We start from the raw sequence: 288,358 nt of genomic DNA, 5'->3' as shown, positions 1-288,358 counted from the left end.
GCAGTAGAACTGTACTTAGCCTGTGATGATTTGAAGGCATCAAGAGAAAGGGTGAGGACCTGTCCCTCTCCACTGTTTAAAGACAGAGCTGATTAGGCTCCATAGATAGTCTTTTGTTCTGTTAAGTGACCACTGCAGCCGAAATCACTGACAATCAGTTCTAAGTGCTTAGTCCTATTGTGGGGACAATGTTCCTGTGGGTACAGTGTTTTTTGTGTAAGAGACAGCCCAGACTGCCCTAGCAGCGAGGTTCCCGCACTGAGAGCTCAGCTGAAATCACTGAGAGCTGGTGGAACCTCAAGAGACCAACTCGCAGAGGTCACAGTGGTAGGTGACAGCAGAAGGTGACTGTGCAGGGCCATTGGCAACAGAGTGGTGGAGTGAACGGTGGCACAACAAACAGCTGTGGCCAGAGAGAACTGTACCTTTTTGTCCCCCACCTGGAAGGTGTACTCACGTGAAAGCACCTCTGAACTCTGAGTCTCCACTGACCAAGGACAACACCGGTGAGTGGAGTGCGGTGGAGGGAAAAGTGAAGGGCATGTTAAATAAACATTTGTTTGTTGGACTATATTTTAGTCACTTTGCTCCAGAATGCTAGATTTGTGACTGGGAATGGAAATGTATATAAATATGTTTCCCAGTAGGCCAAGATTTTAAAAATGCAGTATTTGCCAAGGTTGTTATCTCACATTGTTGCTATCTTGGGAGGTCATTATGTTGGGGAGTTTCTGTACTAAACATTTTTATTATAATTAATTTTTACATAAGAATGGTCATACTGGGTCAGACCCATGGTCCATATAGCCCAGTACCCTGTCTTACAACAGTGGTCAAGGCCAGGTGCTTCAGAGGGAATGAACAGAACAGGGAATCATCAAGTGATCCATCCCCTGTTGCCCATTCCCAGCTTCTGGCAAACAGGCTAGGGACACTCAGAGCATGGTGTTGCATCCCTCTCATCCTGGCTAATAGCCACAGATGGACCTGTTCTCCAGGAATTTATCTAGTTCTTTTTAAAATCCTGTTATAGTTTTGGTCTTCACAGCATCCCCTGGCAAAGAGTTCCCTGGGTTGACTTTATATTGTGTGAAGAAATACTTCCTTTTGTTTTTTTTTAAATCTGCTGCCTATTAATTTCATTGAGTGACTGCTAGCTCTTGTGTTATGCGAAGGATTAAATAAAATTCCCTTATTCACTTTCTTCGCACCAGTCAAGATTTTGTAGACCTCTATCACATCCCCATTAGTCATCTCTTTTCTAAGCTGAAAATTCTGTCACTTTAATCTCTCCTCCTGTTTCATATCCCTCATCATTTTAGTTTCCCATCTCTGTACCTTTTCCAATTCCAATATATATATTTTTAGGATGGGTGACCAGATCTACACACACTATTCAAGGTGTGCACGTACCATGGATTTATATAGGGCAATATGATATTTTCTGTCTTATTATCTATCCCTTTCTTAATGATTCCCAAAATTGTTTGCTTTTGTGATTGTTGCTGCTCATGGAGTGGATGTTTTCAGAGATCTATCCACAATGACTCCAAGATCTCTTCCTTGAGTGTTAACAGCTAATTCAGATGCTATCATTTTGTATGTATAGTTGAGATTGTTTTCCAACGTGCATTACTTTGCATTTATCAACATTGAATTTAATTTGCCATTTTGTTGCCCAGTCACCCAGTTTTGTGAGATCCCTTTATAGCTCTTCGCAGTCTGCCTGGGACTTAACTATCTTGAATAGTTTTGTATAATCTGCAAATTTTGCCACCTCACTGTTTACCCATTTTTCCAGATCATTTATGAATACGTTGAACAGCACTGGTCCCAGTACCGACCCCTCAGGGATACCACTATTTATCTCTCTCTCTCCATTCTGAAAACTGATAATTTATTCCTACCCTTTGTTTCCCATCTTTTAACCAGTTACTGATCCATGAGAGGACTTTCCTCTTACCCCATGATGGCTTACTTTTCAAAAGTCAATTTAAATTTTTTTTAAAATGTATATTTTTTTAGAAATCTAGACCTGTTATGTGTTTTGGTGTAACTTGCATTATTCTTATGTTAAATTTGCATAATCCTAACAAAACATTTACTTTATTCATATCTCTTTTATATCCTGACACCCCCCCTGTAAATTCGAACACCCCCCCTAATTTCAATTCCTGGGGAAACCACTGACTGGCGGTGAGTAGATCTAAGTACGTCAACTTAAGCTACGTTATTCATGTAGCTGAAGTTGCGTAACTTGGATCGATCTCCCCCACCACCACCAGTGTGAACCAGGGCTAAGTAGTGGAATAGCCACCTGCTTTGGGGATTGTCTGCCCCATTCTTTGTATTTTGCCCTAATCGAGTAACCTCAGTGTGGCTCCCCTGGAACCCTGGTCACAAAAACACTCAGACCTGTTTAACCTCATCTATACTAGAGCTTTTATCAGCATAAATATGTTGGCAAAAAATCATTCCCCTAACTGACACAGTGCAATAATATCTACATTTTAAAGAAGGGGAAAACTTGAATACTAGGCTGGATTCTGCTCTCAGTTGCAATGGTGTAAATCCAGCAATTACATTGGATTTACATTGGAGCAACTGAGAACCAAATCTGGCCCACAAAGATGTTAAGTGACTTGGCTAAAGGCCACACAAAGAATAAACTCAGAACTGGGAATACAGCTCAGGAGGTTTCTGGTTCCCCGTTCACTGGTCTAACTAGACTGGTGCCTCCTTTCAGTTGTTAGACAACTACATTTCTCCACACCTCTGTAGCACAACAGCAGTTTTACAGGAGTAAACCATCACTCTCCTATGCATGTGTTCAGAAACAATTTTGAGCGCATGTTTGGGGCCTAGTATTCATATTAGATGTGGTCATAAGTTACCTGGCATACTGGAAAAGCATTTTGAGTTTTTAAAGCCTTTATATGCAGCACTGTTACAAAAAGCATCTTTGGAACAGAGGAATCAGTTTGAGCTGGTTAGCAACCCTGGGTACAGAGTTTTTATTGTTCAACAGACAACACAGCTGTGTTATGTCTTCTAGTTCTGGGACTAACCTATCAGAATTATGTGCATTAAGTAATATGTGTTCCCTGAATCTTTGCTTTGTAATGGTGGCAAGCGTCAAGAGCTTTGCCATGCATACAACGCACACATTATATCACACTCCTAGCTCTCAGATTTGCTTTGATATGCAAAGTCCTTTTATTCTTTTTCCGTGAACATGCCTAAAAACTTTTTCCCCAAAAAAATTATTTGCAGAAAGTGTCAAATACTCATGTGAATGTATATTCATCACATGCACTGCAGGAAGTGTTTGTATAGCCCTTTTGAAATCTTTGTGGATTTGGTAGTCATTCTAATCAGGGAGCAGAAATTATGCCATGTGATTTTAGGTGACCAATCCTGCAGCATGAATAGTCAAGATAAATGGGTTTTGAACAGTAGGATGAAATACACTTACCTAAACTATTCACCAAATAATTTTGAACAGCACAGTTGTAGAAATCAAAGTCCATTGGCAGATGAAATACATAAAAGCGGATAAATTCATCAAATAAATTGCTCCAAGAGAATAGTTACATAGAGCTGAGATACCACCAATTGTGCTGATTACAAAATATATTTCCTTCCCCTAGGTGCAGCCATGCTTTGGTTATTTATCCACAAAATGTGGATGTTCATAGATAAATGTGAAATATGCGAGAGAGCTTCCAAATGTCAGTGTGGCAGTCCCCACATAATTCATGCATAAATTATATTTTTGCTGTAAATCTGATTGTCATGTAAAATAGATTCATATCACCAATAACTGTGCTGAGCGATAACCATTCTATCACTATAAATTAGCCAACAAACTGGTGTGTTTATGATCCAAAAATGAGTGAGTTGATAGCTCCTGGAAGCTGAGATGTCCTGCTTGCTGCCCTGTGGTGTCAAAGCTCTCCTGCCCTATTGGAAATCCTGGTAACTGATAACCAGCAATTGATCTTGCAAGTTGACTTTTATGACCGAATTTCTGCTCCCCTTTCCTTCCCCCACCTCATACCCTCAATTGACTTCTAAGTGGTCTTTTTTAGCCCTGAAGTGCAATTGTATGAGGCCAGTTGATTGAGGGGGAGGGATAGCTCAGTGGTTTGAGTATTGGCCTGCTAACCCCAGGGTTGTGAGTTCAATCCTTGAGGGGGTCACTTAGGGATCTGGGGCAAAAATTGGTCCTGCTAGTGAAGGCAGGGGGCTGGACTCCTTTCAATGACCTTTCAAGGTCCCTTCCAGTTCTAGGAGATTGGTATATCTCCTATTATTAGCTTTACTTTGCTTGCACTGCATCTTCAGCAGCATAATGTTTCCTCTTTAATTGGACTGAGTTCAAAGCACTACAATCACGCACTGATAGGCTACTCGCTGGAGAGATGCTATGTCAATTTGATCCCATGAATGTTACTGTACTTGTGTTAAATACCCAGGCAGAAAGAAATAACTCAAACTTCAATCCAGTTAGAAGGATGTGGGTTTTTATTTCATCTTATTTTAAATGAAACATTTATAGCAGCTCATTTCGTAACTGGCTACCACACAGAAGACTTGTGATCAAGAACACTTTAGGTGGTTGGTGTTGTGGTGTCCCTTTCAGACAGAAAGAGACAAGACTCATGTATAGGGGAAACAAAGGTTTTATTCATGGTGCTCGACCTTACAGCTCCCTGGCTCTCTAGCTCACAGCTTTGAGAACAACAGATTATGCTGCACCGCATTTTCCACTCAGGGTCTGCCTAAATCCTGGCCTAGTTTGAGCATCATTCAATGGGTTGCTGACTACGCTACCATTGGAAGATTGTAATTCAGTATGTAGGGTAGCACTAATCAGGACTGAAGCCCCATTGTGCTAGGTGCTGTCCAAATACAAATGGGCCCCAATCCTGATTGATTAGTTATTTTTATAATAGTTATATTGCACTATGATAAAAGTTGTTGTGGAGTGTTGTTGGAAGATGGACTGTCCATTTAAAGGCAGGCCTGGGCCAAACTCAACCCATTATAAGTATGGCCCTTTACGGCAGTAGCTGGTAGTTGTCATCTCTAGAAGGTCATATGACTGCAGGTCTATAAAAGAGTTGGTTGTGGCTCAGGGTAGGGAGAAACTCATGGGGGATGTCCACGCTGCAATAAAAGATCTGCAGCATGGCCATGGCTGTCCCAGGTCAGCTGACTCAGGCTTGCAGCGCTCAGGCTGCAGGGCTAAAAATTGCAGAGTAGACCTTGAGACTCAGGCTGGAGCACAGGCTCAGAAACCCCCATGAGGGAGGAGGGCCTTAGCGCCTGAGCACCAGCCAGAGTCCAAAGGTCTACACTGCAATTTTTAGCCATGCAGCCCGAGCCCTGCAAGCCTCGGTCAGTCAACTTAGGCTCTGAGACTCAGTGCCTTGGGTTTTTTTATTGGTGTGTGAATGTACCCATGGAGAGTTGAATAAGCTGCAGAAATGGCTCTACAGAGAGCTGGTGTGTGTCTGAGTGTTGCCAAGCCCTAGCTTTCAAAAAATATATATTTATATATATATTCTCTCTCTCTCTCTCTCTCCCTCCCCCCTTGGGTTCTTTTTATTTACCTCTGGTTTTTGAGCAGTGAGGGAGCACTTGGGTCACATTTGCAAATTTCCCAGCAATCATGAGGGCTAAAGAAGTTCTTTTTTTAATGCAAGCTGAGATTCCCATGTTATCACCATCCAACAAGGATTAGGGCTTTAAAAAAAATACACTCAATAGCATGAGAGTCACAATAATATCACAGGAGTTACCAACACTGCCTGTACCAAGAAAGCGGGGAAAGCCCTTGGCTCAGGAAGGACTGTGAAAAAGGCCTTTTTAAAAAAAGCAAGATAGAGAAGTGCTCTGGGGAGTGGTATAATAAGGGCTGGTCCACACTAGCTCTTTAAATCAAATTTAGCAGTGTTAAATCGAATTAAGCGTGCACCCGTCCACACCAGGAAGCCATTTAATTCGACATAGAGGGCTCCTTAGTTCGACTTCGGCACTCCACCTCGACAAGGGGAGTAGCGCTAAATTCGACATGGCTATGTCTAATTAGGCTAGGTGTGGATGCTAATCGATCTTAGTAGCTCCGGGAGCTATCCCACAGTGCAACACTCTGTTGACGCTCTGGACGCCAGTCGGAGCTTGGATGCTCTGACCAGCCACACAGGAAATGCGCCGGGAAAATTTGAATTCCTTTTCCTATCTGGACAGTTTGAATCCCATTTCCTGGTTGCTCATCGGGGCGAGCTCAGCAGCACCGGCAACGATGCAGAGCTCTCCAGCAGAGGAGTCCAGGCAATCTCAGACTAGAAAGAGGTCCCCAGCATGGACTGACCGGGAAGTCTCAGATCTGATTGCTGTGTGGGGCGATGTGTCTGTGCTTTCGGAGCTGCGCTCCAGCAAACGGAATGCAAAGACCTTCGAGAAGGTCTCCAAAGCCATGAGAGACAGAGGATACAGCCGGGATGCAATGCAGTGCCGCGTGAAAGTCAAGGAGCTGAGACAAGGCTACCAGAAACTCAGAGTGGCAAACGGACGCTCCGGAGCCCAGCCCCAGACATGCCGCTTCTACGAGGCACTGCATGCCATTCTCAGTGGGTCTGCCACCACTGCCCCACCAGTGTGCGTGGACTCTGAGGATGGGATAGTGTCAATGGACTGTTCCTCGGAGATGTTCGCGGACGGGGAAGATGAGGAGGACGAGGCAGTCGACGGCGCTTTCCCCGACAGCCAGGATCTCTTCCTCACCCTCTCTGAGATCCCCTACCAACCCTCCCCAGCCATTACCACGGACCCTGAATCGGGAGAAGGATCAGTCCGTAAGTGCTTTAAACAAGTTAACATTTATTTATTAAGCAGCTAAGACCAACGAGTTAACATTTTTTTAGTAACTAAACAGTAACTAAACAGTAGATCTAAGTACGTCTATGCAGGAGGTCTGACGTACTTAGATCTACTGTTTAGTAGTACTAAAGTCTATGCAGGTTCAGCTACATAAAGGGGGATGGAACTTTTATCTTCATAAGAGATCTCCAGGAAACTCTCCTGGAGGTAATCTGAAAGTCTATGCAGGAGGTTCCTTGGCAGAGCTAGCTTATCGTGTGCCCCGAGGTAGCACACTTTGCCGTGCCATGCTATAAGCTGGAACTCCGGGACCATTGCCCTCACGAGCATGGCAGAGTAGGCCACTGGGTTGTGGTGGCTTTCTTCCAGCATGCACGCTCTCTCTGCCCGTGAGACTCTCCTCAGGGTGATCTCTCTCGCACACTCCTGCATGAAATTAGAGTAATTGGGGTACTATTAGTAATGGGAGCGCTTAACTGTTCCTTTGCATAACAAGAAGCCTCACTTAACAGCCACGTGCTGCAGTCTACAGAGTGGCAGCATACAGGGATCTTTCCCAGTGAACAGCCGCGAGGGGGTGCAACAGGGTCCAAGTTTATGCTTTCAGGATTGCCTGCATCAAGAGGACAGAGCTGTACATTCACTTCTATGAATCCAAAAGTGTTTGGCTTACCATGCCTTGCTGCTACACAATTCTTCTTTCCTGCAAAGGTTCTCTGATCTGCAGTCCAATACACCAGGCAATGAAAGCGCATTCAGAGAAATCGAACTTTCCATTAGTGAGTGCGCATGAGACAGGTGCTGTGCATACTCTTGTTCACAAACACCGAGTAGACTATGTTTCTTTGTTTAAAAAATGTATCATTGTAAGAAATTCACTACCTTTTTGATATCACACAGGTGCAACTGTATCACGACCTGATCCACCATGCCCCTCACAGATGATGGCGCAAACTAGAAGGCGTAAGAAAAAGACAAGGGACGAGATGTTTGCTGAACTTATGGGCTGCTCCAGAGCCGAGGCGGACCAGCAGAGCCAGTGGAGGGAGAACCTCACTCAGCAGCACCGCTCACTCTGCGAACGGGAGGACAGGTGGCGTCAGGAGGACCAGCAGGCGACTCAAACGCTGCTTGGACTAATGAGGGAGCAAACGGACACGCTCAGGCACCTTGTCGATGTTCTGCAGGACCGCAGGCAGGAAGACAGAGCCCCCCTGCACTGTATCTGCAACCGCCCACCCCCACCTCAAACTCCAATCCCCACCTCATCAAAAACAACAAGAAGGAGGGTCACCAGGGGCCGTGAAAACTGTCACTGCATCACAGGACAGTGTTAAATTACCCAAAAGCTATCAGTCACTACATTTTGAAAAGTCCTTCCCTTACTGTGTTGTTGATTATTAAAAGTAGTTTTCTGTTACTTACTTTTTCCGTCATGGTTTTTTACACAACGCTGTGTTAGATGTCTTGGGTGGGTCGTTGGGTGGTTGAGGGGGTAGTGTAATGCATAGGACAGTCACCTTTAGCAGGGTACAGAGACGGGGGCTGGATCAGCAGCATGTCACACACAGTGCAGTCAGTAGGCGGTTAGCTGGTATGGGAGGTGGTTTGCAGGTTTTCTGTCGTTGGGGGTGGTACGTGCATTTGTAGCGGGGGAGGGGGGTTACAGATGTCATGCAACGGTCCCTGTAATGGACCGCAGAGCCACGCAGCAGAGGAATCTGTATCCGTCCTCCCCCGCAACAAGACCACATAGCCCCCGCACACAGAGTCCAAAAAAGGAGGGATGGCAGGATCCGTTGAAACAACCAGTCCGGCACTGCTGACCGGTCTGGGAGCGGGAGCATGTCAAACCTCGACTTTAGAGGCGGTCTTTACATGACCACACACCCTACCCAGCACAGTGTGCTTCCCAGTTTCATCAATAAAGACACCGTTGTAAAGCTACAGTGGAGCACGTACTTTAATTTTTAAATGTGTTAGAAGTTGGGGAAGCGGGGTGGACGGGGTATGTAACTGCAGAGGCTAGTCAACAGTAACTTGGTAAAGAAACAGGGGCAGGTTCAGCTTCTCTGTGAAGAAACTGAACAGTCACAGTTCACGCTGCTCGCTGGTACTTGAACAGTTCCTTGTCGCTGTGCAAGGTGCCTGCACAGGGCGTGACGAGCCAGGGCATTAGCGGGTAGGCTGGGTCCCCTAAGATCAGTATGGGCATCTGCACATCCCAAGCGTTATTTTGTGGTCCGGGAAGAAACTACCTTCCTGCAGGCGTCTAAGCAGACCAGAGTTCCAGAAAACACGCGCGTCATGAACTTTGCCTGGCCACCCGACGTTGATGTTGGTAAAACGTCCCCCATGGTCCACCACTGCTCACAGCACCATTGAAAATTAGCCAAATTTCTCAGCAGCTGACTGCGGAAGAGGTGGACGATAAGTTGCGAGGAGCTGACAGCGGCCACAACTGCAGCGGGATCCGTGCTCGCAGTGCTGTGGCGCCCGCGCTGTCACTGAGAAGAAAAGTGCACGAACAGATTGCCAGCTGGCGCTTTCAGGGAGGGATGCTGGGCGTGATTGACGGTTCAATGATGACAGTTACCCAAAACCACCCTCCACACAATTCCCCCCCCCCAGCATGCATTGGTGGGAAATCCCAGCATTCCAATGGGCGGCGGGGAGTGCGGGAACTGTGGGATAGCTTCCCACAGTGCACCGCTTCAAAAGTCGACGCTTCGCCCGTTACTGTGGACTCACACAGTCGAATTAGTGTATTTATTGTGGATACACAACTTCGACTTCATTAGGTCGATTCCAGAAATTCGAATTAAGATGAATCGAAATAGTCTTGTAGTGTAGACGTACCCTAAGAGGGGGAGAGGGTACTTGTTCTTGCTTGACTAGATGTCTGGAGAGGGTGAGGGAAAGCTCCTCACAAGTCACCTATATCAAGGTGGGAAGACCAGGAATGCCCATAATGCAAAGACTGGAGAGCCTCAAGGAAGGGTTGGGAGACTATTTTAGTTGGAGACTCATTTTACCCTGGAAGAGTAGGGCTTTGATTGATTTAGTTCGAGGCCAAAATCGCTCTATCCACAAAGGGAAAGCCATCACTGAGTGGAAATAAGGCGGAACTGAGGCAGTATCTGCATCCTAACCCTGGACTAGGTCATTGTGTTTAAAAGTGTCTACTTGAAAGATATGAATGATATAAAATGCTACATCTTAAAATCCAGATAGGTCTGGTAAGTGATGTGACCGATAAATAACATCACTTACCAGACCTATGCATGGTCTCTGCCCCACAGAGCTTATAATCTAGTGATAACACATCCTTGCCTGCATGTGCGGACACCTTGCTAAGAAAAATGTAAACCACATGTTTCTAGTGGCTATTTAGTCATATATTCCCCAAGGTTTAAGATAACACATTATTTGGGGTTCGCTGCCCACCCTGTTTTGGATGAGAGTGTCTGCACGTGATGCAAAGCATCCAGTGATCAGGGATGTACATTTTATTAGAACAAACTGTGGTTTTCATGTCTTTGAAGGTGAAGAAAGAGGGAGCAAAACCAGTGGAGAAATTCTAGTAGCAGAAATCTTTGAAGGTTAGAATGCCTCTGTACTTGGGACATGTGACAGGGTGCGGGCTAGGAAACCCTGAGCCAGACCTCTGTCACACCAGCTCCGATCAGGAAAGGGGAATTGGGGCTGGCTGAGTAAGCCCAGGTCCAAGTGGCAAACAGGGAACAGCTGCCAGCCTCGTTAGCTAGAGGCTACATAAAGGCTGGCTGGCTGGCAGGAAGGAAATGGGGGTGGGGGAGGGCGAAGGAGCCAGCGAGCGGCTGCTCTCCCCTGCTGGCTGCAGAAGCTAGCGGTTGCTGAGGCTGCAAGCCTGATGCTGTCTATAGCTACAACGTGGTGGGAACTTGTACTGTAAATAAAGAACATGGGTGATTGCACTAAAGCAGAGGTCTCTAGCTGATTTGTGGGCGCAGAAGATAGAGAGGCCCACTCTGCGCCCTTTGACTGGACATTACAATGATTTTGGCAGGAGTGGAAGAAAGAAGAAATGGGACACCAAGGATGGTTCCTCTTGCCAGCCAAGTAACCCCAGTTTCATGAGGATGTGTTGCATAGATTTTAAGGAGACACTATACACACCTTTTTTCAGATTGTTAGTACAGCTGAACAAGTCTCCATACCTCTAAGGGCTATGGGACTGTGATGGTGAGGTCCTTTTCAGCTTCTCCACGGATCGCTTACTCAGGAGCTGGTATTTACTGATCGTAACTCTGTAGGAGTGTGTGGCCATCCTTGCCTTTCAGTCTTGGAGGGAGGCCGTGCCCCCTTGTTACCACATATCTATCAAGGCAATCCTAAATGGGGAATTAGCAATCTCAGGGGCTCTGGCCCTCTGGGCAGAGCAGTACGCAGTCCTCTTGGCCTGAGTTGGGTAGGCAGCCACAGGGGGGTGAGGGACCCAGGCCCACCTTACTCCAACAGGTACCAACCCCAGGCCCTGACAGCAGCGAATGGTTCCACCACTGGGTCAGCAAGGATCCCACGGAAACACACTGACCAGAATTCTGGCAACACAACCCAACTAATGTCTGGTGTCCCTGGACTACTTCCTACTATCCCTTCGCAGTGTACCTCTGTCTCACGGGGTTCCACCATCTCCCTGGTGTACATAGCCAGCAGTTGTCCCAACAACTCCTCCATGTCCTTGCTGATCAGCAGAGCCAGCAACTCTTCTGAGTCCTTAGCACTGCAGAGCTCAGTCTCAGGCACTGCAGCAGGCAAGAGGTGTCCGTCTCCTTCTCCAGCTCTCACCCAACTGAGCTGCAGGGCCTGCCTTTTAAACTTCCTGCCCCGCCCACCCCTCTGCTTCTGGTGGGGTGGGCATGGCTTACCTGGCTCTGCCCACTGGGGGGGCAGCAGTTGTTCCTCCCCATCAGTCTTGGAGGGAGGCCATGCCCCTCGCTACACTCATACAAATGTTGGGGATGTTGAAGAGGCACAATATAGGATAATGGGGAAAACTATACTAATATAAACATTGTGTAAGCTTTTTACACCAAAAGAAATCAATTAAATGCAAATGAACTTGCACTATAAACATAACCCCTCACTTTCCCCAAAAGAAACCAATGTCCTTGAAATTGTATAGGTTGCACAGGAGCCCTGAGTAGAATTTTTCTGGAGGGGGAAAAAATTCTGTCTTTGACTTTTGGGTAACTTCTGTGTGACATTGAGTGTGATGGAGGGGCTTGAAGACAGAAATGGAGTCTATGAAATTCAATAGATGAAGCTGGCAGATATATGAAATGTTAGCGATTAGATGGTGATGAGACAATAGTTCCCAAAAGCCCCTTGGCCAGACGTCGATCACTGAAGTTAATCAAATGAGAGAGACAGATATTTGACCATAACTCACCCTTTGCAAATAATACTGTGCACATGCATATAAACATAATTATTTTTCTTGAATGTGAGAAGAGAAAATTGAATTTAAAATCTGCTAAAAAGGCAATAAATCTGCTTCCAGTGGCCTATGTCCTCTTCTCAACACTAGGCAAGAAGACACCTACATATTTTAAAATCAGGAGTATGCGTCTGTAGCCACATTTGTTTGTGCAAAATAGGAGAGGGAAGAGTTAAAATCTCATATCCTTCCCTGGATGAAAGAAAATGGCAGGCTCTTCTGATGATGACATTGTGACATAATGGCACGTGCAATGCTATGTCACACCCATTCTCAGGTTCATTCTGTTCAGGAGACTCAGGACAAGTCTACACTTAAAACCCTGCATCGGCACAGCACTACTGGAGCACTTTAATGAAGAAGCTCTAAGCCACCAGGAGAGAGCACTCCCATCGGTGTAGTTAATCCACCTCCCCGAGAAGTAGTAGTTATGTCAGCAGGAGAAGCTCTCCTGCCAGCATAGCATGATCTGTACAGGAGGCTAGATTGGTATAACTATGTCATTATGGGGAGTAGCAGAGTCCTGTGGCACCTTATAGACTAACAGACGTATTGGAGCATCCGACGAAGTGGGTATTCATCCATGAAAGCTCATGCTCCAATACATCTGTTAGTCTATAAATTGCCACAGGACTCTTTGCTGCTTTTACAGATCCAGACTAACACAGCTACCCCTCTGATACTTGACACTATGGGGAGTGGATTTTTTTCACACCACTGAGCAGAACGTAGTTATACCAATACAGACGCTCCCCAATTTACACAAGCATTCCGGAACTCCTTGCGTAACTCGAATTTTGCATAAGTCGGAAACGTATACCTGACCATTGCGCAAAAAAAAAAAAAACCCTCCTACTTCTAGCTTACAGAACTTTTTCCATAAATGCAGATTTGCATAAATCAAGTTTGCGTAACCCAGGGGGCTTCTGTATAAGTCGGTAGTGTATACCAGGCCTCAAACAAAGCTGATTAGGTCAGGGCTGCATTTCCAAACTATTTGCCCATTCACAAGACTACACTAATCAGGAAGGGCCAGATTCTGCCCTTATTTACACCAGTGCGATTACACTGAATGTGGGTCCGTGCTACAAAATCTGAATACACCATCCAAAGGATCCTTCCCCAAATGATTGATGTGTTCAACATGTGAAATTGGAGGCAGGTGTACAGCGCTACCTTTCAAGGCCAACTTGATACATGTAACTGGGTCCGTACCACAAGAGTCAGAGCCTGGAGAAATCCAGGGCTGGGAACACTTTTACACCGGGGGCGAAGGAGGAAAAAGCATGAAAGATAAGTTTGGAGCAAACTCTGACTAGGTATATGACAAGTGGTTTCCCAGGGTCATGGACCAAGCCTTCTTGTACACTGGCAGTTTCAAAACCAGCAATGAAATGAAGATTTTTTAAAAATATTTGATTGAAAATCCTGTAGAAGTAATGGTGCTAAAATTCAACTCCCACTTGCTTTTGTTCTACAGTAACACCCAGAGATAGGTTTGATTTCCTGAGCTTTTGATCCCTATTTTCTGAACTGTCAGTTCTAAAAACACTAAACCGCCAGTTGTACAGAATGAAAAAGGACTTGTGCTGCTGACACTTTCATTCTGTGTCAGCATTTGCAGGACTTCCCTGCAAGTCATCTGCCTTGACTGATACAGCATGAGCAGGGAGGTTCTCTCCTCAGTCACTGTCAGTGAACCATGCTGACCAGGCCCACAGATAATGCAGCAGTGATTAAAGTGAGCACGTCACGCCTCCACAAAGAGGAAAAAATAGTACAAAGTCTTTCAGAATTTGGCTCTGTTACAAGAAGAAGGGGAAACCAAAAGTCTCTGTGCAGGGTGTGGTGGGTGTTGGCTTTATTAACTGTGTGGCACCTGTGAGTTCTCTGAGTAAATCACAGGAAACTATTTCACCTACAACCACACAGTGTGTGAATATTCAAGAAGCCTTGGGGCTTGCAGCTCCTGAGCTCATGCTGCTTAAATCCATGATTCATTCTACTAAAGCATTACATGGAGTATAGGCCTTGTGGGCTAGATTGTGCCTGATCCCTTCATGGGTGGGCAGGCAAGCAAGTCATAAGGAGCTTCCCCTCTTCCTTCTGCCCCCATGCTCAGTGACTAGCTGCAGTTGCAATCGTCGTGCTCCCATGAGCACAGGGACAGCTCCTTGGTTGTGCCCTCAGGTGAGGAAAGGCAGGAGAAGGCAGACCAAAAAACCCGTTGCCTCTCATCTCTGAACCAGCCAGCAAAGCTGGTTTCTCCCTTTGATGGTGCTTAACCCCACATTGTCTGAAAAGCAAGAGAAAGAATCCCAGACAGAGGGGGCAGATCTAGGCCTTATAAGGAGCTGAGGAGAGCTGAGTGGTCCGCCACTTGGTCAGCGGGGAAATCTGGCCGCAACACGCTGGCCGGCTTGCAGTGAGTAACAGCCAAACCCTATTCAGCTTCTCTGGGCTCCTTCCTACACTCCCAGTCCAAGGAGGGAGACCAAGGAGGGAGGAGGAAGGGCCAGGCATAGGCAGATGGAGGAAGGTCACAGGAAAACAAATGATCCCTGCGGCAGGACCCAGAAAGGGAGCAAGATCCAAAGAGAGACTGCAGAGAAAGCAGGACTCTTCTACAGAGGCAAACCCATAAATGGCAGAGTAGGCTCCTGGGGTGGGAGCCCTTAGTTAGGGCCTACGACAGATAGAAGAAACCCACAGGGAGCACAGTAGGCTCCTCTGGAAAGGAGCCCTGAGATAGGGTTAGTAAGTGGAAACAATAGATTTCATTAGCCCAAGGGGGGAAAATAATTATGTGGATGTGTTTGGATTTTCATGTGGCCCTTTTGGTTAGCCCCAGAGGGTGTTTGAGCTTCATGTAACTTGGCTTGAGGGCTGAGGTATGGAAGACCTGGTGGGAGGCAGACTGCCTGCAGGAGTCAAGGATACCAGAGACATTACACACAGATGCAAGGGGGAGCGGCCAAAGGGGGTTATGCTACTTCACTCCCTCTGAGCACCTGGAAGTTCCCGCAGGAATGGTACCATCTGAGGCATGATCTTTCCCAGGACTATGCTCAGGGATCTATACATCACACAATCTGGTCCATCATGTTGTACATACTGTGCCAGCTCCCCAGCAGCTGTGACCCAGCGTGGACTTCAATGGAGCTACACTGATTTGCACCAGCTGAGGGATCTGGCTAGCTGTTTGCATACACCGCACACAGACTGCTGTTGCTTTTCCATCAAGATACAGGAATGAAACTTCTGCAAGTGGATGATACCATAGACTTTCAGTGTAGTGTTAGACTGAGGATAAACACTTCAGATACCACTTAGTATGTCTGGATAGTTACTGCGACTGAAGCGCTGTCTACGTTTAAAATGTTACAACTGCAGCTGTGTCACTATAGTGCTTCAGTGCAGACATTAGCAATGGGATGGATCATGGGTGGCTCGGCCCCTGCTGGCTAGCCTGAGCCACCCTGGGCCACTGGCCCATCTCCTGCGCCAGCCCAAGCCACCCCTAGCTGCCCCAGCCCTTGGCTACTGGCCGAGCCCTGAGCTCCAGGCCATGGCTGCAGCTGAGCTCCTGCCGGTTTCAGGGCAGGGGATGGAACGTGAGCAGGGCTACAACCTGGGAGGGGTTCTCCTGGCGCTGTAGGTAATCCATCTCCTCAAGAGGCAGTAGCTCAAAAGACAACCTAGTGTTGTCTATGCTAGGGATGAGGTCATCTGAACTATAGCCCGGTCTACATTGGGAATTTACATTGGCAAAACTGTCTCTCAGGGGTATGAATAATCCCCACCCCTGAGAGCTGTAGCTATGTCAGCCTAACCCCCAATATAGGTTGACAGAAAAATTCTTCCATTAACCTAACTACAGCCTCTCAGGGAGGTGGATTAACTGCACTGATGGGAGAACCCCTCCTGTTGGCGTGGGCACTGTCTATGCTGAAGTGCTACACCAGTGTAGACATACCCTCAGTTTCTAATGACAGACCCAAGTCTCAGCCCCTTTGCCATATTGTCTATCACATAAAAGAGCCCAAAGTATGCACCTGTATAATTCACACAACAACAGTATGAGTCATAGAAATGTAGGACCAGACCCCAGCACTGAGGCAGCACCAATTAAACCCAGACCATCCATGACAGGTGTTTGTCCAAACTACTCTTAAAAACCTTCAGTGAGGGTGTTGCCACAGCCTAGCCCAGAGCTTAACTACCTGTAAGGTGGTCGTGGTCCTCTCCCTGTCCATCAGAGAGGGAGACCACACCCTCTCACTGCAATGCTCTTAGAGCAACTCCATTCACGGGGGAGCGGGGAGTGGATTAACTGACAGTTAATTAAAGATAAGTCCAGGCCTAGCGACAATTGGGTCTGTGCTCACAGCCAGAGCAAGACAGCACACTTAATGCTTCTGGCCCACAGTCAGACAGGGTAGTAATGAGTCTATAGGCCCCGCACTCTCAATCAGGGCAGGAGCATAATTAGTTAACGGCTCTGGTTTGCAGGTAGGCAGAGCAATAGGCAGTCTCTATGTCCTCCGGGAGCCTCAGTCAGGGCAGGGTAGCAATCAGTTAAGGGCTCTGGCCTGTAGTCAGGCAGAGCAATATAGCAGTCTATGGGGGATTAGCTCTCTGGCACAAGAGCCAGCAAAACCCTCTGGGATCCTAGCTCAGGTGGGCACCAGATCAATGCCAATTTCTGGCTGAAACATGGGGACTCTACCATCCCCACCAGGGGTGGAGTGGCATGAGGGAGGAGGACACAGGCCCATCCAATCCTCTGCATCCCAGCCCAAGGCCCTAACAGTAGCTGAGTGGTCCGCCACTGGGTCAGCGGGGAAATCTGGCCGCAACACGCTGGCCGGCTTGCAGTGAGTAACACCCAAACCCTATTCAGCTTCCCTGGGCTCCTTCCTACACTCCCAGTCCAGGGGTACCTGGGTTCCGGGGTTGTAATTCACCTCACTGGGGTAGATGGCTAGTGACAGTGCCTCGGTGTCCCCAGTATCTGGCAGCTCCAGCAGTCCCTCTGGGTCTCTGGCAATATAGCAGCATCTGTCACATCTGGGCTCCAGCAATGTGGGGGACAGGACATACTGCTCATCTGGTAACTCTTCCCCAACTGAGCTGTAGGGCCAGCCTTTTATAGTTCTGGTTCCTGTCCTGCCCCTCTGCTTCCGGCAGGGTGACTGCAGGTAACCCAGTTCTGCCCACCAGGGAGCGGTCATGGTCCTCTCCCTATCCGTCAGGGAGGGAGACCATGCCCCCTTGCTATACTACCCTTACAATTAGAAAGTTTTTCCTAATATCTAACCTAAACCTTCCTTGCTGCAGATTAAGCCCCTTTTTGTCCTACCTTCAGTGGGCATGGAGAACAATTGATCACCATCCACTTTTTAACAGCCCTTAATACAGTTGAAGGCTCTTATGAGGGGTGTGTAACCAGCCTTCTTTTTTTCAAGACTAAACATGCCCAGTTTTTCAAACCTTTCCTCATAGGTCAAATTTTCTAAACCTTTTATCAATGTTGTTGCTGTCCTCTGGACTCTCCAGTTTGTTCACATCTTTCCTAAACTGTGGTACCCAAAACTGGACCCAGTGCTCCAGCTGAGGCCTGATATATGCATAGAAGAGCAGGACAATTATCTCCCATGTCTTACATACAATACTTGTGCTAATAAATCCAAGAATTGTATTAGCCATTTTTGCAACTATAGCACATTGTTGACTCATATTCAGTTTGTGATCCTCTATAACCTCCAGATCCTTTCCACAGAACTACTGCCTAGACATTTGTTCCCCATTTTGTATTTGTGCATTGGCTTTTCCTTCCTAAGTGAAGTACTTTACACTTTTTACTGAATTTCCTCTTGTTGATTTCAGAACAATTCTCCAGTTTGTCAAAGTAATTTTGAATTCTAAGCCTCTCCTCCAAAGTACTTGCAATCCCTCCCGGCTTGATGTCATTGGCAAAATTTTATAAGCATTCTCTCCATTCCATTATCCAAGTGGGACTATGTGAAAAGCCTTTCTAAAATCAAGATACAGTAACTCCTCACTTAATGTTGTAGTTATGTTCCTGAAAAATGCAACTTTAAGTGAAACGACATTAAACAAATCCAATTTTCCCATAAGATTTAATGTAAATGCGGGGGGTTAGGTTCGAAAGAAATTTTTTGGGGGCAGACAAAAGGCATTAGATAATGTACAGTACTGTGGTTAGGAAGTGCCCCTGGCTTCCCTCACACAGGCACAGCCCACTGCAGGCCAGGACACTAGGAAGCACCTTCACAGCAGCAGCTGCCCCGGAGAAGAAAAGGTGCTGACTTTGCCGGGGGATGCTCCAGGCCTGCCTCTTCCCGTCCCTGCTCCACTCCAGGCCCACCGCTTCCCACCCCTACTCCACCCCATCTCCGGAGCATGCCGTATCCCTGCTCCTTCCCCCCACACACCAGAAAGTCCTAGGACTTTCTGGGACTTTCGCAGCGCTTCCCTGCTCCTCCCTCTCCCTGCCAGCACTTCGCGCTTAGGACTTTCTGGGAGGGAGGGGAAGGAGTGCAGACACAGCACTTCCCCGTTCCTCCCCCTTCCTCCCAAAAAGTCCTAAGCACCGCCAAACAGCTGTTTGGCAGTGGGGGAAGCACTGGGAGGGAGGGGGAGGAGGCGGAGAAGAGGAACTTGTGCAATGCTCCCTTGTAAAGTAGCTGCTCTTCCACAGAATCTTACAAGCAGTGGACAGAGCAGGGAGCCAAATGACGTTATACGGGCGCGTTGCACAACTTTAAACGAGCATGTTCCCTAACTGAGCAGCGAGGTAACTTTGAAACAATGTTAAGCAGGAGGATGTTAAGTGAGGAGTTACTGTATATCATGTCTACTTCTCCTCCCCACCCCCACCCTGCACTAAGCCAGTAATCCTGTCAAAGAGTCTTTGTCTTCTCTAGTGGGTAGACCACATATAAATGGTTAAAAGTCTGATACTGCCTCTCTGCTATTGTAGATGGTCCTTTAGAATAAGTGGTAGAAGCTCAAGCTTTTAGATATGGAGGTCCCAGGTTCAGTCCCTGCAAACACCCCAAAGAGAGTGGTGTCCTTACACTTAGCCATGCTGTCTGTAACCAGAAGACCAGAGTCTGCCTCCAGAGGTCAGAAAAGAATCCAGCATTCCCAACATACTACTACTAGTTCAAAAATAGTTGTGCCTCCCTCTAGGTTATGCTCCTCAGTCTACCATCCCTTCCACTATCAGTTACTCCTATAGCTGAAGCGAGGGGTTTATTCTGTAGACCTCAAGGTTGTGGGTTCAAATTATACATGGGATGAATATATGCTAGTGTGAGGAGCCTGAAATAATTGTTGACATGATGATATATTGCAAAACACAATATTCAGAAGTGAAGTTTAATGTAATTTTAATATTTTAGAGTTGTATCTGTATAAAAGGGAGCTGTTCCTTTAAGAATAGGGTGTGGCAAATGCAGTGTGTTTGAGACAGGCCTGGCCTATGCTAAAAAGTTAGGTTAACCAACTATGCCACCCAGGGGTGTGAAAAAGCCACACCTCTGAGCAGCATAGTTAAGCCAACCAAACCCCCAGCCGAGCACTAGGTCGACGGAAGAATTCTTTCATCACCCTAGCTACCACCTCTCAGGGAGGAGGATTTCCTACATCCCTGCTATCTGTAGGTAGTGTCTATTTTGAAGTGCAACAGTGGAACAGCTGCAGCTGTGCCACTGTAGTGTTTCAAGTGTAGACAAGCCCTGAATGAAGTGTGTGGGAGATTTTGCCTGTGTCCAGCAAGTGGAAGACCCTCCTTGTATAAGCTATAGGAACATCAGAGTGTGATTTAATAAACTTGTCTTTCAAGGAAAACAAACTTCACTCATGAAGGTGTAACTTCAGTGCTTATTAGAGGACTGGATGCCTTAGGACATTGCTAATGAGCTTCAGAGCTTTTGCCACTAGGTCAGCCCTATGAATCTAGCCCAGTTCAGTAGGGGTTCAAAGTTGTTCCATTTCAGGGATATTTGGTGGCTCCAGTATGAGATGGGAGTTTGAGTCTTAGGTCCAGCTCACACATCACATGTGCCCCACTGTGACTTTGCATTAATTGGTAAGACTCAGCAGACAGCCCAAGAGCTCATGGGCCATGGAGACTGAACTCCTCCTGTTACTCCAGAGGAAATTCCTCTGCAGATCAAAGTTGAGGCAAGCTGGCAGGGCAGTGTGTGTGGGAAGCCTGTGGCCCTGTAGATAAACTAAAGCTTCGTTCAGGGCTGCCTCTCACCAGCACAAAGTCCACACTATTTAAATAAAAAAAAAAAAAACAGGTCAGGGTTATATTCAAATTAGTTGCAAAAATGCAAAATAGCTCATTAGGTAACTTGCACAAAGTGTCACACGTGGTGCTGTGCAAAACTTGGCAGCTATGAGCTTCTTTACTCACTGAAGCCTCAATCCTGTAATGTGATGCCCACAGGCAGAGCCGTGCATCCATGTAATGCCTCATTGAAATCAGGCAAATAGCAAATAGACACCTGTGGCTGGCCCATGCCGGCCTACTCAGTTTGTGGGGCTTGGGCTGCAGGGCTCTTTCTTTGCTGTGTAGACTTCCAGACTCAGTCTGGAGCCCGGGTCTAGGACCCTACAAGGCGGGAGGGTCCCAGAGCTCGGGCTGCATCCTGAGTCCAGAAGTCTACACAGCAATAAAATAGCTCTGCAGGCCAGCCGCAGGTTGTTGTGTAGACATATGCTCAGTGGGACTCAGTGCTGGTACACAAGTCTATGTGCACACATCACACTGCAGAATCAAAGCCCATTGAAAAACCTCCCATTGATATAATTGGTCTTTGCTTAGGCCCTAAGGGCCAAGTTCTGCAATCAGCTCCATTAGTGCCCTGATCCTCCAATTTGGATGCCTTATTCACAATGTCCATTATTTTGCAATGAATCTTCTAGGGCCTAATCTTCCTCCGTGTTGTGGAATATGTAGTTCAAAACCTATTGAAGTTAAATGAAATGACTCCATTGACTTCATTTGGCTTTGGATTAGGCATTAATGCAAAATGTGTTACTCCTGTATTATTTTTTAAGAAGTTATTTTCTTTACGTGTGTGTCTGTGTGTGATCTAAAAACTACTAAGAAAATTGCATCTGAACATCAAAACATCACATACCCCCATGGGGGGTTGGGGAACTTATCCTGAAAGCATCAAAGATAGGTAAAAATATCTGTATAAAAATTACCTTTCCCATAGTACTGTTATCTCCAACAACACAGATGTTTTAGCTGCTCTGTGGGTGAAAACCCAGTATTGCTAAAAGACGTAATTCGATTCAACAGGAAAGTTCTTTAATTTAACGCATACATTGATTTGTTTGGGTTGATCAGTAATGAGAAAAATATTTTCTTTAAATTATTTCAAAATGTATTTGAGTTGAATAAAAACATTGGCTGCAACTTCACTTTGATTCAGCATAATTTTGAGTTCATTTGGTTTGGCAGTGATCATGAACTGTGGACCAGCTTTCCAATGTTGGTATCTTCATAGGACATCTTCCTAAATTCTGCTATTGGGCACATAAAATGGGTACAGGTTTTCAGTATTCTTAGTTCCTAAGGGATGGGGATTTGGGGGAAGAGGGTGGAATGGGATGGGGCGAGGGCAGTGCAGTGGTGGGAAGAGGCGGGACGGGGTGGGGACGGGTGGGGGGGATGTCGAGCACCCACCGGGCAGAGGGGAAGTCAGCGCCTATGCCCCTGTACATCTTATTCAAATCCATTTTGGGTGGCTAACCTGATGATCTAGCATACTAGAAAAACTATACTTGATAGGAAAAACATTAACCTTAACTACTGTCCATCATTCCCCACTTTTTCCCTCAACCCACTTCCAAGAAGAAGTTGAGACCTGGAAGAAAATGCAACAGAATAAGTGGCTTGTGCTACAGAAAATGGTCAGAGAGTGCTTCACCTTGAGCTTCACTACAGAAAATCCCAAATTGCCAGGGGCTTCTTTACCAGAGAAGAAGCAAAAGATTTTTCTTTCTGTTCAGTGCCATGTTGTGCTAAATGTGTGGTCAGTTTGCTAAAGTTAGCATGGCATGTGAATTAGTTAACGTTTCTAAAATGATATAAATGCAAAGAATTATTTATGTATCAGTTAAGATGATTTTCTGAAGACTAAGGACTGGCCAGTGGGGATCTCAAATCAAATGGTCGTATTGGGCACCAAAAAAATGGAAACAATAATCTTCAAAGGTGTATTTTTTTTTTAAGATTGTGAACTCTTCAGATCAATGACTGTTCCTTCCTAGTTGTTTGTACAGCACCAGGCACAGGGTGCAAATTGTCAGAAAATAATGTGCACACTTGCCAATAACAGGTAGTCCCCTTAATTTTACAACCACAAAGATGGCATTTAAAAACAAATCACTGTGCTTAAATTACAAGGTAAAGTGGGTTATGCCTATTACACCTGTATTTCTGCTGCAGCTTGACAACAATAACAGTAAATAACAAAGGAGGCGGAAGTCTGAGAGAAGAATCAGGAAGTCATTCTGGTCTGGGCTTTGAGCCATTTTAAACTTTTTAATTTTAATCTTCTGAACATGCTGCAAAAAAACCCACAATCTTTTGTCAGGCTCTTGAGGAGGGAGCTGGCTGAGGGTGAGACTGGTTACATTCACGGGCAATCCTCTTGTATTTTGTGTTTTAACCTATGGGATGGATATCTAGTACTTAGGTTGGTGCCTATAGCTGTATTTTGTCAATTTGATGAAATAATAATTCATAGGCATGGTTAGAGCTAACGTTAGCTCTGAGGGATGAGGCAAAAATCCCAGTCCAAGGGGAAAGACAATTACTAACAGTTGTAACTAAAGTACTGTGAATCCTGTTCAGGGATGGCACTTACTTCTCTGGAACAGCACATAAAACGTGAAAAGTTTATCTAAGTGATTTGCCCTTTACAATTATTGTCTTTGTATCACGTTATCTAGTCTTCACCATTAAGCTTACTAAATTCATACACAAATCATCCTCCATCTCCCACTTTGTCCTGTGGATTAAAAAAAGAAAAAGCTACACATACAGCATCGTGTCTGTTCTCAAGTCGCGGCTCTTGTTTTTCTTTCTTTTCTTTATAGAACAGAAATAAATTAATAAGTCATGTCCAGGCAAGGAGCTTGCTATTCAATTTGTTTGAACATCTATATAACAGATGTTACTCTGATCTGCGCACAAGAGAAGCTGTAGTTGCCCACATATTTTTACAATTCATGCCTTTGGAAAACTACTGTAAGTGTCACATGTAGCAGCTCTCTCAGTGCAGTGGGGAGAGGTGGCCTCAGAGAGCGTGATTAAAGTGGGGTGGGGGAATTGGGAACCAAGACTCGGGGATTCTGTTCCCAGCTCTGCTGATCACCTGCTATAAACCTATAAGAAAATCACTTAGAGACAGATTTACAGTGATATATGGTGAGGAACATGCCCTAAGTGTAGCTAGCTGAGGTTAATCTTATACTTTCCCTCCCCTCTACCCCCAGGGATTTACTTTGACTAACTATATCAAGGTAATTAGAGAAACAAGGTAGATGAGGTAATATCTTTTATTGGACCAACTTCTGTTGGTGAAAGACAGATGCTTTCTCTCACCTACAGAAGTTGATCCAATAAAAGATATTATCTCATCCATTTTGTCTCATTAATATCCTGGGACCAACACAGCTACAGCAACACTGCATATATTAAGGTAAAACCTACAGTACCTTGTTTCAATAATCTGTGTAAACTCCTAGTGATCTCGAGTTAGCTATGATCTTGATGTAAAAACACCTGGTTTTTTGCAGTGAAGACAAACCCTGAAAGTTAAGTCCTTAAACTATCTGTGCCTCATTTTCCTGAACTGTAAATAGGTATAACTACCAACTTTACAGGGGTGTTGCAGGGCTTAATAATTATAAAGTGCTCTGAGATCCTTGAACGAAAGGTGCTATGGAAGTGCTAAATATTTTTTTAAGTATCAGCACAGGCAAGGAGATCTTGTGCTTTGCCGTACCCACTTCCTTGCCCTTTTGAATGTTCTCTCAGCTAGATCTTTCAAATAGGACTTAGTGCAATTCTTTGGATGGTGCATAAAATCTAGCAGTTTTGAGCTAGAAGCTTATGTTAAGAAGTGAATATAAATAGCACTGGCTGGTTTTCTAAACAAACAAGAAAAACTGCAAAAAGATTCCAGTCCCATGCATTTCAGTCCAAGAAAATGACCACATATGTCTGAGCAAGAACCTTAATTTGCATGATAAAGCCCCCCAAACTGGTGCTTGTTCCTGCCTTATGAAACCAAAGGAAGTAGCACCCCATCTGTCATTCATTTAATGCAGCCTGTATATTGAATAGAGGAAAAACAGGCTGGGCCTAAACCTGCAGTGCCTTCAGCGTTTTTGAAAGGTCCTGAGCTTCCTCAGCTCCCACTGAAGTTAGTGTGGGCTGAATGCACTCAGCACCTTGCAGGGGTGAATGTCCTGCAAGATCATGCTCTATATTTGCTGTCTACCACAATCGGCCCCTTCATTCCATAAATGATTTTGCCAGTGTGGCTCTTAAATATATTGCTCTGCTGCAGTTAGTAGTTTTGGTGTAAAGCATGGCATGGAAGTAGGATGTCCATGCAGCTCCATATTGTCACTTGACACAGCAGCTGTTGGAGGAATAAAAGAATGAATGAATCACTAAACTAATCTACAGGAAAGCAAGCTTCCGGTCTCAAACCAATGTGGTCTTTTGATACTGAAGTGCACTGTTTTTAGAGGAACCAGCTACACAGAACTAAGACATGTACTAACGCTGAAGGGCAGAAAATTCTACTGAGTGATTTACTGGCTGTCAGCCAAACTCTAGAAATGAGAACTTCACCGGCGGGTGTCATGATGACGAGAGCAGTGCAGCTGTATGTAAGCAGGCACACATCTGATACACTCTGCCTCATGAAATATTGTCTGTGCTGTAACAGTGGGTTTAAAAGTAACCTGATAAAAGGTGTCAGCTCCAACTAGCTTTTGCACATGTCCTCCTAATGCACCCTATTTTACTATAGATAAGCTAGAGCCAAAATAATCTGCAATTGAAAGACTCAAACAATGAGAGCCAAAGTCTGCTCTCAATTCACCCTACAATAACTCCAGGGAAGTCTATGGAATTACTCCAGATTTTCACCAGTGTAAATGAACAGACTTTGGCCTTTCTTCATCTGCTCCTGTATTTGTTTCCAGCAAAAGCTTAGAAATGTTTGTCAGTATTTGTGGCTCCTAATCACAGTTCTCATTGAAGTCAATGGCAATTTTGCTCAAATAATGACTTTTTCATTCCCTTGGAGTGGCCTTTGGTGAGAGGAAAATCCTACAGACTTAGGGAACTGATTTTTTTTTATAAGGATGTTGACTTGGTCTGCAGTTTTGTGCCTCCTAATAACTGATGGTTCAAATAATCGCACTTACACATAATTACTTGAATGTAACTGCAGATCAGTTGGTTAGAACTGCAAAGCTATTATTATTATTATAGAAGTAGTGTCTAGAGGCACTAATCAAGATGGGGATTTCATTGTGTTAGGTGCAGTATAAGAATATAGTTTACAATCTAAAGAGTCTTGCACAAAGTTGTGGCCACAAATGTGGAGGCCATTTCTGAACATCCGAATCAGGTTTTAGGTGCAGAATTGCCTTTATCTTGCAGTATCTGCATTTTTGCTAAGCTATGTCTATGCTACAGGCAGCTGCAGCTATGCCCCACTACAGCATAGCCATTTCCTACAGCAATGGAGGTAATCACTTCCCTGAGCTAGAGTAGCTAGGTCAACAGAAGAATTCTTGTGTTGGCCTAGCTGAATCTATGCCAGGGATTAGGCCATGTTAACTACAGCAGTCAGGGTATGAATTTTTCACTGCCCTGAGCAATGTGGCTAGGTCCATCTAAATCTTAAGTGTAGAGCAGGCCTAAGAAAAACAAGCTTTTAGCCATTGTAGCTGTGAAAGATGGCATTTGCTGTCTGAGGTTTGGTCTAAACTTGAAAGTTCTATCACCATAGCTACCTCAGTCAGGGGTGTGAACAGTCACCCCCTCGTCCCACATAGCTGTGCAGTGCTGACAGCCCTGGTGTAGACAAAGCTATGCCCACGGAAGAGTGCTTCCTTTGACATAGCCAGTGTTATTTGGGGAGATGGTATTCCTATGCTGACAGAAAAACTCCTGCAGTCCGTGTAGGCTATGTCTGTGCTACAGGGCTTTGCTGGAATAGTTTGGCAGATATAGTCTCCACAGTGCAGACATAATCAATGCTCCGTGTTGTGGAATCTGTAGTTCTGTGGGCTAAAATGATAGCAAAATAGCACCTTATTGGGATGTTAATGTGAAATTAAATGTTAGCGCTATCAGACAACCAAGAGGCAAATGTTAGCGCTATCAGACAACCAAGAGGCAAGCCCAAGCTTCCTTCACTTGCATTCAAATTCTAAGTACACTTGAAGTAATTCTACTAAACCCATATTTACACTGGTATAACTAAGATCAGAATGTGGCCTGCCTTTGACATCCTTTTCCCTGGAGTTTAGGAAGAGGGAAAGCTTTCCCCTCAGTAGACAGGGATGGAAAAATGATGAATAAAAGATAAGTGGGGCAGTTGAAGTCTGAAAATGTATGATTCATACCAACTTGTTCAGACACAGTCCTAAGTAATATACATTTTAGCAGTTTATTTTATATAATAGAGAGGAGCTTGTACTGAAGTATGCCCACAGTTCCCACCCACTTTCCTAAATGCATATGCCATGCCACCAGAGAAAGCAACAGATTAAAATGAAACAGAAAAGAATCAATTCATAGAATTCTCTTTTTTAAAAAGCACTTAGCAAAAACAATACTGCCGTTGCAAGCATTGTGCACCACAAGATATTAATGTTCAACTGTAGCAAAAGTCTGGACAGAATAACATCACAGCGGCAAGTTAAGGCAATTCCAGTGTAGGATTAATGCCATTAAATTGAGGAGAAATGTCACAGCATGCATAAGAAATGTGAAGACTTCAGACTGCAGTATCACTGCTCCTGATTGAATGGGGGAGTTTTATTATAAAGCTGAAGATAGAATTTTAAATCCTTTTCAGTAACTTTCTTCATTTAAATCACAGGTTTAGAAGGCAGAAAATGTTTCTCCATGTTCTCTAGTTTTCTGATTGAATCTTGCATATGCGAACTCAGTGTGATTTCTAAAAATAGGGGGGAAGGCAAGTGTTTATCCTGAAGACCAATCCCACAGCCCTACCCCATTTCAATTCAAAGAGACGCAGTCTTTGAAAACCACAATCTCTCTTGGCTCCGTCTTGCACCCTGAAATGTATATTTCTACAGGAATTTGCACCCAGGCAAGGATAGGTCAAATCAACATGCTGCTTAAAAGCAGTGTCTGGCAGCCCCACAGCTGGCAGCCCAGTTGGATTAGGGCTCCCAACATTGCTAACAGCCAGTGATCCATTCTGAACTGCTCTTAGCAGTGATGGAAAATTTTTGAAGAGTCTCTAGTATATGTAGGGCTCCAGTGGCACCCTATTGATTTGAGTTTCCTAACTTCTCTACCTACAAAACACAAGCTGTTCCTGTAACTTGTTGAGTGTCTAGTCTCTTCACTCAGTGTTACTCTGCAATGGAAGGGAAGGTCTAGATTATAAGGGCTTAAGTCATGGTGCTTACCTCCTATACAAATAAGTTCAGTTGCAGATGATTTCTTTGAGAATCTAAGTGCGGCTCTCTGTGCCCCTCACACACCTACATGCTCAAATACTACACCTACCACCTCTAGGGGTAAGAGGTTAACTTGGGCTCCATATCCATTCAGCCAGTGGCCTCCCTGAGGGCTGCCTGTTGTAACCCTGTTTTTCAAATGTGAACACCTGACTACTAGAAACTGACCTGGGCTGAAGTTGGATGGCTGCAATCTACAAAATTAATAGTATATGCTTTTCAGTCATATGTTGTATGCACCTTTCAGGACCATGACTCTGTTTTCTGGAGAGTAGAAGAGTTTAATAGCCTTTTGCCAGGAGCAAAGTCTGTTATCACTGTGAGATCTGGAACAATAGCTGCCCATGAGATCCCATATGACCAGTTGCAATGCTTGTGAATCACCACTTCTGGGGATATAGTAGCTGAAGGCAGTGCCATGTGTAGGAAACTCATACATTTCATTACATCATCACATGAGAATGATTCAGATAACCTGTGCCATCTCTATATGCTGAACATATATGGGCAATGAGAGGATTAAATGCATTAAGGAAGCACTTAGAGGCTTTTGTTCTATTTAAATGTAAAAAGTCCCCTGAGGGAGCAGGGAATGAAAATAATTTTAGGGAGAAAGGTGTGAGAAATGTTCCTTTGAATCAATGTGCAGATGGCTCCTAAAATAGCATGTTAAGAAAACTTTCTTTACTATTATCAGTTGTCAAAGTAATATGAAGGGCCTGATCCTGCTGCCATTGAAACAAATGAGAACGCACCCTTTGAATTCTTATATCACACCCATCTGGTATCTGAACACCACCCAACAGTGTAGTAAGCAATGTGACTAACATCTGTCACAGGTGGGGCTTATTTTCTTTCTCTCTTCCTTTCCCAGAGAGAAAATTGCCTGTGAATTTTTCAAATTTGTATTAGTCTGTGTGGTGTGTAATTAGTGAAAGCAGCTTGCACATGGAACAGAATGTGCTGAGGTTGGAGATGGTTCTTAGAACCTGTGGAAGATCACTGCACAGTGCTGGACCAGTCCGTGAGAAAACTCTGTCTCTTGCGCACACAGGGAATGAGCCCATATTGCACCATAAATATTCCTCTTCAATCATGTTCACCCTAATCTCTCACCCACAAACACTTGGACACTCCTTGCATGTTTCTGGAATTTTCAACATATCCAGGGCTGGTTACAGAAAAGAAATGTCGTGCTTTTGATCCAAGTTAGAGATGGACACTGATTCCCTGATCTACCTCTGCTTCTAATGTATTTGGTTAGATCCAGTTGGTTTTTTTGTTTGTTTGTTTGTTTTGTTTTTTAAATCATATTCTTCCTAATCTTGATTCTTCTTCCTTTTTTTTTTAAGGTTTGATCGTGCCAAAACAAAAAAAGCAGATTTCAAAAAAAAGTAAGATGAAAATTGGGGGAAGGCATGTACATTTATATGGCAGATGGACAGTTATCCCTTTTATGTGAATTGAATTGTTTTTTAAAATGTGTGGCAGAAAAGGTGCATCAACTCATTTTAAATATAACTGCTGCTGTCACCATCACATTGGTTTGCAAAGCTAGTGCTATGGGCACATACCTGTTAGCATAGCCCTACCACTATTTTCTCTAGTGCAGCGGTCTCAAAGTCCCAGCCTGTGGGCCATCTGCGGCCCGAGAACCTCCCTACTGTGGCCCGTGGAGGAAAGGCACATGCAACCACACTGCTCGCAATGTCTGCTGCACGTGCTGCCCGCCACAGCTCCCATTGGCTGGGGAAGAGGGACAGAGATACTGTCACTACGCAGAGTCAACCATGGAGGCAGCATCATTAGTCACCAGGCAGAGTCAGCCATGAAGGCAGCATCACTTTTTTACACAATGAATATAAACAAGTCAAAATACCAAACACAACTATCTGATGCACACCTTGCTGCAATCCTGAAGGTTTCAACTGCTCAATGACTGAGGCCAAACATCAACAAACTGACAGAACTGAAGCATTGCCAGGAGTCTGGCAAACACTAAAAACTCTCTGGCAGGCAAAGAATTGTATAAAGTTGTATGACAGTTTTATTATTTCTAAGAAATTCTAAATAAAAAATACAATATAAACATTTTCTTTTCTGAACACCATCTTCAGTGACATTATTGGCCCATTGGGAGGATTTGAGGACTGGCACTGGCCCTAAGGTAAATTGAGGTTGAGACCCCTGCTCTAGTGGGAAGGTCATTGCAAATATAGCACAGTACGTTGCATTCTGCCAACCATGCTGGAATTGCTGCAGAACACTCAGACTGGCACAGAACTTGCTGACGCTTGTGTTTGGAAAGAGGAAGGTTTTTTGCCAGCCATACTCAAACATGGAAGAGGCTCAGTACGATTTAGAGTTTGTGGCAGTCCACAACAAAGGACCAGGAAAAGATGACCTTGAGGCTAAAGAACAAGCATGGAAGTTGGGAAATCTGTGTTCTATTCCTGGTTCTAGATCATCTAGGATGACCAGACAGCAAATGTGAAAAATCAGGAGGGTAATAGGAGCCTATATAAGAAAAAGAACCAAAAATTGGGACTGTCCTTATAAAATCAGGACATCTGGTCATCTTTAGTTTCATCATATATAAAATAGAGTTGATAAAACTAACCTGCATCATAGGTGGGGTTTGCTAAATTCATTAATGCTTTTAAAGTCTGATTGTCTAGTGTACTGAGCACAGGCCTGAGAAAAGAGACAAAAGTAACCTTTTGAAAATGCTTTACAGTTTTGGGAAGAAATCTTGCCCTGTTGGAGCTAATGGGAGTTTTGCTATAGACTTCATAGAGCCATGATTTCACCCTACTCTCTTCTCTTCTCTGTAGGTTCCTATATCACAGTCTTCATTGTTGATACTCAGACCTTCCAGTAGCGCATTAAACAACATTGTGATGGGTTCCCTCCCGGGGTGCCACCTGGAACTGGGGTACTATTGAGCCCTCTGACCTACTAGCCTCGGCTCCCTCTCACACTGAGCTGCTGTGACAAGTTGCAAAACCCTCCAGCCTGCACTTTCACCAGCATTCACACAGGTAGGGACACACCCAGCTGCAGTTATATGCAGACTCTCTAACTACCAGCTTCCCAGACTAGGACCCAAGAGCAATACCATCCTGTCCTGGTCAAATCTGGCCAGTATATGGGTTTAATACCTGCTCTGTCTCTACCTCAGTATGAAGAAAACAATGCACACTTGTGGTGACCAAGCAGCGATTTTCCCCAAGCACTCCAGTCAAAGCTCACTGGTTTGGATTAAAACATTAAATACCTTTATTTAATGTTTATAAATACTACAAAAGATAGATTTTAAGTGATGGCAAACAGATCAAAGCAGATTACCTAGCAAATAAACAAAAAACGAAAACTAAACTTAATATACTAAATAGATTGGATATGAATTAGCAGATTCTCACCCTGAGAAATGACACAAGCAGGCTGCAGATTCTTATGGAGCAAGCTGCACTTGCTTTACAGCTTGGAATCCCCAGGTGTTTCATACACAGGCTAGAAATCCCTTTAGCCTGGGTCCAGCACTTCCCCCAGTTCAGTCTTTGTTCCTCAGGTGTTCCTATTGTGTGTGGAGTGAAGAACATAACAATGGCCATTCTGGGTCAGACCAAAGGTCCATCTAGCGCAGTATCCTGGCTGACAGCGGCCAATGTCAGATGCCCCAGAGGGAATGAACAGAACAGGTAATCATCAAGTGATCCATTCCCTGTCACTCATTCCTAGCTTCTGGCAAACAGAAGCTAGGGACACCATCCCTGTCCATCCTGGCTAGTAGCCATTGATGGACCTATCCTCCATGAATGTATCTAGTTCTTTTTTGAACCCTGTTATAGTCTTGGCCTTCACACCATCCTCTGGCAAAGAGTTCTACAGGTTGACTGTGAATTGTGTGAAGAAGTACTTCCTTTTGTTTGTTTTAAACCTGCTGCCTATTAATTTCATTTGGTGACCCCTAGTTCTTGCGTTATGAGGAGGAGTAAATAACACTTCCTTATTTAGGTTTCAGAGTAGCAGCCGTGTTAGTCTGTATCCGCAAAAAGGAGTACTTGTGGCACCTTAGAGACTAACAAATTTATTTCAGCATGAGCTTTCGTGAGCTACAGCTCACTTCTTCGGATGCATAGAATGGAACACACAGACAGGAGATATTTATACATACAGAGAACATGAAAAGGTGGAAGTATGCATACCAACAGGAAGAGTCTAATCAATTGAGATGAGCTATCATCAGCAGGAGAAAAAACTTAACATAGGGAAATAGATTCAATTAGAGCAATGACCCAACCATTCCCAGTCTCTGTTTAAGCCTAACTTAATTGTATCTAATTTGCATATTAATTCAAGTTCAGCAGTCTCTCTTTGGAGTCTGTTTTTGAAGTTTTTTTTGTTGCAAAATTGCCACCTTCAAGTCTGTCACTGAGTGGTTAGAGAGGTTGAAGTATTCTCTCACTGGTTTTTGAATGTTATGATTCCTGATGTCAGATTTGTGTCCATTTATTCTTTTGCGTAGAGACTGTCCGGTTTGGCCAATGTACATGGCAGACGGGCATTGCTGGTACTTTCTCCACACCAGTCATGATTTTATAGACCTCAAACATATCTCCCCTTAGTCAGCTCTTTTCTAAGATGAAAAGTCCCAGTCTTATTAATCTCTCCTCATACAGAAGCCGTTCAATACCCCTAATCATTTTTGTTGCCCTTTTTTGACCTTTTCGAGTTCTAATATATTTTTGTGAGATGGGGTGACCATATCTGCATGCAGTATTCAAGATGTGGGCATACCATGGATTTATATAGAGGCAATATGATATTTTCTGTCTTATTATCTATCCCTTTCTTAATGATGCCCAACATTCTGTTTGCTTTTTTGACTGACGCTGCACATTGAGTGGATGTTTTCAGAGAATTATCCACAGTGACTCCAAGATCTCTTTCTTAAGTGGAAACATCTAATTTAGATTCCATCATTTTATTTGTATAGTTGGGATTATGTTTTCCAATGTGCATTACTTTGCATTTATCAACATTAAATTTCATCTGCCATTTTGTTGCCGTCACCTAGTTTTGAGAGATCCTTTTGTAGCTCTTCGCAGTCTGCCTGGGACTTAAGAAGAACCATAGATGATGTCACGCCCTGCCTTGTATAGCTTTACCATATGATGGAAACCCTTTATTTCAAAACTTGGTTCCCAGACCGGTTTGTGGAAAAATACTGACATCCCAAGATGGAGTCCAGAATCATGTGGCCTGGTCACATCCTTGTAGATTCATAGCAGCCATTACTTACATATTGTCTGTATCTTTCTCAGGAAGGTTCACCAGATGGGAGATAAACTTCTCCAAAGGCCTATTGTTTTTCCTAATGGCCCATTACCCTGAATAGCCCCTTCCCCACCCACTATCTAGACTGAAAGCATCTTGTCTAGTGGGCACTACCCTGGTATAAGTACTTTTGAAGTACAGATTCATAGTCAGTAGTTATAACTTCAGATACAAAAATGATATATTCAGCAAATCATAATCTTTTCAATGACACCTTACACAACCTGTCTTGTGTAAAATGCATAATAATTATATGATTATGGCATAATATCACGGTGAAGAATATGGGGTGTAGTGTCACAAATATGACTAACGTTGTCACATGTTTGTTCTCTCCCTCTCTCCCCAGGAGGATCAATGGAGTGTCTTGTTTTGGTAGAGATGGGAATGAGGGGGACAGTAAAGAGCAGAAATTTGTATCTCTTTACATTTGTTCTGTGTTTGTACAACAGCAAGCACAATGGGGAGCCTTGTCCATAATTAGGGCACCACAGCACTATGGTAATAGTATTTATAATTCTCCACTTTCTACCTTGTGACTTCCAACAAAATTCTTGACATGAACCCTATTACAGAATAGCACTGTCACCTTCCTGCGAAATTGCCAACCTAAACCTAACATTAATCTACAGTTGGTGAGTAAATGTAGAAAGTGATACCTTTTTAGTTTTTATTGTTCATATGTCAAAGCAATACTTTTCACACTTACACATTCTCTTTGCTTTCTTGTTTTTATCTTCTCCTTCACTCGGAGGCCAAAGGTTAACCTACACTGCCCACTCATGTGAGAGCTATTTCATGAGATCTTCTCCAATAGCTCTCATTTTTAATCACTGAGTGAGATAGTAACATTTCCAGTGCAACGTACATGTAAACTTACATTTTTTGTAAGGTGGGAATAGTTTTACCAGAATGTAAATTTGTAGCACTTCTCATCTGTTAATCTCAGAGTTTCACAGACATTAAGGGTGGAATTTTCAAAATCACTTGGCATTGGCTTAACCCCCATTCCAGCATTCGGGGGCAGATTCTCAGCTGATGTGAACAGTCATGGGCCTATTGATGTCAAAAAGTCAATGACAATTTACACCAACTGAGAATCTGCTTCTGAGTGGTTTTGAAAATCCTATCCTAAGTCTCACATTGCCCCAGAAAGGGAGGTAGTTAAGTTGTATTGGAATTGCTTCACCCACCAATGATAAACAGCTATATCTGGGTTGTAATACAACTGTTTAATAGTGCACAACAACACTACAGCTTTAGGATAGGATGGGTGAAATCCTAGCACCTCTGAAGACAAAGGCAAAAGTACTAGTGACTTCAGTAGGACTAGTATTTCACCCCACATTCTTCTGAAAATACAGGGATTAGTTTGGAAGGCAGAATCTTTATTACTGCATTGGAATTTGGCCAGGACATTGGGGTTAACATCACAATTCTTGCAAACAATTCCACAGGATCTTTAATGACCACAAAAGTCTGGGTTTTTCATCATGCCTCCATTGTTGATAAGCTATAAATGCGAGGTCACTTAGAGGTTTCACCAGTCATGCTGCCAGGCAGGGCCAGCTCTAGACACCAGCGTTCCAAGCATGTGCTTGGGGCAGCCCTTTTCAAGGTGCGGCATTCCGGCCTTTTGGGGGTGGCACTTTGCTTCGGCGGTGGCACTCCAGCCCCCCCTTTTTTTCTTTGCTTGGGGTGGCAAAAAAACTGGAGCCAGCCCTGCAACCAGGGGTGTAACAAAGAAGAGTATAATGATTTGGGCTGAGAGAGATGTTTTGGTTTAGTGTAAAAAAATATATTTTTTCTCTAAACAGTACATATTTGTTTACACTTACATTATCATAAATGAATAGTACATAAAACTAGGGAATGCTTGTTAAAACACTTGCTGAAACATTTAAGTTACTTGTTAACTAACACCATAAATCCTCTTTATCTTTTTAAAAATAAACATTTCCTTGTTCACATGATGGATGGTAATCACAGAAAGCCAAATACGGCAGGGTCAAAGAGACCTTAGATTATTGCCTTTAAAATATATACAAGATTATTGGGTTTCCATTTTCTATGTGAGGAGAGGAGGCATACCCTGAGGTCACATCCTGCCCAGGTGAAAAGCAGAGGGTCAATTATCTTCCTTTGACCCAGACTTCACAGAGTCCAGAGATCTGAGAGTGGTGAAGGGGCAGAAGTGGGTGAACTGGGCGAAGTGAAACACAAGTGGACATGGTTCCTCACTGGCTTTGTCAGATTCTAAAAAAGAAATTTTAATACAAGCTGTATGAGCCTCTCATGCCACCCTCCTGAATTGGGAATCCCAGGCAACTCTGGTAGGACAGTTGTATTGGACCCATACTGCCAGGAATTGGAGGGGGTGCCAAAAACACAGAATCAGTGTGGAGGCATGAGGCCTCCATGTGGATGACCCTGGCCTCTATGATTCCTCCAGGATGCATACAGATCCTGGTTGATCCGGGGATTTGAGGGTTGGCCTCATGACTTGCTCTGTGCATTGACAAAAGGGTACAATTCAGGAAAAACTTCCATAAGGAAAATTGTGCAAAATTTCTTCCTCTTTAGCGTGTCCTGTGGGTTCTCCTCTGGATATTCATCCCCTTTTATTAATAGTTGATGAGTTTCAGGCTGAGGGAAGTAAAGGATTAACAGCTTGATATGTTACCGCTTAACACTACAAGCTACTCTGCACATCTCTGCCAGTGATGCATCTCAGCTCTACAGTGCGAACCATTTCACTGGTCGCTCCAGCATCTTTACTGCAGAGGACCAACTGTATAAGAGGTTGGGAAGATTACTGTATCCATCCACGTCCTGAATTGAAAATGAGGGTGAACATTAAGAGAGAGTTGGGTCCAAGGAAAGTGTGCACACAAGGGTGGCTGCCTAACACCCTGTATAGAATTGGAGGGCTCTTCTGCTGAGTCTCTCTCTAAGGTGCCAAAATCCTGCACTGGGCTTCAGGGTGATTATTGCTGAGTCATGCTGGCAGGTGGGTTCCTTTAGCTCCAGACAATATTTCAAAGGAACAAGAGTCTCTTTTGGCCAAAAAAGACAATGGGAACTTTGAAAGCTAACCATTAGAACAGATAAGCTTGGGAATAGGAAGGAAGCTTAGGCTGAGGTTTATGCTGTGCTATTCTTTCTGACTAACAGACGTTTTTCTTTGCTGCTTTTACAGATCCAGACTAATGCAGCTACCCCTCTGATACTATTCTTTCTGAATTACCAAAACAGTCTCATCCCAGAAAAGGGAAGAGTTTGGCCACTAACTCAGGCTGTGTGCTCTATTGAACATGGGTTATCATCTAAGCTGATTCACTGTGTTAGCCCTTCTCTGGCCACAGACTAGCAAAATGTTTGATTTGTCTTTTACTATATGAGAACAGCCATAATTTCATACCATTCAAGAAAGCAAATGACTTATAAAATAAGAATTTGAATGAACTTGCGGGCCAAATTCATATCTGATGATTTCAAGGGAGTTATACTAAAATGGATTTTGAACCACTGTCTGTATGGTGATTAGAGCTGGGGAAATGCTCTGCAATCAAATCTTGATTTGAATATATTCATGTTTGTTTTATATGAGCATTCCATTGCTGTGGTCTGATCCTGCAATGGGGTCCATTAGTACAGAGTGCTACTGTAGTCAGTGGGAATCCACAAGGCTGAGAGGGACAGGTCCATGCTAAGAAATTACATAGCAAAATCAGTGCAGAGAGTTTACCTAACATAAAATCATTCAAATGCTTGAATATTTATTGAAAGCGGGTTTTGAATAATATATTTGATAGAAAAAAAATCACAATTTAAGCTTGCTATAAAGCTTAAATATAGCAACATAAATACTATTGATTGTGTTTCCTTATTGGGCAACTCACAGAGCTCTCACAGCATGAATTGTGAATGTTACAGTCAGATGTGCAAAGTGAAATTCACACCATGTATTTAAATACATTACATTAGTGACATAGTAGAGTTGTAATGTTACATAAACTATACTAGTTACAGAGCTAATCTTTACAGTTTGAATGATCTGCAGATGAAGATTTATTCAATAAAGAAATTTGCAAATTAGAATATTGAATACATTGGGAAATTTGCCATCGATTCACAATTTTCAAACAGAAAAACAGTAATATTGAATAAGTTAGTTTCTGCTGATTGTCTGCTCAATTCTGATATTGGTGATGTGGGGGGGGGGGGGGTTTGGTGTGTTTTTTTTTTTTCCTCCAGTGTCTTTGTCCCCTCAGGGTTAATCCATCTTCATTCCACATATTCACCTATTTTCCCTTGTGTGTTCCAATCTCTCCATTTCCTTTCCCTCCACCATTCTTTCTATTGTCCCATTTTCCCCCTCCAGCCTTGCTCCACCAAAATTTTCTACCCAATGCCGCATTTCTCTCTCCATGTTTTCCCTCAAACAGAAATCCTCCTTAACTTTCAATTTATTATTTGCACAACAGCTTGTAAAACATGAAAGCTAAATAGCAGAGCTGGGTAGGAATCAGATTTTTTTTCCCAGTGGAAATTCAGCAATTTCCAAATATTTTCTGTCAAAATGGAACAAAAACAATATAATATGGAAAAAAGTAATTTCTGGTAAATAGAAACACTTTGTTTCAATAAAATGTAAACTTTTTATTCCAACTTCAACTTTTATATCATACAGTTTAAACAATTGAAACTAAAATATTTCAAAATGGCAAATCAAAACGCTCTTTTCCATTTTTTTTAGACAAAACTTTGGCAAAATCAACACAATTCCATTAAATATTTAGCTTTCGCCCAATCTGCATTTGCCTATTTGGAAAAAAAAAATCCCCCAGAAAACTTCCAACGAGCTCTACTAAATAGTATGACAAACTCAAGAAAACTACAGGCTGATTAATATTTGTACAGCACTTTGCTAAGGCAGATGTATAGTAAGTGCTAAGTATTGCTAGCTTTGGGCCCTAGAATGCATAATAATAGAGATGTCAGTCAGTTTCAATTTAAAGGGATTGTTGCAGGAACAGACACCCTTGCCCTCTGAGTATGGATAATTTTGTCTGATAATCAAAGCTAGACAGATTTGGGCCTAGTAAGTACCTGGATTTCTGATCTTGTTATTCTGTGGTACGAGTGACATTTCTTAATGACATCGTTTTAAAATAAATGTTTAGATATTTGGTATTTTGTCTGGTTGCCTAATGTGGCATTTTACAGAGCTTTGTGGAATTCTTGTTCTCTCTCTCCCAAGACTTAACACAACCAACAACAAAAATCACTATGTACAGCAATACCACCATGGACTGAGAGACTGTCAAATCTCATAATGTAAAAAATGGAAGGGGTCCTTCCAACCACACAACCCTAGTTGTCACCTACTTTCCACACTGGAACCCATGCAGAGTTATCATCAAACAATTATAGCCCATACTCCAGGGGGACCACATCACGAAATCCCCTCTTCTGGCCTTCAAACAGCCCCCCCTTTCCCGAACCTCGCCACCCTTATCATCAGAAGCAAGCTCCCCACAGACCATGACACACCAATTCAAAGCAGCACGAAAAGCAACAGATGCAAAATCTGCAGACATATCTCCACTGTTAGATAATTAACATCCCCTACAACACACCTTTCAAGATCCATGGATCCTACACATGCCTATCACAACCTGTGGTGTACCTCATCCAGTGCACCAAATGCTCCAGCAAAAACTTGTGGGGAAACAACACAATTACTATGCTCTTAAATGAACTCACGCAGAAAAATGATAAAAGATAAAAATACCATATCACCCGTGGGCAATCACTCCTAACAGAACGATTACTCCATATCTGACCTCTCAGTTCTCATCTTCAAAGGAAACCTGTACAACACTTTCAAAAAACAAGCCTGGAAGCTTAAATTCATACCTTTGCTAGATACTAAAAATAATCAACATGGTTTTTGTCTCCCTACAACAATCTGTAACCCAATAACCCTCCTTTGTCCTCTGACTGCAGAGGCATTAATTGCCCTCTTCATGTTGAATGTTCTCTTGCAACATTGCTAAGCATACGGTTTTAACACAACTGTTCCACCTTGTAATTTAGCTATGACACTCTGATTACCTTTCCCAGACCTGAAGAAGAGCTCTGTGTAGCTCGAAAGTTTGTCACTTACACCGACAGAATTGGTCCAATAAAAATATTACCCCACTCACCTTGCCTCTCACATGATGTAAATAAGGTTAGGTTTAATCACTACTTGGATGAGAAACCTCAGGGGGAGTCTGTAGTATGTGCATATTCTCTGTGCACCAGACTGCAGCTGTTATTTTCTGTAAACTCTTTTCCTGAAGTTCTACTTGTACTTTTGCCCTGTCTTTTGTTGGTTTGTTTGTTTATATAAATACAGTATTTCAAAATCACCAAACAGACATAATGAGATGCAAAACACATTTTGACTGAATTTTTCAAAAAGTTCCATTAATCTTGCATCCCTTAATTTTTGGGTGCCAAAACTGAGACAATCAAGGGCTGGATTTCAGAGGTGCTGAACATCCACACAACCTGCGGACTTTAACAGGAGTTCTTGGTGCTCAGCATTTCTGGAAAAAAGGTTGGGAACCCAAAAATTGAAACTCTCCAAATCAGTTGACACTTCTGAAGAAAATTGGCCTTTTTGAAATAAAACCCTGGACAACATGACATACTGTTTAGCTAATCATACAATCCATTATAAATCTAATAGAACACTGAGAATGAAGATCTGCTTTCCTATTGGTTACTGCATTAGGGCCTGATCCTGCAAGATGCTGAAAGCTCCTCACAAGGTGATAAGCACCGCAACTGCCAATAAAATCAGTGCATTTTATAGGACATGTGCAGCATCTCAACAAATTAGATCTCTCGTCTTCAAATGACAGGAAATTATCAGTACTATAAACAGGGCAAACATATCCATATCTTAGTGCATTTCCACTTTTAACTGATCAAAGCAAAGAGGGTTTGTTTGTTTATAGCTTCAAGGTATGTTATACCAATAAGTGACTTCCCAGCTGGGTGTTTTCTCGCAATTTGTCTGAGCTAAATCACCAACCGTCCCAGCTGAAAACACCCAGCCCATAAGGAATTATTGCATAGGGCCAACTGTAAGCTATTATAAGTTGGCCTCAGTATCAGAACTTCCAAAGCTTGGTGCCTAAAGTTAGGATCTTGTGATGTGTAAAGCCTGGAAAGGTTTAAGCCTAGTGATCTTTGCCTATCAAATGGATGGGCATGGTATGGGGTAGGTAGATGAAGCAGAGGTCAGGGTGTCATATGAGAATGGTGTGTTCTCTCTTCTGTGGTTGGTTCAGACAAAAGCCTCTGGGGATTGTGACCAGCATTTTTCAGTTGAATTGTTTATTTCCTTTGCTATAAACAATAAACTGTGCCCTAGGAAAGGGCCTTTAAAAAAGCTTTGGGTGGGGAGTTTGTTTCATTTCCCTTCTCTGGCTAGTAAAACAATCCAAGGGCCTGCACACTTGAACAAGTGAGTTGATATCCAAAGGTGTTAAATACTCACAGATCTGTTACTTTAACAGTGCTTATAGGAGCTCAGGGCTTCTAAAAATCAGGCCACTTTTATTTAGGGTTTGTCTACACTTAGTTTTCTAATGTAGACCAGGCCTTAGGTGCCTAAATATGGATCTAGGAGTCTAAGCACCAAGGTTTGAAAATCTTTGGCTTGAATTGTTAATTTAGCATCTGTGTTAATTTTTTTTCTTGAATAGAAGGATTTCCAAATTTTAATGTCCCAGAACTTCAGATCGATAGATTAAAAACAGGTTTGTGAAATGTAAAGTGAATTTGGCCAGTACTTTGAGCCCAACACTTAACTTTGGTATTTCAGGAGTTTTAAGCACGTCCATTAATATTGTGGTTTGTAAAATGGTTGTTTGGACTTAAGTATTTCACCTGTAGTGTTTTCACTTCAAACAGTCCAGCATTGTGATGGTGTATGAGAATTAGATGAGGAAATGGACTATAAACCTAAGTAATACTGATTAATATTTGCACTGAATTCAGCATCAACAATAGGTTAAACAGTATACGTTGAATCTGATATAGATGTTTAAAATTGAATTGTAATAAAAGTGTGTGTTACTTGTAAAGCAAGTAAACTTGAGTTGGGGGATTGGGATACATCCACAAAAGGACTTAGGTACCTGGTCCACTCCTGGGCAGCTGCTGCCTAACCCTGGAGTCACCCAACAGCCCTTGGCCCCTAAATTTCTGTCATTAAAATCCCCTAGGTGCCTAAGACTGTGCCAGTGAGCATGTGCACTGCTACCTCAAACTTGGCTCCCAGGCGCCTACCTCATGCCTAAATCCTGGCAGGATCCTAAAACTAGACACTTCGCTGCCTATCTTCCCTTTGTGGCCTGATCTGGTAGATATGAAATGCTGCATGCCTAATCCCATACAAAATGGCTGGGGAGTAAATGGCCCCCTTATGACCTTTAGCCCAGTGGCTAGAGCACTCACAGGGGAGGTAGGAGGCCAGACTTCAATTCCATCCTCTGGCTGATGTGAAAAAAACACTGGACTAAAGGATAATCTGATATGGGTCTCCCTCCCTTCTCTTGAAGCTGTTCTACTGTGTATAAAGAATTAATATTTACCACATGAAAGCAAGAATGACTCTATAGTTCAGTGGTTAGCACACTCAATGGAAAGGGGGAGAAACCCAAGTTCAAATCTCTTTTCCACATCAGGAAGAGAGGGAAATTGAGCTTGGATCTTCCACATCCAAAGTAAGTGTCTTAACCATTGAGGCCAGTTTGACACTAAAAGTTAGGTTGACCTAGCTATATCGCTCAGGGGTGTGAAAAGTCCACACCTCTGAGCAGCATAGTTAAGCCAACCTAACCCTGGGTGTAGATAGCGCAAGGTCAGCGGAACAATTCTACTGTCAACCTTGCACTATCTACACTGGGATTAGGTCAATTTAGCTACGTCCTCAGGGGTATGGATTTTTTACATCCCAAGTGATATAGCTGGGTGGACGGAACTTTTTATTGTAGACCAGGCCTGCGTCACCAGCTCTCCCCATACACTATAAAGGGAGCCTGGGCATCTAATTCTATACTGTGGCTTCCTGTGGATGGGTAGGTGCTATTAGAATGTGTAATGAAGTGTGTGTGTGTGTGTGTGTGTGTGTACATACACTATAGACACACACACACACAACATGATGTTAGAGAAATGTATATTAAATATAGTATTAGAAGAAAATATAAAGGAATTTTTGCTTTATGTGTGTCAGCTTATAGAGCCCTTCCAAATTTAGCTGAAACAGCTTCAGGGTTGTGTAAACCATGAAACCTAGTTTGTCTGTCTCTTTTGTAGAAACCTTGGTCTCTGCTTCACCCTGCTATTTACATAATGTCATGAGGGAATTTTTAGCTTCAGGTGCCCCCAGCCTCTCCTAACAAGTAAAAAGGCCAAAAAGTCAGACCAGTAAAATACAAACAACTGGATGAAGCCAGTGGGATTGACAGCAAAGGATAGATGCCAGAAGTAGACAGATAAAAGTAAGTTTTAGCACGTAAGCAAAAACGTATTTGTTTGTGTTAATTATTGTGATTTATGCATGAGAATGTTTTAATTAGGGGTTAAAACAGAGAGGTACACAATAGGGTAACTTAGTAAACTAAGGCCTGGTCTACACTAGGATCTTAAATCGAATTTAGCAGCGTTAATTCGAACTAATCGCTCAACCGTCCACACCAGGAAGCCATTTAATTCGAACTAGGGGGCTCCTTAGTTCGAATTTGGTACTCCACCCCGACAGGTGGAGTAACGCTAAATTCGCACTTGCTAGCTCGAATTAGGCTAGGTGTGGATGCAAATCGAACTTAGTAGCTCCGGAAGCTATCCCACAGTGCACCACTCTGTTGACGCTCTGGACAGCAGTCCGAGCTTGGATGTTCTGAGCAGCCACACAGGAAATGACCCGGGAAAATTTTAAATCCTTTTCCTGTCTGGACAGTTAGAATCTCATTTCTTGCTTTGACATCGGGGCGAGCTCCGCGGCACCTGCAACGATGCAGAGCTCTCCAGCAGAGGAGTCAACCCATTGCAAGAATAGAAAGAGATCCCCAGCATGGACAGACCGGGAAGTCCAGGATCTGATCGCTGTGTGGGGCGAGGAGTCTGTGCTGTCGGAGCTGCGCTCCAACAAGCGTAATGCAAAGACCTTCGAGAAGGTCTCCCAAGCCATGACACAGAAAGGATACAGCCGGGATGCGATGCAGTGCCGCGTGAAAGTCAAGGACCTGAGGCAAGGCTATAAAAAAGTCAGAGCGGCAAACGGACGCTCTGGAGCACAGCCCCAGACATGCCGCTTCTACGAGGCACTGCATGCCATTCTCGGTGGGTCTGCCACCACTGTCCCACCAGTGACCGTGGACTCAGTGGATGGCATAGTGAACCAGGACAGTTCCTACTCAATGTTCGCCGATGGGGAAGACGACGAAGGGTCCGTGGAGGAAGGCGCAGGCGACAGCGGACACAATGCCGCTTTCCCTGACAGCCAGGATCTGTTCCTCACCCTCACAGAGATCCCCTACCAACCCTCACCGGCCGTGAACCCGGACTCAGAGTCAGGGGAAGGATCAGGCGGTAAGTCGTATAAACAAGAAAATATTTATTTGTTCGAAAACATGTATACCAAAAATAGAAATTCTATCTCTAAATACTATATCTAAAAGTTTTTAAAGGGAAACTATACGAACAGTAGGTCCACACAGATTGGGATGGAACAATAGTCCTCCATGGACAATTCCACAAATGCTTCGAAAAGTTCCTCAAATACCCTCCGCAGGAGGTTTCGAGGAAGAGGTGCCTTATTTGGTCCTCCGGTGAAGCTCACTCTTCCACGCCACGACATCCTTAGATACAAGGGAACCATCGCCTCTACCAGCATGGCCGCGTAGGGTCCCGGTCGGTGAAGTGCTTCCCTTAACATCCTGTCTTTCTGCACTCGAGAGACACGCCTCAGGGTAATCTCGTTACTGAAGTGCTACATCTAATTAGGGCAATTAGCGAATAGTTACTGTTCTTAATGGTTTACTTATACTTTGCATAACAAAGCCCCTCGCTTAGCAGCCACGTGCTGTAGGCCACACAGGAAAAGCATACATTGATCTTTCCCCTGCAGTGTCGGGAGTGGCTGCAAAAGGGTCATAGTATCTGATTTCCAGATTGCCTTTAGCACGACGGCACAGCTATCCGTTAACTGATAAGCATAATGTACTGTAAGGCTTACCAGGACTCTCTGCTAGACGGATTCTGCTATCTCTCCCGACTTCTCCGCTCTCCTGTGCAATGGCGCAGCCAATCAGAGCGTAGCCCAAAATGTTGTGCTTCTCTGGAGACCACGTGACACTTGTTGTCCGGTACGGTCTTCTTCATAGAAATTGACTAGACGGTGTTCACTGTTCGCAAAATGTATCTGTACAAGGAAATCACTAACTTTCCCATCACACAGCCGCTCCTTCCCGGACTGCCCGGCATCCCCTCGCAGAGACTGGCAATGATTAGACGGCGAAAGAAGAAGACTAGGGACGACATGTTCGCTGAACTGATGGCCTGCTCGAGCAGAGGCTGCAGAGCAGAAACACTGGAGGAGACCCTATGTGAGCAGCATCGCACACTCATGGAACGTGAGGATAGGTGGCGGCAGGAAGACCAGCAGACCACCCAAACACTGCTTGGTCTCATGAAGGAACAAACGGACACGCCGTCGCCTTGTTGATGTCCTGCAGGACCGCAGGCTGGAGGACAGGGCCCCTGCAGTGTCTCTGCAATCGCCTCCCAGCCAAGAAGTCCTGGCCCCTCACCCAAAAGTACAAGACGGAGGGGTGGTAGAGGCCGTGAGAACTGTCACTGAACCAGAGCAGAGCGCGTGTACCCCACACTTCTCACGTTAGAAATTTGTAGAAGTGCTTCCTTATAGGCTCAGCCAGTTCCAAATCCAAGGTTCATCCCCACTGTTTATTAGATTAATAAAAGATGTTTGCTGTTAATCACTGTTTCCGTCATGTCTTTCCTGTCAGAGGATTTTTCGGTGTATGGGGTGGACAGGGTTTCATACTTGCACGGTATAGCCTACAGTACCAGGGTACAGACTTGGGGAAAGGATCAACTGTGGGCACACACACACTGCAGTCAGTAGGCACCAGGGTCATTCTGTGTTGTGTATGCTGCCCTGGTCATTTCGTAATGTGTATGCTTGTCCAGGGTCCTAGCTCCTGCCACGCCATTAATGTGAAGGCAGGCTGCCCTTACGATGCACTTGCAACGGATCCACGAGCCTATCCGCTGCCCTGAGCCCCAACAAGAGCCCTCATCCACGGACAGATAGTCACCCTTCTCCCACACCCATCACCCCTTCCCACGCAGAAACCCGCAGCCCACTGCCATCCAAACCCCTATGCAAAGAAGGCACCACTCGCCTTCCTGCAAACCCTCCCTTCATGCAGAACCACTTTCAGCCGTCCCCACCCCAGAGACCTATGTAGGAGCAGGAGGATGTCAGTCCTCTATGGAGGAAGCGGTCTGTACCTCAGTGCACACCGTGCCCAGCACAGTATGCGTCCATGTCTCAACACCAGAACAGAAATGCAAAGTAAAAGAAAGATTTATTAATAATGAGTGTAACAATTAATTTGCTTAAAAACGTGCTTTGGAAGTGGGGGAAACTTGGAGAACGCGGCATGTAGCCGCAGATCGAAATCGACACAAACTGACACAGGCCCAGGGTCAGTTTCTCTTGAAAGCAAGTGGAGAGTCATAGGTTACCCTGATCTCCGAGGAAACTTGCTTTCAAAGCCTCCCGGATACAGAGCGCTTCCCGCTGGGATATTCTCTCGGCACGGGTGTCTGGCTGAGCGTAAACTGCAGCCAGGCGATTTGCCTCAACCTCCCATCCGACAAAAAGGCCTCGCCCTTGCTCACACAGATTGTGCAGCACACAGCATGCAGCAATAACTACGGGATATTCTTTCGCTGATGTCCGAGCGAGTCAGTAAGCTCCGCCATCTCCCTTGAGACGTCCAGCACACTCCACCACCATTCTGCACTTGCTCAGCCGGTAGTTGAAGAGTTCCTTCTCTCTGTCCAGGGCGCCTGTATAGGGCTTCATGAGCCAGGGCATTAGCGGGTAGGCTGGGTCCCCGAGGATCACTGTAGGCATCTGCACATCCCCAACCGTTATTTTGTGGTCCGGGAAGAAAGTACCTGCCTGGAGGAGTCTAAAGAGACCAGAGCTCCTGAACACACGCGCGTCATGAACCTTGCCCGCCCACCCGACGTTGATGTTGGTAAAACGTCCCCTATGGTCCACCAGTCCTTGCAGCACCATGGAAAAGTAGCCCTTTTGGTTAATGTACTCGCTGGCCTGGTGGGCTGGTGCCAGGATAGGGATGTGAGTCCCATCTATAGCCCCACCGCAGTTTGGGAATCCCATCACGGCGAAGCCGTCTATGACAACCTGGACGTTTCCCAGGGTCACCACCTTTGAGAGCAGTTGCTCAACGATTGCGTGGGCTACTTGAATCACAGCAACCCCCACGGTAGATTTGCCCACGCCAAAGTGGTTCGCTACTGACCAGTAGCTGTCTGGCGTGGCAAGTTTCCAGAGGGCTATGGCCACTCGCTTCTGCACACTCAGGGCTGCTCGCATCCGGGTGTCCTGGCACTTCAGGGCAGGGGACAGCAAGTCACACAGTTCAAGGAAAGTGCCCTTACGCATCCTGAAGTTTCGCAGCCACTCTGTGTCATCCCAGACCTGCAGCACTATGCGGTCCCACCAATCCGTGCTTGTTTCCCGGGCCCAGAATCTCCGTTCCACACCATGAACTTGACCCATTGCCACCATGATCTCCACTGCCCGTGCTTTCTGAGAGGTCAGAGCCTCCTCGCCCGATTTCTCATCAGCTGACCGTGGAAGAGGTGGACGATAAGGTGCGAGGAGTTGACAACGGCCATAAGTGCAGCGATGATCGCAGCGGGCTCCATGCTCGCAGTGCTGTGGCGTCCGTGCTGTAACCGACCAGAAAAGTGCGCGAACAGATTTCCCGCCGGCGCTTTCAGGGAGGGAGGACGGTTGAATGATGACCTTTACCCAAAACCACCCTCGACACATTTTTCCCCCAGCAGGCATTGCGAGCTCTACCCAGCATTCCAATGGGCAGCGGGGACTGCGGGAACTGTGGGATAGCTTCCCACAGTGCACCGCTTCCAAAGTCGACGCTGGCCCCGTGAATGTGGACTCAGAAATTCGAATTAGTGTATTTAGTATGGATACACAAATTCGACTTCATAAGGTCGAATCCACAAATTCGAACTAAGTTGATTCGAAATAGTCTTGTAGTGTAGACAAGGCCTAAGTCTGAGTCTGTGCAAAGTTATGGAGCAAAGGATAAAAGATAGGGGATTAACAACAAGAGTGGAGAAGACACAAGGAAGAACATAGCAGAGACGAGAGATTTGAAAAGAGTTGCCCTGTGTCCAAAAGAGGTAACTTGATCATTTATCTTTCTTGCCATGTCTGTTTTTGCATGTATAGGTAATTCATAGGTGATAACAGCATTATCTTAAAATGTACAAAATAAAGGCTAAAGAAACTGTTTAAGCATAAATTGAAGTGGAGCTCATTTTTCACCCAACAGTGCCTAAAAGTTAGATCTAAATCCCTTTGTAAATCTAGCACATTTTTCTTAAATATATAATCTGACAGATTTAAAAAAAAAACTCTGTTAAAGAGATAGGGGCTTCTTCTTATGTAATTTACAGAGGCGCTTGCCTGTTCTTAAACTATATCCTAGAAATTAGCAAGAGCAGGGGCTCTATCAGATTGATTTTATTCATACAGTCCCATTGTCTTCTGATGGTACTCATGGAATGATGTACTATTCAGCATGAGTAAGGGTATCACAATTGTACATCCTGGATATGATTTAATTAATAGTTTTGAAGAAACTGTGTAATGTTTAAAAACCTTCATCAAAAAAACTGCTAACATTGTAACAGCATCTATACAGGAGAGACATGCATAGGATGTACCAGCTTATGCAGAATGCTGTATCCATACAATTGTGAAAAGGGCTGGGTGGAGGTGGTATTGTGGAAGTGACTGCACTAGCCCTACCAATGGCACTGCATTGAGAGAAATAATCCAATAATCAAATGGAGACTGCACCGTATTCACATTGTCATGCTAAGTTATAATGACCGGTGATAGTAGCCATGCAAAGAAATTATGGCTAAATCATCACTGCCTATTACACAGCAGGTAGGAAGCACTACTCAGCTCTTCACACAAGACTCCACCCTAAATAACAACCTCTTTATTATATATAAGTAATTTTATATTCCTTCTAAAAGCAAATTGACACATCAGGGTTAGGTGGCTAAACTTTTACTATTGGATTCCTGGATGAATGGTTTAGACTGAACTAGACATAGGTAACAAGTGAAAATAAATTAGGGGGTTTCACTCTGTTCTTGGTAACGTAGTCTGGCTTGTCTACCTGGAGAGTTGAGACAAATTAATGAAAGGTGCGAATTTAAGTGCATTAGTTAAAGGGCATTAAACCTCCCTGTGGATACTCTCGTTCAGAAGGAAACTGGCCTTATTCAAGTGAACTAGGTTGCTTTAACCTACGTTGGCATAACTATGCTGGTGTAGACCAGGGTGGCCACTCACATGTTCTCAGAATACCAAACGTTCTGGTAGTTCCAGGAATGGAGTAGTCCTGACCTGCTGGCATGACCTTGCATGCCCGGTGAGTGTGAGGTCACACCACCCAGGGGTGCCATCAGTAAGAGCAAGCCAATCCACTGCATTCCAGGCCATGCTGGTGGGGGCAGGATGGTGCACTCTTAAAAAACGGCACACACTCCCATCTGATACTGGGCAAAACCACATCTGGTTTTGTCCCAGTACCAGATAGGGGCAAACAACCCCAAAATAATGTTGTCCCGTTCAAAACCAGACAAGTGGCCTCCCTAATGTAGGGTCAGCCTGTGCCAACAGAACGAGTTTTTCTATTGGTGTAGGAAGTAGAAACACTGCCTCTTTGAATGTTAGCTATATGGACAAAGCACTCTTCTGTTGACATAGCTGCATCTACACTGGAGGTTTTGTTGACATTGCTACATTGTTAGAGTGAGATATTGTCAAAAAATGTTGACCACACAGTTTAGGGTCAACTGGGAATGAATTTTTTTTCAAGTTTTCCATTTTGATTCAGTTGTGTGTGGGTGTGTTTTAACTGGCCAAATTTGAAAACAAAATCCCATTTCAAAACAAAAAGTCAACATGAAATATTTTGACTTAAAAAACCACAACTTTTCAGCAAAAAGTTTGTCAAATTTAATGTGAATTTGCAAATTGTTTGAGCCCTGAAAAGTGCACTTTTCAGTTAAGTTTCTATTTGCTGAAAACTTTCACCCAGCAGGGAGGGTGGGTGAGAGAGAGACAGAGAGAGAGAAAAGAATCAGGTCCTCTGTCACAATTAGCGGCATCTCCTACAGAGGCACCCAGGACTGCAATTGTAATGTGATGTGCAGGTCAGGAATATGATACAATAGCAGTGCCTGGTTTAAGTAGATTTTAACTTCTTAGTTAAAAAAAATTGTGAGTGATTTTAGTGTAAGCCACAAATTATAGCCACATGCCATTTTGAAAAGAGTTGGTATGGGTTTCTTTACTACAATAACTCTATGTCCGTTCTCATCTTGCCTATTCAGCACTGCCTTTGCATTTGACTTTGTTGTTAAATCAAGGCTGCTTTTGCATGCCTCTGATGTCTGTCCAGACAAAACCTAAAGATCCTATGGCAACTTTCAAAAGAAGCTGATACCAAGTACCCAATATAACCTAACATTACCTTTCACAACAAACCAGGGCCATTTGTGTAGTAATTGCCACTCTGTCATACCAGATGGCACACCCCACCTGGGGTGATGAGTAATCACTGGAGTGTGAGATGTTCAAAGACTCTAGAAATTCACTGCTTTATGACTTTGGTGACTAATTCCATTTTCAGATTGCTGCCTATGCTAATTATCTGTGTTCTCTGAAGCAGTTTGGTAAAAGAGCCAGCAGTGCAGTTTAGGGGCCTGAGTAAAGACTCAGGCTCACAGAGCTTGGGGTGCAGGCCAGGGGTGCTGGAATGAGGGGCCAGAGGGCCATGCCCCCCCACTTTTTTACTGTACATTGGTTCTCCCCTTGTAAGGTCTAGTGACAGGGGGAGGGGCAGAGAGGCACAAGAGTGGGGGGCAGGATCTTGGGGGGGAGTGGTGTGGGGGGGGGCCTCGGAGGAAGGGGCAATGTGAGGGCGGGGTTTTCATGAGAAGGGGTGGGGCCATGGTTTGGGTGCCTGTGGTCCCCCGCCTCCTCCTTTCAGGGTTCTTCTGCCATTCCTGGTGCAGGGCTAAAAATTGTAGTGTAGCCATTGGTGTTGAGCTGGAGCTCGGGCCTAAATGTCTACATAGCAATTTTTAGCCCCACACAAGCCCTGTGAGCCTGAGTCAGCTGACCCGGGTCAGCCAGGGCCATGCTGCGGGTCTCTTCCTGCAGTTGAGACATACTTTTAGCAACCCTGAAGTGGCTCTGGGACTAATGAGTTAGGATTCCTTCCTTGCCTTGGGACCTGCCTGGCACTCCTCCAGCACTCATCTCAGTTGCCAGGTGGGAGGACTGCTGAAGGAATTGCCCTGTGGGGAGAGATTTGAAAGAGGAGGGCAAGATCACTTGATGCACAGGAAGACGCAAACTGCTCCAGGTGTAGTGGTAACATGACAAAAGGCATGGAACTATACATGGATGGAAAGAGACAAATGGAGCCTCAAAAAAAGAATCAGAGTCAGCGGCACTGGCATGAATACCCGCATGGCCCCACCGTATGCCAACATTTTTATGGCTGACTTAGAACAATGTTTCCTCAGCTTTCGGCCCCTAGTGCCCCTCCTCTTCTTACGCTACATTGAGGACATCTTCATCATATGGACCCATGGGAAGGAGGCCCTTGAAGAATTTCACCTGGATTTCAACAATTTCTACCCCACCATCAACCTCAGCCTGGACCAATCTACACAAGAGATCCACTTCCTGGACACTACAGTGCAAATAAGTGATGGTCACATAAACACCACCCTATACTGGAAATCTACTGACCGCTATATTTACCTACATGCCTCCAGCTTCCATTCAGGACACATCACATAATCCATTGTCTACAGCCAAGCCCTAAGATACAACCACATTTGCTCCAATCCCTCAGTCAGAGACAAACACCTACAAGATCTTTATCAGGCATTCTTAAAACTACAATACCCACCTGGGGAAGTGAGGAAACAGATTGACAGAGTGAGATGGGTACCCAGAAGTCACCTACTACAGGACAGGCCCAACAAGGAAAACAACAGAACACCATACAGCCCCTAGCTAAAACCTCTCCAGTGCATCATCAACAATCTACAACCTATCCTGGAAAACAATCTCCTAATCTCACAGGCCTTGGGAGGCAGGCCAGTCCTCGCTTACAGACAGCAGCCCAACCTGAAGCAAATACTCACCAGCAACTACACACCATAGAAACACTAACCCAGGAATCAATCCCTGTAACAAATCCCATTGCCTTCTCTGTCCCATATCTACTCTAGTCACACCATCGTAGGATCCAACTACACCATCAGGGGTCATTCACCTGCACATCTACTAATGTGATATATGCCATCATGTGCCAGCAATGCCCCTCTGCCATGTACATTGGCCAAACCCCAAAGGATAAGGATAAATGTACACAAATCAGACATCAGGAATGGTAACATACAAAAGCCAGTAGGAGAACACTTCAATCTCCTTGGATATTTGTCATAAACATACAGCTAAGGGTAGCATAAAATCCCTCCTTACCCTGTAAAGGGTTAAGAAGCTCAGATAACCTGGTTGGCACCTGACCAAAAGGACCAATAAGGGGAAAAAATATTTTCAAATCTGGGGGGGAAAGTTTTTGTTTTGGGTTCCTTTGTTCTTTCCAGATCAGCGAGGAACCAGGGCAGGGAAAATACATCTTCCCTAAGCCATAGCTAAACTAAGCATCTAATATTACAGAAATAGTAAGTAATAGCAAGGAAATGTGTTAGATTACCTTTTGTTTTAGCTTGTGAATTTTCCCTGTGCTAAGAGGGAGGTTTATTCCTGTTTTTGTAACTTTAAAGTTTTGCCTAGAGGGGAAATCCTCTGTGTTTTGAATCTTTTTGTTATCCTGTAAAGTTATCTTCCATCCTGATTTTACAGAGGTGATTCTTTTAGCCTTTTTTTTTTAAATAAACTTCTTTTAAGAACCTGATTGTTTTTCAGTGTCCTAAAGACCCAGGGGGGTTGATCTGTGCTCACTTTGTAACCAATTGGTTAGGATATTATTCTCAAGCCTCCCCGGGAAAGGGGGTGTAGGAGTTTGGGGGGGTATTTGGGAGGAAGTAGGGCTCCAAGTGGCCATCCCTGAATGTTTGTTTAAATCACTTGGTGGTGGCAGTGATACCAAGGGCAAGGAAGTAATTTGTGCCTTGGGGAAGTTTTAAATCTAAGCTGGTAGAAATAAGCTTAGGGGGGTTTTCATGCGAGTCCCCACATCTGTACCCCAGAGTTCAGAGTGGTGAGGGAACCCTGACAACATTCAATAACAGATTTAAAAGTAGCCATACTTCAACAAAAAAACCTTCAAAAACAGACTTCAAAGAGAAACTGCAGAGCTACAATTCATTTGCAAATTTAACACCATCAATTTGGGCTTGAATAGGGAGTGGGAGTGGCTGGCTCACTACAAAAGCAATTTCCCCTCTCTTGGTATTGACACCTCCTCCTCAATTACTGGGAGTGGACCACATCCACCCTGACTGAATTAGCCTTCAACATTGGTTCTCCCCTTGTAAGGTAACTCCCTTCCCTTCATGTGCCAATATATATATTTATATCTGTATCTGTAATTTTCACTCCATGCATCTGAAGAAGTGGGTTTTTTACCTTTGAAAGCTTATGCCAGAATAAATCTGTTAGTCTTTAAGTTGTCACCGGACTCCTCATTGTTTTTTCAAAGAAAGAAGAGTCAGTAGAGTACATAGAGCATAAGAAGAGGAAGAGATATCAGTAGATATAGTTTCTGTGATTCAAGCCCACTCACTGGCTTTGTAGTGGCTTCAGACTTGAGCTCCCATCAAAATATAGTTCCTTGGAAGCCACAAACCAATATTAAGATATCACCAAGGAGACTGTTCAACAACTAGCTGTCATACAAATTGCCACCCTAATGGTTTTCATTAAGGCAGGGCGGTGTACTGCTGAATTCCAACCTAGCACATCAAGCAGGGCATGAAAGTGAAGGGCGATATCCCTTCTGCCATGCTAATGTGGTGCAAAACCTTTAAGAATTGGAAAAATAGGGCATGCCCTGACCTAGCTAAGCAAATAGGTGGATCTGGCTCCAAAGCTGCATGCAGTCTTGCACCCTGTTCAGTGAAAAATTTATCTGGTCTTGTGATAGAGTAGGAAGCACAGACTGTCTGTGTGGGGGAGGGGAGAGCCAGAGGTTTAGGTGAAGATGCAGGAATTCAAACTGTGAGCTGAGCTTGGCCTGGGGGAGGGGAGGTGACACCTCTGGCCAGGGCAGACAAAGGAAGGAGGCGGAGGAGAGAGGAGGGGCCGGAGAGGACTGGGAGACGAAAGTGGGCTGGAGAAGAGAGGGGAGCAGGTAGACCGAGCTCTGATCCCCGGGGGGGGGGGGCTGTGAGGCCCCCCAAGATGGACCTAACCGGGGGGATCTGGTTATCTGTGCCTGCAAGACCTGTGTTGGACTGTGTTCCTGTCGTCTAAATAAACCTTCTGCTTTACTGGATGGCTGAGAGTCCTGGTGAATCGTAGGGAGCACGGGGGTGAAGACCCTGGGTCCCCCACACTCCGTGACAACTGGTGGCAGCGGTGGGATCGGCGGCACCCCGTGAACGGCGCTTCCTGCAGTAAGTGACTGGGGAGCAGGAAAACGAAGGGGCGATTCACCCCTGGGCGAGTGTGGCCAGAGAGCAGGACTTTGCAGTAACAGGGTCCCCTGGGGGATCACAGCGAGCGATCCCCGGGGCGGAGGAGTCTGCAGCTCGACCCTGGCAGAGAGGGGGTGACCTCAAGGACTGGCACACTAGGGGTCCCCCTGGAACCCGTGGGGAGTGGCGAGCACCCCGGCCTGCGAGCGGCCAGCAGGAAGATGTATTCCCAGAAGCACAAGTGGGAGCTGGTGGAGCTGTGCAAGCAGGGGGGGCTGCGCCATGGGAAGCTCACCAAGACCCAGCTGATTGCCCGGCTGGAGGAGAGAGATCGCAGGAATGAACTGGTCCCTGTCTCTGAGGGAAGCAGCCGGGCAGATGCAGCGCAGGCACCAGTGTCTGTACCCGCTGGGAGTGGCCAGTCGGCGGATGAGGGCTCCTCGAGACCCCCCACCCCTAGGCCTAGGGGGAGGGGGAGGAGGAGCCCAGCTACGGAGGGCACCGTGACCCCCCCGGCCAGCCGGGGATCATCCCGGCGACGCTCGGCCTCCGTGGAGCACAGGCGGCTGGACTTGGAGAGGGAGGTCAAACTGAGGGAGATGGAGATGGAGGACCGGCAGAAGCAGCGTGAATTTGAGGACAGGGAGAAGCAGCGTGCACATGAGCTGGCCATGGCCCAGCTGAACCACAGTAAGGCCCCAGCTGCGGTGAGTGAGGGGGGGCCCAAGCCTACAAAGAGCTTCGATACGAACTTCCTGGCCCCGCGTAAGGAGGGGGAGGACATAGACACCTTCCTGACGGCCTTTGAGAACGCCTGTGAGCTGCACCAGGTTGACCCTGCAGACAGGATCCGGCGCCTCACCCCCTTACTGGACTCCACCGCCGTGGAGGTGTACAGCCGAATGAGAGGGGAGGAGGCGCGGGACTACAACCTGTTCAAAGAGGCCCTGCTCCGCGAGTTTGGGCTGACCCCGGAGATGTACCGGAAGAGGTTCCGGGGTCAACGTAAGACCTGGGAGGTCACATACCTGCAACTGGTCAACCGGGCACAGGGGTACGCCCGCAAGTGGACAGCCGGGGCCCAAACCAGAGAGGACCTGCTTGACCTATTCGTACTGGAGCACCTGTATGCGCAGTGCCCGTCTGACCTGAAGCAGTGGCTGATGGACCGGAAGCCGGAGGACCCGCAGCATGCAGGCCAGCTGGCCGACCAATACATGGACAGTCGGGCGGGGAATGGCAGGGAGGAGTCTCGAAGGAGCAGATCTGCCTCAACGCAGAGAGAGAGTCACCATGGGACCTCCCAGAAGGAGCCGAGGGAGGGCCCCCACCAAAGGGAAGCATCTGGCATCAGGTCCAGCCGCCCCCCTCGAGGGGACCCACGAGACATGGGCTGCTATCAATGTGGCCAACCGGGCCACGTACGGGGCCAGTGCCCCAAGCTCCGGGACAAACTGAGCAGACCAACCCCACACCGGGTCAACTTGGTAGAGACCCAGCCGGATGAGGGGCAGCAGTCGCACGATAGGGGTGGGCCGCACTTCTGCAAAGGAGGGAGGGGGCCCCGGTCGACTCCGAGGGGCTGGATGCTCCCAGCCCTGAGTTTGGGGTTTACAGGGTGGGCACGGGACTACCCCTCCGGAGCCAGTGCCTTGTTCCCCTGGAGGTAGACGGGAAGGAGGTCACTGGGTACTGGGATACGGGCGCAGAGGTGACGCTGGCCCGGCCGCAGGTGGTGGGCTCAGATCGGATGGTGCCCAACACCTACCTGAACCTGAGGGGTGTGATCGGGACCCCATTCAAGGTGCCTGTCGCGAGGGTACACCTAAAGTGGGGGGACAAGGAGGGCTTCAAGGACGTGGGGGTACACCCACATTTGCCCACGGAGGTGTTAATGGGGGGGGACCTCGAGGACTGGCCAAGTAACACCCAGGGTACCCTGTCCGTGAACCGTAGTCAGGGTCGACGCAGGGCTCTGCACCCTGACCCCGGGGAAAGTACTTTGGCCGAGACACCGGACCCTGACCCGGTAGGGAGGGAACGCCCAGGGACAGGGCTCAGAGAGGCTGTGGCCCCAGACCCAGCCGGTGAGAGAGGACAGATCCCCGCCCCTGCCCCAGCAGCTGAGTACCAGGCCGCGGTGCGGGAAGACCCCTCCTTGCGAAGGATAAGGGACCTGGCCAACCTCGGGGGGGGGGGGGACAGACCATGGGACGAGGTGGCCGGAAAAGGTTCCTGTGGGAGAAGGGGCTCCTGTACCGAGAATGGGCTCCCCCAGGGAAGATGGAGTCAGGGGGGATCAGGAGGCAGCTGGTGGTACCCCAGGAGTATCACCACCAGCTGCTGTGCCAGGCCCATGACATTCCCCCCTCAGGGCACCAGGGAGCCTGGCGTACCCAGCAGCGGCTGCTGCAGAACTATTACTGGCCTGGGGTCTTTGCCCATGTCCGGCAGCACTGCCGCTCCTGTGCCCCCTGCCGGAGGGGGGGGAAGGCCCGGGACAGGGGGGAGATGGCTGTAAGGCCCTTGCCCCGCCCTGAGGAGCCTGTCCAGAGGGGGGCCAGGGTCAGAAGGGGGGCTCTGAACCGAGAGAACCCGAATCACAGCCCCCCAGACTGGAACGTGGGGAGAAGGCCCCAGCCCAGGGTGCACCCCAGGGGTATTGGGGTGGGGAAAGGGCGCGGGCGGCATAAGGTTGTAGGTGGGTCCGAACTTCCCCGGGTCACTGGCTGGAGTGACCCCGCTCAGTTCAGTCTCGGAGGGGGGAGAGGTGTGATAGAGTAGGAAGCACAGACTGTCTGTGTGGGGGAGGGGAGAGCCAGAGGTTTAGGTGAAGATGCAGGAATTCAAACTGTGAGCTGAGCTTGGCCTGGGGGAGGGGAGGTGACACCTCTGGCCAGGGCAGACAAAGGAAGGAGGCGGAGGAGAGAGGAGGGGCCGGAGAGGACTGGGAGACGAAAGTGGGCTGGAGAAGAGAGGGGAGCAGGGAGACCGAGCTCTGATCCCAGATGGACCTAACCGGGGGGATCTGGTTATCTGTGCCTGCAAGACCTGTGTTGGACTGTGTTCCTGTCGTCTAAATAAACCTTCTGCTTTACTGGATGGCTGAGAGTCCTGGTGAATCGTAGGGAGCACGGGGGTGAAGGCTCTGGGTCCCCCACACTCCGTGACAGGTCTATAGAGAACTCCTTCTATTGCCCTCCTCATCACTGACCAGCCTCTGAAACGATGAAGCTTCAGATGGAATTGGGCCCATTCACTGTCCAGAAACAAGGACAGAAGGAAAATCCCCAGGCTGTTTCATGGCAAGGATGGAGAAAATATGTTAGATTCATTGTTGTGGTGATTTTAGTAGGCACTCAGATGAGGCACACTGCATAAATGCTTTGATAGACAAGATTCAGTTTCAGCCATAAAGTGCAGAGAGATTGCTTTATATCTTAAATTAATTTCTGTTAACAGGCCAGATACAAAACAGTGCCTGGCTTCTATTTCATTTTGATTTTTCTTCAGCGGGGAAGGGTGGTTTTCTATCTTCATATTTCTTAGCTTTACTTTACTTGTCTTCATAGACTGGGACCAACTTCCTCCATCCAGATGAGAAAAAGTGATTAGAAGCTCCCTTTGCAACGTATCGGTGTGGTTTGTGTGATTCCTAAACTGACCAGGTGGATCTCTGCTTAGCCATAATAACAGTAGCTGCCTCTATAGTACTTTTTCCAAAGCCAGGTTGCTTGGAGCACTACACAGTAATACAAAATGAATCTTATCTAGGTACTTGCATAGGCCATCACTATAGTATCAGATCCACTCCCGAGTATTTATAGATTTACCCTGGCAGTGCATTGTATGGGGAGCCTCGGCCCCTAACTCAGAGCTGACCATTTCACTAGGCGGCAGCCAGGGACAGCTTTAGCAAGTGCGGGGCCCAAATCGAACAGTTTCAACGGGGCCCCAGCAGGGATGACTGAAAAAAAAAAACCACATAAAAAAGTGGGACTTGTACACACTGAGCAGCGCTCCTTGCTTTGGAGGCGGGTCTTTCACTCGCTCTGGCTCTTGGACAGCACTGAAGGACCTGCTGCTGAAGTGCTGCCGAAGACCTGGAGCGAGTGAAGGACCCACGGCCAAAGTGTTGCTGAAGTCACAGAGCGCGGCCGGGTGAGAAAAATTAAAAAGGAGACTCCAGACAGGGAAGGGATTCTCGGCTAATTGCCTCCCCTGGCGAACCTGACCCTAAACCTAGCTCCAAGTGCCCTACCCTTAGTAACCCTAAGGAGGGAAGCCATACCCATACAAACCCTAATCCAAGCTCCAAGAGCCCTAACCTTAGAAACCCTAACCCGAGGGCGGGGCACCCTACCCATAGGAAACCTAACCCTAGTTCCAAGTGTCCTACCCATAAGAACCCTAACCCTAGCTCCAAGTGCCCTACCCATAGGAAACCTAACCCTAGGGCGGGAAGCCCTACCCATAGAAACCCGAAGCCCTACACATAGAAACCCTAACCCTAGTTCCAAGAACCCTACGCACAGGAACTCTGACCCTAGATCCAAGGAACCTACCCATAGGACCCCTAACACTAGGGCGGGAAGCCCTACCGATAGAAACCCTAACCCTAGCTCCAAGTGCCCCACCCATAGCAACCCTAACCCTAGCTCCAAGTGCCCTACCCATAGGAACCCTAACCCTAGCTCCAAGTGCCCTACCCATAGAACCCATAACTCTAGGGCGGGAAGCCCTACCCATAGGAACCCTAACCCTAGCTCCAAATGCCCTACACATAGGAACCCTAACCCTAGCTCCAGGTGGCCTACCCATAGGAACCCTAACCTTAGCTCCACGTACCCTACCCATAGGAACCCTAACCCTAGGGCGGCAAGCCCTACCCATAACAAGCCTAACCATAGCCCAAAGTGCCCAACCCATAGTAACCCTAACCCTAGCTCCAAGTACCCTACCCGTAGGAACCCTAACTCTAGCTCCAAGTGCCCTACCCAAAGGAACCCTAACCCTAGGGCGGGGAACCCTAACCCTAGGGCGGGAACCACTACCCATAGGAACCCTAACCCTAGCGCCAAGTGCTCTACCCATAGGAACCCTAACCCTAGCTCCAAGTGCCCTACCCTTAGGAACCCTAACCCTAGGGCAGAAAGCCCTACCCATAGGAAGCCTGACCCTAGCTCCAATTGCCCAACACATAGGAAACCTAACCATAGCTCCACGTGCCCTACCCATAGGAAGACGAACCCTAGACCCAAGTGCTCTACCCATAGGAACCATAACCATAGCTGCAAGTGCCCTACCCATAGAAACCCTAACCCTTGGGCGGGAAGCCCTACCCTTAGGAACACTAACCCTAGCTCCAAGTGCCCTACCCATAGGAACCCTAACCCTAGCTCCAAGTGCCCTACCCATAGGAACCCTAACCATAGGGCAGAAAGCCCTCCCCATAGGAACCCTAACCCTAGCTCCAAGTGCCCTACACTTAGGAACCCTAAGCCTAGCTCCAAGTGCCTTACGCATAGGAACCCTAACCCTAGCTCCACGTGCCCTACCCATAGGAAGACGAACCCTAGACCCAAGTGCTCTACCCATAGGAACCATAACCATAGCTCCAAGTGCCCTACCCATAGAAACCCTAACACTAGGGCGGAAAGCCCTACCCATACGAACACTAACCCTAGCTCCAAGTGCCCTACCCAGAGGAATCCTAACACTAGCTCCAAGTGCCCTACCCATAGGAACCCTAACCCTAGGGCGGGAAGCCCTACCCATAGGAATACTAACCCTAGCTCCAAGTGCCCTACCCTGAGGAACCCTAACCCTAGCTCCAAGTGCCCTACCCATAGGAACCCTAACCCTAGCTCCACGTACCCTACCCATAGGAACCCTAACCCTAGCTCCACATACCCTACCCATAGGAAGCCTAACCCTAGCTCCAAGTGCCCTACCCATAGGAACTATAACCCTAGCTCCAACTGTCCTACCCATGGGAACGCTAACCCTAGGGAGGAAAGCCCTACCCATAGGAACACTAACCCTAGCTCCAAGTGCCCTACCCAGAGGAACCCTAACCCTAGCTCCAAGTGGCCTATCCATAGGAACCCTAACCCTAGGGCGGGAAGCCCTACCCATAGGAAGCCTAACCCTAGCTCCAACTGCCCAACCCATAGGAACCCTAACCCTAGCTCCAAGTGCCCTACCCATAGGAACGCTAACACTAGCTCCAAGTCCCCTACCCATAGGAACCCTAACCCTAGGGCGGGAAGCCCTACCCATAGGAATACTAAACATAGCTCCAAGTGCCCTACCCTGAGGAACCCTAACCCTAGCTCCAAGTACCCTACCCATAGGAACCCTAACCCTAGCTCCACGTCCCACCCATAGGAAGCCTAACCGTAGCCCCAAGTGCCCTACCCATAGGAAGCCTAACCCTAGCTCCAAGTGCCCTAAACATAGGAACCCTAACACTAGGGCGGATAGCCCTACCCATAGGAACCCTAACCCTAGGGCGGGAAGCCCTACCCATAGGAACCCTAACCCTAGCTCCAAAGCCCTACCCATAGTAACCCTAACCATAGCTCCACGTTCCATACCATTAGGAACGCTAACCCTAGATCGGGAAGCCCTAGCCATAGGAACCGTAACCCTAGCTCCAAAGGCCCTACCAATAGGAACCCTAACCCTAGTTCCAAGTGCCTTACCCATAGGAACCCTAACCCTAGCTCCACGTGCCCTACCCATAGGAAGACGAACCCTAGACCCAAGTGCACTACCCATAGGAACCATAACCATAGCTCCAAGTGCCCTACCCATAGAAACCCTAACACTAGAGCGGAAAGCCCTACCCATAGGAACCCTAACCCTAGGGTGGGAAGCCCTACCCATAGGAATACTAAACATAGCTCCAAGTGCCCTACCCTGAGGAACCCTAACCCTAGCTCCAAGTGCCCGAAATTGACGAACACTAACCGTAGCTCCAAGTGCCCTACCCATAGGAACCCTAACCCTAGCTCCAAGTACCCTACCCATAGGAACCCTAACCCTAGCTCCACGTCCCACCCATAGGAAGCCTAACCGTAGCCCCAAGTGCCCTACCCATAGGAAGCCTAACCCTAGCTCCAAGTGCCCTAAACACAGGAACCCTAACACTAGGGCGGATAGCCCTACCCATAGGAACCCTAACCCTAGGGCGGGAAGCCCTACCCATAGGAACCCTAACCCTAGCTCCAAAGCCCTACCCATAGTAACCCTAACCATAGCTCCACGTTCCATACCCTTAGGAACGCTAACCCTAGATCGGGAAGCCCTAGCCATAGGACCCGTAACCCTAGCTCCAAAGGCCCTACCAATAGGAACCCTAACCCTAGCTCCAAGTGCCCTACACATAGGAACCCTAACCATAGGGCGGGAAGCCCTACCCATAGGAACCCTAACCCTAGCTCCAAGTGCACTACACATAGGAACCCTAAACCTCGTGCTGGAACCCCTACTCATTGGAAGCCTAACCCTAGCTCCAAGTGCCGTACCCATAGAAAGCCTAACCCTAGCTCCAAGTGTCCTACCCATAGGAACCCTAACCCTAGATCCAAGTGCCCTATCCATAGGAACCCTAACCCTAGGGCGGGAAGCCCTACCCATAGGAACCCTAACCCTAGGGCGGGAAGCCCTACCCATAGGAACCCTAACCCTAGCTCCAAGTGGCCTACAAATAGGAACCCTAACCCTAGGGCGGGAAGCCCTACCCATAGGAACCCTAACACTAGCTCCAAGTGGCCTACCCATCGGAACCCTAACCCTAGGGCGGGAACCCCTACCCATAGGAACCCTAACCCTAGCTCCAAGTGCCCTACGCATAGGAACCCTAACGCTACCTCCAAGTACCCTACCCATAGGAACCCTAAGCCTAGCTCCAAGTGGCCTATCCATAGTAACCCTAACCCTAGGGCGGGAAGCCCTATCCATAGGAACGCTAACACTAGCTCCAAGTCACCTACCCATAGGAACCCTAACCTTAGGGCGGGAAGCCCTACCCATAGGAATACTAACCCTAGCTCCAAGTGCCCGAAACTGAGGAACACTAACCCTAGCTCCAAGTGACCTACCCATAGGAACCCTAACCCTAGCTCCAAGTGGCCTACCCATAGGAACCCTAACCCTAGGGTGGGAACCCCAACCCATAGGAACCCTAACCCTAGCTCCAAGTGCCCTACACTTAGGAACCCTAACCCTAGTTCCATGTGTTCTACCCATAGGAACCCTAACCCTAGCTCCACGTGCCCTACCCATAGGAAGACGAACCCTAGACCCAAGTGCACTACCCATAGGAACCATAACCATAGCTCCAAGTGCCCTACCCATAGAAACCCTAACCCTAGGGCAGGAAGCCCTACCCATAGGAACACTAACCCTAGCTCCAAGTGCCCTACCCATAGGAACCATAACCCTAGCTCCAAGTGCCCTACCCAAAGGAACCCTAACCATAGGGCAGAAAGCCCTACCCATAGGAACCCTAACCCTAGCTCCAAGTGCCCTACCCATAGGAACCCTAACCCTAGCTCCAAGTGCCCTACCCAGAGGAACCCTAACCCTAGCTCCAAGTGCCCTACCCATAGGAACCCTAACCCTAGCTCCACGTGCCCTACCCATAGGAAGCCTAACCCTAGCCCAAGTGCCCTACACATAGGAACCCTAACCCTTGTGCTGGAAGCCCTACCCTTTGGAAGCCTAACCCTAGCTCCAAGTGCCCTACCAATAGGAACCCTAACCCTAGGGCGGGAAGCCCTACCCATAGGAACACTAACCCTAGCTCCAAGTGCCCTACCCAGAGGAACCCTAACACTAGCTCCAAGTGCCCGAAACTGAGGAACACTAACCCTAGCTCCAAGTGCCCTACCCTTAGGAACCCTAACCCTAGCTCCATGTGCCCTACCCATAGGAAGACTAAATGTAGCCCCAAGTGCCCTACCCATAGGAAGCCTAACCCTAGCTCCAAGTGCCCTACACATAGGAACCCTAACCCTAGGGCAGAAAGCCCTACCCATAGGAACCCTAACCCTAGGGCGGGAAGCCCTACCCATAGGAACCCTAACCCTAGCTCCAAGTGCCCTACGCATAGGAACTCTAACCATAGGGCGCTAAGCCCTACCCATAGGAACCCTAACCCTAGCTCCAAGTGCACTACCCATAGGAACCCTAAACCTCGTGCGGGAACCCCTACCCATTGTAAGCCTAACCCTAGCTGCAAGTGCCGTACCCATAGAAAGCCTAACCCTAGCTCCAAGTGTCCTACCCATAGGAACCCTAACCCTAGCTCCAAGTGCCCTATCCATAGGAACCCTAACTCTAGGGCGGGAAGCCCTACCCATAGGAACCCTAACCCTAGGGCGGGAAGCCCTACCCATAGGAACCCTAACCCTAGGGCGGGAAGCCCTACCCATAGGAACCCTAACACTAGCTCCAAGTGGCCTACCCATCGGAACCCTAACCCTAGGGCGGGAACCCCTACCCATAGGAACCCTAACCCTAGCTCCAAGTGCCCTACGCATAGGAACCCTAACCCTACCTCCAAGTACCCTACCCATAGGAACCCTAACCCTAGCTCCAAGTGGCCTATCCATAGTAACCCTAACCCTAGGGCGGGAAGCCATATCCATAGGAAGCCTAACCCTAGCTCCAACTGCCCAACCCATAGGAACCCTAACCCTAGCTCCAAGTGCCCTACCCATAGGAACGCTAACACTAGCTCCAAGTCACCTACCCATAGGAACCCTAACCTTAGGGCGGGAAGCCCTACCCATAGGAATACTAACCCTAGCTCCAAGTGCCCGAAACTGAGGAACACTAACCCTAGCTCCAAGTGCCCTACCCATAGGAACCCTAACCCTAGCTCCAAGTGGCCTACCCATAGGAACCCTAACCCTAGGGCGGGAACCCCTACCCTTAGGAACCCTAACCCTAGCTCCAAGTGCCCTACACTTAGGAACCCTAACCCTAGCTCCAAGTGCCCTACGCATAGGAACCCTAACCCTACTTCCAAGTGCCCTACACTTAGGAACCCTAACCCTAGTTCCATGTGTTCTACCCATAGGAACCATAACCATAGCTCCAAGTGCCCTACCCATAGAAACCCTAACCCTAGGGCAGGAAGCCCTACCCATAGGAACACTAACCCTAGCTCCAAGTGCCCTACCCATAGGAACCATAACCCTAGCTCCAAGTACCCTACCCAGAGGAACCCTAACCCTAGCTCCAAGTACCCTACCCATAGGAACCCTAACCCTAGCTCCACGTGCCCTACCCATAGGAAGCCTAACCCTAGCCCAAGTGCCCTACACATAGGAACCCTAACCCTTGTGCTGGAAGCCCTACCCTTTGGAAGCCTAACCCTAGCTCCAAGTGCCCAACCCATAGGACCACTAACCCTAGCTCCAAGTCCCCTACCCAGAGGAACCCTAACCCTAGCTCCAAGTCGCCTATCCATAGGAACCCTAACCCTAGGGCGGGAAGCCCTACCCATAGAAGCCTAACCCTAGCTCCAACTGCCCAACCCATAGGAACCCTAACCCTAGCTCCAAGTGCCCTACCAATAGGAACCCTAACCCTAGGGCGGGAAGCCCTACCCATAGGAACACTAACCCTAGCTCCAAGTGCCCTACCCAGAGGAACCCTAACACTAGCTCCAAGTGCCCGAAACTGAGGAACACTAACCCTAGCTCCAAGTGCCCTACCCATAGGAACCCTAACCCTAGCTCCAAGTACCCTACCCATAGGAACCCTAACCCTAGCTCCACGTGCCCTACCCATAGGAAGACTAAATGTAGCCCCAAGTGCCCTACCCATAGGAAGCCTAACCCTAGCTCCAAGTGCCCTACACATAGGAACCCTAACCCTAGGGCAGAAAGCCCTACCCATAGGAACCCTAACCCTAGGGCGGGAAGCCCTACCCATAGGAACCCTAACCCTAGCTCCAAAGCCCTACCCATAGGAACCCTAACCCTAGCTCCAAAGCCCTACCCATAGGAACCCTAACCATAGCTCCACGTTCCATACCCTTAGGAACCCTAACCCTAGGTCGGGAAGCCCTACCAATAGGAACCCTAACCCTAGCTCCAAGTGCCCTACGCATAGGAACTCTAACCATAGGGCGCTAAGCCCTACCCATAGGAACCCTAACCCTAGCTCCAAGTGCACTACCCATAGGAACCCTAAACCTCGTGCGGGAACCCCTACCCATTGGAAGCCTAACCCTAGCTCCAAGTGCCCTACACTTAGGAACCCTAACCCTAGCTCCAAGTGCCCTACCCATAGGAACCCTAAACCTACCTCCAAGTGCCCTATCCATAGGAACCCTAACCCTAGGGCGGGAAGCCCTACCCATAGGAACCCTAACCCTAGGGCGGGAAGCCCTACCCATAGGAACCCTAACCCTAGCTCCAAGTGGCCTACCCATAGGAACCCTAACCCTAGGGCGGGAACCCCTACCCATAGGAACCCTAACCCTAGCTCCAAGTGCCCTACACTTAGGAACCCTAACCCTACCTCCAAGTGCCCTACACTTAGGAACCCTGACTCTAGTTCCAAGTGCCCTACCCATAGGAACCCTAACCCTAGCTTCACGTGCCCTACCCATAGGAAGACGAACCCTAGACCCAAGTGCACTACCCATAGGAACCATAACCCTAGCTCCAAGTGCCCTACCCATAGGAACCCTAACCATAGCGAAGAAAGCCCTACCCATAGGAATACTAACCCTAGCTCCAAGTGCCCTACCCTGAGGAACACTAATCCTAGCTCCAAGTGCCCTACCCATAGGAACCCTAACCCTAGCTCCAAGTACCCTACCCATAGGAACCCTAATTCCACGTACCCTACACATAGGAAGCCTAACCTCAGCCCAAGTGCCCTACCCATAGGAACCCTAACCCTAGCTCCAAGTGCCCGAAATTGACGAACACTAACCCTAGCTCCAAGTGCCCTACCCATAGGAACCCTAACCCTAGCTCCAAGTACCCTACCCATAGGAACCCTAACCCTAGCTCCACGTCCCACCCATAGGAAGCCTAACCCTAGCTCCAAGTGCCCTAAACACAGGAACCCTAACACTAGGGCGGATAGCCCTACCCATAGGAACCCTAACCCTAGGGCGGGAAGCCCTACCCATAGGAACCCTAACCCTAGCTCCAAAGCCCTACCCATAGTAACCCTAACCATAGCTCCACGTTCCATACCCTTAGGAACGCTAACCCTAGATCGGGAAGCCCTAGCCATAGGAACCGTAACCCTAGCTCCAAAGGCCCTACCAATAGGAACCCTAACCCTAGCTCCAAGTGCCCTACACATAGGAACCCTAACCATAGGGCGGGAAGCCCTACCCATAGGAACCCTAACCCTAGCTCCAAGTGCACTACCCATAGGAACCCTAAACCTCGTGCTGGAACCCCTACCCATTGGAAGCCTAACCCTAGCTCCAAGTGCCCAACCCATAGAAAGCCTAACCCTAGCTCCAAGTGTCCTACCCATAGGAACCCTAACCCTAGGGCGGGAAGCCCTACCCATAGGAACCCTAACCCTAGGGCGGGAAGCCCTACCCATAGGAACCCTAACCCTAGCTCCAAGTGGCCTACCCATAGGAACCCTAACCCTAGGGCGGGAAGCCCTACCCATAGGAACCCTAACACTAGCTCCAAGTGGCCTACCCATCGGAACCCTAACCCTAGGGCGGGAACCCCTACCCATAGGAACCCTAACCCTAGCTCCAAGTGCCCTACGCATAGGAACCCTAACCCTACCTCCAAGTGCCCTACCCATTGAAAACCTAACCCTAGCTCCAAGTACCCTACCCATAGGAACCCTAACCCTAGCTCCAAGTTCCCTACCCATAGGAACCCTAACCCTAGGGCGGGAAGCCCTATCCATAGGAATACTAAACATAGCTCCAAGTGCCCTACCCTGAGGAACCCTAACCCCAGCTCCAAGTGTCCGAAACTGAGGAACACTAACCCTAGCTCCAAGTGGCCTACCCATAGGAACCCTAACCATAGGGCGGGAAGCCCTACCCATAGGAACCCTAACCCTAGCTCCAAGTGCACTACCCATAGGAACCATAAACATCGTGCGGGAACCCCTACCCATTGGAAGCCTAACCCTAGCTCCAAGTGCCCTACACATAGGAACCCTAACCCTCGTGCTGGAAGCCCTACCCATTGGAAGCCTAACCCTAGCTCCAAGTGCCCAACCCATAGGAAGCCTAACCCTAGCTCCAAGTGCCCTACCCATAGGAACTCTAACCCTAGCTCCAACTGTCCTACCCATAGGAAACCTAACCCTAGGGCGGAAAGCCCTACCCATAGGAACACTAACCCTAGCTCCAAGTGCCCTACCCAGAGGAACCCTAACCCTAGCTCCAAGTGGCCTATCCATAGGAACCCTAACCCTAGGGCGGGAAGCCCTACCCATAGGAAGCCTAACCCTAGCTCCAACTGCCCAACCCATAGGAACCCTAACCCTAGCTCCAAGTGCCCTACCCATGGGAACGCTAACACTAGCTCCAAGTCCCCTACCCATACGAACCCTAACCCTAGGGCGGGAAGCCCTACCCATAGGAATACTAAACATAGCCCCAAGTGCCCTACCCTGAGGAACCCTAAACCTAGCTCCAAGTGCCCGAAACTGAAGAACACTAACCCTAGCTCCAAGTGCCCTACCCATAGGAACCCTAACCCTAGCTCCAAGTACCCTACCCATAGGAACCCTAACCCTAGCTCCACGTGCCCTACCCATAGTTAGCCTAACCGTAGCCCCAAGTGCCCTACCCACAGGAAGCCTAACCCTAGCTCCAAGCGCCCTACACACATAGGAACCCCTAACCCTAGGGCGGGAAGCCCTACCCATAGGAACCCTAACCCTAGCTCCAAAGCCCTATCCATAGGAACCCTAACCATAGCTCCACGTTCCATACCCTTAGGAACCCTAACCCTAAGTCGGGAAGCCCTAGCCATAGGAACCGTAACCCTAGCTCCAAAGGCCCTACCAATAGGAACCCTAACCCTAGCTCCAAGTGCCCTATGCATAGGAACCCTAACCATAGGGCGGGAAGCCCTACCCATAGGAACTCTAACCCTAGCTCCAAGTGCACTACCCATAGGAACCCTAAACCTCGTGCGGGAACCCCTACCCATTGGAAGCCTAACCCTAGCTCCAAGTGCCGTACCCATAGAAAGCCTAACCCTAGCTCCAAGTGTCCTACCCATAGGAACCCTAACCCTAGCTCCAAGTGCCCTACCCATAGGAACTCTAACCCTAGCTCCAACTGTCCTACCCATAGGAACCCTAACCCTAGGGCGGAAAGCCCTACCCATAGGAACACTAACCCTAGCTCCAAGTGCCCTACCCAGAGGAACCCTAACCCTAGCTCCAAGTGGCCTATCCATAGGAACCCTAACCCTAGGGCGGGAAGCCCTACCCATAGGAAGCCTAACCCTAGCTCCAAGTGCCGTACCCATAGAAAGCCTAACCCTAGCTCCAAGTGCCCAACCCATAGGAAGCCTAACCCTAGCTCCAAGTGCCCTACCCATAGGAACTCTAACCCTAGCTCCAACTGTCCTACCCATAGGAACCCTAACCCTAGGGCGGAAAGCCCTACCCATAGGAACACTAACCCTAGCTCCAAGTGCCCTACCCAGAGGAACCCTAACCCTAGCTCCAAGTGGCCTATCCATAGGAACCCTAACCCTAGGGCGGGAAGCCCTACCCATAGGAAGCCTAACCCTAGCTCCAACTGCCCAACCCATAGGAACCCTAACCCTAGCTCCAAGTGCCCTACCCATGGGAACGCTAACACTAGCTCCAAGTCCCCTACCCATAGGAACCCTAACCCTAGGGCGGGAAGCCCTACCCATAGGAATACTAAACATAGCCCCAAGTGCCCTACCCTGAGGAACCCTAAACCTAGCTCCAAGTGCCCGAAACTGAAGAACACTAACCCTAGCTCCAAGTGCCCTACCCATAGGAACCCTAACCCTAGCTCCAAGTACCCTACCCATAGGAACCCTAACCCTAGCTCCACGTGCCCTACCCATAGTTAGCCTAACCGTAGCCCCAAGTGCCCTACCCACAGGAAGCCTAACCCTAGCTCCAAGCGCCCTACACATAGGAACCCTAACCCTAGGGCGGGAAGCCCTACCCATAGGAACCCTAACCCTAGCTCCAAAGCCCTATCCATAGGAACCCTAACCATAGCTCCACGTTCCATACCCTTAGGAACCCTAACCCTAAGTCGGGAAGCCCTAGCCATAGGAACCGTAACCCTAGCTCCAAAGGCCCTACCAATAGGAACCCTAACCCTAGCTCCAAGTGCCCTATGCATAGGAACCCTAACCATAGGGCGGGAAGCCCTACCCATAGGAACTCTAACCCTAGCTCCAAGTGCACTACCCATAGGAACCCTAAAACTCGTGCGGGAACCCCTACCCATTGGAAGCCTAACCCTAGCTCCAAGTGCCGTACCCATAGAAAGCCTAACCCTAGCTCCAAGTGTCCTACCCATAGGAACCCTAACCGTAGCTCCAAGTGCCCTATCCATAGGAACCCTAACCCTAGGGCGGGAAGACCTACCCATAGGAACCCTAACCCTAGGGCGGGAAGCCCTACCCATAGGAACCCTAACCCTAGCTCCAAGTGGCCTACCCATAGGAACCCTAAACCTAGGGCGGGAACCCCTACCCATAGGAACCCTAACGCTAGCTCCAAGTGCCCTACACTTAGGAACCCTAACCCTAGCTCAAAGTGCCCTACGCATAGGAACCCTAACCCTACCTCCAAGTGCCCTACCCATAGGAACCCTAACCCTAGCTCCACGTGCCCTACCCATAGGAAGACGAACCCTAGACCCAAGTGCACTACCCATAGGAACCATAACCATAGCTGCAAGTGCCCTACCCATAGAAACCCTAACCCTAGGGCGGGAAGCCCTACCCATAGGAACACTAAACCTAGCTCCAAGTGCCCTACCCATAGGAACCCTAACCCTAGCTCCAAGTGCCCTACCCATAGGAACCCTAACCATAGGGCAGAAAGCCATACCCATAGGAACACTAACCCTAGCTCCAAGTGCCCTACACTTAGGAACCCTAACCCTAGCTCCAAGTGCCCTACGCATAGGAACCCTAACCCTACCTCCAAGTGCCCTACACTTAGGAACCCTAACCCAAGTTCCAAGTGCCCTACCCATAGGAACCCTAACCCTAGCTCCACGTGCCCTACCCAGAGGAACCATAACCATAGCTGCAAGTGCCCTACCCATAGAAACCCTAACCCTAGGGCGGAAAGCCCTACCCATAGGAACACTAACCCTAGCTCCAAGTGCCCTACCCAGAGGAACCCTAACACTAGCTCCAAGTGCCCTACCCATAGGAACCCTAACCCTAGGACGGGAAGCCCTACCCATAGGAATACTAACCCTAGCTCCAAGTGCCCTACCCTGAGGAACACTAATCCTAGCTCCAAGTGCGCTACCCATAGGAACCCTAACCCTAGATCCAAGTACCCTACCCATAGGAACCCTAACCCTAGCTCCACGTGCCCTACCCATAGGAAGCCTAACCCTAGCCCACGTCCCCTACCCATAGGAAGCCTAACCCTAGCTCCAAATGCCCTACACATAGGAACCCTAACCCTCGTGCTGGAAGCCCTTCCCATAGGAAGCCTAACCCTAGCTCCAAGTGCCCTACCCATAGAAACTCTAACCCTAGCTCCAACTGTCCTACCCATGGGAACCCTAACCCTAGGGCAGAAAGCCCTACCCATAGGAACCCTAACCCTAGCTCCAAGTGGCCTATCCATAGGAACCCTAACCCTAGGGCGGGAAGCCCTACCCATAGGAAGCCTAACCCTAGCAACAACTGCCCAACCCATTGGAACCCTAACCCTAGCTCCAAGTGCCCTACCCATAGGAACGCTAACACTAGCTCCAAGTCCCCTACCCATAGGAACCCTAACCCGAGGGCGGGAAGCCCTACCCATAGGAATACTAACCATAGCTCCAAGTGCCCTACCCTGAGGAACCCTAACCCTAGCTCCAAGTGCCCGAAACTGAGGAACACTAACCCTAGCTCCAAGTGCCCTACCCATAGGAACCCTAACCCTAGCTCGAAGTACCCTACCCATAGGAACCCTAACCCTAGCTCCACGTGCCCTACCCATAGGAAGCCTAACCGTAGCCCCAAGTGCCCTACCCATAGGAAGCCTAACCCTAGCTCCAAGTGCCCTACACATAGGAACCCTAACCCTAGGGCGGAAAGCCCTACCCATAGGAACCCTAACCCTAGTGCGGGAAGCCCTACCCATAGGAACCCTAACCCTAGCTCCAAAGCCCTACCCATAGGAACCCTAACCCTAGCTCCACGTTCCATACCCTTAGGAACCCTAACCCTAAGTCGGGAAGCCCTACCCATAGGAACCCTAACCCTAGCTCCAAAGGCCCTACCAAAAGGAACCGTAACCCTAGCTCCAAGTGCCCTACGCATAGGAACCCTAACCATAGGGCGGGAAGCCCTACCCATAGGAACCCTAACCCTAGCTCCAAGTGCACTACCCATAGGAACCCTAAACCTCGTGCGGGAACCCCTACCCATTGGAAGCCTAACCCTAGCTCCAAGTGTCGTACCCATAAAAAGCCTAACCCTAGCTCCAAGTGTCCTACCCATAGGAACCCTAACCCTAGCTCTAAGTGCCCTATCCATAGGAACCCTAACCCTAGGGCGGGAAGCCCTACCCATAGGAACCCTAACCCTAGGGCGGGAATCCCTACCCATAGGAACCCTAACCCTAGCTCCAAGTGCCCTACCCATAGGAACCCTAACCCTAGGGCGGGAACCCCTACCCATAGGAACCCTAACCCTAGCTCCAAGTGCCCTACACTTAGGAACCCTAACCCTAGCTCCAAGTGCCCTACGCATAGGAACCCTAACCCTACCTCCAAGTGGCCTACACTTAGGAACCCTAACCCTAGTTCCAAGTGCCCTACCCATAGGAACCCTAACCCTAGCTCCACGTGCCCTACCCATAGGAAGACGAACCCTAGACCCAAGTGCACTACCCATAGGAACCATAACCATAGCTGCAAGTGCCCTACCCATAGAAACCCTAACCCTAGGGCGGGAAGCCCTACCCATAGGAACACTAAACCTAGCTCCAAGTGCCCTACCCATAGGAACCCTAACCCTAGCTCCAAGTGCCCTACCCATAGGAACCCTAACAATAGGGCAGAAAGCCCTACCCATAGGAACCCTAACCCTAGCTCCAAGTGCCCTACACTTAGGAACCCTAACCCTAGCTCCAAGTGCCCTACGCATAGGAACCCTAACCCTACCTCCAAGTGCCCTACCCATAGGAACCCTAACCCTAGCTCCAAGTGCCCTACCCATAGGAACCCTAATCCTAGATCCACGTGCCCTACCCATAGAAAGACGAAACCTAGACCCAAGTGCACTACCCATAGGAACCATAACCATAGCTCCAAGTGCCCTACCCATAGAAACCCTAACCCTAGGGCGGAAAGCCCTACCCATAGGAACACTAACCCTAGCTCCAAGTGCCCTACCCAGAGCAACCGTAACACTAGCTCCAAGTGCCCTACCCATAGGAACCCTAACCCTAGGACGGGAAGCCCTACCCATAGGAATACTAACCCTAGCTCCAAGTGCCCTACCCTGAGGAACACTAATCCTAGCTCCAAGTGCGCTACCCATAGGAACCCTAACCCTAGCTCCACGTGCCCTACCCACTGGAAGCCTAACCCTAGCTCCAAGTGCACAACCCCTAGGAAGCCTAACCCTAGCTCCAAGTGCCCTACGCATAGGAACCCTAACCATAGGGCGGGAAGCCCTACCCATAGGAACCCTAACCCTAGCTCCAAGTGCACTACCCATAGGAATCCTAAACCTCGTGCGGGAACCCCTACCCATTGGAAGCCTAACCCTAGCTCCAAGTGCCGTACCCATAGAAAGCATAACCCTAGCTCCAAGTGTCCTACCCATAGGAACCCTAACCCTAGCTCCAAGTGCCCTACACTTAGGAACCCTAACCCTAGCTCGAAGTGCCCTACGATAGGAACCCTAACCCTACCTCCAAATGCCCTACACTTAGGAACCCTAACCCTAGTTCCAAGTGCCCTACCCATAGGAACCCTAACCCTAGCTCCACGTGCCCTACACAGAGGAAGACGAACCCTAGACCCAAGTGCTCTACCCATAGGAACCATAACCATAGCTCCAAGTGCCCTACCCATAGAAACCCTAACCCTAGGGCGGAAAGCCCTACGCATAGGAACACTAACCCTAGCTCCAAGTGCTCTACCCAGAGGAACCCTAACACTAGCTCCAAGTGCCCTACCCATAGGAACCCTAACCCTAGGGCGGGAAGCCCTACCCATAGGAATACTAACCCTAGCTGCAAGTGCCCTACCCTGAGGAACACTAATCCTAGCTCCAAGTCCCCTACCCATAGGAACCCTAACCCTAGCTCCAAGTACCCTACCCATAGGAATCCTAACCCTAGCTCCACGTGCCCTACCTATAGGAAGCCTAACCCTAGCCCACGTGACCTACCCATAGGAAGCCTAACCCTAGCTCCAAGTGCCCTACACATAGGAACCCTAACCCTCGTGCTGGAAGCCCTACCCATTGGAAGCCTAACCCTAGCTCCAACTGCCCAACCCATAGGAAGCCTAACCCTAGCTCCAAGTGCCCTACACATAGGAACCCTAACCCTAGCTCCAAAGCCCTACCCATAGGAACCCTAACCATAGCTACACGTTCCATACCCTTAGGAACCTAACCCTAGGTCGGGAAGCCCTAGCCATAGGAACCGTAACCATAGCTCCAAAGGCGCTACCAATAGGAACCCTAACCCTAGCTCCAAGTGCCCTACGCATAGGAACCCTAACCATAGGGCGGGAAGCCCTACCCATAGGAACCCTAACCCTAGTTCCAAGTGCACTACCCATAGCAACCCTAAACCTCATGCGGGAACCCCTACCCATTGGAAGCCTAACCCTAGCTCCAAGTGCCGTACCCATAGAAAGCATAACCCTAGCTCCAAGTGTCCTACCCATAGGAACCCTAACCCTAGCTCCAAGTGCCCTATCCATAGGAACCCTAACCCTAGGGCGGGAAGCCCTACCCATAGGAACCCTAACCCTAGGGCGGGAAGCCCTATCCATAGGAACCCTAACCCTAGCTCCAAGTGGCCTACCCATAGGAACCCTAAATCTAGGGCGGGAACCCCTACCCAAAGGAACCCTAACCCTAGATCCAAGTGCCCTACACTTAGGAACCCTAACCCTACCTCCAAGTGCCGTACACTTAGGAACCCTAACCCTAGTTCCAAGTGCCCTACCCATAGGAACCCTAACCCTAGCTCCACGTGCCCTACCCATAGGAAGACGAACCCTAGACCCAAGTGCACTACCCATAGGAACCATAACCCTAGCTGCAAGTGCCCTACCCATAGAAACCCTAACCCTAGGGCGGGAAGCCGTACCCATAGGAACACTAAACCTAGCTCCAAGTGCCCTACCCATAGGAACCCTAACCCTAGCTCCAAGTGCCCTACCCATAGGAACCCTAACAATAGGGCAGAAAGCCGTACCCATAGGAACCCTAACCCTAGCTCCAAGTGCCCTACACTTAGGAACCCTAACCCTAGCTCCAAGTGCCCTACGCATAGGAACCCTAACCCTACCTCCAAGTGCCCTACACTTAGGAACCCTAACCCTAGTTCCAAGTGCCCTACCCATAGGAACCCTAACCCTAGCTCCACGTGCCCTACCCATAGGAAGACGAACCCTAGACCCAAGTGCACTACCCATAGGAACCATAACCATAGCTCCAAGTGCCCTACCCATAGAAACCCTAACCCTAGGGCGGAAAGCCCTACCCATAGGAACACTAACCCTAGCTCCAAGTGCCCTACCCATAGGAACCCTAACCCTAGGACGGGAAGCCCTACCCATAGGAATACTAACCCTAGCTCCAAGTGCCCTACCCTGAGGAACACTAATCCTAGCTCCAAGTGCGCTACCCATAGGAACCCTAACCCTAGCTCCACGTGCCCTACCCACTGGAAGCCTAACCCTAGCTCCAAGTGCACAACCCATAGGAAGCCTAACCCTAGCTCCAAGTGCCCTACGCATAGGAACCCTAACCATAGGGCGGGAAGCCCTACCGATAGGAACCCTAACCCTAGCTCCAAGTGCACTACCCATAGGAACCCTAAACCTCGTGCGGGAACCCCTACCCATTGGAAGCCTAACCCTAGCTCCAAGTGCCGTACCCATAGAAAGCATAACCCTAGCTCCAAGTGTCCTACCCATAGGAACCCTAACCCTAGCTCCAAGTGCCCTACACTTAGGAACCCTAACCCTAGCTCCAAGTGCCCTACGCATAGGAACCCTAACCCTACCTCCAAATGCCCTACACTTAGGAACCCTAACCCTAGTTCCAAGTGCCCTACCCATAGGAACCCTAACCCTAGCTCCACGTGCCCTACACAGAGGAAGACGAACCCTAGACCCAAGTGCTCTACCCATAGGAACCATAACCATAGCTCCAAGTGCCCTACCCATAGAAACCCTAACCCTAGGGCGGAAAGCCCTACGCATAGGAACACTAACCCTAGCTCCAAGTGCTCTACCCAGAGGAACCCTAACACTAGCTCCAAGTGCCCTACCCATAGGAACCCTAACCCTAGGGCGGGAAGCCCTACCCATAGGAATACTAACCCTAGCTGCAAGTGCCCTACCCTGAGGAACACTAATCCTAGCTCCAAGTCCCCTACCCATAGGAACCCTAACCCTAGCTCCAAGTACCCTACCCATAGGAATCCTAACCCTAGCTCCACGTGCCCTACCTATAGGAAGCCTAACCCTAGCCCACGTGCCCTACCCATAGGAAGCCTAACCCTAGCTCCTAGTGCCCTACACATAGGAACCCTAACCCTCGTGCTGGAAGCCCTACCCATTGGAAGCCTAACCCTAGCTCCAACTGCCCAACCCATAGGAAGCCTAACCCTAGCTCCAAGTGCCCTACACATAGGAACCCTAACCCTAGCTCCAAAGCCCTACCCATAGGAACCCTAACCATAGCTACACGTTCCATACCCTTAGGAACCTAACCCTAGGTCGGGAAGCCCTAGCCATAGGAACCGTAACCATAGCTCCAAAGGCGCTACCAATAGGAACCCTAACCCTAGCTCCAAGTGCCCTACGCATAGGAACCCTAACCATAGGGCGGGAAGCCCTACCCATAGGAACCCTAACCCTAGTTCCAAGTGCACTACCCATAGCAACCCTAAACCTCATGCGGGAACTCCTACCCATTGGAAGCCTAACCCTAGCTCCAAGTGCCGTACCCATAGAAAGCATAACCCTAGCTCCAAGTGTCCTACCCATAGGAACCCTAACCCTAGCTCCAAGTGCCCTATCCATAGGAACCCTAACCCTAGGGCGGGAAGCCCTACCCATAGGAACCCTAACCCTAGGGCGGGAAGCCCTATCCATAGGAACCCTAACCCTAGCTCCAAGTGGCCTACCCATAGGAACCCTAAATCTAGGGCGGGAACCCCTACCCATAGGAACCCTAACCCTAGATCCAAGTGCCCTACACTTAGGAACCCTAACCCTACCTCCAAGTGCCGTACACTTAGGAACCCTAACCCTAGTTCCAAGTGCCCTACCCATAGGAACCCTAACCCTAGCTCCACGTGCCCTACCCATAGGAAGACGAACCCTAGACCCAACTGCACTACCCATAGGAACCATAACCATAGCTGCAAGTGCCCTACCCATAGAAACCCTAACCCTAGGGCGGGAAGCCCTACCCATAGGAACACTAACCCTAGCTCCAAGTGCCCTACCCATAGGAACCATAACCCTAGCTCCAAGTGCCCTACCCATAGGAACCCTAACCATAGGGCAGAAAGCCCTACCCATAGGAACCCTAACCATAGCTCCAAGTGCCCTACACTTAGGAACCCTAACCCTAGCTCCAAGTGCCCTACGCACAGGAACCCTAACCCTACCTCCAACTGCCCTACACTTAGGAACCCTAACCTTAGTTCCAAGTGCCCTACCCATAGAAACCCTAACCCTAGGGCGGGAAGCCCTACCCATGGGAACACAAACCCTAGCTCCAAGTGCCCTACCCACAGGAAGCCTAACCCTAGATCGAAGTGTCTACCCATAGGAACCCTAACCATAGGTCAGAAAGCCCTACCCTTAGGAACCCTAACCCTAGCTCCAAGTGTTCTTCTCATAGGAACCCAAACCCTAGCTCCAAGTGCCCTACCCATAGGAACCCTCACCCCAGCTCCAATTGCTTTACCCATAGGAACCCTAACCCTAGCTCCAAATGCACTACCCATAGGAACCCTTACCCTTGTGCTGGAAGTCCTACCCTTTGGAAGCCTAACCCTAGCTCCAAGTGCCCAACCCATAGGAAGCCTAACCCTAGCTCGAAGTGCCCGAAACTGAGGAACACTAACACTAGCTCCAAATGCCCTACCCATAGGAACCCTAACCCTAGCTCTAAGTACCCTACCCATAGGAAGCCTAACCGTAGCTCCAAGTGCCCTACACATAGGAACCCTAACCATAGGGCGGGAAGCCCTACCCATCGGAACCCTAACCCTAGCTCCAAGTGCACTACCCATAGGAACCCTAAACCTCGTGCGGGAACCCCTACCCATTGGAAGCCTAACCCTAGCTCCAAGTGCCGTACCCATAGAAAGCATAACCCTAGCTCCAAGTGTCCTACCCATAGGAACCCTAAACCTAGCTCCACGTGCCCTACCCATAGGAAGCCTAACCGTAGCCCCAAGTGCCCTACCCATAGGAAGCCTAACCCTACCTCCAAGTGCCCTACAGATAGGAACCCTAACCCTAGGCGGAAAGCCCTACCCATAGGAACCCTAACCCTAGGGCGGGAAGCCCTACCCATAGGAACCCTAACCCTAGCTCCACGTTCCATACCCTTAGGAACCCTAACCCTAGGTCGGGAAGCCCTAGCCATAGGAACCGTAACCATAGCTCCAAAGGCCCTGCCAATAGGAACCCTAACCCTAGCTCCAAGTGCCCTACGATAGGAACCCTAACCATAGGGCGGAAGCCCTACCCATAGGAACCCTAATCCTAGCTCCAAGTGCACTACCCATAGGAACCCTAAACCTCGCAAGGGAACCCCTACCCATTGGAAGCCTAACCCTAGCTCCAAGTTCCGTACCCATAGAAAGCATAACCCTAGCTCCAAGTGTCCTACCCATAGGAACCCTAACCCTAGCTCCAAGTACCCTACCCATAGGAACCCTAACCCTAGCTCCAAGTGCACTACCCATAGGAACCCTAAACCTCGTGCGGGAACCCCTACCCATTGGAAGCCTAACCCTAGCTCCAAGTGCCCTACCCATAGGAAGCCTAACCCTAGCTCCACGTGCCCTACCGATAGGAACCCTAACCCTAGCTCCGAGTGCCCTACAAATAGGAACCCTAACCTCGTGCTGGAAGCCCTTCCCATTGGAAGCCTAACCCTAGCTCCAAGTGCCCAACCCATAGGAAGCCTAACCCTAGCTCCAAGTGCCCTACATATAGGAACCCTAACCCTAGGGCGGAAAGCCCTACCCATAGGAACCCTAACCCTAGGGCGGGAAGCCCTACCCATAGGAACCCTAACCCTAGCTCCAAAGCCCTACCCATAGGAACCCTAACCATAGCTCCACGTTCCATACCCTTAGGAGCCCTAACCCTAGGTCGGGAAGCCCTAGCCATAGGAACCGTAACCATAGCTCCAAAGGCGCTACCAATAGGAACCCTAACCCTAGCTCTAAGTGCCCTACGCATAGGAACCCTAACCATAGGGCGGGAAGCCCTACCCATAGGAACCCTAACCCTAGTTCCAAGTGCACTACCCATAGCAACCCTAAACCTCGTGCGGGAACCCCTACCCATTGGAAGCCTAACCCTAGCTCCAAGTGCCGTACCCATAGAAAGCATAACCCTAGCTCCAAGTGTCCTACCCATAGGAACCCTAACCCTAGCTCCAAGTGCCCTATCCATAGGAACCCTAACCCTAGGGCGGGAAGCCCTACCCATAGGAACCCTAACCCTAGGGCGGGAAGCCCTATCCATAGGAACCCTAACCCTAGCTCCAAGTGGCCTACCCATAGGAACCCTAAATCTAGGGCGGGAACCCCTACCCATAGGAACCCTAACCCTAGATCCAAGTGCCCTACACTTAGGAACCCTAACCCTACCTCCAAGTGCCGTACACTTAGGAACCCTAACCCTAGTTCCAAGTGCCCTACCCATAGGAACCCTAACCCTAGCTCCACGTGCCCTACCCATAGGAAGACGAACCCTAGACCCAACTGCACTACCCATAGGAACCATAACCATAGCTGCAAGTGCCCTACCCATAGAAACCCTAACCCTAGGGCGGGAAGCCCTACCCATAGGAACACTAACCCTAGCTCCAAGTGCCCTACCCATAGGAACCATAACCCTAGCTCCAAGTGCCCTACCCATAGGAACCCTAACCATAGGGCAGAAAGCCCTACCCATAGGAACCCTAACCATAGCTCCAAGTGCCCTACACTTAGGAACCCTAACCCTAGCTCCAAGTGCCCTACGCACAGGAACCCTAACCCTACCTCCAACTGCCCTACACTTAGGAACCCTAACCTTAGTTCCAAGTGCCCTACCCATAGAAACCCTAACCCTAGGGCGGGAAGCCCTACCCATGGGAACACAAACCCTAGCTCCAAGTGCCCTACCCACAGGAACCCTAACCCTAGATCCAAGTGCCCTACCCATAGGAACCCTAACCATAGGGCAGAAAGCCCTACCCATAGGAACCCTAACCCTAGCTCCAAGTGTTCTTCTCATAGGAACCCAAACCCTAGCTCCAAGTGCCCTACCCATAGGAACCCTCACCCCAGCTCCAATTGCTTTACCCATAGGAACCCTAACCCTAGCTCCAAATGCACTACCCATAGGAACCCTTACCCTTGTGCTGGAAGTCCTACCCTTTGGAAGCCTAACCCTAGCTCCAAGTGCCCAACCCATAGGAAGCCTAACCCTAGCTCGAAGTGCCCGAAACTGAGGAACACTAACACTAGCTCCAAATGCCCTACCCATAGGAACCCTAACCCTAGCTCTAAGTACCCTACCCATAGGAAGCCTAACCGTAGCTCCAAGTGCCCTACACATAGGAACCCTAACCATAGGGCGGGAAGCCCTACCCATCGGAACCCTAACCCTAGCTCCAAGTGCACTACCCATAGGAACCCTAAACCTCGTGTGGGAACCCCTACCCATTGGAAGCCTAACCCTAGCTCCAAGTGCCGTACCCATAGAAAGCATAACCCTAGCTCCAAGTGTCCTACCCATAGGAACCCTAAACCTAGCTCCACGTGCCCTACCCATAGGAAGCCTAACCGTAGCCCCAAGTGCCCTACCCATAGGAAGCCTAACCCTACCTCCAAGTGCCCTACAGATAGGAACCCTAACCCTAGGGCGGAAAGCCCTACCCATAGGAACCCTAACCCTAGGGCGGGAAGCCCTACCCATAGGAACCCTAACCCTAGCTCCACGTTCCATACCCTTAGGAACCCTAACCCTAGGTCGGGAAGCCCTAGCCATAGGAACCGTAACCATAGCTCCAAAGGCCCTGCCAATAGGAACCCTAACCCTAGCTCCAAGTGCCCTACGCATAGGAACCCTAACCATAGGGCGGGAAGCCCTACCCATAGGAACCCTAATCCTAGCTCCAAGTGCACTACCCATAGGAACCCTAAACCTCGTGCGGGAACCCCTACCCATTGGAAGCCTAACCCTAGCTCCAAGTTCCGTACCCATAGAAAGCATAACCCTAGCTCCAAGTGTCCTACCCATAGGAACCCTAACCCTAGCTCCAAGTGCCCTACACTTAGGAACCCTAACCCTAGCTCCAAGTGCACTACCCATAGGAACCCTAAACCTCGTGCGGGAACCCCTACCCATTGGAAGCCTAACCCTAGCTCCAAGTGCCCTACCCATAGGAATCCTAACCCTAGCTCCACGTGCCCTACCTATAGGAAGCCTAACCCTAGCTCCAAGTGCCCTACACATAGGAACCCTAACCCTCGTGCTGGAAGCCCTTCCCATTGGAAGCCTAACCCTAGCTCCAAGTGCCCAACCCATAGGAAGCCTAACCCTAGCTCCAAGTGCCCTACATATAGGAACCCTAACCCTAGGGCGGAAAGCCCTACCCATAGGAACCCTAACCCTAGGGCGGGAAGCCCTACCCATAGGAACCCTAACCCTAGCTCCAAAGCCCTACCCATAGGAACCCTAACCATAGCTCCACGTTCCATACCCTTAGGAGCCCTAACCCTAGGTCGGGAAGCCCTAGCCATAGGAACCGTAACCATAGCTCCAAAGGCGCTACCAATAGGAACCCTAACCCTAGCTCTAAGTGCCCTACGCATAGGAACCCTAACCATAGGGCGGGAAGCCCTACCCATAGGAACCCTAACCCTAGTTCCAAGTGCACTACCCATAGCAACCCTAAACCTCGTGCGGGAACCCCTACCCATTGGAAGCCTAACCCTAGCTCCAAGTGCCGTACCCATAGAAAGCATAACCCTAGCTCCAAGTGTCCTACCCATAGGAACCCTAACCCTAGCTCCAAGTGCCCTGTCCATAGGAACCCTAACCCTAGGGCGGGAACCCCTACCCATAGGAACACTAACCCTAGCTCCAAGTGCCCTACACTTAGGAACCCTAACCCTAGCTCCAAGTGCCCTAAGCATAGGAACCCTAACCCTACCTCCAAGTGCCCTACACTTAGGAACCCTAACCCTAGCTCCAAGTGCCCTACGCATAGGAACCCTAACCATACCTCCAAGTTCCGTACACCTAGGAACCCTAACCCTAGTTCCTAGTGCCCTACCCATAGGAACCCTAACCCTAGATCCACGTGCCCTACCCATAGGAAGACGAACCCTAGACCCAAGTGAACTACCCATAGGAACCATAACCATAGCTGCAAGTGCCCTACCCATAGAAACCCTAACCCTAGGGCGGGAAGCCCTACCCATAGGAACACTAACCCTAGCTCCAAGAGCCCTACCCTTAGGAACCCTAACCCTAGCTCCAAGTGCCCTACCCATAGGAACCCTAACCATAGGGCAGAAAGCCCTACCCATAGGAACCCTAACCCTAGCTCCAAGTGTTCTTCTCATAGGAACCCAAACCCTAGCTCCAAATGCCCTACCCATAGGAACCCTCACCCCAGCTCCAAGTGCTTTACCAATAGGAACCCTAACCCTAGCTCCAAGTACCCTACCCATAGGAACCCTAACCTTTGCTCCACGTGCCCTACCCATAGGAAGCCTAACCGTAGCCCCAAGTGCCCTACCCATAGGAAGCCTAACCCTAGGGCGGAAAGCCCTACCCATAGGAACCCTAACCCTAGGGCGGGAAGCCCTACCCATAGGAATACTAACCCTAGCTCCAAGTGCCCTACCCTGAGGAACACTAAGCCTAGCTCCAAGTGCCCTACCCATAGGAACCCTAACCCTAGCTCCAAGTATCCTACCCATAGGAACCCTAACCCAAGCTCCAAGTGCCCTACCCATAGGAACCCAAACCCTAGCTCCAAGTGCCCTACCCATAGGAACCCTAACCCTAGTTCCAAAGCCCTACCCATAGGAACCCTAACCGTAGCTCCAAGTGCCCTACCCATAGGAACCCTAATGCTAGCTCCAAGTGCACTACCCATAGGAACCCTAACCATCGTGCGGGAAGCTCTACACATTGGAAGCCTAAACCTATTACCAAGTGCAGTACCCATAGGAAGCCTAACCCTAGCTCCAACTGCCCAACCCATAGGAACCCTAACCCTAGCTCCAAGTGGCCTACCCATAGGAACCCTAAACCTAGGGCGGGAACCCCTACCCATAGGAACCCTAACCCTAGCTCCAAGTGACCTACACTTAGGAACCCTAACCCTAGCTCCAAGTGGCCTACCCATAGGAACCCTAACCCTAGGGCGGGAACCCCTACCCATAGGAACCCTAACCCTAGCTCCAAGTGCCCTACGCATAGAAACCCTAACCATAGGGCGGGAAGCCCTACCCATAGGAACCCTAACCCTAGCTCCAAGTGCACTACCCATAGGAACCCTAAAACTCGTGCGGGAACCCCTACCCATTGGAAGCCTAACCCTAGCTCCAAGTGCCGTACCCACAGAAAGCCTAACCCTAGCTCCAAGTGCCCTATCCATAGGAACCCTAACCCTAGGGCGGGAAGCCCTACCCATAGGAACCCTAACCCTAGGGCGGGAAGCCCTACCCATAGGAACCCTAACCCTAGCTCCAACTGGCCTACCCATAGGAACCCTAACCCTAGGGCGGGAACCCCAACCCATAGGAACACTAACCCTAGCTCCAACTGCCCTACACTTAGGAACCCTAACCCTAGCTCCAAGTGCCCTACGCATAGGAACCCTAACCATACCTCCAAGTGCCGTACACTTAGGAACCCTAACCCTAGTTCCAAGTGCCATACCCATAGGAACCCTAACCCTAGATCCACGTGCCCTACCCATAGGAAGATGAACCCTAGACCCAAGTGCACTACCCATAGGAACCATAACCTAGCTCCAAGTGCCCTACCCATAGAAACCCTAACCCTAGGGCGGGAAGCCCTACCCATAGGAACACTAACCCTAGTTCCAAGTGCCCTACCCATAGGAACCCTAACCCTAGCTCCAAGTGCCCTACCCATAGGAACCCTAACGATAGGGCAGAAAGCCCTACCCATAGGAACCCTAACCCTAGCTCCAAGTGTTCTTCTCATAGGAACCCAAACCCTAGCTCCAAGTGCACTACCCATAGGAACCCTCACCCCAGCTCCAAGTGCCTTACCCATAGGAACCCTAACCCTAGCTCCAAGAGCACTACCCATAGGAACCCTAACCCTCGTGCTGGAAGCCCTACCCATTGGAAGCCTAACCCTAGCTCCAAGTGCCCAACCCATAGGAAGCCTAACCCTAGCTCTAAGTGCCCTACCCATAGGAACTCTAACCCTAGCTCCAACTGCCCTACCCATAGGAACCCTAACCATAGGGCAGAAAGCCGTACCCATAGGAACCCTAACCCTAGCTCCAAGTTCCCTACACTTAGGAACCCTAACCCTAGCTACAAGTGCCCTACCCATAGGAATCCTAACCCTAGCTCCACGTGCCCTACCCATAGGAAGACGAACCCTAGACCCAAGTGCACTACCCATAGGAACCATAACCATAGCTCCAAGTGCCCTACCCATATAAACCCTAACCCTAGGGCGGGAAGCCCTACCCATAGGAACACTAACCCTAGCTCCTAGTGCCCTACCCATAGGAACCCTAACCATAGGGCAGAAAGCCCTACCCATAGGAACCCTAACGCTAGCTCCAAGTGTTCTTCTCATAGAAACCCAAACCCTAGCTCCAAGTGCACTACCCATAGGAACCCTAACCCTAGGGAGGGAAGCCCTACCCATAGGAATATTAACCCTAGCTCCAAGTGCCCTACCCTGAGGAACCCTAACCCTAGCTCCAAGTGCCCAACCGATAGGAAGCCTAACCCTAGCTCCAAGTGCCCTACCCATAGGAACTCTAACCCTAGCTCTAACTGCCCTACCCATAGGAACCCTAACCCTAGGGCGGAAAGCCCTACCCATAGGAACACTAACCCTAACTCCAAGTGCCCTACCCAGAGGAACCCTAACACTATCTCCAAGTGCCCTACCCATAGGAACCCTAACCCTAGGGAGGGAAGCCCTACCCATAGGAATATTAACCCTAGATCCAAGTGCCCTACCCTGAGGAACCCTAACCCTAGCTCCAAGTGCCCTAACCTGAGGAACACTAAACCTAGCTCCAAGTGCCCTAACCATAGGAACCCTAACTCTAGCTCCAAGTACCCCACCCATAGGAACCCTAACCCTAGCTCCACGTGCCCTACCCAGAGGAAGCCTAACCCTAGCCCCAAGTGCCCTACCCATAGGAAGCCTAACCCTAGCTCCAAGTGCCCTACACATACGAACCCTAACCCTAGGGCGGAAAGCCCTACCCATAGGAACCCTAACCCTAGGGCGGGAAGCCCTACCCATAGGAACCCTAACCCTAGTTCCAAAGCCCTATCCATAGGAACTCTAACCGTAGCTCCACGTTCCATACCCTTAGTAACCCTAACCCTAGGTCGGGAAGCCCTAGCCATAGGAACCCTAACCCTAGCTCCAAGTGGCCTACCCATAGGAACCCTAACCCTAGGGCGGGAACCCATACCCATAGGAACCCTAACCCTAGTTCCAAGTGCCCTACACTTAGGAACCCTAACCCTAGCTCCAAGTGCCCTACGCATAGGAACCCTAACCATACCTTCAAGTGCCGTACACTTAGGAACCCTAACCCTAGTTCCAAGTGCCATACCCATAGGAACCCTAACCCTAGATCCACGTGCCCTACCCATAGGAAGATGAACCCTAGACCCAAGTGCACTACCCATAGGAACCATAACCTAGCTCCAAGTGCCCTACCCATAGAAACCCTAACCCTAGGGCGGGAAGCCCTACCCATAGGAACACTAACCCTAGTTCCAAGTGCCCTACCCATAGGAACCCTAACCCTAGCTCCAAGTGCCCTACCCATAGGAACCCTAACGATAGGGCAGAAAGCCCTACCCATAGGAACCCTAACCCTAGCTCCAAGTGTTCTTCTCATAGGAACCCAAACCCTAGCTCCAAGTGCACTACCCATAGGAACCCTCACCCCAGCTCCAAGTGCCTTACCCATAGGAACCCTAACCCTAGCTCCAAGAGCACTACCCATAGGAACCCTAACCCTCGTGCTGGAAGCCCTACCCATTGGAAGCCTAACCCTAGCTCCAAGTGCCCAACCCATAGGAAGCCTAACCCTAGCTCTAAGTGCCCTACCCATAGGAACTCTAACCCTAGCTCCAACTGCCCTACCCATAGGAACCCTAACCATAGGGCAGAAAGCCGTACCCATAGGAACCCTAACCCTAGCTCCAAGTTCCCTACACTTAGAACCCTAACCCTAGCTACAAGTGCCCTACCCATAGGAATCCTAACCCTAGCTCCACGTGCCCTACCCATAGGAAGACGAACCTAGACCCAAGTGCACTACCCATAGGAACCATAACCATAGCTCCAAGTGCCCTACCCATATAAACCCTAACCCTAGGGCGGAAGCCCTAACCATAGGAACACTAACCCTAGCTCCTAGTGCCCTACCCATAGGAACCCTAACCATAGGGCAGAAAGCCCTACCCATAGGAACCCTAACGCTAGCTCCAAGTGTTCTTCTCATAGAAACCCAAACCCTAGCTCCAAGTGCACTACCCATAGGAACCCTAACCCTAGGGAGGGAAGCCCTACCCATAGGAATATTAACCCTAGCTCCAAGTGCCCTACCCTGAGGAACCCTAACCCTAGCTCCAAGTGCCCAACCGATAGGAAGCCTAACCCTAGCTCCAAGTGCCCTACCCATAGGAACTCTAACCCTAGCTCTAACTGCCCTACCCATAGGAACCCTAACCCTAGGGCGGAAAGCCCTACCCATAGGAACACTAACCCTATGTCCATGTGCCCTACCCAGAGTAACACTAACACTATCTCCAAGTGCCCTACCCATAGGAACCCTAACCCTAGGGAGGGAAGCCCTACCCATAGGAATATTAACCCTAGATCCAACTGCCCTACCCTGAGGAACCCTAACCCAAGCTCCAAGTGCCCTAACCTGAGGAACACTAAACCTAGCTCCAAGTGCCCTAACCATAGGAACCCTAACTCTAGCTCCAAGTACCCCACCCATAGGAACCCTAACCCTAGCTCCACGTCCCCTACCCAGAGGAAGCCTAACCCTAGCCCCAAGTGCCCTACCCATAGGAAGACTAACCCTAACTCCAAGTGCCCTACACATACGAACCCTAACCCTAGGGCGGAAAGCCCTACCCATAGGAACCCTAACCCTAGGGCGGGAAGCCCTACCCATAGGAACCCTAACCCTAGTTCCAAAGCCCTATCCATAGGAACTCTAACCGTAGCTCCACGTTCCATACCCTTAGTAACCCTAACCCTAGGTCGGGAAGCCCTAGCCATAGGAACCCTAACCCTAGCTCCAAGTGGCCTACCCATAGGAACCCTAACCCTAGGGCGGGAACCCATACCCATAGGAACCCTAACCCTAGTTCCAAGTGCCCTACACTTAGGAACCCTAACCCTAGCTCCAAGTGCCCTACGCATAGGAACCCTAACCATACCTTCAAGTGCCGTACACTTAGGAACCCTAACCCTAGTTCCAAGTGCCCTACCCATAGGAACCCTAACCCTAGATCCACGTGCCCTACCCATAGGAAGACGAACCCTAGACCCAAGTGCACTACCCATAGGAACCATAACCATAGCTCCAAGTGCCTACCCATAGAAACCCTAACCCTAGGGCGGGAAGCCCTACCCATAGGAACACTAACCCTAGCTCCAAGTGCCCTACCCATAGGAACCCTAACCCTAGCTCCAAGTGCCCTACCCATAGGAACCCTAACCATAGGGCAGAAAGCCCTACCCATACGAACCCTAACCCTAGCTCCAAGTGTTCTTCTCATAGGAACCCAAACCCTAGCTCCAAATGCCCTACCCATAGGAACCCTCACCCCAGCTCCAAGTGCTTTACCCATAGGAACCCTAACCCTAGCTCCAAGTGCACTACCCATAGGAACCCTAACCCTCGTGCTGGAAGCCCTACCCATTGGAAGCCTAACCCTAGCTCCAAGTGCCCAACCCATAGGAAGCCTAACCCTAGCTCCAAGTGCCCTACCCATAGGAACTCTAACCCTAGCTCCAACTGCCCTACCCATAGGAACCCTAACCCTAGGGCGGAAAGCCAAACCCATAGGACTAAAAACCATAGCTCCAAGTGCCCTACCCATAGGAACCCTAACCATAGGGCAGAAAGCCCTACCCATAGGATCCCTAACCCTAGCTCCAAGTGCCCTACACTTAGGAACCCTAACCCTGGATCCAAGTCCCCTAACCATAGGAACCCTAACCCTAGGGCGGGAAGCCCTACCCATAGGAATACTAACCATAGCTCCAAGTGCCCTACCCTCAGGAACCCTAACCCTAGCTCCAAGTGCCCTAAACTGAGGAATACCAACCCTAGCCCCAAGTGCCCAACCCATAGGAAGCCTAACCCTAGCTCCAAGTGCCCTACACATAGGAACCCTAAGCCTAGGGCGGAAAGCCCTACCCATAGGAACCCTAAGCCTAGCTCCAAAGGCCCTACCAATAGGAACCCTAACCCTAGCTCTAAGTGCCCTACGCATAGGAACCCTAACCATAGGGCGGGAAGCCCTACCCATAGGAACCCTAACCCTAGCTCCAAGTGCACTACCCGTAGGAACCCTAAAACTCGTGCGGGAACCCCTACCCATTGGAAGCCTAACCCTAGCTCCAAGTGCCCAACCCATAGAAAGCCTAACCCTAGCTCCAAGTGTCCTACCCATAGGAACCCTAACCCTAGCTCCAAGTGCCCTATCCATAGGAACCCTAACCCTAGGGCGGGATTCCCTACCCAGAGGAACCCTAACCCTAGGGCGGGAAGCCCTACCCATAGGAACCCTAACCCAAGCTCCAAGTGCCCTACACTTAGGAACCCTAACCCTAGCTCCAAGTGCCGTACACTTAGGAACCCTAACCCTAGTTCCAAGTGCCCTACCCATAGGAACCCTAACCCTAGCTCCACGTGCCCTACCCATAGGAAGACGAACCCTAGACCCAAGTGCACTACCCATAGGAACCATAACCATAGCTCCAGGTGCCCTACCCATAGAAACCCTAACCCTAGGGCAGGAGGCCCTACCCATAGGAACACTAACCCTAGCTCCAAGCGCCCTACCCATAGGAACCCTAACCCTAGCTCCAAGTGCCCTACCCATAGGAACCCTAACCATAGGGCAGAAAGCCCTACCCATAGGAACCCTAACCCTAGCTCCAAGTGTTCTTCTCATAGGAACCCAAACCCTAGCTCCAAATGCCCTACCCATAGGAACCCTCACCCCAGCTCCAAGTGCTTTACCCATAGGAACCCTAACCCTAGCTCCAAGTGCACTACCCATAGAAACCCTAACCCTAGCCCGGAAAGCACTACCCATAGGAACACTAACCCTAATTCCAAGTGCCCTACCCTGAGGAACCCTAACCCTAGCTCCAAGTGCCCTAACCTAAGGAACACTAAACCTATCTCCAAGTGCCCTAACCATAGGAACCCTAACCCTAGCTCCAAGTACCCTACCCATAGGAACCCTAACCCTAGCTCCACGTGCCCTACCCAGAGGAAGCCTAACCCTAGCCCCAAGTGCCCTACCCATAGGAAGCCTAACCCTAGCACCAAGTGCCCTACACATACGAACACTAACCCTAGGGCGGAAAGCCCTACCCATAGGAACCCTAACCCTAGGGCGGGAAGCCCTACCCATAGGAACCCTAACCCTAGTTCCAAAGCCCTACCCATAGGAACCCTAACCGTAGCTCCACGTTCCATACGCTTAGTAACCCTAACCCTAGGTCGGGAAGCCCTAGCCATAGGAACCCTAACCCTAGCTCCAAGTGGCCTACCCATAGGAACCCTAACCCTAGGGCGGGAACCCCTACCCATAGGAACCCTAACCCTAGCTCCAAGTGCCCTACACTTAGGAACACTAACCCTAGCTCCAAGTGCCCTACGCATAGGAACCCTAACCATACCTCCAAGTGCCGTACACTTAGGAACCCTAACCCTAGTTCCAAGAGCCCTACCCATAGGAACCCTAACCCTAGATCCACGTGCCCTACGCATAGGAAGACCTACCCTAGACCCAAGTGCACTACCCATAGGAACCATAACCATAGCTCCAAGTGCCCTACCCATAGAAACCCTAACCCTAGGGCGGGAAGCCCTACCCATAGGAACACTAACCCTAGCTCCAAGTGCCCTACCCATAGGAACCCTAACCCTAGCTCCAAGTGTTCTTCTCATAGGAACCCAAACCCTAGCTCCAAATGCCCTACCCATAGGAACCCTCACCCCAGCTCCAAGTGCTTTACCCATAGGAACCCTAACCCTAGCTCCAAGTGCACTACCCATAGGAACCCTAACCCTCGTGCTGGAAGCCCTACCCATTGGAAGCCTAACCCTAGCTCCAAGTGCCCAACCCATAGGAAGCCTAACCCTAGCTCCAAGTGCCCTACCCATAGGAACTCTAACCCTAGCTCCAACTGCCCTACCCATAGGAACCCTAACCCTAGGGCGGAAAGCCCTACCCATAGGACCACTAACCCTAGCTCCAAGTGCCCTACCCATAGGAACCCTAACCATAGGGCAGAAAGCCCTACCCATAGGATCCCTAACCCTAGCTCCAAGTGCCCTACACTTAGGAACCCTAACCCTGGATCCAAGTCCCCTACCCATAGGAACCCTAACCCTAGGGCGGGAAGCCCTACCCATAGGAATACTAACCATAGCTCCAAGTGCCCTACCCTGAGGAACCCTAACCCTAGCTCCACGTGCCTAAACTGAGGAATACTAACCCTAGCCCCAAGTGCCCAACCCATAGGAAGCCTAACTCTAGCTCCAAGTGCCTACACATAGGAACCCTAAGCCTAGGGCGGAAAGCCCTACCCATAGGAACCCTAACCCTAGCTCCAAAGGCCCTACCAATAGGAACCCTAACCCTAGCTCTAAGTGCCCTACGCATAGGAACCCTAACCATAGGGCGGGAAGCCCTACCCATAGGAACCCTAACCCTAGCTCCAAGTGCACTACCCGTAGGAACCCTAAAACTCGTGCGGGAACCCCTACCCATTGGAAGCCTAACCCTAGCTCCAAGTGCCCAACCCATAGAAAGCCTAACCCTAGCTCCAAGTGTCCTACCCATAGGAACCCTAACCCTAGCTCCAAGTGCCCTATCCATAGGAACCCTAACCCTAGGGCGGGAAGCCCTACCCATAGGAACCCTAACCCTAGGGCAGGAAGCCCTACCCATAGGAACCCTAACCTAAGCTCCAAGTGCCCTACACTTAGGAACCCTAACCCTAGCTCCAAGTGCCCTACACTTCGGAACCCTAACCCTAGTTCCAAGTGCCCTACCCATAGGAACCCTAACCCTAACTCCACGTGCCCTACCCATAGGAAGACGAACCCTAGACCCAAGTGCACTACCCATAGGAACCATAACCATAGCTCCAAGTGCCCTACCCATAGAAACCCTAACCCTAGGGCAGGAAGCCCTACCCATAGGAACACTAACCCTAGCTCCAAGTGCCCTACCCATAGGAACCCTAACCCTAGCTCCAAGTGCCCTACCCATAGGAACCCTAACCATAGGGCAGAAAGCCCTACCCATAGGAACCCTAACCCTAGCTCCAAGTGTTCTTCTCATAGGAACCCAAACCCTAGCTCCAAATGCCCTACCCATAGGAACCCTCACCCCAGCTCCAAGTGCTTTACCCATAGGAACCCTAACCCTAGCTCCAAGTGCACTACCCATAGGAACCCTAACCCTCGTGCTGGAAGCCCTACCCATTGGAAGCCTAACCCTAGCTCCAAGTGCCCAACCCATAGGAAGCCTAACCCTAGCTCCAAGTGCCCTACCCATAGGAACTCTAACCCTAGCTCCAACTGCCCTACCCATAGGAACCCTAACCCTAGGGCGGAAAGCCCTACCCATAGGACCACTAACACTAGCTCCAAGTGCCCTACCCATAGGAACCCTAACCATAGGGCAGAAAGCCCTACCCATAGGATCCCTAACCCTAGCTCCAAGTGCCCTACACTTAGGAACCCTAACCCTGGATCCAAGTCCCCTACCCATAGGAACCCTAACCCTAGGGCGGGAAGCCCTACCCATAGGAATACTAACCATAGCTCCAAGTGCCCTACCCTGAGGAACCCTAACCCTAGCTCCAAGTGCCCTAAACTGAGGAATACTAACCCTAGCCCCAAGTGCCCAACCCATAGGAAGCCTAACTCTAGCTCCAAGTGCCCTACACATAGGAACCCTAAGCCTAGGGCGGAAAGCCCTACCCATAGGAACCCTAACCCTAGCTCCAAAGGCCCTACCAATAGGAACCCTAACCCTAGCTCTAAGTGCCCTACGCATAGGAACCCTAACCATAGGGCGGGAAGCCCTACCCATAGGAACCCTAACCCTAGCTCCAAGTGCACTACCCGTAGGAACCCTAAAACTCGTGCGGGAACCCCTACCCATTGGAAGCCTAACCCTAGCTCCAAGTGCCCAACCCATAGAAAGCCTAACCCTAGCTCCAAGTGTCCTACCCATAGGAACCATAACCCTAGCTCCAAGTGCCCTATCCATAGGAACCCTAACCCTAGGGCGGGAAGCCCTACCCATAGGAACCCTAACCCTAGGGCAGGAAGCCCTACCCATAGGAACCCTAACCTAAGCTCCAAGTGCCCTACACTTAGTAACCCTAACCCTAGCTCCAAGTGCCCTACACTTCGGAACCCTAACCCTAGTTCCAAGTGCCCTACCCATAGGAACCCTAACCCTAGCTCCACGTGCCCTACCCATAGGAAGACGAACCCTAGACCCAAGTGCACTACCCATAGGAACCATAACCATAGCTCCAAGTGCCCTACCCATAGAAACCCTAACCCTAGGGCAGGAAGCCCTACCCATAGGGACACTAACCCTAGCTCCAAGTGCCCTACCCATAGGAACCCTAACCCTAGCTCCAAGTGCCCTACCCATAGGAACCCTAACCATAGGGCAGAAAGCCCTACCCATAGGAACCCTAACCCTAGCTCCAAGTGTTCTTCTCATAGGAACCCAAACCCTAGATCCAAATGCCCTACCCATAGGAACCCTCACCCCAGCTCCAAGTGCTTTAACCATAGGAACCCTAACCCTAGCTCCAAGTGCACTACCCATAGAAACCCTAACCCTAGCCCGGAAAGCACTACCCATAGGAACACTAACCCTAACTCCAAGTGCCCTACCCAGAGGAACCCTAACACTAGCTCCAAGTGCCCTACCCATAGGAACCCTAACCCTAGGGAGGGAAGGCCTACCCATAGGAATATTACCCTAGCTCCAAGTGTCCTACCCTGAGGAACCCTAACCCTAGCTCCAAGTGCCCTAACCTAAGGAACACTAAACCTAGCTCCAAGTGCCCTAACCATAGGAACCCTAACCCTAGCTCCAAGTACCCTACCCATAGGAACCCTAACCCTAGCTCCACGTGCCCTACCCAGAGGAAGCCTAACCCTAGCCCCAAGTGCCCTACCCGTAGGAACCCTCACCCTAGCTCCAAAGGCCCTACCAATAGGAACCCTAACCCTAGCTCTAAGTGCCCTACGCATAGGAACCCTAACCCTAGGGCGGGAAGCCCTACCCATAGGAACCCTAACCCAAGCTCCAAGTGCCCTACACTTAGGAACCCTAACCCTAGCTCCAAGTGCCGTACACTTAGGAACCCTAACCCTAGTTCCAAGTGCCCTACCCATAGGAACCCTAACCCTAGCTCCACGTGCCCTACCCATAGGAAGACGAACCCTAGACCCAAGTGCACTACCCATAGGAACCATAACCATAGCTCCAAGTGCCCTACCCATAGAAACCCTAACCCTAGGGCAGGAAGCCCTACCCATAGGAACACTAACCCTAGCTCCAAGTGCCCTACCCATAGGAACCCTAACCCTAGCTCCAAGTGCCCTACCCATAAGAACCCTAACCATAGGGCAGAAAGCCCTACCCATAGGAACCCTAACCCTAGCTCCAAGTGTTCTTCTCATAGGAACCCAAACCCTAGCTCCAAATGCCCTACCCATAGGAACCCTCACCCCAGCTCCAAGTGCTTTACCCATAGGAACCCTAACCCTAGCTCCAAGTGCACTACCCATAGGAACCCTAACCCTCGTGCTGGAAGCCCTACCCATTGGAAGCCTAACCCTAGCTCCAAGTGCCCAACCCATAGGAAGCCTAACCCTAGCTCCAAGTGCCCTACCCATAGGAACTCTAACCCTAGCTCCAACTGCCCTACCCATAGGAACCCTAACCCTAGGGCGGAAAGCCCTACCCATAGGACCACTAACCCTAGCTCCAAGTGCCCTACCCATAGGAACCCTAACCATAGGGCAGAAAGCCCTACCCATAGGATCCCTAACCCTAGCTCCAAGTGCCCTACACTTAGGAACCCTAACCCTGGATCCAAGTCCCCTACCCATAGGAACCCTAACCCTAGGGCGGGAAGCCCTACCCATAGGAATACTAACCATAGCTCCAAGTGCCCTACCCTGAGGAACCCTAACCCTAGCTCCAAGTGCCCTAAACTGAGGAATACTAACCCTAGCCCCAAGTGCCCAACCCATAGGAAGCCTAACTCTAGCTCCAAGTGCCCTACACATAGGAACCCTAAGCCTAGGGCGGAAAGCCCTACCCATAGGAACCCTAACCCTAGCTCCAAAGGCCCTACCAATAGGAACCCTAACCCTAGCTCTAAGTGCCCTACGCATAGGAACCCTAACCATAGGGCGGGAAGCCCTACCCATAGGAACCCTAACCCTAGCTCCAAGTGCACTACCCGTAGGAACCCTAAAACTCGTGCGGGAACCCCTACCCATTGGAAGCCTAACCCTAGCTCCAAGTGCCCAACCCATAGAAAGCCTAACCCTAGCTCCAAGTGTCCTACCCATAGGAACCCTAACCCTAGCTCCAAGTGCCCTACCCATAGGAACCCTAACCCTAGGGCAGGAAGCCCTACCCATAGGAACCCTAACCTAAGCTCCAAGTGCCCTACACTTAGGAACCCTAACCCTAGCTCCAAGTGCCCTACACTTCGGAACCCTAACCCTAGTTCCAAGTGCCCTACCCATAGGAACCCTAACCCTAGCTCCACGTGCCCTACCCATAGGAAGACGAACCCTAGACCCAAGTGCACTACCCATAGGAACCATAACCATAGCTCCAAGTGCCCTACCCATAGAAACCCTAACCCTAGGGCAGGAAGCCCTACCCATAGGGACACTAACCCTAGCTCCAAGTGCCCTACCCATAGGAACCCTAACCCTAGCTCCAAGTGCCCTACCCATAGGAACCCTAACCCTAGCTCCAAGTGTTCTTCTCATAGGAACCCAAACCCTAGATCCAAATGCCCTACCCATAGGAACCCTCACCCCAGCTCCAAGTGCTTTACCCATAGGAACCCTAACCCTAGCTCCAAGTGTTCTTCTCATAGGAACCCAAACCCTAGATCCAAATGCCCTACCCATAGGAACCCTCACCCCAGCTCCAAGTGCTTTACCCATAGGAACCCTCACCCCAGCTCCAAGTGCTTTACCCATAGGAACACTAACCCTAACTCCAAGTGCCCTACCCAGAGGAACCCTAACACTAGCTCCAAGTGCCCTACCCATAGGAACCCTAACCCTAGGGAGGGAAGGCCTACCCATAGGAATATTACCCTAGCTCCAAGTGCCCTACCCTGAGGAACCCTAACCCTAGCTCCAAGTGCCCTAACCTAAGGAACACTAAACCTAGCTCCAAGTGCCCTAACCATAGGAACCCTAACCCTAGCTCCAAGTACCCTACCCATAGGAACCCTAACCCTAGCTCCACGTGCCCTACCCAGAGGAAGCCTAACCCTAGCCCCAAGTGCCCTACCCATAGGAAGCCTAACCCTAGCTCCAAGTGCCCTACACATACGAACCCTAACCCTAGGGCAGAAAGCCCTACCCATAGGAACCCTAACCCTAGGGCGGGAAGCCCTACCCATAGGAACCCTAACCCTAGTTCCAAAGCCCTACCCATAGGAACCCTAACAGTAGCTCCACTTTCCATACCCTTAATAACCCTAACCCTAGGTCGGGAAGCCCTAGCCATAGGAACCCTAACCCTAGCTTCAAGTGGCCTACCCATAGGAACCCTAACCCTAGGGCGGGAACCCCTACCCATAGGAACCCTAACCCTAGCTCCAAGTGCCCTACACTTAGGAACACTAACCCTAGCTCAAAGTGCCCTACGCATAGGAACCCTAACCATACCTCCAAGTGCCCTACACTTAGGAACCCTAACACTAGTTCCAAGTGCCCTACCCATAGGAACCCTAACCCTAGATCCACGTGCCCTACGCATAGGAAGACGAACCCTAGACCCAAGTGCACTACCCATAGGAACCATAACCATAGCTCCAAGTGCCCTACCCATAGAAACCCTAACCCTAGGGCGGGAAGCCCTACCCATAGGAACACTAACCCTAGCTCCAAGTGCCCTACCCATAGGAACCCTAACCCTAGCTCCAAGTGCCCTACCCATAGGAACCCTAACCATAGGGCAGAAAGCCCTACCCATAGGAACCCTAACCCTAGCTCCAAGTGTTCTTCTCATAGGAACCCAAACCCTAGCTCCAAATGCCCTACCCATAGGAACCCTCACCCCAGCTCCAAGTGCTTTACCCATAGGAACCCTAACCCTAGCTCCAAGTGCACTACCCATAGGAACCCTAACCCTCGTGCTGGAAGCCCTACCCATTGGAAGCCTAACCGTAGCTCCAAGTGCCCAACCCATAGGAAGCCTAACCCTAGCTCCAAGTGCCCTACCCATAGGAACTCTAACCCTAGCTCCAACTGCCCTACCCATAGGAACCCTAACCCTAGGGCGGAAAGCCCTACCCATAGGACCACTAACCCTAGCTCCAAGTGCCCTACCCATAGGAACCCTAACCATAGGGCAGAAAGCCCTACCCATAGGAACCCTAACCCTAGCTCCAAGTGCCCTACACTTAGGAACCCTAACCCTAGCTCCAAGTCCCCTACCCATAGGAACCCTAACCCTAGGGCGGGAAGCCCTACCCATAGGAATACTACCCATAGCTCCAAGTGCCCTACCCTGAGGAACCCTAACCCTAGCTCCAAGTGCCCTAAACTGAGGAATACTAACCCTAGCCCCAAGTGCCCAACCCATAGGAAGCCTAACCCTAGCTCCAAGTGCCCTACACATAGGAACCCTAAGCCTAGGGCGGAAAGCCCTACCCATAGGAACCCTAACCCTAGCTCCAAAGGCGCTGCCCATTGGAAGCCTAACCCTAGCTCTAAGTGCCCTACGCATAGGAACCCTAACCATAGGGCGGGAAGCCCTACCCATAGGAACCCTAACCCTAGCTCCAAGTGCACTACCCGTAGGAACCCTAAAACTCGTGCGGGAACCCCTACCCATTGGAAGCCTAACCCTAGCTCCAAGTGCCCAACCCATTGAAAGCCTAACCCTAGCTCCAAGTGTCCTACCCATAGGAACCCTAACCCTAGCTCCAAGTGCTCTACCCATAGGAACCCTAACCCTAGGACAGGAAGCCGTACACATGGGAACCCCAACCCTAGGGCGCGAAGCCCTACCCATAGGAGTCATAACCCTAGCTCCAAGTGCCCTACACTTAGGAACCCTAACCCTAGCTCCAAGTGCCGTACACTTAGGAACCCTAACCCTAGTTCCAAGTGCCCTACCCATAGGAACCCTAACCCTAGCTCCACGTGCCCTACCCATAGGAAGACGAACCCTAGACCCAAGTGCACTACCCATAGGAACCATAACCATAGCTCCAAGTGCCCTACCCATAGAAACCCTAACCCTAGGGCAGGAAGCCCTACCCATAGGAACACTAACCCTAGCTCCAAGTGCCCTAACCATAGGAACCCTAACCCTAGCTCCAAGTGCCCTACCCATAAGAACCCTCACCCCAGCTCCAAGTGCTTTACCCATAGGAACCCTAACCCTAGCTCCAAGTGCACTACCCATAGGAACCCTAACCCTCGTGCTGGAAGCCCTACCCATTGGAAGCCTAACCCTAGCTCCAAGTGCCCAACCCATAGGAAGCCTAACCCTAGCTCCAAGTGCCCTACCCATAGGAACTCTAACCCTAGCTCCAACTGCCCTACCCATAGAAACCCTAACCCTAGGGCGGAAAGCCCTACCCATAGGAACACTAACCCTAGCTCCAAGTGCCCTACCAAGAGGAACCCTAACACTAGCTCCAAGTGCCCTACCCATAGGAACCCTAACCCTAGGGCGGGAAGCCCTACCCATAGGAATACTAACCCTAGCTCCAAGTGCCCTACCCTGAGGAACACTAAGCCTAGCTCCAAGTGCCCTACCCATAGGAACCCTAACCCTAGCTCCAAGTACCCTACCCATAGGAACCCTAACCCAAGCTCCAAGTACCCTACCCATAGGAACCCAAACCCTAGCTCCAAGTGCCCTACCCATAGGAACCCTAACCCTAGCTCCAAGTGTTCTTCTCATAGAAACCCAAAGCCTAGCTCCAAGTGCCCTACCCATAGGAACCCTCACCCCAGCTCCAAGTGCGTTACCCATAGGAACCCTAACCCTAGGTCCAAGAGTACTACCCATAGGAACCCTAACCCTCGTGCTGGATGCCCTACCCATTGGAAGCCTAACCCTAGCTCCAAGTGCCCAACCCATAGGAAGCCTAACCCTAGCTCCAAGTGCCCTACCCATAGGAACTCTAACCCTAGCTCCAACTGCCCTACCCATAGGAACCCTAACCCTAGGGCGGAAAGCCCTACCCATAGGACCACTAACCCTAGCTCCAAGTGCCCTACCCATAGGAACCCTAACCATAGGGCAGAAAGCCCTACCCATAGGATCCCTAACCCTAGCTCCAAGTGCCCTACACTTAGGAACCCTAACCCTGGATCCAAGTCCCCTACCCATAGGAACCCTAACCCTAGGGCGGGAAGCCCTACCCATAGGAATACTAACCATAGCTCCAAGTGCCCTACCCTGAAGAACCCTAACCCTAGCCCCAAGTGCCCTAAACTGAGGAATACTAACCCTAGCCCCAAGTGCCCAACCCATAGGAAGCCTAACTCTAGCTCCAAGTGCCCTACACATAGGAACCCTAAGCCTAGGGCGGAAAGCCCTACCCATAGGAACCCTAACCCTAGCTCCAAAGGCCCTACCAATAGGAACCCTAACCCTAGCTCCAAGTGCCCTACCCATAGGAACCCTAACCATAGGGCGGGAAGCCCTACCCATAGGAACCCTAACCCTAGCTCCAAGTGCCCTACCCATAGCAACCCTAACACTCGTAAGGAACCCCTACCCATTGGAATCCTAACCCTAGCCCCAAGTGCCCAACCCATAGAAAGCCTAACCCTAGCTCCAAGTGTCCTACCCATAGGAACCCTAACCCTAGCTCCAAGTGCCCTATCCATAGGAACCCTAACCCTAGGGCGGGAAGCCCTACCCATAGGAACCCTAACCCTAGGGCAGGAAGCCCTACCCATAGGAACCCTAACCTAAGCTCCAAGGGCCCTACACTTAGGAACCCTAACCCTAGCTCCAAGTGCCCTACACTTCGGAACCCTAACCCTAGTTCCAAGTGCCCTACCCATAGGAACCCTAACCCTAGCTCCACGTGCCCTACCCATAGGAAGACGAACCCTAGACCCAAGTGCACTACCCATAGGAACCATAACCATAGCTCCAAGTGCCCTACCCATAGAAACCCTAACCCTAGGGCAGGAAGCCCTACCCATAGCGACACTAACACTAGCTCCAAGTGCCCTACCCATAGGAACCCTAACCCTAGCTCCAAGTGCCCTACCCATAGGAACCCTAACCATAGGGCAGAAAGCCCTACCCATAGGAACCCTAACCCTAGCTCCAAGTGTTCTTCTCATAGGAACCCAAACCCTAGATCCAAATGCCCTACCCATAGGAACCCTCACCCCAGCTCCAAGTGCTTTACCCATAGGAACCCTAACCCTAGCTCCAAGTGCACTACCCATAGAAACCCTAACCTTGCCCGGAAAGCACTACCCATAGGAACACTAACCCTAACTCCAAGTGCCCTACCCAGAGGAACCCTAACACTAGCTCCAAGTGCCCTACCCATAGGAACCCTAACCCTAGGGAGGGAAGGCCTACCCATAGGAATATTACCCTAGCTCCAAGTGCCCTACCCTGAGGAACCCTAACCCTAGCTCCAAGTGCCCTAACCTAAGGAACACTAAACCTAACTCCAAGTGCCCTAACCATAGGAACCCTAACCCTAGCTCCAAGTACCCTACCCATAGGAACCCTAACCCTAGCTCCACGTGCCCTACCCAGAGGAAGCCTAACCCTAGCCCCAAGTGCCCTACCCATAGGAAGCCTAACCCTAGCTCCAAGTGCCCTACACATACGAACCCTAACCCTAGGGCGGAAAGCCCTACCCATAGGAACCCTAACCCTAGGGAGGGGAAGCCCTACCCATAGGAACCCTAACCCTAGTTCCAAAGCCCTACCCATAGGAACCCTAACCGTAGCTCCACTTTCCATACCCTTAGTAACCCTAACCCTAGGTCGGGAAGCCCTAGCCATAGGAACCCTAACCCTAGCTCCAAGTGGCCTACCCATAGGAACCCTAACCCTAGGGCGGGATCCCCTACCCATAGGAACCGTAACCCTAGCTCCAAGTGCCCTACACTTAGGAACACTAACCCTAGCTCAAAGTGCCCTACGCATAGGAACCCTAACCATACCTCCAAGTGCCCTACTCTTAGGAACCCTAACACTAGTTCCAAGTGCCCTACCCATAGGAACCCTAACCCTAGATCCACGTGCCCTACGCATAGGAAGACGAACCCTAGACCCAAGTGCACTACCCATAGGAACCATAACCATAGCTCCAAGTGCCCTACCCATAGAAACCCTAACCCTAGGGCGGGAAGCCCTACCCATAGGAACACTAACCCTAGCTCCAAGTGCCCTACCCATAGGAACCCTAACCCTAGCTCCAAGTGCCCTACCCATAGGAACCCTAACCCTAGGGCGGGAAGCCCTACCCATAGGAATACTACCCATAGCTCCAAGTGCCCTACCCTGAGGAACCCTAACCCTAGCTCCAAGTGCCCTAAACTGAGGAATACTAACCCTAGCCCCAAGTGCCCAACCCATAGGAAGCCTAACCCTAGCTCCAAGTGCCCTACACATAGGAACCCTAAGCCTAGGGCGGAAAGCCCTACCCATAGGAACCCTAACCCTAGCTCCAAAGGCCCTACCCATTGGAAGCCTAACCCTAGCTCTAAGTGCCCTACGCATAGGAACCCTAACCATAGGGCAGGAAGCCCTACCCATAGGAACCCTAACCCTAGCTCCAAGTGCACTACCCGTAGGAACCCTAAAACTCGTGCGGGAACCCCTATCCATTGGAAGCCTAACCCTAGCTCCAAGTGCCCAACCCATAGAAAGCCTAACCCTAGCTCCAAGTGTCCTACCCATAGGAACCCTAACCCTAGCTCCAAGTGCCCTATCCATAGGAACCCTAACCCTAGGGCGGGAAGCCCTACCCATAGGAACCCTAACCCTAGGGCGGGAAGCCCTACCCATAGGAACCCTAACCCAAGCTCCAAGTGCCCTACACTTAGGAACCCTAACCCTAGCTCCAAGTGCCCTACACATAGGAACCCTAACCCTAGTTCCAAGTGCCCTACCCATAGGAACCCTAACCCTAGCTCCACGTGCCCTACCCATAGGAAGACTAACCCTAGACCCAAGTGCACTACCCATAGGAACCATAACCATAGCTCCAAGTGCCCTACCCATAGTAACCCTAACCCTAGGGCAGGAAGCCCTACCCATAGGAACACTAACCCTAGCTCCAAGTGCCCTACCCATAGGAACCCTAACCCTAGCTCCAAGTGCCCTACCCATAAGAACCCTAACCATAGGGCAGAAAGCCCTACCCATAGGAACCCTAACCCTAGCTCCAAGTGTTCTTCTCATAGGAACCCAAACCCTAGCTCCAAATGCCCTACCCATAGGAACCCTCACCCCAGCTCCAAGTGCTTTACCCATAGGAACCCTAACCCTAGCTCCAAGTGCACTACCCATAGGAACCCTAACCCTCGTGCTGGAAGCCCTACCCATTGGAAGCCTAACCCTAGCTCCAAGTGCCCAACCCATAGGAAGCCTAACCCTAGCTCCAAGTGCCCTACCCATAGGAACTCTAACCCTAGCTCCAACTGCCCTACCCATAGAAACCCTAACCCTAGGGCGGAAAGCCCTACCCATAGGAACACTAACCCTAGCTCCAAGTGCCCTACCCATAGGAACCCTAACACTAGCTCCAAGTGCCCTACCCATAGGAACCCTAACCCTAGGGCGGGAAGCCCTACCCATAGGAATACTAACCCTAGCTCCAAGTGCCCTACCCTGAGGAACACTAAGCCTAGCTCCAAGTGCCCTACCCATAGGAACCCTCACCCCAGCTCCAAGTGCGTTACCCATAGGAACCCTAACCCTCGTGCTGGAAGCCCTACCCATTGGAAGCCTAACCCTAGCTCCAAGTGCCCAACCGATAGGATGCCTAACCCTAGCTCCAAGTGCCCTACCCATAGGAACTCTAACCCTAGCTCTAACTGCCCTACCCATAGGAACCCTAACCCTAGGGCGGAAAGCCCTACCCATAGGAACACTAACCCTAACTCCAAGTGCCCTACCCAGAGGAACCCTAACACTAGCTCCAAGTGCCCTACCCATAGGAACCCTAACCCTAGGGAGGGAAGCCCTACCCATAGGAATACTAACCCTAGCTCCAAGTGCTCTACCCTGAGGAACCCTAACCCTAGCTCCAAGTGCCCTAACCTGAGGAACACTAAACCTAGCTCCAAGTGCCCTACCCATAGGAACCCTAACCCTAGCTCCAAGTACCCTACCCATAGGAACCCTAACCCTAGCTCCACGTCCCCTACCCAGAGGAAGCCTAACCCTAGCCCCAAGTGCCCTACCCATTGGAAGCCTAACCCTAGCTCCAAGTGCCCTACACATACGAACCCTAACCCTAGGGCGGAAAGCCCTACCCATAGGAACCCTAACCCTAGGGCGGGAAGCCCTACCCATAGGAACCCTAACCCTAGTTCCAAAGCCCTACCCATAGGAACCCTAACCGTAGCTCCACGTTCCATACCCTTAGTAACCCTAACCCTAGGTCGGGAAGCCCTAGCCATAGGAACCGTAATCCTAGCTCCAAGTGCTCTTCTCATAGGAACCCAAACCCTAGCTCCAAGTGCCCTACCCATAGGAACCCTAACCCTAGCTCCAAGTGCCCTACCCATAGGAACCCTAACCCTCGTGCGGGAAGCTCCACACATTGGAAGCCTAACCCTAGCTCCAAGTACCCTACCCATAGGAAGCCTAACCGTAGCCCCAAGTGCCCTACCCATAGGAAGCCTAACCCTAGGGCGGAAAGCCCTACCCATAGGAACCCTAACCCTAGGGCGGGAAGCCCTACCCATAGGAACCCTAACCCTAGGGCGGGAAGCCCTACCCATAGGAACCCTAACCCTAGCTCCAAGTGGCCTACCCATAGGAACCCTAACCCTAGGGCGGGAACCCCTACCCATAGGAACCCTAACCCTAGCTCCAAGTGACCTACACTTAGGAACCCTAACCCTAGCTCCAAGTGCCCTACGCATAGGAACCCTAACCCTACCTCCAAGTGCCCTACACTTAGGAACCCTAACACTAGTTCCAAGTGCCCTACCCATAGGAACCCTAACCCTAGCTCCATGTGCCCTACCCATAGGAAGATGAACCCTAGACCCAAGTGCACTACCCATAGGAACCATAACCATAGCTCCAAGTGCCCTACCCATAGAAACCCTAACCCTAGGGCGGGAAGCCCTACCCATAGAAACACTAACCCTAGCTCCAAGTGCCCTACCCATAGGAACCCTAACCCTAGCTCCAAGTGCCCTACCCATAGGAACCCTAACGATAGGGCAGAAAGCCCTACCCATAGGAACCCTAACCCTAGCTCCAAGTGTTCTTCTCATAGGAACCCAAACCCTAGCTCCAAGTGCCCTACCCATAGGAACCCTCACCCCAGCTCCAAGTGCCTTACCCATAGGAACCCTAAAACTAGCTCCAAGTGCACTACCCATAGGAACCCTAACCCTCGTGCTGGAAGCCCTACCCATTGGAAGCCTAACCCTAGCTCCAAGTGCCCAACCCATAGGAAGCCTAAACCTAGCTCCAACTGCCCTACCCATAAGAACCCTAACCCTAGGGCGGAAAGCGCTACCCATAGGAACACTAACCCTAGCTCCAAGTGCCCTACCCAGAGGAACCCTAACACTAGCTCCAAGTGCCCTACCCATAGGAACCCTAACCCTAGGGCGGGAAACCCTACCCATAGGAATACTAACCCTAGCTCCAAGTGCCCTACCCTGAGGAACACTAACCCTAGCTCAAAGTGCCCTACGCATAGGAACCCTAACCATACCTCCAAGTGCCGTACACTTAGGAACCCTAACACTAGTTCCAAGTGCCCTACCCATAGGAACCCTAACCCTAGATCCACGTGCCCTACGCATAGGAAGACGAACCCTAGACCCAAGTGCACTACCCATAGGAACCATAACCATAGCTCCAAGTGCCCTACCCATAGAAACCCTAACCCTAGGGCGGGAAGCCCTACCCATAGGAACACTAACCCTAGCTCCAAGTGCCCTACCCATAGGAACCCTAACCCTAGCTCCAAGTGCCCTACCCATAGGAACCCTAACCATAGGGCAGAAAGCCCTACCCATAGGAACCCTAACCCTAGCTCCAAGTGTTCTTCTCATAGGAACCCAAACCCTAGCTCCAAATGCCCTACCCATAGGAACCCTCACCCCAGCTCCAAGTGCTTTACCCATAGGAACCCTAACCCTAGCTCCAAGTGCACTACCCATAGGAACCCTAACCCTCGTGCTGGAAGCCCTACCCATTGGAAGCCTAGCCCTAGCTCCAAGTGCCAAACCCATAGGAAGCCTAACCCTAGCTCCAAGTGCCCTACCCATAGGAACTCTAACCCTAGCTCCAACTGCCCTACCCATAGGAACCCTAACCCTAGGGCGGAAAGCCCTACCCATAGGACCACTAACCCTAGCTCCAAGTGCCCTACCCATAGGAACCCTAACCATAGGGCGGAAAGCCCTACCCATAGGAACCCTAACCATAGCTCCACGTGCCATACCCATAGGCACCATAACCCTAGAGCGGGAAGTCCTACCCATAGGTACTGTAACCCTAGCACCAAGGGCCCTCCCAATAGGAACCCTAACCCTAGCTCCAAAGCCCTACCCATAGGAACCCTAACCCTACCTCCAAATGCCCTACACATAGGAACCCTAACCCTAGCTCCAAGTTACCTACCCATAGGAGCCCCAAACATAGCTCCACGTGCCCTACGCATAGGAACCCTAACCCTAGCTCCAAGTGCCCTACCCATAGGAACCCTAACCCTGGGGTGGAACCCCTACCCATAGGAACCCTAACCCTAGCTCCAAGTGCTCTGCCCTTAGGAACCCTAACCCTAGCTCCAAGTGCCCTACCCATAGGAACCCTAACCCTAGGGCGGGAACCCCTACCCATAGGAACCCTAACCCGAGCTCCAAGTGCCCTACTCTTAAGTACCCTAACCCTAGCTCCAAGTGCCCTACGCATAGGAACCCTAACCCTAGCTCCAAGTGCCCTACACTTAGGAACCCTAACCCTAGCTCCAAGTGCCCTACCCATAGGAACCCTAACCCTAGCTCCACGTGCCCTACCCATAGGAAGACGAACCCTAGACCCAAGTGCACTACCCATAGGAACCATAACCATAGCTCCAAGTGCCCTACTCATAGAAACCCTAACACTAGGGCAGGAAGCCCTACCCATAGGAACACTAACCCTAGCTCCAAGTGCCCTACCCATAGGAACCCTAACCCTAGCTCCAAGTGCCCTACCCATAGGAACCCTAACCATAGGGCGGGAAGCCCTACCCATAGGAACCCTAACCCTAGGGCGGGTAGCGCTACCCATAAGAAGCCTAACACTAGCCCCAAGTGCCCAACCCATAGGAACCCTAACCCTAGCTCCACGTGCCCTACTCATAGGAAGACTAACCCTAGCTCCACGTGCCCTACCCATAGGAACCCTAACCCTAGCTCCAAGTGCCCTACACTTAGGAACCCTAACCCTAGCTCCAAGTGCCCTACCTGTAGCAACCCTAACCCTAGCTCCAAGTGCCCTGCCCATAGGAACCCTAACCCTAGCTCCAAGTGCCCTACCCATAGGAACCCTAACCGTCGTGCTGGAAGCCCTACCCATTGGAAGCCTAACCCTAGCTCCAAGTGCCCAACCCATAGGAAGCCTAACCCTAGCTCCAAGTGCCCTACCCATAGGAACTCTAACCCATCTCCAACTGCCCTATCCATAGGAACCCTAACCCTAGGGCGGGAAGCCCTACCCATAGGAACCCTAACCCCAGGGCGGAAAGTCCTACCCATAGGAACACTAACCCTAGCTCCAAGTGCCCTACCCAGAGGAACCCTAACCCTAGCTCCAAGTGGCCTACCCATAGGAACCCTAACCCTAGGGCGGGAAGCCCTACCCATAGGAACCCTAACCCTAGGGCGGGAAGTGCTAACCATAGGAACCCTAAACCTCTATCCAAGTGCCCTACCAATAGAAACCCTAACCCTAGCTCCAAGTGCCCTGCCCATAGGAACCCTAACCATAGCTCCACGGCCCATACCCATAGGAACCATAACCCTAAGGTGGGAAGCCCTACCCATAGGAACCGTAACCCTAGCTCCCAGGGCCCTACCAATAGGAACCCTAACCCTAGCTCCAAGTGCCCTACCCATAGGAACACTAACCCTAGCTCCAACTGCACTTCCGATGGGAACCCTAACCCTACGGTGGGAAGCCCTACCCATAAGAACCCTAACCCTAGTTCCAAGTGCCATAACCATAGGAACCCTAACCCTAGCTCCACGTACCCTACCCATAGGAAGACTAACCCTAGCCCCAAGTGCACTACCCATAGAAACCCTAACCCTAGCTCCAACTGCCCTACCCATAGGAACCCTAACCGTAGCTCCAAGTGCCCTACCATAGGAACCCTAACCCTACGGCGGGAATCCCTACCCATAGGAACCCTAACACTAGCTCCAAGTGCCCTACCCATAGGAACCCAAACCCTAGGGCGGGAAGCCCTACCCATAGGAACACTAACCCTAGGGAGGGAAGCCCTATACATAGGAACTCTAAACCTAGGGGGGGAAGCCCTTCCCATAGGAACCCTAAACCTAGTTCCAAGTGCCCTACGCATAGGAACTCTAACCCTAGCTCCAAGTGCCCTACCCATAGGAACCCTAACCCTAGTGCGGGAAGCCCTACCCATAGGAACCCTAACCCTGGGGCGGGAAGCCCTACCCATAGGAACCCTAACCCTCGATCCAAGTGACCTACCCAAAGAAACCCTAACCCTAGCTCCAAATGCCTTACCCATAGGAACCCTAACCCTACGGCAGAAAGCCCTACCCATAGGAACCCTAACCCTAGGGCGGGAAGTGCTACCCATAGGAACCCTAACCCTCGATCCAAGTGCCCTACCCATAGAAACCCTAACCCTAGCTCCAAAGCCTTACCCATAGGAACCCTAACCATAGCTTCACGGCCCATACCCATAGGAACCATAACCCTAAGGTGGGAAGCCCTACCCATAGGAACCGTAACCCTAGCTCCCAGGGCCCTACCAATAGGAACCCTAACCCTAGCTCCAAGTGCCCTACCCATAAGAACCCTAACCCTAGCTCCAACTGCACTTCCGATAGGAACCCTAACCCTACGGTGGGAAGCCCTACCCGTAAGAACCCTAATCCTAGCTCCAAGTGCCCAACCCATAGTAACCCTAACCCTAGCTCCAAGAAACCTACCCATAGGAACCCTAACCCTAGCTCCAAGTGCCCTACCCATAGGAACCATAACCCTAGGGCGGGAAGCCCTACCCATAGGAACCCTAACCCTAGCTCCAAGTGTTCTTCTCATAGGAACCCAAACCCTAGCTCCAAGTGCCCAACCCATAGGAAGACTAACCCTAGTTCCAAGTGCCCTACCCATAGGAACCCTAAGCCTAGCTCCACGTTCCGTACCCATAGGAACCCTAACCCTGGGGCGGCAAGCCCTACCCAAACGAAGTCTAACACTAGCCCCAAGTGCCCAACCCATAGAAACCCTATCCCTAGCTCCAAATACCCTACACGTAGGAACCCTAACCATAGCTCCAAGTGCCCAACCCATAGGAATCCTAATCCTAGTTCCAAGTGCCCTACCCATAGGAACCCTAACCCTACCTCCAAATACCCTACACATAGGAACCCTAACCTTAGGGCGGCAAGCCCTACCCATAGGAACCCTAACCCTAGCACGAAAAGCCCTACCCATAGGAACCCTAACCCTAGCTCCAAGTTAGCTACCCATAGGAGCCCCAAACATAGCTCCACGTGCCCTACCCATAGGAACCGTAACCCTAGCTCCAAGTGGCCTACCCATAGGAACCCTAACCCTAGGGTGGAACCCCTACCCATAGGAACCCTAACCCTAGCTCCAAGTGCCCTGCCCTTAGGAACCCTAACCCTAGCTCCAAGTGCCCTACCCATAGGAACCCTAACCCTAGGGCGGGAACCCCTACCCATAGGAACCCTAACCCTAGCTCCAAGTGCCCTACACTTAGGAACCCTAACCTTAGTTCCAAGTGCCATAACCATAGGAACCCTAACCCTAGCTCCACGTACCCTACCCATAGGAAGACTAACCCTAGCCCCAAGTGCACTACCCATAGGAACCATAACCATAGGTCCAAGTGCCGTACCCATAGAAACCCTAACCCTAGGGCGGGAAGCCCTACCAATAGGAACACTAACCCTAACTCCAAGTGCCCAACCCATAGAAACCCTAACCCTAGCTCCAACTGCCCTACCCATAGGAACCCTAACCATGGGCGGAAAGCCCTACCCATAGGAATCCTAACCCTAGCTCCAAGTGTTCTTCTCATAGGAACCCAAACCCTAGCTCCAAGTGCCCTACCCATAGGAACTCTAACCCTAGCTCCAACTGCCCTACCCATAGGAACCCTAACCCTAGGGTGGAAAGCCCTACCCATAGGAACACTAACCCTAGCTCCAAGTGCCCTACCCAGAGGAACCCTAACCCTAGCTCCAAGTGGCCTACCCATAGGAACCCTAACACTAGGGCGGGAAGCCCTACCCATAGGAACCCTAACCCTAGCTCCCAGGGCCCTACCAATAGGAACCCTAACCCTAGCTCCAAGTGCCCTACCCATAGGAACCCTAACCCTAGCTCCAACTGCACTTCCGATGGGAACCCTAACCCTACGGTGGGAAGCCCTACCCATAAGAACCCTAACCCTAGTTCCAAGTGCCATAACCATAGGAACCCTAACCCTAGCTCCACGTACCCTACCCATAGGAAGACTAACCCTAGACCCAAGTGCACTACCCATAGAAACCCTAACCCTAGCTCCAACTGCCCTACCCATAGGAACCCTAACCGTAGCTCCAAGTGCCCTAACATAGGAACCCTAACCCTACGGCTGGAATCCCTACCCATAGGAACCCTAACACTAGCTCCAAGTGCCCTACCCATAGGAACCCAAACCCTAGGGCAGGAAGCCCTACCCATAGGAACACTAACCCTAGGGGGGGAAGCCCTATACATAGGAACTCTAAACCTAGGGGGGGAAGCCCTTCCCATAGGAACCCTAAACCTAGTTCCAAGTGCCCTACGCATAGGAACTCTAACCACAGCTCCAAGTGCCCTACCCATAGGAACCCTAACCCTAGTGCGGGAAGCCCTACCCATAGGAACCCTAACCCTGGGGCGGGAAGCCCTACCCATAGGAACCCTAACCCTCGATCCAAGTGACCTACCCAAAGAAACCCTAACCCTAGCTCCAAATACCTTACCCATAGGAACCCTAACCCTACGGCAGAAAGCCCTACCCATAGGAACCCTAACCCTAGGGAGGGAAGTGCTACCCATAGGAACCCTAACCCTCTATCCAAGTGCCCTACCAATAGAAACCCTAACCCTAGCTCCAAAGCCTTACCCATAGGAACCCTAACCATAGCTCCACGGCCCATACCCATAGGAACCATAACCCTAAGGTGGGAAGCCCTACCAATAGGAACCCTAACCCTAGCTCCAAGTGCCCTACCCATAGGAACCCTAACCCTAGCTCCAAGTGCCCTACCCATAGGAACCCTAACCCTAGCTCCAAGTGCCATACCTATAGGAACCCTAACCCTAAGGTGGGAAGCCCTACCCATAAGAACCCTAATCCTAGCTCCAAGTGCCCAACCCATAGTAACCCTAACCCTAGCTCCAAGAAACCTACCCATAGGAACCCTAACCCTAGCTCCAAGTGCCCTACCCATAGGAACCCTAACCATAGGGCGGGAAGCCCTATTCATAGGAACCCTAACCCTAGCTCCAAGTGTTCTTCTCATAGGAACCGAAACCCTAGCTCCAAGTGCCCTACCCATAGGAACCCTAACCCTAGCTCCAAGTGCCTTACCCATAGGAACCGTAACCCTAGCTCCAAGTGACCTACCCATAGGAACCCTAACCGTCCTGCTGGAAGCCCTACCCATTGGAAGCCTAACCCTAGCTCCAAGTGCCCAACCCATAGGAAGCCTAACCCTAGCTCCAAGTGCCCTACCCATAGGAACCCTAACCCTAGCTCCAAGTGTCCAACCCATAGGAATCCTAATCCTAGTTCCAAGTGCCCTACCCATAGGAACCCTAACCCTACCTCCAAATGCCCTACACATAGGAACCCTAACCCTAGGGCGGCAAGCCCTACCCATAGGAACCCTAACCCTAGCACAAAAAGGCTTACCCATAGGAACCCTAACCCTAGCTTCAAGTTGCCTACCCATAGGAGCCCCAAACATAGCTCCACGTGCCCTACCCATAGGAACCCTAACCCTAGCTCCAAGTGCCCTACCCATAGGAACCCTAACCCTAGGGTGGAACCCCTACCCATAGGAACCCTAACCCTAGCTCCAAGTGCCCTGCCCTTAGGAACCCTAACCCTAGCTCCAAGTGCCCTACCCATAGGAACCCCAACCCTAGGGCGGGAACCCCTACCCATAGGAACCCTAACCCTAGCTCCAAGTGCCCTACAGTTAGGAACCCTAAAGCTAGCTCCAAGTGCCCTACGCATAGGAACCCTAACCCTAGCTCCACGTGCCCTACCCATAGGAAGACGAACCCTAGACCCAAGTGCACTACCCATAGGAACCATAACCATAGCTCCAAGTGCCCTACCCATAGAAACCCTAACCCTAGGGCGGGAAGCCCTACCCATAGGAACACTAACCTTAGCTCCAAGTGCCCTACCCATAGGAACCCTAACCCTATCTCCAAGTGCCCTACCCATAGGAACCCTAACCATGGGCGGAAAGCCCTACCCATAGGAATCCTAACCCTAGCTCCAAGTGTTCTTCTCATAGGAACCCAAACCCTAGCTCCAAGTGCCCTACCCATAGGAACTCTAACCCTAGCTCCAACTGCCCTACCCATAGGAACCCTAACCCTAGGGTGGAAAGCCCTACCCATAGGAACACTAACCCTAGCTCCAAGTGCCCTACCCAGTGGAACCCTAACCCTAGCTCCAAGTGGCCTACCCATAGGAACCCTAACCCTAGGGCGGGAAGCCCTACCCATAGGAAGCCTAACCCTAGCTCCAACTGCCCAACCCATAGGAACCCTAACCCTAGCTCCAAGTGCCCTACCCATAGGAACGCTAACACTAGCTCCAAGTGCCCTACCCATAGGAACCCTAACCCTAGGGCGGGAAGCCCTAGCCATAGGAATACTAACCCTAGCTCCAAGTGCCCTACCCTGAGGAACCCTAACCCTAGCTCCCAGTGCCCTAACCTGAAGAACACTATCCCTAGCTCCAAGTGCCCTACCCATAGGAACCCTAACCCTAGCTCCAAGTACCCTACCCATAGGAACCCTAACCCTAGCTCCACGTGCCGTACACATAGGACCCCTAACCCTAGGGCGGAAAGCCCTACCCATAGGAACCGTGACCCTAGGGCGGGAAGCCCTACCCATAGGAACCCTAACCCTAGTTCCAAAGCCCTACCCATAGGAACCCTAGCCATAGTTCCACGTTCCATACCCTTAGGAGCCCTAACCCTAGGTCAGGAAGCCCTAGCCATAGGAACCGTAACCCTAGCTCCAAGTGCCCTACGCATAGGAACCCTAACCGTAGCTCCAAGTGAACTACCCATAGGAACCCTAACCATAGGGCGGGAAGCCCTACCCATAGGAACCCTAACCCTAGCTCCAAGTGCTCTTCTCATAGGAACCCAAACCCTAGCTCCAAGTGCCCTACCCATAGGAACCCTAACCCTAGCTCCAAGTGCCCTACCCATAGGAACCCTAATCCTAGCTCCAAGTGCACTACCCATAGGAACCCTAACCCTCGTGCGGGAAGCACTACCCATTGGAAGCGTAACCCTAGCTCCAAGTGCCGTACCCATAGGAAGCCTAACCCTAGCTCCAAGTGTCCTACCCATAGGAACGCTAACCCTAGCTCGATGTGCCCTGCCCATATGAACCCTAACCCTAGGGCAGGAAGCCCTACCCATAGGAACCCTAACCCTAGCTCCAAGTGCTCTTCTCATAGGAACCCAAACCCTAGCTCCAAGTGCCCTACCCATAGGAACCCTAACCCTAGCTCCAAGTGCCCTACCCATAGGAACCCTAATCCTAGCTCCAAGTGCACTACCCATAGGAACCCTAACCCTCGTGCGGGAAGCCCTACCCATTGGAAGCCTAACCCTAGCTCCAAGTGCCGTACCCATAGGAATCCTAACCCTAGCTCCAAGTGTCCTACCCATAGGAACCCTAACCCTAGGTCCAAGTGCCCTACCCATTGGAACCCTAACCCTAGGGCAGGAAGCCCCACCCCTAGGAACTCTAACCCTAGCTCCAAGTGCTCTACCCATAGGAACCCTAACCCTAGCTCCAAGTGCCCTACCCTTAGGAATCCTGACCCTAGGGCGGTGCACTCTTCCCATATGAACCATAACCCTAGCTCCAAGTGTCCTACTCATAGGAACCCTAATCCTAGGGCGGGCCGCCCTACCCATAGGAACCATGCCAGCATCACCCCTCCATGTTAGGTGTTGCAATGCTGTATGCACAGATCTCTGACCCTATGGAGGAGCTACTGCAGGTTCTGGAGTCAAGTGAGAATGAGGCCACTGAGGTGGCATTCCTTTTCCCTGTGCTCTCTGCCATACTCCTCACGGCAGGAATACCCTAAGATTCATCCCTCTGCCTCAGGGCCTGTTGTGCTGTATAAAGTGTTTTATAATTTGGCACCTTAGCCAGCTTCCTGCTCTATGACCAGCCCTAATTAGAAAAGAATGCAAGGAATGCGGGGAAATGAGAACAAAAGGGATTCTCTATGATGGCTTGTTAGTGAGTGACTTCCCCTTCTGCCTTAATCCAACTATATGGGTGTTGCATGGAGAGAAAAATCATAACTAATACATTTCACTAACTTCCTAAAGGCTGGATTTTCTATCTATACATAATAACATTGTGATTTTAAGGTCTGATATCTCGTGGTCTGGCTGGGTTAGAAACAAGCACTGTGTCCACTGGAAAGGGGGAATTTCCCTTTTTTCAGTGCTATAAAACACCCATATCCAATTGTTGTGGTTCATGAGACACTGGAGCTGGAACAAATAGTGACCATCCTGCATCTCAGACCAATGTAATTTTGTGGAGGTGAAGAGGCAAGGAAGGGAATTCCATATTTGAAAGGAAAGCCCTAAATTGCATAATGGGGCTACCTACTGCAGTAGTCTTCTAAGAGTCATAGGAGCATTTAGAGGCAAACAGGCTTAGAACTCAACCAGGTTAATTTTATGTTCATACAAATTAAAGCACTGAAGTGAGCATTACTTCCACAAGGAAAAACCTTGAAGGCATTCAGCAGAGTCAGAGTCTATCCATAACTCCTAGTGCTTTCAGGAGTTGTTCACTGCTTGGCAGTGGGAGCTCTATAGGGAAACCAGGTAACCAAGGGACCCTGAGGGATTTAGCAGGTCCACAGAGCTCCTTGAAGTTTTATGCTTGTAGAAAGAAATGAGCTTGCAGCTCACCCAACTGAGTACTTCAACCTTTAAGCATAGGTGCTGGAACTAGGGGTACTGGGGGTGCTGCTGCACCCCCTGGCTTGAAGTGGTTTCCATCATATACAGGGTTTACAGTCAGGTTCAATGGCTATCAGCACCCCCACTATATAAATTGTTCCAAAACTCCTGGCTTTACGTTTATAAAATTTGAAGCGGTAAATTGGCTGAGCTCTAAAATGGCTTACTTGTACCAGTGTAAGCAGTTCAATAGGATCTAGGGTGTCCTCTAGCTCCAAGTAGGGTGACCAGATGTCCTGATTTTATAGGGACAGTCCTGATTTTGGGTCTTTTTCTTATATAAGCTCCTGTTCCCCCCCACCACCCCGATTTTTCACATTTGCTGTCTGGTCACCCTAGCTCCAAGGGCCCTGCAACGCTGTGAAGCTCTGCTGGGTCCATGTGCTACCTGGCATTCCCCTGCCTTAGTTCTTACTGTCCATTGCTACTGGATGACATGTTCATCTGATGCAGCTGCTTTGCTGGCAGAAATTAAGTCAATAAAGAATCCACAGAGCTCACTAGGGATTTCACTATTCCAATGGATTTTACGTGGAAGGTGCTCAGATACTATGGTAATGGATAGCAGGATAAAAGCCTTAGATGTCCCTCTGGAGTGTTCAGACCTTGTTCCACTGAACACTCACAGAGCTCTTAGATCCACTGTTCCCAAACGAAAAGTACACCCAAGCTTGTAAGATTCAGCTCAGGATCACCACTTTCATTAAGACACAGCACTTAAAAATATGGGAGCTGCGGAACCAGCACTTGGGGCAGGGGCAGCATGTGGAGCCCCCTGGCTGCCCTTACACCTACACCGCCACCCGCTGCTGACTGGAGTCGCCAGGGTCCCTTTAACACCAGGCATTCCTGCAACCCTAACTTCACCATGTGGCTGATTGCCTTGGGCAGTAGCTTCAGTTGTTTCCAGCTATCTCACTCCATAAAGGGAGTTAATTGGTCTGCCCAGTAACCTGTTAGCACACCCGTTGTCCTTAATGAAGTCTGGGATTGTCTATAGATCAAAGATCTGGTTGATGGCAGGCATTAATATCTTCCAGCATAACAATAGTTACTGAAACAGCTCTGTATCATTATTAAAAGGATAGTCTCAACCATGAATATGTTCATGCTGGAGGTTTCAGAAACCACTTCTGGGTTCTCTCATCCAGCCTTCTCTCACATTCAATGGCAGAGTATCCTGCGGGACAGCCATTTCAGCTGGTACCAAGTCATGGCATGACACTATTCGGTAGTCTTATCTTGTCTTCCCTGGGGTATCCATTGGCAGGTCCTGAAGATCTTGATATTAGGAGTGGGGAAGCTCTGTTAACAGGCATTCATAGAATCATAGAATTCAAGATCAGAAGGGACCATTATGATCATCTAGTCTGACCTCCTGCAAGATGCAGGCCACATAAGCCGATCCACCCACTCCTGAACTAATTCACTCCCTTGACTCTGCTGTTGAATGCTCCAAATCATGATTTAAAGATTTCAAGTAGCAGATAATCCATCAGCAAGCGACCCCTGCCCCATGCTTCGGAGGAAGGCGAAAAACCTCCAGGGCCACTGCCAATCTACCCTGGAGGAAAATTCCTTCCCGACCCCAAATATGGCGATCAGCTGAACCCCGAGCATGTGGGCAAGACTCTCCAGCCAGACCCTCTGGAAAAGGCTAACAATATCCCAACATTGACCCTTTGTACTAATTACCAGTGTGGCACGTTATTGACTTATTGACTAAACCCATTATCCTATCTCTGAAGACTACAATGACAGAGGGAGAATGGCCTGAGCATTCCTATGTTTCTGGGGAGCTGGCGAAGTGAGACAGGAGAATCAGAACTTGTGGAGGGCCAGAGGTGTGGTAAAAGAAAAAACAGAACTTGCTAGGCATAGATCTGGAGGGTGAAAACAGGTTGCCAGGGTGCCTAAACCTAAACGGGAACACTGACAAGCTGTGGGGGCTCTCCTAGTAATCCTTTTTTAACATCACTAGCTTTTGGGAAAAGAATCTCAGCTTTCATAAAAACATTCCTGACAGCAATGGCCCTGGAAATGTAAACCAGTGTATCATGCAAATTTAGTGCTGCGGAGGAAAGGACCAAGCAGCAGGCCTTTGCTTTTGCACCAGGAAGCTGAGAGGAGCTTGAAGACTTCTCATACAAACGCCATGCTTTTTATATAAAATGAGTTGGGTAAGTGTGAGGTGGATCCCAAAGAATCAGCTCACTCACCCACCCAAAAATTCTTAGTCCAGCCCCACCCACAACAGCACGATCACAGCAGATGAATCAGTTATATTTGGGGTGGGGCAGCAAACATTTTTTCATAGGCCCAACCAAAAATTCCCAGATCAGTCCCTGATATGAAAACTGTTAATGCTGTCTGAGGCTGGGCCTGAGCCGATTTCTGCTCATTCAGGAAACTGCTGCATGCTGTAACTGCAATAGTTGCTGCAAGGGGTACAACCTTCTTGTGTCACACAGCAGTGCTGCCATGAGTGCATGCCTGTTATCCCGGGGGTTCTTGATGCCAAATGGCAGAAGGCACAGGGTCCCTGAGGGTCACAGGGATCCCCAGACGTCTGGCATCTACATACTCATTAGCTAACTTGAGTTAAGAACACACCTTTTTTCATAGTAAAGACAAGGCCTTACTGAAGAGAGTGCATATACAGCTGGCACCAGAGCACTGCGTGAGCATATCACCTAGATGGTGCAGATGAACCAGGAAGTGTCAAAATAAAAATAAAATCACAGATGAACAAGCCCTGTGAAGATATTGATGAGAACCAAAAATTGGATTTGACAATTTTGACTAATTCAGGTTTCTGTGGTCCAGCTAGTAACTAGAGTGCGTTAAAGGAACTGTTTAAATGTAGGACTGTGACAGGGTGTACCTGGCCCTGATGCCCTCTGCTATAGGCCTTGTGGTCCTACCACACCCCGCCCCAGAAAGGAGTAGTGGAGGTGAGTTCTCCAAGCTGCATAGAGAGGCTCCAGGAGAAGCAGCCAATCAGGGAGAGGCTACAAGAAGCAGTCAGTCAAGGTCCAGCAGGCTCACATAAAAGAAGCTGCAGGGCCAGAGTCATTCAGTTGCGGCCTGGAGCCTAAGGAGCGGTGATGGAGCTCCTAGTGGGCTGAAGGAACTGCAGGACCATGGACAGAGCATTTGCTGGCAGGGACCAGGGGAGCGAGAAGGAACTCCTGGCTGGCTTCTGTGACTGAAGATAGAAGAACCATACAACAAGGGTGAAGCAGAAGGTGAAGTGCTGGAGCCTGTGGGAAATGGCCCAGGAAATTGTGGCAGAATAGTGACTGGATAAAGGGATGCAGCTGGTGGCTGCTATTCATAGGGTCCCTAGGCTGGAACCCAGAGAAGTGGGCGGGCCTGGGTCCCCCCACATGTGGAGTGGCCTAAACCCAGAGAGAGGAGTTTAACTGGCCCAGAGAAACAGGCCGAATACCCTAAAGAAAGTCAGCATTAGTGGACTCTGATACACCTCTGGCAAGGTACCAATGTGAAGAGTGACTCAGCTGGAGTGTTGGGGTCAGAGACCAGCCACCAGAGGTGAAGAGTCTCCTGGGAGAAAGCCCTGGGAACACAGCCTTATACCTATGCTGAAAGAAAATGGAAAGGTAGCTAGGAAGGGGTTATAGACATTAGTAATGGAGGGTCTGGTGACAGACCTTATTGGACTAACTGAGGACTGACTGTTTAAGGGACTGAGCCCAGGGAGGGCTGCATCAAGAGATGTTCCAGCTGTGGGGTACTAGGATAGCCCCTGCTGGAATCTTTACCCTGGAAGGGGTGTTTTGGTTTGTTTCACATACAGACTGCATGTGACTCGGTGGCGGGAGGGCTGAGTCACTAGAAAACTTGCCTCATTCATTCATTCATGCCCGTCACCCCAACCGGGGTATGGGCCGCCAACAACAGATCTCCATAGTCTTCTATCCTGGGCCATTCGCTCTAGCTGGTTCCAGGTATAGCCCATTTTTTTGCTATCAACCTGAAGGTCGTATTTCTTGGGCAGCCTCTTATGGTAATCCTCCTGGCTGCAAGAAGGGTGATCGCATGCATCTTCGAGTTGAAGACCCTTCTTTTCTAGGCTAAAAGTCTCTGTTAACTCTATTGTTGGACAGGGTGGAGTTGCTGACTTGGGACAGGCAGATGGCCCCAAAGGACCTCTCTGGTGGAGTTAAAACTTGCCTGAGCAGGTGAAAACCGCCAGCAGGGGTCACTGTAGACAGGCAGAGCACAGCCTAGAAGAGAGTGCAGACACAAACCCAGCCAAGGAGGTTCTGGTTAGAGGTGGTGTCACTCCATTACAAGGACCTAATAGTGCCCTTTCAGGCCTCATCTTCCCTAGGGAGAAAATGCATTTAGATCATTGGCACAAGTAGTAGACATGTGTTAGCTGGTAGAGGTAAACTCTAAATTTTCTCCTTGGGATTACCTTGACCCTATGTTAAAACTACAAGTGTCTTGTCTAAACTGGGATTTTAGAATGTTATCAAATGTGTTAAAAATACCTCTTTTATTAGTATAGACATAGACTCAGTTTTTTGCAAGTGTCCTCTTCCCCAACTCATCCCTGATGCTGATAATTCTACCTTTTTTCAGTTATTAAATACAAGATTAAGTCATGTGTAAAGAACCTCCTGCTTTAGCTGTGCAACTCAGCTTATTTCATAAACGTCCTGTTTCTTGGTCTCTAGTTCATACAAATTGTTTTAGAGTTAACAAACTCCTGAATTCTATTGCATGTATTTCAGCTACTTGTTTATTTCCTTTTACCAGTCCCTTGTGCTGCTTTTCATGCCCTCAGTTTTGTCTGGTGCTCTGGTACCTCCAAGCTGTGACCAGTCAGAGAGAAGTTAGTACTTGGACTGTTAGCACCAGCACTGATTACAGAAACTGCTGAGTACTGTGGCATATTAACAACTGCATGGAAAACACTTCCAGTTGTTTGTATTAGTGCTACATAGTGAAACAGGGTTCTCATCATATAACAATGTGGGGTCTCTGAATGAATAGTTGGGCAAGGAAGCCTCCTTGATTTTTATGAGTTGAAGGTCACACTCTTGGAAAGGTAATTTTTCATTATGTCCTTGTTATCCATCTTAGGACCCACTTCCGTGAGGTACTGAGCACCTTATGCCAGGTGCTGAGTGGCCTAAACTCCAATTTAAATCTACGAGGTAAGGGTGCTGAGCACCTCAAGAACCAAGCCATTAGGCATTTGTAATGTGCCCATGTGACGGAGCGATTCTGGCGGGACCCAACTGAGAGTGCCAAATCAGGACCAATTGCTTAAACAGGGCAGTCACAGCCCTAGGCTGGGGTTTTTCCACCTCTAAGGCAAACCAAACCAGCCAGACAAAAGGGACTTTGGTCTCACCCCACTGGCTAACCACAAGTCACACAAGCAATTTCCTTAGACACTCCAGTCTCCCAGTATCACCACCAGTGCACTCGTCCTGGGGATGAATGGTTCTGAAAACCAACACCCCAATAATCGATCCCAAAGGACCAAGCCCCAGACCCAGGTCAATATACACATCAGATCTTACCCACAAATCACGCTGTTGCCAATCCTTTAGAATCTAAAATCTAAAGGTTTATTTACAAAGGGAAAAGGTAGAGAAGAGAGGTAGAATTGGTTAAATGGAATCAATTACATACAGTAATGGCAAAGTTCTTAGTTCAGGCTTGCAGCAGTGATGGAATAAACTGCAGGTTCAATTTAAGTCTCTGGAATGCATCCCCCGCTGGGATGGGTCCTCAGTCCCTAGTGTAGAGCTTCAGTTTGTAGCAAAGTTCCTCCAGAGGTAAGAAGCAGGATTGAAGACAAGATGGAGATGAGGCATTAGCCTTATATAGACTTTTCCAGGTGTAAGAATCCCTTTGTCTTCACTGTGGAAATTTACAGCAAAAATATGGAGTCTGGAGTCACATGGGCCAGTCCCTGCATACTTTGCTGAGTCACAAGGCGTGTCTGCCTTCTCTCCATGGGTCAATTGTGTAGCTGATGGCTCTTTAATGGGCCATCAAGCCAGCTATGCCGGGCTAACATCAGCTTGTCTGGGACACTTCCCAGAGGCAGAGCAGAATACAAACTATAGACATTACAGAGCCAATACTTATAACTTTAACTACAAATGATACAGACATATAGACAGCATAATTATAATCAGCAACCCATAATCTGGTCTTCGACACCTTAGATGACCCCCTTTATCTAAGATTTGGTGCCACTGCAGGACCTTGGTTGCAACCCATGTTCTATATGGTCCCAATTTATATCAATAACGTCACAGCCCATGACCTTGGTTTCTAGGCACCTAATACAAAATTATGAATATGCATAAAGCTTATCCATAAACAATACTCTCCACCACCCCTTGGGTTAGCAGCTTTTCCTTTGTTCACTCACCTTTTCTCATTTTCTTCTTAGTCTTTTCTAGCAATTTCACAGACACCGGCTTCTAATTTTACCCAGGGATACTCAGCCTCAGGCCCTGCCCCGGCTCTACTCCTACCCCACCTCTTGAGCATGCCGTCCCCACTCCTCCCCCTCCCTACCAGCACCTCCTGCATGCCGTGGAACAGCTATTCCAGAACAGCTGGGAGGAAGGGGGAGGAGTTGATTGGCGGGGGGCCACCAGCAGGTGGAAGTGGGGGAGAGGGAAGGGAGCTTGGCTGCCAGTGGGTGGTTTTCTACATGGGTGTTCCAGCCCTGGAGCCCTCCTGGAGTTGGCACCCATGAATGATCTAGTTGTTTATTTTGGCACCCATAATTGTACAGGCTATAACAGAATTCTAAGTAAAATAATTCAGTCCAAAAGATATGTATTCGCACCTCATCTTTTCATTAAACAATTTGAATATATAAGGACCGGACTTCTCATTTTACTGCAGGAGATGCTCACTGGCCTATAGAGTTTTGTGGGAATGTATGTGTAAAGAGGTGACTTAGTTATTGTTCAGAAGCTGAAATAGATCTTGGTATTTAATATCACATCCCTCACCAAGGGATCTGAGAACCTACCAAAAATGAGAAAATGATTAACTCAAACATGTTTAGTGATTAGGTTTTTGGTTGTCAGGAGTGGGTTTTTTCTTATGTAGGTGGCAAGATCTAGGCTCATGTGTATTTCAAGTAGAAATTTATTCTATATCCTGAGATCTTACTGATCCCCATACAAGCAAATAAAATTGCATAATTTTATTTAAATTTACAAAGATAAAATCAATCTGCAGAACTCCATTCCCCAGAAGAGGAGCTCTACTGGTTATGTATTAATGACATCTACAATGTTTTGCAAAAGTTACACACATCAGGAGAAGGATTAGAAGTCCTTTAGCTGAAGGGGAAGGAAACCTATAAGGGCACAGAAGTGGAACAGATTATAGAATTAAATTACAACTTCCCTGAATTTCCTGTTTGCATTTATCCAGTATTCAATTGTGATAGAATCATGGAAATTACAGTAGAATGGAAAATGTCCCATTATCTCCTACAATCCATACCTATACTAGTGTCATTGTTTAGGACTGTGTATGTTTAGCACTGTCAGAATACATGCTGTGCATGCAAAGCATCTTACCCACCCTATGATCCCTTTCACACATGCATCTCTCCATCCAAAACAATCATTGCCTAATTCCCTCACCTCCTATCTGCAGAAACAACATTAAGCACAAAGTAAAGGAAGCTTTGCGGCCCTGGATTTTTATGTATTTATTTAGACTGTGGACCTTGCTCTTTTGGACCACTGTTGTATGCAAGCTCAGTAACTCCCCAGCTCTACCTCCTTGTCTGGTAGCAGAATAGCTATGGAGAAGGGAAGCGATAACATAATTCTCCCTCTCCCTTTTTCATGCAGTGGGGAGGGTCAAGGAAAAATATGTTAGATAATCTGACCTCACCAAAGTGAGAGGCAACTCATGACCCGATTACCCATTCTAGTCGTCCAGGGTCTTATACTTGTGTGGAAGCTCTACATAACATTGTGCTGCACATCTGAGGCAGGTCTCCCTGTATTTATTGTACACACTAAGTGATGCAATTTAAATTAGCATGGGCCTTCACTGTACAGCCTGCCTGTGGGGGATGGCACCGAGAGGCCATGATGATTCGTGCACTGGAATTATGAAACAGATCAAATGAGATGCCTTTGTATTTCAGTAATATAAGCTCACTAAATGTGTTTAACCTCTTGTAACCCAGAGCCCTTATTTAACCCACAAGTACCTACCAAGTCAAAATAATAAATAAATAGGATTCATAATGACACTGAATGAATCCGAAATCCTAACCCAGTCTTTAAAGAATAACAACTTCAACCTTTGGCTCCTTGTCAATTATACTAATGATATCCCTTAACCTTCCAGTATCTTAAAGTGATTATTTTGTTTGCAATCAACTTTTTTTTTTAAACCACCACCTGGACTTGGTTTGTTCTTCTAAAATAGTTTTTTAAGAGTACACAAATGTACATACAATTAGCTACGTTGGTCTGTGTACATGTCCTTTTCCCCTCCCTCACATCACCCACTCACTTCTAACTTCACAGCCCCTTAAGTGGTTGATGCAACAGTTATCTCTGATGTCACAATCTCACCATTTGGCAACAAACTGTTTATAAGGCAGCTGCAAAGAGAGGTTAAGGAGACATGAAGAGAAGGAAGTGGAGAGGCAAAGGGTGGAAGAGGAGGAGCTACCTCTAAAATTACTAATCCACCAACCCATGAAGTGTTCACAGGTACCAACTCCCTCCACATGTATAAGTCTTGTTTTCTGTGTCCCTGGTAAACATGCAAATTGTGTGCAGATTTTATGCTGTTTGTCCTGCACTCTTTGTGTTTATGTCTCATGCACTTTCATTTCTGTTATCTGGTTTCTAACCTGTTATTACCATTGTGTCCCCTGTAAACATGCAAATTGTGTGTGGATTTTATGCTGTTTGTCCTGCACACTTTGTATTTATGTCTCATGTACTTTCATTTCTGCTATCTGTTATTACCATTGGCAACGTAGCAAACGAGTTGGAAATTTATGAATGAAAATATCTGTTGTGAAACATGCATTTTATGATTCTAACAATCACCTCACTCCACAGTGAACTGCTCAGAAATGACTGAGCTTAATGGTGCAATCCCACAACATGGGCAATTTTTCATGGGTAAAAGCTAGTCCTATAATTAACTTGTAATGAAAAAATAATCAAATCACCATAAGGGGAAAATTAGCAGCATTTATCCAAAAATCATGGCCCTTATTGTTGCCACCAGTTGAGAAAGTTACAGGAAGATAACTTGAAAATCTCACTGCGTGTTGCCATCTCAGCTCCTTCATGCATCTTTATTATTATTTGAGCAGAGGAAGTTGCATATAGCTTAGAAAAAATGCCATTACTAGGGTATATGTTTCCATTCCATTTAAAGACAAGGTTTTTTGTATAGCTGTTTGGCTCCACGCTCTCCCATTCTCAACTCACTCTTGTTGGGGCCAGGTCAGATGGGGGGAAAAAAAAAAGTGAGGATCTGCAGAAATCTTGTTTCGAGCCCTATGAATCTTCATGGAGGAATTCTCTTACTGCTGTTCTCGTAGCGCCCTCCTCCCAGCAGTGGCAGCATCTCTCAGCACTAGTGCTTTGGGATCCCCTCTGCTGGGACTCACAAAGCACAGTACTGAAACGCAGCATTAATTTACCTGTGCTTCTTATTGTACGAGTGTACAATATTCCTTCTGAGTGTTGCACTTCCCTTCTCCTCCCTTTTATGTTTTATTCACAAATTTCAATTCCACCAACAGTGTGGAAAGGGAAACAGCTCTGTGCCTAGCCAGTGTCCTCTGTGCCTCACAGTTCAGACAGGCCATGTGGAGGGAGGACAGAGATGGCTACTCCAGAGGGGCAAGTGGACATCTCACATGGATACTTTATCCCTCTGCCCCCTACTCCCAAGGGCTTTTATCCACAGTTTTGCTGCATGCTCTACAGAAGACGGAAGCATGATGGGGAGAACTGGATGAATGTAACCAACAAATAACTATTTCACCCGGGAGCCAGGGGTAGAATTTAACATCGTTGCTGTTATGACAAAGGAAAAAAAAGAGCTTTAGACTCAGGGCTAGCTGGGGGTTTTGTACACAAGCACAGTCATCAATATCACCCCATGGCTCCACCCACCCCAAACAGCAGCAATCAATACTCAGCAGCAACAGCAAAACCTTTCCCTCAGCAGCACAAATCAAACTGTACGAACAGCACCCACCAGCAACATTCAAGCTGTACCAGCACTCTCCCCTAGGCCCATCTCCCCCACAGCACTTTCAAGCTCCTGAGACCCAACTTCCCAGCTACAGGAAACAGTATGCATGAGTAGCAACACTAACCTTCCTCGCACAAGTTTCCTACAGCAGCCCCTTCTCCTAGAAGCACCCACTTTATTCCAATAATGAAGAAGCTACGCAAGTGTTAGCAAAGCTAAAATGCTCTGTAGTCTTCATCACCAGTAGATACAATATTGCACAGTGGGTTTGATGTAATCATTGGTCACTACTACATGACTGATTTGGTAGCAGATGATTTCTCGGCCATATCTTTCCTTTGCCTCAGGGTTCTACACCTGTATAGTTTTTTTTTTTATTTAATCCTTTTAATGTACACTATATATAGAAAAGCAGGTATCTCAAGCTCCAGCACCTGTGCCATGAATTAAAAATACAGCATAATGAAACAAGACGAAGCTTCTCCTAACCCTAAACATCAAAAAAAGAACCATAACAAACTAAAACAGTACTTCACGGTGCCCACAAATGTCAGTCTGCATTACACCCTACCCTCTCCAAAAGCCTGCATAAAGAGAGTGGATCTTGCATATGCCCTGAACTTCAACAGATTTGTGGTACTGGTGTGGGTTACAAAGCTGATGGCTCCAAACAGATAATGCCCTGCTGGCAACTCACTCTCTTTTATACTTTAAGCCATCGCAGGATCTGATGGAGGGGGGAGGGGGGAAAGGTCACTCAAGTAGCTAGATCACAAGTCATTTCAGGCTTTATAGGACAACACCTTAATTCAACGGGAAACTAATAGGAAGCCAGTGCAGATTCTGATGAACTGGTGCTCTCAAACAGATGCACTGCTTTATAAGTGAGCTGCTGCATTCAGTTTCAGAGCGGCTGTTTTAAGGTGAAATTTAGTTTGAGAAGACAAAAGCATAGATTATAGTAGCAAGGTTTGCAACTAAAAGAAACAATTATATCCCCCAGGCCTGTTGGAGACTGAGGAGAGTTTTCTTGATCACTGCTGTATATGATCATATAATAGCAGGTGGGGATGCAACAATACTCCCATCTTGCAAACTCTAATTACAAAGGGCTAGCATAAACCCTCCAATGAAGGATCAAAATAACCCTTGCCATATCTTCCAGTTCTTTCTCTCAGCCTATCAGCATCATGTCAGTCTTATCCAGTGAGTTTCATGCAACCAGCTCTCATCCAAGCCTCAGTCTCAAGTAGGCACTGGGTAGGGTTCAGCAGCAGTGGCTCAATTGCATAAGATAAAAGTAGTGGTGCAGGAAGCGCACCTATATTTAAGGTTGTCTGACACTTTCTAGCATAAGATTCTGTTTTCAGTTGTTTATAATTTTGCTAAACTTATGCTGAATGGCTTCCCATTCTCTGAACACCATCCTCCCAGTGTACTAAACAAGGTCAGGGTCCTGGGGAAAAACAGTATGTGATCATGTAATTAAGAACTGTATCATAATGCATACACAGAAGAGGACCAAATTAAAGTTGCATGGGCAACCTTAATTCGGGCATTTCCTAACCTTTTTGAGTTGGGACATTGAATAAAGATAGCTTGGATTAACCCAACTGTCATCATTCAAAATCCACTGAACAGCACTTTGCAGACACCATGGTGCAGACATTTGTCTGTCTCCTCCAGAGTCATGACATAAGATTTCAAAAAGCTTTTGTAGTGCACTTGGTCAGTTTCAGCCCATGACTTCTGTCACTGGTGTTCTAACAGTCTTCACTCTCACTTCATCTGTAAATCAAGGTGATCAGTGAGGACATAGCTGAAGGCGAGGGCACTAGGGCCACCCCATCAATGGCTGAAAATAGTAGATTAACATAAATCCTACCAAGTCCCCAAATCTGTTGAATATATCATATCTTCCCTTTGGGCCTTCTGGAAGAGTTCCCATTCCATTAACTTCATAGGTTGTATTATCAACCAGTCCCTTGTGGAGAATAGATGCGTCCCAAACTCAAACCACAAGAGGTAGGTAATGATTAGTCCATGACATAGATTTAATATCCAAATGCCTAATCTCCAGTCCTAGCCAAACAATAAATCAAAAATTTGAGACAATAATTCCTTCATCTCCATGGTACCCATGAAATCCTGAGCTGATATAGAAAACTCATCATCTGAGATGGATGTTTAAGTTACTGAGCGTTGTCATCTTTGACGATTCCAAAACCACTGTTTTGGAATCTTTGAGGATTCCAAAACCACTATTAGCTCATGCAGGGACTTTGCAATGCAGCAAGATGATTTGCCCATTAGAATAAGTCCCAGGACTCACACAAGTATGCATTTAATTCATTTAATTTAACTAATTTGAGGTAGGAGACCTCCTGCATTTCAGATTGGCTGCAAAGAACACATCCACAGTATCTCTTCATCACTTCCTTTTAGGCTCATGCTGTACCCAATGCTTGTCTAGAATCAACTATGCCAAAACTTGTCCAGAAGGATCATTCAATCAGCATTTAAGAAATGCATGCAAGACTGGTGGGGCAGGGTCATCTTTAATGAAATCATGGACAGATGACACTTTATTAACCATCAATCTTATATACAACAGCTAGTATGAGCATAAGATTGGAATATTTGTCCACCAATACCCCCAACCTCTAGATCAACCAATGGAATAGAAACTAAACAATTTCTTGTTTAAACCAGGATTTCTTCCTGACTTGTCTCCCCAACCCATTACCACAGGGATCAAAGAACCCTAAGCTTTACAACCAAGCCCCTCATTCCAAGCCTTTGTATCAACAGTGGACAGCACAGTTGTTTCACCTTCTTGGACACCCTGGAGGGACATAGCTGGTTGTCAGACTAAGGACCTCCAGGGCTGGCTGCAAAACCCATTTCTATTAATCCCCTATCTTCCAATTAGCAGAGAGAAAAAAATCCATCCCTTCTTCCCTTTTCCTGAGGCTCTTACCTTTACACTAAAGATTACCAAACATCTTCAAAATGCCATCATTAGGTTAAGAAACAGGGAGGAATTTATCCCAACCCCTTTCCTACCTTTTTTCTCCCTGGCCCCTCCTCTTACCCCAGGAAACTCCTCCTACCCCAAACCAACCCCTCCAAAAGGACATTACTCCCTGCATCATGAGTGTCTAATTATCGGCAAGAGAGGAATTCTTGTCTGCATCATAAACCCCAGGCTCCTGCCCCTGAGAGGTCAAAGACTGGTGACAAGGCCTAAAATCAAGGAAAACTCAATCCACCATTTTTTATTTGTCCTATGGATCTTTCACCTCCACCTAAGGAAAAAGAAACTTATCCACTCAAGTCTACACCCCTCTTGAAATAACCCTACAAACTATCCCCACCAAATCCACAAGAGAAAAAAAAAGCCTAAAAACCTTGCTCATTTACTTCTCCTGCTGATCATCATCATCAAAACCCAGGACAGAAAGAGACTATTGTTGAGGTGGAGGAGAAAATAACTTTTTGAATTTTTAAAGCTGCTTTCATTCCCTCACATCTCCCACCCATCCCCCCAACACATTCTAATGCCCACCTACCAACCAGCAACACACACTCATTCTGCACACCTCCCAACAGCCATCTATTATTTCCCCAAGCACATCTGCACCAAATCTGTCCAGCATCACCCACCCATTTCCCTCACACTTACCTGTAGAGCAGACCCTATTGTCTAGCAATACCATCCACCACCCCATGCATCCCAGAAGCCACCAATGGCTACAACAGCTCCCAACTACCCCAGAACCCACCTCCAGCAGCTCATTGGCCCTTCAAAACCCATTGCCATATCTTCAGTAGCAATCTGATCCCCAGTACCTACTTCTACAGCACCCTAACCTTCCAACAGCACTGACACTTAACTAGCCTTCACATCTACATAACTCGCAGCACATTCCATCACTTCTACCCACCCAAGCTCCCCTCTATCCATGCATGCTTCCCCCTCAGCATCCATCCCCCAGCTCCCATCTATCTGTGCATGCTTCCCCGTGCAATACCCACCCCCAGTTCCCCTCTATCACTACACCCACCCCCGTCAGCAACCACCCAGTTCCCCTCTATCAGTGCATGCTCCCCCTTCAACATCCATCCTCCAGCTCTCCGTTATGCACGCTGCACTCTGAGCACCCACCCCCACGTCCTTCTCTATCAGTCCACACTCACCCCTCAGCATCTATCCTCCAGCTTCTTTCTACCAGTGCACGCTCCCCTCTCAACACCAATCTATCAGTACACACTTCCCTGTGCAACATCCATGCCCAGCTCCGCTCTGTCAGTGCATGCTGCCCCCTCAACACCCCCTCAGTAACCCCCCCCCCCGCAGCTCGCCTCTATCAGTGCATGCTCCTCCCTCAGCATCCATCCTCCAGCTCCCGTCTATCAGTGCATGCTTCCCTGTACAACACCCACGCCCTGCTCCCCTCTATCAGTGCGTGCTCCTCCCTCAGCACTCACCCCCAGCTCCCCTCTATCGGTGCACGCTCCCCCTTGTAACACCCACTCTCTATCGGTGCACACTCTCCATAGCACTCACCCCCAGCTCCCCTCTGTCGGTGCACGCTCCCCCTTGTAACACCCACTCTCTATCGGTGCACACTCCCCTCAGCACTCACCCCCAGCTCCCCTCTGTCGGTGCACGCTCCCCCGCCACTCTCTATCGGTGCACACTCCCCTCAGCACTCACCCCCAGCTCCCCTCTATCGGTGCACGCTCCCCCGAGCAACACCCACTCTCTATCGGTGCACACTCCCCTCAGCACTCACCCCCAGCTCCCCTCTGTCGGTGCACGCTCCCCCTTGTAACACCCACTCTCTATCGGTGCACACTCCCCTCAGCACTCACCCCCAGCTCCCCTCTATCGGTGCACGCTCCCCCGAGCAACACCCACCCCCAGCTTCCCACGCTGCCACCCGCTCTCCGGCCTCCGAGTCTCCCTCTCCCCCTCCCAGCCGCAGCAGCACGAGCCGCCCCAGTCGCGCCTCCGCACTGTCTCGTGCCGCGCCCAGACTTGGCTCGCAGTGCCAGGGCAGGGCGTGGAAGGGAGGGGGGGTTGTAGCAGTATCACCATGGTGACAGTGACGTTAGCTCACCCTGGATCTAATTGGAGGAAACCCCGTGGCCCCAGCCGCAGCCCACGGGCCAACCGAACTTGCGCCCCGCCTGTGCCCGCCCCCGCCGCGGCGCGCTACGTCTGGATTGGCTAATAGCAAGCGGGGGGTGGGCCCCGGCTCGGAGCAGGCGTTCGGATTGGCCGTGTGAGCGCGGGTCTGGCAGCGGGTAGGGTTGCCTGTGCCAACGCCCTTTAGCGCTGGCTCTCGCTTGAGACGGGAGCGGCTCTTTTTCCTCGCCCCAGCCCCGAGCGGAGCGCACCCGATCTAGCGGCGCCAGCCGGCTCGGCCTAGCGGAGCGGACCCAGGTGAGCGGGGCCGGGGTCGGCGACGGGGATGAGAGGGGTCGCCGCGTCCTCCATTTTGTGAGAGCGGCGCGGAGTCCCCAGCCGCGTCGGGGAGCGGGAGATGCCGCCAGCGCCGCCGCCATTTCACGCCCGGCGGGGCCGCCGGGACACCACGCTTTCCCCTTCGCCCGCCCCCGCCGGGTGGCAGCTCCTCCCGCCTACCCGGGCAGGGGTCGTGCCCTGCCCCGGAGAGAGCTGCCGAGCGTCGTTCTCCCCGGGAGGCCGCCGGGCCGGGCCCAAGGCGTGGACGGAATTGCCTCTCCCCCGCCCGCTCCGGCCTGAGCCTCCAGACCCCACCCACCCGGCCTGAGCGAGTCCTGGTCGCCGCGCCCCCCAGGGGGATGGGACTCCCCCGTCCCCGCCCTCTCCCGAGGGATAGAGTCTCGGTCCCCCCCCGGGGAGGCTCGGGTAGGGGGCTTCCCCCCCCCTTTGCCTCGCGCTGGGGACGCGGATCCGCTTGTCCCAGTCCCGGCGCCTCATCCCCTCTCTTTGCTCTAGGGAAAGGCTCCCCGTGGTCTCCCGGCCTGGTCCCGCGCTCCCTCCTTCGCCAAGGGACAAAGGTTCCCTTATTCTGTCTCCTCATCTCGGGGGCACCCCTTCCCCACGTGTCTGCCCAATCCGCCCACAACGGGCGCCCCTCCCGGTGCCCCTGCTTGCCTCGCGGGAGCACGGATTGCTACCCTTGTCCTCGGATTCTCTCTTTTCGGGGCCATTGTGTTCCCAGACACGCACTAGATAACCGCCTTCTCCTCCCCGTGTCCTCTGGGCCTGTTCGTCCTCCTGTGGCTACCCTGGGGCTGGTGGTTCTTTTACTGCCCCTCCCCAGTGCTCCCACCTTCAGGCAAACCACTCTGACCCTCACGCCTAGAGGGAAGGGTTTGGGCAAGGCTCCTGGGGATGGCCCCTTTGGGTTAATGACTTCCAGCCGTCTCTTTCTTCCCCTCCCCCCCTCTAATATCTTGACTAACCACAGACTGCAAGCCCTGCTAGTGCACACAGGGGTGAGAGGGAGGAAAGTGGAGGTGGAGACAAAAGCCATTCTGAGGAGGCTGGAGTGCCTCTTTCCACCATCTGGTCTCTAGATTGGTCTCCTGTGGGGAGAGATTGAGTTATCTTTTCTCCTGTCCTGGTGGTCCAGGTTATTAACCTTCCTTAGAGGCTCTGGAGATAGGTGCACTTCCCCTCTCCTGTAACCAATTCCCTGTGAAATGAGCTGGTTGTATAGGCCTAGGATTCTTCATTCCAGGATAGCTCTTGGGGTGGTGGTGTGGTGGGGACCACTTGTGGCCTGTGATTCTTGGTTCCTGGGGAGATGGTTGGTTTGGTGTCTTCTCAGTTTTGGGGAGGGGCAAAGTGTGGTGTTTTGCAGCTCTTGGTTCCCAGAGACATGGCTAATCTGTTTCCTCCCTGACAGGTTTTGAGGTGCCTTTTCCTCTTGACAGTGTGACAGTCCCAGCCTCTCCTTCTGCCTTGCTGCGCTTTCCCCACTGCCAGCCACCATGGAGAAGACCGAGATGATCCAGAAAGCCAAGCTGGCTGAGCAGGCTGAGCGCTATGATGATATGGCCACCTGCATGAAGGCAGTAACCGAACAGGGTGCTGAGTTATCCAACGAGGAGCGCAACCTGCTCTCGGTGGCCTACAAGAACGTAGTGGGGGGGCGGCGCTCTGCCTGGAGGGTCATCTCTAGTATTGAGCAGAAAACAGACACCAACGACAAGAAGATGCAGCTTGTCAAGGACTATCGGGAGAAGGTGGAGTCTGAGCTCAGGTCCATCTGCACCACTGTGCTGGTGAGTTGGGGAACTGGGGATACATCTCGTAACCCTTGACGCACAAGAGATCTGTACATACCTCTGTGCTTGGGAGTGAGAGCATAGGTTTGAGTGTTGGAGATCTATGTGTGACACTATGTTGGGGTGTGGGGTAAGCTATTGCACCACTCAGCAGAAGGATGCAGGGATATTGTCATGGTGAAGTGTGGGAAAGGAAGATGGGGGCAGGGGTGAGATCAATATGCAGCACTGTCTTGTAGTTATGGGGGCTATAGGAGGATTTGAGCTCAAGTTCGTCTGCACCATCGTGCAAGTACGCTCATCTGTCTGCAGTAACAGGGTTGGAAGGAAATACAAGAAAGCTGCTTTCTTCCTTTTGTGGTTCTTGATTAATAAAATAGTTGTAAGCATCCAGATTAACTGAGTGATAACTGAATTATCTGCTTTGGTGTGCTCAGTTGGGTGGTGGTCACAAACTTCTGTGTTACCTCAGGTCAAGAGGAGACTTGTAAGAAGTTGAATAGCTTTAGAGAGGGTCTTGAATAAAATGTATATTTTATATTGTATGAAATATACAAAGTCATCTTCAGTGAAGACGTAAATATTAAATCTGTAGAAAATTAGGCTTCCTGCACCTGCAGATGTACTCTTCAGACTGCCTTGTATGGTAAAGATGCAGTCATTGTGGAATAATGCAAAACTACAAAGATTTAAGCTTGTAAGAGGTACTGCAGATGAATATTAATACAAGAGTACAGAAATGCCCATATATCTATTTTGAGGGGAGGGGGCAGTGCCCATGTCTTCTAGATGTTCGCAATGGTGCAAATATACTGCATTACAGTGGGGGCTGAATCTGTATCGGCAATGCAGAAGGTGCAGCACCCTAGTCCACATGATCAATGAAAGTTCTGGCTGCAGGAAGCTAGATGTGTAATGCAGTTGGAAACATGTAGCAAATAATCTTGAATACTTTATTACCAATGTAATGATAAAATAACATTTTAAGTCGTATCTAATATGTCAGGCATCTTAGGACAGGAAGAGGTGATAGCAAGGTCTTAAAAATAAAGTAGTATTTCTAGTTTAACCAGGAGGTAAACTTGTATTCACTTGGATTAGGAGACTTGTAGTTATTGCTGTCTCTTTCAGTAGTAATTGAGAAGCAAAATCAAGCCAAGAATTCTAGCTCCTCTGACAAGGGGAACATCTTCCTGGGTTGTGTGGAAATACTTATGTTCCAATGTTTGCTGCCACCTAGAATTTTTTTTCTGAATTAAAAATCTAGTCTAACAATTCTAAACAGTTTTCTTAAAAAGATTTATTTGAAACTACTTGGTAAATCAGTCAAGGCAATTACCTTTTAAGTGTATTAAGGAAAAAGTAGTATTTCATTTCTTAAAAAAACTTCTACTGTTTCAGGCATGGTTAAAACTTGCTAAAGCTTCATTTTTTTTAAAAAAAATAGTATGACTCATAAACCACAGGTTTAGACTGATTCTTGTTTCCTGTGACAGAATTCTAATTAGACTTACTGATGTGTTGCCAGTATTTTACAATGGGGCTCCCTCAAATCATCTCTCCTCTTCTGTGATCCAATCTAGCCACCAGTGTGTTGGGATTCATACATGCAACCAACCCTCCAGACTTTGAGACTTTTACCCCCTTGTGCCTTTACTTCCTGTCAAATTGAAGTCTCAAGAGTTTTTATGATAAACTGTCTCATCCTGTTTTGTTACTTCATCTTAATAGATGCTTCTATAAGTGGTCTAGTGCAGGGCTGGCCAACCTGTGGCTCTTCAGAAGTTAATATGCAGCTCCTTGTATAGGCACTGACTCCAGGGCTGGAGCTACAGGTGCCAACTTTCCAGTGTGCCAGGGGATGCTCACTGCTCAGCCCCTGGCTCTGCCCCCACTCCACCCCTTCCTGCCCCCTCCCCTGAGCCTGCCATGCCCTCACTCCTCCCCCTCCCCCCAGAGCCTCCTGCATGCCACAAAACAGCTGATGGGGGGGGGGGGCTGATCAGCGGGGCTGCTGGTGGGCGGGAGGTGCTGGGAGTGGGAGGGAGAGAGGGGCTGCTGACATATTACTGTGGCTCTTTGGCAATGTATATTGGTAAATTCTGGCTCCTTCTCAGGCTCAGGTTGGCCACACCTGATCTAGTGGCTCTGGAACTGAATGAGATGTGAGCATTGAGCCCTTTTGGCTTGTCTATGCTGAAGTTACCCTAATCAATTGGTGTATGTAGTGCAAATGTGTAATGTTCACAAAGGTGATGTTTGCGCATATCCCAGTAAACTTACGCCAATTTCACTGCATGTGCTCCCTGTGTGCTCTTGTCTGGGGCCTCATTGGCAACTGCCTGCTTTCATTTGCCCCTAAAGTCTGCAGGAAGTAGTGAAGACAGAAACCTACAAAGCCACATGCTTTTCCTGTTCCCTGGCATCAGCAAAAACAAAGATGCACATCTTGCTGTAGTGGGGGAAAGGGGTTTATTATCAGTTTTCACTGCTAGCTGTGATACTGCTGCTTTCCCTCCCAGCACCATCTGTAGTTTTACCCTATTTTCCTTTCCGTTACTTACTTCATTCTGTTGCTACTCTGTTCCATGAGTCAGCAGCTGAAAGATTGAAACCGCCACTATAAAGAACAAATTTCCCAGTGCTTGCATATGAATTAGAGAAGGAACAAAAAGTGCTCTGGTGAGCCCCCTTCAGCATATCATAGCTTTTAATCAAACTTCAAGTTATTCCTGGTTTCCAGGAACATTAAGTTCCTACTCTGGGTAAGCTACCTCTCAGAGGTTCTCATGTAGTGTAAAACTTCTCTGTAGTCTAGTCTGTGGTAAGTGCAATAACTGCTTGCAAACAATATGGAAGAGTTCCTTGTCAGTCACTAAACTGTTGCGATCTAAAACGAGTGGATATTTTGGGTGCAGTAGGTGGCTGCTATTACCCAGTTATGTTACTAACAAACCAAAAAAAACTTTGTTGCTGTCTATACAGCTCAGCTTTCAGAAATTCATACATGCTGTTCTAGAAATCTGCATTTATAAATAATCTTAGCAGTATTTTACATGCAGCAGTAGAACCTCACAGTTACGAACTGACCAGTCAACCGCACACCTCATTTGGAATTGGAAGTATACAATCAAACAGCTGCAATGACACCCCACCACCACCACTCCCCAAAAAAGGCAAATACAACATATTAGCCATAAACTACTTTAAAAAAAAATTGACAAGGTAAGTAAACTGTTTCTGTGCTTATTTCATTTAAATTAAGATGGTTAAAAGCATCATTTTTCTTCCGCATAGTAAAGTTTCAAAGCTGTATTAAGTCATTGTTCAGTTGTAGACATCTGAAAGAACAATGACATTTTGTTCAGAGTAACAAACAACCTCCATTCCTGAGGTGTTCATAAGTGTGAGGTTCTACTGTGGTTAAGTAACTAAAATGCTGTAACATAGTCTGACGTTCCTTTTTTCCCTAAAGAGTGCTCCAGCTCTCCTAGTTGAATAATAATAATAAATAAATAAAATTACTTTACTATTCTTATCTCCACTGAAATACTTCTACTGCAGGCTGTTTAAAATTCTTAATTTCATTTTGACTTTACCTGTTTGCTTGCAAGCCATTCACATACAGCTCTCATCATTGGACACAGAGCTGGTCACAACTGTGTGATAAGATGTTATTGGTGCTAATTGTGTCCCAAAAGCAGAAGATGGAACTTAAAACAAGATAATCTTGATGCAGTTTCACAGGTGACGGGGGATTTAATCCTTCAGGCAAGAGAATGGTCATTGAAACAAAAACATGGCCCAGTTACCATATGGCTTTGGCAGAAAACTTGCAGTTTGAATGTCATTTGCTGCCCATAAGCAGAGAAATTTTCAGTAAACCTGGTTGAATTGCTTGATTGTTCTACTGGATACTGTTGAATGACTAAAATTGTGTGGAATTTTCAAAAGTGCTTAAGTGATTTAGGAACACAATTACCAAGTAACTGGAGTGCTTTTGAAGATCCCACAATTCCCCAGACTTGGAGGCCATAGAATTTAATTTCTATATAACTGATTCTAAAATTCTTTATTCATTATAAAGATAAAAGAAGGAGTTGTGGATTGTTTACTTTGAGTATGGTTAAATGTAGTGTTAAACTTGCATGACATGCTCAAAGCTCTAGCGCACAAACATTGCTACTTTCGCAATCATCCAGTGCATCTAAATGGCTACAGCTTTCAGGTTTTTAAAAAATGGAATACTTCCAAATGCACTAGGTGCACCCTTCCTTTGAGAAGCAATTAACGTGTGGTGTAGCAGAGTATAAACAACAGTACATGGTGTCTGAGAACCTTTTGATTGCTACTTGTATGCTACTGATATTGGTATTGATTCCTAGCTTTGCTGCCTTTTGTATGGAGAGGAGAAGGAAATGGAGATTTTTCACAATATGGCAGGCTTCTGTGATACCTTGTACCAACTTCAGGGTCTTTAGTACTTCACCCTTCAAGGGACATGACACATTTCTCACAGGGTTCACTGTTTTAGGCTTAATTCGTGTACTTTCTGTATTAGATAACACTTTGTATATCAGTTTCTATATCCCCACTTTGTTGGGGCTTTTCATACAACAGGGAAGAGATTTTTAAATTGAAAATAAATTGGTATGGTAATGTGGGGACAGTACTGACACTAAATCTTATTTAAAAAATGGCTAACTTTCAAGATGCTGATGTTGCTTGTTTCATGCTTTATGTATTAAAATCCCTCAAATTGTAGCTGCTTTGCGTCAATCATGCGGTCAGGTACTTAATCAGGAAACAGCATTAAAAAAAACCTGTCATCCCACCTCTCAAAGCTTGTTGTATGATGGCTGACAAGACTTTCTTACCAGACTAACATGGTGGCTACTAGTTTTTAAAAATGCATCAGGAAGCACAGTCATTTGATCAGGGTTCTGAGGAGAGCCATGAGAGTGATGAAAGGATTAGGGAAAACATGCCTTATGTGATATAGAAAGAGCTCCTTTTCAGCTTAAAGAGAAGGTTAAGGGATGACTTGATCAGATTCTGTAGGTTCATATCAAGCTTGTTCCCCATATAATGTTCTCTTCAATCTAGTATACAAAGTTTTAACATGATCCAATGGCTGGAAATTAAAGTTAGACAAATTCAAAATGGAAATGAGGCATACATTTCCAACAGTGTGTGATTTAACTATTGGAACAATTTACCAAGGTTCGTGGTGGATTCTTCATCACTAGCAGATTTTTAAAGAGATGGATGATTTTCTAAAATATACTCTAGTTCATGAGAAATTGTAAATCCTGTTTCTCTATATTTTCCATTCTTTACATGGCTGGGTTTTTGTAACAGTAGACTTCAAAAGTCGGATCTGAGAATGAGGTTTATGCAATAACCCATATCTTGTATATTAGAAGCACTGAGGTTTTTTAATATGCTTACATTTTCAAAATAATGTAATTAGCACTGTTTAATAAAATTTGAGATGATTGCTCTTAAATCCTGAGACACCTGCTGGAGCAGTTACATGGTTATCACAGACCTAAATCTCTTGGTGTGCGGTTTTGTTTTACTTTCTTCATAATCTAAGGCCCAGTTTAGAAATTGGCATTTTTTTATCTGAATTCTGCTGGAGAGACCCTTGGCTTTTACAGTGGCTTCAGAAATAAACTAAGGTTTAGGTTACTCATTTCAGTAATTCAACAATCAGTGTTCCGTGTTTGATATTAACCTTAATTTATGTTGCCCCGGGATCTTTAGTGAACTATAAAATTTTGTACTGAAATACATACAATTGTAAATGTAATCCAGAGGGTTTGGTGGCTGAATAGAAGTAGTATGGTCTATTGACAGCTGGGATGTTGTCAAAAGCAGTTTGGTTGGAAAGAATAATCACATTAGCTGATTGTTGCCACTAATTTGTTTGTTTTGGTAATGTTGATACTGAGTTTGAGTTAATTGCCCCAAAGACAACTGGTGCATATCTGAGGCAACCTCTGCATGGGTTTACCCTTTGTTCACAACTTGAACCATAAAGAGTAGAAACACAATTATGATGATCCAAAATTTTAGATTCTATAATGTGATGAAGAATCATGGCATGCACGTAACTCAGTTTCCTATCCTCTGCTTTCAGTGAGAGGTTACTATTTTGGAAAGTAGTATGAATGGGGTAGAAAGGATTGGCAATGCACCTTTAATATACATATGCATTTATACAGTAGGAATCATAAAACTTCATCTTGTGAGAGATCTTTCCTACTTCACATTGTATGTATAGGTTTCTTACAGGGTGGATTGATTTAAATAGTCATTTTAAATCAGCAAGCAGGAAACCTTGATTTAAATCTATTTACACCTCTACCCTATATAACGCTGTCCTCGGGAGCCAAAAAATCGTACCATGTTATAGGTGAAACCGCGTTATATTTAACTTGCTTCGATCCACCAGAGTGCGCAGCCCTGCGCGCCCCCCCCGAGCGCTGCTTTACCGCGTTATATCCGAATTTGTGTTATATCGGGTCACATTATATTGGGATAGAGGTGTACTTGTGTTTTGCACTTGTACTTTTTATTAGAGAGGCTGATTCTAATTGGTAACCATTAAAAATGTCACTTTGCAACTAAATTTGGTGCTTCTCTTTGCTAACCAGGAGTATACACTATGGGCTTGGCTACACTTACAAATTTGCAGCGCTGCAGCAGGGTGTGAAAACACACCCTCTCCAGCGCTGCAAATTGCGGCGCTGCAAAGTGCCAGTGGTCAAAGCCCCAGCGCTGGGAGCGCGGCTCCCAGCGCTGTCCGTTATTCCCCACAGGGAGGTGGAGTACGGACAGCGCTGGGAGAGCTCTCTCCCAGCGCTGGCGCTTTGACTACACTTAGCGCTTCAAAGCGCTGCCGCGGCAGCGCCTTGAAGTGCTAAGTGTAGCCACAGCCTATATGTATACCCATTTATTTAAGAAGTATATAGAATAACATTTTAAAAGTTTAAAATTTCAAATTTAATTGTAATTAAAAAAATTTAACAACTTTAGAATTCTTTTTAAAAAATGCCTGTATTTAATTTAAATAAATATCAATTTTTAAAAAATCTTAGTTTTTTTTTAAAGTAATTTTTTTTTATGCACCTAATTTTTTATGGAATTAATTGAAATTTGAATCGGGAAGAACTGACACTGGTGTTGCTCAAGATTGATGGGGGTTTTGGGGGGGGGGTTTCCGAGGGGTTGGGGGGATAGGCACAGCATGAGCCAGGGATGTCATTTAGGACGGAGGGTGTTCATGATCTCATCCCAGGGAAGGCATCACAGGCATTAACAGGGTTGGCTCTCGAGCAGCTGGTCCCTGGTAGCAGATTCCAAGGGCTGATGGTGCTGAGCCCCCCGCTTCCTCCCTCCCAGCCCAGCAGGGAGGGGGAACTTGTGCTGCTGATACTGCTGAAGAAGGGGTGCCTAGTCTAGATTGCAATGGCAACTCCCTCCTGCAGAATGGGTTAGCAAGGCTGGATGTGGATTGGGGGATGTAGGGCTGAAAAACTTGCTCCTTTCTCTGAAATATGTGAATTGGCATCACTGCTGGCCCTGGAGGAGTCATGTTAAGAGATGAGCCCAAAGGGCGATGTGGGATGAAAATGTTCGGGAACCTAACCACTGCTCTAGAAGTTATAAAAACTGAAGATAATTAATTTAGGGTTCTCCACCAAGGCACTCATTTGGCTAAGTGTACATCTTAAAATAGCATTGGTGAAACAGCAAAACATTCCAGTTTCCATACTGGATCGGAAGATCACCTGGTCAGATATCCTTTTTCCAATACCAGTTTTTCAAAGAAGTTAATAAAATCTGTCATGGAAAATAGTTCATAGGAACAATTCCTTCATGATCCCATGAGTGGTTAGCATATGCCCTGAAATATGAGGGTTTATATATTTTAAACTCTATTCTGTCTATTGTAACTGCATGTTATTCATTTGCTACGTTTCCTCCTTTTTAATGTTGCCTAGACTTTTTCCATATACCTTTTGCTATTGCATGCACCCATCTCTGCATAATTGTATCCAAAATTTTTGTCTTTCCTAATATAGAAGTCTTTCCATGTCTCTGAACACGTTCTGTCTGTCTCCTTGAGAAGGCATGGCCAGAGTAAAGTGTTCCATTTTGGAGTATTCTAATAACATAATGAAATTATAATTTCAGTGAATCCTAATCCATTCTTTAGACATTTTAATGTTTGCTTCAGTGACATCAAATGGTCTACCTGAATTGTTTGTTTACTAACAATATCTGAGTTGTAAAAAACTTTCCTTCCAGTGTGCATTACTTTCCTTTTTCAATACTGAATTTCATATACCTATGTGCCCTCTATTCGCCTGCCCGTTAGGGCTCTTGAGTATCTCAGGGCTTGTCTACATTTGAAATGCTGCAGAGGTACATCTGTGCTGCTATAGTGCTTCACCTCCTTCAGAGGCAGTAGTTAGATCAGTGGAAGAATTCTTTTGTCTACATAGCGCTGTGTTCACTGGTGGTTAGGTCAACTTAACCTTGCCGCTCAGAAGTGTGGAGTTTTCACACCCCTGACGATGTAGCTGGGTTAACTTAACTTTGAGTGTAAACCAGGCCTCAGTCTTTAGTTTTGACTTAAATTTTGCCATCTCATTGCCCCATTTGTCCTTTCTAGGTCATTAGTGAATATTTTCAACCCTGATAATAAAGGACTGTGCAGTATCATGTCAAACTTACCATTTATTCTTATTTTGTCTTCGCCAGTTTCTGATCAATGAAAGAAGTTTACCTTTGATCTAGTGATTATGTGGTTTCCTTAAGACTTGTGATGGCCTTTAGGGTTCTAAAGTGCCTTACAAACAATTCTGTCCATTTATGAATTGCCTATAATATTAAATCTCCACTTCAAGATTATTGTGCCTCTGATCTTTAACCATCTGTAATTCTGCTACTTAATTCAGATGCTTATACTTAAACATACTGACTGGCACAAGCTTTTTTTTTCCCTGCTAACGGGCAGGCTATCCACCAGCTGAAGTGAAGAGCTGCCATTTTGAGGCAACTTAAGTTCCATGGATTTAGGAAAAACTTGTAAACTATAAGGATAGTTAAGGAGCCTGGAATAGGCTTCCAAAGAAGGTTGTGGAATCCCTATTATTGGTAGGGCCCTACCCAATTCACAGCCATGAAAAACTTGTCACAAGACCCTGAAATCTGGTCTCCCCCTGTGAACTCTGGTCTTTTGTGTGCTTTTACCCTATACTGTACAGATTTCACTGGGAAGGCCAGCGTTTCAAATTGGGAGTCCTGACCCAAAAGGGAGTTGCAGGGGGGCCACAAGGTTATTTTCGGGGAGGTCACGGTATTTCCACCCTGACTTCAGCGCTGCCTTCAGAGCTGGGTGGCTGAAGATGGGTGGCTGTTGGCCAGGCGTCTAGCTCTGAAAGCAGCACCCTGGAAGCAGCAGTGCAGAAGTAAGGGTAGCAATACAATACTGTGTCATCTCTACCTCTGCGCTGCTGCTAGAGGTGGCTCTGCCTTCAGAACTGGGATCCCAGCCAGCAGCTGCTGTTCTCCAGCTGCCCAGCTCTGAGGGCAGCGCCACCATCAGCGGCAGCGCAGAAGTAAGGGTAGCAGTACCACAACCACCTCTACAATAACCTTGTGGGAACCACTTCCCCCCCACCCACACACAACTCTCCTTTTTGGTCAGGACCCTGCAATTACAACATTGTGAAATTTCAGATTTAAATAGCTGACATGAAAATTTATGACTTTTAAAATCCTATGACCCTGAAGTTGACCAAAATGGATCGTGAATTTGGTACGGCCGTAGTAATTGGAGGTCTTTAAGAACAGTTTAGACAAACACCTATCAGAGATTATCTTGGTATGCAGTAACTCCTCACTTAATGTCATCCCGTTTCGTTGTTACATCACTGATCTATTAGAGAGCGTACTCATTTAAAGTTGCGCAATGTTTGCTTTTAATGTTTGGCCATGGGGGCTTGGAACCAGGGTGGGCCATCAGCTCCCCTCCACCACCCCCAGCGCCTCCCGCTCGCCGGCAGCCCAGCAGATCAGCAACTCCCCGCTTCCTTCCCACGCCTCCTGCCTGCAGCAGTCATCTATTTTGCAGGGTTCAGGAGGCTCTGGGGGGAGGAGCGAGGACGCAGCACACAGCCTGTCCCCTCTCCCCCCAGAGCCTCCTGAATGCCCCGAAATAGCAGATTGTTGCGGGCGGGAGGTGTGGGGAAGGACGGGGGAGGCTGCTCGCCTCCCACCCGCAGCAATCAGCTGTTTTGCAGCATTCAGGAGGCACGCAGCCGCCGCCTCCTCCCACCTGCAGCAATCAGCTGCCCCCCAGCACTTTGGAAAGAACAGCAAGAGGAGTAGCCAGATGCTCACCCTCTGATTCCACCACCTCAACCAAGCTTCACAATCATTATTGCTGAGTACAATATTACATTGTTTAAAATTGTTTATATACCTAGACAATATAAGTTTTAATGTCGCTTGTCTGACAAAAAAAATTCCCTGGAAACTAAATACCTGCACGCCCCCCCTTACATTAATTCTTATGGGGAAATTGGATTCGCTTAAAGTCATATTTTTCAAGAATATAACTATAACGTTAAGTGAGGAGTTACTGCACTTGGTTCCAGGGTGGATAAAAATAAATTTTTTTTGACATTCTAAAAGTACCGTTTTAAAATTTAAATCAGATTTTTTAAATTTATTTTTTCTTTTAAAAAAAATCTGTTTAAAATGAAATCTGAATGTAATACAAAATGTGTTAAGGCCTAAATTTCTAATCCCTTAAAACATTTAAATAAAAATGCTGAATTCATGAGCTTCGATCAAAAACTTTGGGTTCAAGTCTGCTTTTCTATATATAGAGAGTGGAGGGGAAGGACATCAAACTTTTGAGTTCATGTTTTATAAATTTGGCACAATAGGTCTGAGTAAGTAACTCAGGAGACTCTTATTTTGCAAGAGACTTAAGCAAGTAGGAATTTAAGATCTCTTTCACTTAGACATATTTGAAACTTTTCCCAGGCTGACCTGAAATTAGTTTAATTCACTAACTCTACAGTTCATCCTTCTGTTTAATAAATCATTTAGTTATAAATAGAACAGGAGTACTTGTTAGTCTCTAAGGTGCCACAAGTATTCCTGTTCTTTTTGTGGCTACAGACTAACACGGCTGCTACTCTGAAACCTTAGTTATAAATGTGAAACATGTCTTGATAAGAGAAGATTTGCATACCCTGCTTGATCCTTAGTGCATCATAGGCTGGACTAGAGGACTTCCCTGAGGTCCCTTCCAGCTCTACATTTCTATGATTCTGTGACTTAGAACTATGCCATTAACTATTAACACCATTTTAATCTACTTATTAAAAAAACTAACATCGTGCCTGGTGTCAGGGTGTCTCCACTACAATTAATTTTCATAAACTAAGATGGCGTCTTCCTGTGGGCCTTACCTATTAAGGAAAAAAACAGTTTCCTCAGGAGTTTCACTTGAATCACCACTTCTGCAAATGTTGGTGAGACCCTATTGTAGAATTCTTGTATACATAAAGAAATTTACTTAGTAAATTTACTTAGAAATGTACTTAGTCCTTAGCCAATCCTAAGCATTGGCTGCCAGTTCTTAAAACTATGTAGGCAAGCATTCAGAATCAAAATGGAAAAAGCAGATTAGGTCATTCCACTATTATTGGAAAGGAATTAAATGGAAAATCACTTTACTTGATCCCTAAATTACTTATGGCATCTGGGGATAAAAGCCTAGTGTCTTAAATAGCTTGTCATCCAGTCCCCTCTTAATGTCTTCAAACAGTAAACTGATGCACAAAAGTTGGATCTAGAAGAATGGTTTTACCTTTCATAACAGAACTCCAGAAGAGGCAACAGATTAGGGCCAGGGAATTCTTTCTTCTTTACTGAGGAAAAAAGTGACCACTAAAATGTATCAGCCTGAAATAGGCAATTGGTGTTCAGATGTTTGGCAGGTGGACAGAAAAATGCAGTCATCCATGAATACAAGCATAACTACAAGTGTTCTAAAGCCACACTGATCAGTGTGCTATGAAACTAAAGCAACTTAGTATCAACAGTAGTTAAAAAGGCATTGTCACTGAAGCTAATTTTGAGTGGATGAGTTGGTCTAAGACAGAGGTGTGCAAACTTTTCCATCAGGGAATAGAAATTGTATGGCAGGCCATGAATGCTCACAAAATTGGGGTTGGGGTGAGACCGCTGGTTGAGGGTGCAGGCTCTGGGGTGGGGCTGGGGATGAGAGGTTTGGGGTGCAGGAGGGTGCTCCATGCTGGGATCGAGGGGTTTGGAGAGCGGGAGGGGGATCAGGGCTGGGGCAGGGTGTTGGGGAGAGGCTCTGGGGTGCAGGTTCCGAGCGGCACTTACCTCAAGCGGCTCCCAGGAGCAGTGGCATGTCCCTTCTCCAGCTCCTACGCATGGAGTGGCCCCCGACCGTCGGAGCGGGGCAATGCAGCTGCTTCCGAGAGATGTGTGGTGCGGCCCCCGACTCTGCGCCCCATCTGGAGCAGGGCTGAGCTGTCTGGTGTGGCCCCTGCCCCAGCTGGAGTGGAGATTGGGAAACCTGCATCATGTGATGCTGTTCCTGCCCCCATGATGAGACATTGCAAACCCTTCCCAAAGCACCCTGTGGCCAGTTGCATAGTGGGATAGCTACCACAATGCACTGCTGTCTTTGCTGTTGCAAGGACTGCTAATGTGGATGTGCTCCAGCGTCACAAGGAGCACAGTGTGGACACGCAACAGCGGTTTAATTCTAGCGTTTTAATAAGTGTTATAACTTGTGGTGCAGAAACTTGCTAGTGTAGACATACCCTAAGTAAAATACTTACAACAGCTCCTGTAGTGTCACTTTGTACTGCAAGAGGTGGAAAATAGTTTTTTGGTGTATATTTGTATATATGGTTGCTAACTGTTCTTAAATACTTTCTCAGCACTATTTGTTCAGTCATAAGTAGCATCTTTTGATGACTGAATGTCAATGTTCTTGGGAACCTAGAAGTATTCAAATGTTCTTTATTTTTAAGTAGTTAGGAGAACATGCTGAAGAAAATAGTATTAAAACTGAAGATCTGTGGGTAAAGCTGTTTGTAGAAATTAAGTTCATTTCTCCCACATACTGCAGAAAGATTAGCTTTCCTTCAAGAATTGAATGTTGACTCCTGTTCAGATAAGTGAATCCTAGCTGGGATTTGCAGCTAAATTTGTCTTGGTTTTAACATAAGATCACTAAAATCTGTTACTTCTACTCAGGCTGGAAAAGATTGCAGAAATTGAGCTCTTGCCTTTGAGCAGTATCAGCATTGACAACTTGATCAGTATCCTAATTCTCTTGCTGACTAGGCTGATTCTATTGAACTCTTTCTCTGAAGCTCAAATGATAAAAGACCTATCTTGTCTGCCTTGGTATAAAAAGTAGTGTTTCTGATTTACCTATATCAGATTTACTGGATTTCAAGCTTTAGTAGTCTTGAAGTGCTTTCTACAAAATCAAATTAATACTGTTAAGATGCTGTTCCTTACAAATCAAAGTCAAACTTTGAGGTGTTGGTGGTAATATCTGAGTCAGTGCAAGAAACTTAAATGGCACTTCAACTCAAGTGTTTAAGCAGTTTGACCTAAGAATTGAGATTTACTATAACCTGAACTTCATTCAGAGGGTAACTTTTATTACAGCAGGAATTCTGAACATTAACACACTTATTATTGCTTGAAACTAAACACTGACTCAACCGGCTCCTTTTTCCAAGTAGCTTTTTTTGTTTGCATGATGTTGCTTAACCATCTGTGCCTAATTATAAAAGCAAGATTACTCAACATATTTTGGGTGGTACAAAAATAAGAACTTCAGCTATTCTGAGTTGAGGAGGTAAATACAAAACGTTGGTTTGTATTACCTTGCTTTTAACTACCTTGAAACCAAATAACTCAAGTACTGGTAGTAGAATCTGTGTGGTTCTATTATGTGCAATCTTCTGAATGTTTCTGTAGCATCCTGAACTTTTGAAAATGAAAGTACACAATGTGAAATTAACATCTTCAAAGGGGCCTAAGGGAGTTAAGCACCCAATTCCCTTAGGCTGACTTGAAAATTGCAGCCTTAATATTCTTGGATTAATGTGGTCAGCAAATAGTCATCAAAGCTGACTTCATATTATTCCTCTTGTGGGACTCCTTGAATTAAAATAGTTTTGTTCTCAAACACTCAAAGTTAGTGGCCAAGGTAGAAAGAGGGTAAACACAGAAGATGACATAGGTATACATTGAATTACTTTTATAGTTGGAGAACTGCACTTTCACGTACAAGAATCTTGGTAGCAGAAAGCTTTACTAGAGAGATTGAAGGAGGAAAAAACAAATGGCCAGAGTTTCACTATCGTATTTCTCCCTTTTGCTTACATTCTGTTCACCTAAACTCAATGTGGAATGTAAATGTGTAGTTAGTCAGTGCAGTGGTTCTCAACCAGGGGTATGTGTACACAGAGGTCTTCCAGGGGATACATCACTTCATCTAGATATTCGCCTAGTTTTACAACAGGCTACATAAAATGCACTAGCAAAGTCAGTAAAAACTAAAATTTCATACAGACAATTGAGAAAGTAAGCAATTTTTCAGTAATAGTGTGCTGTCATACTTTTTTTTTGTATTTTTAAGCAAGTAGTTTTTAAGTGAGATGAAACTTGGGGTATGCAAGACAAATCAGACTCCTGGAAGGGGTACAGTAGTCTGCAAAGGTTGAAAACTACTGAGTGTATGAGCTAACAAAGGACTAAAGTTCAGGCATGCAGCTGTGTAGCCTTAAAATGGGCTTGAGTACTGAAAGGAAGCAACAGCATATCCCCCTTCGATCTCCTACGCGTAAGAGCACACAGGGGCCTCCTTCTGTCACTTCAAACATAAGCTACTTGTTTTCACTTTGAAGATGCTGCAGAGCCTACCCTACTTTCTATCAGGATGCTGATTCTCACATTCAGTTGGCCTATGATGGTAGCCTCCATCCCTCACTTGTTAAATTTTGAAACAAGAGCCTTCATGTGGAGATGTGGAGAAATTGGAGAGGGTCCAGAGAAGAGCAACAAGAATGATTAATGGTCTTGAGAACATGACCTACAAAGGAAGGTTGAAAGAATTGGGTTTGTTTAGTTTGGAAAAGAGAAGACTGAGAGGGGACATGATAGCAGTTTTCAGGTGTCTAAAAGGGTGTCATCAGGAGGAGGGAGAAAACTTGTTCACCTTTGCTGCTTGTTCTATCCTTAGAGGCTATGGGCTTAAACTGCAGCAAGGGAGGTTTAGGTTGGACATTAGGAAAAAGTTCCTAACTGTCAGGGTGGTTAAACACTGGAATAAATTGCCTAGGGAGGTTGTGGAATCTCCATCTCCGGAAATATTTAAGAGTAGGTTAGATAAATGTCTATCAGGGATGGTGTAGACAGTATTTGGTCCTGCCATAAAGGCAGGGGACTGGACTCGATGACCTCTCGAGGTCCCTTCCAGTCCTAGAGTCTGTGAATCTGTTTTCTCCCATGCTGCCCCTCATGCTTGGGAGGAGTGCCTTGTAAACATCCACAAACATGATTATCCTCCTTCAGAACCCTTAATACTTTCCTTTTCTCGTGATTCCTACGAAAAACTTGACAACTCTTAGGCTGCTGGTGTGCTGAGACCAGTGCCAATCACGCAAACCAGCTTTCTCATTGTTTCCTTGTATACTGCCTGTCACAGCTTCCAGCTGATTGCCTCTTTGTGATCACTCACTCTGGGTATTTTAAAGCTTCCAGAGCCTGAGGGCATATCTACACTTACGCTGTAGCAGCACAGTGGCACTGCTGTAGCGCTTCAGTGAAGATGCTTCCTATTCTGACTGGAGGGGTTTTCCTATCAGCGTAGGTAATCCACCTCCCTAAAAGGCAGTAGCTAGGTCAACGGGAGAATTCTCCCATCAGCCTACCACTGTCTACACCAGGGGTTAGGTTGGTTTAACTGCATTGCTCAGGGTAGTGGATTTTTCACACCCCTGCGCGATGTAGTTATACCGACCTAATTTCTTAGTGTAGACCAGCCCTGAATGAAGCCTAACCATCGCCTCAGTCATGGGATCCCTGGACACTCTAAGCACACGCTGTCTTCTCTGTCACCTCCTCCTGAAAGCTAGAACCTGCTGTCCAGTTGCCCAGCCCATCAGCTCAGTGCTCACCCTTCAGATTTCCCCCGGAGCTTAAATACCCCCTCTCCCAGAACTCCACTTAAAGTTGTGAGCTTTCTGGATTACCTCTTCAAGGGATGAAGTGTTAGGTGTAGACAGTTAACACATACAGACCCTTTGCAACTATTCTGACAGCATTGTTCTTTGCTTTAATCACGTAAGGCACAAGAGAGTTTGGATCCTCTAGAACACAACATCCTAACTGCAGTGCCCCTCACTAGCTCACCCTTCCCTTGGAAATCCCTGGAAATCACTTATGTTCAGGAAGGTAGGCAGCACAATGTGGTTCTGGTCCATAATTAGTGCTCCTAGGCTCTACAGTTGTCCTAATAAATCAGCATTCTGCAGAGTAGAACAAAGCTGTGCTTGAGTAATGACCGATACATGGAATGCTTTCCTATCTCCACGGGCGTTTGGCATTCTGCATTATATCATCGTTCATAGGCTTTAAAGTCAAAAGGGATTATTATCATGACCATCTATTCAATTCCGTATTTACATTGATTAGTTAATGGATAAGCTTGAGGAGGCAGTTGTCAGTGGCCTTGAGCTGAACAACATTCTGCTTCAAGATCTTGAATACATTGACATTGTCTTGTTGGCTCAGCTTAGTGAATTGCCCTCACTGATGGCTGATACATTTGAGCAAGAAGCAGTGCACATTGGTTTGATTAGTCCAGATAAAACTAACTCCTTGGCCATTGCCATCAATCTGCTTGCAGCTCCAGATTACAGCGGTCCTAGTATTACTGGGTCTGCATGGTATGTTGAGCAGATGTCAACTGTCAAATATTTGGGAGGCACTGTAAATGGTTCTGGAGGATACTCAAAAGATGTGGACACTTGTGTAGCAGTATAGACTCATAGACTTTAAGGTCAAAAGGGATCATTATGATCATCTAGTCTGACCTCCTGCACAATGCACACCACACAATCTCACCCATCCACTTCTATAACAAACCCCTAGCCTATGTCTGAGTTATTGAAGTCCTCAAATTGTGGTTTGAAGACCTCAAGCTGCAGAGAATCCACCGCTGCTACACTTTTTTTGGGGGCTCTTTGGCCTCTGTGAGGATGTTGTGACATGAAGCTCGCCACAGAACTGTGGCTCTGTAGAACCAGAGTTGTACCAACCCTGTTGTATGGAAGTGAAATGTGGATGCTGAGAGAGGCTGAAACACACCAGGATTGATGTTTTCAATTCTCATCTTCATCAGCTGCTCCTTATGAAGTGGCAGGATGAGATCAGAAATGAGGATATTTAAAGCTGAACCCAGCAGCTGTCTCCATCAGCACTGGTTCAGTTTTGTTGGCTTTCTTGGCATGGACATACTGAAGACTAAGTGTGTCTTACCAAAGAATGCCACTACACAGTCAGCAATTACATGGGTGCCGAAAGCTTGAGGCACAATATGATTGCCAGTGATGGACCTGATGTGAATATCCAGCCAGGCTACCTTAAGGACCTAGCCAGAAATTTGATCCAGGTGACACTTGATCTGCAAGGAGGCCACATCCATTTAGAATTTGTCGTCATGACCACGATTCAGTACAGTAAAAACTTGTCTAAACAGGGGAAGTAGGAAGTTTTTGGTTTGGAACAGAATATTTTTGTGCTTGAAGTTGACTCATTTTGGTGCCTTAATTATTCTAGCACACTTGCTCCTATGTTTGAGTATAGGGTTAGAAGTTGGAGAATCTAAATTCTGTTCTTGCTTCTGACAGACTTCCTTGGTGATTTTGGCAAACTTCTCACTTTATAAAAATGAGACACGTGTATCATGGAGGGGTATTACAAGTTTTGATTAAAACTTGTAAAGTGTGGAGGTCCTTGATAGATTATTTGTTTTCTGATTACATATTAGTGATGGTAAACTTGCTTTCCCACTCCTTAAACTTGTTGTGTAAACTATTTCCCCTTGGCCATTATGTAGACATGAATGACATCAAATGTGTTTACATAAACTATTTTAACATAAAATATATTATGCACACTGCAAATGAGTTTCCTGAATCTTTTGTCTTCATTACATAAAGTTAATTGTAAATGTCACAAGTTGTGGCGAGAAGAGAAGGAATCATTCATGCCACCTGTATTCAAGATTACTGCTTACTTCACAAGTGACAACGTACATAAAATCAGTTATTTGTAAGACATTAAATGTTTTATGGAATGGTAAGTATATCCAAGTGGATGGAAGAGAACAATAGGTGTCAGACTTTTTCTGCTCTTGGCTCTTTTACTGACTTACTGTGGTTTTTGGAGCAAGTCACTGAACTCTCCACTTCTGTATCACCACCTAAGGGTAGGCGGGCAGGGAGGGGAGAGATGACACCCTTTTCTCTGAGCTCCATAGATGAAAAGTAACTAGAACACATCATATATCTTAGTTTATTTCAAATCTACAAGTCTTTCTATATTGTGTATAGTATATTAATACTAGCTAAGACCCGACATTTGTTCAACAGACATACCTAAATTGTTAGCATCAGTCCATCTTCTGAGCATGCTTTAGAAAACTGCAATAACTTAATACCTTTACCACATGTATTTAGTTTTGGAATGTGCCAAGAATGGTAAAGAAAAATCACTTTTGTACAGTATATTAGATTAGCTAAATTCCCTAGAGGCTTCATTTACTTCATATAGTTTCAGTAGCTTCAGTGTTGCTGTTTTCTTGACACTCTTCAGTTTGCAAGTAGAATAGGTAAACTTCTGTCAGTGTTATGTGGTTTGTCTTTCTCCTTTTGTAGATAGCTGTTCAAGTATTTCTGTAACATTGTGTGGTACTAAAAGTTTGCAATAAATCTTCAGTTTACAGAAAGCATAAGCCAATTTAACTGATATGAGATCCTTCCTAAACCCCTTCCACTAATATAGCTTCACTTGCTGAAATAACTAACACTTCCTAAAGTTGACATCAGTGATTTTGGAGGGGAGGGGGAATGGAAAGTCTGATATTGTTACAAACCAAAACATGACATGCTTTGACAAATCTTTGTTTTACAGAAAACCTTCTGTGTGAGATTTTCACTTCTTGAGAGTTAGCTCCTTAGACTGGCAGATCCCACCTACTTCTAAGGCTTTTTGTCAGAGGAGGGTAGGCCATGAGCCAGGCTATTGCAGGCCACATCTTCCCAAGCAAAATTCTGTCCTCCGAATGTTCTATCCATTCCTCCCTGACTGTTTGAAGGAGGCTGAAAAAGTTTGCATGTCAGTTGTAGCTTAAGTTCTCCCAAATCCCAACAATAGCTCATCTTGACACTACCTTCCAATCCAGTTGTACTATGTGTACATTTCTGTGGTGTTCTGACTCCTGGTTTCCAGAGTGCTAATGGCTTTTATGCCTAGCATTGACCTCTGTCCTTGTCTCTTGATTTTTCTCTGCATCTTGATTCTTAGATGTTATCTCACTACCATGTTGTATATGTGAATAGTTCATATTCATTCCTGTGTGCATTATTTGGCACTTCTCAGGCTATGTCTACACTGCACTTTCATCAGTAAAACTTTTGTCACTCAGGTGTGAAAAAACACTCCCCGACACACAAGTTTTCCTGACAAGAAGTGCTGTTGTGGAAAGAGCTTTTTCGGCGGGAGACACTCTCCCACCAACAAAGCTACCACTCCTCGTTGGGAGAGCGGGGGTGTCTTGTCAGCAGGAAAGCTCTCTCCTGCTGACAAAAAGCCGCTATACTGCATGCCTTATAGCGGCAAGACTTAAGCAGCATGGCTATGCTGCTGTAAGCTGCGCAATATAGACATAGCCTCAATACAGAACTCAGTCTTTCATCATGCTATGCCTTTGGCTACCGTGGCCTGGTCCCTGACCCTCTGAATTCTTCAGTCTTTAAATTTGAGGGTAAATCTTGTCACGCTGATTGTATTCAGTTCCTAATCTGAAAGAGGCAGAGAACAGCGATGCAGCGAAGTTTCAATGTAGTCCTAGTATGGAACCTTGGGGTACTCCACTGATAAGATGTTACTATACTGAAAATTTAATATTTATTCCAACTTGTTCTTGCCTCTTAGCCAGTTTCTAGTCCATTACTGTATTTTTCCCTTTCTGGGGAGAGGAAGTCCTAAGAGCTCTTGCTTTGTGGTCTGGGAGGATGCTGGAGGCTGGGTACACATCCTTTACTCCCTTTTATATTGTAATGCTCAATATGAGTGTTACACAACTCTTGTAATATACGGATGATGATACTTGGTGATAACTGCCATTGGTGAGCTGCACTGAAAGAAGCTTGTGTCTCAATAAATACAAGTTTTGTGGAGATCTGTTTTCACCAAATCAGGAAAATATCAGTCTACACACTTATCTAAACAAACCTATATTCATGGAGTGTTTTCAAAGCAGCAGCTTAAATATGGTTAATAGCATTCCATAAAAGCTCTTCTAGAGTACATCTTTAAGAGCAAATAATCCAAAAAGTGGCTTTTTTTCTCACAAGCTGTTATGTTGAACAACCCTGCATTATACAGCTAACTTGGCAGCAGTGGTAGTTCACCAAACATTGAATGTGGTGAGCTTCACTGAATTCTACAATATCTTGTTTTGATCGACTTTGCCAATTGGGCAAAAAATACGTTTTAATCTTATTGCTAACACATACTTTATTGAGCAACTGTAGTGTAAACTTCATACTTGTAGCTACTTCATGGGTTTGGATTTAATATAAGCTGCCTACTTAGTAATTGAAATTTAATAAACTAGCTATAATTTGCAAGCTTAATGGATGCTTTCTGCTAATCTGACCTGTTAGTTCTCAGAGCAATTGATTAAGGATCTCAAATGCTTGGTGGAAAGAGATGAATTAGTTTTAAATTATTGTCTGAGATTGCAGAGTTGCATATTAGTATTCCCTTGAGGTATTGTGAAGGTGGTATCATGAAGATGGTGGGTAAAATATGACTCTCACGTAGTAATTGGTAGATACTACCAATTTAGCATCGTTTGGGGAAGAATAACAGTGTTTAATTCCACCACCATTTCTGCCCTTTAGCCATTACATTTGCCAGTTACTCATTGTAAATATTGCAATGAAGCATGCAAATTATTTCAGAAATAATTGAAAACTCTGTCTCTGAAGTGGAGAAGGATGAAATAAAGCCACCTATGATCCTGCTGCTTTGGGTGTAGTTCACAGAGAAATCCGGTGTTCATCACTGAAATGCCGTGCTGCTGTCATGTTGCTGGGGATGATGGCATGATGAGCCAATAGCTTGGGTCTCTTTGGGGATGGAGGGACTTTTCCAGAGTGGATTATATATGAGGCATCTGTGTGTTGAGTGACTGGCCATAGATTCTGTGGTAAGGTCCCTAGTTTCTGCAGTCTCCAAAACAGCAGTGTCAGCTCATGTAATGTGTGGAAAGATAAATTGTTTCAGGGGTCCTGAGTTTGGGGAACATATGGTGGTAGTCCTGTGCAGCTAGCAGTAAAACATGAATTTCTAAAAATTATAGAAGTTTTTTTCTAACACACAAGGTGCTGCACCCAATACAAGGTAAGAATATTGGAAAGGATAGTGGATCAGACTAATGGTTCATATAACCCAGTTTCTGGTCTTCCGACAGCAAGCAATGCCAGATGCTTCAGCGGGAATAAACAGAACTGGACAATTTATTGAGTTGATCCATCCTCTGTTCAGTCACATCCTGCAGTCAGAGGCTTATGGAAACTCAGAGCATGGGGTTGCATCACTGACCATTTTGGCTAATAGTTATTGTTGGACCTATCCTCCATTAACTTATCTAATACCCAGTTATTATTTTGGCCTTCACAACATCCCTTAGCAGCGAGGTCCACAGATAGACTGTATTGTGTGAAGTACTTCCTTATGATGATTTTAAACCTGCTGCCTATTAATTTCATTGGATGACCTCTGGTTCTTGTATTGTGAATGGGTAAATAACACTTACTTATTCACTTTCTCCATACCATTCATGGTTTTTCTAGACCTCTTTCTTATTCCCTCTTAAGTGTCTGCTTTCCAGGCTGAATATAGCCCCAGTCTTTTTAATCTCTCCTCATAGATAAAGTGTAACAAACCCTTAATTTTTGTTGCCCTTCTGTGTATTGTTTCCCATTCTAATGGATGATGATATCAAGTATCCAGTCTATTAGTAACAAAGGAGGATGTTTAGATATCTACTAGGGATAAACATGTTAAAATTGGCAGGCTTGAATAACATGCACCCACAAGACCTAAAGGAGTTAGCTGAGGGGAATTAACAGCTCTTACTTTTTAATAAATCTTGGAATACCAGGGAAGTTCTGGAAGAGTGCTAAGATTGTACTAATATTAAGAGGTTAAGCCAGGTTACCTAGGAAGTATAAACTGGTTAACATGACATCAGTCCTGAGCAGAATAATGGGAAAGCTAATCAAGAGTTCAGTTGATTGTTGACTGGAATTACATTCCTATTCTCTTAGTTTTATGGAAAATTGATTTTGTCAAACCTGCTTTCATTCTTTGGAATTACAAGTTCCGGTTGATTAGGCAATTGTGTAAATGTAATAAACTTAGTTTTTGTTAGGAGTTTGACTTGGTAAAGCATAACATTCTGATTTAAAAAATTAGCACTAGGCAATGTCAACAGAGCACATCTTAAATGAATTAAGAGTTGGTAACTGACAGACTTTAAAAAATAGTCAACAGGGAAATCATCAGATCAGGTCTGTTTCCAGTGAGGTTTGATGGTGCTATTCAAAATTTTCATTAGTGATCGGGAAGTAAATATAAAATCACTGCTGATCAAATCTGAGGATGGCATGCAGATTTGAGTAGTAAGTGACAGAGCAAACAGATCTGGATCACTTGGTAAACTGGGCTCATGCAAATTAAATGTTTTAATACAGCCAAATGTATTGGACAAGCAACTCAACATGAACTACCAATGTAGTGCTGTGGAAAAAAAGGGCTAATATGGCTCTTGAATGTGTAAACGGGAGTAGTAAATAGGACTAGGGAGATGATTTTTACTTCTATGGCACTAGAGAGGCAGATATTGGAATACTATGTACAGTTCTAGTGTCCACTTTTTAAAAAAGATTTTGGGGGCAGAAACCCAGAAAAATGGTTTTTGAGGGCTGGAGAAAATGCCTTGCAGTGAACTTAAGAAATTCAGTCTCTTCAGTTTATCAAAAAGATCGAGGTGGCTTGATTATAGTGTACCTGGGGAGTGGGCAGGAGATGGGATATGGGTACTAAAGGGATCTTTAGTCTACCAGGGAAAGATATAACAAGAACTAATGGCTGGAAGTTGAAGCTAGACCTAATGTGTGCATTGCTTTTAATTTTGAATTTAACAATGAGGGTGATTAGCCTTTGGAATAGTGGTGGGTTCTCCATCTCTTAGTCTTCAGATCAAGACTGGATGCCATTCTGGAAGATGTGCTTTAGCCAACCGCATGTTGTGTTCAGTATGGGATAGCTGGATGAAATTTAGTGGCGTCTTGTGTGCAAGAGGTCAGACAGATCTTATGGTACCTTCCGGCCTTAAATTATATGAATCAATAAATGTCATCTACAAATGAAGTGTGCATGATGCACATGTACACTTGAACTTTTGGCCTGTAAATTGCCCCACTGTTTCAGTTAATCCCCTGTTGAGATTGCTGGGATGGTTCATGTTTCTGAGCTGCTTCAGGTTTATACAGCATTCTCCGGGCTCAGACATATGTTCATATTTAAAGGTTATATTTATACCAATGAGGCCTAAAAACTGTTTTCTGTGGGATGCAAACTTTCATTTGAATCTGGATGTCATGCTTGCTGGATAGCTACAACAAATTGTCAGACAAGTTTATACTCCACACCTAAATGTTCAGTCATAATTGACTAATGAATATCACTTAAGAAAACAATAAATAAAATCCTGCTCGCAGGTCTTGGCCATAAAGTGGAAAATAAAAAATCCCTCTTTTTAGAGGCTTGAATTTCTGATGCATTGTGGGTTTTTTGCCCTCTTTCCCCCCCCCCCCCCCCCCCAGTGAAATAGACTGGTCTCAGACTAATCTTCAGTAAAAAATTTATTTTCTATTGGAATACATGGATTCTTCCTTAGTGCATAAGTATATATTCAGGCTTGCTTTTTTCTATTAGATTTTGCCCTTTTCTAACTTTTTCTAACTGTCACTCTTTCTTTCCACAATGTTTTAGACAGCTCACCGAACTGGAGCCTTTAAAATGTTCTAGGCTTTTTAGTGTTCACTATGCAAATAGTCTAATTCATTAAGTGAATATACATTTGTCTAAAAGACATTGTTAAATAATTTCTAAATACCTTGCAGATTTTACTCTTACTTTGAGCTTCTTAGCATATGCACAAAGGTGGTATGTGACCAGGATTACTTTATCTAAACCAGTATTTGGAGGATCTTCCATTGCAGTGCATGCAACATGCTAATGTTTCCTATTCCTGCTTTAGGAGCTGCTGGACAAATTTTTAATAGCTAATGCAACTAATCCAGAGAGCAAGGTATTCTACCTGAAGATGAAGGGAGACTACTTCCGATACCTTGCTGAAGTTGCATGTGGAGATGACAGAAAACGTAAGCATACTGTGTTCAATCATGCTCAAACAGTTAACGCCTACTTCTGTTTTGAGGTGGTGGGGAGAGGAAAGAGGCGCTAGAATGCACTGCATGTGTCACTAACTCTCATAACTCTCAATAAAATGGAGAGGGACTGCGTTTAGATCTGATCTCTCAGTGCCAGTTTTCAAAGTTTAGGTTGACTTTTACTGGACCTCAAGTGGTCTGCACTGAAAGACTTCATTATCTGGTGAAATGGAATTTAGTGTAGTAGTCCCTTCCCCCACCTCCTCCCATGTGAATGGCTATTGAAGAAATGCTTATTTGAAACTTTCAAAATACTCTCTAGGTGAAAGGTCTCCTAATGGCTTGAGATACATAAAACTATACTTGTATTTTTTTTCCTCCCAAGGTAAGTAGGCTAGAGGTATTGGGGAAAGAGGAAGCTGTCTACAACTTTGTCTGCATTGTCCCTATCAACCCATAGTTTTAATTGGGCAAAACTTAACTGTCAAGCCATGACTCCTTGAGTCAGATGCAGCATTGTGTACACTAGGAATTTACTTCAGTATAGCTGTGAGTCTCAGGGGTGTAAAAATCCTTCTGTCAATGTAGTTACTCCCTCTCAGGGAGGTGGATTACTTATGCCAATGGGAGAATTCCTCCTGTTGGCATAGGTAGTGTCTACACTGAAGTGCTACAGCGGCGCAGCTGTGCTGCTGTAGTGCTTTAAGTGTACACGTATCCTAAATAAGATGACAAATGTAAATTAAATTACTACCTAGATGGACAAAGTGATACTAAAGTAATAGTAATCCGGTATCCTATCAAGAAAGAAAATTTATGGTGAGCTCCAGTCTTAAGCTGTCTGATGCTGGTAGAGCTAGTACACTCCTTTTGTGATTCTAGTCTGTTTACTTTGCTGATCCTGAAGGACTATAGTCCCTCAGAAACCTCAGCAGCCATTAGGACTTACTGCAGGGGTGGAAAGAAACAGCCCGTCACTTGATACGGGGGCATTCAGACACTGTTAGCAGTCAACACCTGTTCTGTGGACCATAGAAAATTGTTCACCATAACAGTTAAACTAGATGTTCAGAAGACACATTGGAATGAGTAAGACAACTATCCTGAAAGGTACCCAGATGTCACACCAAGGGCAATATAAAAATTTGGGCAGGTATTAAGAATTAGTGATAACTTCATACAGCTCAAGGTAATCCTGGAATTCTGCCATGATAGAGAAGAGAGTTTGCCAGTCCCTGAGGAGCTGAGCTGTCAGCTGACCATAGAACAGAATGGGTTGCTGATAGAGAGTCAACCAGTTGCAGATGACTCAATTAAACCATATGTGAGGGAGGGGCATGGAGCTGATTTTCACTTGCACAAAGGCCTTATTACACTTTTTCTGGCAGTGTAAAGGAACCTCTAAATGGGTGCAAATGTAAAATGGTGTAAAGAGGCCTTGATGTAAATGAGAACTGAGTCTAAAACTCTTAAAGCCCTTGGCTCTAACAGGACTGTGGCAGAAAGTCAAAGCCAGTAGGCTATCATTGAATGTAATCAAGCTGTCAACGCTATCTTTGTTCAGCTTCCATGATAGTCTTACTTCCATTTTAATGTCCAATACCCAATATAACTTTAAGGGCTTGTCTATGCACAGAAGTTGCACTATTTTAAACTTGGGTTTTAAAACTCATTTTTGTAAACTGATGCAAATCCCTGTGTGGATACTTCTGTGGGCAGGGCCACCAACCCCGCCTGTGGTTTTAACATTCCTTGACATTTTCCATTTTCAGTAGCTTATAACTTTGTCAAACCATTTGGGTTAATGTTTTCTGTCAGGTGTTTGCCTCAGGCTAAATTAGTTTAGAAATTTTCAGCCAAAATGGTTCAGTAGTTTCCAAAAACAACAGAGATAAATGCTTTGCCCATGCAACAAAATTCTGATGGACTTTTCTGTGAAAAGCTTTGGAGCACAGATTTGAAATTTGGCAGGAGGTGGCCTTTGTGTCAGGGGTGTGCCTTTTCCATCCCTGTGAATATCTACCCAGATTTGGCTATGTTATAAGCCTTTGAAGAATTGTACTTCCCCATGTCCAATAGATACTGCGTAATTTTTAACAGCTAACTTCCCTGAAGGTTCCATCTGCACTGAGTATGCTGCTTCAGCCCAGGGCTGAGCAGGACTTTACCTGTTACTGCTGCTCTGGGCTGCTGCAAGCCAGCCTGGATTCACGCACCTCAAATGACAGCATTGAGAACTCTCTCTCCTGTCCCCTCAATGATCCCCCTGATGGGCCCAGGCAGCATGGAAGAGGAATCTGCTTGACTGTAATGTAGATGGGACAAAAAACAGACCTTTGAGAGGGAGTAGATTGGGTTGAGGAAACTGGGGCTAGAGACTGGCAGGAGTTGGGGAGGGAGATTGGGACATAAAACAAGGTTACAGACTGAGAGCCAGAGTGGGGAAACCTGGAGTAGGGGAGAAATCAGAAGCCTGAAGAATGTAAACTGGGACTGGTTAAGTGAAGAGATTGGGACTGGGATAAGGAGCCAGGTGTGGGAAAGAGATGGGACAGGGTGGAGGAGGGTATGTGGAAAAAGAAGTTTGTTTGGTGGGAGGGAGAAATGGGTGGTGGGGGAGAAGGGGAGAATGCCCATTAAGGTGCACTCTTCCAAATTCTTGAGGGGACACACATTATGAGCTATTCCATTAGCTCAAGTGGGAGAGGTGCATGGTGTATCTGATGGTTCCTGCTAATGATCTATGTGGGTGTCAATATGATGCCACAGGGTGGAATTTTTTTTTAAAAAAGTAGGAAATTAAACACAAATTCTTTAAAATACAGTTTTCAAGGTTTCAAAGTCAAGAACTTGGAAATTAAATGCCAGACTTCAGGTTGCCTGTACATTTGCACTATAGAATCATAGAATGGTGGTAAGGCCCTCAAGTGGTCATCAAGTCCATCCCCCTTCACTGAGGTAGGACCAAATAAACCTAGACCATCCCTAACAATGGTTTGTTCAACCTGTTCTTAAAAAACCTAATCCAGAGATTAACTATCCTTAGAGATAGGTTCTTCCCCCCCCCCCCCCCCCCAAAATATCCTGCCTAAATTTCCTATGCTGCAGGTATTACTACTTGTCCTACCTTCAGTGGACATGGAGAACAATTGATCACTGTCCTCTTTAGAAGAGCCCTTAACATACATTTGAAGACTTATCAGGTCCCCTCTGTTGTCTTTTCTCTAGACTAAACATGCCCAGTTTTTAATCTTTCTTTATAACTCAGGTTTTCTAAATGTTGTATCACTTTTTGTTGCTCTCCTGGACTGACACCTCACCAGTGCCCAGTACAGCAAGACAACTACCTTCCATGTCTTGCATATAACATTCCTCTTAATATACCTCAGAATATTAGCCTTTTTTGCAGCTGCATCTTTGTTGACTTGTATTCAATTTGTGATCCACTATAGTCCCCAGATCCTTCAGCAGTACAACTGTGTAGCCAGTTATTCCCCAATTTGTAGTTGTTTTGTTCCTCACCCCATCCCCCTTCCTAAGTGAAGTACTTTGCACTGGTCTTTATTGACTTTCATCTTGCTGGGGGGTTTTAGACCAATTTTCCAGTTTGTCAAGGTCATTTTGAATGCTAATCCTGTTCTGTAAAGTTCTTGTAACCTTTCCCAGTTTAGTTCATCCACAGATTTTATTGGTATACTCTCTACTTCATTATCTAATTTGTTGATGAAAATATTGAATAGTACCAGACCCCATGCAGGATCTCAACAGATATGCCCCTCCCAGTTTGACAGCTACTCAGATTTTAGGCCATAGAGGGATCATCATGATCATCTAGTCCAGTGGTTCTTAATCTTTACTGCACCCTGCAACCCTTTGGTTCTCAAAATATGTTATCGCACCCCTTATAAAAAATCATTGAAGTAGGTCAGTTCTTTACAAACAACAAATATATCTAGGTTTATATTACAGAAATCATTAAAGTGAATGTTACTAAATTTATAGGTTTGAGGAAACAGAGTAGTTATACTTATGTGCCTGTGCTTAATTTGTGTTCTCGATGATTTACCTTCTAAAAAAATCTGGCATGTCTTGCACACCCAGAAAGGGCATCTCGCACCCCAGGTTAAGAACCATTGATCTAGTCTGACCACCTGCCCATCGCAGGCCACAGAACCTCACCTGCCCATTCTTGCAGTAGGCCTATAACCTCTTGCTAAGTTACAAGTCCTCACATCTTGATTTTAAAGACTTTTTTCAAGTCAGAATTCAATTTACTTGAATTCAAATCAGTGAGTGACCCGTGCCCCATGCTCCAAAGGAAGGTGTACTCTTTCAGTATGGCCTTTCAACCAGTTATGTATCCACCTTATAGCAATCAAGATATATAAGATCTCTCCCACATCCTCAACATTCACTAGACAAGTAACCCTATCAAAAAAGAAAATTACGTTGGTTTGGCATGATTTGTTCTTGACATATCCATGCTGGCTATTTCTTATTAGCCTATTATCCTCTAGGAGGTGCTTATAGATTGTCTAATAAATTGTACCAGTATGACAGTCCGTATTTACATGATCACATACTATTTTTGCCGTAGGACCTTTACCTCATTCAGTGCATAGAATGAACTGTGCTCACTTAATGAGAAGTTGTTCATAGTTTTCTCCTTGTTGCTCAGTGCCTGGCCCTCTGTCTTTACGTCTCATTATTCAAGTCCTGCTATGAAGACAATTATTTCCTCATGAGCTTTTCTATGGCAATTATCACGATAGTACTTAATACAGTGCTTTACAAGTATTACCGACTTTATTTTCACAACATGCCTGTGAGATGGGAGGAATTGGAGTATTATCCCCGTTTTAGAGATGGGGAACAGTCACAATGATATGGTCAAAAGTATTTACTAATTTTGTTGCCCAGTTAGATATGCCTAATACCCATTGAGTCCCTAGTATTATATCACACTTCATATGTTGAAAGTACAGCTCCCACTGATGTGAGTGCTCAGCAGTTTTGCAGATCAGATGCCAAGATCTCAATTTGGGCACCCAGAAAATGAGGAACACACAATTAGTGACTACCTGTGAAAAGTTTGATTTTAAGTGACCTACCTACGGCAGGGATAGAATCCAGGTTTCCAGGGCAGTATTAAATAGCCTTAAAAAGAACAGGAGTACTTGTGGCACCTTAGAGACTATGCTGAAATAAATTTGTTAGTCTCTAAGGTGCCACGAGTACTCCTGTTCTTCTGTGGATACAGACTAACACGGTTGCTACTCTGAAACCTTAAATAGCCTTGACCATGAAAACATCCTTTTTTTTGTGTGTTTTGTTTTGTTTGTTTATCATTTGCCTCACTTATTACATACACCTTCCTGCTTCTCCAACAAACAAAGCAGGAGTGCTGTAGACACCAGCCTCCTTTACTACATAACCCTGATGCATCCCCAGAGCAGCTCCACCCTGTCCACTGGGGTCCTGTGGAAAAATTGTATGTGATCATGTAATTAAAGATTCATACACATAAGAGGGCTAAATAAAGGTTGCATGGGCAACCTTACTTCTGGGATTTCCAGAGTCCTTCACTTTGCAATTTTAATCTTAACATGTTTTTTTGTATGTAATACCTATTTAGTTTGAGCCTATAAATGTCAGAACACAGTTGCCCCAGTTTAAAAGTCACACCCTTAGTTAAGCCAATGCAACTGTTTCTTTCAGCCTAAATAATGAGGCCAAGCATTTCTCTAAGGAGGTATTTGAAGCTAGTGTGAGGGACTTGGCTTGCACTTTTCTCTATATCATCCCCCTTTTTATGTTGAAATGTTCCTGTTTCTCAACAGAAACAATAGAAAATTCACAAGCAGCTTATCAGGAGGCATTTGACATCAGCAAGAAAGAGATGCAACCTACACATCCAATTCGTTTGGGTCTAGCTCTTAACTTTTCTGTATTTTACTATGAGATCCTCAACAACCCTGAGCTTGCCTGCACGCTGGCAAAGACAGTAAGTTGCTCTATCTTTTTTTGGAAGGAGGGTAATTCTAATTAATGGAAGCTAATCAATCCACATTATTCAGATCAGTCTGTCTTGTACAATAAAATCCTATTTCATTTAATGTATTTGATTTGCAGGTGCTTACTGTCAGCTGACTTAGTGACACTGTCAACTTTCGGTTACAGTATTTGTTACTGAAAGAATTTTAAACATACAAGATTTGTGCTGTTTTAAGCTTTTTTTTTTAACCAACTTGGGCAATGCAAATCAATGAAACTCTTTTCACTTTCTTCAATGCTGCATGCTTGTTTATTAAAGCTGTCTTCATGGAAAAAGGTTACACTTAATTTTGAATTGTCCCTTTAATATCTACCCCTAGTAACACTAAGAAGAGTATTCCTAATCAGTACCTCAATGTAAATATGAAAAACAACTTAATTATTCTAGGCTTTTGATGAGGCTATCGCAGAACTTGATACGCTGAATGAAGACTCATACAAAGACAGTACTCTCATCATGCAGTTGCTTAGAGACAACCTAACAGTAAGTTGTCCTTTTGTGCTATTTGGTCCAATAGCTGTAATTGTATAATAGCTATACTTAGACCTCATTTGTGTGATAAAACCAAAACATGATCTTTATCTAGCACTGAACATCTTGATATTTAGGCCTATTATGTGCTGTATTGAAGAGTTACTCTTGTAAGTAGGTTGAGGTCTAATTTAAACTTTAGTGTGAAAAATTAATTGCATTAATCAGTGGCAGATTCAAAGTTGGTTTGGACTAAAATAATAGCATAAGTTAGTCAGTTTCCATATAGCTAAATACAACTTCACTTCCATCATAAGACCAGCAGGCTTATTTGACTTAGCAGATAGGACTATAAATCTGGTGGAAAAAATGATGATGATCCACAGTCATTAAGACAAGAATGAAAAAAGTTAATTGTCTTAAAGGTATTATTGGTTCCAGCCATATTCCCCCATACTTAAATGGGGAATATGGCTGGAACTTTTTAATACTTCTAAATCTGGAATGAACTTTTAAGGTACACCAACTATATATCATGTTATTGGTCTAAGGGAGAGCTAACTACATACTCCAGCAATAGTCCTCACTGTAGTTTTCCATAACAATAGGAGTTGTGACCTTGACTTGTGAGGTGAAAGTGCAACCAGAGAGGGATATCTTGACATTCCAGAGAACAGACTTGTATATTTCTTAAGTGCCAGTAGTATAATTGGGTACAATATATTAAACAAACAGATCTGTATTTGTTTAGCATTATGTCTACTTTGGCTAGTTAAATCTTAAACAGTTATGTATATGGCTGTGCCCTATAGATGCGAAGGTGCTCACCGTAAGCCAGTGGAAGCTCTGCAAATTAAAGCAACGGAGCTTTACACCTCCAAACTATAGCACTTAACAAATGTAGAACTCCTCCCATCTAGTCCTTGACTTTAGTAATAGGACAGTTGGTGCTAACATGGATAGATGAGTAAGTTTTCATGCTGATGTGGCTTTTTTCTTATTTCTAGTTATGGACATCAGACAATGCAGGAGAAGAATGTGATGCTGCAGAAGGTGCAGAAAACTAAACTGCACATGGGGTGTCATTCTCTTTCCTTCTCAAGAAACCTTTTTACACGTCTCCATTCCTTATTAGCTCCACTTGGATTTCCTATAGCAAAGAGAACCCATCCATGTGTATGGAAATCAGTTTATAGTCTTTTCACACTGCAGCTTTGGGAAAACTCCATTCCTTGATTTGTGTTTGTCCTGGCCTTCCCTGTGTGCAGTTACTGCTGTAGAAAAGTATTAATAGCTTCATTTCATATAAACATAAGTAATTTCCAAACACTTATGTAGCGGACTAAAGTGTACCTGGTATTTAAAAACAAAAATCTGAACCAGTTCCTGCAAGTTGACTGTGTTTTGTATTCAGTAAAGATATTAAAATGTAGTTAATTGCAACTAAAGAGTGTTCAACATAGCTTTCTAATTCTCCACATTCCCTCTTATTCTGCAGGGTTTCCTTTCAGTAACTTACTTTCTCATGCAACTGTGTATTCTTTTCATGAAGGTTATGGAAGTATTGGGCCAGATGGAAAGTTTGGCATTTTTAGATTGAGAATTACAAATTGAGTTGCCTTCTGTGTAATATGCTGCAGGGGCTACAGTATGTCTGTGTGAAAATGAGGGTGTCGTCTTACTCAGTCTTCAGTTGCTGCTGTTTATAAGTTGATATCCCTTCCCAATAAAAGTCACTTACACTCCTGCCTTTGTAGTTCTGGTATTCACTTTACTATGTACTAGAAACAGCATGGAACTGCTGGAATACAGACAGTGCTTTTTGGCAGACTAAAGTGCACGTCATTTCTTAATACACTGGAATGGGAAAACCAATTCAAGTTCACATGTTCAAGTATAACATTTAGTACTTTTCCATGCAGATTTGTGCACATGTGAGAAGGTGTCAAGTTTGTCCAGTGATTGTTATTTAGAGAGTTGGACCACTATTGTGTGTTGCTAATCATTGATTGTAGTCCCAAAAAAGCCTTGTGAAAATGTTATGCCCTATGTAACAGCAAAGTAACATTAAATAAAATTACATTTTATAAACCACTTACTGTTTTTGTAACAATTCCATGCAATTACCTTGAGAGCTGAATTATAGCAAATCTTTCTAGGAGAAATGTCCTTCTCAAACCTGTAACTCATACTTAGTCAGTTGTTCAGATGAATTTACTTTGTATTTACATATTAATGAATTGTATGAAAATACCTGAAAGTTAGGTATTCATATGAATAGTTCATAGGGACAGATAATCCTCAAAGTATAACCTGTGGCATGTGTCCTCCTTAATGAAGCTACTTGCACTGATAGAAATTGTTAAAGACACAAGCTAAGGAGTTAAATACCAAGTAGTACTCCTTGCTACTAAGAGTTGAAACAGCCTGATATGTATTCCATTGCCGCAAATCTGTTATCGCCTGATTCTTCTTCAAATGGCATCCCTATGGGTGCTCCACTGTAGATGTGCTTGTATCCCTACACTAATCAGGGAACTTTGGTAGCAGTATCAGTTAGGCCCTACACATTCATTTCCCTTCCTCATGCTACACCACAAGGCTAGCATGAGGCTAACCCCCCTCAGTTTTTCCTCATCCACCCCGACTCGTGACGGAGCTATTTGCAGTTCATTAAAACTGTATTACTTCAATTTGATTTCTATAGTTCTCTTAGTTCCCAGTTATAGTCAGTTTTTTTTTCTGATATGTAAACTATTCAAAACTGAATGACTTTTTATTGAATGGATCCCGGAGTCGCATCATGACCAATTTAAGGCCATTGTCCAGGAGAGGCCAGTTAGTGGTGAAGATATTGCTGCAATCTTCCCTCAATGCAGTCTCCATGGCGGTGGTGATGTGACAGGCATCTTGGCTTCATCTGTCAAGCTTCCCGAAGGAGGTACAGTCTACAGTTGAAGACTTCCCTTTTGAGGGCACAAAGCTCTTTGCAGAGAAGATGGATGCCTCTTTTCATACCCTGAAAGACTCCAGGGACACTCTCCAGTTGCTGGGCATTGACATGCCAAGACAAAGACTGTTCAGTTCCCAATCCCAGCAAGACCCCACACATCTCAATATATGGCTCAACACCACTAGGAGCCACAGAAAAAGGGCAAATTTCCCAAGAGCAAATCATCTGGCCTACAGTCTTCTTTATCCCAGCCCTCTACGTCCAAATACCAGTTTTGACAGATGGGTTGAGACATGTTAGACCACTCCCCCCACCCCCCAACTGATATAGCTGACCATTGCTTTACACCCATTTGACCACCGATTGGCAGTGTTCCACAGTGCTTGGGAATGTATAACATCGGACCAGTGGGTCCTAGAGATTGTTCAAACTCTGTACTTGATCCATTATACCTTCTTACCCCTCCACAACACCCTTCCCTGCCCTTCAGGGACCCTTCTCGCAAGAGTTTATTATGACAAAAGGTAGGTCGTTTCCTCCAGTTAGGAGCCATAGAACCAGTACCTCAAAATCTTCTGCTCTTATTTCCTAATTTTCAAAAGAAAGGGAGTTTGGAGACCCATAGCGGACCTCAGAGCTCTCAAGTTTTTCAAGGCTCAAAAGATGGTCACATTATCAACGATCATTCCAGCACTGGAACAGGGAGACTGGTTTTTGGCCCTCAGCATTCAGGATGCCTACTTTAATATCCCAGTCCTACCAACTCAGACAATTTCTGATTCATTCTGGGACAAGACCACTACCAATACAGGGTGCTCCCCTTTGGGGTATCATTGGCCCCGAGTGTTTTCCACGGTTCTCTCGATGGTAGCCACTCACTTATGATCCCTTGGGAGTGTGATTTTTACCTATGTGCTGACAATTGGTTCCTCAAAGCCTGATCTCTCCAAGAGGCTCAGCAAGTCACCAAAGCTGCAATGAATGCACTTGTTTACAGAACTGGGTCTACAGATCAATACCCAGAAGTCACCCTTGTCCCAGTGCAACACCTGGAATTCATAGGAGCTGATCTTGACTCATCACAGTCCGGAGTTCTCTTGCCTCAACACAGGTTCCTCTCCTTGGTCACGCACAGTCTGTTCAGAGCAGCCCACAAATATCAGCCAGAGTTGGCCTCCAACTCTTCGGGCATATGGAAACGTGCACAGCAGTAAGCCCACATGCCAGGCTTCACATGTGATCCTTTCAGAAGTGGTTTAGCTCAGTTTACAGACCAAGCAGTGACAGACTGGAGAAACGTATGTCACCAACCACAGGATCAAAAATTCCTTAGACTGGTGGAAGAACCCAGCCAACATTTGGAAAGGAATCCCCCTCTCACAAAAACCACCATTGTTGCTCCTCACCACTGTCACATTTATAGGGTGGGGCACACATCTACATGGCCTCATAGCACAAGGAAGTGGTCATCCACAGAGATATCCCTTCACATGAATCTCCTTGAGCTAAAAGTGATCAGGAATACCTGTGCTCATTTCCTCCTCCTGATCAAAGAGCCTAACAGACAACATAGCCAGTATGTACTACCTCAATCATCATGCAGGAGACAGGTCTCCCTCCCTCTGTGCAGAGGTGATGAAGCTATTCAATTGACACACTGTTGATGGCGGATAGTCTGTCACAAATTCCTGCATGACCATGAGTGGGAGGTAGACCCAAAAGTACTCCATGACCTACCCAGACATTGAGGGACACAGTCCAAAGATCTGCTTGCCTCTCACCTGACCAAGAAATGTCCACACTTCTGCTCTAGAGCAGAGATGGGACAACACTCCTTGCTGCTCCTTCTCTAGGACAGGGACTTTCTCTATGCCTTTCCTCCATTTTCCCTACTGTCAAAGGTCCTACTGAAAATAAAAAGGGACAGAGGTCACGTCATTCTGATTACTCCTATTTGGCTGAGACAGACCTGGTAGCATTACTCGTCACAGCTCGTGATGTGCCTGTCGAACCCTTTCCTACCACCTCTCGCAGAATGGGAGGACCTGTCCTGCATCCCAGCTTAGGGAATCTCTACCTCAAGGCATGGTTCCTACTTGGTTCCAACATCTAAGAGAGCTCCTGTTCAAGGGAGGTACAAAAGGTTCTATTACACAGTAGAAAATCCTTAAGACATACTGGGGTGTAAAAATGGTCCAGGTTCCATATTTGGTGCATGTCCTACAACTCTTCCCCCACAGCCGTGATTCTTCACATATCCTAGACTATGCATAGTCCGGATCTCTTTAGGGGTCAATCTCTAAGCTCTCTCAGGGTCCACCTAGTGCTATAACAGCTTTCCACTGACCTGTTGAGGGGTACTCAGTGCTGTCACACCCAATTACTAACAGGTTCATCAACGGTATAGTAAACCTTTTCCCACAACCTCGACTTCCTACCCCCACTTGGGACCTAAATCTGATACTGAAAAGACTGACAGCCTCCTTTCGAACCAATGGCCACCTGTTCGCTAACATAACTATCAGTGAAAACAGCCTTCCTGGTAGCGATTTACCTCCAGGAGAATAGGGGAGTTAACAGCTCTGATGGCTCATCCTCCCCTCACCCCGCTCCACAATATTTTTCCCAGACAAGGTTACACTCGGGTTGCATCCAAAATTCATCCATAGGGTAACCTCTCTGTTTCACATGAATTAATTGATTAACCTGCCAGTCTTTTACCCCAAGCCTCACCAGGATAACAGGGAGACTCTATTGAATACTCTAGGAGAGCCCTGCCCTTTTATCTGCTCAGGACAAAAGCCTTCAGGAAGTCCCCCCCAAGACTTTTCCTTTCTGTTGCAGACAGCTCAAAGGGCTCAGCAATATCAGCCCAAAAGCACTCCAAGTGGGTCTCAACTTGCATCGGTGTTACCAATTTTGCAACATGACCCCTCCACACTCCACAAGGTTACCTTTTTCAAGAACATCCCCATCTCCGAGATCTGTAGAGCGGCAACATGGGCGTCAGTTCACACTTTTTTAGAACACTGATCAGTGGGGACTCCACCTCCAATGCCATCTTCAGCTCCACAGTGCTGTCATCTGTAACTGACCCAACTGAGAAGTCCCAGCCCTCCAGAAGGGGTACTGCTTGGGAGTCACCTACAGTGAAGCTCACATAGGGACACTGCTCGAAGTTACTCACCTTGTGCAATAATGATGGTTCTTCACCGTGTGTGCCCCTTTGGGTGCTCTGCAACCCACCCTCCTCCCCTCTATTTCAGAGTTCTTGTCAATGACTGCAATAGAGAAAGAACTGAGGTAGATTAGCCCGCACGCACTGACTAGCTTTGTGGTGGGGCATGAGTGGGAACAGCACATGTTCGGGCCTAACAAACACTGCTACTGAAGTTCTCTGATCATCAACATAGGACGCAAGCACGCCTACAGTGGAGCATCCACACAGGGACACATCTCGAAGAACCATTGTTACTGCGCAAGGTGAGTAACTTCATCTCAAACTATGCATGTAGAATTTTTTTTAAAATCTCTTCTAAATCCCTTGAATTCCTCTCATATCCCACCACATTCTTTCGACTATGAGCACCACTTTACTGCAGTATTCCAGATGCAGTCTGACCTGAGCCTCAGGGAAATAACTATTTTCCTGCTCTGGGAAACACAGACTGCAGCATACAATTGTATTTGTCTTTTTGCTACTCTATCTCATGCTAAACTTGTCGAATATCCTCTTTGCTATTTGACTTTTAGCACTACTGCTTTACAGATTTCTCCATCCAATCTCTAGGTTTTTCTCCTAATGCATTAGCTTGCATGTTTTCCAAATACAGTCAGTTTTTTCTGTCCATGTTTCTGAACAGTCTCTATTTCTCTCCTCAGTTTCTCCACTTCCCCACGTAGGTTAACTTTTTTACTTCAACACCCTCTGCTAGATCACTGATCACAAATTGGACCTAACACCAATCCATGTGGTTATCCCATTGTCATGTCCTTCCACGTCTACCTAGTTACATTGCTGCTAACCATTACTGTTTCGGCTGAGCTTCAACAGGTGTATTTGCAACTATTTCTACCTTATCTGAACAGTCTTAACCAGCAAGAATTGATTAACCATATTAAGTGCTTTACTGAAATCAAAGCTAACTACATCCACTTCGTTTCCTCAATCAAATAACATTTTGTGATGTTGTCCAAAAAAAAAAAAGGCAGCCTGGCAGAATTATCCTACATAAACTCATGCTGCTTTTTGCTCCTGGTTTCTCACTACCCTTTAGACCTCTGGTGATTTAACACTTGCTCCATTATTTTACTAGACCAGTGGTTCTCAAACATTTGATCACGCCCTCCTCCTTTGTGTTTATGTCCACACAAGTATATCTAACAGTTTAAAAAAAAAAACAAAAAAACCTGCAACTCACTAAATATTAAAAATAGTAAGACATTGATTCCAAAAGAGCTAACAATCCATTGTAATAAGAGCAAAAGCAAAACTGCTATTGTAGTCAATGCTTACAATTAAACGTGCACACCATATCAGAGTAAATGGATTAACAAGCAGATAGCAACAACTTTGAATAATGCTATGCAAACTGAACAGAAATTTCAAAATGCAAAGCGCCATCGGAGGACCTGATATATCTGGAGGAGTCAGCTTTGCTAGTTATTACGTCCTGCACACATTTTATTACGGATAAAATGTGTGCAGTAACCTTTTTTCCTAAAGCTTCTCACGTCCACAGAGTACATTCTGTGCCCCCCCCCCCCAGTTGAGAACTCCATACTAGAAGTAGATGTTAAACTTTCACAATGGTAGCTGAGGCCATGTTTACGCTACAGCAACACAGCTACAATGCTGCAGCTGTGCCACTGTAGCACCATAGTATAGAGACTTCCTGCCTTAAACCGCCTATCTGAATAATTCTTCTAACGACCTAGCCGCATCTACACCAGGGGTTAGGTCAACATAACTACTGTACTCAGGGCGCACAGTTTTTCACAGCCTTGCACAATGTAGCTGGATTGATCTAATTTATAATTTCTTATTCTTATGCCCCTGTCTCTGGGCTTCAAACCTTGTGTCAGTGAGTGACCCACACTCCAGTTGTCTGAAGTGTCTGGGAGAGGCTCATGTAAGAGCGCTGTCAGAGTTGTCAGGACTTTAAGCCTCTTACGAAGAAAGTCGGGGAGGCTAGACTGAGGGTTAACCTAATGGTAGCCACTCTTAGACCAGCGTTGGAGCTAAGTTGCTCGGATTCAGCACCAAGCACTTCGGCCTTGGTGCAAAGTGCCCCTCTGGCACTGCACATTTTCCCAGCATCGTTCTCCATCTCCAGTGCCGAGGAAGAAACATTAAAAAACAGCTGTCTGAGAGGGTGCTCTCCAGTGCAGAAGAAAGGCAAAGAAGGGGAAGGGTAGGGGAGTGCGACCTGCATCAGGCCACTCCACCTCTGGTCTCATAGTGGCACTCTTGACTTTGCACACAGGGATATTGAGTCCAGTGCAGGGCCCGCCACTGATGCCAGGAAGTCATTGCAGCATCAGTGGAATCACACGCCTTCTATTCCAGGGGCCTTGGCAGTTGCTAGGGGCTTATCCGTCTCAGTACTGCTGACCCCAATGGGACAACCACCAGCTCTGATAGTACGAGGAGAGCACATGGTGCCCCAAACTCTTTCCTGGCACTGGGACCTTTGGTACCTTACAAGGGTAAGCCATCTCTGCTTCTGCAAGGTCATCCCCGGACCCTTGGCACCCAACAGCAGAAGTGAAGGGTGCTGCTCCCCTGTGGTCAGGTCGGGAGGGCTGTTCTTTGGAGTCTGAGGTGGAGCCCTACAGCCATCCCAAGAACCGCCACCACTATCCATCTCACACCCCAGTACCTGGCCAGGTGGAAAGTGGCTTATGCAATGGCTGTTCTGGAATACGTCAGGGTTTTCTCCAATACTGGATCCGTTGTCCCACTAGTCATGCTGGGTTGCTTCTGATAGGCAGGCTCCCACACCACTCTGTGCAGCACCAGACCCTGACTCCAGTACCAAACTTCTATGGGACTTCTGTGTGACCCACTGAATCCACCTTAAGACTTTCCATCTTTAAGGAGCCCAGAACGCCCTGGCAGATCACCTCAGCAGATCTGTCTTCTCTCACCCTGAGTGATCCCTTCACCCAGAGGTCACCAGGTTCATCTTCCACAGGTGGGGATCTCCCCAAGTAGACCTGTTGACAACCAGGCAGAACAGGAAATTCCATCAGATTTTTGCTCGCTGCGCAGACAGTCTCGCTTTCGATGCTTTCCTTTGAGGTCCTTCTGAAAATCAAATGGGACAAGGCAAAGTTACTTTTATAGCTCTGGTATGGCGTGCCAACACTGGTTTGGCACACTGCTAGACTTATCTGTAGCGCCCCCGCTACCATTCCCACTCCCACCTGGACTTGATCTCAGAATATCATGGCTGTTTACTCCACCTGAATCTTGGGGCCCTTCACTTAACTGCGTGGAAGCTCCATGGCTGAACCTGGAAGAGCAAGCCTGTTGGGAACAAGTTCACCAGGTCTTGCTGGGTAGTAGGATGCAGTCTACTAGGACTTCCTATCATGCCAAGTGCAAGTATTTCTTGATATGGTCTTCCCAACAAGGTCTCTCTCCGACCCGGTCTTCAGTTTATACTGGATTACTTGCTCATGCCAAAATAGCAAGGTCTGGCCCTCACATCTATCAAGGTACACCTAGCAGCAATTCCAGCTTTCCACCCGCCAGTGGGCAGTAGATCAGTTTTCTCTCACAAGATGTACATCTGCTTTCTTAAAGGGTTAGAGGGGCTTTACCCTCAGGTCCACAAACCAATTCCCCCGTGGGATTTAAACCTGATCCTATCAAAACTCAGAGGCCCTCCCTTTGTGCCATCTGCTGTTTCTCTCCTGGGATGTCTCCTTCCTGATAGCTATTACCTCAGCCAGAAGGGTCTGTAAAATCCAGGCCCTTGTGTCAGAACCACTGTACACAGTGTTCTTCAAGGAACATGGTTCAACTGCACCCTATCCGGCCTTCTTGCCAAAGGTGGTCTCGCAGTTCCATAGCAACCAAGCCATTTTCCTGACTGTCTTCTTCTGGAAGGCACAAGAATTCAGAAGAGCGATGGCTTCACTCATTGGATGTTAAACATGCCCTTACCTTCTAAATTGAGAGGATTAAACTGTTCTGCAGATCTACGCAATTCTTTGTGGTAGTAGCAGAGAGGATGAAAGGCCTGCTGGTTTTAGCCAAGAGAATCTCATCCTGGAGAACCTCTTTTATTTGGGCATGCTATGAGCAGGTGAACATTCCATCTCCAGCCATCTTGATCACTCATTCCACAAGAGCTCAGGCCTCTTCAGCAGCAGTTCTGGCCCAGGTCCTGATCCAAGATATCTGCGGGGCTGCATCCTGGTCATCAGTGCATACCTTCTGGTCCCACTACGCCATGACCCAATAAGCTCGAGATGACCCCAGGTTCAGGAGAGCAGTGTTGCAATTTGCATGTCCATGAACTCCGAGCCCACCACCTCCTTGGGTACGCTCGAGAGTCACCTAACGTGAAATGGACATGAGCAAGCACTGGAAGAAAAAAGTTACTAGCCTTTCCATAACTGTTGTTCTTCAAGATGTATTCATAGAATCATAGGAATGGAAGGAACATCGAGAGGTCATCTAGTCCAGTCCCCTGCACTCATGGCAGGACTAAGTATTATCTAGAACATTCCTGACAAGTGTTTGTCTAACCTGCTCTTAAAAATCTCTAGTGATATAGATTCCACAACAAGGCAATTTATTCCAGTGATTAACCACCCTGACAGGAAGTTTTTCCTAATATTCAACCTAAACCTCCCTTGCTGCAATTTAGGCCCATTGTTTCTTGTCCTATCCTCAGAGGTTTAGAAGAACAATTCCTCCTCCTCCTTGTAACAGCCTTTTATGTACTTACTGTTATTATGTCCCCTCTGTCTTTTCTTTTCCAGACTAAACCCAATTTTTTTCAATCTTCCCTCATAAGTCATGTCTTCTAGTTCTTAAATCATTTTTGTTGCTCTCCTCTGGACTTTCTCCCATTTGTCCACATCTTTCTGAAATGTGGTGCCCAGAACTGGACACCGTACTCCAGTTGAGGCCTAATTAGCACAAAGAGCAGAAGAATTACTTCTCGTGTCTTGCTTACAACACTCCTGCTTACAACAGGTGATACATCCCAGAATGATGATCGCTTTTTTGCAACAGTGTTACACTGTTGACTCTCATTTAGCTTGTGGTCACTATGACCCCCCCAGATCCCTTTCCTCAGTACTCCTTCTGAGGCAGTCATTTCCCATTTTGTATGTGTGCAACTGATTGTTCCTTACTAAATGAAGTACTTTGCATTTGTCCTTATTGAATTTCATCCTGTTTACTTCAGACCATTTCTCCAGTTTGTCCAGATCATTTTGAATTTTAATTGTATCCTCCAAAGCACTTGCAACCCCTCCCAGCTTGGTATCGTCCGCAAACTTTGTACGCTCTATGCCATTATCTAAATCATTGATGCAGATATTGAACAGAAGCAACCCAGAACTGATCCCTGAAGGACCCCACTCATTATACCCTTCCAGCATAACTGTGAACCACAGTTTTCCAACAAGTTTTGCACCCACCGTATAGTAGCCCCATCTAGGTTGCATTTCCCTAGTTCGTTTATGAGAAGGTCATGTGAGACAGTATGAAAAGTTTTACTAAAGTCAAGATATACAACATCTACCACTCCCCCCCCCCCCCCATCCACAAGGCTTGTTACCCTGTCAAAGAAAGCTATCAGGTTGGTTTGAAATAATTTGTTTTTGACAAATCCATGCTACTGTTACTTATAACCTTATTATCTTCTAGATGTTTGCAAATTGCTTAATTATTTGTTCTTTCCGGGTACAGAAGTTAAGCTGACTGGTCTGTAATTCCCCAGGTTGTCCTTATTTCCCTTTTTATAGATGGGCAAATATATTGTCATTTTCTATTCCATATTTGCTCATGTCCATTCCATGACCCACTCTCCTGCCCCTCTATCAGTGTTAGTCGTCAAGAAGGAACTTTGAGGATACAGGGCCAGCAGTGCTCCTTATACCGGCGCATAAGTGTGCAGCACCAGAGGGTGCTAGACCCAGCTCAATGGATACCACTGAGGGGAAAAAAATCTCTGGCAATGGTGCACACAGCACATGCACACCTAACGTGGAATGGACATGAGCAACACATCTCAAACAGTTATGGAAAGGTTAATAACAGTTTTTCATGTGGTCAGTAATACTGTTCAAAAACATCATTTCTCATTGAGTTCCCAGTTAAGTGAGGGAGTATTTGAAATGTCATCATATAGGTAGCCCAGCCCAGGGGAAAAAATGGAGTAGACTAACTTTTGAGGCTTGTTCTGCCTAAGTCATGTATATCATTCAAAATAATTATAGAAGGAAGCTTTTGATCTATCACCCATAAAAAATAGTTTGTTCTTATATGGAAAATTCTGCATACTTAGATGGATCATGTATGTCATCCTGAACAGGTTTTGTCATAGCTTCAACATGAAATGCTGTGGTTGCAGAGCCAACAGACATGCTCCATTTCACCACACGCTCATTTGTAGACCATCCTTCGGCATTCATCTGAATGCTGTTTGTTATATGACACTAGTGCACTAATAAATAATTTAGGAAATTGAAATAATTAGCTTTTCCCTGGGATTCTAAGAAACTTGAGCTCTTATTTTCCTGATTTTTCTGCTAAAGTAGTGACATGAGTACTATAAACAAAAGGTTAGTTATTCTATTCTAAGCCCCTGTTTTCCTCCTGGATCTATTTGGGTCTCTATACTGTAACTCACTTCAGCAGAGAAAAAAGGAAACTTTCCATTTATTTCTTAGGATCTTGGTGAGGTAACTTTGTTAAAATTCAGTAACTTTTCAACAGCCATATACTACTTTCTTTCAAAATCTTTAACTTCAAGCAAAATGTTTGCTATTCTTTTTAGCTCAGTTTAATATTCCATTGCATTCATTTTGCTGGCACAGTGGCTGCCAATTCATTATACAACCAGCTGTAGATAAAACAAGCAGGAAGTTTGCCATCTCAGAACCATCCTTTCCTTCATCAGTGTATAGTTGAAAGCAGCATATGGTGTCTAGAGCAAGCTTTGAATTAAGTGTTTATAGTGACTTGTAGAAAGAAACTAAATAGAAATCAAGAAATGGCTGATTGAAACAGCCAAGGGTTCCAGGAGCACAGTGAGTGAATCTGCTGACTGCAACATAACACTAGTAATACCATTTCCCCATTTCGGATAATAATAGCCATAGAAGGATCTAAAATGTTACTTGCAGGGTCCCAGGCCCCACGAAATTCCTCTCCATCTAATAGACGCCATTACTAAACCAAACCAATTTTAACAGCCTATTTCTTGTAAGGTGGAACATGACCAACTCTATATTGATTGACAGCCAATGCTTTTCTACTGGCAAGTTTGCTAATATTTGGTGTTAGTGGAATTGGAACTTCAAGATCACTAGTCTGCAAATGAAGTTCTAGACTTGCAACTTGAGAAATTACTTTCCCCTCCTTCCCCCACCTTTGCAAATATAAGATGGCATGATCAGTGAAGGCTGACACAATAACATTTTGGGCTGGGGTTCAGATTAATAAGATGTCAGTGAGGGGAAAGGTGAGGTACAAGTGCCAGTTTTGGACTTTTGCCAAACTATGTTCTATTGTGGAGACTCTAGCTTGGCAAAGATCGTCCTCCCAGGCTTTCAGTGGCATAATCTTTAAATGGGTAACTACCAGTGTCCCTCATGTCTAATCTTTGCTAGTTACAGGCAAGAGTCATGATTAAATATTTAAAGTTGAGGGTTCTGTACATGAAAACTTTCAATTCTGTAAAAGAAACACAATCAAATTCAGTTCTACTATAACTTCTGTAATTCCACACACATCAATGAGGAGGGATCAATCTGGACCAGCAATTCCGCAAAATATGCTCCTTACAAAAAAATGGTACTTTACTGAAAAGTACAAGTTACAGCTTTTGGTCATCACATCTCCTTTTGCTCAGTCAACTCCTTATTGTTGCTCCCAGGTTGTAGTCTCCTTCCCAACCCTCAAAACACTTGAGCTTTCGAGCCACAGCTGAGTTCCCGAAACATTTGAAGCCCCGGTCTGAAAAACTATAGTCAGCTCATTGCTTCTGCATTCACCACTGCTGGAGTAGTTGCTGGACCCTTTAGCATTATTACGAATCTGGGGGAAGCAATGAAGACAGCCTGTCATTGGGTTGTATGTGAGAAAAATGTTTTAGCAGGGAAGCACTGACCTACATAGCTATTTTTTCCTCTTGTTATGCACAAATGGCAATTTATCTTCAGTGATGTCACTACTGTAGTACTAAAGGTCTATGTCTGACCCTTGCAGCAGCATTGGAGATGTGCTAGCTGGGAAGTTTTGTCAAAACTTACAAATGTTTGGGCTGTTTGTCCCAGAAATGCAGGTGGAGGGGGGCGTAAAGGGTGAACTGAAAGCCATCTCCACTGAACTGCCTGCCAGCGAGACCACACATGCATAAGTGCGCATCTCAAGTACAATTGCTCAATCAGGAATTAAAGTATTTGTAAATCATATTTTTATTTTACAAAATATCCGTGACCTAATCTGCTGACTGTATATTCTAAGTGTATGTATTGGGAGACAATTACAGAGTTTTGGAACTCAGAAGGCTGCTTTCATCCAAGCTGTTTTATAATCCAACTCAGTTAAGTTTGACCTGTTCTACCATCCCTTTTGAGAAAGTTTTGACTGGAACAGAACTATTCTGCTACAATTAGGATCAGTACCAACAGTCTCCAAATGTATGGTTTAAATAAATGCATTAAATTCACATTGGAGAGGATTTGATAGACTAGGCATTTTCAAATCTTGCTAACAATTTTAGTAATCAAATATTTAATATTAAAGCTGCATTAAGTACAGGATATGATTTATCAGCTTAAATAGTGGCCTTTATCCGTATGACTAATTCGTGTAGTTCAATCTGGATTTGTTTTCCAGGATTTTATGCTACCTGTTGAAGTGATTTATTTTTTAGATGAGCAATTACACATCATGCTTATTAGGCTTACATAGCAAACACTCTGATGTACAGGCACACCAAATGCCATTATATTGCAAGTTCTTCTAAAAAAGCTGAGAGAGAGAGAGTTAAGAAGTTCCTAGTAAATATTGTTCTTGGTGGGAGTCTGGCAGCTGATTGCCACAAATCATGCTGTGGCTAGTCAGTTTCATGCTAAAGGACAGCCCTAACGTGTGGATATTGTGGCTTGGGCTGGAGCTCAGTGTCAAACCTGCGGTGTCTCATGTAGGCTTGAAAGCCTGAGCTCCAGCCTCAGCCACAACACGCACACTGATTTGTTAACAAGCTAGCTTGAGCCCTGCTACCACAAGTCTCTATTCAGGCTGGGAGGCTCACTCCTAATTGCAGTATAGACCAACCCTCAAAGGCCTGGACTTAGGGTTAAAGATTGTCTTGCTGGGCTGTGGGTGGGGAGAGATTGCTCATGGGCTACTGCAACTGTAATCTTTTGTATTCCCAGATGGGTGGTGTATAGGAAGCTGGAGAAGCCACTGAATGGTGGCTTTGTGAGATAGTGGGAAATTTCCTGCAATTGCTAAAATTCCTGATTTCAGTGTTAACATCCAGGCTATTGGGGATTCTTCTCTCAAAAGTTGGACAATACTAGTAAAATGTATCGCCCTAAATCTGGCATGTAGAGGTGTCACAGTACACATCTTCCTCCACGATCAGAATGTAAAAAGTCAAACAAGTGTAACATCTTAATGTATAGCATATCCATTCTTCAAACCTTAAAAATAACATACTTTGCACTCTGTGGTTTATCAAGAGTGTATCACTATCTCTGACAATGTAGGTGATTGTGGTCCAAAAATACAGTACAGGAAGCAGCTCTGGTAAGTAACACCTTTTAAAATTATTTAAACAAAGGTCGTGGAAGTGGTTTCCTGGGGACCAGTAAGAAAGTATTAGAGAAGTGTCATACACTCCTGAATGAAGAATGTTGCCCCACACAAGAGACAGAAGTGTTCCACGGGGTGGGGGGGGGAATTAAGCCTTTGCACTGGCCTGAGCAATTTATAGGCCTGTCCCTAATAAGCATTCCATTCTCAGGTTGGCTTGAGCAGAAAGACATCTGTTTCCCATGAATCATTAGACTAGAGTATTCCAGGCACCTTCAGTAGGTTCTGCAGTTCTCAAGAATGACAGAACTTGTGTATAGACTTGAGTATATTTACTTTTTCTAAACCAGTCCTAGGTTTTCGTAGATGGGGCCTAATGTAGCAAACCCTCTGCTTCTCAATTCTTGCTAATTTCAATGGGTGTTCTGTACGCTGATGGCTTGCTGCATAGCTCTGTATTGCGTTGATTAGTGATTGTGGCCAACTTTGGTTTTGCAAAATCTTTGCATTCAAGGAGGATGAATGAAAGGGGGGGTGGAGGAAATCCTTTGTGTTCTTACCGTCATTGCCTGTTTATTGTACTGTGCATCAGTGTTGGATGGTAGCAGGTGATGCTCTGTAACAATGTTCTAGTTTATCTTGCAAGGAAATTTAGCACCCACCACCATTCTCTAGAAAAACTGGTGCCTTTTTCCTATATACACCCACATTCCATATGTCTTTGCAGAAGACTGCTCTGTATAAAGGTGGTCTCCTGCTTGTTGCACTACTGTAGGAATTTCTTGCTTATTTGCTTCTGTCTGGGAAAGGGCCCCCTGCAAAGATGGCCTCTCTTCATTTGGGTTCCAAATAGATTAAAGTCAGCCATGCATATAAAAAATACTATCTTTTAAAAAAAACCACTTGAATCCTATAAATGTAATGCAATTCACAATTTTTGAATGTAAAGATGAGTCTGTCAATATCCTGGACCTTGATACTCCATTATTAGCAGGTATTCTACATTCCAAACATTCACCTGAAGGGACAGATGGGCATTATTAATTAGTAGACATTACAACCGATGAAAGAAATTTTATGACAAATTAGAAATAAATAAAAATGACCACACAGTGATTTCATATAAAGTGGTTTCATTAACCGTCTTCTTCCATAAGTGTGAAGAAGTAACCACAAGAAAAAAAAAAAGCACCATAATTTCATCATAAACTATTTTTTTCCCTGTACTAGTATTTGCCTTTGTCAATAGTGGCACCTACCCTTTCTTTCTTTCTTTCTTTCTTTCTTTTCTTTGTTAAGTGGGTGGCTCTGACTTTACTATTAGGCCTTGGCTACACTTGTGAGTTACAGTGCAATAAAGCCGCCCACAGCACTGTACCTCGCTCCCCATCCACACTGGCAAGGCACATACAGCGCTGTATCTCCGCAGCTACAGTGCTGCTGGTACTCCACCTCCCCAAGAGGAATAAACATTATTGCGCCGCCGCTGCAGTGCCAGTGTGGCCACCCAATGCGCTCCGATTGGCCTCCAGAAGTATTCGGCAGTATCCCACAATGCCTGTTCTAGCCTCTCTGGTCATCAGTTTGAACTCTACTGCCCTGGCCTCAGGTGACCAACCGTCAGACCCACCCTTTATATTCCCTGGGAATTTTAAAAATCCCCTTCCTGTTTGCTCAGCCGGGCGTGGCGTGCTATCAATGAAACTTTCCAGGTGACCATGTCTCCACACGCCATGCGAGCCCCACTGTGGAGCAATGGCAAGTTGCTGGACCATATCAGTGTTTGGGGGGAGGAAGCTGTCCAGTCCCAGCTGCGCTCCAGCCGTAAGAATTACGATATCTTCGGGCAGATATCAAGGGCCATGATGGAAAGGGGCCATGACCGGGATGCACTGCAGTGCAGGATTAAAGTGAAGGAGCTGCAGAATGCCTACCACAAAGCCCGCGAGGCAAACAACCACTCCGGTGCTGCCCCTGCAACCTGCCAATTCTACAAAGAGCTGGACGCGATACTTGGGGGTGATCCCACCTCCACTCTGAGCACCACCATGGACACTTCAGAGTGGGGAGAGGAGGAGGAAAGCAAGAGTGAGGGTACTGGGGTGGGGGGAGACACCGCGGAGTCCCAGTAGGCATACAGCCAAGAGCTCTTCTCGAGCCAGAAGGAAGGTAGCCAGTTGCAGCGGCCGGTACTTGGTGGAGGACAAACAGAAGAGCAGGTTCCTGGTAAGCAGCTTTTTTTTTTTTTCTTTTCAGGAAGGAAATTTTTCGGTGCGGGCTCTTTGGGAGAGGAGGGTTAGGGCTGCATGCATGCCTAGATGCAGAATAGCGCATTGATGTGATCTATCACAGTGCGGTAATCGGCTTCGGTAATCTCTTCAAAAGTCTTGTCCAGAACGTGGGCAATGCGCTTGCACAGGTTTCTTGGGAGAGCCACTGTGGTCCTTGTCCCAGTCAGGCTAACATGTCCACGCCACTGTGCTGTGAGGGGCGGGGGGACCATTGCTGCACACAGACAAGCTGCATATGGGCCAGGGTGGAAGCCGCATAGCAGTAGAAGACCCTCTCTTGCTTCCCAGGTCACCCTCAGCAGTGAGAGATCTTCCAGGACGAACTCCTGTGGAAAATGTGGGGACAGTGTTCAGTGTAGGTGCCCCCTGTAGCCGTTGGGTCTCCCCAAGGCACAGAAAACCAGAGGACAGTACAGCCGTGAAACAATCAGTCCCTCTTACTCACCATTTTGGGGCCCCCATGGGTGATGTGCGCTCTCTTTGCGATGGGAAAATTATGCTATTGTGTAGACTGTGTGTGCCCTCCTAAAGTGCAGGGGAATCATCACTCTGTCTGGTATAAACAATGCTGCCTCTGTTAAGTGTTGCATTTTGCCTTCATCATATGCAACCTTGAGATCTAAGCAGTCTGTGTTATCACCGGCTGAGAGACTTCAAAGACTCAGGAAGAGGCTGCAAAAAAGCAAAGAAGAGACGCTGCAACAAGTGATGCATCAATCTCTTAAAGAGAATCAAAAAACACAGGAGTGGAGGGAGAGCGAAAGCAGGATCCACCAGGAAAACGCAGCGCACCGGTGGCAAAGCACGGATCGGCTGGTAAGCATCCTGGAGCGCCAAGCAGATTCTATCCAGGCGCTCGTAGCCATGCAGGCAGAGCACTACCGCGCCCACCCCCACCCTGAAGCCCTTGTCCCAAAACTCTTGCCCTTATGCCCCCATGTCACCTCCAACCCACTTTACCCAACATCTGGGTTCTTACTGCCACCAGCTGCCTCCAACACCTGTATCTTCACTACCCAGCCCTGAAAACTACGACCCTTACCCTCTGCACTCAACCCCTATCACCATGCAGTATAGCCATCCTGAAGTGCAGCACTCATTGCACAGCACTCCAGACAGGATATATGCAAATCTGTGATTGTACCGTTCCCCACCCCACCCCCTTGCCCTTTCTGATTCCCAAGAAGTTGTTTCTTTTAAATACATGAATTCTCATTTCAATAAATGGATTCTTTGGCTTTGAAAACATTCTTTATTATTGCTTAAAGTAAAAGATATCTTAGCCCAGGAAAGAAACAGGCACTGCAAATCAGCTTAGCAAACATAGATTCCTACTAACATTGTAAGCACTGCACTTCACTCCCGTGCAGGGCACCAGACATTACTGCTGGTTTTCAGCCTCAAATTCCTCCCTCAAGGCATCCCTAATCCTTGCAGCCCCTTGCTGGGCCCCTCTAATAGCCCTGCTCTCTGTCTGTGCAAATTCAGCCTCCAGGTGTTGAACCTTGGAGGTCCATGCCTGACTGAATCTTTCACCCTTCCCTTCACAAGTATTATGGAGGGTATGGCACACGGATATAACCGCGGGGATGCTGTGTTTGGCCAAGTCCAGCTTCCCATACAAAAATTGCCAGCAACCCAAAAGCACATTCCACAGTCATTCGGCACTGGCTCAGCCTGTAGTGAACCATTCCTTGCTGCTGTCAAGGCTCCCTGTGTAGGGTTTCATGAGCCAAGGCATTAATGGGTAAGCCGGGTCTCCAAGGATCACAGTGGGCATTTTGACTTCCCCTACTGTGATCTTCCACTCTGGGGAAAAAAGTCCCAGCCTGCAGCTTCCTTAACAGGCCAGTGTTCCGAAAGATGCGTGCATCATGCACCTTTCCAGGCCAGCCTGCGTTAATGTCAATGAAACGCCCACGGTGATCCACAAGCACCTGGAGAACCATAGAGAAATACCCCTTCCGATTAACGTACTCGGATGCTAGGTGGGGTGGTGCAAGAATAGGAAAGTGTGTCCCATCTATCGCCCCTCCACAGTTAGGGAAACCCATTTGTGCAAAGCCATCCACAATGTCCTGTACGTTACCCGGAGTCACGGTTCTTCTGAGCAGGATGCAATTAATGGCCCTGCAAACTTGCATCAACACAATTTCAACGGTTGACTTTCCCACTCCAAACTGGTTCGCGACCAATCGGTAACTGTCTAGAGTTGCCAGCTTCCAGATTGCAGTAGCCACCTGCTTCTCCATCGGCAGAGGAGCTCTCAATCTCGTGTCCTTGCACCGCAGGGTGGGGGCAAGCTCCTCACACAGTCCCATGAAAGTGGCTTTTCTCATCCGAAAGTTCTGCAGTCACTGCTCGTCATCCCAGACTTGCATGACAATGTGATCCCACCACTCAGTGACTGTTTCCCGAGCCCAAAAGCGGCGTTCCATGGTGCTGAGCATGTCCATGAATGCCACAAACAATTTTGTGTCGTATGCGTTATGCGACTTGGTATCATCATCAGACTCCTCACTATCGCTCTGGATCTTAAGGAATAGCTCGACTGCCAAATGTGATGTGCTGGCGAGACTCGTCAGCATGCTCCTCAGCAGTTCGGGCTCCATTTCCCGCAGACCGAAACGGAACACAGACTGTGCTGCACAGAAACCGTTGAAAGATGGCGCCAAATGTGGATGGAAACACAGGGATTGCTGGGATGTGAAGCAATGCATCACGGGGTGTTAGGACAGGACCCAGAATTCCCCGCCCCCTTCCCACAACCCCCGGCACCAGAATTGGAAGAGGTGCTCTGTGGGATAGCTGCCCATAATGCACTGCTCCCAATACCACTACAAGTGCCGCAAATGTGGCCACGACAGTGCGCTGGCGGCTGTCAGTGTGGACAGACTGCAGCGCTTTCCCTACTCAGCTGTACGAAGACAGGTTTAACTCACAGCACTGTACAGCTGCAAATGTAGCCATACCCTTAGAATTACTTCAAGAAAATCAGTTGACATTCTGTGATGGAAGAGTGGATCTGCTTATTACAAAAGAACCTCGGAGTTAAACACCAAAGTTACAAACTGACCGGTCAACCCCATACTTCATTTGGAAACAGAAGTACAAAATCAGGCAGCAGCAGAGACGGGGGGGAAGGGCAGTACAATACTGTGTTTAAATGTAAACTACTAAAAAATTTTAAAAAAATACAAGATAAGGAAACTTTCTGTGCTTATTTTTTTAAATGTTTAAAAACAGCATTTTTCTTCTGCATAGTAGAGTTTCAAAGCTGTATTAAGTCAATGTTCGGTTTCTAAACTTTTGAAAACTATAACATTTTGTTCAGAGTTGCAAACATTTCAGAGGTACGAACAACCTCCATTCCTGAGGTGTTCATAACGCTAAGGTTCTACTGTAGTTATATTACAGTAGTAGTCAGAAACCCTCATCAGGGCCTAGTTGTGTACTTACAAACTGTAAAAGACAGTCCTAGCCCAAAAGACCTGCTCCTACTCCCATTACTCGATGGAAAAACTTCCATTGACTTCTTTGGGAGTTTGGACTGGACCAGTCAGTCATGGCAGAAAATATAAGATCTAGGTAATTTCATTTAAAACAGGATGTAGTATAATTTACAAAAAGGAGTTAACCTCCTTGGCAGCTGCATACACTTAAATTTTTAAGTACTATAATAAAAGCTATGCAATGATTTATTTGTTTGTAAAGAAGAGCCAAATTTAAATAGACTCCCATCTCGGGAATCTGAATCTATTCCGCAAGAGAGCCTTTGGAATCAACTGCTCCTTAACAGAAAGATGACTGTTCTACCCTAACTTCAGTGGCGTTACCCTGGAGTTGTGTAACTAACTGAGAGCAAAATCTGATGCATACTAGAAAATGGAACATGAGATGGGTTGGTTCTAAGTTGTTTCTAGAGCTTTCTTAAGAGAACTAATTCATTGTATCTATTTCAGTTCCCCCTTTGTTCTATTTGTTGCTCCCTTCAGAAAAGGATCTGTGGATGAATTTGCTTAGTCATTAAGGTGACTAGGGAGGGTATCCTGTCCAGTCATATGCAGAATTCTTGTTTTATATATAGCCACATCTAAGAGATGTCAGGGGAAGTAAATTTATTTTTCCATTAAGCACTGTAAGTATAAACCTTATGGTCAGAATTTCTATAGGGGAAAGAACTCTCTACTCCATCTATTGGTGAAAAGGAAAAAGTGCTCCCTTAGCTTCATTTGCACACACTACCTACCCACAATTCCTCTAGTGACCCCTTGGGAAGTCACCATAAGCAGACACGAACTTGTATTTTGTAAGGGGTGGGGGGACAGTGGGTTCCTTAGAAGCTGAAAGTGGGAAAAGATTTCTGATCGTGTGGCAGAAAGCTCTCATTTCTAGACAGTGTAGGACTCTGCTCAAGGGTTCTAAATGTTCTTAGTGTTCTTAATTTCTTTCCTATGAGGATTTTGCTGCAAGAGAAAGTACAGAGGACTCTGTGGCAAAGGATAACGCAAACTAAGTATTTTGTAGTGAGAAATGATTGAGAGTGAGGACTTCATGCCGAAAGATGATGCAGAGGGCAACGGGAGAGCTGAGTGGACTCCAGTGAAGCCCTGCCTACCCAGAAACTTAACAATACTGAATCACTTAATTGGGTCAGGTTGTGGTATCTCCAGGTGAGACCAAACAAGGACAGGTGACTGAGCTCCAAAGGGCCCCTGAGGCTGCTGCTACTCACTGACCCAACCCATGAGTGAGGTTTGGTGCACTGGTGACATTGTCCCCCAGGCAATGGTGTGGTTAAGGACATTCTGACCGGTGGGTGAGAAGGGTGTTAAATGCCCTACTGTCAGCATTACTAGGAGGGGGTATTGCTGTGTTTTCCCATGTTTGTGACTGTTCTTTCCACTAATAAAGTTTTCCTTGTTTGTACATACTCTGGGTGGTTGTGAGAGGGGAAGCCCTGCCTGTTAGAGGCACGCAGGGAGAGAGATGGTTGTTTTTCCAAGTTTCTGGGTGAGGTTCAAGACAGTTTAGTTATTTGTCAAGAGGAACATAAGCTATATTGACCTCAGCCCTTTTTTGCTGCTGTTAACTACCCTGGAAGAAGGGTTACACAAGCACTGAGTCTTCTGATGAGGACCTGCTAATAGTCTCACAAATGCTGGTGTCTTGCTGAACAGCACACTTACTTGCTGGATGCTGTAGCAGGAAACCTATTGTTTGACTGGTAACACTGAGTCACAGAAACAATTTCCTGGCTCAGAGAGAGGCTGTGTCCCCCTGGTTTTCCTAAACACTGCACCAAAAAAACCCCATGCATCTCTTACAGTCTTGTTGCAACATTCCTCTGACCCAAGGAGGGTTAGGATTTTTTTCCCTTCGTGTATGTAAAATTTCAGTTAGTTTTGAGGATTCAGCTCTTTTTAAACCATGTTAACATTTTTATCAGTAACTTATTTGAAAAAAGTAGATGTTCTCAAAACTTCCAGTTATGAAATTCAAATGGAAATCTGAACTTGCTTTCTATTTTGTAAAAGACTGCTGGAAAGATAACTGAAGGGGGGAAGTGATCCACTTTAGGGAGCAATCCTGGCCTGGCAGTGATAAGTCTAGATGACCTAATTTGTCTTTTTCCATTAAAGTTGATGATTCTGAGTCTAGTCATGAAGGCACATGACTGAAAGTTCAAAATGTTATGGAAAGCTCATTGCATAAGAAACAAGCAACAGCGACCCTGCTATGCTTGACTCAGCCACCTTTTCAGACATTGATTAATGGAACACTATACAATTTTCTGTGTGTGGGTCGGTCTTTTAGCTGACACCTTAAAAACTGTGTTCCCATCGGCACCACATAGACACTAAGGAATAGGTCCTCAACTGCACCAGAGCTCTGCATAACTTTCAGTAGTAGGCTCAGGGATGCTCTAAATTATGCCTAGCTGCGATGGCCCCAAAACAACTGTTCTGAAGTCAGGGATTCTTGGAGTGCAGCAGCATTGTGGCCATACCCCTTCCCACACCCCCATGCCCTGCAGGCCAGGTGTAGGTTGGTGGGAGCATAGGGGTGGGTGTCCCAGCTCAGTTCTACCCCAGGAGACTCCCTAGGTAGCTGGTTGAGCTGGTTTTTGTGCCCAGCAGCACAAAACAGCTGTATTGGGTTTCACAATCTTGCTGTAAAGATTCAAGGGATTTTTAAAAACTATGGGAGTCTGCCCTGATATTTATTTCCCCTCCCATCACTGAAGCACTGTCTCTGCCAGAGGTGGCTGCATTTCAGTGGTGTCGCTCACAGGTGTGCTGGCTGCCAACAACCTCTAAGGGATGTTACCCTATGTCCTAGCAATCCCCATTTACTGTATCTGCGGTCATAACCCTTTTCCCCTGACTCTTTGCCCCCCCTCCTCCGCACTGGTAGCCTGGTAGAATTATGACATGGGCGCTACTACAAGAGCAGTAAACTACTGGAATGTCCCTCTGTGTACAGGGAGATGGCTCTTTTATGGGCCAGCTGTTCCTTCTCAACCTCCTGGGCCTGAGAAGGAGCCTTAGCACTTATCCATGTTGAGTTTTACATCAAATGTGTCCCCTTAGCTCTTTTAGTACTTAGTTTATTATAGTTGTTCTTAATAGTAGTTACTGTTTAGTACTTAGTAATAGTAGCTTTTAGATAGTTTCTCCCCTCCTGGGAGTTTTTTCTTTATTGAAAGGGCATGCCCAGTTCTCCTGGTTTCAAATGTTGCCTGTTGTGCCAGGAGGCAATTGCCGTGACAGACACTCCAGGTGCATCCGTTTTCTCACCAGATGGTTCACCCCATGTTTCTTCCCGTGCTCCACTGCTACGGAGTGATTTGGAAGAGGGTTTTGATGAAGATCTTGCCTTGGTCTCCCAAATAGGGGTGCAAGGCTCTCCTCTTCATTCCTACACAGGCTCTTTTCCAGAGGTCTCCTGCGAAGATTGGTGTCACTCATGAGAGACAGCCACAACCACCATCTTGCTGGTATGCCTCCACCCATGTCATATGCAATACCTCCTTGGCGATAGTGAGACCCTTGGATGGCCTATCCCCACCAATTCTCTCTAGGGTCTCTCACACCACCCACCACAGAGAGAGACAACCTTCTTTCACACCCCCCCCAGGACACAGGAACTTCAGGAAAAAAACTTTGAGGAACAGGAGTTGGGGCTGATGAAGACGTCTCTCCACCACACAATATCTGTTCATCTCCGGATAAAGTCTTTATGCCACCTCCTCCAACCCTGGCAGATGATTTCAAGCAGTTTCAGGACCTTGTGAAGAGAACTGCAGATTCTTTGCAGATCCCTTCTGAGGAGGTCACAGAATCACATCGTAAGCTGCTTGACATCCTTCATATGACTTAATCTGCCTGTCTTGCCTTGCCTTGCCTGTTAACCTTTGCAAGGTCCAGTAGGGCCTCATTATCTGGCACACCCCATCCACATTTCCACCTACATGCAAGAGAGCAGATAAGAAATATTATGTTCCATCTAAGGACTCATAATTTTTATTCTCTCATCCCTCTCCTAGCTCTTTGGCTGTCAACATGGTTAACAAATGTGGGAGGCAACACCACGCTAAATCCACGCCCTATGACAAGGATCATAAGTACCTTTACCTGTTTGATAAAAAATTGTATTGGCATCTACTTAGCAATTCAGAATCACCAACTACCAGACTTTAATGGCAAAATGCAATCATACAAATTATATCAAGTTGAACTAATTTATTGAGCATCTACCAGGAGAACATAAAGAGCAAGTCCAGGCAATTATTGTGGAAGGCCAGTTGCTCACCAGAACATCTTTGTAAGCCTCCCTCAACATTGCTGATACTGCTACCCATTTGATTTCTACAGCAGTAGTTATGAGGAGGGCCTCCTGGCTCCCGCTGTCAGGATTTCCAAAGGAGGTTCAACATACCATCAAGGTACTAAATTGTTTGCTGACAACATGGATGAATCCCTGCACACGTTAAAGAACTTCAGGGCCCAGGGGTCTTTTCAAAGGATGTATCAGTAGTGGCACACCTCTGCAGAAAAGGAATTCTGCTGTTTCTTTACCTAGATGATTGGCTTCTGAATGGTCACTCTCTGGACATAACTTCACAGCCAACTTGCAAATCTATAGACCTGCAGGCCTACAACTGAGCATTCAAAAATCCACCTTGACCCATGTGCAAAAGTTTGAATTCATAGGAGCTCATCTCAGTTTAACAGCAGTAAGAGCCTACCTCCCAATGCCTAGATTCGTGGCCCTGTCCAAACAGTCAACATGATCCAGATCAGCCCTCAAACCCTCAAGAACTATCTTCAGCTCTTGGGGCATATGGCAGCTGGTACTTTGCACATCAACCTTCTGGAACTCAGGGCATCAGATACTTCTGTCTCCCATTTCTACCACTTATTAGGGGCAAACACAGACAACAGGTCATGCATGTTCTATATCAACCAACAAGGAGGGGCAAATCCTGCTCCCACTGTGCCAAGGCTATTGTGCTTTGGAATTGGTGCATATGCAATCTGATCGTCATCACAGCAGCTGACCTTCCAGGAGTACAGAATGTGACTGTGGACACGCTCAGCAGAACCATCTCTCAAGACCACAAGTGGGAACTAGATTCCATCATACTACACCACATATTTCGACAATAGGGCACCCCTCAAATAGACTTGTTCACCTTGGTGACAAATAAGAAATACACCCAGCTCTGCTCCAGAGGCGATCTGGGTTATCGATCTTTGGGAGATGCCTTTCACCTTCAGTGATCGTCGGGTCACTGTATGTGTTCCCATGATTCCTCTCATATCCAAAGTTCTACTCAAAATAAAACAGGAAGAAGCCAAAGCTATTCTAATAGACTCCATCTGGCCCAGACAAACATGGTTTCTTTACCTGATTCAGCTGGATGTTTACTCACCAATCACACTCCAGGCCCCTCAAAATCTCCTCTCCCAGGAAGGTGGGAAGATCATTCAGCCCAATCTTGGAATTCTTTGCCTTAAAGCATGTCTGATTGATGGGTCACAGGATTAGAAACAGCCTTTCAGAGAAAGTAAAAGCAGTGTTGTTACACAGCAGAAAATCATCTACTCATTACACTTACTTACAAAAATGGACAAGATTTGACTGCTGATGTGACATCTTATGCATTCCACCAACAACCTCATCAGTGTCAGATGTACTGGACTACATCCTAAAACTAATTGGGGCTGTCACTGAGTTCCATTAGAACCCACTTGGCAGCCATCATGGCTTTCTGTTCTCCAATAGAATGCTATTCCATATTTGCCCATCCAACAACAATGTGGTTCTCCAGGGGGCTTGGGAATGTCTCTCTTTCTACTAGTCAAGCCTTATTGAAATTTGGGGGGGCGGGCGGGTGGAAACCTGCTCACGTCAAGAGGTCCCTCCCCCAGCCTTGAGGGAGGAACCACTGGACCCAGGATCCAACTGAGTATGGGGGACAACTAAGGAATAACAGGGATGGGAGTGGAGGTCAAAGGTTCAAAACGGGTTCCAGAGAGCATCCTACTTCACTTTAGGCCCTCAATCTGGTTCTCAAACACCTTAAGATCTCAGTTTGAACCAATGGGCCCTTATGGCATACCCCCCTTTCACAATATTTCTCAAAGACAAGGTCACACTACAATCACACCCAAGTTTTTACCAAAAATATCTTCCGAGTTCCATATTAACCAATCCTATTCACCTCCCAATCTTCCACTCTAAATCTCACCTGGAGAAAGAGGAGGTGCTGTTACACACCCTTGATGTCAGGACAGCCGTGGCCTTCTATGTTGACAGGACTGAACTTTTCAGGAAGACTCCAAAATTATTTGTCTCAATTGCAAACAGATTGAAAAGGTCTGCACTCTCTAAACAAAGACTTTCCAAGTGGATATCCAACTGCATTAGTTATTGCTACCAGTCTTGTAATCTCCAAGCACACTTGGACATATGAATTCATTTTGCATGATCTATTTCCACTTCTACAGCCTTTCTCAAAAATGTTCCTGTAACAAGAGGGGCTTGGAGAGCCAGTCGGTCTAGTGGTTAGAGTATCTGGCTTCCTGCTCCTGGGGTCAAGGTGCCTCAATATTTAGGGGAGTAGGGAGACCCATGCCCTCCCATTCCACCAGGTCCCAGCCCAGGTCCCTGTGTAAGTCACCCCTGAGTAGGGGACCTCCTAGCAGAGATCCTCCATTCATTCCCCTGGACTACTTCCTACTGTTTCCCCTTTAGTTTGGGGCATGGTCCCTAAGGTCCAAGTTCCTGTGGTGGCTTAACTCTTAGTAGTGTCCTCTTGTGAACCCTGGGTAGCATCCTGCTGTGGTCCTAGGTTCCTCCAGTGAGAGCAGCCGTAAGTTTGACAGGGTCAGAACCCCAACAAGGTCTCTGTGCTTCAGTCACCTGGTTTTCTCTCAGGCTGGGTGCCCCTAGGCCTCTTTCTTTGTCTCTTTTGACCAGGGAGACACTGCTTGGTCCCTGGGGGCTGCCTCAGCTGGCAGGCTAGTGGTCCTTCCTTCAGATAGGGAGGCAGCTAGCTCCTGACTCTTTGCCAGTCAACCCTGAACTGAGGCAGGCTCCCTCCTTTTCTCTCCTTTATAGGCCTTCCATTGGCCACGGATATAATGGGGTTGAGACTAACTAGGCCTAAAGGCTCTCCTAAGCCCCTTCTCTTCTGGTGGGTGGTTCCTCTGCTTTGCCACAGTCCCCATCACATAGAGCTGCAACTTGGACCTCTATACACACATTTGCTAAGCATTATGCAATAACTCACGACTCTGCTTCCAGTGCTGCATTCGGCCTGGCTACATTTTCTTAAAAACTGGACTCAACTTTGAAGCCCCTCCTTCTTTCTTTGAGGGAATTGGTTGGTAGTCAGCTAGAGTGGAGCACACATAGGGATACTACTCAAAATGGTTACTCACCCTGTGCAGTAACTGTGGTTCTTCGAGTTGTGTCCCCCTATGCATGATCTAATACTCGCTGTCCTTCCCCTCAGCTTTGGAGTTCTCTGCTGTGTAGCTTTACGGTAGAGAAGGAAGTGAGAGCAGTTTGCCTGCACAGTGCTATATACAACAGCATGGAGCACAAGATTGAGTAACATGCATGCACGGGTTGAACGGACACCGCTATGAGAAATCTCTGATCAAAGGCACACGGGCTGCAAATGCATCTAGACTGCAGTACCCATAAGGGGATACATCTCAAGAAACCACTATTACGGCACAGGCTAAGTAACCATTTTTTTCTAAAACATACAAAATAAAATGTATAAAAAGAGATTAGATCCAAAAAATCAAAGTGATCGTCTTTATTGGATAAGAAAACAGCACTTGTAGCCTTAGCAGAACCATCACTGTTGACTCTTAATGTGATCATGAACAGGGCCGGCTCCAGACACCAGCCTACCAAGCACGTGCTTGGGGCGGCACCTTGGGACGGGGCAGTGCTCAAGGTTTGTTTTTGTTTTTTATGGTTTGGCCCCACAGCGCTGGGGGCGCGGGGCATGGGCGGCGTGGCACGGCGCTGGGCGGGGTGGGGACTTGGGTGGCGCGGCACTCGGTGGGGGCAGGCTTCAGCAGCACAGCACTCAGGGGGGCAGGGACTTGGGCGGCGCAACGCAATGCTCAGAGGTGCAGGAGGCTTGGGCAGCATGGTGCAGCGCTCGGGGCGGGGACTTGGGCGGCGCGGTGCTTGGGAGGCGGGGGCTTGGGTGGCGCTGTCGATGCATGGAGGGTGGGGGGCTTGGGCGGTGCGGTGCTCGGGGTGGCGGGGGGCTTGGGCAACGCGACACTCGGGGGGGGGCGGGGACTTGGGCGGCGCGACGCTCTTTTTTTGTTTTGTTTTGTTTTTTGTTTTTTGCTTGGGGCGGCAAAAATGTTAGAGCCGGCCCTGATCGTGAAGCCCAAAATTACTGTACTCAGGTGGTATTTCCACTCCACTCCTCATACTGCACTTGTATGCTGCATACGATCCAAATGTACCTATTTTCTGGAGTTGGCTTTTATTGTTAACTTAAAAAATGAAAAACCTAATCCTCAGCCTCTGCATCCCCCTGTAAGCCTCCCTGTCCCTAATTCTCAGTGCCTCAGACAAACTCAAATGCTTTTGTACTCTTAGAACACATGTAGGGTGGTACTTGGATAGCTCTGCATTCCTGGTAGGAACCTAGACCCTGATTCCTCAGCAAGGTTCTTAGATCTGCCAGTGGAATTAAAAAAAAAAAAATCTTGGACTAATAGAATCACCTGTTTTTTAACCAAAGAAAGGCTCTAGTGGGACAATGTAGGAGTAATAAGACAGGCCCGTTGATGGTTCAGTTCTCTGTGCCAGCAGCTCTTCTCAGGCCTGACATACTCATTACATCTAACACTCTGTTGTCATAATCTGTATCTAGGCAGCATGTAAGACATCTTTGGAAAACTAGCTCACTGGTCATTAATATTCTTGCATGATTGATGTATGGGGTTTGTGCAACACGTTATGGATATGTGCTAGAATTATGTTCTTAACATAAGTGCATAAGCCTAGTCTGCCCTAGACAATAGGATGTGTATTTGCTTGGCTGGCCAGCCTGGTCATCAGGCAGAGACATGGCACATTTACAAAAAAGGTAAACAAAGCCATCAACCTAGCAAGTGGGGGAGATAGTCTCTTAACTATAAAGAGAAGGGGTCTGACCCCAAAATAAGTAATCAAATCAACTGATGGTATATAGTATTATAAAAGTGTGTCAGTTAAGGTATCTTATGAAAGCTAATGATGCACTGGTGATTGATATCATTGTAAAATGTATATATTCAAACTATATGAAGAATTATGAATACTCACAGGTTTTCACAGGAAGGAAGGCAGCTATCTCCAATGAAATTAAGCAGGGTATGACCAAAAATAATGGAAGCCTAATTGGCATACAAATCAGCAGGGCATGGGAAGCCCACAGAAAGGGAAGAACAGCACACAATCACCCTGAATCTGGGGACAAAACAATGAGTTTGGGAAGATATGAGGAGAGAAAAGAAGCCATCCTGACGTCCATCACTGGACAGACACAAACGGCCAGAGCTCTTGCAAGTGGAAAAAGATGGATCCTTCAGCTACAGGGTTTGAAGCCCCACCACCCAGAGTGCTGATGGCATGGGAAGCTGAGGCTGCGGGGGAGAGGGGACAGCAAGGGAGGGGCCGGTGGCTCAAGAGCCAGACAGGATGGTCCCGCAGGCCGTAGTTTGTCCACCTCTGGTTTGAAGTCTCTGGGAACTGAATATATGTGAGAAACCTGCTTAGACAAAGATTTTTCACCTAGGAAGACAAGGGAATCCTGACACTTGTACTTCTGTGGAAGGTCCTGACTGAGAGAAAGTCAGCCATGGCTGGAAAAGAAAAAGATTGGTAAAAAAAATTCAGCTGGAACTAAGGCTGTTGCTGGTAAAGTTAGGTCTTAGCCATTAGAAAGTGTATTTTACTTTTATTTACTTGTGACCATTTTTGTCTTTATCCCTTGTACTTGAACTCACAACCTCTTTTTTGGTTAGTAAACTTGTTTTACTTTAATCTAAACCAGCCTAGGGCTGTGTTTGTATTGAAGTGATTGCTAACTCCAGATAAAGCAACAAGCTGCTCTGCTTTTGTCTCTTTAAAGGAGTAATGGGCCTTATTACTCCTCTGAGTGTTCCAGGAGAGGGCTGGACATTTTGGGGCAGACCATGTTGAGGAAATTCAGAACTGGGAGTGTGTTGGGGTCACTACTGCAAGTAGTAACCAAGGCTGGTGGAAACCATGGCAGGCCTGTTCCGTTGTAGGCAGGCTGATGGGGTCAGAGCACTGAACTCGGGCTGCACAGACACTCAGGGAACTGCATGTGTGTCCACTGGCTCTTGTTGTGTGGTCTGTGAGTCGCAGCATTAGAGCATTTAAGCCATCCAGGGTTACAGAGCAGGCAGTGACAGAACCTATCACTGGTCTGGGTTGAATCCCAAAATCAATCTCTCTCTCTCTCATACTCTCCTTCACACACACACGACTCATTAGAAGGAGTTTTAACTGACTACAAAAATAATAAAAATCAAGAGTAAGGCTCCTATTGACTCCAATGGGAACAGAGTTATTCCACCCCAAACATATAATTGAAGGGATACAGTATGTTTGAGGGAAGCACCAATTAGTGCCAATTGCAATGGTGAATTGTTGGTGTGGGAGGTGGACACTTATCTACTGTTGGACCATGAGTCATTTCATTTTGGCTACCGAACAGTTATCTGAAGGTTACTGCTTTCAGCTACTACTGAGCTGGTTGGCTTCAAACCAGTAGTTGATAGGTGAAGGACCTCAGTCACCTGAGTCAGCCAATCCCCTGCAGGATTCAGATTTCTGGTTTTAAATAGAAAAAGAGAAATGTCTCTAGGACTCAATTACACATCAAAAATGCCACATAGCACACTGAGAGCACCATTAAAAGCCACTTAGCAAAATAATCAATGGTCATGTTACTTATAAAAATAAATTTTATATATATTTTAAAAATTGATGCCTTAGAAACACACTAAAGCTCTTGAACTCCAAATTATACCTTGTGGTAACTCAGACCATTTATGCTGACTACGCTTTGTGAAATATCACTACCCTTCATCCCCCTCTAGATGGGCAGGTATCTTGGGGTTTATGCTTCGAATAAAATATTACTCTGGTACCAATAAAGTCAAGTAATTTCTTGACAATTTTAAATGCCAAAGAGCCCTGCATTTATATCAGCTGAGGGTAATGACAGAGTATGTCTGATAACTATACACCATGAAAAGCAACAGAGAGTCCTGTGGCACCTTATAGACTGTCAGGCCTGATAGGCATTGCTGTTACAGAACAGTGACCCTTTGCCAGTTGGCATGGAGGAGCTCTTAGGGTTACAAGGACAGACTTAGAGAGAGACTGGGTCCGCAGGAGCAAGGGGAATAGAGGGACACCTGTGGAAGGCAGGGAACCCTACAAATATATTTCACAGAAGTGGTAAAGACAGAACATCACTAACTTTAATGAAATAGGTATCTGAGTGGAGACTTTCTGCAGAAGGTTTATACACAAGGGATGAAATCTTGGCCTCACTGAAGTCAAAATGGGAGTTTTGCCATTGACTTCCATAGGGACAGGATACCACCCAAAACCATTGAGGAGGTCCTCAAAATGGACTATATCCTGTTTCCCTTACTCAGGTGTGACCCTCCACTGCAGTCCACAGGACTACTTGTGTAGTAAGAAAGGTAAGTAGGATTTGGCCCTTCGTCCCGATTCCCCACTTTGTGCAGTCATTTACACCATTGATTACCAGGCCAGAATGGCTCTGGTTGACATTCACTTTGTTCAGATGTGAATGACTCCACAAGGTAGAAAACAGTGAAGAATCAAGGCCTCGGTGACAGATTCATCCCTGGGCCAACTCAGGGTCTGAGGAGAAGTGTCTTGTGTTTCTCGAATTCAAGGGCTACCAGGGGCTGGTTCCACCAATGCTCTGCCCCTTCCCCACCCCTTCCGCCCCCCTTGCCCGCTGGAGCCCTGAGCGTCCCCCCATGGCCAGAGGAGCCCTTGATGAATCGACCCAGGCTGCTGGCCAGCCTTTCCCAGCCATGTCAGCCAGCCCAAGCACCAGCCCGCCCTCCTCAGCTGCTCAGGGATACTGGCCAGGCTTCCCCAGCTGGCTTCAGCACTGGCCTGATCCCCAGGCCGCTGGCTGGCCTGAGCACTGGCCCAAGCTACCTGCCAGCCCGAGCTGCCAGTTGGCAGAGCCCCCAAGCTCCAAGTTGCTTGCTGGAGCTGAGCCCCCGCTGGCTTCAGAGGAGCAAGGGCAGGGCCTTGGCTAGGGTTAGGGGAGGCTTAGCCTCTCCTGGCCTATTATACTCGTTACCCATGTTTGATTGAGAGGCATAGATCCTGCTATGCAGCTGGCCTCTTGTGCAGGTGTATTCTCCTGCAGCCTGTTCGCACCAGCACAGCAGAATATTTTTTAAGCCCACAGTAATTCCCTGATCCTGCACAGAACTCAGCACAGGTGGATCTCTTCACCTGCTTCAAGCATACAGCATATATTCATGAAGGGACCACAGTCCATCCAAATGGAGCTTCTTACAGGACTGGGGCATAAGTCCTTATTTAGGCAAACTCCCATGGATAGCAGTGTAAAAACTCAGGACACCATTCTGCAGTCCTTATGCTCAGTAGTTCTTTTTCACTCAAGTAGTCCTACTAATTGCATAAAAACTCAGGTCTGAGCAGAGCATGTAGAATTGGGCCCATAGCAAGGAGCATAGGGTTTTGGCTCTTGCTTCCTGCCCTACCTCAGCCAGTTAGTTGCATCTGATATCTTTCTTTTTCATATTAATTTATGTATTTCCTTCTATATTTTACGCTTATTTTTCTCCCTTTTGTTCCCAGATTTGTTGTAATATGTTGTACTCACATTCTCTTCAGTATTCCTTTTTATTTGTGTGTTCTTAAAATCATTAAGAATTTATTTAACTTAAAAAGAAATCTACAGCCACTAGAGTAGAATCTCAAGTTATGTGGAAAAGGTAGCATGCTGACTAGCATCTTAAAACAATTGTTTTAAACTTACCATTGAAGACTTTGTAATATTGTATTTGAGTTTACAAAAGCTACTACAACTCTAACAAAGAATAGCATAAATCATAAAAGTCTAAGACTGACAATCTATATTCCATATTGGAAATCTCTCCTCACTTCAGAGGTTTTTAATTCACAGCATCAACAATTCTGGTATTTTTCACTAGTATGTTATGAAACTTTAACATGACTCCATTCTGACAGAGCCCTTTTTTTAGCTCACACTCTTTTCTTTTTCTTAACAATCTAGGTTGCCTACCATTCAATAAATGAATTTTTTCATGGCATTTTTAAGTCTCCATTTACACTTCCATCCCATCTTGTCAGTACATACTGTTGGGGGAAAAAATTTCAAGAGTTCAACCCTGCAACCTTACTCACGCAAATAAACCTCACTTCTGAAGTCTCTGGGAAGTCAGTAAGTAACAATTTCAGGATTTGGCCTATAAGGCTGCATTTGCTGTTTATAATGCTTCCATTATACTTTCAGTCACATGCAGGAAACATAATAAATGACAAAAACATGCTGAGTTCTTTTGATATCTTCATGTGAGCAAATCCATCCAGTTAAGTTCTTTGCTAATTCTGTTGCAGTTCAACAGTCCCATGTTCAGATGCCTCATTACCAGGTTTCATATGGATTGCTGGAGTACAGTGGCTATCAGCTAATTCCCTCCTTGCCCCATACCTCAAAACAGTATAGCTGGAGCCTAGCCCACATATCTTTCTTTCCATAGCTCCTTGTTGGTCTTCATATCATCAACAATATCTTCTGAAGATACATTAGCCTGCTCAAAGGCTTTCATCCAGAAGAGGTACATACCTGATAATTAGATTCTGTTTCTTTCCACATTATCTCAGATGATTTTGTGAGTTCAATCCTTGAGGAGGCCACTTAGGGATCTGGGGCAAAAATTGGTCCTGCTAGTGAAGGCAGGGGGCTGGACTTGATGACCTTTGAAGGTCCCTTCCAGTTCTAGGAGATTGGTATATCTCCAGTTATTATTATTATTATTGGTTCTATTTTCTCTGCAAGAAAGAATATTCCTATCAAAACACAGGTGATGTCACCTCAAAGGCAAGGGCATTGGTGCTAAGAGTGTAAACATTTTCCAGTGGCACTGATGTCTGTCCCAGGGGTAAAAGAAACCATTGGAATATATTTAAAAAATCCTTAAAAGAATTTTCAGTCCTTTTCTGTTTTAAAGCATTTGCAGCCATAAAAACAATTACCACAGATTTGTGCTAGCAAATAAACCACACAGATCCCTCTAATGGAGGGGTAAATGTGTTGGATTACTATATTTTAATATATAAAACATTTGACCTTAGGATAGTTGGAATAATAAAATTATAATTATCAGGTAAAATATGTATATTTCATCCTTGCATACTATCCCTGACCCCAGAGCCTTCTAGGGCAATGTTTATTAAGAGCCTAATCCTGCTCCCATTTAAATCAATGGCAAAATGCCCTGTGGTGTTCGTGACATCAGGATCAAGATCAAAACAAGGCTGGAAGGACAGTCAAAACATGAACCATGTTACCAGGGATGCCTGCAAAGAAGATGTCAAAGGGAGCTCTGGGAACTGCCCAACAAATCTCAAGCCTTTTATACTTACACGTCATGGCCAAACAGGAGAACAAGCCTGGAAAACTCAAGCCTTGACCAGTGGTGCTGGAACTAGAGGTGCTACTGCACCCCTTGATTTGAAGTAGTAATAACAAACACCAAACATATGGTTTCCATCAACATCACCTCACTATAAAAATTGCTCCAGCATTCCTGGACTGGACCTGCCTTTAACCCAGGGGCGGGCAAACTATGTCCCGTGGGCCACTGTTTACATTGACTGTCTGCAGGCACGGATGCCTGCAGCTCCAATTCGCTGGGAACAGCAAACCGCAGCCACTGGGAGCTGTGGGAGGCCATACCTGCAGACAGTCAATGTAAACAGTCTCGTGACCTGCCAGCGGGTTACCCTGACAGGGTGCATGCAGGCCGTAGGTTGCCCACCACTGCCCTAAATAATTCTTCCCTTTCTTCTATTTGCACCCTTGTAGCAATGCAGGGCTTCTCTCCAGCTTGCTAAGGAGAGCCTACAGTCTCTTTTTTTAAGTTTTATTGTCCAAACTTAGACCAAATCAATGTCCTATGATTCTGATTCTACTTAGAGATTAATTATGAAGGTGATAGGAGTGAGACACACAAAGACTTCAGGGGCAGTGGGTGGGAACCTTCCCTTTCAGGAGTCTAGCTTGCCAGCCCTGCCCCGCATGTCTGAAGGAGCCCTGAGCCTCTTTCCCATGAAGTCCTGAGCCACCCCCCAGCTCTGGGCTGGCCCCCAGTGCCAGGCCGAGCTGCTGCTGGGCTGGCCCCAGCGCCACTGCCAGGCTAGGCTGCTGGCCCCAGCGCCACCCCAGGCTGCTTGCTCAACTGCACCTCCCTGCCAGCCCCAGCATCCGATCCGACCCTCCTCACACGGGTTGGCCCAAGTGCCACTCTGGGGTGCCGGTGGGCCAGAGCTCCGGGCCACTGGCTGCAGCCAAGCCCCTGCTGCTTCAGGGTAGAATGGGAGGGAGGTCCCGTAAAGTCAGGGAATAGGTGAGAGAATCGTATCACCAACAGATCCTTCCTCGTTGACTTCAGAAGTCTGTCCAATGTTAGCAATACGTCATGTCTTGGCCCCATGTTGCCCACCTGGGCTTGGCTTTCGTTTTTTACCCCACACCACAGTACTCATCACTGCTGGAGAGGTGATACCAAACTACATGGACTGTTGTTCCCATCTAGTAGAGCAGGTCCTATGTCCCCAAATCCTGCTTGAGGCTTGCAGTGCAGATGACACCAACATGTGTTTTAACCACAATACTGGACCATGATTAGGGAAGAGAATTAACCCATTGGATATGGTTATTTATTTATATTGGGCAGCGCACACACGCCTGGATCGGGGCCCCTTGTGCTAGGCACCGTATGTACAGAAACGGGCCCCCGCAGGGCGCACGATGCGCTGAACCCTTTGAAGCACAACCCCTGTTGGGACCCCCGAAACGGAGCCGTTTGCCGCCCGGCCGGTATGGCCTCCCACAGCTCATTGTTGTCGCGGTGGCGCTTCCCCCCGAAAGGGGCGCGTCGGGGGCCAGTGCGGGCGGGGCCGCCGTGGCACTCTGGGGTGAGGCTCCCCAGGGGAGGGACCGGCTCCCCGCCGCCCTGAGCCAGCCCCTGTCTCCGGGCCGGGGCCGGCAGCGGCCTCGCTCGCTCGCCGTGTGTGGCCTTCGCGTCGGCGTCAGGACCCCCCCCTCCCCGGCACGTCCCTTGCGGGGGCCGCTCCCCGCTCCCCGCCGGGCTCGCCCCACGACCCGGCCCGGGGACAAGATGGCGGCGGCCCCGCCGCACCCACAATGCTCCGCGGGCAGCCGGGTTTCCGGGTGTGGGCCCTGGGGGCGGCGGGGCGGACGCAGCGGGGGAGCCGGCAGAGAGCCGAGGGAGGCGCCTTGCGGCGGAGCCTGTCCCGCGTGCAGAGGCGGCTTCCCGGGCCGATGTGAGCGGGAGCCACGCTCGGACCATGAGGCTCCGGCTCTGGGCGCTGGTCCCTGCCCTCCCGCTGCTGCTGCTGTGGGCGCCCGCACTCGGGGCGCTCAAACACCCGCCGCGCCCAGCGGAGCAGCGCCTCGGTAAGGGACGGGCAGGGCTGGGGGAGGGGAGAAGTTATCGGTGTATGGGGAGCTGAGGGAGGGGGGGCAAGGGGAGGCGTGACCACTGCTGGGGGGGCGGGGAGAAAGGGAGCCATGGTCACTGTATGGAGGTGTCAGAGTAGCAGCTCTGTTAGTCTGTAGCTGCAAAAAGAACAGGAATACTCGTGGCACCTTAGAGACTAACCAATTTATTTCAGCATAAGCTTATGCTGAAATAAATTGGTTAGTCTCTAAGGTGCCACAAATACTCCTGTTCTTTTTGCTGTGTGGCGGGGGAAGGAAGGACCTAGCAGCAGGGGTGGGTAAGGAGAAGGGTGATCAGTACATGGGAGGGCGGGAGAGGCCACTGCTAGGAGAAAGGGGAGGAATGGTCACCCTGTGTGGGAGGGGAGGAGTGATTATAGTATGGGGGCGGGTGAGGGGAGAAGCGATCCCTGTATGGGGGAGGAGAGGAGGGATCACTGTATGGGGCAGAGGATAGGAGAGATCATTGTTTGGGAGTGAGGGAGGGAAGAATTGTGCTGGAGACCACTGCTGGGGGGAAGGGCAGGAGTTATCAATTTATTTTGGGCTGGGGTGTGTGTGTGCTTCTGTACCTATGTACATAAACGCACCCTGCTGCGGAAAGCAGTGACCCAGGGACTGGGCAAGGAAGAACTGGACTGGTTCTCAGGATGGCTGGGGTCAGTTGCTGGCTCTGCCACAAACTTTGTGTTGTTATTAATCATGTTTATTATGGTAGCTTCTGCAGACTAGTGGCAAACACTGGAGAAACACAGAGTAAATTCCTGCCTGTTGTTTTGGTGGTGTCTCTATTCCAAATCATATGTTTACATCCAAAACTGAGTTTACTGCATTTAAACAAAACAATTTCCCACCATATTAGACATTGTGTTTAAACAAAACAACTTGGCATCTATCTCCATGACAGTGATTCTTTAACCAGCACTGTGAAATGGTCAGTGTTTGTAGGACTATCCATTCATAGCTGACAACTTAAACTGCCAGGTGGGAAATTTCATCATTAATGAAGCCTCCATGAAAATGAATGTCTCCCCTGCATTGAGAGAAATCAATTCATGCACACCTCTTGCTATCACGATAGCCACTGTGCACGCTTCATATCTGTTACTAATGCCTACTTTAATGGGTGGGCACACCATACAGAGGGTGCTTACATGACCCTAATTGCTGTACACAAGAGTAGCCATACTGGGTCATGACCAAAGATACATCTAGCCCAGTATCCTGTCTTCCAAGAGTAGCCAATGCCAGGTGTCCCAGAGGGACTGAACAGAACAAGTAATCCTCAAGTGATCCACCCCTGTCACCTATTCGCAGCTTCTGGCTAACAGAGGCTAGAGACACCATCCCTACCCATCCTAGCTAGTAGCCATTGATGGACTTATCCTCTATGAATTTATCTAGTTCTTTTTTGAACCCTGTTATGGTCTTGGCCTTCACAACATCCTCTGGCAAGGAGTTCCACTGGTTGACTGTGCGTGGTGGAAAAAAATACTTCATCTTGTGTGTTTTTAAACCTGTTGCCTATTTCATTTGGTGACCCCTAATTCTTGTGTTACGAGAAGGAGTAAATAACACCACCTTGTTTACTTTCTCCACACCAGTCATGATTTTATAGACCTCTATCATATCCCCCCTTAGCTGTCTTTTTTCCAAGCTGAAAAGTCCCTGTCTTATTAATCTCTCCTCATACGGAAGCTGTTCCATACCCCTAATCATTTTTGTTGCCCTTTTCTGAACAGTTTCCAATTCCAATACATCTTTTTTGAGATGCGGCGACCACATCTGCACGCAGTATTCATGGTACGCCCACATCTTGGATTTATATAGAGACAATATGATATTTTCTGTCGTCTTATCTATCCCTTTCATAATGATTCTCAACATTCTGTTTTGCTTTGTAGCCTTTCAGCACCTCACAAGCAATAGTGAGTTCTTCCTCACTACCCTATTGTGAGGCAGGAAAGAGCTACTATCGCCATTTTACAGCCAGGGAACAGAAGTGCAGGGTAAATTAAATTATCTGAGCAAGGCCACACACTCTGTGAAGAGAGATTGAAAAGTTGGGGATTGTTTACTGTAGAAAGGAGACAAGATAAAATTGTAAATAATGATTGGTACAGGAAGCAGAGGAGCGTGTGGATCGGACACAGACTTCTCTTAGGGGAGAGTCTGATGATAGAGAATCTCCAGGTTATAGTCAGGAGCAGAGGAATGAGAAGTATAATGTAAGGGCCGGATCAGATGATAAACAGTCACATAAAAAAGAATCTGGCACATCAGAAAAAGGCAGGCTAATAAACAGGGAATATTTTTCTTACATTATCAATAAAATTATATATGCTTTGTCAGTCATTACAAATTGCAGACATCATGCAGGTTAGCAAAAGAATAAGAGCAAGGAAGGTACTCATTCAAATTATTTTCATATGTAGCTTTTGCTTTCCTTAAGACCTGTTTGTCACCATACCTATAAAAATAATTATGGCCCAAGGAGAAGATGGTTTTGCATTTCTATCTGAATTTGTGTACCTATTGTTATTACAGATAAGTATGAGATTGACTTAAGCCTTTTTTTACACAGAAAAGCTTTGTTTTGTTTAATGGTATAACTTTAGTTTTTCTGACACACTCTCTTGTGTGGACACAAGTTATTTTTTCCATTTGTCTTGCTTCTTATCCCACTTTACTTTGCTTTGGAAGTGATATAATTCTGTTCTGAAATGAGTTAGATCCACACAATCCTTATATTGGTGTATTTTCAATGTACTATACTGTTTCAGGCAGTGCTCCCACTTATATCACACATTATATTGCTTCATACTTAGACCAGCTTGTCTGTTAACTGCTCCCTCCACTGCTCCAAGGTCATCTGGACTGGATGATGCCTCCTTATTTAAATGTTGGCATGCAGCCAGGTGTTCCCCTTAGTGATTCCAGCTCATGACAAGTTCACATACCAGGAGTCCATATAGCAGCTGTGTCCTCAGAGCGGGTGCTAGCCCAGTGGGGACCCTAAACAGGAATATTTTGGTCCCATATTCCCCCCGCCCCCGTTCCTCACTAAAATACTAATTGCATTATTTCTACAAACAACAACAACAACAAAAATACCAACACAACACATACTAATACACGTGTTAAAAGTCATATTAAATAAGATGAATGGGAATTTGGGGGTAATATGAAAATACATAAACGGCACCTTGCCTTCATTGAAAGCTTTTTCTCTGACACTTTTTTGAGGGAAAATCATTAGTTATGTCATTGTATGACTGGTCTCTTCCTAAATCATTATTCATTTTTATAATTGCCAATCCAGACAGACAGTCATGAGCCACTGATAATCGCAAGAATGTTTTTATCAGCTTTAACTTTGAAAAACTCCTCTCAGGAGATGCTGCCATTACTGCGAATCTTACAGCAACTCTCAGTGCTATCCAAAGCTTAGGATATATCTCTTTAATTTGGTTTTCATGTATAAAGGAGAGAACTTCAAAAAGTGTCATTTTCTTTGGAAGCAAACTGCATCTTAAAATTTCTCAAAAAATCCTTTTTGTTGTAATCTAATTCATTTTTGGAACTCGAATTGTTTCGTAAGTTATTGCAGCATTTCCTTAACAATTCCTTAGGCTTTTCAGTTGTCTGTTTCAAATCCCAAAAAAGTCCAAACTTGTCTTTCACACTTCTCATAGTTTGAAATATGTTTTCAACTGACGTGATGGCTGAATCCACTGCTCTATTTATATATTTAAAAAAAATTGTCCTCTCACTGATTAAGTACGTCTTCAAATAGTTTGTCAGGTGTTTCATAGGTAAAGTGGGGAGGTTTTGCACTTGTAAGATGTTTCTCTTTGAGATGTGCAGGTATATTCATTTGCTCACAAATCTTCTTGGCTTTTATTTGAGTACCAGAAAATCCATTGTCCCTATAATACATCAGAAGTATTTTCTAGCAAATTTGTAGCCAGATCAGTTTGCATAGAAGAGGATTGTAGAAGCTTGCTGATGTGATTGATGTTAATCAAAATGTCTTGCCACACAATTGAACATACATACCATCAGTAAATGGTATGATCCAATTTTCTCAGCCAAGGCTCTGTTTTTGCCATGACTTCAGTACATTTCTCTTACCTCCAACCGAGCCTCCTTGTGACTTAAGCAGCTTGAAATCTTACTGCGTTTTAAACTCTGCTTTCCCATTTTGTTTCACTTCAAGATTTTAACTTCACATTATTTTGATGGCACAAAACAGCCCATTGCGGTGTAGTAGCAGGAAATAAGTGTAGAGTTTCTGAAGGTATCCCAAGAAACTAGCACCATCGTGTCAAGATTTTTCAGCGTCTACAATAACCAAATGTAATGTATGCGACTCACAAGGGTTGGGTATTTTTTGTGTGTGTAGCAGTCAAGCTTGAATGCCTTGCCTGTTTGCCCCATTATCATAAGAATGATCTCTGCAGTTGTCAAGCTTTTCTAAAACTGTGTTTGAGAAACTGAGACCAATTGTTTCATGTATTACCTAGGAAAAATTCTTTAATTTTTGGCTTTCTGTCAACCACAGCTTTTCTAATTATTACATACATTGGTTCCTGATGGCTAACCTTGGGGTTGCAGTCTAAAATGATAGAGTAATATTTTGACTCTTTCACGTTTCACTATTTTCTGGAGTAATTTCTTGCTGACTTATTAAATCAATTCATTCTGAATGTCTTTCCCTAAATAATGAGCCTGGGTCATACCCCTTTGAACACATCCTACATGTTGTTCCATTACTTGATCCACTTCTTTCAAGAAGTTTCCACTCTTTGGCATGTAGAAATTCTCTGAGTCAGAAGAACAAAGATTTCTTTCTGCAAATGACTGCACGATTGAAATCAGGTGCATCAAAACATTTAACCAGTACTTTTTTTATCTTCAGTAAGATATATTTCTGAAGGATCAATTGTTTTCTCTTTCATTAAACGAATTTCAAGCTCTTTCCAGCATTGCATATACTTTCATATGTTCTGGACTATTTTTATTACACTTCAGAAGTGCCATGATGTTTGCCCAGTCAGAGTCCTTCACATATCAATTTCTGTTTCTTAAAAGAACCCATTTTTCAGCAGAGACAAAAACAAGATCTCAGTTAACATTCCCAGTACATGTGGATACAATGAGGAGCTGGATTGGATTTTTGCCAATAGGCCACCGTGGAACCCTGCTAAATTGTGGCAGTTTAGAAGGCACCCAGCCAACTACAGAACCCAGCAAGTAAGAGGTTCCCTCAGACAACCAAGATCTCTTTGGCATACCTAACCCTGAGCTAGAGATTGACCCCAAGTAGAGACAGCTTTAGAGATAGGCCCCAAGACCCAGGCAGAGAGCCTGCCTGATAGTGTTGCAGAGGGGATCTCAACCAGGTAGTATTATGTGTTGTATTGCAATAAACTGTCCTGGCACTAGCTGAATACGGAAATTTAAACAACTTTGTTCTGGATACTAGCTGGGCACTGCAACTTTGGGCAGATGTGAGCTATGTATGAATGGACAGATATGCCTTTCTGCCTACTTAGCTTTTATTGTCCCATCTTCCCCCCACCTCCCATGTGTTCAAAATAGCAACAGCCCCAGAAGTGCAAAAAAAGTTTATTTCCCTGATGTACCAAATCCCACAACCATGGACCAAACGTGCTGCTTCTCCCTCACAGTCAACCATGGGGCCCCCTCCCTGCTCAAGGTAGTGGCACCACAGGGATTAAAAAAAAATACACATTTCATGGAAGGAACTGTAGCGGCAGATACAGAAAGAAAAAATAACAATTAAAAAAAACTTTGGGTCACAGTTGGATCAGTGCCCTGAGCTGCTAGTCACCTTTACATTATCAAGCATGCATTAGAATATGATGTGAATTGTCCAAATGAGGCTACAGAGACATTTTGTAATGCACAGAGATAAGGCATTTGTGAATACACAAGTTACAGAAGATCATGATTATTTTCAGTCAGCCCCTCAGCGTTGTTAACCCCTTTCCAGCAAAAAGGGTTCATACCCTTGACTGAAAAACAATTTTACAGTGTACTTTGTACTGGTCGGCAAGCATTATAAAATAGAATTAAAGAGAAGGATCTTGCTCTGTGTTGGAATACACATTGTAAGGCAATGAAGCTTACTTGGGGCATCCCCTATAGATGGTGTTTTTCTTCTACTCTGTTCCAGCTGTGGGGAACCATCCTTAAAAATTGAAGTGCTACATATCTTTCAGGTTTGCCCATTGCTTTTTTGAACAGGCCCCTCTTCTTGAGAACACGCCGTAGGTCAGGGGTAGTCAATTAGTTTTTGTCAAGGTCCAAATTTCTTGGTCAAGGTATAGTCAAGATCCAGACTCCATAGAAAACAATGATAAGTAAATAAAAAGATGTTTGGGGTTTGTTCAAAAGCATCTGGTGGTCCGGATTTGGCCCACGGTCCGCCTGTTGACTACCCCTGCCTTAGGGTAACATCCTCCAATGTAAAAGCAGCAAAGAATCCTGTGGCACCTTATAGACTAACAGACGTTTTGCAGCATGAGCTTTCGTGGGTGAATACCCACTTCTTCAGAATACCCACGTCTGTTAGTCTATAAGGTGCCACCGGATTCTTTGCTGCTTTTACAGATCCAGACTAACACGGCTATCCCTCTGATACTATCCTCCAATGTAAGGACAGCCTGCAGATGTGCACATACAGTTAATAACCAGCCCTTTGGGAGGCACTCCTGCCAGCACTGGTCCTGTGTAAGGGAGAAATAAGTGGAAAACATTTTGCCATCCCCAAATGTACCCCAGACTGGTAAAAGTAGAAGAAGAATATGCTAAAATTGAGGAGGGAAGAAAAGCCACATTTTATAATTGTTGACATGAAACTAGTAATAGGACAATAAATACTTGCATAGTATTGTAGTGTGGCTTGGCAGACTCTAAGAGAAGGGGGAGAGGATGATGGAGGATATGTTTGCTGACCTCATGACAGCATCTGAGCAGAAGGTCATAAAGACAGAAAAATGGAAAGAAGATTTCATGCTCTAATACAGGGGTCAGCAACCTTTCAGAAGTGGTGTGCCGAGTTTTCATTTATTCAGTCTAATTTAAGGTTTTGCATGCCAGTAATACATTTTAACATTTTTAGAAGGTCTCTTTCTACAAGTCTATAATACATAACTAAACCATTGCTGTATGTAAAGTAAATACGTTTTTTAAAATGTTTAAGACGCTTCATTTAAAATTAAATTAAAATGAAGAGTCCCCTGGACTGGTGGCCAGGACCCAGGCAGTGTGAGTGCCACTGAAAATCAGATTGCGTGCCATAGGTTGCCTACCCCTGCTCTAGTATCAGAATGAGGGTACATCTGCACTATCCGCTGGATTGGCGGGTAGTGATCGATCTATTGGGGATCGATTTATCACGTGCAGTGTAGAAACGATAAATCAATCCCCGATCGCTCTCCTGTCGACTGCTGAACTCCAGCTTGGCAACAGGTGGAAGCAAAGTTGACGGGGGAGCCACAACGCACCGTGAAGACGCGAAGTAAGTAATTTTAATTCGATCTAAGATACGTCGACTTCAGCTATGCTATTCTCGTAGCTGAAGTTGCGTATTTTAGATCGATTCTCTCCCCCCTCTCCCTCCAGTGTAGACTGGGAGAGAGAGAACGTCAGCGAGCAGTCAAGGGAATGCATTGATAGAGAAAGGGACCTTCAGGAAAAGATACTGGATGTGATGCAGACAGGGGCGGCTCTAGACCCCAGCGCGCCAAGCAGGCGCTTGGGGCGGCCGTTTCCCGGGGGGGCGGCATTTGGCTCCGGTTGAGCTCCCGCCGGCATGCCTGTGGCAGGTCCACCGGAGCCCGGAACGAGCGGACCTGCCGCAGGCATGACTGCGGCGGGTCCCATCTTCCCGCGGCTCCGGTTGAGCTCCCGCAGGCATGACTGCGGCAGGTCCGCTGGTCCCGGGCTCCGGTGGACCTGCCGCAGGCATGCCGGCAGGAGCTCAACCGGAGCCGCGGGAAGAGGGGACCCGCCGCGGGACCGGGGAAGGGCGGCGCAGCGCTCCGCGCTGCTTGGGGCAGCCTACTCTCTAGAGCCGCCCCTGGATGCAGAAGCAGACCAACTTTCTGGAGAATGGTGTTGCTCTTTCCCAATGCCCAGGACACCAACCTAACCATGTCCTGCAGCCTGTCAAAAACATAGGAGTCTAGGACACCCTTTTACTCTGCCAAGTACAAGAGAGATGCCCTTCCCACAGTTCCATTCTATATGTACCACAAAAAACAAACACCACCCCCAAAACAAAACAAGGAGATCAGCTACATATTTTTGTTACCTCATCTGCACAGTGATGTGTACATCAGCACTTTGGGCTGAGTGCCTCATTTCCATTGGCTTTAACTTTGCGCTGTGTTATTAAATCAAAGATTTTTTTAATTAATTACATTTTTGCTGAAAGATTTTGTTGAGATGCAGTTCCATAAAATTGCCACACAAAGTGTATTCACTTTATTCATTTTCTTGGTTACGTTACATTCCTTTTCCTCCACTACATCCTGACATCAAAGTATGAGCACAGTGCTTCCCTGACCAGTTAGGTCATTTTGCAGATGCATCCTTTTTGGCTGTTTATAAAGTTCAGCAAGTCTCTTCACCTCTGCCTCTCAGACTATGGTGAGACACAACTCTCCCTTGGTCCCACAGATGTTTTGCACAACAGCAAGCAGTTATAACATGAGGCAGGTGCTTCTCAGAATCATCTGACCTTATCATGAACTTCTTCCCTCTAGTCTTCCAAATGTGCACAATTCACTGTTCTGCAGCTATTCAGGATATAGTTAAACCTCTTCTTTCTCCTATCCAAGTGCCCAGTAAAGGGCTTCATAAGCCAGGGAAGCAGAAAGTAAGCTGAGACTTCCAGAATGACAGGAGGAATTGCAACACCATTAAAGTCCGCTGTGGTCTTGGGAGCAAAAGTTCCATGTTTATATTGCACAAAATGGATGAGTTTCTAAAGATTCTGGTATCATGAAGCTTTCCAGATCACTCCACATTAATATTGGTGAACCTACCACAGTGATCAGCCAGACCTCTTGGCACTATGGGACAGCATTGTGGTTGATGAATTCTGAGGCCTGGTGCTGCGGGGGCAGTTAATAGACATGTGCATCCCATCAGTGGCCCTTTATATAATTCAGAAACCCCCAACGTGCAAATCCATCAATAATCTCCTGTGTGTTGCCCAGCTTTATGACCCGACACAGCAGCACCCTCTTAGTAACAGCACAAACCTCTGTGACAACAGCTGATCTACCACCATTAAACTTGTCAGGTACTGACTGTTAGCAGTCGGGGATGGTGAGCTCCCAGATAGTTCCACATGCTTCTCCGTGCTGAAGGGAACACTCATGTGGGTGTTCTGCTACTGCAGCTCTAGGGAGAGCTTTGCATTGGTCTTGAGGAAAGCAGCCTTCTATATTCTGAAGTTCTGCCACTACTGCTGGTCATCCCATTTCTGCAGCACCTGTTCCATCAGTCGGTGCTGGCTGAACTTCACTGAGTGAAGCTGCTTCGGGGAGATGTTATGCAGAAGTAACTGTTCACCCTCCTCCTTCTCTAGCAGTATCTGCATGGCATCATGGCAGCTGTGCTGATGGCTGTCTCCCAACTCAAACAAAGCCATCCATCTGCATGACTGTAAATACATCTGTGGCACCCTGTTCGTATTAATTACTCTCAGGATTGTGGTACTAACCATGCTGCCTGACAGCTGTTTGAAAATGTCACTGAATCACTAAAACCAGATGAATTATCAGCTGTCATGGGAGTTTGTTAATATGACCCAAAGTCCCAGAATTCTACTATTTCAAAAATGTATCCTCACAGCTATGTGCTATGATTTGCATAGGAAATAGCTTAATCTGGCATAAGAAGAGTGGTGTGGATGCACTCTTTTGATATAGGTCTAGCAGAAAAACATACTGAAAAACTTTCCCGTGTAGGTAAGGTCTTAGTAATTCAATAACTTTGTGGGTTGTTGTTGTTTTAGTGTGTTTGTTTCCCTGTTTGGCCAGCTTTCCCTTTTGTTTGCGCGTCTCTCTCTCTCTCACAATGTTGGGTGGAGGAGAGTTTCAAAAATAAGTAAATGTTTGTAAAATCACAATAGTTGACGGGGACTTGGAGTCAGAGTACTTGAAATTACTTCTGACACTTTAAAAAAAAAATTGATTAGGTTTCAAGTTTAGTGTGTTCCCCTAACTATGGCAAGACTTTCTTTCTTCTGTTACAACTCCAGCCTGAATTGTGAGCAATCCAAAACAAATTTGAGATTTTATTCTCCATGATGATTTGTTTCTCTCCTCTTTCCCGCTCCACTCCTCATACAGTAGTAGCAGCAGAGGACTGAGGCTGCTGCCACCACCGTTCATAGCTCACAGGAACAGTGACTCCTTCTCAGTTTTACTTTGCAGCTGCTGTGGAATTTATCTTGTATATGCAGGAAACCCAACAAATATGATCACCTTTTGGGGGAAGGTTGGGGGGTGGGGTTTGGACAAATGTAAACTTCTGTCCCAAATATGAACCTTTATTAAATATTAAGATCCAGATTCTTTCCTGGTGGAACTTTAATGCAGTTTATCAGGGATGACTGTGGCCCAAAGAACTTAACATCAAACATTTAATTTCAGTAGGATATTGATGTAAAGGAGCGGTATACCCTTGGTTGTCTGGAAAAGCTAAGTTTATCACAGCTATCTTTTTCAAGAAAATCCTTGAAGCATCAACCAATGAAATCTCAAGGAACTCCTCTGTCATACAGAGCTTGGTTCTTGACTAACTTTTGACTTGGGGTTCCCACACCTTATTGCTTCTGTAAAACACACTCGCTGCACACATCAGGGGTTCATTGTGTTCATCTCTTCGTTCTCCTCCACAACCTCCCTTTGTGCCACTTTCCTGTCTCCTTCTGATTCAGAGATTCCATTGCTCTGTCCACCATGTTAGGAGTGATATGTGTTCCTCCATTGCACCCCCACCATTCTTACTCTCTCTCTCCCCCCCTCCCTTTTTAAACTGTATTGGAAAGATGGATATAGCTAAAATGAAGGGTATTATGCTGAAATATGTTAATGGCTGCTATCAACCATTTCTTTGATCTGTAGACAATTACTAAGGTAGCTGAAGCTGATAGCTCTGCTCCACCATTTCTGTATCCACCATTTCTAACGTTCACCTTTTTCACCAAATATCAATAGGATTCTGCCCACTGATGCCTATAACGTTCCCTGAAATTTTGGAATTGACTGGATGTAGTGTTCAGAAATTACCGTGTTGTACCCAAACAGAGAAATGACAGCAAGTTGCGTGTAAGGCCTTATAGGTTTGGCCAGTTACTGGTTGTATCTACCTGGGTTCTGACCCATCCAAAATTTATTTGTGATATGTTAAATCATGGTGTAGCACTTTGTATTCTGCTCTGTAAAAGTCCAGTACTGATGCATTCATTTCTGGAGTGTTGAACAAAGTACAAAAATGGCATCTTCCTGAAGAAAGATTACATCATATCACTTGACTGTTCTCAACTTTAGGTTATATGAAAGCTCATGATTCATGAGAGCTGAGTCACATGATGATTCTCTTGTTTTGGAAAATGGAGCTGTATTGCTTTAGTCTCACTTTGAATGTGATGTTGAGGACTGATGTGAGGTTTCTTACTTTTTTCAATGTATTGCTTTTAAAAGGGAATGCAATATGTTTTACCCAGAATGGGCAATATCTGCTTTAAGAGGGAGTGTAGCGCATACTCTATTGATAACAGGCAGACTGATTTCTGACACCTACTGTATTAAACTGGATAAATGTCGCTCACCCATGCTGACTGTTTGTGGCATTATTGGTGTTCTGAATTGGGGAAGAAAATTGAAGGCTGTTGGCTGTGAGGTAATACATGTAGAAATGCGGAGGAGCTCACAGGGCACTTCTTACAAAATCTCTGAAAGATTTTTGGCTATTTTTAATTAATTAAACTGCTACTGGGGGAGTTTATGCTTTCAGAGAAACATTCACACTGTCCAGAGAGCGGACCAGTGTTTTCTGCAGTCTTCAGCAGAAACCCCATCAAGAAAAGATCCCTGTCATATTTCCTGTTAGCAAAATCAATAGAAATAACCACCTTAGGTGGAATTTTATAGTACTGGAAAGCCCTGTCTACACTGGTCTGGGATCTAACCGAGTTTAGGAACTTTTGTTTGCTTCTTCGAGTGATTACACTTGTACATTCAACTTCAGGTGTGTGCATGCCCTGAGCATAGTTGCTGGAAATTTTCCCCTCAGTGTTACCTGTCAGGCTGCTTGAGAGCCCTCTTCTGCCACAAGCCAACAGTGCTGTATGAAGTGCCCAGTGGACCCCACAACCCCCTCAGTTCCTTCTTACCACCTGTGATGGTCCCTGGAACTGCTATCCTTGCTTTTGCAAGCTCTCTCAGTGGTTGTCATCTTCTTTCTGTACATAGTTAGTTGTAGTCAGTTTTAGTTAATTGTAGTGAAGTTCTGTCTTTTTGTGTTTTAGCAGAGTTTTTGTCCATTCCCCATGCCAAGACATGCCTTGGTCACCAGGCTTTAAGCCCTGCGCCTCCTGCAACAAAGCTGTGCCTCTGAGCGATGCACGCTCAAGCTGCCTGAAGTGCCTAGGAAAAGCTCATCCTGGGGACTGTTGCCAGATCTGTAGGGACTTTAGACCTCACATGGAGAAGGACTGGGAGGCCAGGCTGAAGTTTTTGCTCATGGAGGTGGCTCTGAGACCTCCATCTGAGCTAGGCCAGTCAGACTCAGCACTGAGTGCCTCGGCATCAGTCAAGAGTGCTCCTCCTACTGTACTGGAGTCCTGGCACCAGTCACCATCCCCAGTACCTAGGAAAAGGCATAAGAAACAGCTGGCTGAGAGGGGGCAATCCCTGATCCCAAAGATGGCCAGGCATGGGGGTCAGAGCAGAGTGCAATCTAAACCAAAGCACTCCTCTGCCTTGGTACTGCAGAAGTCAGCACTGTTGACGCAAGCACTGTTGAGTCTGGTACTGCACAGTGTGGTATCGATACTGTCTCAGTACTGACCATACCGGAGGCATTTGTCGCTGTCAGAGACCATACGCTGTTGGTGCCGATGAACAGGGGGGAACCCGCTGGATCCTATCATCTGTTGACATTTTAGCTACTGCAGGACCTTCAAAAGTAGCCCTGCTTCTCAGTGAGGCCATTATGGACCTGGTTAAGACCTTGTGGCAGATCCCTTCCCCCCATGTCAAAAAGGGCTGAACGAAAGAACTTTGTTCCTGCCTAGAGTTATGAGTTCCTGTACACGCATTACCCCCCAGGGTCCCTGCTGGTAGCTGCTGCCAGTGAGAAAGACAGGATCATTGGGTTGCAACCCCAAACACAAAAGACTCAAAGAGATTAGAGTTGTTCGGTAGGAAAGTTTATTCTACGAGACAGTTACAGCTCAGAATTGCAAACCAGCAGGTGTTGCTGGACAGGTATGATTTTAACATGTGGGACTCCATGTGGAAATTCAAGGACTTGCTCCCACAAGAGACTAGAGAAGAATTCTCTCTTGTGGATGAAGGAAAATCAGTGGCAAGGGTCTCATTACAAGCGCAGCAGTTCATGGCTACAGTGCTTGGGACTCCTCTAGAGGTCCAGCAAACCCTTAAGGACCTACATTTCAAAGGAGCTTTGCTCTTTTTAGAACAGACTGATGTGAAGCTTCATGGTCTAAAAGACTCCAGGGCAACCCTTAAGTCCACTGGATTGTACATACCAGCTCCTTCAAAGAAGCACTGTAGACCTCAACAGCCCATCCAATACTCTGTCCCGACTCCCCCATCAGGATCTGCAGAGAAAGAGAAATGGGTTTTAGCAGGGCTTTGGAGCTGTGCTCCGGCTCCACTCCAGCTCCACTGCTTCGGAGCTGCTCTGTGCTCCAGCTCCGAGCTCTGCTCCACTCCAAAGCCCTGGGTTTTAAGCATAGGCCACCACTCCCTTCTATCTCGACATCCATGCCTATCCCACCCAGATATCCAGGGGGTTCTGAGAAGGCATTTTGATGGGACACTCGACACTGTACCAGTTCCTGTGATGACAGACCCTGTTTCTCCTTTATTTGCAAACTGCCTTTCCCACTTCTTCTGTGCTTGATCCCATATCACCATGGACAGTTGGATATTGAGCATGATGGAAGTGAGATACACCCTCCAGTTTATTTCTTCCCCTCCTTTTCATCCTCCCTCCCCTTCCCTCTTCACGGACCCTCTCATGAAGAACTTTTGCCCCAGGAGGTTCAATCTCTCCTTTGGGTGGGAGCCGTGGAAGAGGCTCTGCAGTATTTAAGAGGGAGGGGGTTCTTCTCCCGTTATTTCCTAATCCCAAAAGCCAAGGGAGGTCTCAGAACGATTTTAGACCTGCGTCAACTCAATAACTATCTCAACAAAATAAAGTTCAGCATGATCACCCTGGCATCTGTTATCCCCTCCCAGGATCCCATGGATTGGTACAATGTCCTCCATTTAAGAGATGTTATTTTCATATATCGCTATAACAAGGACACAGAAGGTTTTTCAGGTTCAAGGTGAACCACTTACACTACCAATTCATGGTCCTCCCGTTCGGTCTGTCTGCAGCTCCATGGGTGTTCACAAAATGTATGGCAGTAGTGATAGCTTTCTTGAGGAGGTTGGGGGTGCAGGTCCGCCCTGATCTAAATGACTGGCTAGTCAAGGGCTGGTCCAGGGCTCAGGTAGTGTCCAACATTCAACTTACCCAGTCAATGTTCAAGGCCCTAGGCCTTCTGGTAAATGCAGAAAAATCTACTCTTGCTTCAGTGCAGAGGATAGAGTTAATTGGACTGATGTTCGACTCTACTAAGGTCAGGGCCTATCTCCCAGAGGTACGATTCCAGTCAGATGCCTGATAACATACCTCAGAGATCATCCAATTACAACAGCCTGAAATTGTATGAGGCTTTTAGGTCACATGGTGTCATGCACATACATGGTACAACATACAAGCCTACACTTCAGACCCCTCAGGCGTGGTTAGCTTCAGTGTACTTGCCAAGCTGCCACCATCTGGGCTCAATTGGTGGCTGGATCTGCTCACTGTGCGGGCTTTCCCTTTATGTGCCCTCAGCCGTCAGTGACCCTGGTCTCAAACATACCTGGGCTAGGGTGGGACCCCTCCAGACTTAAGGCCTTTCGTCTTTGGCAGAACTTTCACTCCACATCAACGTTGGGGAACTCAGAGCAGTTCGCCTTGCCTGTCAGGCCTTCCTGCCGCACACTACAGGCAGAAATTTGTTCTCATAGACAATACTGCAGCTATGTTTTATCAACAGACAAGGAGGAGCTCATTCTTCCCTCCTTTATCAAGAAGCAATACAGCTATGGGAGTTTTGCGTAGTCCACTCAATCAACCTTGAGGTCTCTTACCTTCCAGGAATGCAAAATGAGCTGGCAGATTGCAAATAGGTCTACCCAGGGAGTTCCCCACTGCTGGAAAATGTCTCTTACCATATCTGAATGAAGGGACCACTAGTGGTGACTAGAGAAAGACCTGCTGAGGAAAACAGGTAGAAAAGTGTCACCAATTCTATTCCCTACAAGGCCACAGTCCAGGTATCACGGAGCCTTCCTACTATCTTCGATGGGACATCTTTACTATGCTTTTTCCCCCTTTTCTGCTCATCCACAGAGCAGTGCTAAAGATCAAAAGGGACCGGGTTATTCTGATAGCCCTAGCATGGGCCCACCAAAACTGGTTCTCCACTCTACTAGATCTCTGTGGCAACTGTAATCCTGCTGTGGTTGCAGCCGGAGCTGATTTCCCAGGACCCTGGTTGGCTACTCCACCTGAACCTGAGATCCTGTCATCTAACGGCCTGGAAGCTCCATGGCTAACTGCCAGGGAGCAGATTTGCTTGGAGCAAGTTCATCAGATCACCCACGTGTTCATCCATACAAGACATACTTGAATATCTGTTGCACTGAAACAACAAGGCTTAGCAATCTCCTCGATCAAGGTTCACCTTGCAGCGATATCAGCTTTCCACTCTTGTGTGGATAACTGGTCCATTTTTTCAAATGACATGTCTGTCCAATTCCTCAAAGGTCTAGAAAGGTTATACCTTCAAGTAATAGAGTCCGTTCCCCCGGGAACTGAAGTTGGGCTTTTCGAAACTTATGGGACCAACATTTGAACCTTTGGCAACTTGCTCCTTATTGTACCCCTCCCAGACAGTGGTTTTTTTTAGTGGCCATCACTTTGGCCAGAAGGGTCTTCAAGCTCTGTGCCCTCATATCAGAGCTTCCATGCAGTCTTCTTTAAAGATAAGGTGTACTTACGTTTGTCCTTCCCCCTTCCCCCCGCCCAGTTTCCTCCCAAAAGTGGTTTTGTAATTTCATAGCAACATACCTACCTGTCTTCTACCCAAAGCCACATGCAAATAGGAATGAACGTCTTCACTCATTGGATGTTAGGCAAGCCCTAGCTTTCTACATAGAGAGAACTAAATAATTCCGAAGGTCCACCCAATGGTTGTTAGCTGTAGCTAACAGGATTAAGGGTCTCCCAATCTTTTCACAGACAATTTCGTCCTGGATCACTTCATGTATTTTCATGTGTACGGTCTTGTTATGTTCAGGCAGGTGTTTTGCCACCAGCTAACTTGACTGCTCATTCCACAAGGTCGCAAGCATTCTCAGCAGCATTAGCGCAGATCCTTATTTAGGACATTTGTAAAGCAGTGACCTGGTCATCGGTGCACACATTCTCCTCCCTTTACGCCATCACTCAGCATGCCAAAGCCAATGCAAATTTGGTCGAGCTGTTCTGCAGTCTGTGTGACCATGAACTTCGATCCCTCCACCTATTTAACTGCTTGGAAGTCACCTGGAGTGGAATGCACATGTGCAATCACTCAAAGAAGAATGAGCGGTTACTAACCTTCCGTAACTGTTGTTCTTCGAGATGTGTTGCAAATGTCCATTCCACGACTTGCCCTCCTGCCCCTCTACATCGGAATTTTCTGGAAAGAAGTAACTAAGGGGGTTGTAGGGTTGGCTGGGCACTTTACACTGGCACTATCAGCACGCGGCAGCAGAGGGCACTTGAGCCACCCCGACAAGTACCACTGAGGGAGAAATTTCTGGTGACTGTGCTCGGGGTGCACACGCACCTGGAGTGGAATAGACATGTGAAACACATCTCAAAGAACAACAGTTAACGGAAGGTTAGTAACTGTTTTTTCTAACCTGTCTTGGCAAGTAAGGGTGGTTGGGAACAAGCTCTGTGAGAAATATTGCGAACCAGTTTTGCTGGAAATGGGTTTAAAACAAGTTTTTAAAACTTATACAACCAATTCTTGCTTTGAGCCATTTTCACACACTGGTATTCCTGTGTAATGTGCTCATAACAGGCAAAAAATACTTATTTAGATTGATAGAAACACAGAAATTGCCTACCTACTTATGCGATAGATGAGACTAGAGCAGTGGCTCTCAACCTTTCCAGACTACTGTACCCCTTTCAGGAGTCTGATTTGTCTTGCGTACCCCAAGTTTCAACTCACTTAAAAACTACTTGCTTACAAAATCAGACATAAAAATACAAAAAATGTCACAGCCCACTATTACTGAAAAATTGCTTGCTTTTCTAACTTTTACCATATAATTATAAAATAAATCAAGTGGAATATAACTATTGTACTTAAATTTCAGTGTGTAGTTTATAGAGCAATAGGAACAAGTCATTGTCTGTCTGTATGAAATTTTAGTTTGTACTGACTTTGCTAGTGCTTTTTATGTAGCCTGTTGTAAAACTAGGCAAATATCTAGATGAATTGATCTACTTTCTGGAAGACCTCTGTGTATCCCCAGGGGTACCCATACCCCTGATTGAGAACCACTGAACTAGAGTCTCTTTTGTGTCATCTGTACAGTCACTTAACTTGTATCAAAGACTTTCATTTGTGTTTCCTGGATTGGATTCAGATTTCAGGTCGTGAATTATGTTTGTAATTAAATTAGGTCTTTTATCAAAACATTGCTACTGTATAAAGTGGAGCTAAAGAGTAACTTGGGGTTTTTATCATAGGAGAATATACTCAGGATTCAGGCAGAATAATAAATTAAATTGAGGCACTGAAAAAATTAGAAATTGTAGTAATTATTGTGATTTGACTAGAGTTTATGTACCATTAGATAACCCTAGGCGGGATTTTAAAAATGTTAATTACACCTTCTAGGTTAAAATTCTGTTTTTAGACAAGTTTGACCTTTGTGTATAAGTGAGAATTCAAAAGCATGTTTATAAAATGGCTGACTTGATATTTTTTTGCTACATTTTATTTATTGCTTTCAGGGCAATACATTGGATATGAGATAATGGGAACTTATTTTGTTGATCATAGAAATTAAGGAGTTGAAAGATGTGAGTAGCACTTTAATTGGTAGCTGAACATTGGACATCTTTATCTTTCCTAAAAATATATAGTTACCTCTACTTCTGATTAAGAATGTGTGGCCCCCTGCAATAATAAAGACCTTAGTTCTATGGTCATGTATTAGATCTGATGCAATGCTTGTTAAAATGTAACTTTTAAAAAAAAGAAAATATTTGCCTGTGCTCAGGTGGGATCTGCAAAGTCTTAACCCCACTGAAATAAAAATATTTTACCCTGCCTAATGTCCCACATGGCTTGGATATGAAAGGAGAGAGAGGGAGGAATCAAAGGTGACCTCAAAGTTATGAACATGGGAAACAAGTGTGGTGATGGTTTCATTTTTGGGGAGAGGGCCTGGGGGACTATTTAGTCATCTTTATGGCAGCAAAATATCAAAGGAAAGCGAGAGTGATTTATAGATGTGGGACTACGTAGAGGGAGAGAGGCAGGGGGTTGGGATATAGAGTTGGGAGTCATCAATATAAATGTGATCATAGCTGAAACCAGGGGAGCGTATGACACTTACCAAGGAGAGATTACAGAGGAACAATAGAAGAGGGCCAAGGATGGAGCCAATCTGGACTCTGTTAGAAAGAGGAGAAGTTAGAGCCTTGGAAAGAAACTACAAGAGAACAGAAAGGGAAGATCTGAGCCAGCACAGTGTCATGGAAGCCCTGAGAGGAGAGGCTGGGGATGGAGGAATGGGAAGGTCTGACCATGTCAAAGGCAGTGAAAGGCTAGTGGAGAATGAAGGCGGAAGAGGTGGTTAAACTTGGCCAAAAAACATTTGCTTACTGTGGCCTCAATCCTTTTTTACTGAGCTGTGTACAGTTGACCCTGGTGCAGGATCGGAGCTTATTTTGTTGAACTACTTACAGTTGATCTTTAACAAAGGCTGGGTAAACAAGTAACTTGAGTTTCTCTTGTCTGTAAGTTTTCAAACATATTTTATAGATAAAGAGGCACCAGTGTTTAGCAGATACTATTAGATTCTCTTTTTCTCCTTTTGATATCTGAGCTAATTGACTGAATAATACCTGGCAACAGCACCTCTTGTATGTTGCAAGAAATATTTTTTTCATCCATCCTAAATGTGTTTGCATTTAATTCAACAAGTGCTTTCTTGTTCATTTAGTACAATAAGTAGGAGTGTCAGAGTAGCCGGTTGTGTCATTTGTTACTTTACATATCTATAAGTCTTCTTATTCAGCTGCTATATCAACTCTACAGTCCTGGTTTCTTTTAATATTTCCTTGTGTGTCAATAAGGTAACTCCGGAGATGCTACCAGAGAAGAATAGGGGGTGAGGCTGGCCTCCTGAAGCCATTTGCCTAACAAAAGAGACTATTCTCCTTAGCTGAGATCATTGAAAGAGGCTGAGATTTATTGCACAGAATCTAGAGATGGAAAGGACTCACTGGGTGATCTAATTGCTCCCTCTTCTAGTTTTTATTTTTTCCCAAACGCTGCTGCATGAGAGAAGCTGACGTAGGGCAATGAGTGTCAAAAAGAAAGCCGAATCCCATACCTCTCAGCCTTTGGAGAGTTCAGTGTGTGACAGGAGCCATCTAGATGTGTGACAAATGCCTGAATTGTGGAACACCTGTTTTATTGCTTACTGCACCCTAAGCAACCAATTACAATGGTTTTGAAGTATGAAATTTGACTTTAAGGATTTTTTTCTCATTGTGTGAATCAAATCAGTTTTGCATTTGGAAACAAGTTAACTACGTCGATGCTACCTGTAACAGATTGTTTTGCACGGGTGAGAAAACATCCTTAAGAACAGGTTTTTCTACTTGAAAACCATTATAATCTGTTGTGGGTTCTTTAAATCTGGGAATTGCAAACAGTTGTTAGGCAGTGTGGTTGCATCCTCCTTTCTCATATTGCTAAATGGGAATGTGGAAGGGTGTCAGGGCGGGGGTGTCTAAGTATGGAATTGCTTGAGAATCACTGATCTGTTCATGATGCAACAAAACACAGGCATTCCATATTTCATTTGCGTTTGAGGGTGGGAGTGTCCATGCCCTGGCCAGGGCTGCTTGTGCAGTGCCAGAAGGGGGAAGTGGTCCCTGCCTTAGTTTCCCCCATATTAGATTCCTGAAGCTCCCCCAAACCCAATACACACACAAATCGATTCACCCTCCTTTACAATTAAATCCAAGTGTCCCCCCTTCTTTCCAGTAACAATGCTTCACTGTAGTTGTTGCTCTGCATCTATGGCCCAGGGACATACCTTGATGGAGGGCGAGGGAGAAGACACTGAGGGTCAGGTGTGGTTCCTGAAACTGCTCCTAATTCATTTTTTTTCAAGCTGATAGTCTTAACCGACTACCTAAGAGCTCAGGAAAAATCAGTGGGCTGGGACTGTTGCCTATTTAACTAACAGGCCTGTAAAATTAGAAATCTTAGAATCTTTAGATAAGCAATTTCTTAAGACCGTGGTTCGGTGGTTGGGCCATTAGGGTGGCTGTCACAGTAGCACTTAGAGACCCCAGCTGAGATGGGGTGGGGAGAAGAGAAGGGGTCCCACTGTGCCTAGACATTTAACGTATCCATATTGAGGTATGTAGGAACTGCCACACTGGTTCAGACCCAAGGTCCATCTAGCCTGTCTCTGACAAGGACCAGCACCAGGTGTTTCAGAGGAAGGTGTAAGAACACCAGGATAGTAGATGCCAGATAATCTGCCCCCTGATGGGTTTCCTCCTGATCTCTATTAGAGGTTAGGATAAGCCCTGAAGCATGGGGTTTAATATCCCTTCAAAAGTATCATTAATTATAGCTCTGGATATTATTGTTATCCATATAAATATCCAATCACTTTTGAAATCTTAATGTCTTGATCTCAGCAACATTCTTTGGTAACAAGTTCCACAACTTAATCACGTGTTCTGTGAAAAACTATTTCCTACAGATACACACACATCATCTTCTCTTCAAATGCAAACAGATGGACACATCACCAAAAAAAAGGAAAGGTAAAAATCCATTACAATCTACATACCACACAGACTATGCTGACAGACAAACCACCTAATCAACATCCTATACAGCAAACAAGGAAGATTAAGAACTAAACTCTCTATTCTAGATATTCTGAAAAAAACCAACCTTACAAACAAACTTCCTCATGGACAAACTTTACAAAAACTAGACAAAAAAAAAAAAAAAACTTTGCTTCTCTAAAAAAAAAAAAAACACTACTAAACTGTCTACTGCTACATGGCACAGGCCACAACAATAGCTCCCTTAACCCACCAACAATATTGTTAATCTTTCCAGCTATTCCACAATGCCATCAACAGCCTCAAGAACAACTCTGACATCATAATCAAACAGGCTGACAAAGGAACTGACAAAAAAAAAACTACCATCTGCAAAAAAAACTCCTGAGAAAGCACAGGAACAGATCTATACAGACACATGCCTGATCATTCAAGCATTGGTACTTTAACAGCAGGATTGTCTGCTACAATCATCAATGATCTCAGAAAAACACCATTCTGGCCACTATGGATGTGGAAGCCCTAACTGACTGGTCCTCACTGTTGACTTGTTTCATTTCACCACATTTATATACATTTTGGGACATAATATATATAAGTCAGTCATGAGGCTGGCCCATGGTACCATATTGGCCCTCAAGTATGCCAAAACATGGCTGCTAACTCTCGCTCCTAAACTCCTCACTCCCTCTAACCTACACTACCTACTACACATCTGACACATTCATTCATCATCAAGGAAAAAAAGAAGAGAAGAGAATCATTTCATTTTATTTTTTCCATCCCATCATCCACCATCCCTCAAACCAACCCCACCTCCAGGTCCATTTCCTAGACACTACTGTGCTAATAAACGATGGTCATATAAATACCACCACCGAAATACACTGACCACATACTACACTATTACACTCCAGCTCCCATCCGGACACACACCACACACCATTGTCAGCCAAGCTCAGCCAAGCTCTAGATAGATACTTTGCTCAATCCCTCAGACAGAGATAAACACCTACAAGATCTCTATCAAAGCATCTTAAACCTACAATACCCACCTGCTGAGTGAAAAAAAGATGACAGACAGAGAGAGAGTACCCAGAAGCCACCTACTACAGGACAGCCTAAAAAAGAAAATAACAGAACACCACTAGCCATCACTTTTATCAGTTTTGAATTTCCCACCTTTTAATTTAATTGAACATCCCCTTGTTCTGTGTAATGAGACAGGAAGAACAGATGTTCCTGTTCTCCCTTCTCTAGATCATTAATTATTTTATATACTTTTTTTGTGTCCCCTCTTATTTGTCCCCTTGAAGAGCTTACTGTATAAATAGAGAAGTCAAACGAAGTATTTTCTACATTTTGCATATGGGGAGCTGAGGTACTGAGAGACTAAAGCCACATTTCTAAAGGTACCTAGGCACCTGAAAATGAAGGTAGAACCTAATGGGTTTTTCAAAAGCAGCTAACTCTCGATGGGCCCTAAGTGATTTGCTCAAGGTCACACTGGAAGTCTGTGGCAAAGCTTGGATTTCCCCTCAAATTTCTAGAGTCCCAGTGCAGGGCCATCCATTCTCTAACTATTGCAGGAAGTTGGGGGCAGGGAATGCCTGAAGTAAACACATTCATTTGGGAAAACTTTCTCCCCTCCACCGAAAGGAGGAAAAAGGAAGGCGGTTTGGCGTGTATTAGATCAGTGGTTCTCAACCTTTCCAGACTACTGTACCCCTTTTAGGAATCTGATTTGTCTTCCATACCCCAAGTTTCACCTCACTTAAAAACTATTTGCTGACAAAATCAGACATACAAATACAAAAGTGTCACAGCACCAGGGTGGATAAAAATCAATGACTTTTAAAAAAATAATAATAAAAAAAATTGGATTTTTTATTTAAATTGAGTTTTTTTCCCTCAAAAAGCATTTTATCAAAAAAATTATCTAAAATAGTTTTAATTAAGATACATTATAGCTCAAAGATATATCATCATGGAATAGGGATTATAAATTCTAATTCTATAGTATGAGACAATATATTCATGTAATGTTTAAGAAAATTTTTAAGTGAGTTCCAATAGTTCATGGATTAGGGACCCAATTTTATGTAGTTCCAGGGGCTTCTGTATAGATTATTTAGGTTAATCTTTCTATCTGCCCAATGGGACTCAGTGGTTAGTCTAGAAGGTACCATCAGAGATGCTTAGTTTTGCAGTTCTCAAATTGTGGATTTGTGTCTCCAGAGATAACAAGCATGTTAACAGCAAAAATGTTTTTAAATAAATAAATATATAGAGGTGAGAAATAACAGACCTCAACCCTATTGTCCTTCTGCAAATTTGTGTACACTTACCTCTCTCTAAAAGTGCAAAGTTTCAAAAAGTTAAATGAATAGAAGATTGTTGGGGGTGGAATAGATCTGGACAAGGAGAAGAAGTCTGGAGAGAAATGTGAGAAGGGAGAGACAGGCAGTAGAAACAAAAGTGAAACTGAGCAGCATATTCCAGAAGTCTTGAGGTCTTTCTGAGTGCAGCCTTCATCGATTTGAGATCTACCATACCATTCTCTCATTAGAAGGGAAAGCCTATAATGGCAGCAGGCCATAAAAGAGACCCAGTTTGGGAATAAGAACCATTCAAAAAATTTATGTTTGCTGATTGATGTTTTAAAGCAAGTCACACCAGTGAATTGTTGGAAGTCACTTAAGCCCTTGGATTCAGTGACTGTTGAAGTGTTAATCTCGCTTTTAACAGCAGAAGCTTCTTCTGCCGGTGTGGAAAGAATATTTTTCTTCCTTTGGACTAATTCATTCCAAATTGAGAAATCGTTTGGGACCTGAAAAAACAGGAAAGCTTGTTTTTCTTTTCCAGATTATGAACAAGCAGGAAAATGAAGGTGAAGATGACTGAGTTAGCTGCAGAAGCCAATATTTTAAGTTTCTCACGTTGACCTGGCCGACATAGTCGATTTAACTTTTATTCTTTTAAAACAAATTAATTTAACTATTTTAGTTAAAAACAATTTTAACAAAAACAAACCTGACTTTAAAAAACTTGAATGTTTAACTAAATTAAAAAATTCATATGCTTGTTTTGTTAAAATATTATATGTTTGCTATTGAAGAAAAAAAATCCAGAATACATAACGTTGTTGTTTTAGTTAAATAAACAAGTTAAATGTCAGTCTAGTTATGTTCTCCTCCTAATACAATATGGCAAGAAAATCCTCCAAATATTAATGATTATCCTGTTGAAATGGAGATGGTTCACCTCCCCAGAGACTTCATAAATATCTGCTTCAATTATCTTTGGTAAATGAAATAACCAAACAATCATTCATTTTCTGATATAACTATAAAACTGATCAGAAAAGTTTTCAAAATCACTTTAAAAATGTATAGTGTGTACCTTCTAAAAATGAAGCCTACATCTATCTTTGAGTTGTGAAGAATATGTATTAAGGTTATAACAACCAACAAGAATGCACTTTTATGTTGAAATCCATGATTAAATAGTTGTCCTGACTAGTGATTTAAATCAATTATAAATCAATTTGATTTAAATCAAATCCACCCTGCACAGCACACTATTACTGAAAAATTTTGTACTTTTTCATTTTTACCATATAATTATAAATTAAATCAATTGGAATATAAATATTTTACTTACATTTCAGGGTGATACTTGAGTCTCTTTTTCACTTGTGAGGCTTGTCTGAAGCCAAAGCCTTGCTTGCCACCCCCTAATGCCGGCCCTGCACTTGCAACCCCTCCCAAACCTGTGCTGTGACCCCCCCCCGGGGGCTGCAGCTCCCAGGTTGAAAAATACTGATCTAGATGAGTTGAGAACCCCCTGGAAGACTTTTGAGTACCTCCAGGGGTACACGTACCTCTGGTTGATAACCACTGTATTAGATGACAGAGGGCGTTGATGAATTATTCTGGCCCACTTCAAGGGAAAGTAGAAGCCATTGAACTGATCCAATGGATGGGAGGGTGCATACACAACACAACTGCAATTTAAGAAATTATTGGTTGGGTCATGGTAAAACTGTGACGCTAGCTGTGGGCTAAAACATTTCCCACTAGAACACATTTCATTAACTGAGTATTTATCCGTGCCTGTCACATACTGTAACATCTCACTGACTGTATAAAAAGCACCTTTACAGGAATGCACTATAATTATTCTAAAATTAAAGTGGATTGCAGAGTTTGGAATATCTGTAATGTATGTTACAGCTGGATGCTATAATAATTGTTTAATTTTAATGTGTATTTTCCTCTTGAAACTGTTATAAACTGTCTCCATATCTATTTCAGAGAGGCTTGAATCCGTGCTCTCAGATTATGACATCCTCTCTCTGTCGAATATCCAGCAACACTCATTAAGGAAAAGGGACCTCCAGCCAGAATCGCATATAGAGAGACTCTTAAGTTTTTCAGCCTTGCGTAGGTAATGAAATCATCAGTGGCAAATATTGGTTTAATATTCTTCTTCTAGTCTGTGATTTTTTTTTTTATCTTTTGAAATGAATACTGTATAATTGCCAAAACAGAAATGCCTTTTGCATTTGCTGTTATGATTGGCTAATTCTTATGGGTCAATGATATGCATGGTTATGTGATTTGCTTCACAGAGACCAAGAGACTGGAAGATTATTTAACTATATTGTATTCCTCTGTTGTTAAAGAAGCAGTGATTGAGATTTCCTTCATTTTATTGTTTACCTTAGTTTTTCATTAATTGGGTTGGATCCTGCTTTTTCTTCAGATTCTGGCTTCTTTCCATTACATTTGCCTGCCTTACATTTCTTGAAAGTCTCATTGTCTCCTTGTGTATTTTGGTCTGTGGCTACCATGTTGTGCTGCCTGAGAATTGGTGTTTATGGGAACTTAGTCCACTTGCTCCCATTGTGTATAGACGTTCCCATTCCACAAAGCATTTCTCAGTTTGTTACAGAAATGCTGGGAACACATTCTGGGCTCTGATGGGGACTGGTGTTTGATCGAAAGATGGAGGGGGGGGAAAGAGATGGAATGAGGCCAGGAACAAGGGCGTTGGCAACAGTAATTTGACCATCCGAGGAAAAATCCCTCCTAGCTTTCTAAACACTGAAATTCTGAACTTGAAATGCAGTGAGAATCATCTCCTGCTAAAAGGTGTAGACTGATCATATTCAGTCAGGCAGTCTCCTCATCTCACCTCTTTCCATGTACCCTCCCCTCCCCCAGCCTTTCCAGAAATCCACAACTACTACTTACCATGATATACAGCATCACATAAGTTGGTATGCATATTTTCTACCTCCATCTGAGGCAGGAGGCACAGAACATGAATGAGAGCAAAGTACTAGAGTAAATAGATAAAAATCTCCCATGTTCCTATTTTATATTGCTTGATACTTTGTCCCTTTTCCACTTTTATTGTAACAAACACTTCAAAATACTGCTGGTTCTCTCCCCAGGATAATTGCTGATATATGCCCCGAAATCTGTTACACTGGTGGCAGACAAGATAAAACTCAATGTGCTGTAGATTTTCCATTAAGGGCTACGGATGCCAAGTTTTGTCAAGGTTTTCTGGGCATATTTCAGGAAATGGGATCATTGGGGTATATCTTATTACTTACCATTGACCTGTTTTGTTAAATCTTCTGGTCTAGTTTTCTCTGAAGACCAGCAATGCAAAAGAAATCAGCCTTGTTTGAATACCTTTTGGCAAGAGTGGCTGTATATATTAACTTTGAAAAAAAAAATAACATTTTTTTTCTTGTTAATAAACATTGACTACTTTACAGACGTTATAAATGGCTCTTAGAAAAGTACTGTCATACAGTAATTCTGACAAATAGCATATATTTTTGTATCTTATTAATTGAAGATGTCTTCTAACATCCAAAGAGGTTTCAGTAGAACAAGAAGCTGATGTCTGTTTCCTTGTGCGTGGTTCACTTAAAACTAAATGGAAGTAAATTTATTTTACAGGCACTTTAAATTATACCTAACGTCAACAGCTGAACACTTTTCTGAAAACTTTCAAGCACTAATAGTGGACGGTAAAGGCAAGGAAAAGGAGTATCATGTACAATGGCAAGAATTCTTCAGTGGACATGTAGTTGGTTAGTATGAGCTAGATTGCACATCATTGTTGGGGAGTGGCACAGCTTTGTCAAAATCTGCTGGCTCATGGTGAATTGTGTATCGTTGCTTTTTCATTTTCCTCAAATGTGGTCAGAGTGGTAGATTTTGTTCCTGTGCTGGTCAATTTTGTTGACAATTTTGTGAGGCTGGTGCTGCATGTACTGAGATAAGGGTTTACAATCTGGCTTTGAAAATCATCAAGATGTATTTTACAAAAATACACACTATGGCCACTGTGGCTTCTGCTCTATAAAAAATGAGTCTTGACTTTAATTCTCATTGAGATCCTGGATTTTACAGTACTAGGAACTGAAGTCCTTTTCACAAATCAAGACCAGCCCAGCTAGTGACAGTGCAACCTCGCTATCATGATAAAATGCCTCAAATCAGGTCTGGATAGACAACTCTTCTGGATGAGTGTTGCCCAGTGATGAGCTGCCAAAATATTAACAATCGGTTCCCTCCTCCCCCGCCGGGGGGGGTCGTGCCCCATCCAACCCCTCATGTTCCTTGACACCCCCCCGGAACCCCTGACCCATCCCCCCCTTCCCTGTCCCCTGACTGCCCCTTGTCGCCCCACCCAACCCCTCCTCTCATTCTCGATGGCCCCCCAGGACCCGTACCCCATCCAACCACCCCTTCTCTCTGTCCCTGAGTGCCCCCACCACCTCATCCAACCCTGCTCTTTCCTGACTGCTCCCCAGGACCCTTGCCCCCATTCATTCACCCTGTTCCCTGCTCTCTGACCGCCCTGACCCCTATCCACCCCCCCACAACCCACTCCCTCCCTGCCCCCTTACCACACTGTCTGGGGCCGGGACCGGGTCCACTCCGCCAGGACCATGGCCGGAGCCGCGGGGCCCGACTCCGGCCGGGCGCTGGGCCGAGCCGCCGGCCGAGCCGCTGGGCCCGACTCGGCCGGGCGCCGCCGGGCCGTGGGTCCCGAGCTGGGCCGGGTCGGAGCCGCTCAGCCGGGACCAGACCGAGCCGGGGGTGCTTGGCCGGGACTGGGCTGGGAAGCTTGGCCGGGGCCAGGGGGAGCCGCTCAAGTGGAGCTGGACTGGGCCACGCGCGCCGTCCGCCCCGCCCGGCTTACCTGCCTGCTCCTCCTTTCAGTCTTCCCGCGAACATCTGATTCGCGGGAAGCAGGGGAGGAGCGTTCAGGGGAGAGGGGGAGGTGAGCTGGGGCTGGGGGCCGGGCAGACAGCTGCCCGAGCTTTGTTAAATTTAAAAACTTTTTAGAACCTGGTTGTCCTGGAACAACCGGTTCTAAAAAGGCTTCTAAATTTAACAACCGGTTCGCGTGAACCGCTGCGAACCGGCTGGAGCTCACCACTGGTGTTGCCCAGTCTTAAACCTTGGCACGTCCACTGAGTATGGCAGGGATCGGCAACCTTTTGGCATGCGGCCCACCAGGGTAAGTACCCTGGCAGGCCGGGTCAGTTTGTTTACCTGCTGCGTCCACAGGTTCGGCCAATCGTGGATCCCACTGGCCGCTGTTCGCCGCTCCAGACTGATGGGGGCAGCAGGAAGTGGCGGCCAGCACATCCCTCAGCCCATGCCGCTTCCCACAGCCCGCATTGGCCTGGGATGGCGAACAGTGGGAGCCGCAATCGGCCAAACCTGTGGATGCGTCAGGTAAACAAACTGGCCCGGCCCGCCAGGGTGCTTACCCTGGTGGGTCGTGTGCCAAAGGTTGCCAATCCCTGGAATATGGTGATGTCTGTTATTGGTTTATGTTGGTAAAAGGCTCCATAACCCATTACTAGTGGCCGAGGGGATTCTGACCACCTTTGCTCTTTCTTTCTTTCTTTCTTTTTTTTTTTTTTTAAAAGGCATCCTAGTGCATATCACTTTTACAGAATTGGAGACTGTGTTTTAACATGTCTCCCTGGATTTCCTGATAGCATAGCACAGGGAAATAGTCTGGCTTTAGAGTGAAAACTACTCTGGTCTTTCCAGAGAAAGCAGTATTGATTTAAGAAGAGGGGATGCCATTTGCTAAATAGATCAGTCAGTTGTCACATCAGTTAACTTAATTTTTCTCTTCTACATTTAAAGGTGAACATAATTCCAAGGTTATAGCGCACATAGGTGATGAAGACTTTACTGTAAGAATCAACACTGATGGCGAAGAATACAATGTAGAGGTACTGTTTGCTGTGAAAACAAGATTGAGACAATAGGAACATCTTTGATGAAAAACAATACTATTTCCCTATTGTTGCCCCAGCCACCTACACTTCTGTAGCTGAAAAAACATTTTTGGAGGGAGGGGCTCTGACTGATTTTTGTAAGCGTTACATTTCCACACAGTTGTATCGAAAACATGCATGATTGTAAGCACTGGCAGAAGCAACAGATTGTTGTTCCATACTGAATGCAGCATGTTTATGTAAATAAATATGCAGTGAGAAAAATTGTTTCTAGTAAAGCAGATTGTTCCTTATTAAAATTCGTGAGCCATTAAATGTGTAGACTACAATACAGAAATACTGAAAATAAGCCCATACAGGCATCTTGGCAATCTGATGGTGTAAAAAACAACTTGTCATTACAGTAGAACCTCAGAGTTATGAACACCTTGGGAATGGAGGTTGTTCATAACGCTGAACAAAATGTTATGGTTGTTCTTTCAAAATTTTTCAATTGAACACTGGCTTAGTACAGTTTTGAAACTTAACTATGACAAAGAAAAATGCTGCTTTCCCTTTTTTTAGTAGTTTACATTTAACAGTACTGTACTGTATTTGCTTTATATATATTTTGTCTCTGCTGCTGCTTGATTGTATACTTCCAGTTCCAAATGAGGTGTGTGGTGTGTTCGTAACTCTGGTGTTCGTAACTCTGAGGTTCTACTGTACTTCAAACCACCTGAACGTCATCAGTAAACTATCCTCAGTGGAATCCTTTGATGTGCATGAATTCCTTCTAGCTCACTGTTTTCTCAGTGTGTCTCATGCCAGCACTTTAAAAGTGTGGGGTAACTACAAGGTCCAGGGCCTCTGGAAAAAACACTTTAGGAGTTACTATCTTAGGTTCATTTATGCCGAAGAGTGAGTTCTCACTTCATAGTTTTTGTATTGGGGAAGCATTTTTGAACAATGCAGGTTTTCTAATGTACTATTTGCTTTGTTCACTAATGCAGAAGTAGGAGGTGTCAAAATTAAGTACATTCTTTTTATACTCTTTATGCTGTTAGTGCCCTCTTAAGATATGTCAGTTAAAATTACATTTGTATCAACCAAGGAAAAGTGGTTGAAGAACAGCAGTGTAACCTGTCAGCTGTGTAATATGGACTGACTAAATTTACTTTAGAATACTAAATTTTAATTTTATTCTTTTAATATAAACTTATTCTTTATATAGACTTCTCTGCATCTATGTGTCCGGTGTCATCCCAGTTACACCTTTCAATAAAAGAGGAGCAGAGTTTGTCAGATTCTTAGAGATGAGCCTTGATAAGTTATTTCTGCATCTAAATGTAAAAGAACATTTGCTAAAGCTCTGAGGCTTTTCACCTCCATGCTAAAGATTTGTATCTGACAAATGAGAAAAAGCTTTTAAAAAGTAAGATGGGGAACATTTGTAACATTAGCGACATACCAGTGTCTTCTCGAGTAACATGTTGTGCCTGTCTTCTACATAAGACGGTGACTTGGGGAGCTTTTAACATTTTGGATTTGGCACTTAACCTTTTTTTTTCTCCAGGGTTAGTTTGAAAACCTAGTATTTCATTCTTGTTGTTTACTAATCTTGTACCGTTTTGAGCTTCTGACATAACCCTGGGAATATCTATAAATATCTCACAAACAGACTATTAAATACTTCCATAAAGAGTTGTTTCTATGCAGTATATTTCCAGACAAAAAGTATGTTAAGAGTGTAGAGGTTGACCATACATATTAGTAAGTTGGGGTAAAACACATTCTGTGGATATTGCAGTTATCTCAAAACCAAGAGTTTATAAACCCAGGAATTCACTGTTAACATGATTGGATTTCTTTCAAGTTTAACTTTAAGGTAGGGAAGTGCACAGCCTTAACACTGCCCTGCAGTGACACCATGTGATTATGATTGAGACATTTTAGTGTTTGTGGTCCCAAATTAGATTAGACTGATTTTTAACACATTTTTCTTTTTTCCTTAATATGTCCTGTGAAAATTTGGGATTAATTTGGATGAGTTATGAGAGTTTAAAAAACTATACTTTATGCAGGCACAGTAATTTATTATTACTAAAAGGGGAAGGGGGGCTGAACTTGCACATGAAGTACCTGCAAACTCATGAAATATGCAAGTGTGCACTCATGTATTCCATATGATCTATTATGGCTTGTACTGAATGAGGCAGGGTTCTAAGTAGTAAATTTCCTACCTGTGCCCACTCCTGCAGTTCTTAGGACCATTGTGGGGGGAGAGACCTCTCAGCTTTCTTTTCTTCCAAATAAACTTTTTTGAAAGTGCTGTTTTTAAACCTTCAAAAGTGACTGCATAGTTCCCCTCCTTTTGATGAAGATATAGATGGCTGCTGCTGCTTTGCCCATAGGGCAGTTAAGGTCTAAGAATTCTTGATGTCTATTTTTTTTTTTAATCTGTTGACCATTTCTCAATATAAGGAGCTGAATCCCACTTGTGCTATTCATGCAAATAGTACTACTGAAATCAGTAGAACTATTTGTGTGAGTAAAGTAGGTGGGACAAGGCCCTAAGTTCTATGTACACAGCTGTGGCTATTTTTAGTGGGACTTTTTGGCCATATTTATTAAATATGTATAATCCTAGAAGCCCTTGCATGCACACTATACCTAAATCACTTGCATTTCTTGTGTTACTTTTAGCCACTTTGGAGGTATATAGACAATACTCAGGATGAAAGACTCTTGGTCTACAGATCTGAAGATATTAAGGATTTCTCACGTTTACAGTCCCCCAAAGTATGTGGCTATTTAAAACATAAGGAGGAAGAATTACTGCCTGAAGGACTAGAGGGCAGCCATTTAAATGAAGGTGAGCATCCTGCTATTTAAAATGAAATGTTTGAAACCTATTCCTATAGCTACGTAGTAACGTAAGACTGGTATCTGGCCATGAGGCTTTCATGTTTGGAAAACTCTACTTTGCTGTCTCTCTCTCATATCACTTTATAACTTTTAAAACTCATTGTGGCTGGGGAGGATAAACACACCACCAAAGGCCATCACCAATCTGGGGGAAGGAGGATGCTCAGAAAGGATATTTGGCTCCTTCAAAGCACAGAATTGACCAATATAAGTCCTTCACCTTTACAGTGATTTAATAGTTACCCGTTTTGCTTTAAAGGTGACCTGAAAATGGTTTTATGGGATTGTCCTTTGCTTTCCTCTCTTTATGATGTACAAAGAGAGGCTATATGGCATCTAGTGCTCTTCTCTAGAGAGTCTTTGAGCCATGATTGACTTTATGTAGAGTTGGATCTAGCCCTTTTCTGCCAGAAGGGGGATTGGTAGAACACGGAGGAGGTTTGGTTAAGGGGAAGATGATGTGAAAGGCTTAGTTGACTAGCTTTATTTCTCCAGCCAGTTTTACTCTACTCTTTCCCTGTACAGTTTCACTGTTCTCCACTACTTTCCTAGAACAAATTGGTTGGAGGAGTATTAGGAAGACTTTTTATGCTTTCAGAGGGGTTACTCTAAAAAAAACCAAACCAACCTAATCATGTTATCAAATGGAAGCTAAAGATGTTATTAATTGTCAAGGAATATGTGTGTCTAATATATTTGATTTCACTTACATATTCAAATCAGTGAACATCCTTCGGGAGAAAAGAGCCATTGCAGACCACTCCAAGAACACATGCAAGATATTAGTGGTGGCAGATCATCGCTTCTTCAAGTATATGGGCCGTGGGGAGGAAAGCACAACTATTAATTACTTAGTAAGTATGTGACAGTCTGTTGTTGTTTGCTTGAAGAAGTCACGCAAGCAGATGCACTGCAGCTGGAAGCTAGTACTATAGTAGTTAGAAAGCTAGCATGACCTATATGTTATCCAATGCTGTATTTAATTTAACTCTGAGTGCTGTTTACCTTAAGGGGTGTTGTGTTAAGTTTTTTAAAAGAAATTATTTTGCACTGGTGGCTAATGCTGCAATTAAATAAATCTTTGAGCAGAATATTTTTAAGCAGCTCTTCTAACTTCTTTCATCCCCATCCCCCCTAAATGGGCTACATAGTAAGATTTTCCTCTAAGAATTGTCTTTTAACTCTAAGTTTGTAGAATCATACAGATGCATTAATTCAGTGGTCTCAGTGATCAAAACTTTTTTGATCGCGCACCCCTATCATTAATTTTTTGAGCATGCACCCCTAATATATGTTTGTTTGTTTATAAATTATATACATGTACTACTGTACTAATATATTATGTACATTATAAAACACACAAAAAATAGAAATTAAAGGATGAGATAAAGATGAAATAAACAATATTTTAAAAATATTTTATTTTATTAACGGTACAAAAAACCTTTTTGCTCTTACAAAAAAATTAATATTAATATTTTTTAGTGAGAGCAGTGTGATTGAATATGCTTCATTATTTCTGAAAATCTTGGTTTAACACTTTGTGATACAGCGATTTGAAGGTCTGGATTAAGTTTAGGGTGCGGGAGGATGCTCAGGGTGGGGTGCGGGCTCTGGGAGGAAGTTAGGGTGCTGGAAGACACTCAGGGCAGAGGTGCAGGAGGAGGTTCAGGAGGTGCATAGCACTTACCTGGGGCAGCTCCTGTGCAGGGGGTGTGCAGGTCTCTGCGCAGTGCGGCACCACCCCCATGGCCGCGATTCTGGGATCCGCGCCCCGCCCCCGGCCAGGCAGGGCCACCCGGAACTCAGGGGCTGCAGGACCCTCGCCTGCAACTCTAAAGCCCCTTTCAGAATGCGGCCCTGTGAGCACGGGCCGGAGGATTCAGGGGGAGCAGGGGCAGCCACGCAGCCAGCGGCCGGAGAGAAGCGGCGCTTTCCCCTTCAAAGCCCCACCTCTCTCCAGCTGGCTTTGAAGGGGAAAGTGCCACTTCCTTCCCGCCGCTGGCTACGCGGCTGCCCCTGCTCCTCCACAGGCGAGAGGACTCAGGGCCGCATTCCGAAAGGGGCTTTAGAACTGCAGGCCAGGGCCCTGGGGCCCCCTTAGCCCAGGGCCCTGCAGCCCCTAAAGCCTCTGTGCTCCTAGTGGCCCTGCTTGGTCCGGGGGACGAGCTGGGGGGGAGCTTCCCCTCTTGCTCCCTCTCTCCCTCCTCCGGCCGCCTCCCTTTTTTTTTCCCCTCCGGCGGCGCTCCTCCTGCCGCGCCCCCCAATGGATCGTCTTGCACACCCCTTGGGGTGCGCACACCCCACTTTTCAGACCAGTGCATTAATTTATGTTGTTTCGCTTGTTTACTGTGAAGCTCTTCATTTAAAATCTACCAACAGTGACTATTTGAGTAAAGGATATTTTTCCAGTTGTGTAACACTTCTGTCCAAAAGGATAAGTAGTTCACAGCCAGCCTACTGCATAGTTATTTATAGCAAATCTAGAACATCTCTGCCTTCTAATTAGCTAGAAATATCATGAAGAACCTGATAAACTTCTGTGATAAGAAAAATGTGCAGTTCTTAAAGAAATATCAAAATAAGACCACCCACATTCATTGTACGAATAAACATGAGTGCAACAGACGATTCTTCTTTGAGTAGTGTCCCTAGGTGTGCTTGTGTCTACTGCTAACCAGAGAACTTTGGTAGCAGGGTCTTTGAGGCCCACACATGCAGTGTCTCCCTTCGTGTCCCTTCACAAGGCCAATGAGTACATGCTGGCTAACGCCCCCCTCAGTTCCTTCTCAACTGCCCCTGGCTAGAGACGGGGCTATTCGCAGTCTGTTGGGACCATTACTTTTGATTTGCATCTCTGTAGTCAGCTTCCTAGTTCTTAGTTGTAGTTGTAGCCTTTTCCCTTTTTCTTATCTTTTCCCCCTGAAAATTTAAAAAATAAAATAAGACTCTTTTTTTCCCCCTCATTGGGGACCATTCCCCCAACGGGTATGTATGGTTCATCAGGCTTCAAGAAGTGCCTCTCTTGCAAACAGGCTATCCCTGTCACAGACAAGCACTGCCTGTGCATTTGCGGTCTCGGGGAAGGCTACATTCAACAAAAGTGTGATCTCTGCCTGCAGGTAGGCCCTGGTCTCATAAAGACAGAGAGCTCAGAAAGATAATTATTTTCATGGAGGCGGCTCTCCAGACCCAACCACGAATCACCTGGCAGACGTGAGTCTTCCCCACAGCCCTCAATATCTGAAGGCTATGGGTTGAAGAAATAAGCCCCACTGACCTCTCTTATTAATCCTTGAAAAATAGAGCGGGAAGTCCCTATAGTGAGCCCCAAGATACAGAGCACGCTGAAAAGCGTTTGTGGCTATCCTCAGTACTGTCGGCACCAAGACCATCTCAGACCAGTACCCATGACTCTCGGAAGTCCTCTGTGGCAAGTACTGTTGACAAGTCCATGAACCCTATGGGCACGGGCATCGAGTCAGCGACACCAAGGGATAAGGATAGGAGTAAGCACTCCTCTAAAAAGATGTTCCTGGTATGCAGTACTACATCAGTACCACCATCAATGCCTCATTGGGCGCGAGAGCGACATATATGGACAAGATCTCCATTCCTCCTGGGCACTGCCAACAGCATCAAGTCAGTCGGTACCACCAGAATTCTGAGACTCTGGGGACCTCCATGTATTGGACATACCGGAGTCTCCTCTCCTCAGTGCTGGAACCTCTGCAGTGAGTCTTCAGCCAGCATGGGAGTCTTCCCTGCTGCCCTGACGTGCTCGCCTGCTCTTCAGTCAGGGCTTGCATAGCAAACCTGATGAGCTGGCATCACAGTACTCCCAGGCTCCTTTACAGTAGCTGGTAACAGCAGGGTCCTCGAGCATTCCCTCATGGGGTCACCACCACCATCTTGGTATGACCACCCTTGGACACAATCACAGCACCCCAGTGGCCAGACTGGGACCCTTGGGTTGCATATTGCCACCATGCCGCTTGAGCTTCCAGCCCCATCCAAAAACCTTGAGGCACATCCCTTCAGCTGCAGCTTCCAGAGCTTTGGCACCTCCAGAAGAAATCATGGAGGAACACAAGGGCGCTGCTGAGCAAGAAGTGACCCCAAGGACCATCTCCTCCTCCTCCCCGGATGAGGCTGATGCATTCCCTGCCATTTCTGGCAAATGACTTTTGCCTCTTCCAGGACCTGGCCAAAGAGTGGCGGACACTCTCCAAATATCACTAGAGGAAGTCAAGGATGCCCACCATTGTCTCATAGACCTACTCCACTCATCCTTTTCCTCAAAGATCACCCTAGCCATTAATGAACCCATTCTGGACCCAGCAAGAACCATCTGGCAGACCCCAGGGTTGGTGGCACTGACCTGCAGGCAGGTGGACAAAAAATATTATGTCCCAGCATGGGAGACTGAGTTCCTCTTCTCCTACCATCCACTCAACTCCATCGTGGTTGACACTGTTAATTCTCACTGATGAGGTCCACTCTCTACGATAGGGACTGGAAGCGTTTTGGACTTTTTGGGGATGAAGGAGTACTCCTCTGCCACACTTTTGTTTCAAGTCACCAATTACCAAGCCTTAACAAAGAAATAAGACTACATAAATTATTCGAAACTGAATGATTTTATTGAGCAGCCACGACCAATTCAAATCCATTATTCAGGAGGGACAGAGTTAATAGCAAAAACAATAGCCTTCCTGATAGCAATCACCTCAGCTAGGAGAATTAGCGGCTCTGATGGCACATCCCTCCGACATGGTATTCTTTTATGACAAGGTTACGTTCAGACTACACCTGAAATTCACTCCCAAGGTAACCTCCCTATTTCACATGATAAATATTTACCTTCCAATCTTTTATCCCAAGCCTCACCAACACAACAGGGAGACTATACTACACACTCTAGATGTCAGGCAAGGCCGAGTGTTCTATCTGGACAGGATGAAGGTTTTCAGGAAGTTCTCAAGACTTTTCCTCTCTATTGCGGAAAGATCGAAGGGCTTAGCGGTATCAGCCCAAAGACTCTCCAAGTGGGTCTCCAACTGCATCAGACAATGTTACCAAGCTCACAATATGACCCCTCCAGATACTATTCATATACACTCCACAAGGTCGATCTCCTCATCCATTGCCTTTTCCAAGAATGTCCCTGTCTCCGAGATCTGTAGAACGGTGACATGGGTGACAGTCCACTGCGATCACTGAGGACTCCGTCTCTGATGCCATCTTCGGGGCGACTGTGCTGTCATCTGTAACTGACCCAACTCCAAAGTCCCAGCCCTCCTGTGGGGATGTTTCTTGGGAGTCACCTACAGTGGAGCACCCAGAGGGACACTACTTGAAGAAGTTACACACCTTGTACAGTAATGATAGTTCTTTAAGATGTGTGCCCTTATGGGGTTCCACAACCCACCCACCTCCCATCTACTTCGGAGTCCTTGTCAATAATTCTGCGGTAGAGAAGGAACTGAGGGGGGTTAGCCCGTGCATGCTGACTAGCCTCGTGGCGGGGCACAAGGGGAGGCAGCGCATGTGCGGGCCTAACGGACGCTGCAACCGAAGTTCTCCAATCAGCAGTGCAGGGACACAAGCACACCTACAGTGGAGCACCCATAGGGACACCCATCTTGAAGAACTATCATTACTGTACAAGGAGTGTAACTTCTAACATTTCCTACCTGCCTAACTCCTGACTGGCTGCTAGTATATTACAGGGTGTACCATATTCTCCCCTCTGCCTTAGTGCACAATTAGCACATTCTTTCAGATAATGTCACAGTAGCTTAGTATGGAGTTGCCATTTGCAACTTTGTAGTTAAGGTAAGTAGAACAGACAAATGTCACCTGCGGGCTGAACTATTGTAACTTGCTCTAAAGATGCTACAGCTGGTGCACAGCACTGTAGCCTATCTCATTGCTGTGAGATGAAATGAGAGAACATGTTAGTGTCCATGCTTTGCAACCTAGACTGGCTCCTTATTACTAACAGATCCATTCAAGTTCCATGTATTGACCTTCTGAACAGTCCTCATTGTCTTTATAATCCATGTCTGGTGCCTAGATAGAATAATAGAAATGGAGGGCCCTAAGGAACCTTGAGAGGTCAACTAATCTATTCTTCTGCACTGAGGCAGCACCAAATATACTTAGATCACCTTTGACAATTGCTTGTCAAACCTGTTCTTTAAAACCTCCAATGACGGAAATTCTCCAGTGCCCCTTGGAAGCCTTATCTAGCGCTTAACTATCTTTACTAGGAAAAGCTTGCTAACTACACCGATATAACGCTGTCCTCGGGAGCCAAAAAATCTTACCACGTTATAGCTGAAACTGCATTATATCGAACTTGCTTTGATCCGCCGGAGTGCGCAGCAACCACCCTCCCGCCCCCGAGCACTGCTTTACCACATTATATCCGAATTCATGTTATATCGGGGTAGAGGTGTATGATCTAACCTAAATCTTCCTTGCTGCAGATTACGCCTATTACTACTGGTCCTTCCTTCAGTGGACATGAAGAGAAATTGATTACCATACAAAACTCCTATTAATACACCCCAGAATTATATTAGCCTTTTTCACAATTGCATCACATTGTTGGCTCATATTTAATTTTCTGATCCACTGTAGCATCCAGATCTGCAGTACTACTCCCCATTTTGTTTAGTTTTTATTGAAATTCATCATGTTGATTTCAGACCAATTCTCCAGTTTGTCAAGGTCATTTTGAATTCTAATCCTTTTCTCCAAAGTTCTTGCCACCCTATCCTGCATGGTGTCATCTGGAAATTTTATAAGCAGACTCTCCACTCCATTACCCAATTCATTAATGAAAATATTGAATAGTATGTAACTCAGTACAGACCCCTGCAGAACTCCACTTGATATGTAATCCCAGGGTGACCGTGAACCATTGATAATTACTCTCTGAGTAAAGTTTTGCAACCAGTTGTGCATCCACTCTATAGTAATTCCATCCAGACCACATTTCCCTGGTTTGTTTATGAGAGTGTCAAAAGCTTTACTGAAATGAAAATAAATCACATATATGGCTTCCCTCTGCCATCTGCTAGGCTAGTAACCCTGTCAGAGAAGGAAATGAGGTTGGTTTGACATGATTTGCTCTTGGTAAATTCATGTTGGCCATTCCTTATAACTGCTCTCCTCTGAGTGCTTCAAAATGGATTGTTTAATATTAGTTATGATATCTTTCCAGGTATCAAAGTTAGGCCGGCAGGTCTATAATTCCCTAGATCCTTTTTGTTCTCTCTTTTAAAGATAGATGCTGTAGAAATGCTTAGATAATGTATCTGGGAGGAAGGGCCTGCTCCTGTTAGCTTCTTTGACGCCTTCTGTAGCCAAAATAAATGACAAATGTGATCACATATAAGGCCAGCTCATTTGTAGGGAAGGAGTCCATTTCACTAGAAGAAACCTGCTTGGAACAGCCTCTGTGAATAGGGAAACATCTGCTTCTAATATGCCAGCAAAATTTGATTAAATGAATCTTAAAGAATGACATTATAATCGTTTACAAACAAAATGCCTTAAACTCTAAACTCGGCTAGGAGGAAGGGAGGGACATTTCAAGTATCACTAGGTATTTTTTTATCAGTTTTACTGTTAGAAGAATTTGAAACGCCCTTGATTGAAAGGCAACTAAAATGATTAGGGGTTTGGAACAGGTCCCATATGAGGAGAGATTAAAGAGGCTAGAACTTTTCAGCTTGGAAAAGAGGAGACTAAGGGGGACTATGATAGAGGTATATAAGATCAGGAGTGGTGTGGAGAAAATGAATAAGGAAAAGTTATTTACTTGTTCCCATAATACAAGAACTAGGGGCCACCAAATGAACTAATGCGCAGCAGGTTTAAAACAAATAAAAGGAAGTTCTTCTTCACAGAGCGCACAGTCAACTTGTGGAACTCCTTGCCTGAGGAGGTTGTGAATCATAGAATATCAGGGTTGGAAGGGACCTCAGGAGGTCATCTAGTCCAACCCCCTGCTCAAAGCAGGACTAATCCCCAACTATTTTTTTCCCCCAGATCCCTAAATGGCCCCCTCAAGGACTGAACTCGCAACCCTGGGTTTAACAGGCCAATGCTCAAACCACTGAGGTATCCCTCCCACCAAGGCTAGGGCTATAACAGGGTTTAAAAGAGAACAGGATAAATTCATGGAGATTAAGTCAATTAATGGCTATTAGCAGGATGGGTAAGGAATGGTGTCCCTAACCTCAGTTTGTCAGAGGGTGGAGATGGATGGCAGGAGAGAGATCACTTGATCATTACCTGTTAGGTTCACTTCCCCTGGGGCACCTGGCATTGACCACTGTCGGTAGACAGGATACTGGGCTGGATGGACCTTTGGTTTGACCCAGTACGGCCGTTCTTATGTTCTTATGATTCTATTCTTCCCCTACCCTCCTAATCCCAAAACTAACCAACAACCCTACTGTTCATCCTGGGTGAATTTGGAGGTGCTGTTCAGTAGAAACAGACATGCAAATTTCTGGATGAAGGATGTTGCTTGGAAGGGGAGGCCTGGGCTATAAAGAACAAAAGAGCTAGGAGAGAGGAGCAGGTGTTCTGGAGCCCCGGCACCAAATGTACTGAGGAGGACAGCAATAGTTTATTGGCCAGCAGAGAGAGTCTGAACACCAGGATCACTCAGTACTATACTTACTATTTTTTTTTAAAGCGATAGTGGAATGCTAGCATATGCATAAAAGTATTTACCAAGATGATTTATTCTTCACCTTATGTTGCTTTTCCACTCCACTATTCAAAATAATGGTAAATGGCAGAGTCTGCTATAGTTTGACTATGGAAAACTTTCAGGAAAACATTGGAAAACACCATGGACCACTGCTCTGATATTTTTGGAACAGTATATTTGTCCATTGTGTTTTATGAGGTGCAGTTTTTTGACTTGAAATATGTGTTCATAGATACATATGCTACAACTTTTTGGGGATATTTTGAACTATATTACATGATAAGAATTTGGATCTAAATAATGGTTTATGTTCCCCTTCCATGCATAGATTGAATTAATAGACAGAGTGGATGACATCTATCGAAATACCTCTTGGGACAACGGAAACCTGAAGGGATACGGCATACAAATAGAGCAGGTATTCACGGAGTCAATGCAAAGGGTTGTGAATCTTTGGCATTAGAGCATGTTCTGGATGTTATGTTGGAGGGTGGAGTCTGGAATCAGAATACAAATAATCGGAATACCAGTAATCAAAACTTATAAATTGTTTACTTTCATCATATAAGTAACCCCTTAAAAGCATCATCCTAGGAATTTTCACAGCTAAGTTTGTCTTGGCCCATCTTTTATCAGACACTTACAACTGTTGGAGAAGATTTCAGGCTGAGATTTGCACATTTGATCTCTGTTGGAGAACTTTTTTTGTTTTGTTTTTGCTAAATTTGAAAAATGTATGGTTCTTTCATAAACATACTATTGTGCAAATGTTGTCACATACGCCAGTTGTGATGGTGTTGATCTGACAGAGCCCAGGAGTGTTCAAAGTGACACACAATACAGATAAAAAACCGCAATTCCTCTTCTGAAGAGTAGCAACTAATTTCAGACATGATGCAATGAATGATGTTGGGGGTAACAAGTCACTGTGGGGGTTGGAGGAGATGGATGACATCAATAAGTTTATGTAGTAATTCTTGAAAATTAGAGCTCTGAGTGGCGGAATAATGCATTTAAAATAAATGGAAATCTTAGTGGGCTAATTTCTTGTAGGCATCATAAGAGTGGGTTTTAAAGAGGGCGTGCCATGCTGTGTTGTGTACACTGAAGCAGATGATTTTTCATAAGGAGTCATGACATCTGACTCACTTTTTTGACCTGGTTACTTGTGGTCTTGCCTAACTTAGACAAATCTGATCTTAGATTGCCACTTTAAGTGTAACCCAACTAGATGCTCAAAGCTGGGGGGAGTGCTGTTTTGACACAGTTCTCTGTTTGCTAATCTCAAAGTACTATGCCTGAAGCCTGAAAACGTCAGGTGTGGAAACAGGCCATAATTGGGAAGGCCAGTGCAATCACGTAGTCAGCGCGTTGTTTCCTTCAGCCAACCAGGCAACGCTGTCTTAGGTGACTGCAGTTGCTTCTAATGGTGGAAACAGAGTGGGGGGGGGGGATCCCCCATGTTTTCTCCCTTCCATGACTTTGTGGGAAATTACTTGGGACTTCCGCAGCCTTAGTAATCATGTGACAAAAGATGAGGCAAAAATGCTATAAAGTAGGTTTTGTGTTGTTGCTGGAACCTTAATTCTGAATTCCTGGAATCTTTTGGGACTTATCTCCAATGTAAAATGCATTTTTATTCTGGAAAGTGACTGTAAAAATGACTCTTTGGGGTCCGACTTTGTGTGTTGATGATTTCCATATCAAATGCCGTTTACAAGCTATTTCTATCAACCAGCTCTTAAAGTTCATCTTGGGAGCTGAGAGTCAAGCTATGTTCTTTTCTTGTCGTCGTCCTGAGTAATAAAGGTTCTGATGGGCATTATTTACAGTATAAACTCTAAAAGCCCAGTGTTACTCCCGTTTACTGTAACATAACTAAACATATGCCACACTGCAAGCTAACTACCTCTGTAGTCAGAAAGGCATAAACGTGACAAATTGCTTTTAGTCATAGAACTTTTCAGTTTTCTTTTTGCACATCTAGATTTCTAAAGATAGGAATCCTTGTAAATCTTCTTTGGTTAAATAAAATCAGAGATGCACTGGGGACCTTTTCTACCAGTTTTGAACCCTGAATTTTTATGACCGAGTAATGAATATCTTAGTGGGATACAATGGAAACTTGTGATGTGCAACTTAACTTAGTGTAATGATGCTAATGTGTTTAGTGGTAATTATATTTGGGTCAAAGTGTATGGCATTATCTTAATTAAGAGGTCAAGAGTTCACTACTAGGAATATGTAAGTTTAAATCTAAGAATAGGATGGCATTTTAATTAGGCGCTTTGGCCATCGTTTAGGAGGGTGAAAAATTTCCCTTGCCTATAACATTTTTACTTTAAAATTGCCTCACTTGGCGCTTCACTGCCTATTTCTTCAGCTTGTTGAATTGTTTACAGTTCCTTATTCTAATTATATTATACCCTTGAATATAGATTATTGTCCACAATGAATCAACTGTTGTGATGCCTGGGAAAAAACATTATAACATGGCAAAAAATCAGCCAAATGAAGAGAAAGATGCTTGGGAGGTGAAGACTCTGCTGGAGGTAAAGCTGTGCTTCTCAAACAAAATGTCCCACCTAAAAAGAAAATATGACAATTACTTATTTGCCATCCGAGATCAGTCTCTGATTGCAAATGAAACTGCTTTTCTTCCTCTTCACAATGTGTAGTTATCACAAGAATACAAAACTAGGATATTTCTACCAAGGCTCATGGCAAGAGGCTTCATAAAAAGTATCTACTTCCAGAATACAATTATTAAGTGCAAAACAAATATACATGATTTTGTGGTTATTGAGACAGGAAGACAGCCCTGTGGTTAAAGCACTGGTGTGAGACTCAGGAGACCTGGTTCTGCCACAGACTCCCTGCATGACCTGGCTCAAGACATTTGATCTTTGTGTCTCATTTTCTTATCTGTAAAATTGGGCTAACAATACTGTCCTATTGTGAGATGCTCAGATACTCCTTTAATGTGTGGCTGTATAGTTGAACTTGTTTCTTTCATACATGTTGAATTTCTCCATGCTGTTTCATTTTCTAAGTTGCCATCCAGTTGACCAAATTTACCAAATGTCTTGGCCTTTCTGAATAGCATACAGATTTTATTTGTTTTAGTAAAGTTAAAATGTGTTTTATTTGGAGTTCTCCCAGAATGCACTAGTCATCTTGCAAAAGTATAAGAACATGTCCCCTTCCCAGAAGATCACACAACTTTATTGACATGACTCCACCAGAATGGGATTATAAATGGGAAAGAGGGGAGGCAGAGCAGGGCTAGCAGTAAGATCATGAAGCTGCTCATTAGGCATGAGCTTTGTTGACTCATTCAGATCCCTCTTAACTCCTGCTTCTGCAATGATGCTTACAAGGTTCTTCTAGGCCAGTGGTTCCCAAACTTGCTCCGCCGCTTGTGCGGGGAAAGCCCCTGGCGGGCCGGGCCGGTTTGTGTACCGGCGGCATCCGCAGGTTTGGCTGATTGCAGCTCCCAGTGGCTGCGGTTCGCTGCTCCAGGCCAATGGGAGCTGCTGGAAGTGGCGGCAAGTACGTCCCTCGGCCTGCACCACTTCCAGCAGCTCCCATTGGCCTGGAGCAACGAACCGCGGCTAGTGGGAGCTGCCATCGGCCGAACCTGTGGACATGGCAGGTACAGAAACCGGCCCGGCCAGCCAGGGGCTTTCCCTGCACAAGCGATGGAACAAGTTTGGGAACCACTGTTCTAGGGGAAGAAAGAGAATCAACAGAAAACGCCAACCATCCAGAAGTGGACATGCCTTACTGAGGATCCATGTGATCTTATCCTCACCTTTATCTTTTCCCTCCCCACTCACCTATCTGTTGCCCTCGTTGGTAGTGCCATTTCAACACAGGATTGTGTGCTCCTCTCCATATTTGTTCTTCTGAAGTGACTGGTATGTTTTGGGATGCCAGAAAAATGATTCAATAAATTGCTGAAACACAAGTGAAAGTGTGCCCTGGGTCACCACCTACATTGAACAGAGAAGCTAAGGAGAAAGTTAGAGTTTGGATTCAGCTCTGCTCCTTTTCAGCAGCATGAATGGGAGCAGCAAATTCCTACTATCATTAAAGGCATTCTGTAATGAAATCTTGTAATGCTGGCTGTTACCAAGCATTTGCTGTTTTGAAAGATGGGCCTTATAATAGTTTTTCCTTTCCTTGAGATGTTGCTTATGAATGAGAATTTTAACACTGTAGATTATACTCTGACAGGAGGTGATATTTAAAACTTAGGCCAGACTGCGTACTAGAATATATGAAGGAACTATCTTGCTCTGATCTGGGGTTGGAGCAGATTTCTTCATTTAGTGTAATAGAAACTGGAGCTGGAAAATACCTGGCTTGTTAAATGATTTTTTCATCTTTAAATTTCTTCACCGTACATAGTACAGATTTTTCTAACAGTTGCTTTTTTCCTTTTAGCAATTTAGCTTTGATATAGCTGAGAAAGCAGCTCAAGTGTGCCTTGCTCATCTCTTTACGTACCAAGATTTCGATATGGGAACACTTGGACTAGCTTATGTTGGATCTCCCAGGCCTAACACCCATGGTGGAATTTGCCCAAAGGGTAAGATTCCCGCCCCCCCCCCCCGTCTAATTGTGGGTTGAATATCTGTACTTTGTTAGAAAATTATAGAAGGATTGAAGGTGGCATAATGTGTGTCACTTAAATGTTCCCTAGTGAGTGAGTTAGGAATGGAACTGAAGGCTGCATCCAAGGCTGCGTACAAAAGGGGAATAGGACAGGGTAGAACAATGAAGTTCCTTGAATTAATAGGTTGAGTGAAAGCCATCATGGCCCCATTTGGAGCAGCTAAAATCTTCATGTGCTGCTCTGGAAAGATGCAGCTCTTAACAGGTGTGGCCTGCCAAATTTCACAATGGGAGGGAGTCCAACATCTATCTCTTAAGTTATGAGGGCCATATAAGTACTTGAGTATATGAATGCCTCACAGTCTTTAATGCATGCATTTATTTATGTTCTGACTGCAGATTCCCCACTGCAAAAATTGGGGGAAGGGGACTCATTTATAAGCCTGTGAGTGCTGTAATGTTATAGTCATTTATTTACAAGGTCAAAGAAAAAGACTGGGGAGAATCTTCAGTTTTCCTAAACATGGTTTTATCTTTAAAAAACAAACAAAAAAATCTGTAGAAAGCTCAGTTACTTTTCTTGTGCTATATGAGGAATTTCACTTTCTTCCATCTTCCTTTCTATAGCTTATTATAGTCAAGCTGTCAAAAAAAACATCTATTTGAACAGTGGCTTAACCAGCACAAAGAACTATGGCAAAACTATCCTCACAAAGGTACTGGAAATTGAATGTGGATGTACGGAACCTATTTGTTAAACATGTGCTTTGCTGTTATTCTTCAGTGCTATAACTACTGTGAGATGAATGGCTCTTGGATGCCTGTCTGAAAAGAACTGTTTGCTCTCAGTCCAGCTCACTACGGACTGGTAGCTGTGATGCAAAAAATGCCATCATAGTTGTTATCCTTGTTGATAGAGAGAGCCAGGACTGAATGGCTCTGGAGATGGAACTAGTCAGACACACTGGTGGAGCAGTGAGAAGGAAACATTCTGCTTCTGATTGTGCTGACCTCTTCTATTGATAAATAAGACTATATGTCTCCAAAGATGAGAGCACTAAATTCATACCAAATGTGTGCTTAGAACCACCCCAAAAATCAAAATAACCCTGAAGACTAAACTAGTAGATTGGCAGTGGAATAAATTGAACTGCTGATTGTTGTAAGAAAAACCATGCAACTCTGGTCTTTTGTACTTCTGCAACAGTGGTCTTCAACCTTTTTACGTGCAAGATCACTTCAAGGACAACCCAGGATCAGCCCCACCCCTTCCCCATAGTCCTGCCCTGCTTACTCTCCCCCACCCTCACTCACTTTCACCCGGCTGGGGCAGGGAGTTGGGGTTTGGGAGGGGTCCTGGCTCTGGGCTGGGGCCAAGGGGTTCAGAGTATGGGAGGGGGCTCTGGGCTGTGGCAGAGTTGGGGTGCAGGAGGAGGTATGAGGTGCTGGCTCTGAGAGTGGGGGTCAGGGCTGGGGCAGGAGCTCGGGGTGCAGGAGAGGGGCACGGGGTGCTGTCTCTGGGAGGGGGGCAGGGCTGGGGCAGGGGCTACACGGTACATGAGGGGTTAGGTAGTGCTGACTCTGGCAAGGGGGTTGGGGTGCAGGCTCCCGCCCGGTGGCACTTAGACCTCGAGCAGACCCTGGGTGGGGTGGGTCTGTGTCCTGCCCCAGGTGCCCCTGTGGCCAGTGGGAAGCCGTGAGGGCAGTGCCTGGGAGTAGCAGCACATGGAGACTCCTGCCTAGGAGCCCCAGGTAAGCGCTGCACCCCCTCCCTCTGTACCCCCTCCTGCCCCCAAGCTCCCTCCCAGAGCCTGCACCCCCTCTGTCCGCACCCCCTCCCATCCCCAAGCTCCCTCCCAGAGCCTGCACTCGTCACCCCCTCCCCCACCCAAACTCCCTCCCAGAGCCCAACCTCTCACCTGTCCTGCACCCCAATCCCCTGCCCCAGCCCAGGGCTTGCACCCCAGACCCCCTCCCTGCCACCCAAACTTCCTCCCAGAGCCTTAGACAGGTGGGGGAGGGCGGTGTTTGAGGGAGTGGAGTTTGGGGGGAGGCGAGCAGATTCTGGGCACCACCAAAATTTCTACAGTCCTGCCACCTCTGGGTACCAATGTGAGATTTCTAAAGATAGCTACAGCACTCGACCCAAGGTTTAAGAATCTGAAGAGCCTTCCACAATCTGAGAAGGATGAGGTGTGGATCATGCTTTCAGAAGTCTTAAAAGAGCACTTCTAAATCTGAGCGATTGGCTGAACAAGAATTAGGACTAAGTGGACTTGTAGGCTCTAAAGATTTTTGTTTTTTACAATGCAAATATTTGTATTAAAAATAAATATAAAGTGAGCACTGTACACTTTGTATTCTGTGTTGTAATTGAAATCAATATATTTGAAAACGTAGAAACCATCCAAAAATATTTAAATTGTATTCTATTATTGTTTAACAGCACAATTAATTGGGATTAATTATTTTAATCGCTTGACAGCCCTACTCTGTTATTTCTAGGCTTTTTTCTAGCACCAAAACAGTAGAATGTGAGTGTAGTTAAGGCTCTTAATGGTCACCGTCTAGTCAATAAAAAGAAGGCAAATTGCCAGGGCAATTGAATGAAAATGTGACACATGCATAATTTTTGTGGCATGAAGTTTCTGTAGAAAATATTTTGTTACACTGAAGTCATTTAAGTCTCAGATTATCAAAGGTTGAGCTCTTATATGCCCATGCAGCATCTGAACCCCGCTCTAGCAGTTGGTGCTCAAGAGTTTGGTAATTTTACAGGCCCTGACTTCAGTTTAGCACTTATATGTTTAACCAAAGAACTGTTTCCTAATGAAGTACATCTCGAAAGATCTAATTATCTGGAATTACTTAGACCCCCCCCACTGCATATTGATATTGACTTTAGATGTGTTTTCTTGGTATCGAACAAGGAAGCAGACTTGGTTACTACTCATGAACTGGGACACAACTTTGGAGCAGAGCATGATCCAGACAGTCTGCCGGAATGTGCCCCCACTGAAGACCAGGGAGGGAAATATGTTATGTATCCAATTGCTGTGAGTGGCGATCATGAAAACAATAAGGTAAATTTACTTTAACTTCCGAAGAAGTGGGTATTCACCCACGAAAGCTCATGCTGCAAAACTTCTGTTAGTCTATAAGGTGCCACATGATTCTTTGCTGCTTCTACAGAACCAGACTAACACGGCTACCCCTCTGATACTATCCCACTACAGTCAACAAGGACTGACCCAGAACCTTCCACCCCAAAAGCACAAGTCCTTATCTGCTTAGCTAAGGTGCACTCCTTTAGCCTGTATTTAATAGGCGCTTAATTGCTTGAACAGCCACTAGAGGGAGACATACCCATTAACTATTATTATTAGGCCCAGTGTTAGATAAATTTCTCCCAAATGCCTGAGATCTACAGGCATTCAATCCCTACTAGGGTGATATTTTGTAACAAATGGTGGCTGCCTACACTTACTGATATCGCTGTTGTCTGCAAGGAATCCAGCTTGGATCTTCAGCACCAGAACACAGGCTTCTGAATAGCTGTTGATCACTGCCGTCATGTCTCTCTGTAGTGGTTAGCCCAATCACTAAGTTAATACATACTCGTCTCCATTCATCTTATATACGTCATAACGCCCTTGAGAACTTGGTATTATCCTTATTTTACAGATGGAGAAACTGAGATATCAAATGAATGACTAGCCTAAGGTTACTAAGCAGCTCTGCAGAAGCTTACAACCAGGGTCAGAAAAGTCTATCCCCATTTTGGCAACTTCATAACTATTTCTTGGGATGTATTGCTCCACTTGAGCCCCCAGTGCTGGCAGAAGGGTTGGGTTTGGCCTTGGAGGCCCTCCCAAGAATTGGTCATGCAGCGCTGTGCATATGTGTTTGGATAGGTGTTAATCACAATGCAACAAAGCAGTTTTCCAACACAGGCTACTATTTTCTGTGTTATGTTTTCCCAAGGTATCGCAGTGGCATTGTAAATAGAATAAATGTTTCTTAGAACATCAGAATTGGGAGTTAGGTGGGTGATGGTGTCAGTCTTGGATGTATTCTGGTGAAAGGGAATGATGCACTCCTCAGTGCTGCTCTTTCTGCTCATCATCCTTTAGATGTTCTCAAGCTGCAGTAAACAATCCATCTGTAAGACCATTCAGAGCAAGGCCCAGGAATGTTTCAAAGAGCGCAACAACCAAGTCTGTGGGAACTCCAGAGTGGATGAAGGTGAGGAATGCGATCCTGGCCTTTTGAACAGGCATGCTGATCCCTGCTGCTCTGCTGAATGTAAACTGAAACAAAATGCCAAGTGCAGGTAAGAGATGTTAAAGCAACAGCCTTGGTTGGGAGGGGAAGGGAATATGGGGCTGGGTCAAAAACTTGTTTGCAGTGCAGCAAAATGCACTCTTCTGGACCCTACCTCTAGTACTTTGAGACTTTCCCTGCTGGGCAAATGAGCCTTGGTGTTAATTCATGCAGTAGTATTGAGAATACTTTGTTCCATTGCTTTGCTAGGAACTGCACATCAGTGCAGTGTAATGGTAAATTCTATACCAAAAAAAAAGATGTCAATTGCAGCACTCAGAAGTCAGAAAGTGCCAGTATTAAGGTTCCCTGTGCAACCTTAACACTGCCCCTTCTGCATGTGCATTGCAAGGCTGTCTAAATCCATGGTCATATGTTATCCAGGACCCTAGCAACACCTACTGTGCAAGCTGGACAGTGACTATGGTAACTGAGCTCTGTCTTTACTGTCCAATCTGCACACAGAGTCCAGATCTGCTCCCATTTACATTGGAGGAATTGTGCTTTAGTCATTTTGGTTTTGGATGAGACATGAAAGTTTAGTCCTTTCCTAGCATAGAGTTCATTTGTAACTTTACTTACGAATGTGGATTTTTAAATATTTGCATTGCAGTAGTGCCTAGGGGGCCTTGTATTACATGCTGTACACACACCGTAAGAAACAGTCCTTGCCCTGAAAAGCATAGTCTAACTAGAGAAGACTGACAAAGGGGGGGAAAGGAAACCAGCACAGAGAGATGTGAAGGGACTTGACCAGGGTCACCCAGCAGGTCAGTGGCAGAGGCAGGAAAAGATCTCATATGTCCTGAGTCTGTCTAGTGCCTTGTCGAGGGGCCCACTCTCCCTCTCTGTGTGTAATGTTGTGCATGTGCTCATGTAACCCATTCTTCAGCGCACTTCAGAAAATGAGGGACAAATATATCTGATAGGCAGAGCTCTAAGAGGAGAAGTATACGTGCTTCCATGGGTTTGTCACGCTCTTAATGTTAGCACTTATTTATTTCTTGAGTAGCCTAATATTCCACCTCTCTCTCCACTCTTCTCACAGTGATCGGAACAGCCCCTGTTGTAAAGGTTGCCAGTTTGAAAGCGCTCAGAAGAAATGCCAGGAAGCCATAAATGCTACTTGTAAAGGAGAGTCCTATTGCACTGGTATGCCATTGTTATGTTTCCCTTACATGTGCAACTGAATGCTGCAAGCTCAGGGCCCCTGTTTTACTAGCTTTTGCTGCCTTTTATGCAACTTGTATGTTTACTTTTAGAGTTCAGTTAAGTACCAAGAAACTCTGTCCTACAAACTAGTTGTTTAGTTGTCCAAGAATTGTTCTGCTCTCCGCACCTGCGGGGGACCTGGGAAATGGCGTTCTTGCCTTTTAAATTAAAAAAAAAAGAGAGAGAAAAAAGCTCCATTGCGAGGCATAAAGTGTGCTCCTGAATCTTGCTGTGGCAGGATGACTTTGCTTTAACCTCTACTTCCTCACCAGCTGCTCACTTCCCTTTTCTGCCTCCTCCAGTATCTGATAGCAACTCTGCTTGAAGATGAGGAATCAGCCCAGACAGTCACCTGGCTAAGGCTGAAGGCTGGCTAATCCTGAGAGGGCTGCCTGCCATTTTGTGCATTTTGTCTAATTAGGAATTATCGCAGTATCTGAATGCTGTGAGCCAGTTTTTTCATTTCCCTTCCCCCATGTGGTCCCCTTCCTTCTAGACATCTGCCAGATGTACTGCTGCTCCTCAGAGTGCTTGCAGCAGCCCACTAAGGGTGACTAGAGTCTCGCTCCAAGAATGGGCTATTGGGAGTCACTGTATAATGAGCATCTGTGGCTCAGTCTCCTCTTCAGCACCGGGAGAATGATCTGTGCCTTTACCAACCCTGTGTACTAATGCAGCCATCCCTTCTAAATGCCTGTGTCTGTAGGGAACAGCAGTGATTGCCCGCCCCCTGGGAATGCGCCAGATGACACGGTCTGCGTGGATTTAGGCATGTGCAAAGATGGAGAATGTGTTCCATTCTGCATGAGGGAGAAGAAGCTGCAATCGTGTGCCTGTAACGGTGAGCAAAACAGGATCGCCAGCTTTCCCGAGCAACATGTCTTGTTAAGGCCCCAATGAGCACAGTTAATCTGTAACCTAGATGAGAGCCAGGCTATCAGTGGATGGGTCCTTTTGACCCCAGATCAGGGTTTCAGGCAAACAAACAAACCCACCTCAAAAAGTCAGAGGCTGAAGTTTTTGTCTTTCGGCCCTTACTTTCGTTTTCTGTTTGAGGAGGGGCTGAGGAAGCTGCTCTGACATCTGGGCTGGAGCCATCAAAGAAACAGACAGGGTTATAGATGAAGCTGATATGCTGGGGCTCTCTGGGCAGTAGAGATGTCTACACTTCCCCTTGGCCCCAGCAAGGCAGGCTGGGGAAGGAATGTCTGACAAGCAGCTGGGAGGCAGAGGGCTGTAGCAGAAGCCGTATCCTGTGGCAGCTACACCAGTTGCCTACACAGAAAGAGCACTTGAGGAGAGTAACTAAGGGTATGTCTACACTTCAGTAAATGACCCCGTGACCCAGCCGTGGCTGGCCCAGGTCAGCTGACACGGGCTCGGTTGCAGGGCTATAAAACTGCAGTATTGACATTCAGGCTAGGGCTGGAGTCTGGGGTCAGAGATCCTGTGAGGGGGGTGGGGGGCTCAGATCCTGGGCTCCAGCCCAAGACTGGATGTCTACACTGCTATTTTTAACCTGCACCCTGAACCTCACGAGCCCGAGTCAGCTGACCTGGACTCTGAGAATCGGTGCTGTGGGCTTTTATTGCAGTGTAGACCTACCCAATGATACATTAAAGGTCTTTAATGTGATGTAGCAGTTGGAAACCAGAAGGAAAGGCAGCACCATGTGACCAGCCAGCTCTTCCCAGCCCATCAGCACCTGCCACATGTGCCACTCTTTTAGACAGAGGGGCTAGTGACAGGAGGAAAGGGAAGGGAGTGTTTGGAGGATGTGAAGGGCAAGTTTGGGCTAATGGAAAGAATTCCCTCATGCATGTGTCTCTTATAGACTCTTAGAAATACTCACACCCCCCCCCCCACTTTCCTCTCCCCCTTTCCAGGCTCTCTACAATCCAGGGGCAAAGATCAAAGAATCACTAGCTCAGATCCCTGCCCCTCTTCCCTCATTGTTCAGGCTGTGGCTGCTCTTCCTAGCTCCAGATGCCTGCTCAGAAGTTTGACAAGGCCAGTAGGAAGCTTTTAAAATGTCATTTGCACACAGATGTGAACCAGGGCTCAGATGCCTTTGAAACCCTTCACCTGCCCTGGACATCTGACGGCTGCAGTAATTTAACTTCCAGAGCTGAACAGAAAATGGCTTGAGCTTCCTGTCTCCCCCCCACTCCGCTGCATGGAGCATCTTGCCAAGCTTCAGGCTCTGTGTATTCTGAGCAGCCCAAGAAGCTTCTTTGTGTGGCTAGAGACTACACAGTCCTCCGTTCCACACACCATGTGCTGGGAAGGGGCATGCCAGCAAGAGGACCAGGAAGCAATCCCATCTGTGCTCACAGACTCGTGGTTATGGATTGAAAATAACCACAAGAGTCGGGAAAAACAGTTTGCTGCTTTTATTTTAGAAACGGACAATTCCTGCAAGGTTTGCTGCCGGGACAAGGATGGCAAGTGCAGTCCGTACGTCGGCGCTGACCAGCAGTTCCTGTACTTACGGAAAGGAAAGCCCTGCACTGTGGGATTCTGTGACATGAATGTGAGTGTTCCTGGGAGCCAGATGCCCCAAGCATTCTATTTATGGCAGAATAGGCTTTCTAGCTAAAACACCGGGAGCCTTTCCCCTTCATATAACCTGTTTCCTCTTGTTTGTTCATACACTAGCGTAGCCCTAGACCTGATCTGCTGAACAGCCCTTCTGCCACTGAAATTAAATCTCATTTTTCAAGGCAGTGGAGGGGGAAATCCTTTGTACAGGGCACTGTGCATCTCCATAAATGCCCTTCTTACTCATACCTGATTGACTTTCTCTTGTGCACTGCTCTGATGTAACGGTGCCGCTGACAGTGTAGCACTACCAGAAGCCAGCCCTGGTCTTTCCCTAAGCATTGCATGTTGTGGGGTTGATTCTGCAGTTGTTGCACAAACTCCAGTGACATCAATGAAAGCAATCCCTGTGCAAGCAGTTTCTGTGTTCCTGGACCCTGCCATATAGATGGGTAACACTGGAGTTTTGATTTTTATTTATTTTGAATTCCAACGCCATTTTAATGACCCTGGTATTTCAAGAGCAGAGCTTCTTTATCAGTGGAGCTGATGGGATAAGATTCACCATGTGCGTGGTATGAATAGAAAGAAAATAAATGACTTTGAGTGAGCTCTGTTGTTTGTAGAGGGGATCAGGGTTGGTAATGTAGAAAAGCTATGAAAAGCGAAGGAGTAACGGTCAGGAGTAATATACAACACTTGAAGGGGCCACATGGAATCCCATTTAAAGGTGTGAAGCAGTGGTTGAAAAAGTTAATCATTGGACTTCTGGAGTGCTGTTGTTTCAAAATCTTGAAAAACAAATGAACTATTTTTTGCTTAAGCTCCTGATCTGGAAAGATGCTGAGTGCCCCCATTTCCCGAGGGCTTTAGGAATGCTGGCTGCTCAGCATCAGGTCCCAGCTTTCTTTTTTTAAAATAGTTTCACAAACATGCCTGGCTTTTCCTCAGAAGACCAACAACATGAGTATTTCATTCCCCTGTAAGGATGGCAATGGCTTGATGCTTCAGGGGAGGGGATTGATAAACAGATGAGCAAATGATGAAAATCTCTCCATTTGTTACCACCATTTCCTCTCCCAAGTCAGCCTGAGACCTAACCTGCTGCTGAACAGTGACATCTCCCTATACATATGTAGTAGCTGTTTTGGGAGAGGAAATGGGTGGAGATGCATATGATGCAAGGATCAGAGTAGAATAATATTTAGTATTTATATCAAATAAGGGGTAATATTTTCAAAGGAGACTTAGGTGCCTAAGCTCGTTAGTCCCATTGACTTTCAGCGAGAATTAAGCTATCTAGTGCCAAAGTCACTTTTGAGAATTTAACCCTAGGCCTCCTAAGCTTTGTACAGGCACTAACTAACCTCAGTCAAACACTGCTCAGCTTTAATGGATTGAAGTTACAATTACATTCTAAGAGCTGTTTTTAGACAAGCAAATCAAAACAGAGACTTTCCTCAGAGCAGTCACTGCAGCTAATCAGAAATGGACTTTGGCCATTGAAAAGTGGTATAAATACATGTCCATAAACTATGCAAAGTACATCTTGACCGTGTAGTTACATTTCGTATTGCGTCCTTTTCATGCCCTGTGACCAGGATGGTTAAGGCTTAAGTAATATAAGATAATTCTCTGAAATAAATGTTTACTTTTGCAGGGCAAATGTGAGAAGCAAGTGCAGGATGTGATTGAACGATTTTGGGATTTCATCGATCAGCTTAGCATCAATACTTTTGGTAAGTTAAGTAATCCAACTGTTTTGTTGGGTTTTTTTTGTTTATTTTTTTAATTTGCTAAGGTATCTACATTCCCAACTACTACTACCCTGAAGGCACTGTGAAAAGAATCAGATTGGTGGATGACTATTCTTACTGTGTGTGGGCCAGGTGGCTTGACCTCCCACAAATCACTGTTCATATCTCGGAAGGTGGGGCTGGGTAGGAGTTGTCTTCCTAATGTAACTTAGTGCATTGTGTTAGAACTGAAAATATCGATGTCCCCTTCTAAATCTTTAAAGCTACAGTTAGTTTTCTTGCATTTCCTGCTCCATTATTATTATTTCCAAGCATTTAAGAAGGATGATTCTGCTCCAAGAAGCCTTCAATTTAAAGACAAAGCAGTAGACAGAGGTCAGAGGAAAAGGAGTAACAATAGGTGATTTATATACCAGTGACCTAGACTTGTTTATAGGCAGCACAGTTAAATGGATCTTTAAAGAAGGATTTCAAGGTAGACGGGGTGGGGAATTTTCACTTAATAAATATCACAGTATAAAGTAACGCACTGAAAGGTGGTTGGTTATACTGAATCCACACACTCCTCAAGTGGTTGGATGTATGTTGTCACTAATCTTGCACCTTACAACACAAAGCATGGAGATATGTCCTGGTATAACAGCTCTCCTCACTATGTTGTAACCATATCAGAAGATATCAAGTACATGATTCTGTAATGATAGGGTAAGAGACAGTGTAAGTTCAAGGTAAATGCCACATTATCTGCAGGGTAATTATATGGCTTTCAGTCTTCTGGACTAAAGTCTTATAAGATCTACGAACTGCAGTTTTCCAGGTGATTAATATTAAAACTACTTAATAACTTCAAACAGAAGCATTGTGTGTCTCTTGATATTTGGAAGTAAGCACAGTAATAGAGTAGGCATGTATTTTTGTTATTTGCCCCATGAGTTGTGAGTTGGCATGTGAGGGGCTCGCAGTAATGGAAGATATGCCTTGGAGAACTAAGTGCACCCAGCCTGCTAATGTGAAATATTGGGAGACATCTAGTACTAAAGAGTTAAAGGAGGCAGAGAAAAGGATTTGAGGTTTAACTTTCTGAACAGATATTTTATATGGTCCCAATCCTGCAGCCCTTATGCATCTGAGCAATCCTGTGACTTTAGTAGGGTTACTCACAGGAGTAAAGATGGCAGAATCAGGACCTATATTTATGTACATAAACAGGGTTTGTATGTTGTCTTTGGCATATAACTAATTGGTTTGGACTTGATTGTTTACAGGGAAATTCCTTGCAGACAATATAGTGGGCTCCGTACTTGTGTTTTCCTTGCTATTTTGGATTCCTCTCAGTATTCTTGTCCATTTTGTGGTGAGTAAACCTACTTTAAGGTGACTGGCCAGTTTGATCATATTGTAGGCGGAACTTATTCATACATGTAATGGCAAAGATCCAGGGGGTAAGTTTTTAGGAGATAACAGCCCATAAAGGTAAAACTGTTACCATTTGGGACCCATCATCATTCCTTAAGCAGGTTAAACTCCCACTAACTTCCATAGGGCCCTTCGTAATGAACCCTAATGTTACCAAAACACTGAACTACTTCCTGTTAACATTAGAAGATTGCATCAGTGGAGAAATGTTAATTTGGGGTTGTTTATTTTGGCTAGCCAGTGCTACTTAGAATTACATAATAGATGATGATCATCTTCACTGTGAGTGCTGGCACTGTGTTTGGAGTCATAGGCTCTGTCCTCAGCAGAGAAGCTGAAGTTGTCTGCTGTAGCAAACAGAATTTAACCCTGAGTCTGTTAGATCACAACAGGTATGGCAAAGTCTCACCTCAGTCGCCAAAACAACTGTTTCCTAAGAACCCCTCCGCTTACATTAGAGAGTAGAACCGCTGAAAATCAGCCCATTCTGGGATAAATAATATGGCCTGTCAGGAGGGAATTAATTAAAACAACCCCCAGAAATTGGCATTTGCACTCGTTGTGAGGAGGCGGCAATGAATACTGTAGAATCCTACATTTTGCTGCAAACCTTTCTAGTATTTCATATACATTTACAGGTTTTAATTGACCACTCAAGGAACCAACAAAAATCAGTTGCTTAAACAGAACTGGGAACTCGCTCGTTTTGGGGATATTATTATTTCTATTGCTGTGGTGCCTAGGAGCCCTACTCATGGATACTTTGGCAGAGTCTCTCCAGATGGGAGGTTGTTAATAAGGGTGGTTTCTTGTACAGGAGTCACTGCATGTGTAAATTGCAAAGGAGCCTCTCTCTCTACTAGCTTTTCTTTTCCCTGCTGAGGTAATCTTGGCTATCGATCCAAGGGGAATCAGCTGGCTGCAGTTTGAGGCTGGGAGTGTAATGGGCTGTGAGGGGGAAAAGAATGTCCCTTCATCTGGTCAGCAAACAATATAGGACTGACTGGTTTGTTTTCTTTATAGGACAAGAAATTGGATAAACAATATGAAGAGAACACAAAATCTCTATTTTGTCCCAGTGTAAGTTTGCTGCTTTCAAGGAACAGTAATTGTTTTAACTGTATGTTAGCAGAGAGCTAGCTTTGAAATGTAATGTTTATTAGAAAAAATGATCTTGAAAGACATTTGTGGAGTAATCCTCAAAGAAAGCCATGGTGTCTTCTGCACAGAAACTCTGCCAGATGAAACAGAAGTTGGGTGTTATATGGTTGAGTTTTTTTCTTCTAGAAGGAATGTTAGTTTTGCTTAAATGAAATATTGTGGCTTTTGCTTTTTGCGTCTGTGAGTGGTGACGTCTTTATCTCACTGAAGGTGCACTTGCTCCTGAGCACTAGCCATGGCATCTTATGCAGGGAGCTGCTTTGTTCTGCAAAGCTGTGTGTCCTGTGACAAGTGTCTGCATTCAAGTTCCTGTCTGGGTGTGTGCTCAGCAAGTTTCAACCGCTGACCACTTGTTCCTGGGCCAAGTGATGCAAATAAAACGTAGTTTCCAGAGGCAGAAGTATTAATCTGATGACTTCAGCAGTAGCAGGAAAGTCTCTACTTAGTGAATTAGTTATTCCTTGCAAAGTGGCCTTTTAGTAACAGACTAACCTTTTAGCAGCTGGATGTTCCAGCTGAAACTGTAGATTCTCACACTGTGATCCTTGGGCTGCTTCCAGTTGGTCACTTGAACTTCTGTCACAGGGCTGAAGGATCTGTCACTTTTCAGGCAATGACACTTCCTGCTAGTTCATACTCTGGTGACGCAGGCCATATAACTACCTATATAGTTGTAGCCCATTCCAAGACCCTCTCATTTTTATTTCAGTGCAAGCACAGTGGCCAGTGCTTTGGGCGCATGTACAATCTTCATTAATAAAATGACCAGACCACCTGATGTGTTAACATTAGAACCCTCCCAGATGCAACAAAAACCCCTCTCCACCATTCATTTAACCTGCAAAACAGGCCTTGAGGAACGATCCTGGGGGTCAATAAATGTGAGATCTTGTAAACCAGTGGGGGAAGCATATGCCAGAATCAAGGACTCCTTACTGAGAAATCCCTGCCTCCAGCCTCCCTCATAAGTAAACCAAGGTGCTATTAGCTTGACATCTCAACTGCCAAAGTATATAGTGAAAGTGGCAGGTCTCAGACAACATGGCCCAAATCATCTCATCTTTATATCTTAACCTCTATCTGGAAAGATTTTGGAAGCTGGTACAGTGGCACAGCAGAGATGTAATGTGCCCCCTGCAAGAAACACTGCTTAATGTGCAATAGGTTCTGCACCAGCTGCCGTGAGAGTGGTCTTAGATTGCAGCCCCAGTAGCACACATTGTGACCTTGCACTCTCAAGATGGCAAGGGCACGATCTTTTGTCTAAACCAAAGTAAATCAAAAGCACTCCTGGCAGCATGGCCAGTGCGTAGGGTACTGGACTGGGACTCAGATATCTGGGTTCTCTTTCTGACTTTACCGCTGATCTGCAGTGTGACCTTGGGCAAATCTCTTCTCCTCTCTGTGCCCCCTCCTCCTTTATTAACCATTGGAACAGTTTACCAGGGGTTGTGATGGAGTCTCCGTAACTGGAAATCTTTAAATTAGGATTGCATATTTTTCTAAAAGATGTGCTGCTGTTCCTGCTACAGCTGTTGGACTTGAAGCAGGATTTAATTCAGGGAGATCCTGTGGACTGTGTTACACAGGAGGTCAATCTAGATAATCATAATGGTTCCTTCTGGCCTTCAAAATCTATAAATCTATAGCCATGGCTGCCCCTGGACACACCAGAACAGTTAAGTTACAAAGATAACCCTCGAGATTGTAAACTTGACTAACAAAAGGTGGGGCCTATCAACTGAGGGCATTTGGCATCACTTCTGCCAGTCTTTGTAGTTGCATCAGTTGGCTCCAGTGAAATAGAGGCATAAACTGCATATTGAGACACACCAGCTCACACTGCCTCCCTGAATTGCTTCACATTGAACATGAGTGGCAGCAGACTAGAACCTGCACGAACCACATGACACCCTAGCTGAAAGGATGTTTAATGTTTAACTTAGCCAGTCTGATAAAAGTCAGTGCCAGCATGTAATAATTCATAACTTACAAGAATGGTCAGCTGAATTAGACAAAAGGCCAACTGTTTGGGTTTAGACTTGACCAGTGTAAGGTAACATCAGAATGTGTTGCCTTGAACTTTAAAGCTTCTCTTCCTTCAGGAAGGCTGCCCAAAGCCATCAGGTGACAACTTTTATTTATGAATTACTGTAACTTTCTCCTCCCCAAGTATCCAGACTCCAAAAGGAATGTGTGTTTTTTGTCTGCTCTCCCTGTGAAGGGACAATGAACAAAAGTTGAATTCCAAATTAGAAAAAAAAATCCCGCCTCCACCTGACTGAGCTGCTTGTGTCTTGCAGAATGTTGAGATGCTCAGTAGTATGGACTCAGCATCTGTTCGAATTGTCAAGCCATTTCCTACTGCACAGTCAACAAGCCGACACCAGCCACTGCAGCCCATCACAGCAATGCCTGTAGTAGCTGCAGCACCAAAACTGGACCACCAAAGAATGGACACTATTCAGGAGGACCCAAGTACTGACTCTCATGTTGATGAAGATTGCTTTGAGAAGGACCCTTTCCCAAATAGCAGCTCAGCTGCTAAATCTTTTGAGGATCTTACAGACCATCCTATCACTAGGAGCGAGAAAGCATCATCCTTTAAACTACAGCGCCAAAATCGAGTGGACAGCAAAGAAACTGAATGCTAGCATCTCGCTGCCTTCCAGCCTCATGACTGGGTGCAAAATAAATGTTCATATATTTGATCTAAAACCATTTTGTTTATATAAATTCAGATAGTGATAGATAGATAGAGATATATTTTGTGAGGGGATGGGAGACTTGGGGAAGGAAGTGACCTACTGCAGATGCTGGTCATGTGTATGACCTTCCTTAGTTTATTAGACAATTACATCTTTTTAAAACAAAGAAAAACATCCAGACTAAAACTAGCTTGTTTTGAAGCTTTTGGATTTGGTTTTTCTAGTTTCTTAACCTTTACTATTTCCTTCAACCTGTGGTGTAAAGTGGAACATCCTGCTGGATATTAGGTTGTGTATATTAGCATTTTTATAATTCAGCTTTTTGTAGTTGGAACAACACAGAAAGACAAAATCATGGTTTTGGGTGTTTTTTAAAAAACTGTAGTGAGTTTTCTGCATAGACTAGAGCATGTAGCAGTTTAGGTACCCTAAGCAGTATAAAATTATTTTGTTTGCAAACAAAGATCAGAGCAGTGAGATAGGTATAAATTGTATTTTAAACAGAGTCTGATAAATACAATGAACTGATACGCGTTCAGAGTTACTCTGGGTTTCAGTTCTTTATAACATTGCTGAAAAATAGCTTTCATATAACTCTTCCCATTCTGAATGAAGCATTTCTTAAAAGAACACCGTATAATTACAGACCTCTGCCTGGGGGAGTGGGAGGAAAAGAATATGTTGAAAGGACACTCAGTTTAGGTTTTGACCTAATTAGTTTAGGTTTTGACTTTTACAATGGTTGTTTCAGTCTGAAGTGGTTTCTTTGATTCAACTTTTTTATATACATAACACTGTTGCCAAGAAATTTAAAAAAAAAAAAAGCCACTTGTAGGACCCACATATAATTTATGAGCTCTCGCTGTAGTAGCAGTTTGTTGGAAAAATACTACTCTGAGTTGCACAGATACTGATGAATAAGAATGATTAATTTCAGCTCATTTCTAAATACTGATAAAAATCAAGGTTTGCCAAATCTGAAAGGACAATATTAACAAGGAAACCTTTTTAACTGTACGGTTTCCAAGAGGGTATTATAGTAGTGTAATATAAAAAGCCTATAACTTAATGGAGTGGTGCCCCTTTAAGTTGATAAGCTTATTTCCAAAGGCAGAGATGTGAATAGTGTAATGTTTGCTATGAATGTTACATGAAAGTTATTTTCGTCTGTATTAACAGATGGACTGTCACAGTAGAATCATAGGGCAACTATTTACTGCTTGGGTCCTACAGGAAGATCTTAGCTCTTCATCTATCTTACCCCATAATCATGTCATAATGTAACTTTGATTTATATAAACTTTGTTTAAAATGGTTCTGCAGCTGTTTTAAATGTCCACTGGAAAGCAGATCTGTGTTCATCAGCCAGGAAAGCTTAACTATGGAAAACTTGTATTTTTAAAATTTGATGGCAGTTAACCAAGCCTGTGACAAAAGAATTGTGTGTTTCCGAGGATACTTGTTACACTAATACTTGAACTTGTGCCTTATGGTATTCATATCTAATTAATCATTATTTTAATTACACTGGTTTTTGGATTTGATATGTAGCCATAAAATTTGTTTGAGTTAAATTTAACTTTCCGTACAATGTAATAATAAAGCTTTTTATAGGATGATGACTGTTTCATTGAAACTAAGACTTGCCACTTCTCACAGATAAGATTTTTACCTAAGACACTAGTGCTCCTTGGTCAAAATCTTTAGTAAGCAGCAAAATGTCTTGCTCCAGACTTGATATACATTGCCAACAAGCCCCTTATGACCCAAAGGGAACAATTATCGAGGTATCTGATCTGATAATGGAATGGATCTCTCAATTTTGCTGTGCTTTTGGAGTTGTTGCTTGAATTCTAGACACACATAAGCAAATAGAATATTTTCACCCTAGACCAGTGGTTCTCAAACTAGGGCTGCCACTTGTTCAGGGAAAGCCCCTGGCAGGCCAGGCCAGTTTGTTTACCGGCTGTGTCCGCAGGTTCAGCCAATCGCAGCTCCCACTGGCCACGGTTCTCCGCTCCAGGCCAATGGCTGCAGGAAGGGCGGCCAACACATCCCTCAGCCTGCGCCGTTGACTGGATCAGCGAACCGCAGCCCGTGGGAGCCGCGATTGGCCGAGCCTGCGGACACGGCGGGTAAACAAACTGGCCTGCCTGCCAGGGGCTTTCCCTGAACAAGCAGCGGCTCTAGTTTGAGAACCACTGCTCTAGACTACACAAATTAAAGCAGCTCATTTCCAGTAAGGAACTAGCCAGTTACAGTAAGGGTTCTTGAGTGGACATTTGGTCCTGTTTATCTAAACCCTCTATGCCAGAGGTTCTCAGACTGTGGTCTGTGAACCAGTGGTCTGCGAGCTCCATTCAGGTGGTCCGTAGATAGTCTGCTCTAAGATGCGCGCCTCGTCAGCCGCACAAGAGAATGAAGGGCAACCCACGTAATTAGTGGAGCCGTGCAGGTGTGGCTCCACTAATTAGGTGCCTAGACCCTGGAGAAGATGCACATGTAAGGTGAGGTGGTGGCCTTGGGGGGGAATAGGTGGGGGAGGGGGGGGAATTGGGATGTGCAGGGCTGCAGCGGCCGGAGAAAGAGGAGCTCAGGCCACGGGGGAGATAGCAAGGTGCTTGGGCAATGGGGGGCAGCTGGGGATGGGTGGGGATCCCAGGGAGGCAGTGAGGGGGCCAGGGTGATGGGCCATAGTACCTATTGCAGCTGCACAAGTGGGCCTTAGGGAAAAAAGTTTGGGAACCCCCACCTTAAGCAATGACAATCTTTTTTGTCGAGTAGTAGATCAAGCAGGCAATCGTGATTAGGGTCTAACATTAACTAACACTAGGGTGTACTAATTGATAGAACACCCAAGGTATAAAAAAGGATGCATAGAGCACAGGAAGTAATTTCTGACCTAAATCCCTTCAATTACACAGGAGGTCTAAAACAATATTGCTAAAGAAGTAGCCAGGTAAAGTACTTTTTATGTTCAAACTACTGAAAGTGTGTCTTTGCTATGAGCCAAATCCTGACGTCCTTAAGCTCCAATTGCAGATGTATTATTTTCAGCTTCTTAAGTCTTGACTTGCAGCACATGTTAAAATTCTTTGACACTAGGAGCTGGGATTATTTAGTATTAATGACACATTTAGCCATACTGAATGTTGCTTAACTTTACAACCTCAATTAAGAAGCATTAGAGCTTGTGGAAAACTCTGGCAGGCAGTAGATGCTGGTGCTCTGATTTGAAATGTTTAGAATCTCTCATGACTGGGAGGTTCCTAACCAAAGGAACAAAGAATTCAGTGTTGCCCATTCAAAGCTGAGTAAGGTTTTTGACAGTCCTTGAGCACGTCCTGCACTCCACAGTAGTGAAAGTTTCAAAAGCCTTTGTCAGTAATAATGACAATACTGAAGCCGAGTGTTCCTTTGGGTTGGCAAAGGTTAGAAAATTACACTTGAAATCAACTGTCCAACAAAGCTTTAATACGTTCAGTCATTGAGAAAATGGTATTAACGTATTTAACACACCATGGAACGTGTAAAGGTAACTTTATTTTTCCATAAACCATAACACTTGAGAAAGGACTTGCATCAATATTATCTTTTCTCTAAGAAAAACACTGAATGCACATTTTCTCCTGTCCATCAACAGACTTGGTCAGTATGTTACTGATCAGGATTTCCCACGAAGGCTAACTTCAGGATTCTGATTATCTACATCGCGCCAGTAAGGAAGCAGCATAGGTAATGTGGAAATCTTCTTTTCCAGCAGTGACCAAAGCTGAGCTGCTAAAAAATTATTTCCCAATACTGATAAATGAAGTCCATCCGATAGATAGGAAGAAAAGTCCTATAAGGGGGGGAGTTAATTTAAATAAATCTTTAAGAAATAAACAAGGTAAAATCATAATAGCTAATTTCATAATACCATGCGATAAACTCTAGTCCAGAAAATGTAGTTTTTAATCAATCTCAGTTCTAAGAAACTTTTCCAAGATTATGAAAGGATAGAAAGACAGTTAAATGTACTGTATTTCTTATGTCACTGATAACCCATAAGAAAACTATCAATTGATGAACCGGGGCAACCAAAATACTGAATCTACTCTTTGTCTCAAAAGATCCACTTTGCCAAACTTGAATTACCTTCTAGGCCACGTTTTTCAAAAGAGCTCAAATGTGATCAAAGTAAATGATCAGATTTTCAAAAAAGCTCAGCAGATGGAAAGCTGAGCTCTTGAAAATCTGCCTCTAAGTGTCAGAATGAGAGCTGCTGGGTGCACCGCACTTCTGAAAATCTGGCCTAAATTGAGCTTCTGGTGATGGTCAGTCAGTTGCACTCAGGAAGGCTACTTATTCAAATATTCTTGCAATATGGGATGCAACTGCTGACTGCCTTTATAAAGGAAGTTCCAGTGAAGTGGGATACCACTTATATTTAGAGCAGCTATATAGTATTGTCTGATAACCAAACACAATATTCAGTTGTATTTAAACAAATCACCTTAAGTGTTTTCCTAGCCCAGCATGAAGTATTCCGGATTCATGTTTCCTCCCAAATAGTGTAAACTATAACACATGATTTCTTGTTTTATTTTTCAAGATTGACCATTCAGTTCCTCCCCAAGTTCTGTACTAACTATTGCTTTACACAAGACACTTCAGCATTTTCACAAACTTCTTTTCTGAATGTCATACCTGATTGTTCTTTTGCATAAGTGTCCACAGATCAAGAACCTCAGTCCCACGATCTCTAGCAACTTGAACACATGCCTTGGCATATTCTCCAGTGGTAGAATTGAAGCGGTTTAATTTGTCACCTATTGGAAGTTAAGAAAATATTAGCTGAACTAGATCACAGGAATTAAGTCAGACTGTGTCACTATCTATTGTATGTGATTTTTATCAAATGTTAAACTATTTCAAAGTAAAATTTGAACCTTGTAAATTTTAATGCAAGTGGGAGCTAAATCCGTCTCTTTAAAAGCCTTTTGTTGTAGCCTGCTATTTTTTGAGAGAGTAATTTGAAAACAAACTTTGGTTCAGAAGTGTGGCTGGTGAGAATTAAGAGGCAGTGGCAGAGCTGTGTAAGAACACAGCATTGCACCCTTTTTTCTGTGTTAGGCTTGCCTTTAGTCGGTGCTTTTTGTCCAACACCTATGTACATCACATCTGAATAACTTATTTACAACTGCCAACACTCCTATGCCCCCAATAGATAGAAGACAGTTAAGAGAGGTGAGGTCTAATCACAAGCCTGTCCATCCGTGTTCTGGGTGACACGGGACTTCTCTTAGCTTTATTTTACAGAGAAGAAACTAAAGCAAACTACTTATCTATCTAGGTAAAATGTTTTGAGATCTTGGGATAAGAGAAATTTGCACTTTATATATAATTAGAAATCAGTTGCCCCATGTCAGATGCAATACTCAATTGTACAGAAATTGATGCTCCATGTGCCTTGAGCACCAACTAACCTATAGTCCAGCTCCTCTGTTTAATCTCCAATTGCCCACTGCATTTCAAGTGACCACCTCCAAGATTTTACCCATTCTGCTTAACAATCTGTCCCAACATGTATTTAGCGTACTCTCTCTCCTTTCTTCCCCAGACTTGAAGACTCTGTAGCTCGAAAGCTTGTATCTTCCACCAACAGAAGTTGGTCCAATGAAAGCTATTACCTCAACCACCTTGCCTCTCTTATTAAACTGAAAAGCATTTTTAGAAAACAGGGCTCCCTCTTACACCTTGTCACTCAGTCTTTACATGACTACTTCTCCATCAGCAATCATGACTTCATTTGCTGTCAATCTTCTCCTTCCTGCCCTCTTCCACTCATATGTCTGATGATTCTCTCCATCCTTGACTCTTCTGCCCCTCCCTGCCAACCCCCTGCTGCCCTGATTCATCTAAAAAATCCACTACCTCTGCTCCTACTTTAGTGCTAGAGTGTCTCTGGCAGAAATCCCATGTTCAGGCTAACTTATTCAAGTCCGAAAGAGACCATTGTGATCATCTAGTCTGACCTCCTGTATAGCACAGGCCATAGAACTTCACCAAAATAATTCCTAGAGCAGATTTTTTCAAAAAATATCCACTCTTGATTTAATAATTGTTAGGGGAATCCACTCCAACCCTTGGTAAATTGTTCCAATGGTTAATGACTCTCACCCGTAAGAATTTATCCCTTATTTGCTGTCTGAATTGGTCTAGCTTCAACTTCCAGTCATTGAATTGTATTATACCTTTTTCTGCTAGACTGAAGAGCCCATTATTAAATTTGTTTCCCCTGTAGATAGTTACAGACTGTAATCAAGTTACCTCTTAACATTTTCATTGTTAAGCTAAATAAATTGAACTCTTCCAGTCTATCACTAGAAGGCATGTTTTTCTAATCCTTTAATTATTCTCATGGCTCTTTTCTGAATCCTCTCCCATTTATCAACATCTTTCTTGAATGGTGGACATCAGAACTGGACACACTATTCCAGCAGCAGTCACACCATTGTCCAAATATAGAGGTAACATAACCTCTCTATTCCTACTCAAGATTCTCCTGATGATGCATCCAAGGATTGCATCAGCTCTTTTGGCCACATCACTGCACTGGGAGCTTATGTTCAGCTGATTATTCCCCCTCTTCCCCTCCCCTCACCATCTTTTTCATAGTCACTGCTTCCCAGGATCAAATCACCCATCCTTTAAATATGACCTACATTCTTTGTTCCTACCTGTATCCATTTATTAAAACACATATTGTTTGACTCCAGTTTACCAAGTGATCCACATCTCTCTGAATCAGTGAAATCTATCAGTTCAATGTGTGCCATGTCCATTTTTTATCATTCTAGCTTTTTAATCAAAATGTCATGCAGTACTATGTCAAATGCCTTACAGATATCTAAGTATATTATGTGGTCACTCACCTTTATCAACCAAACTATAATCTAATATCAAGTTAGTCTGACAGGATCTATTCTCCATAAAACCATTTGCATTAATTACATTACCCTCCTTTAATTCTCTATTGAGTCCTATATCTGTTGCTCCACTCTTTTGCCTGGTATCAATGTCAGACTGACAGGCCTAAAATTACTTGGGTCATTCTATTTATTCTTTTTAAAAATTGGCACAACATTAGCTTTCTTCCAGCCTTCTGAAACTTCCCCATTGCTCCAAGACTTATTGAAAATCAGTATTACTGGTCCACAACATTACTGCTCCTTAGCTGGCTCTTTTAAAATTCTTGGATGCAAGTTATCTGGCCCTGCTAATTTAAAAATGTCTAACTTTAGTGGATTCTAACATCTTCCAGAGAGACTAGTGGAATGGAAAGAGTGTTATCACCCTACATGAGACTATATCATCTGTTTTTTTTTCCCAAATAGAGAACAGAAATATCTATTGAATACTTCTGCCTTTTTTGCATTATTGTGGCTAATTCTACCATTTCCCTCAAGGAATGGACTAATACCATTGTCAGGATTCTTTTTAAAGTATAAATACTGTGCCACTGCACAGGCTGTCCAAACACACGAGCACCTTCGGGCAGCCGTTCAGCTGGTGCAAACTGTAGTAACTGATCTCAGTGGAGCTATAACAATTGACATCAGCTGAGGTCAGGTAGGCTCCCCACCAGGAACTAGGCGGTGTTATGTTTCTATTGTAACAGTGACTTGAACAGTACAGGGAGAAGCTAATAGGATTAAACTTTTTTTTTGCTTTATCCTCTGACAAAGACCATTTTCTTGGTCTCAGAACTGTACTTTTCAGAAATAAAGCATGAGGTGGAATATTGCTGCTTAATCTGATAAATGAGGAATATGTTGTAACAGCAAGAAAATGATCCAAGTTGTACCATGCTGCATTGCTACTCACTTCACAGGCTACTTTGCAAAGAGTGTTAAGGCACAGCATGGTCAGACTACACCATCTAGAATGTAATTCCAGAGATGTTTAGCAGACCTACTAGCAGCCTCTTTTCATTGGCTCAGAGAATACACATGCAGCTTGGCACAAATACCGAGCAAATCCTTTGTCAGTCTGCAGGTCAGCAACTTGGACACCCAAACTGGCAACCTTTCGACTTGTTTTTAATCCCAAAACTGGGAGAATTCCTTTTACCTTTGGCAATACACTCTTTTTCCCAAGCTGGTTCATAGAGAGGGGGTGGTGTTATCAAAATAATTTTGTCCTCAGTAATGTCTATGGACTTCAGATATTGTATCATGCGTTTTAAATTATCAGCATATTCCTTCAGTGGAATGTGTTGGTTGGAATTCACATCTGTTTAGGGAAGAAACAATTGTTCATATAAAACCAAGATGCCCATTGTAAATTATACACAATACTTATTTACACAGCATACAAATGTGGATACTTTCCTTCTTTTCAATATGAAGTTCTACCTGATTCATGAATTCATCAGCTGTGTTGGGAAACTGATACACAGCAAAATCTAAGGCATAAGAGCCAGACAGCGGAAAAACTGCAGGTACTGTAAATAATTTCCTATCCAGTTAAAATAACTGAAGAGAAGGTGGTCTTAACAGATTAATTCATTATCTTTTTTGTACACTTCCCTAATAGAAAATCAAATGATTACAAAGACTTAGCAGATTTATCTTCTTAGGACTTGTCTACATGAAGCAGCAATGCACACAAGGTGTGATTTGTAAAGTGGACAAATGTGTTACACACCAATTTGTCCCTGTAGCCCCTGTTGGTGTGCACTAAAAGTTCCCTAGTGTGTTTTAACATAATACTGTATAGACCAATTAGTATGCAAAACATTAGTGTGCTTTAGAAATCACATCTCCATAGCGTGCGTTTCTGCTCCATATAGATAAGCCCTAGTGTAGCCTGAAAAAAATGGATTTTTCAATATTAACAGAAAAAGACATCATAAAATATGTCCAAACACATTTATAACACAAATTTCAAGTCTCACACACAGTGCCAATTCAGTACAAGTAGACAAGAAATGTTGAGACGTTTAGGACTGAGATTAACCACGCCCTATAGGTGTCGTCATGGAACAGTGGGTTACAAAATAAAGTAAGCAACACACTGAAATTAGAGAGAAAACAGAAGAATGCTATGTGCAGATAGAATATAATATCCCACAATAATTTATTGCTGCAAAACGTTTGTGGACTCTACAGCGGGCTGGTCTCACTGTTGACTTTATAATTATCATCATAATATTTATATTTGTTAGTATACACAGAATCATAGAATATCAGGGTTGGAAGGGACCTCAGGAGATCATCTAGTCCAACCCCCTGCTCAAAGCACGACCAATCCCCAACTAAATCATCCCAGCCAGGGCTTTGTTAAGCCTGACCTTAAAAACCTCTAAGAAAGGAGATTCCACCACCTCCCTAGGTAACCCATTCCAGTGCTTCACCACCCTCCTAGTGAGAAAGCTTTTCCTAATATCCAACCTAAACCTCCCCCACTGCAACTTGAGACTTTACTCCTTGTTCTGTCATCTGCTACCACTGAGATCAGTTTAGATCCATCCTCTTTGGTAGCTGAGAGCAGCTATCAAATCCCTCCTCATTCTTCTCTTCTGCAGACTAAATAATCCCAGTTCCCTCAGGCTCTCCTCATAAGTCATGTGCTCCAGCCTCCTAATCATTGTTGTTGTCCTCCGCTAGACTCTTTCCAATTTTTCCACATTCTTCTTGTAGCGTGGGGCCCAAAACTGGACACAGTACTCCAAATGAGGCCTCACCAATGCCAAATAGAGGGGAATGATCACGTCCCTCAATCTGCTGGCAATGCCCCTACTTATACAGCCCAAAATGCTGTTAGCCTTCTTGGCAACAAGGGCACACTGTTGACTCTCATCCAGCTTCTCGTCCGCTGTAACCCCTAGGTCCTTTTCTGCAGGACTGCTGCTTAGCCACTCGGTCCCTAGTCTGTAGCCGTGCATGGGATTCTTCCGTCCTAAGTGCAGGACTCTGCACTTGTCCTTGTTGAACTTCATCAGATTTCTTTTGGCCCAATCCTCTAATTTGTCTAGGTCCCTCTGTATCCTATCCCTACCCTCAAGCATATCTACCACTTCTCCCAGTTTAGTGTCATCTGCAAACTTGCTGAGGGTGCAATCCATGCCATCCTCCAGATCATTAATGAAGATATTGAACAAAAATGGCCCCAGAACTGACCCTTGGGGCACTCTGCTTGATACTGGCTGCCAACTAGACATGGAGCCATTGATCACTACCCGTTGAGCCCAACGATTTAGCCAGCTTTCTATCCACCTTATAGTCTATTCATCCAGCCCATACGTCTTTAACTTGCTGGCAAGAATACTGTGGGAGACTGTATCAAAAGCTTTGCTAAAGTCAAGGAGTAACATGTCCACTGCTTTCCCCTCATCCACAGAGCCAGTTATCTTGTCATAGAAGGCAATACCTTTAACAGAGGCTGAAAGGCATTCTGTTGTGTCTTTTCTCACATTCTGACTACAATTTCTATCAGCCAGTGGATTATAAGGCTATTTCCAAAGGCACAAATAGCAGTTAGGCACCTAACTCCAACTGAAAGTCCCAAGGGAGTTAGACACTTAGAACCATTTGTCCCTTTTTGAAATTTCCTCCATAGTCTCACATATGAATATCTGGCCAGAGAAAGAGCAACAAAAAACAAAACTACACATGAGATTTAAATGAATAACAGTACACTAATGTAGTAAACTCATTTAAATAAAAACAAACTGATGGAGCAAGGACCAGGAGAAATGCTAACCCATTTGTGTCCCACTCTGTTTGGTAATCTCTATCTGACATATTACACTTCTTAAAACTTGTTTTAAGAGAACAATTGAGAGAGAAAAAATGAAAATTAACCTACCTTTTAAAGCACTGTCATTAGCGCCAAAGAAGATGGTAACTGCAATAGTATTTTCAACATTAGAACTTTTGCTGATCAATCTGGGAAGAACTATGTTAGCCCATCTTGTATTGTAGCCTGACAGTCCGCGATTTAAAACATCACATTTTCTGAAACAAACACATATAACAAGAAGAAAATCCCCCCCATAGAGCAAAACTTTAGAAATTTCAAAACATTCAATCTGGATACCTGCTTTAAGACTCTCTACCCCTCTAAAATCAACTAGATTACACAGTAGACAAGTGGAATAATTTAATATATATGTAGTGTTTGTATAAAGTGTATGTGTAGAGTTTGTTTAAATATATAGTTGCCACGCCTGCAATCTGATTCACATGGCTACAAAGATCCATATGCATGGCTCTGACTGCAGAATCAGGGAGTATTTACTCAACCTTTGCAATAGCCTTTAATAAAGATTTACACATATTGAAAGTACTGATTTTTTTAAATAACAAAAATAATTTACTACAAGAAAGCTGCTTGGACTTCTTTCATCCTACACATTACATTTAAAATACAAACTTTGACAAGTCTCACCTGACCAATTTCTGAGCAAGCAACACTCCCCAACCATTGTCCTGAAAGGAAAACTGAATGAAAGGGACACAGTTTAGATATTAACTAAAACATATGTAGGATTACAATTTAGCATGTCACTCTACTTTCTCCTACATTTTTATTGTCCTTTCTCCTCACCCACCAAATTTAACTGCCCTTTATTTTTATGTCGCCTCTCTTATCTTCTGAAAATTAGGCCATTAGTGTGTCCCTGAGGCTGCTGTTGGCCCTGCCCAATCCCCACGCATTTTGTTACTGCATTAGGGAATAGTACAGGAGAGGTGCATCTTGCGCTGTCCTTCTACAGTCAAAACTATCACTAATTTCAATCTGTGGGCCAAAGAACTGTGTAGGATCAAGCCAAATATAAGTAAATCAACTAGGTTGTAACAAGTGATTGATTGATGCCAAGGATTTTTTCTGATCATTTCTAAATGTGGACCTGTAACTTTAATTTCAGATTGCAGAGCAGCTCATATAAATGAACTATGCATCTGTTACCTCAAACTTCAGGGGTGGCCAACCTGAGCAGGAGCCAAAATTTACCAATATACATTGCCAAAGAGCCACAGTAATATGTAATGATTATATACGTACGTGTGTGTGTGTGTGCGTGTGTATACACACACAATCATTATATAAGTTGATAATGCATATTTATTATACATTTATAATGTGTAGTTAACGATAATAACTTAATCTTTTACTTAGTAGGACGTCCAGCAATCTTTGCGTTCAACAATTCCCTTGATGTTTGGTTTGTGTTCAGTTGTGCTCACATGTAGCAGTTCTCTTAAGTGGCTGTCTGTCAAAATGCTTGGATTTCACATGTTTGAGGGTCCAGAAAACACTCACAAAGATAGGTCAAGCCAAACATCAAGATTAATGTTAAGGCTGCACCTCTGATGTTGAGGTATTTATCCTTTGGTACAGATTTCCAGAAAGTAAGGGTCCCCTCTGTCTTCTGAACAGACTTCAATCTGTCATTTTCCAAAAGTTCTGTTATTTCCATCTGGGATGTTGCTTTGTCACTGACTAAAGGGGGTTTCAGACAATCAGCTTCAGCACTAAAAACGTCAACCAGAAATCTGATTTGAGGTCTTTTCTGCTGCAAATCTTGGACTCTTTCCTCAAAACTGTCCTTAAGATCTTTAATCACACTCGTATATCTACTTGTGCTCCGTTTTAGGGGTTCTGCTCCATTCTCTTTTTATCTGGCTTGACACTGTGACTTTGAGGGAAAAGTGTGTCAGTTCTCCCTCAAGCATTTATCTGTGAAACAACTGTAGTTTGTTCAGGAACACAAATATGCCTTGCACTAGATCAGACAGCAACCGGAATTTTCTTTGTAAGTCCACATTTAGTTTATCCAAATGCAGCAGCATGTCTGCAAGAAATGCCAAGTCTAGAACCCACCCAGGATCTGTAAGCTCAGGGTGTATTCTGTGCTTCTCCTCCATAAACAATTATGTTGTTTCCAGGAGCTCGAAAAAATGGGAAATAACTTTACCTCTCAAGAGCCATCAAACTGCACAGTGAAATGGCAAATCAGCAGGGGAGTCGTCTTCATCAAGTTCTTTAATTAGATTTTGAAACTGTCTGTGACTGAGTGCATTTGAGAGAATGAAATTCACAATGTGCAATGTTTCATGACATGATCAAATTTGAGATTTTTAGATATCAGGAGCAACTGGTGAATAATACAGTGAAATGTCCAAAATTCGGGCAAGCTCTCGTCAGATTTACAAAGCCCTACTAATCCATTTGCAGATGCCCACCTGGACAGAGCCCTGTCTGTTGCAATGGCAGTGAGCTTCTGTAAAGGCAAGTGGCTTTTCACAACTACCAACATCAACACCTCCTTTAGATCTCATCCACGAGTTCTTGTCCTTTAGTGACATGATATTGAGGAGTTCTTTCCTTACAACACAGTGGTCAGACACAGTGTGGACAACTACCGATAACTGAGGTTTATCCTGTGTATGGCACGACTCATTCAAAGTGATGCTCAAATACACTGCTGAAGTTGCAAGTGCAGTTGCGATTTGATGTCACTCTTCAGGTCGGAGATTCTGCGTTCTATTATGTGGTGTGAAAGCTGCAGGCCAGAAATTTTCTTCTGTAGATTCTTATTCTCTGGTGACAGGACTGAAATCACATCAGTGAGGCAAGTTTTTATAACCTCGACATCAGAGTAGGGCTTTTTCACACAGGCTATGTGTCAAGCCACATAATAGGAGGCTAATATTACAGTCTGCGATTGGTTGGCAAACTTAGTGAAAAACTGGGCTTCTACATCTGTTTGTTTTTTCAAAGTTTTCAGTTTTAAAGTGCGGTGTTCAGAACCTTGTGAGAATTCTTGATTCATATGTGCATGGCTCGAAGCAAAACGACGTTGCAAGTTTGAAGATTTGAACTGAGAGATATATGTCTGGCAAAGAAGACATATGGCCTTACCATTACGTTCAACGAAAAAGTATTTATTCTCCCACTCCTGTTGGAAGCATCGATTTTCATCTGTGTATTTTCTTTTGTTTGCACTTGCCTTCCATTGTTAGATGGTGTAAGAAAAATTTTGATTAAAAATTTCAACACTAGCTAGTCAGTGTGTGCTTTATTCAAGGAGACACTGGTGCCGGCCAGGGGGTGCTGGACCCCTGACTCTGTCTCAGGCCCTGCCCCCCACTTCACCCCTTTCCCCAGTCCCCACCTCCACCCCACCTCTTCCTGCCCCTGCCCTGAGTAAGCTGTGTCCTTGCTCCTGCCCCCACCTCCCCAAGTCGCAAAACAGCTGATCGCAGCAGGTGAGTGGCACAGAGAGAAAAGAGGTCGCGCTGGGGTAGGGAGGAGTGAGGCTGCGAACCCTGTCCTCTCTCCTCCCCCCAGAGCCTCTCAATGCTGCGAAACAGCTGATTGTAGCGGGCTGGAGGCATGGGGGAGAGAGGAGGAGGTGCTGATTGAGGGGGTCTCCGGCAGGCAGGAAGCACTGGGGGAGTGAGAGGGACTGACAGGGATGCAGCACCCACCATTTTCCCCCGGAGTCGGCTCCTAGCAGGAGCTGCATATTATCTTCTGAAGACCCGCATGTGGCTCCAGAGCCACAGGTTGGCCACCCCTGCTCATACTTAAAGGGACACTCACAACTGTTAACTGTATTTTTAAAAGATTCTTTAATTGCTACCAAACCTCTGTACCTTTTATTAATGACTTCTTAGATGATTAAAACCAAAAGAATCACATTTACTTTTTATTATTTATGTCATTTGTTTACTTTTTACTGCTCAGTTTGGATAATGAAAAGTGGGCACTTGCATTTCTGTTTATGGCCTTTCACTTTGATTCTCACATTATAGTTTGCCTTTCAAAATTTGCATGGAAATGTTTATAAACAAGAAACTTTAAATTTAAAAAAACCAAAAACATCTCTCTTTGCATTAGGCTGTAAAATCCTTTTATGTATTAATCTAATTTTAATTAGCTTTAATTTACAGCCAAACTCTAATTACCAGCTGATAACACAGAGAAATTGGACACAAGTAGACAGTCATTACTAATTAGGATAGTGATTCATTCCTTATCAGTTTGAGTACACAGTAGGTTGTTACATGTACGTTGGGTTCAGCTTATATGTAAGGAGCCAGCGTGCCACTTATGCCTTTACTGATCAGGCAGTTAGGTCAATTAGAATGCTTTGGGGCTCTCTTTCTGGTCACAATTGTATTTTTCCTGACTGAGACATTGTCAGTTAACTACATCTAGCATGTGAACTTACAGAATTGCTGCAAAGTGGGACTGAATCCACTCACAATGTACCACCATGCATGCAGATTCTAAAATGCTTTCTCTAATGAAGAGAAACTCAATGGGTAAGAATCAGGAACTTAATTTTGACCTCAGATAAATGTACCCTCACCCTGTCTAAGGGTAGAAAGCAGCTCTGATTTCCTGTTTTCCCTGTTAAAACTAGCGCTCTATGTTGGTTTTAACTATGAAATAGTGCTTGAAACAGAATCCTGGATGGAAAGTTATATACTTGAAGACTGAACCAGAAATAAACACTGAGGACCCACCCCATCAATGGCCACATCTTCTGAAGCCCCAACATGTGAACTATAGTGATTCTTATGGTAAAACAGAATTCTCCCAGCAGTTAAAATACTTTGCCCTCTGGGTGGCCTTAGGCAATGTTCAGGGAGCCATAACTACAACGCTGCAGTAGCCAGGTGCATTTGTGATCAGAACACAACTCCCTTTCAATTACATTTGTATCAGTTTTTTTCTTTTAAGGTAAAAAATAACCATTATCCGTGGCATGTGTTCAGTTTAACACACAGCCCAGGCCAATGCTTAACTAAAAATTCAGATCAGAATGAAAACATATGGGTGAGAAGCAATTCTAATCTGACAAACCACTTACAGTAGCTACCAGTGATTCTGTGGATAAAATCACAGTTTTACATTGGTACTAAAAGTGCCTAATCTTGTGGTTAATATAGACAGGACACAAAAGGCAAATAATTTGCTTGGTCTAGTCTATAGTGGTATTCAGTAATGCTGTATTTGCTAGTTAAGGCCAACAGTGATACACAGAGCTTGTAGAAAGAACAGGAGTACTTGTGGCACCTTAGGCCTGGTCTACACTAGGACTTTAATTCGAATTTATCAGCGTTAATTCGAACTAACCGCTCAACCGTCCACACCAGGAAGCCATTTAATTCGAACTAGAGGGCTCTTTAGTTTGAATTTGGTACTCCACCCCGGCAGGTGGAGTAACGCTAAATTCGCACTTGCTAGCTCGAATTAGGCTTGGTGTGGATGCTAATCGAACTTAGCAGCTCCGGGAGCTATCCCACAGTGCACCACTCTGTTGACGCTCTGGACAGCAGTCCGAGCTTGGATTCTCTGGCCAGCCACACAGGAAATGACCCGCGAAAATTTGAATTCATTTTCCTGTCTGGGCGGTTTGAATCTGACGTTCTGGTTGCACATCGGGGCGAGCTCCGCAGCACCTGCAACGATGCAGAGCTCTCCAGCAGAGGAGTCCGGGCAATCCCAGAATAGAAAGAGGTCCCCAGCATGGACTGACCGGGAAGTCCAGGATCTGATCGCTGTGTGGGGCGAGGAGTCTGTGCTTTCGGAGCTGCGCTCCAACAAGCGAACGCCAAGACCTTCGAGAAGGTCTCTAAAGCCATGAAAGAGAAAGGATACTGCCGGGATGCGATGCAGTGCCGCGTGAAAGTGAAGGACCTAAGACAAGGGTATCAAAAAGTCAGAGCGGCAAACGGACGCCCGAGCCCAGCCCCAGACATGCCGCTTCTACGAGGCACTGCATGCCATTCTAGGTGGGTCTGCCACCAGTGCCCCACCAGTGACGGTGGACTCCGAGGACGGAATAGTGTACCGAGACAGTTCCTCCTCCCTGTTCGCCGATGGGGAAGATGAGGAAGGGTCTTTTGAGGACGGCGCAGGCGACATCGAACCCACTCCCGCTTTCCCTGACAGCCAGGATCTCTTCATCACCCTCACAGAGATCCCCTACCAACCGTCCCCGCCCGTTAACCCGGACTCGGAATCAGGGGAAGGATCAGGCGGTAAGTGCTACAAACAGGGAAACATTTATTTTTTTAAGAAACAGGGATATATATAAAAAATAGAAATACTATATAAAAAATTTTAAATAAGAAACTATACAAACAGCAGGTCTACACATATAGGAATGGAGCAATAGTCCTCTGGGGATAGTTCAAAAAAGCTCTCAGAGAGCAGCTGGAAAAGCCTCAGCAAGAGGTTTCTTGGGAGAGGTGCTTTATTGGGTGCTCCGTTGAAGCACACTCTTCCGCGCCATGCCATCCTCAGGTACAGGGGGACCATCGCCTCTACGAGCATGGCAGCGTAGGGTCCTGGTCTGTGCAGGGCTTCTGTTAACATCCGCTCTCTCTGTGTGCGCCTGACACGCCTCAGGGTGATGTCGTTGTGGAAGTGCTGCATCTAATTAGTGGAATTAGTGTACTGTTACTATTGTGCATGGTAGACTTTTACTTTGCATAAGAATGACCCTCGCTTAACAGAGTTTTACTTTGCATAAGAATGACACTCGCTTAACAGAGTTTTACTTTGCATAAGAATGACACTCGCTTAACAGCAACGTGTTGAATGCATCAGAGGAAAAGCATACAGGGTCTTTCCGTTCACTGGCGGGAGATGCCGCATAACGCTCATCTTTTCTGCTTTGCACATTGCCTCCAGCAGGAGAGCACAGCTAAGCACTAACTGATAAGCACTCTGTACTGTAAGGCTTACCAGGACTTTGTGCAAGAGGGATGCAGCTGTCTCTCCTCGCTTGTGCGCTATCCAGTGCAATCGCGCCGCCAATGAGAGCGTATTCCGAAATCTCGGACTAGTTCCGAGATCTCCTGAGACTTGGTTCCCTGTTTGGTCTTCTTAACTGAAAATGACTAGACTGTGTTTACTGTTGGCAAACATGTATTTGTTCAAGGAAATCACCTACTTTTTCGCATCACACAGCTTCGGCTCCTTCCCGGACTGCCCCGCCATCCCCCTCGCAGAGGCTGGCTCAGATTAGACGCCGAAAGAAAAAGACAAGGGACGACATGTTCCAGGAACTGATGGCCAGCTCCAGAGCGGAGGCGGCAGAGCAGAGACAGTCGAGGGAGAGCCTGTGTCAGCAGCATCGCACACACCTGGAACGGGAGGATAGGTGGCGGCAGGAAGACCAGCAGGCGACTCAAACGCTGCTTGGTCTAATGAGGAGCAAACGGAGACGCTCGGCGCCTTGTAGATGTTCTGCAAGACCGCAGTCAGGAGGAGAGAGCCCCCTGCAGTGCATCTGCAACCGCCTCCAACGCCAAGAAGTCCTGTCCCCTCACCCAAAGTGACAAGACGGAGGCGGTAGGGGCCGTGAGAACTGTCCCTGCACCGCAGCACACCGATAATGTTCGAGACAACTGTCGCGCTGTAAATTTGTACAAGCTCTTTCCTTACAGCATCAACCAGTCCCAACTCCAAGTTCAACCCCCCCACTGTGTATTACATTATTAAAAGCGGTTTGGTGTTACTGACTGTTTCCGTCACGTTTCTGGTGTCAGAAGACTTTCTGTTGTTCTGGGAATGGTAATGTCAGTGCATAGCCCACAGTGCCATGCTACAGACTTGGCTGCAGGGTCAACTGCAGGGCACACACAGACTGCAGTCACTAGGCACCAGGGACAGTCTGTGTGGTGTATGCTGCCCGGGTCTTTCCTTGATGTGTATGCTTGTGCAGGGTCCTGGTGCCTGACATCCCGAATGTAAAGGCAGGCTTCCCTTCACATGCACTTGGATCCTCACGATCCTCCCCGGTGCCCTGAGCCCCAAAAAGAGACCTCATCCAGGGGCAGATACTCACCCTTCCCCCACACCCCTCACCCCTTCCAACGCCCAAACCCACAGCCGTCATGGTAACCCCTATCCAAGGACGGCACCCCTCGCCCCTTCCTGCAAACCCACCCATCAGTGCACACCTTAACCAGCACAGAATGCTTCCATGTTTCAACGAAGAAACAGAAATGCAAAGTCAACGAAAGATTTATTATTAATTACTAAAACATGTCCTTAGTTTTAAAACGTCCTTGGGAAGTGGGGGAAACTTGGTTTATGATCAGGCTCTCTTAAAATCAAGTGGACAGTCACAGGTTACCCTGCTCTGCGAGGAAACTCGCTTTCAAAGCCTCCCTGATGCATATCGCTTCCCGCTGGGATATTCTCTCAGCACGGGTGTCTGGCTGATCGTAAACAGCAGCCAGGCGATTTGCCTCAACCTCCCAAGCGGCCAAAAAGGTCTCGCCCTTGCTCTCACAGAGATTGTGGAGCACACAGCAAGCAGCAATAACTATGGGGATATTCTTTTCGCTGATGTCCGAGCAAGTCAGTAAGGTCCGCCATCTCCCCTTGAGACGTCCGAAAGCACACTCCACCACCATTCTGCACTTGCTCAGCCAGTAGTTGAAGAGTTCCTTTTCAGTGTCCAAGGCGCCTGTATAGGGCTTCATGAGCCAGGGCATTAGCGGGTAGGCCGGGTCCCCGAGGATCACTGTAGGCATCTGCACATCCCCAACCGTTATTTTGTGGTCCGGGAAGAAAGTGCCTGCCTGGAGGCGTCTAAACAGACCAGAGTTCCTGAACACACGCGCGTCATGAACCTTGCCCGCCCACCCGACGTTGATGTTGGTACAACGTCCCTATGGTCCACCACAGCTTGCAGCACCATTGAAAAGTAGCCCTTTCGGTTAATGTACTCGCTGGCCTGGTGGGCTGGTGCCAGGATAGGGATGTGAGTCCCATCTATAGCCCCACCGCAGTTTGGGAATCCCATTGCGGCGAAGCCATCTATGATGACCTGGACATTTCCGACAGTCACTATCTTTGAGAGCAGTTGCTCAACGATTGCGTGGGCTACTTGAATGACAGCAATCCCCACGGTAGATTTGCCCACGCCAAAGTGCTTCGCTACTGACCGGTAGCTGTCTGGCGTGGCAAGTTTCCAGAGGGCTATGGCCACTCGCTTCTGCACAGTCAGGGCTGCTCGCATCCTTGTGTCCTGGCGCTTCAGGGCAGGGGACAGCAAGTCACACAGTTCAAGGAAAGTGCCCTTACGCATCCTGAAGTTTCGCAGCCACTCTGTGTCATGCCAGACCTGCAGCACTATGCGGTCCCACCAGTCTGTGCTTGTTTCCCGGGCCCAGAATCGCCGTTCCACACCATGAACTTGACCCATTGCCACCATGATCTCCACTGCCCGGCGTACCCTGCTTTGTGAGAGAGGTCTGCGCCACTCTCCTCACCGTGCTGCGGAGCCTCCTCGCCCGGTTTCTCAGCATCTGACTGTGGAAGAGGTGGGCGATAACGCGGCGAGGAGTTGACAATGGCCATAAGTGCAGCGATGATCGCAGCGGGCTCCATGCTCGCAGTGCTGTGGCGTCCGCGCTGTAACCGACCAGAGAAGGGCGCGAACAGATTTCCCGCCGGCGCTTTCAAGGAAGACAGGGAGGGCGGGATTGACGGTTCAATGACGACACATTTTTCCCCCCAGCATGCATTGGGGGGAAATCCCACGATTCCAATGGGCAGCGGGGAGTGCGGGAACTGTGGGATAGCTTCCCACAGTGCACCGCTTCCAAAGTCGAAGCTGGCCCCGTGAATGTGGACTCAGAAGTTAGAATTTGTGTATTTAGTATGGATACACAAATTCGACTTATTAAGGTCGAATCCACAAATTCGACTTAAGTAGATTCGAAATAGTCCTGTAGTGTAGACAAGCCCTTAGAGACTAACAAATTTATAAATGCTACCAGTGGAGATGGGCATGAGCACACTGGTTATAGACTACGTACTCTAGGCAAAATGAGTGTGAAGCGACTGAGCATGAACACACTGGGTGCGGGGGAGCAGATATGGGACACTGGGTAGGAGAGGTGTACATGAGATACAGAGACACTCATAGGAGGCGAGTTATAGGGGCCCATGCCCCACCAATATTCAGGAAAATGGGCCCAGCTCCACCAATGTTTGGGTTTATATTTTCAGAGCCCTCCTGGCCATAGGATGGACCAGGGCAACTGCCCTCTGCCCCACACTTTGTGGGGGGCCCTACACTTAAGGGGGATGTGGGGCCCAAGGCAGCCTGGGGGGCTGGCACTGGCAGCAGCAAGTGACCTGGCCACAGCCTGCCCTGCCCCTTCCTGCTCCTCACCCACTCTACCCCTTCCCATTGCTGCTGTGCCCTCTCTCCACACCCATTCATCGAATAGAATCATAGAATATCAGGGTTGGAAGGGACCTCAGGAGGTCATCTAGTCCAACCCCCTGCTCAAAGCAGGACCAATTCCCAACTAAATCATCCCACCCAGGGCTTTGTTAAGCCTGACCTTAAAAACCTCTAAGGAAGGAGATTCCACCCTAAGTAACCCATTCCAGTGCTTCACCACTCTCTGAGTGAAAAAGTTTTTACTAATACCCAACCTAAACCTCCCCCACTGCAGCTTGAGACCATTACTCCTTGTTCTGTCATCTACTACCACTGAGAACAGTCTTGATCCATCCTCTTTGGAACCCCCTTTTAGGTAGTTGAAAGCAGCTATCAAATCCCCCCTCATTCTTCTCTTCTGCAGACTAAACAATCCCAGTTCCCTCAGCCTCTCCTCATAAGTCATGTGCTCCAGCCCCCTGATCATTTTTGTTGCCCTCTGCTGGACTCTCCAATTTTTCCACATCCTTGTAGTGTGGGGCCCAAAACTGGACACACTACTCCAGATGAGGCCTCACCAAAGTCGAATAGAGGGGAATGATCACATCCCTCGATCTGCTGGCAATGCCCCTACTTACACAGCCCAAAATGCCGTTAGCCTTCTTGGCAACAAGGGCACACTGTTGACACATATCCAGCTTCTCGTCCACTGTAACTCCTAGGTCCTTTTATGCAGAACTGCTTCCTAGCCATTCAATCCCTAGTCTGTAATACTCAATGGGATTCTTCTGTCCTAAGTGCAGGACTCCATCCCTTCCCCCTGCCTAGGGTGACCAATGTCCCAGTTCTATAGGGACGGTCCTGTTTTTTGGGACTTTTTCTTATATAGGTTCCTATTAACCCCCCCCCCCCCAATCCCGTCCTGTTTTTTTCACAGTTGCTATCTGGTCATCCTACCCCCACCCTGCCTCTTTCTGGTTGGGAGGTGGCTGGGGCTGGGTTGGTCACTGGTGACAGTCCCCCCCCCCCCTCCTCCCAAAGCGCAGGGCCCTCCAAATCATGGAGCGGTTGTCTGGTCTGTCTGATGGATGGGCTGACTCTGCTTAGACCCGTTCTGGGCACCAACAAAAATTATACAACCCTGGCATCCACAGAGCTAGTAGGTGTATGGAGCCATTGTGGGGGGTGTGGGGTGCGGGGGGGCATCTATGGGAAATGAATATGAGGTGTATGAGCCCTCAGCTGTGGGGGGGTACATGTATGGGACATGGCCACGAGGTGGGGGGGGGCATGGATAAGAGGTGCACAGGGCGCACGCGCGTGCGTGCGTGTGTGTGAGACATGGGGGGGCACCAGCTGTATGGGGCCCTTGTGTATTTGGACACAGGGTGCAGGGAGCCATTGGATATGTGTGTGTGTGTGTGTGTGTGTGTGTGTGTGAGTTTTGGGCCATTGGAGGGGGGGTGTATGGGATCCCAGCTGTGTATGTCAGTGTGTGTGTGTGGACACAGGGTGCCATTGGGTGTATGTGTGTGTGTGTTTTGGGCCATTGAAGGGGGTGTATGGGAACCCAGCTGTGTGGGTCACTGTGTGGACATGGAGTGCAGGAAGCCATTGGGGGGTGGGGTGACTTTTGGGCCGTGGGGGGGCAGGAGGTATATGGGACACCAGCTGTGTAGGTCAGTCTGTGTGTGTGTGGACACAGGGTGCAGGGAGCCATTGGGGATGTGTGTGTGTGAGTTTTGGGCCACTGGAGGGGAGTGTGGGGAGGTGTATGGGACACCAGCTGTGTGGGTCAGTGTGTGTGCGTGGACACGGAGTACAGGAAGCCATTGGGGATGTGTGTGCGTGTGTGTATTTTGGGCCGTGGGGACGGGTGGTGTATATGGGACACCAGCTGTGTAGGTCAGTGTGTGCGTGTGTGGACGCACATGTGTAAGGGCGCGTACGGCTTACAGGACACGGCAATGGGGCAATGAGGGGAACTGGCTCCCTTGGGGCTGTGGCTGGTCAGTGCCACGGGGAGCCCCACAGCGGAGCGGGCCCGGCAGCCTCTGAGCACTGCCCTGCGCCAGGCCCGGCCCCCGCGTCGCGCGGAGGGAACGGGCGGGGGAGGCCGCCAGCCCCGGTACCTCGGTGATGGAGTCCCCGAACAGCACGATGCGGGGCCAGGACACCTCCGACAGCGCCATCCCGCCGCCTACCGCTCGCCCGCCGCTGCCACAGGCGGGAGCCAGCCGGACATCCGCCCCCGGCCCCGCCCTGCGTTGCGCCCAGCCGCCCCTCACCGCCCTCGCGCGCCCGTCCCGCTCCAACCACCCTCCTTGGCGGCGCCCCGGCCTCTCACAACGCGCCCGGGGGGGCGCTAGCCGCCGCCGGGCCCAGCCTGGAGCTACGGGGGGTGGGGGGGGCAGACTCCCGCCACCCCCTCCCACGAGGTGCAGCCGCTGTGGGGCGCAGCTAGGCCCAGGACACCCCCCCCACCCCCCCCCCCCGCCATGGCCTAGGCTGCAGCCCCCCCGTGCGCCTCTGGTGAGCCCAGCCCAGGCATCCCGGTCGCGCCCCTGCCCGCCCCGCTCAGGGCTGGGTGCAGTGCCCATTGCCTGGGATTCCTCCTCCGCTCCGGTCCCGCTGGCAAAACCCCAGGCACTTTGATTGCACCAAGCGAGAGCCTGCCTAAAGCTGGCCATTGCCCCGTGCTTCCCCCTGAGTGTTCGCAGCCACAGGGGAAACACCGCTCATGAGCCCTTTTCACTGCCTATTGCACTGCCTGCGGCTGCCCAGTCAGTGATGCTCTGTCTACCTGTGGCAGGATTGGGGTTTTAGATTATAAACCCCTCAGGGAACAGTTTGCATAACACAGAATTACTGAGCTGTAGGATTGGAAGGGACCTTGCAAAGTCATAGAATCTCAGGGTTGGAAGGGACCTCAGGAGATCATCTAGTCCAAACCCCTGCTCAAAGCAGGACCAATCCCCAACTAAATCATCCCAGCCAGGGCTTTGTCAAACCTGACCTTAAAAACCTCTAAGGAAGGAGATTCCACCACCTCCCAAGGTAACCCATTCCAGTGCTTCACCACCCTCCTAGTGAAAAAAGTTTTTCCTAATGTCTAACCTAAACCTCCCCCACTGCATCTTGAGACCATTACTCTTTGTTCTGTTATCTGCTACCACTGAGAACAGTCTAGATCCATCCTCTTTGGAACCTCCTTTCAGGTAGTTGAAAGCAGCTATCAAATCCCCCCCTCATCCTTCTCTTCTGCAGACTAAACAATCCCTGTTCCCTCAGCCTCTCCTCATAAGTCATGTGTTCCAGCCCTCTAATCATTTTGGTTGCCCTCTGCTGGACTCTTTCCAATTTTTCCACATCCTTCTTGTAGTGTGGGGCCCAACACTGGACACAGTACTCCAGATGAGGCCTCACCAATGTCGAATAGAGGGGAATGATCACATCCCGTGATCTGCTGGCAATGCCCCTACTTGTACAGCCCAAAATGCCATTAGCCTTCTTGGCAACAAGGGCACACTGTTGACTCATATCCAGCTTCTCATCCACTGTAACCCCTAGGTCCTTTTCTGCAGAACTGCTTCCTAGCCATTCGGTCCCTAGTCTGTAACAGTGAATGGGATTCTTCCATCCTAAGTGCAGCACTCTGCAC

The 288,358-nt window shown here is 46.2% G+C and overlaps 3 protein-coding genes and 1 long non-coding RNA gene across 5 annotated transcripts; 2 read left to right on the top strand and 2 right to left on the bottom strand.

The window, feature by feature from the left end:
• Window positions 1–123,375: 123,375 nt before the first annotated feature.
• YWHAQ (tyrosine 3-monooxygenase/tryptophan 5-monooxygenase activation protein theta) lies at window positions 123,376–165,444 on the top strand. Of its 2 annotated transcripts, none has more exons than XM_039531112.1 (6): window positions 123,376–123,524; window positions 131,940–132,318; window positions 157,037–157,160; window positions 163,010–163,173; window positions 163,612–163,707; window positions 164,703–165,444. In XM_039531112.1, the coding sequence occupies exons 2-6, from the start codon at window positions 132,025–132,027 to the stop codon at window positions 164,760–164,762; spliced, it is 738 nt and encodes a 245-aa protein (XP_039387046.1). In that variant the 5' UTR covers window positions 123,376–123,524; window positions 131,940–132,024; the 3' UTR covers window positions 164,763–165,444. The 2 variants fall into 2 exon arrangements, with proteins under 2 accessions (XP_039387046.1, XP_039387048.1); XM_039531114.1 differs by lacking the exon at window positions 123,376–123,524 and adding an exon at window positions 130,332–130,486.
• Window positions 165,445–182,405: 16,961 nt separating this feature from the next.
• Window positions 182,406–193,326, bottom strand: LOC120401272. Its single transcript, XR_005596364.1, has 3 exons — window positions 192,907–193,326; window positions 190,893–191,015; window positions 182,406–182,626 (listed from the first exon to the last, which is right to left on the bottom strand). It is a non-coding gene; the product is annotated as an uncharacterized LOC120401272 (long non-coding RNA).
• Window positions 193,327–202,026: 8,700 nt separating this feature from the next.
• ADAM17 (ADAM metallopeptidase domain 17) lies at window positions 202,027–265,114 on the top strand. The gene is made up of 19 exons (XM_039531000.1): window positions 202,027–202,268; window positions 228,140–228,272; window positions 229,805–229,938; window positions 232,022–232,110; window positions 234,802–234,970; window positions 235,747–235,877; window positions 244,089–244,178; window positions 246,199–246,312; window positions 248,210–248,354; window positions 249,008–249,096; window positions 251,311–251,463; window positions 252,514–252,713; window positions 253,752–253,855; window positions 254,622–254,756; window positions 256,318–256,448; window positions 258,117–258,195; window positions 259,479–259,567; window positions 260,653–260,709; window positions 263,094–265,114. Exons 1-19 carry the CDS (start codon window positions 202,160–202,162, stop codon window positions 263,442–263,444), a joined length of 2,502 nt encoding a protein of 833 aa, XP_039386934.1. The 5' UTR covers window positions 202,027–202,159; the 3' UTR covers window positions 263,445–265,114.
• Window positions 265,115–267,021: 1,907 nt separating this feature from the next.
• On the bottom strand, window positions 267,022–286,986 carry IAH1 (isoamyl acetate hydrolyzing esterase 1 (putative)). Its single transcript, XM_039528460.1, has 6 exons — window positions 286,830–286,986; window positions 274,935–274,987; window positions 274,353–274,501; window positions 271,614–271,775; window positions 268,188–268,309; window positions 267,022–267,339 (listed from the first exon to the last, which is right to left on the bottom strand). Exons 1-6 carry the CDS (start codon window positions 286,887–286,889, stop codon window positions 267,163–267,165), a joined length of 723 nt encoding a protein of 240 aa, XP_039384394.1. The 5' UTR covers window positions 286,890–286,986; the 3' UTR covers window positions 267,022–267,162.
• Window positions 286,987–288,358: the final 1,372 nt, after the last annotated feature.

The sequence above is a fragment of the Mauremys reevesii genome, linkage group 3, assembly GCF_016161935.1.
Source record: "Mauremys reevesii isolate NIE-2019 linkage group 3, ASM1616193v1, whole genome shotgun sequence".
NCBI classification, from domain to species: domain Eukaryota; kingdom Metazoa; phylum Chordata; order Testudines; family Geoemydidae; genus Mauremys; species Mauremys reevesii.
Note: the sequence above shows the minus strand (reverse complement) of the source record. Positions and strands in the feature narration are given on the sequence as shown.

Coding starts and splice junctions, on each gene's coding strand:
- ADAM17 (XM_039531000.1), top strand. CDS start 202,160: ATGAGGCTCCGGCTCTGGGCGCTGGTCCCTGCCCTCCCGCTGCTGCTG. Junction 235,878..244,088: donor GCACAACTATTAATTACTTA/GTAAGTATGTGA, acceptor TTCCATGCATAG/ATTGAATTAATAGACAGAGT. Junction 249,097..251,310: donor GCAAAACTATCCTCACAAAG/GTACTGGAAATT, acceptor GTATCGAACAAG/GAAGCAGACTTGGTTACTAC.
- YWHAQ (XM_039531112.1), top strand. CDS start 132,025: ATGGAGAAGACCGAGATGATCCAGAAAGCCAAGCTGGCTGAGCAGGCT. Junction 157,161..163,009: donor ATGTGGAGATGACAGAAAAC/GTAAGCATACTG, acceptor GTTTCTCAACAG/AAACAATAGAAAATTCACAA. Junction 163,174..163,611: donor CCTGCACGCTGGCAAAGACA/GTAAGTTGCTCT, acceptor TAATTATTCTAG/GCTTTTGATGAGGCTATCGC.
- IAH1 (XM_039528460.1), bottom strand. CDS start 286,889: ATGGCGCTGTCGGAGGTGTCCTGGCCCCGCATCGTGCTGTTCGGGGAC. Junction 274,988..286,829: donor TCGGGGACTCCATCACCGAG/GTACCGGGGCTG, acceptor CCTTTCATTCAG/TTTTCCTTTCAGGACAATGG. Junction 274,502..274,934: donor CTTGCTCAGAAATTGGTCAG/GTGAGACTTGTC, acceptor TGTTTGTTTCAG/AAAATGTGATGTTTTAAATC.